Source organism: Nomascus leucogenys, chromosome 6, assembly GCF_006542625.1.
Source record: "Nomascus leucogenys isolate Asia chromosome 6, Asia_NLE_v1, whole genome shotgun sequence".
NCBI lineage: Eukaryota > Metazoa > Chordata > Mammalia > Primates > Hylobatidae > Nomascus > Nomascus leucogenys.
In genome coordinates this window covers 103,089,261-103,332,924 of record NC_044386.1, presented here as the reverse complement: position 1 = coordinate 103,332,924, position 243,664 = coordinate 103,089,261, and the positions used below count along the sequence as shown (strand labels likewise).

At 44.7% G+C, this 243,664-nt stretch overlaps 3 protein-coding genes, 1 long non-coding RNA gene, 1 other non-coding gene and 1 pseudogene across 8 annotated transcripts; 3 read left to right on the top strand and 3 right to left on the bottom strand.

Annotated features, from left to right (window-relative positions):
- Positions 1 to 13,543: 13,543 nt before the first annotated feature.
- LOC115835578 lies at positions 13,544 to 16,468 on the bottom strand (annotated as a pseudogene).
- Positions 16,469 to 39,314: 22,846 nt separating this feature from the next.
- LOC105739974 lies at positions 39,315 to 43,540 on the top strand. Of its 2 annotated transcripts, XR_001115974.1 has the most exons (4): positions 39,315 to 39,621; positions 40,982 to 41,137; positions 43,064 to 43,119; positions 43,237 to 43,540. It is a non-coding gene; the product is annotated as an uncharacterized LOC105739974 (long non-coding RNA). The 2 variants fall into 2 exon arrangements; XR_004030585.1 differs by having other exon boundaries at positions 40,982 to 43,540.
- Positions 41,709 to 94,664, bottom strand: FSD2 (fibronectin type III and SPRY domain containing 2). Of its 3 annotated transcripts, none has more exons than XM_012507534.2 (13): positions 94,271 to 94,664; positions 83,933 to 84,049; positions 74,456 to 75,175; positions 74,215 to 74,310; positions 70,547 to 70,777; positions 68,014 to 68,036; positions 66,520 to 66,641; positions 59,827 to 59,982; positions 56,636 to 56,786; positions 53,662 to 53,795; positions 52,930 to 53,062; positions 48,467 to 48,643; positions 41,709 to 45,961 (listed from the first exon to the last, which is right to left on the bottom strand). In XM_012507534.2, the coding sequence occupies exons 3-13, from the start codon at positions 75,095 to 75,097 to the stop codon at positions 45,709 to 45,711; spliced, it is 2,118 nt and encodes a 705-aa protein (XP_012362988.2). In that variant the 5' UTR covers positions 75,098 to 75,175; positions 83,933 to 84,049; positions 94,271 to 94,664; the 3' UTR covers positions 41,709 to 45,708. The 3 variants fall into 3 exon arrangements, with proteins under 3 accessions (XP_012362988.2, XP_012362989.2, XP_003268503.2); XM_003268455.3 differs by lacking the exon at positions 83,933 to 84,049 and adding an exon at positions 57,507 to 57,641 and having other exon boundaries at positions 41,716 to 45,961; XM_012507535.2 differs by lacking the exon at positions 83,933 to 84,049.
- LOC115835749 lies at positions 42,280 to 42,406 on the top strand. The gene has a single exon (XR_004030772.1).
- A 4,583-nt stretch (positions 94,665 to 99,247) lies between the features above and the next one.
- Positions 99,248 to 126,397, top strand: WHAMM (WASP homolog associated with actin, golgi membranes and microtubules). The gene is made up of 10 exons (XM_030814939.1): positions 99,248 to 100,111; positions 102,901 to 103,074; positions 106,455 to 106,605; positions 107,683 to 107,852; positions 109,392 to 109,557; positions 113,126 to 113,313; positions 116,443 to 116,529; positions 116,784 to 116,879; positions 120,906 to 121,395; positions 123,536 to 126,397. The coding sequence occupies exons 1-10, from the start codon at positions 99,503 to 99,505 to the stop codon at positions 123,841 to 123,843; spliced, it is 2,439 nt and encodes an 812-aa protein (XP_030670799.1). The 5' UTR covers positions 99,248 to 99,502; the 3' UTR covers positions 123,844 to 126,397.
- A 13,151-nt stretch (positions 126,398 to 139,548) lies between these two features.
- HOMER2 (homer scaffold protein 2) lies at positions 139,549 to 238,441 on the bottom strand. Its single transcript, XM_030814938.1, has 9 exons — positions 238,246 to 238,441; positions 177,530 to 177,686; positions 165,793 to 165,924; positions 154,687 to 154,779; positions 149,621 to 149,727; positions 145,191 to 145,347; positions 142,686 to 142,796; positions 141,694 to 141,774; positions 139,549 to 140,463 (listed from the first exon to the last, which is right to left on the bottom strand). The coding sequence occupies exons 1-9, from the start codon at positions 238,248 to 238,250 to the stop codon at positions 140,275 to 140,277; spliced, it is 1,032 nt and encodes a 343-aa protein (XP_030670798.1). The 5' UTR covers positions 238,251 to 238,441; the 3' UTR covers positions 139,549 to 140,274.
- Positions 238,442 to 243,664: the final 5,223 nt, after the last annotated feature.

Genomic DNA, 243,664 nt, shown 5'->3' with positions numbered 1-243,664 from the left:
GCAGTGCAAAGTGCTCACAGTTGCTGCGCGTGGAGTGATAGGATGGTGGGTCCGCGTCCATCGCTTCGCTCACTCTGCGCAGCACGCGCCAGCAGGAGCGCAGCAGCGGCCGCTGCCCCCGTTTGGATACGATGCCTTTCCAGAAGCTCAGAAACTTCGCAGTAGCCCGCAGCCTCCTGAGTTCTTGCCTGCGGGGATCGCCAGAGGGGTGCGCATCAGAGCCAGGCTTAGGTCCTATGCCCTGTGATCCCGCACCCCCATTTCCCGAGACCTCAGGGACCCTGAGTGCCCAAACCCTATTTTCAGAGACACGTAACCCCAGCCTGGGACTTCAGTCTTTATCCCCGAGTAGCCAGCTCACTGGTGGGGCGTGGCTTGGCTGGGCAGCCTCTGCAGACTTGGGCCTGTGTTTCTGCTGGAGGCACTCACCCTCACAGTGGATGATCTCTCCATGGCCGCAGTATACGCCCACGTGGGCCCCGCACCAGCGTCAGATGGGGGACATCAGCCTGAACAGGAAGAGGTCTCCTGGCTCAGGCTCCCTACCCTCCAACTACACAGCCTCGAAGTGTTGACCCAGGGAAGCCTCAGAGAGGTAGAACTTAATGGTGCTGACTGCCCCCAGTCAGGGCCTGCATGGAGAAAGGAACCTGACTTCCTGGCGTTTACACAGGCCCGGGATAGGGAGGAGGTGGGTCCTTCCACTGACCATAGGTCGGATGGTCTGCCCAGGGCTCAGGGAGACCTGTCTTGGGCTTGGCCCAAGGCAGAATGTCTTCACTGCCACACACTTGCCTCCTTGTGCTTAAGGGACTCCAGAGGTCCAGATATCACAGATACATCCTGCCTCGAGCCCCTACTGAGAACCCTTCAGTTCCAGCAAATGGTACCTCCTCCCCATCCAACTGTCTTCTCATCTCAAAGTCCAGCCATTCCATTCTCTCCTCCTCCCCCCTGCTCTAGGATCCCCTTCCCCAACCAGCTCCCATCTTGCCACTGCTCCTGAAGGCAACACCAGGGACTGGGTGGGTGTCAGCTGGTGCCTGAGTTGGGCAGAAGACCTGAAAAAATAGGGAAACCTGGATGAGATTTGGACCTAGGACAAGCATCTCCTCCTAGATCTGTGTGGAGAAGAACCTCTCCAGCAACCTCTGTTGAGCAGCTGCTCATTTGATGCTTAATACAATCACAAGATAGGAACAATGTCCCCATTTTCAGGATAAGGAAACAGGTTTACAGAGGCTACACATCACTGGACTACACGCAGCTAATGTATTCCTGCATGTTTCTGTGCCCTGTGCCCTTTGTACTAAAATCAGTCACCTCTCTTAGCTCTTCTTCCTCCATAAGGAAGTGAGAAACCTGCTTAGTTCAGGCTTCTCCCATCTCTACTGGAAACAGAAGGCTTTTGGGACTTGGGAGGATGGCCCCATTGCCTGCACTGTGCCTGATGTTTGATCTAAGAGCCTGGGAAAGTGGGTGAAGGTAAGACCTGTGGTAATGGAGCTCTCCAGGGGTGTTAGAGAAGCTGGGAGCAGGAAGTAACACACTACCGCCAGGTGTCTGGGCATCTTTGTTGGAAGGGAGCAGAATTGGCTCCAGCAGATTTGACTGGGGTGGGAAAGACCCATATGCAAATGAAGAGCCAGGCTGCCCAGGCCCACCATGCAGAATGCCAGCTACTGTGTGGCTCACTGTCTCTCCCATCCCTGATCCTTCCTTTTTCTCCTGGCCCATTCCATAGTATCTTCTGCATTTTTTTTTTTTTTAAGATAGAGTCTTGCTCTGTCTTCAGGCTGGAGTGCCGTGGCACGATCTCGGCTCACTGCAACCTCCGCCTCCCGGGTTCAAGTGATTTTCCTGCCTCAGCCTCCCAAGTAGCTAGGACTACAGGCACCCACCACCACGCCCGGCTAATTTTTGTATCTTTAGTAGAGATGGGGTTTCACCATGTTGGCCAGGCTGGTCTCGAACTCCTGACCTTGTGATCTGCCTGCCTCGGCCTCCCAAAGTGCTGGGATTACAGGCATGAGCCACCTCGCCCAGCCAAATCTTCTGCTTATTACTGGGTGAGTCTCATTTTCTCAGACTGGTAGCTGTGGAAGACCCAGGTGACCAACTCATCCCAGTCTGCCTACAACTTCCCATGTGTTAAAATTGGAAACCTTGCATCTCAGGAACCCAGGAAAACCTGAATATTGGGTTCCCCTAGGATCCGGTCTCCCCCTTTCCATCTCCCGCAATCTCAGAAGGCCACAGGGAGAACCCAGTCATGTAAACAGCTCTTTGGCTTTTGGTCATGCTCTCCTACCATCTACTAGGTAGTGAGGGCACCTTGAACCCTACTCCCCTCTACCCTCACTCCTGCTGGGCCAAGCAGAGGTTTACAGCTATGGAAGAGGGCAGACTGTTCTGGCCCCTGTTGAGGCAGTGGGCACCCCACCTGCGGAGAGGACAAGACAAGCTGTAGACTTCTCCAGTTACCTGAGATATGAAGCTCATCTAGGGAGAAAAAAAAAAAAAACCCAGCCATCACCACGTCGCCACTGAGGAGGTGAGGACAGAGGCTGTCCAGCCTCTCTCCTCTCTCCCTCTGGCTATGCACTCCTCCTGTGGAACTGTTTGTCTGTCAGTGCATGGTTGTGCATTTGATGTGCATGTGAGTCTACACTAAAATGCTGGACATGACACGGGACTGGGATACCCAGCCCTGGCTGTGCCACCTCTCTATCTGGGACATCAAACCAGCCCCTTCCTCTCTCTGGGCCTCAACTTCCTGTGAACTAGGGACAATAAGCTCAAAGGGCTGGACATCACAGGGCCATTGTGAGGCAGTAAGAGCTCTCTGTGGGCTGGGTAAGGCTAGCCAGCAAGGTTTGTTTATCTAAAGTCTGCCCCTAAGCATGCAGATGTGGGTGTGGAGAGGAAGGGTGGGGAGAATACATCTTTCCCAGCTCAGAGAAGAACAATGGGCCCTCAGAGGCTGGCGGCCTCCCTGTGACCTCTGCCCCAGAGCTCTCAGGGAATCACCTAGATGGAAAGGCCCTGGGGAGCAGGGCCCCACCCCGACTCTCCCTCTGAAAGTTCCCCACTGCTGGTGGGGGTGGGGAGGCACTTCAGCCACCATCAGCTGGGCGCTAGACTTTGAGTCTAGGTCTAATGAGGACATGCTCCTTCAGATAGAGGATGTAGGTCCACACGTGGTGCTCCATCCATAATGATTTATTGCCAAAAGCTGTGCTAAAGCGTCATTTAGCCCTAACAATAATGACTTGAAGCAGATGATGTTATACTTCCCATTTTACAGATGGGGAAACTGAGGCTTAGAGAGGTTACAAGCTGGTAAGTGTCACAACCAGTATTCAGGCCAAGTGGTCTGGCTCCAGTGCCCGTGTCCTTCACCTCTGTACAGTATCACCTTTCTCACACTGCTGGCATGTGAGGTCCCCCTTCCCCAGACCCAACTGCCAGGAAGTGCTGACCCCCATCTTCTTCCTGACCTGGAGAAACAGCTACCCTTCTCCTTAGTTTTCGCTGAGTCAAGCCACCGTTTTCTTTGTGAGAAAGAAAAGGGGGCAAGGCCTGGAGCTGTAAGAGCCCAGGGAACAGAGACTCCCACTCCTGGGGCACCTGGCCTGATCATGCCACCCACCCTATGGGGACTTCTTGCTGGGGGCCTGAGCTCTTCCTCCCCTCACCCTGACTGAGGCTTTCAACAGAGCAAGGTAATGAGGGTGGTCCTGCAGCTGGCTGTGAGGGTGACAGGCAGTCTTTCTGAAGCCCAGGGCTCTGCCTTTCCCCAGAACTGGGCCCCTGCGGGACCCCAACCAGTGGGGTCAACCCAATTTAGTGACAACCCTAAATTGTCAGCTCCTCTCCTCACCTTTCCATTTAACCTTGGACAAAGCGTCCCTCTGTGGAAGGCAGGGCTTTGGGATCACTGCTCCTAGCCAGCCACCTTCAGCAGGAACAAGCATCAGGGAGTAGGCAGTTCCCTAGCACACCTTGCTTCAGCCCTTCTTCCTTCCCATACAGAACCTTTGGTTATCCCTTCCCTCTTGGCACAGAGCAATCCCACTTAAATCTGAGCCCCCAACCCAATTAGCTCACCTTGCAGTGGCCATGCTCACACCTTGCTAGATGTTCTTCTTCTGTGGCTAGAGAAGGAAGGACAAGCTGTCCATCCTTCAGGCAGATAAAGAGACCAAGAGGGAAGCCCTGGGGCCCTGTTCGTCATCACTGCCCAGGCCAGTCTGACAGCAGCAGTCCTTCCTCCTAGCAGCTCTGAGGCTGGGGTCCAGGTGGGTAATTGGTGCCCCCACCACCCCCTCTTCAATCCTCCTGGTGTTCAGTCCTACCCAGACCTGCTTGTGCCTCCTCTCTGAACTGGCTCTTCTCCTTCTACTGACCCCCAGTGTGCTCAGATGCCTGCCACATCCCCAGGTTGTGGTCAGAGAACAAACAGTGAATGATTTAAATCCCTTTAAATTTATTGAGGCTTGCTTTATGGAGTAACATATGGTCTACTCTCATGAACATACCATATGTAATTAAAAATGTTTATTTTGCAGATTAGGGTATAGTATTCTATAAATATCAATTAGGTCACGGTAGTTGATAATGTTCAGATCATCTATGACTTCACTGATTTTTTGTACAGTTTTTCTGTCAGTTGTTAAGAGAGGGATGTTGGCCGGGTGCCGTGGCTCATGCCTGTAATCCCAGCACTTTGGGAGGCCGAGGCGGGTGGATCACGAGGCGGGAGTTCAAGACCAGCCTGGCCAAGATGGTGAAACCCTGTCTCTACTAAAAATACGAAAATTAGCTGGGCATGGTGGCGGGTGCCCGTAATCCCAGCTACTCAGGAAGCTGAGACAGAGAATTGCTTGAACCCAGGAGACGGAGATTGCAGTGAGCTGAGATTGCGCCACTGCACTCCAGCCTGGGCAACAGAGCAAGACTCCTTCTCAAAAATAAAAATAAAATAAAATAAAATAAAAAACACAAAAATACAAAAATTAGCTGGGCGTGGTGGCAGGCAACTGTAATCACAGCTACTCGGGAGGCTGAAGCAGAGAATTGATTGAACTCGGGAGACGGCGGTTGCAGTGAGCTGAGATCATGCCACTGCACTCCAGCCTAGGCGACAGAGCAAGACTCCATCTAAAAAAAAAAAAGAGAGGGATGTTAAGACTTCCAAATATGATCGTGGCATCATCTATTTCTCCCATTAATTCTGTCAAATTTTGCTCTGTGGATTTTGAGATGAAATTGTTATGTTAAATATTTTATGATTGTTGTCTTTTATCATTATGAATGTTCCTCTGTATCTCTGCTAATACTTTTTGCTTTGAAGTCTATTTTATCTGATATTATGCTCACTATTCACATCTATATCTTTTACCATCCATTTACTGTCAATCTATTTTATGTCTTTATGTTTAAAATGTATCTCTTGCTTTTTTCATTTTGTGAATCTCAGTTTTTTGTTTGTTTGTTTGTTTTTGTTTTTTTTTAAGAGAAAGTTTTTTGTTCTGTCACCCAGGCTAGTGTGTGCAGTGGCATGATCATAACTCACTGCAGCCTCAAATTCCTGGGCTCAACAGATCCTGCCACCTCAGCCTCCCAAGTAGCTGGGACTACAGGCACATGCCACCATGCCCGGCTACTTTTTTCATTTTTTTATTTTTAGCAGAGATGGGGTCTTGCTATGTGACCCAGGCTAGAGTTGAACTCCTGGGCTAAAGTAATACTCCTGCCTCGGCCTCCCAAAGTCCTGGGATTATATGCATAAGCCACTGTACCATGCCAATCTCTGCCTTTTAATTGGGCTGTTTAGTCCATAGATATGTAATGTAATAATTGATATGGTTGAATTTAGGTCTATCATTATTTATTTGTTTTCAGCTTTTGCCTTCTGATATTTGTTTCTTGGTTCTTCTTTTCTTGTCCTCTTTTGGCATATTTGAATTTTTTTAAAAAGAATTCTGGCTGGGTGTGGTGGTTCATGCTTATAATCCCAGGACTTTGGGAGGTGGAGCAGGGAGGATCACTTGAGCTCAGGAGTTGGGAGACCAGCCTGGGCAACATGGTGAGACCCCACCTTGACAAAAAATTTCAAAAATTAGCCAAGTGTGGTGGCACACACCTATCATCTCAGCTACTTGGGAGGCTGAGGTGAGAGGATCACTTGACCCCAGGAGGTTGAGGCTGCAGTGAGCCCCGTCAGGTTCCTGCCACTACACTCCAGCCTGGGCAACTGAGAGAGATCCTGTCTCAAAAAAAAAAAAAGAAAAAAAAGAATTTCATTTTAATTATCTATTGACATTTAGCTCTACCTCTTTGTCTTATATTAGTGGTTTCTCTAGAGATTGTGATATAACTACCTAACTTTTCACAGTCTACTTAGAGATATTATTGTATGACTTCACATAAAACATAAAAGCCTTGCAACTGTATAGGTCCACTTACCACCATCTCCTGCCCCATCATTTATGCTGTATTTGTCATATATATATTATAACTACACACATTATAAACCCCAGAAATGTTACACTTTTTGCTTTAAGCTGTCCTGTGCATTTTAAAGAGAGTGAGAATAAAAAAGTATTTTGCTTTTCCTCACATATTTACCATTTCTGATCCTCTTCATTCATTCTCAAATCTAAGATTTCATTCGTTCTTGAAGGTCTAAGATTTTCTCTGATAGCATTTCTCCTTAGCCTGAAAAATTTCCTTCAGCAGTTCTTGTGGTGTAGATCTGCTGGCAATGAATTTTCTTAGTTTTACCTGAAAATACCTTTATTTTATATTTATCATCCTATTGGACATAGAACCCTGTATTAACTGTCCTTTTTCTTTCAGCACTTTAAAGATTTTTCTCCAGTATATCTATACTTCAGTTTCAGGTGAGAAGTCAATGATCCTTCAAGCTGTTGTTCTCCAAATTGTCATGTGTTATCTTTGGCTGCTTTCAAAATTTTATCTTTACCTTTGTTTTCAGTAGTTTCATTATGATGTGAATAGGAGTGGTTTTCTTCATATTTATCTGTGGTTCCCTGAGATTTTTGAATCTGTAAATTTTTATCTCTTACCAAATTTGAGTATTTGGGGCCATTATTTCATTAAAGTTTTTTTCTGCCCCATTTTCTTTCCCATCTTCTTCTAGAACTCCAATAAATACCACTACCTTAGTATTGTTCGATAGGTCAATTGTTTTCAGAGAAAGATGTGTCTCAATGTTTCTTTGATTTCACTGACCCATTCTTCCGACACCCCCAATTTTCTTGTTAAGCTCACACATTGAATATATTATTTTATTTATTTTTAGTTCTAGAATTTCTATTTTTTCAAATTTTCTTTTCTCTGCGAAAACTCTCTATCCATTTATTCATTATCGCTATCTTCTTTGAAGTCTTTTGTAAATATCCATATCTGCCTCAAAGTTTTTTTCCCCAATATTTGGCTGATCTTGGTATCTATTTCCATTGACGTTTTTATTGTCGAATTACATTTTCTTTCTTTTTTCTTTTTCTTTTATTTTGAGACAGAGTATCCCTCTGTCACCCAGGCTGGAGTGCAGTGGCATGATCTCGGCTCACTGCAACCTTGGCCTCCCGGGCTCAAGTGATTCTCGTGCCTCAGCCTCCCAAGTAGCTGGGATTACAGGTATGAGCCACCACGCCCAGCTAATTTTTGTATTTTTAGTAGAGACGGTGTTTTGCCATGTTGGCCTGGCTGGTCTCGAACTCCTGGCCTCAAGTGATCCACCCACCTTGGCCTCCCAAAGTACTGGGATTACGGTTGTGAGCCACTGCACCCAACCTACATTTTCTTTCTTTCTGTTTTTATCTTTTTTTCCTCTTCCTCTTCCTCTTCTTCTTTCTTCTTGCCTAGGATTTAAAAAAAATTGTGGCCGGGTGAGGTGGCTCAAGCCTGTAATCCCAGCACTTTGGGAGGCCGAGGCAGGTGGATCTCAAGGTCAGCAGTTTGAGACCAGCATGGCCAGCATGGTGAAACCCCGTCCACACTAAGAATATGAAAGTTTGCTGGGCATGGTGGCACACACGTGTAATCCTAGCTACTCGGGAGGTGGAGGTAGGAGAATCGTTTGACCCCGGGAGGTGGAGGCTGCAGTGAGCCAAGAGCACGCCACTGCAGCCCAGCCCCCCATCCCCCACCAAAAAATGGTATAATGGACATTGAGTATGATACAGTGTAGAGATTCTGGATTCTTTTAGCTTCCCCTAAAGAATGTTTATTTTTGTACTAGCAGGCGTCAAACTTGTGGAATCCTAATTTAACTCTTTTTTATGATGATTCTATTAAAAGTTTTACCCCCATTATTATGATGAATTCCTTCATCCTGGGATATAGTCTTTTAAGGTGTGACTTCTGTGGGATTTCAGTAGACAGTCCAAGGCATTTACTAAGCCCCTTTAAACTTCTGAAAATTGAACCACAAATTCTGCCTCCCTTGGAGTATGCAGCAACTGAAACACCTGCCCTGTTCCTTCTGCCTTTCAACTACTGCTTTCTACTGAGCTCCTTGGAGTTTCACTTCATGGATGTGTAGTAAGGGGTTATCCAAGAATTTGAAGACATTTCATGCGTAGATTTTGGGAATCTTGTCTCTGAAGATTCCTCCTTTCAGAGATATCCTCCATCAATTTGCAGTTGCTCTAGAAACCCTGAACTTTCTCCACCAATATCTTTGTTTTTTTTTTTTTTTTGAGATGGAGTCTCGCTGTGTCGCCCAGGCTGGAGTGCAGTGGCACGGTCTTGGCTCACTGCAAGCTCCGCCTCCCAGGTTCACGCCATTCTCCTGCCTCAGCCTCCCAAGCAGCTGGGACTACAGGTGCCCGCCTCCACGCCTGGCTAATTTTTTGTATTTTTAGTAGAGACGGAGTTTCACCGTGTTAGCCAGGATAGTCTCGATCTCCTGACTTCGTGATCCACCCGCCTCAGACTCCCAAAGTGCTGGGATTACAGGTGTGAGCCACCGCGCCCAGCCACATATATATATATATATATATATATATATTTATTTTTTTTTTTTTTTTAACGGAGTATCACTCTGTCGCCAGGCTGGAGTGCAGTGGCGTGATCTTGGCTCACTGCAACCTCCACCTCCCGGGTTCAAGCGATTCTCTTGCCTCAGCTTCCCGAGTAGCTGGGACTACAGGCATGTGCCACCACGCCCAGCTAATTTTTGTATTTTTAGTAGAGACGAGATTTCACCATGTTGGCCAGGATAGTCTCAATCTCTTGACCTCGTGATCCACCCACCTCGGACTTCCAAAGTGCTGAGATTACAAGCATAAGCCACTGTGCCTGGCCTCTCCACCAACATCTTAAGCTGAGAAGTCTACAGCTTTGTGCATGAGTTCTAGCATCTCACAGTGTGTAGACTGGGGTGTCCCTAAGAAGAAAACTTTGGCCGGGCGTGGTGGCTCATACCTGTAATCCCACCACTTTAGGAGGCCGAGGCGGGTGGATCATGAGGTCAGGAGATCCAGACCATCCTGGCTAACACGGTGAAACCCCGTCTCTACTAAAAATACAAAAAATTACCTGGGTGTGGTGGCACGCACCTGTAGTCCCAGCTACTCAGGAGGCTGAGGCAGGAGAATCGCTTGAACCCAGGAGGCAGAGCTTAAAGTGAGCCGAGATTGTGCCACAGCACTCCAGGCTGGGCGACAGAGTGAGACTCCGTCTCAATAAAAAAGAAGAAGAAGAAGAAAACTTTGGAAACATGGATCTCATTCAGTGCACCTCTCTTTTTTCTGGGGTCAAATCTCCAGGTTCTATGGGCTCTTGAATTCTCTCTAGTTCCTCCATGTCATTTTTTAAATTTTATTTTTTAATTGACATTCAGTAAATGTCAGTTACTGAATTGTACATTTCTATGAATTTTAACATATGTATAGATGCATCACAAGATACAGAATAGTTCTACCATCCCCCAAAACTAACTGTTTTCAACATCTTATACCTAGTATGGTCCACATCTCAATTAGTGAACCAATGTTAATACATTATTATTAACTAAGGTCCATACATTATTCAGCTTCCCTTAAGTTTTTGGCTATAGTCTTTTGCTTGTTCCAGGATTCCATCCCAGCACCATATTACATTTAGTCATCATGTCTCTTTGGGTTCCTCTTGTCACCATGGTTTTCATTTGCATTTCCCTAATAAATGTTAGACATATTTTATGTGCTTATCTGCCATCTATATAATCTCTTTGGTGAAGTATCTGTTCAAATCTTTTGCTATTTGTATTGAAATACAGTTTACATGCCATAAAATTCATCATTTTATTTATTTATTTATTTAATTTTTTTTTGAGCCAGAATCTGTCTCTGTAGCCCAGGCTGGAGTGCAGTGGCGCAATCTTGGCTCACTGCAACATCCGCCTCACAGACTCAAGTGATTCTCTTGCCTCAGCCTCCCGAGTAGCTGGGACTACAGGCATGCACCACCACCGGCTAATTTTTGTATTTTTAGTAGACAGGGTTTCACTATGTTGATCAGGCTGGTCTCAAACTCCTGACTTCAAGTGATCCACTCACCTTGGCCTCCCAAAGTGCTGGGATTACAGGTGTAATCCCAGCCACCGCACCTGGCCAAATTCACCATTTTAAAATGTACAATTCATTTGGGGTTTTAAAAAGTATGTTTACAAGGTTGTATAACCATCACTACTATCTTTTTTTTTTTTTTCGAGAAGGAGTCTCGCTTTGTCGCCCAGGCTGAAGTGCAGTGGCGCAATCTCAGCTCACTTCAACCTCTGCCTCCTGGGTTCAAGTGATTATCTTGCCTCAGTCTCCCAAGTAGCTGGGATTACAGGTGTGTACCACCACACCCAGCTAATTTTTGTATTTTTAATAGAGACTGAGTTTCACCATGTTGGCCAGGCAGGTCTTGAACTCCTGACCTCAGGTGGTCCACCTATCTTGGCCTCCTAAAGTGCTGGGATTACAGGCATGAGCCACCTCACCCGGCCCCATCACTACTATCTAATTCCAGAACATTTTCATCACCCTCCAAAAATATCTCATATTCATTAGGCAGTCACTCCCCTATTCTCTCCTTCCCTAATAACCACAAATCTGCTTTTTGTCTCTATGAATTTATCTATTATGGACACTTTGTATAAATGGAATTGCATAATGTGTGGCCTTTTGTGACTGGCTTCTTTCATTGAGCATGTTTTCAAGATTCATCCATGTTGTACCATGTACCAGTACTTCATTCCTTTTTTTTCTTTTTTGAGATAGGGTCTTGCTGTTGCCCAGGCTGGAGTGCAGTGGCATGATCACATCTCACTGCAGCCTTGACATCCCAGGTTCACACAATCCTCCCACCTCAGCCTCCCAAGTAGCTAGGATCACAGGCACATGCCACCATACCCAGCTATTTTTTTTTTTTTAAATAGAGAGAGGGTCTCACTATGTTACCCAGGCTGGTGTCAAACTCCTGGCTCAAACAGTCCTCTCACCTCACCCTCCCAAAATACTGGGATTACAGGAATGAACCACTGCGCCTTGCCTTCATTCCTTTTAATGAACATATACTATTCCATTTTATATATATACATTTTGTTTATCCATTCATCAGTTGATAGGCATTTGGATTGTTTCCACTGTTTGAATATTATAAATAATGGTACTATGACCATTCATGTACAAGTTTTTGTTTGAACATATGTTTTCAATTCTCTTGAGTATACGCCTAAGAGTGCAGTTGCTGGGTCATATGAAAATTCTGCTTAACTTTTTAAAGAAACAGCCAACTGCGGCCGGGTGTGGTGGCGGGCGCCTGTAGTCCCAGCTACTCGGGAGGCTGAGGCAGGAGAATGGCGTTAACCCAGGAGGCGGAGCTTGCAGTGAGCCGATATTGCACCACTGCACTCCAGCCTGGGTGACAGAGCGAGACTCCGTCTCAAAAAAAAAGAAACACCCAACTGCTTGCCAAAGCAGCTGTATCATTTTACATTTCCTTTCAGTTTCTGTACATCCTCACCAATTCTTGTTTTTATCTGTATTTTTTATTATGGCCATTCTAGCAACTGTGAAGTAATATTTCATTGTGGTTTGGGTTTGCATTTCCCTGATGAGTAATGATGTCGAGTATCTTTTCATGTGCCTATTGGCCATTTGTAGAGCTTTCTTTTTTTTTTAGACGGAGTCTCACTCTGTCTCCCAGGCTGGAGTGCAGTGGCACAATCTCGACTCACTGCAACCTCCACTTCCTAGTTCAAGCGATTCTCATGCCTCAGCCTCCTGAGTAGCTGGGACTATGGCCACCACGCCCGACTAATTTTTGTACTTTTAATAGAGATGGGGTTTCACCATGTTGGCCAGGCTGGTCTCGAACTCCTGACCTCAAGTGATTCACCTGCCTTGGCCTCCCAAAATGCTGGGATTACAGGGGTGAGCCACCACGCCCCACCAATGCTTTGCTTTTGATGTTATATTTGAGAAACTTGCCTACTTTAAAGTCACAAAGATGTATACCTAGGTTTTCTTCTAAGAGTTTCTAATTTTAGTTCTTACTTTTAGGCCTTTGATCTATTTTGAGTTAATTTTTTATGTGGTGTGAGGTAGGCATCCAACTTCATTCTTTTGCATGTGGATATCCAGTTGTCCCAGCATCATTTATAGAAATGGTCTTTTCTCCCACTGAATTATCTTGGGATTGTTGTTAAAAATAGATTGGCCACAGAAAAAAAAGAAAACCAAAATTTGTTGTCATCTCTTAAAGAATTAAGAATTATGCATAAAAACCTTACATCAATTAAAACAATGAATATTTACAGTGTAAATGCAAACTTCTTCCAGCTCAAGGCAAGTAACAGCCTACCGGTGTCTTGGCAGGAAAACATCAGGAAAGAAAGGAAACTGGGTCCTAAGGTTTGGACTTCTCCAACCCTGACAGACCGGCAACACAGATTGGCAAGAAAGAAATGACAACTGGTGGAGAAGCTCCTGCCAGTCTCTAGACAAATTCTAGAACACTGAGCTCTGACACATTAGTACCCTGCACAGATGGAGAGACTGCAGGTCAGGCAGAATCACCAAGCCACGGACTTCTCTTCCACAAGCATGTTCTCACCTCTGCTATGAAGTGACTGAGCCACATGTACTAAGGGTTTAAATCAAAGATAAGTACAAGGTATTAAATACCAAGGGAACAGTTAACTTCAATACAAGGTCAAAATCAGCAACAAATCCTAAATCCAGTGCTGACATCAGATACAAGCTTCAAGGACAAATTTCTTTTCTTTTCTTTTTTTTTTTTGAGACGGAGTTTCACTCTTGTTGCCCAGGCTGGAGTGCAATGACGCGATCTCAGTTCACCGCAACCTCCACCTCCCAGGTTTAAGCGATTCTCCTGCCTCAGCCTCCCAAGTAGCTGGGATTACAGGCATGTGCCACCACGCTTGGCTAATTTTGTATTTTTAGTAGAGACAGGGTTTCTCCGTGTTGGTCAGGCTGGTCTCAAACTCCGGACCTCAGGTGATCCGTCCGCCTGGGCCTCCAAAAGTGCTGGGATTACAGGCATGAGCCACCGCGCCCAGCCTGACAAATTTCTTTTCAAAGGCTTATTCCAGTTTCCTAAGGCTAGCATGAGATGTGTACATTTTCCAGGGACAAATTTATACTTCTGAATTGACTCAGGCAGCACAGGCTACATATCTCGTCACAGTCCATTTAGAAGCATTTGTGGTGAACAGTGGAGGGGCCTGACTGGTAGCACTCCCACTTGCTGATCCACATTGGCTGGAAGGTGGACAGTGAGGCCAGGATGGAGCTGCTGATCCACATGGAATACTTGTGCTCGGAGACAGCCACGATCTTGATCTTCATGGTTCTGGGTGCCAGGGCAGTGATCTCCTTCTACATTCTGTGTGTGATGCTCGGGTGCACGGCAGTGCTGCCAGAAAGCACCACATTGTTGTACAGGTCCTTGCAGATATCCACATCACACTTCATGATGGAGTTCAAGGTGGTCTCCTGGATGCAGCAAGATTCCATGCCCAGGAAGGAGGACTGGGACAGCGCCTCTGGACACCAGAACTACTCATTGCTGATGGTGACCACCAGGCTGTGGGACAGCTCGTAGCTCTTCTCCAGGGAGGAAGAGGACATGGCAGTGGTCATCTCCTGCTGCAAGTCCAAGGCAACATAGCACAGCTTTTCCTGGATGTCACGCACAATACCCCACTTCACTGTGGTGATGAAGCTGTAGCAGGCCCCATGAGGATCTTCACCAGGTAGTCGGCCAGGTCCTGGCCAGCCAGGGTCAAACACAGGATGACTAGGGGAGGGCGGCTGTATCCCTGGAGATGGGCAAGTGTGGGTGACCCTATCGCTTGAGTCCCCCATGGTGCCAATGGCGCTGACACAGGCATGCAGGGACAGGGTGACCTGAAAGGCCCTGTACCTGACTGGGGTATTGAAGGCCCCAAACATGATCTGAATCATCTTCTCTCTGTTGGCCTTGGGGTTCGGGGGCCTCGGTCAGCAGCACCAGGTGCTGCTCAGGGGCCACATGCAGCCCATTGTGGAAGGTATGGGGCCAGATCTTCCCCATGTGGTCCCAGTTGGTGACGAGGCCTGCTCCATGGGGTGCTTCAGAGTCAGGATGCTGCTTGCTCTGGGCCTCATCGCCCACATAGGAGTCCTAGCCCCTGCCCACCATCATGCCCTGGTGCCAGGGGTGCCTGACAATGGAAAGGAACGTGACTTGAGGGCATTGTCCCCAGCAAAGGCAGACTTGCACATGGCAAAGCTATTGTCAACAATGAGCAAGGTGATTTCTGCTTCCATTGTGATCTGTCAGGGGAATGATGGGACAATGTCAAGTGTGGTCTGGCAGCAGCCAGGGACACATTTAAATAATTTTTACCTAAAATTGTAATACATTATTCTATTTTGGTAAACGAAACAGTTAAATAACATTGTGAGTTTTAATACACTTTTCAGTTTTTCTATATTTTTCAACCACTTTAGTGTTCTGAAAAAAGTAACCATTTAAGAATATATTACAAAGTGTATGGGGCACACATTTTTTTTATTTGCCTCAGGAGCCAGTATGTTGAGACATGGCATTGTTGATTCAGCTGTGTGGGGCTTAACTATTGGAAAAGAGATTTTTATTTTTACTCTACGAGTTTGAGTGTAGTGTGGAAAATCATCTGCTAAAAGTATCCCCATTTTACAGCTGAAGACCCTATTGAGAAAGGCTAAGCAACTGCCCAAGGTCCCTAGCTCTGCTAGGTAGTTACCCTAGAGCTTGTGTTATTGGCCTCCATTCATGGTATTTATAGACTTGATTAGCTAATAATCAGGTATTATTTCTTGTATGTGGCTTTGTGTCTATTGATTGCATCCATTATATGTTAATATTTCATTCTTACAGAACATTTAATAAGGTTGAAATCTGAGTGGAAGAGACTTTATATACCATGGAGATAACTTAATCCATCCTGCAGTTCCCTAAGGAGCCAATAAAGGTGTCTAAGCCATAGAAGTTGTGTAATTAGATAGATAGATAGATAGATAGACAGACAGATAGAGATTTTTTTTTTTTGAGATGCAGCCTCAACTCTTGTCGCCCAGGCTGGAGTGCAATGGCATGATCTCAGCTCACTGCAACCTCCGGCTCCTAGGTTCAAGCGATCCTCCTGCCTCAGCCTCCCGAGTAGCTGGGATTACAGGCACCCACCATCATGGCCAGCTAATTTTTTTGTATTTTTGTAGAGACCATGTTGGCCAGGCTGGTCTCGAACTCCTAACCTCAGGTGATCCGCCCACCTCGGCCTCCCAAAGTGCTGGGATTACAGGCGTCAGCCACTGCGCCTGGCCTAGATATGTTTGAAAGAATAACGAGGGGCCAGTATAAAAGATACTGGAAACAGAGAAAGCAAGTTTTTTAGGGTTGCTGGATGAGGGCAAATGCATAATTAAATGACGAATGTGTTCATTAAGGCAGTGGTGGGAAGAACAAAAAGAAGAGGACATAAAAGAGTGATTGAGGTGATTGACAAAAGAAGGGACATAAAAGAGTGATTGACACTTGAGTATCCTTTGAGTTGGGTTGTTCCTAGCCATCCTTTCCAATCTCCCTTCCTAACTTAAGTAGGTTAAGGATTAAGGTTTCTTCCACTCTAGTTCTTGATTCACGTTCACTGGTAAATAACACCACGTTAGACTCTTTCAAAGTGCTATAATATTGATTTGATCCTCTCAAAAGAAGAGTACAGACAACCATTTTAGAATGACTGTTAAGGGTCTTAACTTTAAGGTTCAAAGGGCACACAACTCAGCTGTTCTGCAGTTGAACCCTGTGGGTAACAACACAGAGGCACTTCAGTCTGTTTGGCTGATGGGGCTGTGGAGAGAGCAGGATACACGTCTTCATGAAGTTTCAGTCCTGACAGGTTCTCATAAAGCCTCATTTCTTACCTCTCTTTAGGACCATTCTGAGAGAATACATGTAGAGGTCTTCAAATAAGGAAGGTCATCACCACTATCTTTGTTGCCATTATCATATCAATCTTCCCCAATAGTAACACAGGACTTTTCTTATAGCATCCAGACAAAACTGTGGTTTTTCACTTACTGATGCTTCCTAGAGCCTAGGAAAAGCATAGAGGACCTACCTGTCTATCCCTCTGTTCTTGACTGTTGATTCCATAGTTGATTCCTGCCTCCAGGGGAATGCTACAGATGCCTCCCTTCCCAATCAAGCAACAGGGACTAAGCAATTAAGAACAAATTTTCCTCTAAAGTTGTGTCGTATCACAGATTATTACCATCATCTGGCCTCTTCAAAAGAGAATGCATTTTCTTCTGTATGTAACCATGAATGTATATATGTCCAAATGGATTGGTTCATCTGTGTTGAACTTGGGAGAACCTTTAGTGATCTTCTATGGAATTCCCACATGTGCTTTTATTTGTGGGTTTGAGGTCCCAACAGGAAAAATAGAGAACTGATCACTATCCTGGATCTTCTCACACAAGTATGGGAACATCTGAACACTCACATTTAGAATGTTTGGGGATTTGAGTGGAAAAGGTATTGTTACTGGATAGAGTTGTTGAGGTTCTTGGTGTGTTGAACAAAGAATTGGACAAGGCCGGGCACAGTGACTCACACCTGTAATCCCAGCACTTTGGGAGGCCGAGGTGGGTGGATCATCTGAGGTCAGGAGTTTGAGACCAGCCTGGCCAACATGGCGAAACCCCATCTCTGCTAAAAATACAAAAATTAGCCAGGCGTGGCGGTGTGCGCCTGTAATCCCAGCTACCCAGGAGGCTGAGGCAGGAGAATCGCTGGAACCTGGGGGGGCAGAGGCTGCAGTGAGCCAAGATCGTGCCACTGCACTCCAGCCTGGGTGACAGAGCAAGACTCTGTCTCAAAAATAAAAAATAAAAAATAAATAATTGAACAAAGTAACAAAAGAACGGAGCACAGGAAGAGAGAAAGCACAGGTTTATTAAAGACAATTCGCAGAGTGGGAGTGGGCTCATGCAAGCGGCTCAAGAGCCTCCTCAATTAGGGTTTTTATTAAGCTAAAGGAACCTAGCAACACCCCTTGGTGCCCTGTAGAAGCCTCCAATTGGCTACACCATGAAGGATTGGCTGAAACGGAGACCCGACCAGCAGTCAATCAGGGGCTGAAGTGGCTTGTTATCATGGGAGTAAGGATGTGGCCTATATGCTGTACCTGCTGCTCTCCTGCCAAATGATAACAACCCTATGTTTAAAAACAGCTGGCCAGGTGCGCTGGCTCACACCTGTAATCCCAACACTTTGGGAGGCCAAGGCAGGTGGATCATGAGGTCAAGAGTTCGAGACCAATCTGGCCAACATAGTGAAAGCCTGTCACTACTAAAAATACAAAAATTAGCCGGGTGTGGTGATGGGTACTTGTAAAGCTACTCAGGAGGCTGAGGCAGGAGAACTGCTTGAACCCGGAAGGTGTCGGCCACCGTGCCCGGCCAGGAACTTGATAGATTCTAACATGCAAATAAAAGAGCAAAGGACCAAGAGTGGCCAAGACACTCTTGAAGAGTAAGGTGGGAGGATTTATTCTATCAACTATCTAGTCTTATTGAAACAGCCTCATTGTCTGGAATAACACCCAAGGTTCGTTGTCCCACGGCCACAGAGAACAAGAACAAGGACACACAAAGAATGAGGTTAAGAGTGGAAGTTTAATAGGCGAAAGAAAGAGAAGAGCTCTCTGCTACAGAGAGGGGTCCTGGAAAAATAGGTTCCAGTTCTGTGGTGAAATGCAGGGGGTTTTATAGATGAGCTGGTGAACAGGCGGTGTCTGATTTATGTAGGGTGCAAAAAACTGGTTATACCAGGTGTGCCATTTGCATAGGGCATGAATTTCTGGTAGCCCCCACCCTAATCTTCTATTATGCTGGCTGGTTCTCTGCCTGAGCTGTGCCATGTTGCCCATTTATCTATTACTGTACACATGGTAACAAAAAAAGGGAAGATGGAACCTCCATGGTGGACATGCCTGGCCCCCAGGTAGCCCTTTTCTATTGGCACAGCTGCCGGCATTCCCCATGCAAGCCTCTAGCTTCCTTATTTATGTTTGCAGCTTGATTTGTCAGGCTGCTCTTTGTTAGGAAAAAAATGATTCTTGGCCGGGCGCAGTGGCTCATGCCTGTAATCCCAGCACTTTGGGAGGCCAAGGCAGGCGGATCACAAGGTCAGGAGATTGAGACCATCCTGGCTAACGAGGAGAAACCCCGTCTCTACTAAAAATACAAAAATTAGCCAGGCATGGTGGCAGGAGCCTGTAGTCCCAGCTACTTGGGAGGCTGAGGCAGGAGAATGGTGTGAACCCGGGAGGCGGAGCTTGCAGTGAGCCAAGACCACGCCACTGCACTCCAGCCTGGGCAACAGAGCAAGACTCCGTCTCAAAAAAAAAAAAAAAATTCTTGGACTACTTTTTGTTAGACGGGAAAGCTCTGCTGAAGACTGTTGACCTCACTATCTGCCTAAGTAATTTCTTTCTACCTCCTGTATCATTATGACAAAGCTATAGTAATTACGATACTCTGGTATTGGTTGAAAATTAAACAAAATGATCGATAGAACAAATTAGAGGTCCTAGAAACAGACCCACACATATGCACGCTTGATATGACAGAGGGGGCATTGGAGATCGGGGGGAAAGGAATAGTCATTTAATGACTAGATCTGGGACTACTGATTATCAAATCAAAGTGAAAAATAAAACTGGGTCCCTATCTCACACCACATAAACGTCCCTATCTCACATCACACAAAATTCTATAGATAATTAAAACTAAATTAAAAAAAAAATCTCCGGCCAGGCACAGTGGCTCACGCTTGTAATCCCAGCACTTTGGGAGGCCGAGGCGGGCGGATCATGAGGTCAGGAGATCGAGACCACGGTGAAACCCCGTCTCTACTAAAAATACAAAAAAATTAGCCGGGTGTGGTGGTGGGCACCTGTAGTCCCAGCTACTCGGAGAGGCTGAGACAGGAGAATGGCGTGAACCCGGGAGGCGGAGCTTGCAGTGAGCCGAGATTGCGCCACCGCACTCCAGCCTGGGTGACAGAGCGAGACTCCATCTCAAAAAAAAAAAAAAAAAAAAAATCTCCTAGAGAAGTTTTTTTTTTTTTTTTTGGATTAGAGGTGTCTGCCACCACGCCCGGCTAATTTTTGTATGTTTAGTACAGACGGGGTTTCACCATCTTGGCCAGGCTGGTCTCGAACTCCTGACCTTAAGTGATCCACCTACTTTGGCCTCCCAAAGTGCTGGGATTACAGGTGTGAGCCACCGCACCTGGCCTAACTTTTGTATGTGGACTATCATGTTCTTATAAAACTATGCTTTCCTTGGTGTTTTTATTAACCTCTTTATTTGAGAAAATGAAACATACACTGTTACCTTTTTTGGTGATGAACATCTAGCTTCTTAATCTTAACTATTTGTTAACTGGAATCTACTTTCTGTTTCAATGCATTCTGCTGACCCTCTGGAATCCTGCTCAAATGAGGATCCATTATTTCTTAGGCTTTCTGCAAAGATAACATCCTGGAATTTCTTTTCATTGCATTCCTAGGTTGGGTCCTTTTTACTAGCTCACATGTTTCATTCTCTCCAGTGTATATCCTTAAATTTTTTTCAGAAAAATGTAGAAGTGAAATAAATGTGAGTTCTTGCATCTCTGAAATATCTATTTTACTCTTTCATGTATTTGTCTGGTATAGAATTATAGATTCAAACAACTTTCTGTTCCGACTTTGAAGGTACTGCTTCAATATCTTCTTGTATACCTTTTTGCTGATGACAAAACAGATGCCAATTCAATTCTCATTCTTGTTTAGGTAACCTCTGTTTTCCTTCTCTGGAAACTTTTAGGCTCTTCCTTTAATCTTTATTATTCTAAAATCTTGAAGGATTTGTCATAGGCATTTGAACCAGAGCAACTCCATCTTGAATAGGTGCTGAGACCTACTGGGCTGCACTTCCAGGAGGTTAGGCATTCTAAGTCACAGGATGAGACAGGAGGTCAGCAAAGATACTGGTCATAAAGACCTTGCTGATAAAACAGGTTGCGGTAAAGAAGCTGACTGAAACTCACCAAAACCAAGATGGTGACGAGAGTGACCTCTGGTTGTCCTCACGGTTCATTATACACTAATTATAATATATTAACATGCTTGGAGACACTCCCACCAGCACCATGACAGTTTACAAATATCATGCCAATGTCAGGGAGTTACCCTATATGGTCTAAAAGGGGGAGGAACGCTTAGTTCCGGGAAACTAACTTTCTAAAGTTAGTTTTAGTACTTTCTAAAGTACTAAACTCCTTTCCTGGAAAACTTGCGAATAATCTACCCCTTGTTTAGCATATAATGAAGACGTAACTATAAGTATCCTTAGTGGGGCAGCCCAAGCTGCTCTGCCTCTGGAGTAGCCAACTTTTATTCCTTTGCTTCTTAATAAACTCGCTTTCACTTTACTCTATGGACTGGTCCTGAATTCTTTCTTGCACAAGATCCAAGAACCCACTCTTGGGGTCTGGATCGGGACTCCTTTCCGGTAACAGGTTTCTGTGTAGGTATGTGTGTGTCTGTGTTTAAATTTGCTGTGTGTACAGATATGTGTGTATATATATATATATGTGTGTGTGTTTAAAATTTACTATGCTTGGTACATTTTCAATATAAAGACATGTATCTCTAAGTTACTGGAACTATTTGTTCTCCTATTTTTCTTTGCTTCCACTTTTTTCCTGATTTTTTTTTCTTAACTTCTATTAGCTAGTTAGTAGAGATCCTAGACTAACGTAATTTTTTCCAGTGATCTTTTGGGGAAGGATGTTTTTGTTTGTTATCCCAATACTATTAAATTTTTATTTTGACAATCGTTTTTAATTTCTAAGAGTTCTCTTATTTGCATTGTTCCTTTTCCATAGCAACCTATTCTTGACTTACGATGCAATATCCTCAAATCTCTTCATAGATACTATTTTTTTTAGTATATATAGATACATAAATTTTTTTCCAAAGTTTTCTCTGTTTCTTGTATAAGTTGTAATCCCTGGGAACAGCTCTCTTTGTTCAGTAAGGCCCTTTTTTACTTGCTGTTAGTTTTCTTCAAATGTCTAGTAAATCTGGGTTGAACATTTAAGAAGATTTGCATAAAAACAAAGGACTAGGGCCAGGCGCAATGGCTCATGCCCGTAATCTTAACACTTCGAGAGGCCCAGTCAGGAGGATTGCTTGAGGCCAGGAGTTTGAGACCAGCCTGGCCAACATAGTGAGACCTCGTCTCAACAAATAAATCAGCTGGGGCCAGGCGCAGTGGCTCATGCCTGTAATCCCAACACTTTGGGAGGCTGAGGTGGGTGGATGACCTGAGGTAAGGAGTTTGAGACCAGCCTGGCCAACATGGTGAAACGCTGTCTCTACTAAAAATACAAAAATTAGCTGGGTGTGATGGCATGTGCCTGTAATCCCAGCTACTCAGGAGGCTGACACAGGAGAATTGCTTGAACCCGGGAGGCAGAGGTTGCAGTGAGCCGAGATTGTGCCACTGCATTCCAGCCTGGGTGACAGAGGGAGTCTCTGTCTTAAAAAAAAAAAAAAAAACTAGCTGGGCATGGTGGTACGTACCTGTAGTCCCAGCTACTCAGCAGGCTGAGGCAGGAGGATTGCTTGAGCCCAGGAGTTTGAGGCTGCAGTGAGCTATGATCACACTACTGCGTTCTAGCCTGGGTGACAGAATGAAACCCTGTATCTAAAAATAAATAAATAAATGACTAGGTAGCTGCTGAGTTTCATCTGTTGCTGTGGGTTCAATTTTCATAGCTGACTTCTCTCTGGAATAGGAGGGATAATGTGAACTTTGTATATATATAGTGGATGTGTCAACTGGGAGGCTTCTTTTTAGGGTACACAGGCAGAAGGCAGAAAGGAGGGCCCTTCCAACTGCCAAAATGAGAAGAGCTTACCTACACTAGAAACTGGATTGTTCCCAAGGCAGATCATTTTCTTTAGGGAAGAGTGACTCCTTCAATTTTGGTTTTTAGTTTAGTTTTCCTTTAGTGACTGCTGCAGCTAGCCACTTTCTATATAAGATTGGAGTAGGGAGAGTCACAGCATCAACTGGCACAAAGTGGTTTGATAGACTGTCTTTCAACTACCCCTTTGATATCAGTCCTATTTCCACTCTGCTTCTGCTCTTAGTCTGGAGCCTCTTAAAGGCATTCTTGGGAAAGATTTCACATTTGCTAAATTCTCATTTGCACACGTTCCAGGTGATAGTTTTCTTTAGTCTATCTGCTAATAAGTTCCCATCCCATTGCTACTGTGGGAAAAACAATCAGCCCAGGATCCAGTTAAGAATCCCAGTGCAGGCCGGATGCAGTGGCTTATGCCTGTAATCCCAGCACTTTGGGAGGCCAAGGCGGGCGGATCGCTCGAGGCCAGGAGTTCAAGACCAGCCTGGCCAACATGGCGAAACCCCGTCTCTACTAAAAATACAAAAAATTAGCCAGGGATGGTGGTGCATGCCTGTAGTCCCAGACACTCAGGAGGCTGAGGCAGGAGAATCGCTTGAACCCAGGAGGCAGAGGTTGCAGTGAGGTGAGATCGCACCACTGCACTCTAGCCTGGGTGACAAAGAAAGACTCCTGTCTCAAAAAAAAAAAAAAATACCAATGTAGGCCAGGTGTGGTGGCTCATGCTTGTAATCCCAGTACTTTGGGAGGCTGAGGTAGGAGGACTGCTTGAGCCCAGGAGTTTGAGACCAGCCTTGACAACATAGTGAGACCCACCCCCGCCATCTCCACCAAAAACATAAAAAATAAAATTAGCCTGGTGTGGTGGTGCACATCTGTGGTCCTAGCTGCTCAGGAGGCTGAGGTGGGAGGGTCACTTGAACCAGAGAGGCTGAGGCTGCAGTGTACTATGATCATGCCACTGCACTCCAGCCTGGGTGACAGAGACCCTGTCTCAATACAAAAGAATCCCAGGGCACATCTCAGACAGCAGAGGGATAGGGTACCTCCAGAAATAACTCTGATCAATAGACTTCATAACAGGTTAATTTATATGTTAAAGTTACTGATGGTCTGTGTTAAAAATGATTTAACTCCTTCCCTGTGTTATAAGTAAATGGTCATCTAGTTACCCAAATTTCCAAGATTTTCCTTCCAGAGGAAAATGAATTCATTAAGATGTTCAAATACTAGGCCGGGCGCAGTGGCTCATGCCTGTAATCCCAGCACTTTGGGAGGCCAAGGCGGGCGGATCACGAGGTCAGGAGATTGAGACCATCCTGGCTAACAGGGTGAAACCCCGTCTCTACTAAAAATACAAAAAAATTAGCCAGGCGTGGTGGCGGGCGCCTGTAGTCCCAGCTACTTGGGAGACTGAGGCAGGAGAATGGCGTGAACCCGGGAGGCAGAGCTTGCAGTGAGCCGAGATCGCACCACTGCACTCCAGCCTGGGCGAAAAAGCGAGACCCTGTCTCAAAAAAAAAAAAAAAAGTTCAAATACTAATATTTGTCAACTAAAAATTAAATTTAAAAAAGATGTTCATAGATTCCAAATCTCCTCTCCCTTCTAGTTATATTTATTGATAACATTTCATTTATATTCTGGAAGTTTCATGCCTTTCTTGTCAAATTGGTTAATTTAAATCAATATATCAAAATAAAATATCTAAATACTACAAATCTTGAGCTTCTTAACCTAAAAATGCTGAAGGCTGGACCTCATCTTTTGGTAGATAAACTACCTGCTCTGTTGGGCACTGGTTTGAGAGGTCTGCCTGGCATTCACTAGCCGCACATGTTATGTCAGAGATATGACATGTGCACTTATTATGTGCCTGTCAGAGACAGTGGGGTTCTATAGAATACTACATGAATATTACAAGTGAGTAGCAATATTAAAATAAGTTTTAAAAATAATGTTGAATGAATAAACAAGTGAATAAAATTGTTCACATATAAAATGAACAGATGAACCTTAAAGTAGTTGGTGTTAACTTAATGGTGTTGTGGGTAGAAAATTTTATAATACTTTAATTCTGATTTAGTAACAAAGGAGTATTTTTACACAAAAGGAAAACTCTACAAACCAGCAAGTCTTCTTGGAAAGATAAGAAAAACTTACGCCAGGTGCGGTGGCTCACACCTGTAATCCCAGCACTTTGGGAGGCCAAGATGGGTGGATCACTTGACATCGGGAGTTTGAGACCAGCCTGACCAACATGGAGAAACTCCATCTCTACTAAAAATACAAAATTAGCCGGGTGTGGTGGCGCGCGCCTGTAATCCCAGGACTCAGGAAGACTGAGGCAGGAGAATCGCTTGAACTCGGGAGGCCGAGGTTGCGGTGAGCCGAGATCGTGCCACGCACTCCAGCCTGGGCAACAAGAGCGAAACTCCGTCTCAAAAAAAAAAATAAAAAGAAAAGAAAAACTTACATTATAATGATTATAATGAAGATAAAAAATTTCCTCAGAATTCCAATAGAAAAAAATGAATCATTTAGAATTCAACTTTTACTAAATCCATACAGATTCCAGCTTTCTCATCCATTAAGTGAATCCCTACACAGTAAATACCATCTAGAAGGAAAGCCACAGAATACATAGTTCAGGACCAGCCGGGCGCAGTGGCTCACACCTGTAATCCCAGTACTTTGGGAGGCTGAGGCGGGCAGCTCACGAGTTCAGAAGATTGAGGCCATCCTGGCTAACACGGTGAAACCGTCTCTACTAAAAATACAAAAACAAAATTAGCCGGGCGTGATGGTGGTGCCTGTAGTCCCAGCTACTCAGGAGGCTAAGGCGGGAGAATGGCATGAACCCAGGAGGCGGATCTTGAAGTGATCTGAGATCATGTCACCGCACTCCAGCCTGGGAGACAGAGCAAGACTCCGTCTCAAAAAAAAAAAAAAAAAAAAAAAAAAAAATACATACTCCAGGACCTCCATTTTACAGTAAGGATGACTCAGCCTCATCTAGAAACCTCACTCCATAATCTTCTGCAAAATTAGCACCAAATTCAGGCAGACCAGGTTTTTGTTGCTAGGGAGAACAGTTGCCAGAGAAACACGCTAGAGGGTAAACACCGATAGATATATAAAAAGCATCAATGTAGTCTGTATTTATTACTTTCACCTGCATTTCTAACCCATCTGTCATGGTCTATTATTATTACCTCCCTTTTATTTCTCATAAGACTCTCAGACCCCATGAAGAATGCTAATAACAAAACTGTACATCTTAGTTAGCTTAGACTGCTATAACAAAGTACTATGTACTGGGTGTCTTAAACGACAGACATTTATTTCTCACAGTTCTGGAGGCTGAGAAGTTCAAGATCAAGGTGCTGGCAGATGTGGTTCCTGGTGAGGGTCCTCTTCCCGGTTTGCTGATGGCCTCCTCCTTGCTGTGTGCTTGCATGGCGGGGAGAGAGAGAGAGAGAGAAGCAAGTTCTCTGGTGTCTCTTAAGGGCACTAAAACTATTATGAGACCCCACCTTTATGATCTCATCTAAACATAATGACCTCCCAAAGGTTTCATCTTCATATACCATCAAATTGGGGGTTAGGGCTTTGACACATGAATTTGGGGGGTCACAATTCATTGCATAGCATTGTACCTATTCAGCAGTATCCCTTTGAGAGTTATGTCCCAGCACTGTGTCATGTTTTTACATGCAGAGGTTGACTTAGTCCTCATTATATAGCTGAGGGAACTGGGTCTAGTTCATTAACTACACTAAGGTTATAATCAGTAAGTTGTCACAGAGCTAGGATTTGAGCCCAGGCAGTCTGACTGTAAATCCCCAAATCCTAATTCCCTCCCTATATTGTCTCAACCACAGGAAAAATCACTTTGAAACCTGATTAACTGAGTTCAGGAGTTGTCACACTTTTATGGACTGGGTATAGAAGTACTCCAAATATTAATTAAACTTTTGATAACTGCTTATAAGAAGATAAACCAGACAGACAATAAATGTTCACAATAGAAAGAGCTAAAAACAAAACTTTGGAGAATATGGACAGCCAGTTTGAAAGGAGTAATTTCTTGAATGCTGATCACATGAGACATGACTCATCAGAAGCAACCACAGGTGTTAACTGATCAAACTGGCTAAGGATTTAGAAAGTTCTAGTGAGGGCCAAGGGAAGTGGCATTGTCCAACACTGCTGGTGAATATGCATTTGCACTTTTTCTGAAGAGGAAATTTGAAAATAGGTATGTGAAGTTTCAAAAAAATTTATTCTTTTAACTAAATAAGTTAAACCTGGGTACTAATTCTAAGGACGTCAAGATGTGTGCAAAATTTTATGTACCAGGCTAGTCATTATATTACTTCAAAAATAGATTTATATATATTCTGATTATTAAAAACATGCTACTTATAAAAGAGTCAAGAAGACACAGAGATGTCCACAGAAATAAAAACAAAGAACTTAGGATTTTATCTCTTAGAACTTGCCATTGTTACAACTGGACTCTCCTACCCCTTAGTCATGTATATATATCTAATTTGTACTTTTATAACTCATTGCTTTTAAAAATGCACTTCTCTTACCTAGTTATTGATGCTCAAAATACAAATATATGCTTCCATCTTTTTTTTTTTTTTTTTGAGAAGGAGTTTCACCCTTGTTGCCCAGGCTGGAGTGCAATGGTGTGATCTCAGCTCACCGCAACCTCTGCCTCCTGCCTTCAAGCAATTTTCCTGCCTCGGCCTCCCAAGTAGCTGGGATTACAGGCATGCACCACCATGCCTGGCTAATTTTTTGTATTTTTAGTAAGGATGGGGTTTCTCCATGTTGGCCAGGCTGGTCTCAAACTCCCGACCTCAAGTGATCTGCCCACCTCGGCCTCCCAAAGTGCTGGGATTACAGGTGTGAGCCACCATGGCTGGCCTTTTTTTTTTTTTTTTTTTTTTTTTGAGAGGGAGTCTCGCTCTGTCACCCAGGCTGGAGTGCAATGGCATGATCTCGGCTCACTGCAACCTCTGCCTCCCGGGTTCAAGCGAGTCTCCTGTCTCAGCCTCCTAAGTAGCTAGGATTACAGGTGCACAACGCCACGCTGGGCTAATATTTTGTATTTTTAGTAGAGATGGGGTTTCACCATGTTCCCCTAGGGTGGTCTCGAACTTCTGAGCTCAGGCAATCCACCTGCCTTGGCCTCCCAAAGTGCTAGGATTACAGGTGTGAGCCACTGTGCCCGGCTGCTCGCATCATTTTATTTTATTTATTTTTTTGAGACAGAGTTTCACTTTTGTTGCCCAGGCTGGAGTGCAACGGCACAATCTCGGCTCACCGCAACCTCTGCCTCCCGGGTTCAAGCAATTTTCCTGCCTCAGCCTCCCGAGTAGCTGGGATTACAGGCATGCGTCACCACCCCTGGCTAATTTTGTATTTTTAGTAGAGATGGTGTTTCTCCATGTTGGTCAGGCTGGTCTCGAACTCCTGACCTTGGTGATCCACCTGCCTTGGCCTCCCAAAGTGCTGGGATTACAGGCGTGAGCCACCGCGCCCAGCCTGCTTGCATCATTTTAAATGAATGCCTAGTATTCTACTGTATGAATAGACCATAATTTAATCAGTGAACTTTTTTTTTTTTTTTTGAGACAGTCTCACTCTGACTCCCAGGCTGGAGTGCAGTGGCGTGATCTAGGCTCACTGCAACCTCCAACTCCTGGGTTCAAGCATTCTCCCTGCCTCAGCATCCCGAGTAGCTGGGATTACAGGCGCCCAACACCACACCTGGCTAATTTTTGTATTTTTAGTAGAGATGGAGTTTCACCATCTTGGCCAGGCTGGTCTTGAACTCCTGAGCTCAGGCAATCTGCCCTACCTCGGCCTCCCAAAGTGCTGGCATTACAGGCATGAACCACCACACCTGGCTAATTTTTGTATTTTTAGTAGAGATGGGGTTTCACCATGTTGGCCAGGCTGGTCTTGAACTACTGAGCTCAGGCAATCTGCCCTACCTTGGCCTCCCAAAGTGCTGAGATTACAGGTGTGAGCCACAGCTCCCAACTAGTGAACACTTGATGAGCTTGTTTTTGCCTTGTTAGAATTGAAAACTTGATTTATCATCTCACCCTCCTAAGATTTCATTAAAATCATACTTAAGAAATAAAAAGAGACATAAAGATATAAATAAGAGAATGGGAAAAGAAACATAAAGATCTAAACAAGAGAATGGGGAAAAGATCATTTAGTAGATCAGAGATTTCAAAGAAATTTTGGAAGATAGCTGATGAAGGAATGATAACTGATGGGGGGGAAGCAGAAGAAACTGCGGAGGGTGGGAGATATAGCCCAGGAAAAAACATTTCACACTACGGAATGCTAGAAGGTTCCAGAAACAGGAAATATCAGAGACAACTGAGTACAGGAATGAGATATAAGGCCAAGATTCCACATATGAAACAGTTTTCCTTCCCTTCCACCTCTGCATGCAGAATGCCTTATAGCTAAGAATCTACCCCCAGGGTGAGGGTGTGATAGGAGGAACAGAGACCATCCACAACTTCCCATACATTCACACATCATGCTGAAACGTTATTCTGTAAATAATCTAAGGGCTCCATAGAAAATCCCCTGCATTCTACCCATTACAGTAAAATATCAGCATTCCTGTCCCATCATCTTGGCCAGCAGACAAGTTCCACACAAGAGAGCTCATAATCCACTTATTACTTCATTAAAAAATATAAACAGTCAAGACCCCCCCCCCACTCCAAACATTTGAGGAATACTTCCCATGTGAAATAAAGATGGGTGAGATCACGCCACTGCACTCCACCCTGGGCAACAGAGCAAGACTTTGTCTCAAAAAAAAAAAAAAAAAAAAGAAAGACAAAAAAGCTTAACAAACTGAAATAATTTTTCTTAAATCCAGAAGAAAAGTGAGGTCACAGGGCAAACCACTATCCCCAAAATTGGAGAGGCAGACAGGTATGTACAAAAGTCACAAGCTACCCAGAGCAGAAATCTCCAAAGGAACCAATGCCAGGGCAGAAAAATATGAATTGTAATTGAATTGCCAGAGGCTAGGTGTAGACAAGTCTGAAAGTCAAAAATTCCAGGAGAAACCAGAAACAGGGGAGGGAGAACCCAAGCTTCTGTGAGTTTTACCTCCAAGAGTTTGACCAGGTTCTCACAATAAATATTAGGGAAAAATCTTGTGATGCTTCTAGCAGGAGAAGAAGAAAAAGAACCATTTTGAAACATGCCAGAGCATGCTGTTCTTAACAAAGTCTGCCCTCGGGAGAAATATTTAATCAGAGCCTAAATTGCTGGAGTTTTATCAGAGCCTAACTGGCCTGGGAGAAGGGAAAAATGCCCAACTCCAGCCCACTCTGGCCATCTTGTCCCACCTAAGGGGGAAGAAAAAAACTGAGAAGCATTTGTAAAGTTCACATTCCAGAAGCACATGCTCACTAAAAGACTGAGACCTAATCATAGGGTTCATAGAGGAATACTTCCCCTCTCCCCACACCTTACCCCCACATTACTAAAGGCCTATTTGCAGCAGTTCCTTTTAGCCGGTACATCCTGTCTAGCTATGAAGAAAAAATTACAAGGCAAACTAAAAGGCAAAACACACATTTTGAAAAGACAGAGCAAGCATCAGAACCAGACATAGCAGGAATGTTGGAATTACTAGACAAGAAATTTTAAACAACTTTGATTAATATACTAACAGCTTTAATGGGTAAAGTAGACAGCACGCAAGAACAGATGGTCAGTGTAAACAGAGAGATGGAAATCCTTAGAAAGAACCAAAAAGACGCTGGGAGCAGTGGCTTACACCTATAATCCTAACACTTTGGGAGGCCGAAGTGCGGCAGATTGCCTGAGCTCAGGAGTTCGAGACCAGTCTGGGCAACATGGTGAAACCCTGTCTCTACTAAAAATACAAAAAAATTAGCTGGGGGTGGTGGTGCCTGCCTGTAGTCCCAGCTTCTTGTGAGGCTGAGGCATGAGAATCTCTTGAACCCAGACCCGGGAAACAGAAGTTGCAGTGAGCCAAGATCATGCCACTGCATTCCAGCCTGGGTAACAGAGTGAGGCTCTATCTCCAAAATAAATAAATAAACAAAATAAAATAAAAACAAAAAAGAACCAAAAAAATGCAAGAGATAAAAAACACTGTGAATAGAAAATGAAGAAATGTCTTCGATGGGCTAATAGACTGGACATAGTGAGGAAAGATATGATATATGATGATATATCAACAGAAACCTTTTTCCTTTTTTTTTTTTTTTTTTTTTGAGATGGAGTCTCACTTCATTGCCTGAGCTGGAGTGAAGCGGCGTGATCTCAGCTCACTGCAACCTCCACCTCCCAGGTTCAAGCAATTCTCCTGCGTCAGCTTCCCGATTAGCCGGGACTACAGGAGCATGATGCCACGCCCGGCTAATTTTTTGTATTTTTAGTAGAGATGGGGTTTCACCATGTTGCCCAGGCTGGGACTACAGGCATACACCCCATGCCCGGTTAATTTTTTGAATTTTAGTAGAGACAGGATTTCACTGTGTTTCCCAGGCTGATCTTGAACTCCTGAGCTCAGGCAATCCACCTGCCTTGGCCTCTCAAAGGGTTGGGATTACAGGCGTTAAGTCACCATGTCCAGCCAATAGGAAGCTTTCAAACTGGCAATAAAAGAGAACAAAGACAAAAACAAAAAACAAAAAACAAAAAACCAGAAGAGACTATCCAAAAACTAGGGAACAACTACAGAAGATATAACATATGCATATCATGAATACCAGAAGAAGAAAAAAGAAAAGAATAGAATAAATTATTCATATTGTTTGAAAGAATAATGACTTGAGAGTTTCTCCAAATTAATGTCAGATACCAAACTACTGATCCAGGAAGCTCAGAGAACACTAAGCAGATAAATAGAAAAAACAAAAACAGAAAACTGCAACCAGGCATATAATTTTCAAACTACAGAAAATCAAAGATAAAGAAAAAAATCCTGAAAGAAACTAGAGGGGGCTGGGTGCAGTGGCTCACGCCTGTAATCTTAGCACTTTGGGAGGCCGAGGTGGGTGGATCATCTGAGGTCAAGAGTTCAAGACCAGCCTGGCCAACATGTTGAAACCCTGTCTCTATTAAAAATACAAAAAATTAGCCAGGCATGGTGGCAGGCGCCTATAATCCAAACTACCTGAGAGGCTGAGGCAGGAGAATCGCTTGAACCTGGGAGGTGGAGGTTGCAGTGAGCCAAGACCGTGCCACTGCCCTCTAGCCTGGGCGACAGAGTGAGATTCCATCTCCAAAAAAAAAAAGTAAAAAAAGAAGTATAAGTGATATGGTAACAAGTGAATAAAAATGGGATTCCATACAAGGCTCAGTTAAAGCCACAAAAAGGGCCGGGCATGGTGGTTCATGCCCATAATCCCAGCACTTTGGGAGGCCAAGGCAGGTGGATCATCTGAGGTCAGGAGTTTGAGACCAGTCTGGCCAACATGACAAAACCCTGTCTCCACTAAACATACAAAAATTAGCCGGGCGTCATGGTATGTGCCTGTAGTCCCAGCTACTTGGGAGGCTGAGGCAGGAGAATCACTTGAACCTGGGGAGGTGGAGATTGCGGTGAGCTGAGATTGGGCCACTGCACTCCAGCCTGGGCGACAGAGCAAGACTTTGTCTCAAAAAAAAAAAAAAAAAAGCCACGAAAGGCAGAAAAAAAGTAGAAGACAAAAATAGTTATAAAGAACAAGGGCAGCCAGGCGTGGTGGCTCACACTTATAATCCCAGCACTTTGGGAGGCCGAGGTGGGTGGATCACCTGAGGTCAGGAGTTCGAGACCAGCTTGGACAACATGGCGAAACCCCATCTCTCCTAAAAATACAAAAATTAGCCAGGCGTGGTGGTATGTGCCTGTAATCCCAGCTATTTGGGAGGCTGAGACAGGAGAATTGCTTGAACCCAGGAGGCGGAGGTTGCAGTGAGCCAAGATCATGTCACTGCAGACTGCAGTCTGGGCGACAGAGCTAGACTCCATCTCAAAAAAAAAAAAAAAAAAAGAAGGGCAACAAATAGAAAACAGTAACAAATATGATAGATATTAATTCAACTATATCACTGTGAGGCCGGGCATGGTGGCTCATGCCTGTAATCTCAGCACTTTGGGAGGCTAAGGCAAGTGGAACACTTGAGCCCAGGAGTTTGAGACCAGCCTGGACCACATGGCAAAACCCTGTCTCTACTAAATAAATACAAAAAATTAGTGGGGCTTAGTGTGCCTGTAGTCCCAGCTATTTGGGAGGCTGAGGTGGCAGAAATCACCTGAGCCCAGGAAGTCAAGGGTACAGGGAGCCAAGATCATGTCACTGCACTCCAGCCTGGGCAATGGGAGTAAGACACTGTCTCAAAAAAGAATAATAATAATCACGTTGAATATCAGTGGTTTAAATGCACCTAAAAGACAAAGATTGTCAGAGTAAATTAAAAAAAAAAAGATCCAACTATATATTGTGTACAAAATAACACACTTTAAAGACAAATATAGATTAAGAGGAAATGTGTAAAAAAGAAAGATACACCATGTTAACACTAATCAAAAGAAAGCAGTGGGATGTTCAGGCAGTCCATGTCAAGTAAAAAAAATAAATAAATAAAAGAAAGAGGCCAGGTGCAGTGGCTCACGCCTGTAATCCCAGCACTTTGGGAGGCCGAGGCGGGCAGATCACGAGGTCAGGAGATCGAGACCACCCTGGCTAACACAGTGAAACCCCGTCTCTACTAAACAAAATACAAAAAATTAGCCGGGCATGGTGGCAGGCGCCTGTAGTCCCAGCTACTCAGGAGGCTGAGGCAGCGGAATGGCATGAACCTGGGAGGCAGAGCTTGTAGTGAGCCGAGATCATGCCACTGCACTCCAGCCTGGGTGACAGAGCGAGACTCCGTCTCAAAAAAAAAAAAAACAAAAAAAAAAAACAAAAAACAAAAAGAGAAAGAAAGAAAGCAGGAATAGCTATATTAATTTCAGACAGAGCAGAATTCAATGAAGGAAAAGTTATCAGGGATAGGCCAGCCACAGTGGGTCAGGCCTGTAATCTCAGCACTTTGGGAAGACAAGGCAGGTGAGTCACTTGAGCTCAGGAGTTCAAGATCAGCCTGGGCAACATGGCAAAACCCTGTCTCTACTAAAAATACAAAAATTAGCTGAGCATGGTGGCGCACGCCTGTGGTGCCAGCTACTCAAGAGGCTGAGGTAGGGGGATCACCAGACCCCAGAAGTCAAGGCTGTAGTGAGCCATGAGCTGTGATTGCACCACTGCATTCCAGCCTGAGCAATAAAGTAAGACATAGTCAAAAAAAAAAAAAAAAAAAAAAAAAAAAAAAAAAAAAAAAAAAAAGAGTTATCAGGGATAAAGAGAAGCATTATGTAATGATTAAGAAGTTATTTCTCCAAGAAGACATAACAGTCCTTAAAGTGTATGTGACTAGCAACATAATATCAAAATATGTGAGGTAAAAACTGATAGAACTGTAAAGAAAAACAGATGAATCCACTGTCATAGTTGGAGATTTCAACATATCGCTATCAGAAATAGACAGATCCAGCAGGAAGAAAATCAGTAAAGACACAGTTGAACTCAACAACACCATCAATCAACTGGATAATATTGACATCTGTAGACAACTTCATTTAACAACAGCAAAATACACATTTTTCTTAAGCTCATTGGGAACATTCACCAGGAGAGACTACATTTTGGGCCATAAAATACACTTTAACCCACTTAGGAGAACAGAAATTATACAATGTCTGCTCTCAGACAACAATGGAATTTAACTAGAAATCAATAATGGAAAAATAACTTAGAAATCTCAAAATATTTGGAGATTAAACAATATATTTCTAATTTACATATGAGCCAAAGAAGAAATTTCAAGAGAAATTTTAAAATATTTTGAATTAAATGAAAGTTAAAACATAATCAAAATTTGTGGGAAGCAGTTAAAACAGTGATTAGAGGGAAATTAACACCACTGAATGCATATATTAGACAAAATGAAAGATCTAAAATCAATTTTAGCTTTCACCTTAGGAAAACAGAAAAAGAAGAGTTAATTAAATACAAAGTAAGTAGAAGAAAACAAATAATAAAAATTAGAGCAGAAATCAGTGAAATTTAAAACAGAAAATAGAGAAAAATCATTGAAACCAAAAAGCTTGTTTTTGAAAAAAAGCAATAAAAGCAAAACACTTCTAGTAATCTAACTACAAAAAAAATTGAGAAGGCATAAATTACTAATATTAGAATTGAAAGAGGGGAACGTCATTACAGATCCCATGAAGATTAAAAGGGTGATAAAAACTCTATGCCCAAAAACAAAAACAAGAAAAAAACTCTACGCTCATAAATTTGGTAGCCTAAATGAAATGGACCAATTTCTTGAAAGACACAATCTGGCAAAACTTACACAAGAAGAAACAATCTGAATAGGCCTATATCTATTTTTAAAATGGAATCAATAATTGATAACTTTCAGAAACAGAAAGTACCAGGTCCAAATGGTCTAACTGGTGAATTCTATGAAACATTTAAGGAAGAAATTATGCAAATTATCTACAGTCTCTTTCAAAAGATAGAAGTAGAGAGAATCTTTCGTAACTAATTTTTTTTTTTGAGATGGATTTTCGCTCTTGTCACCCAGGTTGGAGTGCAATGGTGCCATCTCAGCTCACTGCAACCTCCACCTCCCGGGATCAAGCGATTCTCCTGCCTCAGCCTCCCAAGTAGCTGGGATTACAGGCACGCAACATCACGCCCGGCTAATATTTTTGTATTTTTAGTAGAGATGGGGTTTCACCATGTCAGTCAGGCTGGTCTCAAACTCTTGACCTCAAGTGATCCACCCGCCTCAGCCTCCAAAAGTGCTGGGATTACAGGTGTGACCCACTGTGCCTGGCTTTCCTAATTCTAGGTGGCCAACATCACCCTAATACCAAAACCAGACAAAGAAAAGAAAATGACAGGCCAACATCTCTCATAAACATAGATGCAAAAATCTTCAATAAAACATTAGCAAATTTAATCCAACAATGTAGAAAAAGAATTATACACTTTTACTGTATTAGTCTGTTTTCACACTGCTGTTAAAGACATACCTGAGACTGGGAAGAAAAAGAGGTTTAATTGGACTTACAGTTCCACATGGCTGGGGAGGCCTCAGAATCATGGCAGGAGGCGAAAGGCACTTCTTATATGGCAGCAGCAAGAGAAAATGAGGAAGATGCAAAAGCAGAAACCCCTGATAAAACCATCAGATCTCATGAGAGTTATTCACTACCATGAGAACAGTATGGGGGAACCAACATGATTCAAATTATCTCCCACCGGGTCCCTCCCACAACACGTGGGAATTATGGGAATACAATTCAAGATGAAATTTGGGTGGGGACACAGAGCCAAACCATATCAATCACCAAGTGGGATTTATCCCAGGTCTGGAAAGCTAGTTCAACATTCAAACATCAATGAAGGTAACCCATCATCACATCAACAAGCTAAAGAAAAAAAATCCCATAATCATGACTATAGATGCAGAAACAGTATTTCACAAAATCCCAAACCCACTTGTGATTAATGACTTTAAACACAATATAAATTATCATAATTGATCCCAGAAAAAGTAGAGAAGTTGAATAGTCCAATTACCACAGAAGAGAGTAGACTACATGGTTTAAAACACACCATATAATACTATATAATAATTTCATAACTGAGTTCTGCATCCTTAAAAGAGCAGATCATTCTAAAGTTAAATTATTTCAGACCATAGGCAAATATGAAATACAAATAAATTTAAGAAATCTAGTATAACTTTAAGTATCAATAGCTGATTAATATAGTACAAAAACCTCCTATGTACCAATATCACTCATTCTAAATAAACATCCTAAATAAATAATGAAACCTAATAGTGTGTCAAAATAATAATATACTTTGACCAAATAGAGTTATTTGGAAAGATCCTATTAGTATAATATTAATATTTTATAGGCACTATATCAAATTTTTATTAATTTGCAATAGACTGATATCTTTAGAATACTAAAATTTTCCATCCTGGAACATGAAATATCCATTTACTTAAGTCTTTAATATTTTTCAATGATATTTCATATTTTCCCATAAGTCTCATACATCTTTTATCAGTGTAGTCATAGGTACTTCATTTGGCACCTTTGGATGAGTTCCCTTTTTTCTATTTCATTACTGGTATATACAAAAAATGTAAGTTATGACGTTAATTTATTTAGCCACCTTGCTGCACCATCTAGTAGGTTGTCCTTGCATTCTATTTTCTAGAAAGAAAATTACATTTTCTGAAAATAGTATTTTCATTTCTCCCTTTCCTAATGTTTTTGCCTTTTGCTTGTTTTATTGTATCGGCTAGAAAATCCAGCATCATGTTGAACATTAGCAGTAAAAGTATTCTCATTTTTCCTAAAATTAATGGGAATGCTTCTGTTTATTTAGTATGATGGTTATTATAGCTTTCTGATAAGTGTCCTTTATCAAGTTGCTATTCATTCCCCATTTGCTTAAAGATTTTTCTTTTAAGTCAAAGTAGCTATTGAATTTTTCAAAAATATTGTTATTGAGATAATCACGTAGCTTTAAACCTCTGAACTATTAATACAATATTTATAGTAACAGGTTTCCTAATGTTAAATCATTTCTGAGATAAACCTTTTCTTGTTCCCGATAGAACTTTATTTTAGAGCTTTGTATCTACGTTGAGTTTGGCTTTTAGTTTTCTCGTGTTTTTTGTCACGTTTTGGTATTACAGGGATACTAATGCTATGAAATGAGTTGAAGAACTTTCTCTCCCCACTCAACTCACCATGCTATAATACAATTTCCAGCACAAAAAAAAATGGACAAGTGAATGTTACGTAGCTCCATGGCAGCATTCCAGGCAGAGGAGACAGGATGAGCAGAGACACTAGGATGAAAACAGCACGTTATGCTCAGATGATACGATTTAAGACTTCTTAAGCTGGAGCAAGAAATGCAAAGCAGGCTTGGCCCAAACTGGTAAATTAATCTTCAAAGCACAACTAAGTTGCTGAAACATGCTGATTTGCTCCTAATTTTATATAAAGAATAGGCTCCAAACTCTTCAGCATGCAGTGAAGATCTTTCCTGCTTTAACCTAATTTATTTTACAGTTCAACCCGTGCTTCCTGTCTGTGACATTTCTTTTGCCCAGAATGCTGTCTCTGACAGTCTACGATGGCACGTTCAAATCTTACCCACCATGTATTTTTTATTTATTTATTTAGAGACCAAGTCTTGCTCTGCTGTCCAGGCTGGAGCGTGGTGGCATGATATCGGCTCACTGCAACCTCCCAGGTTCAAGCGATTCTCCTGCCTCAGCCTCCCAAGTAGCTGGGACTGCAGGCACCTGTCACCACGTCCGGCTAATTTTTGTATTTTTAGTAGAGGTGGGGTCTCGTCATGTTGGCCAGGCTGGGCTTAAACTCCTGACCTCAACTGATCCGCCCACCTTGGCTTCCCAAAGTGCTGGGACTACAGGCGTGAGCCACCACGCCCGGCCCCTACCCATCCTTTAAAGGGATACCCCGAATGTCTATGAACACTCAGATAAAACTGAACTGAATTTGAATCCACTTGTACTACATTTGTCAAGTCTTCGTTTGTCTACTTCTTGAGAACTTTAACAGCTGTACTGGGTTGGTTAGTGTCGCCCTCAAAATTCATGTCCTTCCTGGAACCTCAAAATGTGACCTTATTTGGAAAGAATGTCATTGCAGATGTGATTAGTCATGATCAGGTCATACTGGAGTAAGGTGAGCCTTTTACCTAACAGGACTGGTGTCCCTATAAAAGACACAGAGACAGAGACACCCAGGGAGTATACCATTTGATAACAGAGAAAAGAATGGAGTAACGCAGCTACAAGCCAAAGAACACCAATGACTGCTGGCTCCCACCATTAGCTAGGAAGAGGCAGGAAGGATGCTATTCAGAGTCTCAGAAGAAGCAAGGCCCCACTGACATCTTGATTTCCGACTTCTAGACTCCAGAAAGCGAGAAAATGTATCTGTTGTTTCAAGCTATCCAGTGTGCGGTACTTGGTTATGGCAGCTTCAGAAAACTAATATGACGGCAATTTCAATTTCTACTTTATCTCCCTAGCCCCGAGAGTACCATGTGGATGTTAGAGTACAGGATTACGTAGGCTCTCAAATCCCTTCCATGGTAAAAGAACGATTGGGCTTCCAGCAGTGGCCAAGAATTGCCAGACGCTTATGAGCACCTGCTGCGAGATGCTTGTACAGTGAATGCTCAGTAAAGTGGTGGCCATTATAACCGCAAGCAATGAGGCTACATAAATAGTAAGAAACCAAATACAACAAGAGGCAGCGGGAGCAAAGAGAGAAACAAGGGCAGCTGAGGAAGGAAGCCTCAATTCCCCGGAGGATATCCGCGGGCGGAGGAGATGTGAATCTGCAAGTCGTTCTCCCAGACCCCGCTAAGCGACTCCCGGCCCTCTCTCCACTCCCTACCGCCTTCGGACCCAGCAACAACCGAATCCTGTGCAGGCCTTCCCTGAGTCCAATGCGACTCTCCTGGATAACGTCAACTACCTGATCGGTTCTGAGCCTGCGCGCCTCGGCGCATCCAGTAATAACACGCTGGTGCGTGGGGCGGGACTTCCTCTCACGCACAGGAAACGAGAAGGGCTTTTCCGCCGGAAGGAGAGGGGATTTACTAGGAAGGTGGGACGTTGGAGGGGAAGTCGCGTGGAGTAAGTCGTGTCTCTGGCCACCCAGCAGAGCCAGTGACAGCAGCGTCCTGGTAGGCAGGCAGGCGTATCAGGTTTCAGAGGATGCGGCTGGGAACGGGAGTAGAGGTGAGAGGTCGTTGCATCTGTCGCTGTGTGTATCTTTTGGAGGTTCAGCGCCACCAGCGGCCTGGGCCTCATTCATCGCGCTTACATTTCTCCACCTCATTTGAAGAACAAGCTTGGTAGCCCACGGAGCTGAGGTTAGTATAAATGCGGAAAAGAGAAGTATGCATTCACCAGACTGAAGTTTACAGTTTTCACATAGGTTGTGCTGTCCTGTGTCCCATAAGGGCCTGCGAGAACCCATACATTCTGAATCGGTGACGCCTGCTGGAGGCAGCAGCACCTGTTGCATTAATTTTAGAACACACACACGGAGTTGGTAATTCTTAAGCTTCCTGAATCTGCTGGCAGGCATTTGGTGTCAGAAGCAGAGCAAAACCATCTTGGTCATCTCCCTCCTTTTAGCTTAAACTGAAGCATGATGAGGGGAGATAGGCCGAAAATTATACAGCTTGTTAATAACAGAGCCGAGAGTGAAAGCGCGATTTCTTCATTTTCAGCCCGGAATTATTTGTTCTACACCATACTGTTTCTTTCCATTGCTAGACAATTCGTCTTTTTTTACGAGGTTGATGGGGAGTTGCAAGGAGGAGTGAAGAGGGTGGTAATGTACGTCTACATACAGTATAAATCCGTGAAAGGCAAAATCTGTGTGTGTTAGGAGTTAGAATTGTGTCAGTCATCTACATCTTCCATAGTTTATAGATGGAGATGAGTCTGTCACGTCGCTTCTGTCATTTCCCTTTTAGCAACAAATGTGTAGTAACAATATGTGAATAAGGAACTTTCATTGCCTGTTACATACATTTACACAGAACGGCCTGGGGTTCACTGAACAAGCTATGTGCTCACCCTAGAAAACTGATTCTGTAGAGTGCGCTGCAGTCAAACCTCAGCTGTTTTAAGTAATCTTACATTTGGTACTTGTGTGGCTTAAGTGTCTTGTGCATTACTGCAGTCATCTCTCTCATGTTATGAAACGGAAATGTGTTGTAGGAAAGTGGCAAGCCTGTGAAGAAAGTAAGTGAGCCTGAGGCCCAGAAAACCATACATTAGCAAATATTGAAAAACTGTTCACATCACATAGGGGATATCTGAAGTACTGAGGAGCTCATTCAACCAGATGTTCATTGTGGGGAAGCCATGAATAGCCTCCCTCTCCTGGGTTCAAGCGATTTTCCTGCCTCAGCCTCCCAAGTAGCTGGGATTACAGGTCCGTGCCACCATGCCCGGCTAATTTTTGTATTTTTAGTAGAGACGGAGTTTCATCATGTTGGCTAGGCTGGTCTCGAACTCCTGACCTCAGGTGATCTGCCCGTCTTGGCCTCCCAAAGTGTTGGGATTACAGACATGAGCCACCAGGCCCGGCAGGTTCATATTTTTAATGTTTCCTTCTACTCCCCAGGCACACACAAATTTGAAAGCTGCTTTGCTTTCTAATAAAGAGGCTTTTCCTTTGATTTGGAAGATAATTTGATGTCTTTTTCCTCTTTGCAGCTATATGAGCTCCCTGAAAGCACAAAGCAGTTATTTCCATCTTCAGATCATTCAGAGATTATGAAGGCACAAACCCTGCCTTCAATTTGCTTATAGTCAAGTGGAGCAGACACAAGTCAATGATTGCAGTATAGCCACTTAAGTAATCTAAAAGAGGTGAGTGTGGCACTAAACCTCTCCTGGGAGGGGGAGGAATAAGGCAGTGTTTCCAAGAGGTGATTTTGGAGCTATACAGGCATTAGGTAGACAAGGAAGGGGAGGTCCATTCTGGGTGCCTAGGACTCTGTGGCTGATTTATAAATTGTAAATGGTACAAAAAACAGTGTTGAGTATCTTTTACCTTTCTCCAGAGTACTGTTCTTACTTTTGGATTGTGCTTCTTGTTTTTTCCTTCCCTCTCCCTGTCACCTTTAAATTAAATGAATGTTTGGAAGGAAGTAGGAGGGTAAGAATCTTTCTGGGTGGCAGAATAATAGATGGGTCTACCAGCAGCAATATATATACCCAGTAAAGCCATCTCTAAAACTGTGTTTCTGCATTGTTACAGTGCATAGTTGGGAAATCTCAGTTTTGTTGGCTGTGTACTTTCCCAGTGAATGGATTATATTCCTTTCTGCGATCCAGTCTGTTTGAATTTAAGGGCATCTCTTAAATTCCTTTCAAGCAAGAGACCTAACATTTAGACTTAGGAATGAGAGTAGGAGAGACAGCAAGGTTAGAATCCAAGTTCATACTACCCAAATATTTTTATTGGCTATGTCTGAGTGACTACATGTTGTTTGAATCAGCTGCAGGCTAATTTGTAACATTTCAAATAAATGTTAGTTTAACTCCTCCAGGATTTGAGTAAGGTGAAAATAGAGCTAAAAACCATGATTCTGTCATAGTCTGGGAAAATGAAAAAGCAATCAATTAGTGAGTTGGGCTTAATTTTTTTTTTTCTGGAATTGGTGATGGCAGAAAACAAGCAGTAAAGTAGTCAGACGTGATACACTTGACAAGAACCACCACCTGTTCAGTAGCAACTCTAAAATAAGTACTAACTTAGGGGCAGTTGTTGTGCCCAGGTCATAGTCATACTCCTTCCAGGGGACCTCCTGATGACAGAAAAGATGCTGACCAGCGGGGGTCTTCTTTCCAAATAACAAACTTTTCTCTTGCATTAATTAACCATTGGTTACAGTGAAACAAGCATATGTACAGAGTTAATCTCCTATAGCTTGAAGTTATAAATGATCTTTGAGTATCTTGACATGTTAAAGGACAGTGTTTTAAAAGCTGGATTTAGTTATGTTCTTCTGGAGACTAAGAAAATAGAGTCCTTGAAATCAAGCTGACTCTGCTTTTAGCCTCCTAAATGAAAAGGTAGATAGAACAGGTCTTGTTTGCAAAATAAATTCAAGACCTACTTATCTACCAACAGCAATTACACACTTTCCATTGTCTTTCTATAGAAAATAGGAGTAGTACACTTATAGATGAGAAAACTGGAGAAAGACATAGTGAACATGTGAGAATCTTGCTCTACTAATTGATAGGAAGGTGACTAGAAATTGGAGAAGTTGTCTTGGTAAGTTGAGGAGAGGACTTTTCTTATAATGCAGTCTGGTAGCTGAACCTCCTTGCATCAAAAGCAATACAGTCTTATTTACAGAATGCCACATCACAGTGAATTGTACTGTGGACAGCTTCCAGTGTGTGAGTTGTGGAAGATGATGATTTTAACAGATTTTGGAGGATGAGAAGTATTAAGAAAAAGGCCCCACTGCCCATGCATTTGCTCTGCTTTTTACTTTTGACCAAGTATACACTTCAGAAATATCTTATTGGATGTGTACAAGTGATTGTGTGTCATTTGAACCAGCAGGAAGTAATTTATTAAACACACTTTTCTAAATAAAAGTTATTTAATTTTATCAGAAATCAGTGTCATTTTAGATTGCAAGTCTCAAACCAACTTTCCAATTCTGACTTGTAAGGGTGCCTTAAATTCTGAATACTGTACTCTGTATTACTAAACCCATGTTCATTTACACCAAGATTCTGTGGTGGTTTTACATATTCTTTTTCCCGTTTGTTAAGGTGGGGAGGCCACAGCTTATGTGAATGACTTTCTCAGGAGTTATAAAGTGATACAGGTAAAGCTAAGAAAAGAACAGATTTTGATATTTTTTGTTTTAACTGTCCAGTGTTAGGGATTGTGGCTACAGTGGTCTAATTTTTAAAAACTCCTTTTTTGCTTTGTTTTTTAACAGACTTATCAGCAGGTTGCAGGTGAACATGGCCTTGAGGTAAATCCTGTCCCTTGCTGAATACAGTTTCAGTACATTGTTTATAGTAGTTTCAGGAATTGAGATTTTTTACAAAAATACAAAAGTTTTGCTTGGTTCTGTTCTAGATGTTTTTCTTCTAAATAAATGAGAAAGATGTTTCAACAAAGGCTCTTTATGCTGAATAATTTGATGCTAGAAGTTGCTAATCTGCTTTAAGTGGATTTTAAATGTCAGACAATTCTAGACAGTTTTTTCTTGGTCAAATAAAAATGTAATTAAAACTTTATAGGTGTTGAGTTTTTAATCCATTTATCTGTGTTCATATTAACATGTGTAGTATTCCATAAAGCCTACTAGAACCCTGAATTCAAACTTGCCTTCTCTGTGATATCCTGTTTCTTACTTGATAGTTTCTATTTCAGTAGCTGGGAACTTTTTTTTTTTTTTTTTGAGATGGAGTCTTGATCTGTCACCCAGGCTGGAGTGCAGTGGTGCCATCTCGGCTCACTGCAAGCTCCACCTCCCGGGTTCACACCATTCTCCTGTCTCAGCCTCCCAAGTAGCTGGGACTACAGGCACCCGCCACCAGGCCCGGCTAATTTTTTGTATTTTTAGTAGAGACGGGGTTTCACCGTATTAGCCAGGATGGTCTCGATCTCCTGACCTTGTGATCCACCCGCCTCCGCCTGCCAAAGTGCTGAGATTACAGGTGTGAGCCGCCGCGCCCGGCTAAGAACATTGTTAAATATACATAATATGTATCTTTTAATTGTTTATAACAAACTATTTCTGTGCTTACATCTGCTGTCCCTTGTTTCAGAGTAGACAGTCCAGCTTGGCAGGATAGGTGTGTGTGTGTATAACGAGTTATTAAATTGTCAGTGCGAATTGTTAATTCAGGAATCTGAGCTGCCATTTATACCAGTAGGCAGAGTTTAGTAGGAGATGAGAGTCTTTCAGTTTGTCAGACTTTGCATGTGCTGGAAAACATCAGAGGTTTTTTGTTTGTTTGTTTGTTTGTTTGTTTGTTTATTTTTGAGACAGAGTTTCACTCTTGTTGCCAAGGCTGGAGTGCAGTGGCACAATCTCGGCTCACTGCAGCCTCTGCCCCTGGGTTCAAGCAATTCTCCTGTCTCAGCCTCCCGAGTAGCTGGGATTACAGGCGCCCACCACCATGCCTGGCTAATTTTTTGTATTTTTAGTAGAGATGGGGTTTCTCCAGAAAACATAAAAGTGGACTTTTGTTTTTTTAAACACAAAACCTTAAATGATGAGATTAGGGCATATCTGGGTTTAGAGGCATCTGTGGGACATGATACTGAATTGTAATTGCTTCACAAATGGAATTATTCTGCAGCTTCATTCACAAGCTTTGAAAATGCTATGTGTGCAGAGCTTAAGTGGCAACTGGAAACTTGAACGGGAGAACCAGGAATGTAGCTGATGGAGTTGGGCATTGAGCTCACAGAATGTCCTGGGGGCAGTGAGGCAGGATGCCTGAAAGCTGCCTAGCTAGAGATCAGTCTTCTTTCCCGTGCTCAGCTTTGCCCTTTGGTGGGCTGTTAATTTCTTTAAAAAATTGTTGTGCATTTGCTAATATGCCACAGATGCCCTTCTGTTCTTTCACGCTGCCTCCATTTTAGGTTTTTTCCCATTTCTTGACCATAGGCCAAGGCCCTTTGTTTTGAAAGAGCCCTGCCATCCTTCACATGGAGAGCAGTAAGAGGCCAAAGAGCAGTGGCTGAAGAAGATACTAATTTATTCAACAAATACTTGGTGACAGCTGTTATGTGTTAGCCCTTGGTGATCTAGCAATGAACAAAACAGGCACTGTCCCTCCCTTCATGGAATTAAGCATTATAGAGGTAATTTCAAAATTAGAGAGTGGTGCATACTGTGTAAGAGTGGAACAGGGTATTATATAGAGTACACAGTGGAAGGGACCTCACCACAGTGCTGCTCACTATTGGGAAAACGAGGGTAGAAGACATTGAGAAGGGCACACAGCTTCCCTGGTTCTCTACAGACAGCCTCTCGCCTTCTCAAGTGTATTCTTGGCTGACTCATGAAGTGCATGGGTGTACTGGTGCTGCTGGAGCCATTAAGACTACCCTCCTCCTCTCCCAAGCTCTCTAGGTCCTGGAAACTCAAGATATTTTGCATATACACAAATACAGTTTGACAGCGTTAAAGACTTTTGAGTTCATTTAGTCTGAGCCTTTATTTTACAGCTGGGCCTGGTAATGACTATCCTAGCAGCACACAGGTAGCAGCACACAGGACTAGAATCCAGGTTGGGTGAAATGAGCACCAGCACACCAGTCTGTCAGATAATAGCATGAGCCATAAATTGTGCTGGGCACATGGTGCTTAAATGCCGGTTCAGCCAGCTAAGGCGTGAGTGGCTGCGAGAGGGGTAGGCATGGAAGACAGGAAACTGGACATCCGAATGTTCTAATAGAAAGTGACATGTTTTGGCATTGAAATGCCATTATGTACCTTTAGACACCCAGGCTTTTCCAAAGAAAAACAGGGATGCACAAATTCGTGAAGCTGACAACTAAATGTATATAGATGCTGAGAAAGGTCCACATTGAAAAATGACAACTTTGAATTTTCATAGTCTAATAGAATGCCAATCTTCTTTGGTGGAACTGTTACTCTTAGATCTGGAGTTGTTCTGTTGTGCAGAAATTCATACTTATGCCTGAAAATTAAATTTGACATAATGAAGTTTCAGTAATTCTATAGATTGACTATAGAACATTTCATACTAATTTTATTCATAGTCCTGTGATTTTGCTATTTTCTAGTATTAAATGACTACCAAAGTGACAAGCCATTTCTAAAACTATATTCTCTAAACTATCTCTTTTCTAAAATTTGTCCTAAGAAACGTTTTCTTTTCTTTTTTTTTTTTTTTTTTTTTAAGACAGAGTCTCGCTCTGTCACCCAGGCTGGAGTGCAGTGGCGCAATCTCGGCTCACTGCAACCTCGGCCTCCTGGATTCAAGCGATTCCCCTGCCTTAGCCTCCTGAGTAGCTGGGATTACAGGTGTGCACTACCAAGCCCGGCTAATTTTTGTATTTTTAGTAGAGACAGGGTTTCACTGTGTTGCCCAGGCTGGTCTCGAACTCCTGAGCTCAGGCATTCCGCCCGCCTTGGCCTCCCAAAGTGCTGGGATTACAGGTGTGAGCCACTGCTCCTGGCCGAAACATTTTTCAAACATCATTTTTTCTCTAGCAACCTCTTAACCTAAGAAATTTACCTATAGCATCCTGAACTCTCTTGCATCCAAACTAGCATGAGAATAGAACATGTTTTTAAAATTTGGATTAGACATTTGAAACGGGGAACCTTGTGATTTTCCATGTGATAAAATGGGCCTCTTGGTATAAGCTCTTCTATGCACAGTTACTCCAGTTCTTAAACTTTCAAATTGAGTGGGGAGCCAGTGGGCCTGTTACCAATCAATATTATATCACTATCCATGCTCTGCATCCTGTGTACTTTGAAAAATGGCAGAGATCAAAACCTGTCACAGGAATTTCCTAACCCTGCTACCTACAGATATTTGAAGAGCTCTTTGTGTCAACAGGCTAGTCTAGGTTACTGGGATAAGCACTTGGAATATGATCTAAACGTGTCAGAGGAAGCCTGCCTGTCTCTAGCCCATTTCACCTTAATTTAATTAAGCAGCTGCCAGAAGCTATATGAGTCCTTTCCTCTACTTTCTCTGCTACCACCAATAGAGTCTAATACTGAGCCAAAAATGCAAGTCTGCTAGGAGACCTTATCCTAGGAGACCTTATCCTAGGATACCTTACCTTCATTCTCCACTTGTAACGTGCGCGTGCACACGCACACACACACACACACACACACACCCCTACATCTGTAAGAAACTGGCTTGGCTCTAGCATTTGGCCTGTAGCTTTTGCCCTTCCTTTGTCATTCTTCTGTTTTCACCCCTCTTCTATTCTGTCTTCTTACCCCCGTTATTCCTCCCCCTACACACGGACTTCTAGGCTTTCTTTATGCTCCCTTAGTTTTACTCTGCCCCTTGTTCTTGCCTTTCTAAAGAACAGACTTTGATCTTTAGTCTTACTTCAGGCAGAATCCCCAAATAAAGTATCTGCCTCAGTGTATGGTAATTCTTGGATTTCCCAAAGTGAGTGTGAGGTTTAGTAGATTTCATTAGAGTCTTCATCTATTATCGGGGGGAAGTTGGTCTTCCCACTTAGGCTTGGGCATGACACATAATGTGTAAATAACCATGATAGAAGATCGTGGGCAGAGAACATTGGATAAACATTAATAGGATTCATCAAACCAAGGAGGGTCAGAGGCCCATTTTATAAGGTGTGATAGGAAAGCAGTATGGGGTCTTGTTTTTCAGTTTTTGAGGTGAAGGAAGGTTGTAAGCATGGCCTTTTAAGTCTGAAAGTTTATTCATTGGCCTGGGCTTCATGAGACTTTTTTTTCCCACTATATGGAACTACTCCTTGTATAAAGACGGAGTGCCCAGCAGCAGGAGCAAACCAGAATTAGCCATAACTACTAAGCCTCTTGCCCACATTTACTTAAAAAGATGGAACTGGGGCTTCAAAGCAAACTATTGGCTTAATACTAAAGGTGAACAGAAATGAAAAATCAATCACTTAAGTGGTTAGGAATGAAATCTTTGGAGCCAGACTGCTTGAGTTTGAATCCAAGTTCCAAATCCATGTGGTTTGGATTATCTAATTGCTGTGAGGTGTGGTCTTATTTTTATTCTTTTATTTTTGTTTATTTATTTATTTATTTTTTTAGAGACAGGGTCTTGCTATGTTGCCCAAGCTGGCCTTGAAGTCCAGGGCTCAAACAATACTCCCACCTCACCCCTGAGTAGCTGGGACTACAGGTGCACACCACTGTACCCAGCATTCTGATTTTTAAAATGAGATAACACAATTGTGAGAAGTAAATGAGATAATGCATGTAAGAGTACTTGGCACATAATTCTCCATAAATTTTAGCTATTTTTAGCTCAGAGAAAAGCTGTTCTTTCTCCTCTTACTTGGACTTTAGGGAAAGTGGCTGGCAGCAACTCCTGAAATGTCTTAGAATATTTATAAAACATAACGTGTGTCTTAATTATTGCTAGTGAAAAGGTCTTGCTGTAATCTTTCAAAAGCAAATTTTAATTGTGAGTATCCAGATTTTACTTTACCTTGATGATGCAAATGTGTGCCTCATGCACCAGGAGAGGCAATTTGCTCCCAGATCCTCCTGTTTAGGGACATCTTCAAAGGCCACACCAACTGTGTAGTCCAAATGCTCATCCACCTCCACCTCCCAGTAATGGTGCCCTCGGACTGGAATTAGATTTCCCATGACAGCAACACACCTGGTTTTAGAAAGTGGAAGCATGTGTGATCTGGGGTGCCCCAAGCCTGGCTGTGCAGGTCAGTGACGCCAGTTGCTGGGATCAATCAGTCGGTGGTCTACGAATGTGGTGGTAGGTGCTTCTGGATACTTAACTTGTAAAGCACCCTTAGCTCTCAAAGCTCAGTGGGCTGATGCTGAAGATTAGAGATTATGATACTTTTTGGTAATGGGAGAGGAGGAGGCACTAAACCAACAGAACAAGTTTTGTTTGCTCTTTAAAATGGGGCTTTTGTAGAAAAAGGTTTGGTTCACTTGTTCATAAAAAAAGAAAAGGGTTGAAAATACACAACACAGCACGGTTAAGGGAACCATAAGCTTGAAGTTCACCACCATTGCTTATGGTACTAAATGAACATGGAAGGCCTTTGAGGTAGCCATCATGTTAGGGATGACTCCTGGTGGAAGACAAGAATTCAGAGGCCAGCCCAAGAAGAACAAGATAGCAGATTTCTCACAGATCATTAAAATCTACCTCCAAGGTTGCACTGGGAACAATTATACTGACAAAGATTAGAGTTATGTTCTGTTCTACATCAGCAAAGTATCAACAGAGGAAGGTTTTCAGTGAAAATCAAATTATATTAGTATCTCCAAAGTGAATGTTCTACCTTCTTCAGGAGACTCCTACATTAACCAAAATATATATAGACCTCAACATCCCTAGAAAGATTTGTTCAGTTTAAAATTTTCTCTCTACTTTCAAAACCCCAAGTTCTTACTACCCAAGCAAAGCGTTGGGAAGGAAGTTGCATGTTGGTTAACTTCTACCTCGGTTACCTCACCTATAAAATGAGGCCATCTCTGCTTCAAGCTCCAGACTCACATTTCCACCTGTTGTTTCAAATTCCAAATGTCCCAAATGGAAATAGTCATATTCCCACCCCTCTTATCTACCAAAGTTTAGGGTGTAGTGGGGAGGGGTACATACTTCTCACATCTCCATTTTGGTTAGTAGAGTCATTATCTACCCGGTAACCCCTTGATGGAAAACTGAGATGGGAATAATGTAGTGGCTACAAGCTCACCTTCTAGTTTGATTCCTGCTTCAACCTTTAATAGCATTATACTCTTGGGCAAGTTACTTCTCTGTGTTTTAAGTTTTCTCATCCGTCAACTGGGATTGATAATAGTACAGGGCTGTTAGGATGATTGCATGAGATGAAATACATTTAGCACTTGGTAAGCACTCTATAAATATGGCAATATGATAGTCCCTGACTCATCTCCCTCTCTGTTGCCCTTTAAACAGGTGACCACCTAGCCTTGTTGGTTTTATGTGCTCAACAGCAGTTGACTTCCCTGGCTCCTCTCACCCACCCTGCTGTGTAGTCAAGCCCTCCATAGTCTCCTCTCTGGTCTCTTTGTTTCCCATCTGCCTCTGCCTTTCCCTCTCCCTCCCCAGCTCACGTTCTACCATGCACTGGAATCTTTCTGAAATGTAATCTGATCTTGTTCCCCTGCTTTAAATCCTCCAATAATTCTCACCACATAGAGGATAAAATCCAAACTTTGTGTGTGTATTGGACTTTCTCCGACTTTCCTGCCTCATCTTCCACCTCTTCCCGTCATGGATCCTATACTGCAGACATAACCAAATTCCTTATATTTCTCCAAACATGATCTTTCCGGCTTCTTTCATATGTATATGTACAAAGCAATTATCTGCCTTGTTGGCCTAGAGAACTCCTATTTATCCTTCATGCTTTTGTCCTTCCAAGTCTTTGTCCTTGGGACTCCTACAATGCTTTGTCCATAAATCTACCTTACCTTTAATATGTGTGCCTTTTGCACGCACGTCTCCCCAACTTGAGATCTGAGTCTTAGGTGGGTAGGGACTGTATCTTCATCTCTTTATCCCCCAGGACAGCACAGTGTTTCACAGGGCAACAGATATATTGGCAACAGGATATTAAAATGGGACTCTCTAACTCAATTTGGCTGGATCCCCAAAAGCCAAGAATCAAACAATGGGTGTAAAGAACTCCTGTATTTCATGGTGAGATGTTAGAAATACACTCCCTAGGCAGAGGTTTAGAAGGAGAGAGCCAAAAACTGGGTTCACAGCTTTTCAGTGTAACAACAAAGGGTTGAAGTTGAAGATGCTTGAGGCTTTGTCTGCCCAGAGAGCTTTCTTATTCACACAAAGGAAGAGTGAAATAGCAGTGGCCTCATCTAAGGTGTGTGTTTTTCCAGGACCAGGTGTGACTGGAAACCACCACAGGGATGCTGTCTTAGTGCTGTTTTTGAGGGGGTCCTGTCCAAGAGGGCTTCCTGTGAGGGTCAAAGAGACCTCAGCAGAAAGATGCTAGAGTTGTGTGGATGCAAAGGTTGAAGGGTAGGGAGGGGGACTGCCTGGGCCCACAGCTGCAGTCAGAGGGGCTTATGACAATGCCTATGAGAGTAGCTTTAAATGTTGCTTTGGTGTCAGTCAGGCAATACCTTTATTGCTTCTTACTCCTCTCTACACCCCCCAAACCTGAGTTGAAAGGGCAGAGGAGGAAAGGACAAAATTTTTTCCTCTGCACCTGCTGTTTCACACTGACACTTGCATACAGTGGCTGCTTAACCCATGTGCAGTAAAAAGGCTAGCAGGAAGCCAGGGTCAGAGGAAGAGCCAGGACCCAGCTAAGGAGGCTGGATAGTTTTCCATCAGTGGCCCTTCCAGCCCTAATACGAGAGCCCCTTTGCTTCCCTAGAAGATCCTCTTGACTCTAAAAATCAACCTACCAAGAACTATTTTTGCCCTGGATATCAGGAAGCTGAGAGGCCATATTTATGTTTAATCCTAGAAACTGAATTAGCCCTTGAAGTTAGCCTGTGTCCTTTCTTTTCTCCCATTGCTTTGATTTTTCTATTTCAGTGTTTTTATTTGCCCCTTATTTTGTCTGTTAAGTTTGGAAAGAAGTAAGGAATATGTAAGTAATTTCAACATGTGTTGTGTACCAAACTCTAGAAATAGCTGGACCAGCCAGCCAGCCTCTTTGGTGGGCCACCCCGCCCACAGGTCATGCACCAGCACAATTATGGTTTTCCCCAACTTTGGAACAGACTCACTCCATGGCCAGTTTTCCATCAGGAGTTTTGCTGTAAGGTACCACAGTGCAGGAGAGAGAGCATTGGGCTAACCGGTGGGAGACCTGGGTCCTTGTTTCTGTTCTCCCACTAGCCTACAGCATGACCCCTGTGAAGCAGGAGAACAGGGTCTGGGGGCAGGGAATCTAAGGACTTCCTAGAACTAAATTAAATGGAAAAACCCCAACCTTCTAAGTCCAAGTAAATAGCTTTGTATTTCAGCACGGCAGGAAACATCCTCTTCATTTGCATAGGGTGTACACCAAGTAAATGACTTTGTAACTTCCCTTTAGCCTTTTCATATACATAGGGTGTACACCAAGTAACCAGTGGGAACCTCTAGAGGATATTTAAACCCCAGAAAATTCTGTAACCTGGCCCTTGAGCTGCTTGCTTGGCCCACTCCCACCCTGTGGAGTGTGCTTTCGTTGTCAATAAATCTCTGCTCTTGTTGCTTCATTCTTGCTTTTTTTCTTGTTGCTTCATTCTTTACTTGCTTTTTTTTTTTTTTTTTTTTTAAGAAGGAGTCTCACTCTGTTGCCCAGGCTGGAGTGTAGTGGTGCCATCTCTGCCCCCACGGGTTCAAGCAATTCTTCTGCCTCAGCCTCCCGAGTAGCTGGGATTACAGGCACCCGCAACCACGCCCAGCTAATTTTTATATTTTTAGTAGAGATGGGGTTTCGGCATGTTGGCCAAGCTGGTCTCAAACTCCTGACCTCAGGTGATCCGCCTGCCTCGGCCTCCCAAAGTGCTGTGATTACAGGCATGAGCCACCGTGCCTGGCCTCTTTCCTTGCTTTGTTTGTGCATTTTGTCCAATTCTTTGTTCAGAATGCCAAGAACTTGGACACCCTCCATTAGTAATTCCTGTCCCACCCTCATGACCTCTGGCTGCTCCAGCTCTGGGAGCCTAGGACCCGGGGACCATGCCCTCCCAGGGGACCGTGCCCTCCCCTGACCTCACCATCCCAGGGGGCTCTTCTGCCCGCACCTGCTCGACCCCTCTTGCCCACACTCCTCTGGGTCCTCTCCCCATTAGGCTCCTCCCTCCTCACTCATATCTAGGACTCCTTTTCCCTCGAGGCTGCCTCCATGCCATATTCGGATTTGACCTGAGTAATAGTGCACCTTTGGGAAGTTCACAGAACGCCCTTGTGAGCGGTTGACAAAGTACCTGGTGAAGCGAGTGTCGCTGGGTGACAGCTCCCTGGCGGGGGTTCTCCTTTCACTTCGTACGACTGTAAGTCCATCTTCAGAAATGGTCAGCCAGGGATGGCAGGTGTCCTTGTTTAGGCGAAAGTAGCTTCCTGTGGGAGGAGGAACACACAGAAGACCCGCAGCCAATCACTTGCTTTCTCCACGTGGGCGGTGGTCCCTGGCTTAGCTTCGTGTGGGATACACCTAAGCCTGGACCTGGCCTAGTAATAGGCGTCCAGTTAACAAGGATGGCAATTAACACTCATTGGTCAGTCTTGTGTGCCTAGTATCCCCTTCAATCCTCACGACGACCCTTAGAAACAGGTGTCACTATTTCCATTTTGTAGATGAGGAAACGGAGGCACAAGGTGGTTAAGAAATCAGCTGGCAAATGATAGAACTTAAACTTGAATCCCAAGCCCCTCTGATTCCAGAGGCTGTGCTCTTTACCTCTAGCTGTAATGCCTGTATATGGATAAGAATTTCTAACCTATTTGCCAAGGGAAATAGGAATTGAGGGACTTCTTAATGATCCATTTGACTTGCAATTAGGGCAGTGTGGGACACCGCTGAACTCCTTCTGGCCTGACTTGCCACATGTCCACATCTGTGCATATTCATCAATTTCCCAGTGAAGTCATAGCAGCACTGGGTCTGCCACAGAGTGGCCACTTTGGGTCCCAGAGACTGTGTGGGCTGGGGCACAGACCTATGGTGTGGACTGTAGCTGGCTCGCTCCTCATGCTGGGGCCCCCCATGTTGAGGGCTCGCACATAGATAATGTAGCTCCGCCCCGGCTGCAGCTGCACCAGGGACGCGCAGGTCGGGATGCCCACAACAGACCTGTACAAGGAAGCAGAGCTGCAGTCAGAATGGGGCTAGGACACCCGGGCCCAAGCACCAGGCATCCCTTTCAAAGTTGGAAGGTTTAACTCACTCTCGCGCTCCTGTCCTCTGACCCACACTTAACAGCAGCACAGCCAGAAGTGTTGGCTCCCCCTCTGCATTCCCTCCCACAGTCTCTGGTCTGCTTTTCTCACTGCGTTGCTACTTCTTGTGTTTGTGGCTGTCTCCTCTCCAAGTCCCTCATTCTGGTTTCCCAGGCACCCAGCACCGCGCTTGGCATATGGCTAACACTGCATCATGGAGTGTGCATGCAGTAGAATCCAGTGTGTCTCTGTCCATCTGTTAGGATCATAATGTCTCTGAGGTCAGGGGCTGAGTAACGCTATTCTTAGTACAGTACTGGGCCCATAGAAGGCCCTCAGTTCAGCCAGGTGCAATGGCTCATGCCTGTAATTCCAGTACTTTGGGAGGCTGAGGCAGGTGGGTCACTTGAGGTCAGGAGTTCGAGATCAGCCTAGCCAACATGGTGAAACCCCGTCTCTACTAAAAATACAAAAATTAGCCGAGTGTGGCAGCAGGTGCCTATAATTCCGGCTACTCAGGAGGCTGAGGCAGGAGAATTGCTTGAACCTGGTAGTTGGAGGTTGCAGTGAACCAAGATCATCATGCTACTGCCCTCCAGCCTGGGTGACAGAGTGAGACTCTGTCTCAAAAAAAAAAAAAAAAGGTCCTTGATTCATGTTTATGAACAAACAATTCTGACTAGAGCTGAAAGGGTTAACTACTGTTAACCCTCTGAGAACAGCTGCCTATTGGAAATAATCCAATGTATTTAAATTGTACTGTACAGAAATACAAGCTCATAATTGCCACTGTCTATATTGCTGCGGTTGCCAACCCCCACGTCAGTCCAGTGGAGAAAAGTCTTTAGGATGATGCCCATTTACCAATACAACACCCTTACCTAGATGAGGCCAAGTTGTCCAGGTTATCTTCAGGCTACAGCTCTGGGCCAGAGGGGCACTTTTACTTATGCATTCAATAAATATTAACTAAACTCCTTAGGTTCCAGGCACTGTATAGGGAGGCCCTCAGGAAAAACAAATGTAGTCCCTGCCCTCATAGAGCTTACAGTCTAGATGGGAAGAGCAGCATTCTTCAGGCAATCACTGGAAGGAATGTAAGATGGTAACCAAGATAAGTTGACAGTGTGCTGTAGTGTATAATGGTGGGGGGAGGATGGCTTTTGAGCAGAGCTGTGAAGAATGCTGAGGAGGTAACTGGAAGAAAAAGGGACAGAGGAGTCTCCTACATAGGAGAAGCATGTGCCAAGGCCCTGTGGCAGGAAGGAGTGTGAAAAGTAGGAGGAACTGAAACATGACCAATGTGGTGGGAGCTTGAGAGGGAGGGGAGCTGGTGTGGGAGGAGCTGGAGAGGCAGGAAGGGGCCAGAGCCTGTGCAGGAGTTTTGCCTTTTCTTCAGCAATGGGTCGCCATGATTGGATTTGTACTGGAAGAATACACACCAGCTCAAAGGTCATCTCTCAGGTTACTGACCAGCCCTCTGATGACTTAATCTTTGTGAGTTGGTCCTCACAGTCAAGTGCTCCTAAAGTATCAGCATAAATTGCAAAGGAAACCTGAACCATTAGGATGGCCAGAACCACTGGACACACTGCCCCACTCCTGAGTATCTCCAGAGTGGATTACCAAAGTCAGCCTCCATGTGGCCATGGACACACAGATTCCACCTGGAACAGATGGATGGGTGGCATATGGCCACGTTTCAAGCCTGGCATTTAGCATAGAAGAATCTGCTTCCCTAACAGTTGACACCAACCCCTCTTCATTTCTCCAGCTCCAGGGCAGTGCACCGCTGTGTTCCACAGCAGGGGAGCCCCTGGTCCTGGTGGCTGGTACTGGCCTGCCTGGGTGGTTCATCCCCTTTCACAAACTTCTGTAAACCAGAGGGAAACCTATGCTTCCTCCATCGTAGGCTGCTGTAAACGCATAGGTTCTGCGAGCCCTTGTGGTCACTGAGTCCAACCCTTATCAATTTGTGAACCCCTCCAGCTCTCTGAGAATGAGGGGTGAACATGAGCTTCCAGACAGTCTTCTATGATAGATGAAACATTCTTTGTACATTGAGCTGCAATCTCTTTTGTTTTCGCCTATGGCTTTCACCCTCTCCTCTCTGAATTCTAGGTAGGTGGGTCTTTTAGTTCCTCCAGCAGCTAACTCCTGCCCCAGGGCCTGTGTCCATGCAGCCCCCTCCCCCCGAAGCACCCCTGCATTCGCTGTTCTTGGGGCTCAGTCTTTTCCATCTGTTCAGGTCTCAGTTTAAACATCTTCTTTATCCAAAGTGGATCCTCACCTCCACCACCATTCTCTGTTTCATTACATTTCTTTTTCCTTCCTAGCACTGCATATTTTACACATTGGTTTGTTTTCTTGCCTTTTGTCTATTTCCCCACCAGACTGTCAACCCCATTAGGGCAGGAAATTTGTCCATCTAGTTCCCAGTGCCTTGCACAGGACCTGACACCACCCAGGCACTCAATGCTTGTTGAATGAATGAATGAATGAATGGGAAACCTTACTTGAGCTAAAACAACAACAACAACAAAACATGAGGTTCAACCAACTTATTCATTCACTCATCATTCACCTTCAGTAATAGCATTCCAGCTACTTCTCATGAACACTAAGCAACCAAAACTTGAGATTCCTGCGTATCAAAAATGCCAACCTTCTCTTCAGACTCCATATACTTCCTAAGCCATGTCACTGTATCAGGTGTCAGGGCTCTTGTGCCCAGCAAATGCCCTCATGACTCACTCAGTTACACCCGAGGCGTCTGGACTTTCAGCCTGGGTCAGCTCCACAGTGTACGAGTCCACAGGATTCAGGTTCCCAGACTCCCAGCAAATCAGCACAGCCTCTTCACAGCTCCTTATCTCTTTGCTTTTAATAACGGGGGGAGAAGGTGCTAAATATGGGAGAAAGGGAGAGATGAACAACTGTTGTGTTCATTTCCAGCCATTTTGTTCAGAGCCATGGACAAACATTACAGCCACCTTCTTCCTCCCACAAAAGAGATTCAGTGCAATAAAAAGCAAATCAGGGAATCCCTTCCAGGTGTTCCTGGAGTAGAAGATGGTTGCAAGGTTTAAATGTCAGTGTGATCAAGAGTAGCAGTTTTTTATATTTTGAGACTAACCATCAGAAAATGTCACTGTCACTGTCGGCTGAGTGCAGTGGCTCACGCCTGTGATCCCAGCAGTTTGGGAGGCCAAGGCGGGTGGATCACTTGAGGTCAGGAGTTCGAGACCAACCTGGCCAACATGGCGAAATGCCATCTGTTCTAAAAATACAAAAAAAAAAAAAAAAAAATCAGACGTGGTGGCAGACACCTGTAATCCCAGCTACTTGGGAGGGTGAGGCAGGAGAATCACTGAGGTTGCAGTGAGCAGAGATCGTTCCACTACACTCCAGCCTGGGCGGGACTCATCTCAAAAAAAAAAAAGAAAAAGAAAATGTCACTGTCAAACTAGGCATGTAGATTTTGTGTGTTAAATAAAAGAAAAAAATGTACACAGCTCTTCCTACCCTTCTGAATGAAATCAAGAGCCCTGCCGTGTCTAGAAACCCATGACTCCTGTGTCCCCTTGAATGAAAGCCCTGCTATAGGAAATGAGTAGCCCATTACCTGTCATGTACACTGCACGCTCGCTAGAGGGGCTGGGGCCAGCCCTGTTGTGAGCTGTGACCCAAAATTCATACTGGGTGTTTGGCACAAGGTTTGTCACTGAGCAATATGTTTCTTTGATGGTCACCGTAAACTCTGGGGAAAAAAAAGATAAGAATTCAACCCTAAAAACTGGCCAAGTGCCTTCAAATTTATTATGCCAAATCCTACAGTAGTAGATTACAAAACTGGCTGTAAATTCCTCCCATCCCTGTATGCACTCCCTCTGCAGCATGACTTTGCTGCTCCTTCCATTCAGAGCTTCCTTCCTTCTCTCTATTCCTAGAAACTGGGCTTAGCTATGTGACTAGCTTTGGTCAATGGGGCAATAGCAAACGATGCAAGCAGAGGCGTGGGAAGTGCTGGTGCACAGGGGCTAGCCCTCTTGCTGCTGGGGATGCTTCCACTACCATGTGAGCAAGCCCAGGCCAGCCTCCTGGAGGATGTGAGACCGCAGGGAGAGAGACCCCAGCTGCCCAAGTTCTCCTGGCTATCCTATCTGAGACGACAGTAAATGAGGCCATCCTAGACCAACCAGCCCTACCCAAGGTGGTTCAGAATAGAACTGTTTGGCCAGCCCAGAGAATTACAAGAAATAATAGGGCCGGGCACAGTAGCTCATGCCTATAGTCCCAGCACTTTGGGAAGCTGAGGCAGGTGGATCACGAGGTCAGGAGATTGAGACCATCCTGGATAACACAGTGAAACTTCATCTCTACTAAAAATACAAAAAATTAGCTGGGTGTGGTGACATTTGCCTGTAGTCCCAGCTACTCAGGAGGCTGAGGCAGGAGAATCACTTGAACCTGGGAAATGGAGGTTGCAGTGAGCTGAGATTGTGCCACTGCACTCCAGCCTGAGCGACAGAGCAAGACTCCATCTCAAATAATAATAATAATAAATAAATAATAAATGTTTGTTATTTTAAGACACTAAGTTGTGGGGGTGGGGAGGGGGTTTGGTTATGCAGCAAAAACTGACACAACTCCAGACTTCCCCAGAATCTTGAAAGGCAGTGATAACTCCTTAATTTACCTTCCGATATCAGTTCCTTTATAGCAAAATGGTCACTTTGAAAGATCTTTATAGATTGCCATGACACAGCCCCAATACAATGGCTTCTGTGTATCTGCAGGGGGTGCTAACAGGGTTAATTTGTGGCAAAAGCTGGGGTTAATCAAGTCTGACTTCCTAGTCTCCAACCTCCCTTTTCAAAGCTCCTCGCCCCTCTCCATGTCCTCTTTAGTCCTTATTCTGACCACTCTCACCCTCCCTCATCATCACTTAAATTTACTCTTACTTTTCTCAAGAATTCCCCTTCTTTCCTGGGCAGAAACACCATCCTCAGCTTCTGAAACTCAGCCCTCCACCTGCATGGTCTGGTACAATGAGCGGAACTTGGGGCAGGACGCCTACACACCTGATTCACATCCTCGTTCTGCCATAACTCACTGTGTCCTCACAGACAGCTTCTTTCTCTCTGAGTCTCAGTTTCCTCATCCCTAAAATGGAGATCTCTAAGTCTCTTTCCAGCAATCCCACTCCAACCCCACATGCCCAGGACAGGCGCTGTCAGGATGGCCCTGATCCCTTGAAATCTTCAGATGTTCAACTGGGGCTCTTCTGTTGTGTGACCCTCCCTCCTTAAGAGAGAATGGCTTATTGATTATTGTAGTGTGGGGGGGCCCTACCCCAGCTGTAACCCCACACCAGCCAGTCCCATTTCCGGGGAAAAGGATGTTGGCCAAGAGCTGCCCAGAGTGGAGGCCGGGGGCCATCTCAGGAGTTGTCTCCTCCTGGGAATGTGGAGCTGATCACCAGCAGCCCTTCCAGGCTGCAGAGGCCCCCTCACCCCTCATGGCATCTGCAGATGAATCCTCCAGTTTCTCCTGCAGCACAAGGCTGCTGTGACAGGAGCACCAGCCTGACCCTCAGATGCCAGGACAAGCTAGAACCCAGCCAGCTCAGCAGGGCCTCCTTGACAAGGGGCACCCCTGTCCCCTCCTGCACACAGGGCAGCCAGAGACTGGTCCCAGGGACAACTCTGACCCAATGGCTGTAGATATGCTCCAGACCCCTTCACCTTGCCTTGCTGTCCTCCCCAGTCAGGCCCCAGCGTGCCTTGCTAGCCCTTTCTGCCCTGTTCACCTGCCTGCATCCAATTTGCATGTGTAGACCCATCCTGTCTCTACCATCCCAACTGCCAGGAAGACAGGGCCCAGGCCCCTCAGGGGCCTGAACCATTCCCATGAGCACAGGCTTGTTCCTGGCAGAGCCTCACCTGCTCGGTCCTTCCCAGGTGAGCTGTCCTGCACTGGCCGGTAGGACAGCTGATAGCTCTCCACAGTGTCGTCAGAGTATAAGCTCCAGCACACTCGGACTGAGGAACCTGTGGCTGAGTTAGGGACCTGTGGATTTATGACTGGAGCAGAAGGAGCTAGGAAAAGAAAAGAAAAAGAGGAACCTCTAATAGAGGTGTGGGGTAAGAGTGGCCCCTTTCCCATGACCATTGATCCCCCCAATGAATCCACAGCCTTTGGGAATGGAAGAGATAGTCCAGAGTAGACAAGGATGGGGACACACAGCCTCTCAACCATGAGTCTGCAAAATACAACCAGTATATCTATTCTTGCTTTGACAAGTGCAGATGAGCTTAGGGAGCAGGGGTCGGTGACAGGGACTCAGGCCAAGGCATAGATTGCGAGTCCTGCTTCAGGTTGTGGGTCCTCTGGCCCTTCCATGGCACCTAAAGAGGCAGGACAACCAGGATCACAGCACTGCTGCCTCAGCAGAGAGAAAGAAGCCTTCAACAAGGAGGCTCTGCTTTCATTGATGGTGTGGGGAAAGGGGACATCCAGGGAATGTCTCCCACATTAGTGAGAGAAGATGGGGGTGGCCCAATTGTGCTTTTCAGAACCAACTTCTTTAGAGTCCATCTACTAAGTGAATTCTTTTCTTCTCTGTAGGTGAGTACTTCTATCTCCCCCACCCCTATACAATCTCACACACACAATCAAGAATAAGAACAAGTGGTGTTTTTCCTCCATAATTCTTTCTGTCTGTCTCTTTGAGACAAAGTCTCGCTCTGTTGCCCAGGCTGGAGTGCAGTGGCATAATCTCGGCTCACTGCAGCCTCCACATCCTGATTCAAGTGATTCTCGTGCCTCAGCCTCCCGAGTAGCTAGGACTATAGGCACACACCACCATGCCCAGCTAGTTTTTGTACTTTTAGTAGAGACAGGGTTTCGCCATGTTGGCCACGCTGGTCTCAAACTCCTGACCTCAAGTGATCTGCCTGACTCTGCCTCCCAAAGTGCTGGGATTACAGGTGTGAGCCACTTGTGCCCAGTCCTTTCCTCCATAATCCTTCTCCTATGGCAGCATCTCCATCCCAGACTTTTAATATCCTTAGTTTCAAAGGTTGAAATTGATCAACCCATGTAAGAGCACAGCTGAACTTAAAGGAGTTGACTTAGTTTTGGTTCATCCTTTGCTTTCTGGTCAGGGGCTGAAAGATCATAATGTGACAGAGGTGAGGAGGAAGACAAATAACTTATATCCCCAATGACAAAGTCCAGGGTTCACAACAGATGCCCTGCTAGACACTGTCAAATACAGCTTCATCTGGAGATGCAGTGTAAGAAAATGGATGGTTCTGGGAGCTTTAAACCCCTCAGGAAGCACTAGATGCAGGCAGGAGGGTGATCATTTATGTGAGATCTGGACACAGAAAGGTGAAGAAAAATGTCACTGCTTCTCAAGCACAGATTTGGGCAACAGTGCCTTTCCTTCCCAATGACTAATGATTATTTGGGCAGCACCATTCCTAAATGGGGAAAAGAACCATCCAGTGGACATCATAGCTCTGTGAAATCTCTCCTTGACCCAGTGATTCTAAGAATGGTCCCCAAGATCTATGATTAAAGATTTGCATTACAGTATGGTTTACAATGTTAAAAAAAAAATTAGAAACACCCCAGTATCCAACAATTGAGGATTAAATAAACAAATGAAAATATGTAGGCACTAAAGTGATATTGTAAAAGAATTTATCAGGGTGAGAAAATATCTATCAAAATTGTTTTGCTAAAAAAACAGCAGATTTCAAAACAGAATGACTCAATTTTTATAACAAAAATACTGTGCAAGGAGAAAACCTAAAATGCTATACACAACGTTGTCCACAATCATGTTGTTCAGTGTTGGTGAGAAAGGGAAAGCAAGCAGTTGAAAAATGAGGAATTACAGACTATCCTTATAAATAAGTAATCACAATAATATTTTATTTTATTTCAATTTTTTGAGACAGGTTCTTACTCTGTCACCCAGGCTGGAGTGCAGTGGGCCAGTCATAGCTCACTGCAGCCTCACTCTTGGACTCAAGCAATCCTCCCACCTCAGTCTCCCAAGTAGCTGGGGCTATAGGTGTACGCTGCCACACCAAGCTAATTTTTAAGATTTTTTTTGTAGAGATAGGGTCTTGCTATTTTGCCTAGGCTGGTCTCAAACTCCTGGGCTCTAGCAATCTGGCCACCTCAGCCTCCCAAAGTGCTGGGATCACAGGCATGAGCCAGCACGCCTGGCCAGCAATAATACTTTAAAGAGCTACTTGGCACCATGTAATATGTTGTACATAAGTTATCTCATTTAATTCTCACCATATTCCTATGAGGTATTGTGATGTCCATTTTTACAGATGAAAAAACCAAGACTCAGAGAGGTTAGGTGAATTGTCCAGAGTCACACTGCTAGGAAGTGGCAGCGTTGGGATTCTCACGAGCTCCATAGAATTCCAAAGCCCATCTCTTAACCACTATGCTAAAAACAGATACCCAGGAGGAACCTCAGAGAGGTCAGCCTCTGTACTCACTTACGAGCTAAAGACAAAAATAGGAAGTTAGAGGGAAAAAATACTTGTTTCTAAATCCTTTTTTTTTTTTAGACGGAGTCTCACTCTGTCACCAGTTTGGAGTGCAGTGGTGCGATCTCGGCTCACCGCAATCTCCGCCTCCCGAGTTCAAGCCATTCTCCTGCCTCAGCCTCCTGAGTAGCTGGGATTACAGGCATGTGCCACCACAGCCAGCTAATTTTTGTATTTTTAGTAGAGACGGGGTTTCACCATGTCGACCAGGATGGTCTCTATCTCCTGACCTCATGATCCACCCGCCTCGGCCGTCCAAAGTGCTGGGATTACAGGCGTGAGCCACCGCGCCTGGCCCTATTTCTAAATCTTTATGATTTTTTTCAGACTTTGACGTTTCCTACTCAAAGCTCAGGGGGTCTGCAGGGTTTTCTACGGTAAAATCATATAATCTGGCTGGCCATGGTGGCTCACGCCTATAATCCCAGCACTTTGGGAGGTCGAGGCAGGTGGGTTACAAGGTCAGGAGTTTGAGACCAGGCTGGCCAACATGATGAAAACCCGTGTCTACTAAAAATATAAAAAATTAGCCAGGCATGGTAGCGGGTGCCTGTAATCCCAGCTACTCGGGAGGCTGAGGCAGGAGAATCGCTGGAACCCAGGAGGCCGAGGTTGCAGTGAGCTGAGATTGCACTATTGAACTCCAACCTGGGTGACAGTGTGAGACTCTGTCTCAGAAAAAAAAAAAAAATTCATATAATTCGCAAACAGAGGCAATTTCCCTTTTTACTTTTCAGTTTGGATGCCTTTCTATCTTTCTCTTGCCTAATTGCTCTGGCAAGGTCTTCTAGCACTACATTGAATTGGAGTGTTGAGAGTGGGCATCTTTGTCTTGTTCCTGATCTTAGAGGAAAAGCTTTCAACTTTTCACTACTGAGTATGATGTTAGCTGTGGGATGTCATATATGATGTTTTTTATAATGTTTGCTCTAATCTTTATTATTTCCTTTCTTCTGCAAAATTTGGGCTTAGCTTGTTCTTTTTCTAGTTTCTAGAGGTGTAAAGTTAGGTTGTTTATATGAGCTCTTTCTTTTTAATGTAGGTGCTTATTGCTATAAATTTCCCTTGTAGTACTTCTTTTGCTGCATCCCATAAGTTTTGGTATGTTGTGTTTCATTTTCATTTATCTCAGGGTTTTTAAAATTCCCTTTTGATTTCTTCTTTGGCCCCTTGATTGCTCAGGAGTGTGTTGTGTAATTTCCACATATCTGTGAATTTTCCAATTTTTTCTTGTTATTGATTTCTAGTTTCATACCACTGTGGTCATAAAATATACTTGAGGCCAGGCAGACTGACTCAGGCCTGTAATCTCAGCACTTTGGGAGGCTGAGGTAGGAGGATTACTTGACACCAGAAGTTCAAGAACAGCCTGGGCAACATAGTGAGACCTCATCTCTACAAAAACATTGAACACATTGGCTGGGTATGGTGGCATGGGCCTGTAGTCCTGGCTACTTGGGAGGCTGAGGTGGGAGGATTTCTTGAGCCCAGGAGTTAGAGTTTGCAGTGAGCCATGATCACACCACTGTACTCCAGGCTGGGCAACAGAGTGAAACCCTATCTCAAAATAGTAATGATAATAACAATAAAAGATACTTGATATGATTTCATTCTTTTTAAATTTGTTAAGGCTTGTTTTGCGGCCTAACACGTTATCTAGCCTGGAGAATGTTACATGTGTGCTTGGGAAGAATGTGTATTCTGCTGCTGTTGGATGGAATGTTCTGTATATGTCCGTTAGGTCCATTTGATCTATAGTGTTAAAATGCATCAAAAAGAATAAAATACTTAGAAATAAACTTAACTGAGGAGGTGAAAGACTTGTATACTGAAAACTATAAAACACTGATGAAAGAAATTGAAGCAGACACAAAAAAATGAAAAGGTATCCTGCATTCATAGATTGGAAGAATTAATATTGTTAAAATGTCCACATTATGCCAAATGATCTATAGATTCAAGGCAATGCCTATCAAAATCCCAACAGCATTTTTTACAGAAAAAAAAAAAAAAATCCCCAAATGTATATGGAACCACAAAAGAACCCAAGTAGCTAAAGCCATCTTGGGAAAGACAAAGCTAGAGGCATCACACATTCTGATTTCAAAATATATTACAAAGCTACAGTAATTGAGACAGTATGGTACAGGCATAAGGACAGACACATAGACCAATGAAACAGAATTGAGAGCCCAGTAATAAACCCATCCAAACGAGCTTTGCTAAGGGTGACAAGAACACAAAATGGGGAAAGGATAGTCTCTTCAACAAATGGCATTCGGAAAACTATGTCCACATGCAAAATAATGAAATTTGATCCCTATCTTACACCAGAACAAAAGTAAACTCAAAATAGATTATTAAAGACTTAAATATAAAACCCTGAAACTATATAACTTCTTAAAGAAAACATAGGTGAATAGCTTCTTGACATTGGTCTTGGCAATGATTTCTTAGATTTGACACCAAAAGCACAAGTAACAAAACAAAAAATAGGCAAATGGCACTACATCGTACTAAAATAGCGTTTGCATAGCAAAATAAACCATTAACAGAGTGAAGAAACAACCTACAGAATAGAAGAAAATATTTGCAAACTATCTGATAAGAGACTGGTATACAAAAAAAATAAGAATCTTCTACAACTCAATAGCAAAAATCCAAACCGATTAAAAAATGGGCAAAGGACTTAAATAGATATTTCCCCAAAGAAGACATAATAAATAGCCACCTTGTATATGAAAGAGTGCTCAATCTCTCTAGTTATCAGGAAAATGCACATCAAAACCACAATGAGATATCACCTCATACCAGCTAGGATGATATTGTCAAAAAGCGAAAGGAGGCCGACCGCGGTGGCTCAGGCCTGTAATCCCAGCACTTTGGGAAGCTAAGGCAATCGGATCACTTGAGGTCAGGAGTTTGAGACCAGCCTGGCCAACATAGTGAAACCCTGTCTCTACTGAAAATACAAAAAATTAGCGGAGCGTGGTGGCGGGTGCCTGTAATCCCAACTACTCAGGAGGCTGAGACTGGAGAATCACTTGAACCTGGGAAGTGGAGGTTTCAGTGAGCCAAGATCGCGCCACTGTACTGCAGCTTGGGTGACAGAGCAAGTGTCTGTCTCAATTAAAAAAAACAAAGTGAAAGGTAACAAACGGTGAGAATGTGGAGAACTGGAACCCTTATATACTGTTGGTGTGAATGTAAAATCATGCAGCCACCATGGAAAACAGTGTGGTGGTTCCACAAAAAATTAAAAATAAGCTGGTTGTGGTGGTGTGTGCCTGTAGTCCTAACTACTCAGGAGGCTGAGGTGGGAAGAGCATGTGAGCCCAGGAATTTGAGGCCAGCCTGGGCAACATAGCAATACCCTGTCTCTGGAAAAAAAAAAAAAAAAAATATATATATATATATATATATATATACATGTATATATATCAGAACTATTATATGATCTAGTAATACCACTCTGGGTATGTATTCACCAGAACTGAAATCAAGATCTCAAAGATACCTGTGTTCCATGTTCATTGCAGCATTATTCACAATAACCAAGACATGGAAACAACCTCAACGTCCATCAATAGATGGATGGATTTTAAAAAGTATGTGTGTGTATACATATGGAATATTATTCAGCCTTAACAAAGAATGAAGTTTTACCATTTGTGACAACATGGATGAATCTTGAGGACATTATGCTAAGTGACATTAGCCAGTCACAGAAGGACAGATACTCCATGATTCCACTTACATGCGGTATATAAAACAGTCAAACTCTTAGAAGCAGAGAACGGAATGGTGGTTGCCAGGGGCTTGGGGGAAGGGGAAATGGGGAATTGTTGCTCAATGGATACAAAGATTAGTTATACAAGATGGGTAAGTTCTAGAGGTATGCTGTACAACACAGTACCTGTACTTAACAATATTGTATTGTACACTTTAAAATTTGTTAAGAGGATAGATCTCATGTTAAGTGTTCTCATCGCAAGAAAGAAAAAAGCTCTGGGTAGTCTGAGCCTGCCACGAAGTACACACACAGGTGAGCACCTGGAATGGTGTTAATGGAGCCCATCAGCTGCTCCACATCAGAGAAATCCAAGGTCTGGTCTTCAAACTCAGGCTGTGCAGAGATTTCCATGTCTGTTTTTGTTTTCAGGAATTTCCTGAGTCTGTTGGTATAAAAAGACACGCTGACTAGAATGGAGGGGCATTCTCCTTAGGGTATATCTATAGTGCTGAGTCACTGTCATAAATGAAGAGGGACTCTTTGCTGAACTTTCATTTAGTTACAAACAGCTGCTGGCTTCCATCTACCATCTTTTTTGGAGATTGACCTAGGGGTCATCAATGGGGATGGGTGGGATTGGTTTGTGCCTTTGAGGGAGAGGAGAAAGGGTAAGGCCATGTCAGAGGGTGGGTAGAGGGCGATCTGCCAGCAAGATCCAGAACCACACCCTCTGGACGATCTCTTAGGTGCTAACCTGGGAGTTCCCACTCTCAAGTCGATCCAGGCCCAAGAGGTACTGAGGGTCCAGACTCCCTGGGCTTCCTCTCCACATGGTCAAGTGCCCTCAAGTTGCTGATCATGGGACTCGAGGTCTCCTTGTATCTGCTTCCTGGCAGTCACAAGGTTTGTAAATGGCAGAGGCAGAATTCGAAACCAGGGCCAGGCACAATGGCTCACACCTGTAATCTGAGCACTTTGGGAGGCCAAGGCAGGCAGAGCACCTGAGGTCAGGAGTTCGAGACCAGCCTGGCCAACATGGTGAAACTCCGTCTCTACTAAAAATACAAAAAAATTAGCCAGGATTGTGGGGGACACCTGTAATCCCAGCTATTTGGGAGGCTGAGGCAGGAGAATCACTTGAGAGGCAGAGGTTGCAGTGAGCTGAGACCCCGTCATTGCACTCCAGCCTGGGCAACAAGAACGAAACTCTGTCTCAAAAAAAAAAAAAAAAAAAAAAAAAAAAAAGAATTTGAAACCAGTTTCATCTTTGCCAAAATCCCTGCACTTAACCCTTACATTATGAAACTTCTATGTTCATGTTGCTTTATGGACATTTATTTTATTTGATTCTCACAAAGCTATCCTCATTTGTAGATAAGGTAGCTTCTAGACTGATTGGATTTGCCCAAGGTCATGAGGGTAGCAGGATTTGAACTGCTATCTGTCTGACTCTAAAATGTGCACACTTTCTGCAACTGGACAGTCTGGGTCCAGGCATAGCGCGGGGATGTTGGGGGTACTCCACAGATCTCAGTTCTTTCTGGTGAAATGAGGGGCTTGTGGAGGAGAGCTGCCCACAGGCTTGCTGACTGAGCCTCACCATACATGCTCCCTACTAGCCCTGAGATCCTGAGATTCAATACTAGATGCTCCTAGTGACCGCACACCATCATTCCAAAGCCAGTGCTAATTTAATCAGGATTGACACAAAAGCTGAAACTGGAACCATATAACCAAATGGAACTGAGTCTATTTGGATAACTAAAGTTGAAAAAAGTAAAAAAAGGAAATAGATATTAGAACAAATGTATTACCTGTCAGCCATAGCCACTGCATCCTAAAAAGGAAAAGGAGAAAATATTAAGTTGATTTTGGAAATAAATTTCTTTTTTCTTTTTCTTTCTTTCTTTTTTTTTTTTAAATGGAGTCTTGCTCTGTCGCCCAGGCTGGAGTGCAATGGTGCAATCTCGGCTCACTGCAACCTCCGCCTCCCAGGTTCAAGGGATTCTCCTGCCTCAGCCTCCCAAGTAGCTGAGATTACAGGTGCGCACCACCACACCCAGCTAATTTTTGTATTTTTGGTAGAGACAGCATTTTGTCATATTGGCCAGGCTGGTCTCCAACTCCTGACCTTGTGATTTGCCCACCTCAGCCTCCCAAAGTGCTAGGATTACAGGCGTGAGCCACCATGCCTGGCTGGAAATAAATTTCTTTTACCAACATATTGTTATAAATATATAGATATAACTATATATGTAATAATACATATTGTTACATCTTATACATATAAGATAGTTATATAATAATTGATATAACTATATATAATATATATAATAACATAAACATAGAAGAAAACTTGGAAATTAGGAAAAAGTTAAAAAGCCCAGCTGTATCCCATACCGTAACAAAACCACCCTTATTTCTGTGCATTTTCTTCCATACCACAGTACTGCTTTTCCCCATCAACTTTGTCACATGCCTGTGGTCCCAGCTCCTTGGGAGGCTGAGGCAGGAGGATCATCTGAGCCCAGGAGTTCAAGGCTGCATTGAGCTATGATCACACCACTGTCCTCCAGCCCAAGCAACAGAGCGAGACCCTGTCTCAAAAGAAAAACCAACAACAAAAAACCCACACTATGTAAGCACTTTCCGTGTTGTAAATGGTCTTTTGGGCCATCAACTTGAACACTTGTATAACAGTTAATTGTGAACAGTTAATGAGTGGAAATGCCATCATTTACTTGATGGTTCTTCTACTCTTGGACATTTTGTTGTTTCCAATTTTTCACCATCATACATAACAGTGAGAAGCCCACCTTCATGTTTATCACTTTCTCCATGTTCTGCATATGGTGGGCCCACTAGTTCAAGAGGTACGAGCATTGATGGCTCTTGCAGTGCCTGCCAAATTGCTCTCCAGCTTCATTCACTGGTCCCTCACCCCAAACACAGCAGAAAGGAGGCATGGTTGGGCTTTGAGGGGCGACTGTATGCTTGGACAATGTGGCGGACATATTTAGCAACCAGGAAGCTCTGGAGGCTGAAGGCCCCTCCCCCACGCCCTGGACACCACATCTTCCCCCTACTCCTGTGGCACCTTGTGAAGAAAGGGGACCCCGGCTCTGACTGAGATTGAAATTCCCACAGCCTAGCCATGTAGAGGGTTGGGTCAGATTTAATTTGTTTTCAAGAAAATTAGGAAATGGATTTTTTTTGCATGTCTGAGTTTGTGAAGTAAGGTTTTTAATTGCTACACTTGTAACTGGGAAATTTAAGGTGCCTTTTCAGCCTTGACAACTTTCTCCCCAGAGCTCCAAGGGGCCATCTGAGGTGGCCAGAAAACTCTTAGAGCACTGTTGGCCAGGCGCAGTGGCTCACACCTGTAATCCCAGCACTTTGGGAGGCCGAGGTGGGTGGATCACGAGGTCAGAGGTTCGGGACCAGCCTGACCAACATGATGAAACCCCGTCTCTACTAAAAAAAAAATACAAAAATTAGCTGGGCGTGGTGGCGGGCGCCTGTAATCCCAGCTACTCAGGAGGCTGAGGCAGGAGAATTGCTTGAACCCGGGAGGCAGAGGTTGCAGTGAGCTGAGATCGCGCCACTGCACTCCAGCCTGGGCAACAGAGCGAGACTTCATCTCAAAATAATAATAATAATAATAATAATACTCTTGGCCAGGCGTGGTGGCTCACACCTGTAATCCCAGCACTTTGGGGGGCCAAGGTGGGCGGATCACGAGGTCAGAAGATCAAAACCATCCTGGCTAACACAGTGAAACCCCGTCTCTACTAAAAATACAAAAAAAAATGAGCTGGGTGTGGTGGCAGGTGCCTGTAGTCCCAGCTACTAGGGAGGCTGAGGCAGGAGAATGGCATGAACCCAGGAGGCGGAGCTGGCGGTGAGCCGAGATCACGCCACCGCACTCCAGCCTGGGCGACAGAGTGAGACTCTGTCTCAAACAAAACAAAACAAAACAACAACAACAACAAAAACTCTTAGAGCACGGTTTTTTGCTCAGCTTAGCTCCAGGATGAGGGGACAGGTATCTGGGTGACCAGAACAGAGGAACAAAGACTGGTGCTGCCTCTGCGCTGGGGGAAGGAGAGAGTCTGCGCTGTGAGTCCGCCTGGCCACTCATGTGGAAGCCATGCAGAGAGATTGGGCCACAGCCTCCCCATCATGATCATCCAGTGGAATCAAATGGATACTGGCCATAAAAGTCAATTCCAATGCCTCCAGGAGGAAAGAGGACAACCTAGCTTACCTCAGCCATAACTGTCGTTTCCGTTTATAATTCCATCTCTTTCCTTTATGTTCATTATTTCATTTTGTTTCATTACTGACCTTTATGAAATCCACCTTCTCCTCGTGACACATCTCCTCTATTGTTTCCATCAGTTCTTTGCAAGTATCTAGGTTTTCTCCACAGCTGACCAGTTGTCCATATAAGGCTTCCAGCTTCTCTTTCTTTTTCTCCCCTAGAGCTTGTATTTTTTCCTCATATTTTTGAGCAAGTGTTTCCAAGATCTCATTGTAATGTGACTCAAAGTTTTGTTCTTGTTTTCCAAAATTCTCCTGCAAGACAGTTGATCTCAGTCATCATTTCAGCGCATGTAGTGTGTTGATTAGAGTCTTTTTTTTTTTTTTTTTTTTTTTGAGACAGAGTCTCACAGTGTTGTCCAGGCTAGAATACAGTAGTGCAATCTCGGCTCATTGCAACCTCTGCCCCCCAGGTTAAAGTGATTCTCCTGCTTCAGGCTCCTGAGTAGCTGGGATTACAGGTGTGCATCACCACGCCTGGCTAATTTTTTGTATTTTTAGTAGAGATGGGCTTTCACCATATTGGCCAGGTTGGTCTTGAACTCCTGACCTCAAGTGATCCGTCTGCCTCAGCCTCCCAAAGTGTTGAGATTACAGGCGTGAGCCACTGAGCCCAGCCTGATTAGAGTCATTAGAGAAATGAAAATGTGTGCCTATCAGAACTATTTTAGTTCCTCTACTTTGTCATCTCATCTCTTGTCAGGATGTTGGAATGGAAGCTGGAGGTGCTGGAACATAGGCTTCTCCAGCCTAGACTCCAGGAATAATCTAAACAAAAGCACTGCTTTCTCTCTTGGCAGCATTTTGCAATCCACTTCCAGTTTCAACTACCTTCTATCACCATGACAAGTGACCAGGGAAATTATCAGTGATGATTCTGCCCGATATTGGACCTTAATGTGGAAATATTTTCCCTGAGAGATTCCCATCTATCATTCCCTCCTGAGCTCTTAACATCTCGTGAGGCTCCTCTTCACTCCCTGGTGCTTGGATCATACAAATATCAAGATTAAATCAATTAGGATCATATCAACTAGGGGAGAAATGAAGGCAAAGGAGGAACAAGGGTTGTGGTCTGGTGGCACTGCTTACAGATGAGAAGATGCAGGAGGGCAGAGGGAGGGTTCTGACAATATTAATCCAGGAGCACAGTAGATGAGAAATATTAATATTAGTAGAGTATATATTGCTTATATTGTCCCCAGAGCTCTGCAGGCTCTGATGGATGTCATCCTCATCAGATATTGGGGATATTTCCAAGGAAGAGGATCTTATCAATCATTCAGGGAGTAATTACTGAACACCTGCTATGTGCGCAGGACTTGCTCAGAATGATGGAAGAGAGAGAAAGGCAATAGATGAACTTCCCAGTGTTAAGTATGAAAGGATGGCCACAGGGTCCTCACTGAGGATGAAGGGACTTTGATCTGAGAGTAAGCTGGCAGAGCAGCGTGTAAGAAGTTTGGTTTTTTTTTTTTTTTGATGGAGCCTCATTTTGTCGCCCAGGTTGGAGTGCAGTGGAGCGATCTCAGCTCACTGCAACCTCTGTCTCCTGGGTTCAAGTGATTCTCCTGTCTCAGCCTCCCAAGTAGCTGGGATTACAGGCACCCACCACCACGCCCAACTAATTTTTTTTGTATTTTTAATAGAGATGGGGTTTCACCATCTTGGCTAGGCTGGTCTCGAACTCCTGACCTCAAGTGATCTGCCCACCTTGGCCTCCCAAAGTGCTGAAATTACAGGCGTGAGCCACTGTGCCCGGCCAATGTAAGAAGTTTTGTCTTGGATGTTGTACACTTACCCCCTTCTACCACCACCCTATGCTTGGCAGTGGAAGGGTTTGCCCCTTCTCTGTGTCTTCCATGGGGGATTAGTGCAATAGCTCTCCTCCCTTGTAAGATTGGGGGTGGAAAAGGTCTAGCTTCATGGGAAATGGGCCTGGGGCTTTAATGATTCATGTGAGATCCTCCTGTTGGTACCATCCGAGGCTGCATTAATAGAAATAGAGCATCCGCATGAAGAGAAGAGAGAGGGCAAGTCCTGAGCTCCTCAGTCCTGGTTGACCTCATCTGGAAGGTTGGGTTGAGCTCTGGCATTACAGTGGTGTACCATGTATCTACTAGGGCACACACAGGGGACTGTGGCATGTTTGGTGACAGGCATGGAAACTTATTAATCTTATGAGAAATAGATAACAGCCGAGGAAAAGAACACTTATCAAAAACGGGATGAGTATCCTGCAATGCCTTGTCAAGGCTGAACCATGAAAGAGGAATTAGTCTTATTCTGTGTGGCTCTAGGGGCCAATATGACTAGTGGACAGAAGTTACAGAGCGACACCTTCTATCTCAGTTGTCTTGGCATCTGGATCAAGGCTCACATTCTTACCCATGTCAAGATTGGGAGGGAGAGGGGCTGTCAAAGGATGGAAACTCCTTTCCAATCCTAGAATTCTAAGCTTTTACTGATCTCTCAGAAAAGTCTGGAAATTGCTAACTAGACAAAAGCAACACATAAATGTATTTATTTATTTGAGATGGAGTCTCGCTGTGTTGCCCAGGCTGGAGTGCAGTGGTGTGATCTCGGCTCACTGCAACCTCCACCTCCCGGGTTGCAGCAATTCTCCTGCCTCAGCCTCCCAAGTAGCTGGGACTACAGGCACATGCCACCACGCCCAGCTAATTTTTTTATTAGTAGTAGAGATGGGGTTTCACCATGTTGGCCAGGCTGGTCTCAAACTCCTAACCTCAGGTGATCCGCCCGCCTTGGCCTCCCAAAGTGCCGGGATTACAGGCATGAGCCACCGGGCCTAGCCATAAATTTATTTTTTAAATGCATGCAGAGCTAAAAATATTCCTTTGAGTAGCGATCATTGGCAGAAGTGGGTATTTTGCCTCTTAGAACAACAAAAAAATGTTTGACGGTCTACACCTGACTTTATATAGTCAACATTATAGGTACCCCCAAAAGCCTAAAATTAACAACTCCCAAAACCAAGGAAACAACATGGAACTCCACTGTTTCTGGTTTCTCAGCCAATGCACTAGATAGCAACCCAGGGATTCTCACTAAGACCTTCTACTCCAAAAAAGAGGTCCAAAACAAATAAACCCAAGAAGACAAGGGCAAAAGGAAGGATGTCCCCTCTTCACCACCTGGGCTCAAGTGAGGGACTTCACTGGATGATGCCACCGTGAAGTCATCTTTGTTAGAATAAGGGTCTGTCAAGTTGAATGATGAAAACAGTATACATTAAAAAAAGAATTTGAATAAGGGTCTAAATCACATACAATTGGTGATTTGGGTAAAGGGAGATTAGGAGAAAATGAAGCCAGTGAAGGAGAGGGATTGTGATTGGGAAATTTCTACCTTATTTACTCATGCAACAAACACGTATAAAATGCCTGCTCTGAAACATACCATGTAGTAGGACTAGGGATATTGAGACAGACGACCCAGCTTTCACACCAAGAGCTTATAGTTCAGCAGGGAATGCTGAAAGGTAATCGGTTCCATGACATCCACGCCCAGGTGCTATGGGAGGTCAGTGAAAGAAGGGAGGGAAGAGGGGCAGTGGTGACCTCTCACATTCTAAGAAAACAAATTCTCTAGCTCATACCAGAAACAGCTGCTTGACGTAGCCATTGATGGAAGAAGTGTGAGTCTGATGAGGACTTCAAGTAAACTCTTACCTCCACAGTGATGAAAACCTCCTCCAAGTGATTTGCAAAGTTTTCCATCTCGATTATCTGCTTTTCCAATTTGTACATGTTTTTGTGAATTTCATCCTATCCAACAGAGGATCACAAAGAAGGTATTAATGTTACATCTTCTCTCACTCTTGTAGAAGGCATTTTAGAGTATTCCCTGCATATGTACTTCAGATACCAAAGCAATATCAAGACAGAGAAGAACCAAGGAGACCCTGTTTACCTTGGCACTTTCCAGTGCTTCATTGAGTGGGATCACTTCATGCTCCTTATGTTCATCAAAGACCTTCTGAAAAGCTCTTATTGGAGTCTTACAAGTGACACAGAAGACATCAGCAGCTTCTTCTTCATCCTCTTCCTCGGGGATGACATAGCATTCATACTCCTCGCTGGCACGGCCATGTGTGTACCTATAGGCTTCCCGCAAGTCCTGGCACTGGCCTACCGGCCCCCACCCTCCGAAGCCCAGGTCCTTGACCTCCACTGCCTCTCCACTAAGTCTCCAGTCTCTCTGTTCCCTGGCTGGGTCTCTCCTCTTCATCACATAAGGAGGATATTCTGAAACCCCTGTTCTGGGTATGTTTTCATCAACAAACTCATCCCCTAATTCATGATCATCTTCAAGTCCGTATAAGTGGACAAGTTCGTCCACTTCCTCTTGAAGGTCTCTTTGAGCCTTACCGTCCCCTGCTCCTCTTGCCTCATTGGCCATTTCAGCTTGGACTACTTCTTTCCTCATCCTAGTGTTCTCTTCTGGAAAGAGCTGCAGTCTGTCTTCAGAGTCATACAGGTCCATGTGGTAAAAGTGGAAATCCTTGGGAGTAGACCTGTCCAGCCCCAGTTCCTCCCCCAATTCCTCCTCCATTGTAACTCTGGAAGTCCTCAGAAGCACGTTTATATAAGAAAGATCCTTCCTGGACACTTAATAGTGAATATCTGGGCCCTGGAACACAAAAGGAGGAGGAAAATCAGTTCTGGAAAAGGGCATTGCAATAGATGATCATTAGATTGGGCTCTACTCATACAAAACTTTAAAAAATTATCTGTGTAGTTCAGTCGTGGTTTCACTTTGAACCATCTGTAAAAAAAATTTGTTTTCTATGGGAGGATTGGCTTTCTAAGGTAAAAAGAGACAAAAGAAATTACAAAAGAAATGTCTAATAGGTATGTCCAACAAAATCCCTTATACATTAAAAAAAACTTAAAAGGCAAAACAATGAATGGGAAGCATCTCAGGCAGTTATTATTATTATTAATTTAGTTTTGAGATGGAGTCTCACTCTGTCACCCAGGCTGGAGTGCAGTGGCATGATCTCGGCTGACTGCAGCCTCTGCCTCCAGGGTGCAAGCAATTCTTGTGCCTCAACCTCCCAAGTAGCTGGGATTACAGGTAAGTGCCACCACACCCAGCTAATTTTTGTATTTTTGGTAGAGATGGGTTTTCACCATGTTGGAACTCCCAACCTCAGGTGATCCACCCACCTCAGCCTCCCAAAGTGCTGGAATTACAGGCATGAACCACTGCGCCCAGTCTATTATTTTTAAATTGTATAAATTAATTGAAAAAGTGGCATCTCAATAGATGAATGTGCACAGACAATTCACAAAACAATTACTTTTGTATGTGATAGCACCTGCACAAAAACATTTGAAAAAAAACTGTACTTAAAAGTAACAGAACAGGCCTGGCGTGGTGGCTCATGCCTGTAATCCCAGTACTTTGGGAGGCTGAAGCAGATGGATTGCTTGAGCTCAGGAGTTCGAGATCATTCTAGGCAACATGGCAAGACCCTGTCTCTACCAAAAATACAAAAAAAAAAAAAAAAGCCAGGCCACGTGGTGTGCACCTATGGTCCCAGCTACTTGGGAAGCTGAGGTGGGAGGATCACTTGAGCCTTGGGGGTTGGAGGTTGCAGTGAGCCTAAATCACACCACTGCACTCCAGCCTGGGTGACCGAGCAAGACCCTGTCTCAAAAAAAAAAAAAAAAAAAAAGTGACAGAACAAATAAGTAGATGCTGTTTTGCCTTTTCAGTTAGAAAATATTTAAAAATATCAAAAGTGATACCCCCGGCTAGATAAGGGGACAGTGAAGTGAGCACTCTCATATGCTGCCGGCTGGAATGTAAACTGGCCCCATTTTTCTGAAGAGCAAGCTTGGCAACCTGGGTCAGGAACCTTAAAAATGTTCACACTCTCAGTGAGGTGTGGTGACTCATGCCTGTAATCCCAGCACTTTGGGAGGGCAAGGCAGGAGGATTGCTTGAGGCCAGGAGTTTGAGACCAGCCTAGGCAACATAGTGAAACCCCATGTCTACAAAAAATTTAAGAATTTGCTAGGTGTGGTGGTGCATGCCTGTAGTCCCAGCTACTTGGGAGGCTGAGGCAGTGAGCCATGATTGCACCAATGTACTCCAGCCTGGGCGACAGAGCAAGACTCTGTCTAAAAAAAAAAAAAAAAAATGTGTTCATACTCTGTAGCCTGTCCACACTCTCTCTAACCTAGTAATCCTCTTCTGGAACCTTGAGGAAAAATCCCAAATACAAGGAAAAAATTATTTTATGTAAAAATGCCCACTACAGAATTTTTTTAAGTAGCAAAAACTTCTTTTTTGAAAAGGTTTAATGATTAGGAGAAGGGCTAAGTAAGCTTGGGTATGTACACTACATCGAATACAAAGCAGCCTTCAAAATGTTTATGGAGAGCAAATGATAACTTGGAAAAAGACATACAATATGTTAAGCAAAATAAACAACGCCCATTATATGTAGAATATCATGTCCACTATTTTAATAAAGTACATAAAGTCTAGAAGGATATAATAAAAACAATAATAGTAGTAGTAAATACAATATTAGTAATAGCTACTACTTCTTGAACACTTATCGTATGCCTTTTCTGTGGTAGGCAGTTTATGTATACATTATCCTCACATTGACCCTATGTGGCAGGCACTGCTATCATCCCCATTTTGTAGATGAGTCAACTGTGTCTCAGGGAGGGTATCTTGTGCAAGGCCACACAGTTAGTATATTGTTGAACTGGGATTTGAGCCTTAATCGGTGTGGCAGCTATGAGACTGTGCTTCACAGATATCCAACTACAGGGAGTGTAATTGACTGGAGGTTTCAGTTGCCCTCTGAGGTTCATTGCTGCATAGCATGCTTGCCACAAACATCTGCCATCCAGTGACAAGCACAGCCAGGGATTCTAAGGCAGATCCATTTCTGGTTGATACAGAACTCCTCTGAGCCCTTCTCTAGTTCCAATTACTCAGGAGGCTAAAGTGGGAGGATCACTTGAGCCCAGGAGTTCAAGACCAGCTTGGGCAACATAGCAAGACCCTGTCTCTTAAAATACAAACAGAAGGCTGGGTGCCTGTAATCCCAGCACTTTCGGAGGCCAAGGTGGGCAGATCATGAGATCAGGAGTTTGAGACCAGCCTGACCAACGTGGTGAAACCCCGTCTCTACTAAAAACACAAAAAATTAGCCAGTCGTGGTGGCAGGTGCCTGTAATCCCAGCTATTCGGGAGGCTGAGGCAGAAGAATTGCTTGAACCAGGGAGGCAAGAGGTTGCAGTGAGCCATGACTATGCCACTGCACTCCAGCCTGGACAACAGAGCGAGACTCCGTCTCAAACAACAACGACAACAACAACAACAACAAACAAACAAACAAACAAAAACAGTTCTCTGACGGCCAGAGGAGTTGGCTGGCGGATTCCCTGACAGCCTCACCAAGGCTTTCTTAGACTGCATGGTAGTCTAGGATACTTGCCTGAATCTTCCTGGAACCTTCCCTCTTGCTCTCCTTCAGCCAGGGTCAGACTTACATCATAGTCTGGCAGCTCTCCCAGCCTTTCCTAGCTGCCTCCCCATTTTATCGCTCACACAGGTGTTTCCTCTAATAAAATTCTTTTCCATCTTTTGCCTGCTTCTTGGAGAACCAAATTAACACAGTCGGTTGGACTCCAAAGTCCATGCTTTCTTCCTGGCACAGAGCTGCCATTTGTGTGTGCGTGTGTGTGTGTGTGTGCGTGTGCGTGTGTGTGTGTGTGTGTGTTTGAGACGGAGTCTCGCTCTGTCGCCCAGGCTGGAGTGCAGTGGCACGATCTCGGCTCACTGCAACCTCTGCCTCCCGGGTTCACGCCATTCTCCTGCCTCAGCCTCCTTAGTAGCTGGGACTATAGGCGCCCGCCACCATGCCCAGCTAATTTTTTTTTTGTATTTTTAGTAGAGACGGGGTTTCACTATGTTAGCCAGGATGGTCTCGATCTCCTGACCTCGTGATCCGCCCACCTCAGACTCCCAAAGTGCTGGGATTACAGGCGTGAGCCACCGTGCCCGGCCCATTGTGTTTTATTAATTCTTTTTTGTAACAGTTTTATTGAGGTATAATTCATATACCATACAATTCACCTGTTAAAAGTGTATAATTTAGTGGTTTTGTTTTTTGTTTGTTTTGTTGTTTTTGTTTTTTTTTTGAGACAGAGTCTCGCTTTGTCGCCCAGGCTGGAGTGCAGTGGTGCCATCTCAGCTCACTGCAAGCTCCGCCTCCCAGGTTCACGCCATTCTCCTGCCTCAGCCTCCCGAGTAGCTGGGACTACAGGCGCCCGCCACCATGCCCAGCTAATTTTTTGTATTTTTAGTAGAGATGGGGTTTCACCGTGTTAGCCAGGATGGTCTCGATCTCCTGACCTTGTGATCCGCCTGTCTCGGCCTCCCAAAGTGCTGGGATTACAGGTGTGAGCCACCATGCCCAGCAATTCAGTGGTTTTTAGTATACTCACACATATGTGCGGTGATCACCATAGTCAACTTCACAGCATGTATTTTTAAATTTTTTTAATTTTTTTGAGACATGGTCTCCCTCTGTCACCCAGGCTGGAGTGCAGTGGCACCATCTTGGCTCACTGCAACCTCTGCCTCCCAGACTCAGGTGATCCTCCCACCTCAGCCTCCCAAGTAGCTGGGACTACAGGCATGCGCCGCCGTGCCTGGCTAACTTTTGAATTCTTATTTAGAGACGGGGTCACGCCATGTTGCCCAGGATGGTCTTGAACTCCTGAGTTCAAGGGATTGCCCACCTCAGCCTCCCAAAGTGCTGGGATTACAGGAGTGAGCCACTGCGCCCGGCTGTAATTTTAGAGCATTTTTATCACCTCAAAAAGAAGCACTGTACCCTTTAGCTATCACCACCAGCATTCCCCCATCTCCCCTATCCTAAGCAACAACTAATCTACTTTCTGTCTCTATTGATTTTACTGTTTGGACATTTCCTATAAACGGAATCATATAGTATGTGATCTTTTGTAACTGGCTTCTCTCACTGAGCATACTGTTTTCAAGGTTCATCCATGTCGTAGCATGTATCAGTATTTCATTCCCTTTTTAGGACCAGAAAAATATCCCGTTGTATGGATATGCCATATTTTGTTTGTCCATGCATCAGTTGATTCGGGTGGTTTCCCATTTCATTTGGGTTGTTTCTACCTTTTGGCTATTTTAAATAAGTCTGCTAAAGATATTTTTGTACAAGTTTTTGTGTGAATATGTTTTCATCTCTTGCAGGTATATACCTAGGAGTGAGTAAACACCTCAGAGTGGGATCACTGGGTCAAATGGTAACTTATGTTTAACTTTCTGAAAAACCATCAAACTATTTTCCAAATTGTCTACACCATTTTACATTCCTGCCAGCAGTGTAGGAAAGCTCTGATTTCTCCACATTCTTGTCAGTACTTGTTATTATCTGACTGTTTGATTACAGTCATCCTAGTGGTTATGAAATGGTATCTCATTGTGGTTTTGATTTGCATGTCCCTGATGAATAATGATGTTAGTTTCATGTATTTATTGGCCATTTGTGTACCTGCTTTGAAGAAATGCCTCTCCAAATCTTTTGCCCATTTTTAAACTGGGTTATTTGCCTTTTTGTTATTGAGCTCTAAGAGTTCTTTGTGTATTCTGGATTCTAGTCCACTGTCAGGTATGTAAATTACAAATATTTTTCTTCTATTCTGTGAGGTGTCCTTTTATTTTCTTGATGATGTCCCCTGAAGCACAAAAGTTTTTAACTTTGATGAAGTCTAGTTTATCTATTTTTTTGTTGTTGTTGCTGCTTGTGCTTTTGATGTCATGTCTAATAATCCATTGCCAAATTTGGGATAAATCCTACTTGGTCATAATGCTTAGTATTTTTCTTTTTTGTTGTTGTTTTTTAAGAGGGATTACAGGCATAAGCCACCGTGTCTGGCGTAAGTTTTTGTCATATGTGACTAGATTCAGTTTGCTAGCATTTTGCTGAGGAATTTTGAATTCATATTCCTAACAAATACTGGCCTGTAGTTTTGGGGTTTTTTTCTTGTGCTATCTTTCTCTGGTTTTGGTATCAGGGTAATATGTCTCATAGAATGAGTTGGGAAGTGTTCCTATTCTTCTATTTTTTGGAACAGTATGTGAAGAATTGTTATTAATGCTTCTTTCAACGTTTGGTAGAATTCACCAGTGAAGCCACCTGGTCCTAGACTTTTCTTTGTGGGTGGTGTATTAATATTCTATTATTAATTTTTTTTTTTTTGAGACAGGGTCTCACTCTGTCACCCAGGCTGGAGTGCAGTGGCACAATCTCGGCTCACTGCAACCTCCACCTCCGAGGTCCACGTGATTTTCCTGCCTCAGCATCCCAGGTAGCTGGGATTACAGGTACCTGCCACCACGCCTGGCTAATTTTTGTATTTTTAGTAGCGACGGGGTTTCACCATGCTGGCCAGGCTGTTTTTTTTTTTTTTTTTTTTTTTTCAAATCAAGAAATAACTTTATCAAAAAGGAATTCAAATGGAAGATATATTTAGCATCAATTCATGTATTAGTAACTTATACATGTATTGTCAAGTATGACATCCATAAAAGCACAAAACAGTTTCTCACACATTCCACCAAACTTCTGGCTTACTTTATGTGTCACTTCCATGACTACCAACCACACATACAGAAACTAGCAGAGACTTAGTGAAGATGGCTTTCCAGGAAGTTTACAAAATAAGAAAGGAAAGGTATGTCAAAATATAGCATAAGTAGCAATGGGGCCCTGAATTCACTTTGGAAAATGCTAGTTTTTTAATTATTAATTTAATCTCTTTACTTAGGCCTATTTAGATTGTCTATTTCTTCTTGGGTCTGTTTTGGGACTTTGTGTCTTTCTAGGAAAAGTCTATTTCATTTAAATTATCTAATTTATTCAAATAATTGTTCATGGTATTTCTTTTTAATCTTTTTTTATTTCTGTGTGCTTGGTAGTAATGCCCCCTTTTTCATTTCTGATTCTAGTAATTTGAGTTTTCTCTCATTTTCTGTTGGTCAAACCTCTGACTAGAGGTTTGTCAATTTTGCTGATTACTTCAAATAATCTGCTTTTGGTTTCTTTAATTTTCCCTATTGTTTTTCTATTATCTATTTCATTAATTTCCACTCTAATACTTATGATTTCCTTCCTCTGCTTGTTTTGTTTAGTTTGCTCTTCTTTTTCCAGTTTTTTAATGTATTGATTTGAGATCTTTCTTCTTGTTAAATATGGGCATTTATAGCTATAAATTTTCCTCTAGTCACTGCTTTTGCTGTACCCCACAAGTTTTCATGTTGTCTTCATGTCTATTCATCTCAAAGTATTTTCTAACTTCCATTTTGATTTCTTCTTTGACCCATTGGTTATTGAGAAGTGTGTTGTTTAATTTCCATATATTTGTGAGTTTTCCAACTTTCTTTGTATTATTGATTTCTATTTGCATTCCATTGTGACCAGAAAACATATTTTGTATTATTTCTATCCTTTTCAATTTATTGAGGTTTGTTTTATGGGCTAGCACATGGTCTAGCTTAGAGAACGTTCCATAGGCATTTGGGAAGAATGTGTATTCTGCTTCTGCTATTGTTGAGTAGAGTGTTAATATAGATGTCCGTTAGGTCCATTTGGTTTATAGTATTATTTAAGTCTTCTATTTCCTTGTTGGTCTTCTGCTTAGTCATTCTATCCATTACCAAAGGCAGAGTATTGAAGTCTTCAACTATTATTGTTAGAGTTTCCATTTCTACCTTCATTTATGTCAGTTTTTGCTTGAAATATTTTGGTATTCTGTAGTTAGGTGCATATACATATATAATTGTCCTATCTTTCTGATGCATTGGCTCTTTTCTTTTTTTCTTTTTTTTTGAGGAGTCTCACTCTGTCGCCCAGGCTGGAGTGCAGTGGCATGATCTCGGCTCACTTCAAGCTCCACCTCCCGGGTTCACGCCATTCTCCTGTCTCAGCCTCCTAAGTAGCTGGGACTGCAGGCGCCCGCCACCATGCCTGGCTAATTTTTTGTATTTTTAGTAGAGATGGGGTTTCACCGTGTTAGCCATGATGGTCTCGATCTCCTGACCTCGTGATCCGCCCGCCTCAGCCTCCCAAAGTGCTGGGATTACAGGTGTGAGCCACCGTGTCGGGCAGATTGGCTCTTTTCTAATGATAGCATATCCCTCTTTATCTCTACTAACACTTTTTTGATTTAAATCCATTTTTTCTGATGTCAGTACAGCCCCTCTAGCTTTCTTGTGGTTGCTGTTTACATGATTTATCTTTTTCTATCCTTTTAGTTTCAATCTATTTGTATTTTTGAATCTAACTTGTGTATCTTGCAGACAACATAGAGTTGGCTATATTGTTATTAATTTTTAATTGATTCATCACGACAAGCTTCCTAAGAATTTCTTAATTACAACACTTTGTTGGAGGAGCTCAAGCTATGATTTTTTTTTCCATATAACAAAATGGCATTTCCTACGAAACAATATAACACGCCCCCAAAGAAAATCTTCCCCAGAACCTGAGAAGGAACATTCCAATTCTCAACTTCCTAGTAGGATAATAAATCAGAGGTTAGAAGATTATCATCTACAAGTCTATCAGAACTAAATATAGGCATGTATGGCTATATCAGAGGAAGACAGTTCACTCTAAAGGAGTATTAGGCCAGGTACGGTGGCTCACGCCTGTAATCCCAGCACTTTAGGAGGCTGAGGTGGGCAGATCATTTGAGCTCAGGAGTTTGAGACTAGCCTGGGCAATATGGTGAAACCCCATCTCTACCAAAAATACAAAAAAATTAGCCAGGCATGGTGGCACATGCCTGTAATCCCAGCTGCTCAGGAGGCTGAGGCAGGAGGGTCTCTTGAGCCCAGAAGACGGAGGTTGCAGTGAGCTGAGATTGCACTCCTTCACCTCAGCCTAGGTGACGGAGCGAGACTCCATCTAAAAAAAAAAAAGTATTATATGATAGGAGAGTTATGATAGGAGAGTAATTATGAAGAGGACACTAAAGGATACTCTAAGACTGAGAGAAAAACTCTAACACAAGATAAACTTCACAGGGAGTTCAAATGTCATAGAAGTTTTGATTTCTTTTTCTTTCTTTCTTTTTTTTTTTTTTTGAGACGGAGTTTTGCTCTTGTTGCCCAGGCTGGAGTGCAGTGGCACGATCTCTGCTCACTGCAACCTCTGCCTTCTGGTTTCAAGTGATTCTCTTGTCTCAGCCTCCCAAGTAGCTGGGATTACAGGCGCCCGCAACCACGCCCGGCTAATTTTTGTATTTTTTAGTAGGGACTGGGTTTCACCATGTTGGCCAGGCTGGTCTCAAACTCCTGACTTCGTGATCCACCCACCTCAGCCTCCCAAAGTGCTGGGATTAGAGGCGTGAGCCACTGTGCCCGGGAGAAGTTGTGATTTCAACCTACATCATGGCAAATGGAATTGTCCTGGCCAGAGCTGGTCCCCAGTGGCTGTACAAGCAAGAAAAACATATGGAAACACAGGTGAACCAAGGTTGGCTGGCAGGTGAGCTGAAGAAGTTGGCAGTACTGCTGCAGGCATAAGACGTATTAGGAGGACCAAGGGAAAGTGGTCACCAAGCCTCATGAGAGACCCTGAGCCACAATCACCCAGACGAACTGTTCTCAGGTTCTTGACCCTCAGAAACCATTCAAGAGAATAAATATTTGTTGTTTTAAGCTGCCAAGTTTTGAAATAATTTGTTATGCCACAATAGATGACTAATTCATTGTCCAGACTAAAAATAAACTTTCCACCCAGCTTTCTCTGCTAGCTGCTATTCTCTCTTTCTCCCCTTTCCCTCTCCAGACTCCGTCAAAGGGTGGCATTTCCACCATCACTCTTCAGGCTATGGAATCTGTAAGCGAACACTTTCCAAGGGGTACATGGGTATAGATAGCTTCAGGAGGATCAGCTCCCAGATGCTCAACTTCATATTTAATCTTTCCCAGAGCTGCTCTGCCTGGGAAGGAGCCAGCATTTGAGGCTTCGTGTAGATTCTTTTTTCACAATAGTCCTTCTTCTCCTTATTACAAAAGTAAATCTATACCTCTCACTTGTCCTGAATATTTCATTGCGCTGTAAGATTTCATTGCTTGGGAATTAAAAAACAAAACAAAACAAAAAACCTCCAGGGGACTAAATGGAAGGACAATTTGAAGTATTGCTATCAATGGTGGAGGGTGAATGACATTAATGAATGCATAAGAAAAAATTTGTTTTCAAGCTGAGTGGTTTCCAGTTCTTTGCTTTCAATAAAGTTGAAGGAGGATCTAATCAAATTGTCAGCTAATATATGATTAAAAATAATATTTCATGATAGATCACTATGTACTTTTTGACACACATTTCAGAAAGAGTTCAAAAATGTGAGTGACATTGCTATAATAAAACACTTTCATTTCCATCAACGTTTGATTATGTAGCTGAGCAAGGTTGCTCGGTGCTTACATCAACAAAATGAAAAGCAGAAAGACAATTGACCCTAATTCCTGTTGCAGTCTAAAATATGTAATTTTCATCAATGGATACACAAGTCAACTTTTTTAGAAAAGCTCCATCTACCTCATTAAGAGATGCATTTCCATTTTATTTTCCATTTAATAATTATTGGCCGGGCACGGTGGCTCACGCCTGTAATCCCAACACTTTGGGAGGCCGAGGTGGGCAGATCACGAGGTCAGGAGATCAAAACCATCCTGGCTAACACGGTGAAACCCTGTCTCTACTAAAAATACAAAAAATTAGCCGGGCGCAGTGGCGGGTGCCTGTAGTCCCAGCTACTCAGGAGGCTGAGGCAGGAGAATGGCGTGAACCTGGGAGGCGGAGGTTGCAGTGAGCCAAGATCACACCACTGTACTCCAGCCTGGGTGACAGAGTGAGACTCCGTCTCAAAGATAATAATAATAATAATTATTATTATTATTTACCAAAATTTGTAATATATTTATGTTATTTTGCTTACATGTGACTAGAAGTTGTATTGGTAACTTCATCCAAAAGAAAAAAAGAGGCCGGGCGCGGTGGCTCACGCTTGTAATCCCAGCACTTTGGGAGGCCGAGGCGGGTGGATCACGAGGTCAGGAGATCGAGACCACGGTGAAACCCCGTCTCTACTAAAAATACAAAAAATTAGCCGGGCGTGGTGGCGGGCGCCTGTAGTCCCAGCTACTCAGAGAGGCTGAGGCAGGAAAATGGCGTGAACCCGGGAGGCGGAGCTTGCAGTGAGCCGAGATCGCGCCACTGCACTCCAGCCTGGGTGAAAGAGCAAGACTCCGTCTCAAAAAAAAAAGAAAAAAAGAGTTTACTATTCAGAGATGTATGGTCCCAGGAGAATAAGAGAAAAATCTTAAATCTCAAGTTATACATCTGTATTTTTGTAGAGAAGTATCATAGATGACCAACAAAAGACTTTCCAAGCACAGAAAAATATTACAGGTCAGGTACAGTGGCTGACACCTGTTATCCAAGCACTTTGGGAGGCCAAGTTGGGTGGACCACTTGAGCTTAGGAGTTCGAGACCAGCCTGGATAACAAAAAGGAACCTCACCTCTATTTAAAAAACAAAAAACAAAAAAAAACTAGCCCAGCATGGTGGTGTGTGCCTGCAGTCCCAGCTACTCCGGACGCTAAGGTGGGAGGATCACTTTAGCTTGGAAGATTGAGGCTGCAGTGAGCTATTATCTTGCCACTGCACTCCAGCCTGGGTGACAGAGCAAGACCCTGTTGGAAGAAAGAATGAAAGGAAGAAAATTCATGTTTTAAGTGTACAATTCAATGATTTTTAGTAAATTCCCCAAATTGTGCAGCCATCGTCACAATCCAGTTCCTAATGCCTACCCCCATTAAAAAATTGTGGTAAATTTAATGCCTTTTAAAAAAAAACTAATATTATTAAACTATTTTAACATGACATATATATAATGTTTTGAGAAAAATAAGCAAAATATTTTAAGATATGGTTTAGCACTGTTTTTTCCTTATCCATCACTTTTATGATCCAGTTTTCCTTAACTTCCATTTATGTGATCAAAGTTAGCAGCCAGCTGTTTGTCTTCCCTATTTGTTCCACAGTTGTACACAGAAAACAGAAGTCAACAAGTTCAGCAGCTTCCCCTATCAGCTCTGTTTAACTTTCTGCAGTGATGGACTGTCACTTCTGCTGATAGACTGTCCTTTTAATAGCCACTTCCCAAACTATATTTTTAAAAAGGCATTAAGTTTTCTTTGCACTATCTCCACTGTTTTTTTTTTTTTTTTGAGACAGGGTCTTGCTCTGTTGTCCAGGTTGGAGTGCAGTGGTGAAATCTCAGCTCACTGCAGCCTTGACCTTCTGGGCTCAAGCAATCCTCCCACCTCAGCCTCCCGAGCAGATGGGATCACAGGCAGGCACCACCACGCCTGGCTAATTTTTGTAGAGACAATGGTCTCACTTTGTTGCCCAGGCTGGTCTCAAACTCCTGCTTAAGCAATCCTCCTGCCTTGGTCTCCCAAAATGTTGGGATTACAGGTGTGAGCCAATGCGCCTGGCCTATCTCCGCTTTTGATTGCCCTTTTAATATAACATTTTCTCATGGCCTAATTTTGAAATCCATGGACCCTGTCTGGTGCTCTCCTGACTGCTCCATGCCATTGAATCCTACTGACCCTTCTGTCTCCCCTGGCTCAGCTGGGATTTCCTCTAGGCCACTGACTGCTGAAATCTCTGCCAAGTTCCTCCCCTTGGCTGCTCTTTATATGCAGGCATCCCCTCGACCTCCATTCTAGGCCCTCTTCCCACTCTCCACTTGCTCTAGTTGATGTTGTCCAGTCTCACAGCTTCTATGTCCCCGTCTCTTCTGAGGGCTCCAAATCCATGTCTCTGGCCATAACCTGTGCCCCATGCAGAGGCAGAGGCTCAGAGGCGCAGCTGCTGTCTTGAGCCGCCCCCTCCAGCAGACCCCTCGAACTCAGCACCACCAGATGGAGCTCATTGCCTCTCTCTTTCCCCAACTCACCATGTGGTGTGACGTCACCTCCAAGGCAGCCCCTGTATGCTGCCTGTTAGAGGGGTGTCCTCCCACCAGCCCTGCCAGAACTCCTCCTCTCAACAAGGTTTCTCAAACTTTCCTGCACACACGTCACCTTGGGGATCTGGTTAAATGTAGAGTCAGAAAGTCTAGAGTGAGGTCTGGAAAACTGCATTTCTAAATCTCTAAGTGGTGCCTATTCTGCTGGTCTACCTTGTAAGGTAGAAGACGCCTGGATGCCCAGCTGGCCCATGAGAGGTTGGGACAGTCTTCCAGAAAACCCACCTTCTTCAGCCTCTCTACACTCTTGCCATGAATGTCTGTGATGTTCTGAACTGACTGCCTGCCCTTCCCTCTGCCCTCCCTGGACATTCCTGCTGTAAGCCTCCGGTTTCATCCCTCTTCCTCAGCCTTTATTTGTGGAGGCCAAGTTACCCATGGCCTCAGGAAGAAGAACTCTGCCCTGCGTCCTCAGAGAAGAACTCTGCCTCTGGTCAGAGATGACACCTTGCCCTTATGGCCTGGACCTCCCCCTTCCTTCCTGGGGACAACCGGCCAGGCTCTGCTCACTGCCTGCCCCAGTGCCCTCCAAGCTTTGTCCTGCAAGCACAGGAAAAGGCTAGGAGTAGGGATGAGGAGAGCAGAGGTGCCAACACAGTTCTACATCTGGCCCATTTAGGAAGGATTTGAGATAGGCAGGCTAGTTAGGTTCCTATGTTAAGATGGTCTGGAGGAAAATGATAAAAACCCCTCAGTCGGCCCCGTGCAGTGGCTCACACCTGTAATCTCAGCACTTTAGGAGGCTGAGGTGGGCGGATCACCTGAGGTCAGGAGTTCAAGACCAGCCTGGCCAACATGGTGAAACCCCGTCTCTACTAAAAATACAAAAATTAGCTGGGCATGGTGGTGGGTGCCTGTAATCCCAGCTACTCAGGAGGCTGAGGCATGAGAATCGCTTGAATCTGGGAGGCGAAGGTTGCAGCGAGCCAAGATCATGCCACTGCACTCCAGCCTGGGAGATAGAGCGAGACTCTGTCTAAAACAAAACAAAACAAAACAAAACAAAACAAAACAAAACAAAACAAAACAAAACAAAACGCCCCTCAGTCAGGCTCTTGCTTATCTAACTCCCAGCCAATCAGTAACAAAAGACCCAAGAACCTATAACCGCTATGACCATAAGCTCCTATTTCAGGGGTCTAGGGACTTCCTTGGAGTCCCAAATGTGCAGTTAAATTTAAACTCCAACCTATAGTTACCCCTTCTTCATTTTAATGCTAAAAATCACACCTGGGGTGGTGATTTAAAATGCTAATGCTACATAAAATGTATGAAGAAGCATGTTGAGCCACTGTGCAAGCACTAGAAAAACTCTCCTACACATGCCCCGATGTAACCCTTCCCTATAGAATGACTTTATAAAACTAACCCACATACTACTGCCCCCAAGGGCAGCCCATTCTTTTCTTCTTCAGTGCCAGCTTCCTTGTGCACAAGCTAAAATAAAACTTTCTCTTTGCTGCTGTGTCTGGTGATCTCTCTTGATTTCTATCCTGGGAGATTACAAGAACCCAGGATGCTGGTAACATTTTGATCCAAGAATAGGAGGTTCTGGATCCCAGTGATGGAACCGTGTCCTGCTCTTAACCCAGAGGGGCCCTTATTAATTTCATCTGGGGCTCCGTACCAAATATCACTCCCCCAGTTAATCATGGCTACACCCCGCCTTGGAAATCCCTCACATTTCCCTCCATGGGCTCACCCTGGCTCTTTCTGACAGCAAGACAAAAACACAAGAACCAACCAGCCTTCTCTAATGGTAGACGGGTTGGGGAGGTGGGATCTGGAAGTGTGACTACATGGACTCAGCCCTGATGAGCCCCTGGGGACCTTCTCTCTTCTCCTCTTCACTCTGAAGTGTCCACGGGATGCTGTTTTTCTAGATATTCTATCAGCACCACATAGAGAGGTCGACTTCCAGCAGTCATTAGGTGACAAAGATGCTGCTATCCTAACCCAATGCCATGTATGTTATTGGTTTCAGAGATCTGGATCCTCATAAGGAAACCTTACTCCTGAGACTCTAAGACTTGGGAACATCGCTCTTGGAGTTCTCCCACTCTCCAATGCTCCAAAACTCTTCACATGGAAGATAGTGGTAAATATCACTTCAGTAACACCTGCTGAGGCTGAGATACCATGACTATGCAGGATTAAGGCACACAAGGCACCAGCTCCACCATGTCTTGGTCCAGGACACCTGGCACCACAAACAGGATCAGGTCCACCCCTAGATGGAGAGAAGGATGAGTGGAGGTAGGTTTCCAGAGGCAGCATCGCAAAGCCAGTGGTTTCCAGGCCCCAGGGCCAGTGTTTTGCCTCCACAGCATCTATGATTTATGAAGACTCCAGAATTGGGTTTTCTTTATGGGGCGGTTACTACTAAGAAACCTGTCCACCATTAGGCTCTGGCTGGGGCAGTCCTGGCTCATCCTCACTAATGCAGCCTGTACACACGGCTGGAGAAGTGTGGCTTCAAGTGAACTAGGGCACAACTTCCTCTCACACTGAATCTGCATCCCAGCAAAACCAGTGCTGAGCTGGACCAGCAAGTCTCCCCCTCCATACATACCAGACCCAAGGGATTGCTAGCTCCTCCTGGGTATCATGCACATTGCCTGCACTTTAGCCCATGTTTCCCTCCGATGGTTCCCAAGGTCAAACTTCCCTTCCAGCTATGGAAACACCACTTTGCCTCCTCTCTCATCCTGAATCCTTTATTGTAGTGGATGATTTTCAACAAAGTAATCAGAGCCTTCTGCCCTAAGAGGCCCTGAATCCTGCCTTCACGCTCCTGTATGTCGGATTGCCCAGCTAATCAGAATTACCCACATTGCATAGAAATAATGTCTTATCATTAACAGCTAGGTTGAGCTCTTACTTGGCATCATGAGGGAGGAAGAGGAGGAGAATGAAGCTGAGCACAAGTACCTCTGGAAATAGAACCTGAGAGGATGGGAGGGTCATGCTTCTTCTCCATGGGCCTCTTATCAGCCAGCAACAGCAGCAGCAGGTCTCCCCAGCTTAGAAGCAGTTCCTCATTTCTACTCCACCGGGGCTCCTGGTTGCTGCCTCTGCTCCTGGGGCATTATAGATTCCACCTGGTCATGGCAGAGTTAGAAGTCCTGGAGCCAGTGTGTTATGGGGCAACATGGAATGACCTGGAAAGTCTACACCCATGCAGAGGTCATCTGGTGAAACCCTAGGTCCTTCTGTGACCCTGACTAACCTTACCACATGCATGGTCTGTGGTGTTGGGCATCATTCATTGCCCCAGCTCTGAATGTTCATGGGGTTGGTGAGGTGTGAATTCAAGAGAACAGGACCAGGCTAGACGCTGGGGGTACAATGGATGAGACACAGTTGCTGGTCTCAAGGAGGCTCCAGACAAGTGAATAAGGGATTATTACCCCATCTGGGGCTATGCACAACTTCTCAGAGATGCCACTTTCCCTCTTTCCTGGGACCCCAGAGTACTTCTCCTTCCTAAAGCACAGAGTCTGTGCCAAAATCCCACTATTTCCCTCTGTGGCTCAAAATCTTGCTTGAAACCCTCCTGTCTCTACAGTCTGCTGACTGCGTGCACCATGGTTCTTCCTCAGGGGTGTCCCTGCCCAGGATAGCAGCATAGCTTATACAGCATACATTGCTTTGTTCAGGCAGAAGTGGTACGTCTGCATGTCCTGCATTCTGAGGGCTCCATTCCTGGCAAGTCCCAACTCCCCTGGGCACCACAGATCCCCCACCCCATGCCATAGCTCTATACTCCCCAAGCAGCCCCACCTTCCCTAGCGGTCACCCTCTGTTCCTTCTGGCTGCTTTCAGGGTCTTCCATGTGAGACTCACCCTAGGCCCTGGCTCAGACTGTCCTGCCTACTGAGAGCTCCCACTCTTCCCCATCTCACCAGTGCTTCTTAAACCCCTACTCATCCAACATGGCCCTCCATGAAGGCCACTGCTTTGCTACTATCCATGAATGAGAGCATGACACCCACCCCCTCCAGCACCAAACCAGAGACCAGAAGCTCATCCTTGACACCCCAAATCTAATTAATAACCAATTCATGCTGATTCTGACTCTACCTCTTGAATCTCTAGGTAATATCCCTTTTCCTGTCTCCCCTCCCTGCTCCCCAAGACCACTGCCGTCTGGATTCAGTCCTGTGTTTGCATTGTTTCTGCCACATCCTGGAAGTATGACTTCAGGAAAATCATCTGTCTAGGCCTCACTTTAATGGGCTATAAAACAGCTCTATTAATAGTGTCGGCCGGGCGCAGTGGCTCACGCCTGTAATCCCAGCACTTTGGGAGGCCGAGGCGGGCGGATCACGAGGTCAGGAGATCGAGACCATCCTGGCTAACACGGTGAAACCCCGTCTCTACTAAAAATACAAAAAATTAGCCGGGCATGGTGGCGGGCGCCTGTAGTCCCAGCTACTCGGGAGGCTGAGGCAGGAGAATGGCGTGAACCCGGAAGGCGGAGGTTGCAGTGAGCTGAGATCGCGCCACTGCACTCCAGCCTGGGTGACAGAGCGAGACTCCGTCTCAAAAAAAAAAAAAAAAAAATAGTGTCTACCTCATAAGGTTGGCATTTAGATGAAATAACATAATGTACTTTATGCATAGTATATGGCTTAAAGTAAGTCCTCAATAAGTGTTAGCTGCTGTTATTGTTGTTGTTCTTACTATCATTATCATTATTCGTACCTTAGTATCTCCCACCTGGGCTAGAAGCCTTCTACCTGGTCACTCATGGAGAGTGACCACAGCAGTGTGGAATCATCCATGGCCACTGTGGGAATATTTGTCCCTTGAAAACAGCCGATGATGAAAGAAGACACCAAGCAGAACAGCCTCATAACCACGCACAGACATCAGCTATGAGATCATTCCTCTCCCGGGGGGCCCAGGCAGAGATATGGTATTCTAGGGATGGAGGTCCCTTGGAGAGCATCTAATTCAATTTCCTGATTTTATTCAGCAGGTCATGGATGTTTAAAAAAAATTCCTGATTTTAGGATGGCAAAACTGAGTTCTTGTGAGGATAAAGGGCTTGCTTATAGCCAATTTTCTTTTACAAAAATTTATCTGGGCTACTCTGTATTTAGCCCTGTGCTTGAATCCAAGCTTTTCACCTGACACACAACCAGTCAGGTGAAGAGCTTGGATTCAAACCCAGGTTTCCATTAAATCACACCATCTACAGACAGAGGAGCAGTTCACTAAAAATAATGCTTACATTCCCGTGTGCTACCCAAAGGGAAATAGCCAGGATTCTGTATGACCAATAAATCATCATGAGAAATTCTTTCAACCAGAAGCTGGAATGTGAAACACCAAGTTGAACTGTCAGAAAGACACAAGCAAGAAGACTGGAAAACACTTAGTGCAAATACAAATAAGAACACACGCTTTCAAGCTGGCACTTGCCCTTTGAACACACAACACAAACGGGTTTCAACACAAACTGGCTCAGTGTCAAAGTAGGAATTTTGCAACACACCCTACAGTTAACAGTCACTTTTCCCCGCAACACCTAGACTCTTTCTTAACAGAATCAGGATTTGGGGAGAAAGGAAGGTTGACAATAAATTGTCATTTTATAAATGGTGAAACTAAAGCTTAGAGAAGTAATTAGTCATAGTCCCTTATGAATGTCTTTGCTGGATACCCTTTCCTCTATGCCATAGGGAAGCAGTTAAAAAAAATAAAAAAGATGTTTGCCTAAGGCTTATATGGGAGGTGTATCCCTGTGCATTACTTAGAAAAGTCCCCCAAGAATGTTTTTTTTTTCTTTTTTAGAGACAGGTTCTTGCTATGTTGCCCAGACTGGTCTTGAACTCCCGGGCTCATGCAATCTGCCACCTCACTTGGCTTGTTTATTAACCTTTTATGGGTCATGGGCATATCTACTGAATCTACTGAAACCTGTGAATTCTACTCCCAGAAGTGATTCCATAGGGCAGGAACATAACTTTGCATATAATTTTAGCTCATCCATGCAGCCCTTGGCAATTCCTGAGCCATAGCAGCAAAAGAAAACTTGCCTTAAAGTGTTACAGTGATACGAAATGATTCAAATCAGCTTTGCAGACACTGTCCAAACCTGAAAACTTTCTATAGTAGGAGGCTGTATGCATAACAAGTGAAAAGTAATTACGATGCTGTTTTTTAGTGTTTGAATCAATGCATGAAGTTATTATTTGTCAGCATGTACACGCAGATTAAATAAAATGTATTTACAATGCAATAGTATAGCCAGATGATATTCAACATCTATATTTCCAAACTGTTCTAGCAAATGATTCTAACAAACAAGCCCCAGCACTACAGATATCCTAAAGACACATTATAAGAATCACCAGCCCCTGTCTGCTTTCATCAGAGCCTCTCACATCCTGTCCCAACATCATGTTCAGTTAATGCGAATTCTTGCTTTAAGAAGGCACGGAAAACATTTACACTATTTATTGTAATTTAAACATCTGCAATTTACCATGATATCTCTTCCCACCTACAGGAAAGATATTGCATTAATATTGCAGCATTGAGTTTCTAATAATATAATTTGCATTGGAAGAATATGACTACCCCAAAACTTGCCTGCTAAGTGTCCATAAATGCTTCCTTTAACTCAGAGGACCTGGAGTTCTGCTGGAAAATTGAATCCGTGTTCAGCAGGCTTTCCTTCCTGGTGACCTCTGCATGCCCCACAGGCTACCCCTGCCTATTTTACACCAGAGTTCTGCAAGTGGGGCATCAAAGCCGCATGGTAACACGAGCTGGCTACAGCCGCAAATAGCAACAGGCCTGCCATGAGTGAAAGTCCAAATATAGACCTGCTGTGGCCGAGTTGCCACTTCTTACTACTCAAGTGTCACCAGGAGAGGTCACATGCTGTGCTCTAAGTTACTTCCTGTGCTGTGAGGGGTTTTAGACTTGTGGCTCTACCATGGGTCTCAGATGGCTGGTCATGTGGAGAGGGCTGGGGACTGTCACGGCAAGGCCAGGAAGGAGATTCCCTTTTTTTTTTTTTTTTTTTGAGATGGAGTCTCGCTCTGTTGCCCAGGCTGGAGTGCAATGGCACGATCTTGGCTCACTGCAAGCTCCGCCTCCTGGGTTCAAGCGATTCTTCTGCCTCAGCCTCCTGAGTAGCTGGGATTACAGGCACCCGCCATCATGCCTGGCTAATTTTTGTATTTTTAGTAGAGACGGGCTTTCACCATACTGGCCGGGCTGGTCTCAAACTCCTGACCTTGTGATCCACCCGCTTCGGCCTCCAAAAGTGTTGGGATTATGGGGTGAGCCACCGCGCCCGGCCTGGAAGGAGATTCTTGAGAGCCCTTGGGCTGTGCGCCTTCCACCAGGGCTTTCCTGGGGGCTTCTTCCAAAGTGTTCTGGGTAAGCACAGTTCTGGAGGCAATCAAATTCAACTTTATTTTTTTCTCCCAATATTCCTTTAAACTGTACTCCAGGTGGGAATTATTCCCCTCTTTGGATGAAAATCCAGCAGACCCGATGACTTTCTTCTCCCTCTTAGGTGACACATAGTCCTAAGGTCACTTGAAGTCAGCATCTCAAATTCAGGAATTGAATGTCCAGTTCAATACATTAATCGAAAAGCCAAACCTGGTTTAGCCAGTGTCAAATCTTCTCCCTTTCCCAGAGTGGGCCTCTTTAGCAGGAAGCCTGCCCTGGAAAAGGACGCATGGAGTTGGCCTCTCCTCCCCACATTCCTCCCGGAGATGCTGGTTTAGAAGCCAGGGCAGGAGGGCTGAAGCCATAAGATGGCTCCTATTTGAGTAGACATCACAGTGGGTACCGGCCTCAGGCTCTCTGGGCCTGGAGTATGCGTAGCTCTGACTCTCTCTCATGGGGACTCTCTGGGGATTCCCACTGTGGGGCCAGGATTCCCATCACTTGATTCCCCTTGCTTGATTGAAGCTATTCCCATTGCAGGAGTTTGAGACCAGCCTTGGCAACATGGGGAGACCCCCATATCCACAAATAAAAAAATTAGCTGGAAGTGTTGGTGCACATGTGTAGTCCCAGCTGATCGGGAAGCTGAGGAGGGAGGATAGCTTGAGCCAGAGAGGTCAAGGCTGCAGTGAGCCCTGATGACACCACTGGACTTCAGCCTGGTGACAGAGCAAGACCTGTCTCAAAAATTAAAAATAATCATGTGGCGCTAGGTACAGCAGTTCATGCCTATAGTCCCAGCTACTTCAGAGGCTAAGGCAGGAGGATCTCTTGAGCCTAGTAGTTTGAGGCTGTAGTGAGCTGTGAGTGCATCACTGTACTCCAGTCTGGTGACAGAGACCCTGCCTCTTAAAAAACATAATAATACTAATGATAATGTGGATGCCTGTTTTTTAAATGTAGGAAATGCCATAAGATATTTTTAAGTGTGCTGTGCCTGTAAAGCTGATTTGAGCCCTTTCATGTCATTGTACAGCTAACACTTTAAAGCAAGTTTTCTTTAGCTATGGCTCAGGAATTGCCAGGGCCTACATGAATGAGTTTCTAAAATTATATGCAAAATTATGTTTGTGTCCTTATGGAATCACTTCCGGGAAGAGAACTCACAGGTTTCAATAGATTCTCAGAGGTGCTCATGAACCATAAAAGGTTAAAAAACATTTTGGGGGCACTTTCCTAATTAAAGCACAGGACACACTTCCCATATAAGCCTTAAGCAAACATTTTTTTTTTAATTGCCATGGTATGGCATAGAGATGGGACTATCCAGCCAATACATTCATTATGGACTGTGACTGACTATTTCTCTAAGCTTTAGTTTAATAATTTATAAAATGACAATTTATTGTTAATATTCTTTTCTTCCAAAATTCTGACTCTGTTAAGAAATTGAAAGAGTCTAGGTGTTGAGGAAAAAAGTGAGTGTTAACTGTGGGGTGTGTTGCAAAATTCCTGCTTTGATTTTGAGCCCACAGACCAGTGTAACAGTATAATCTCTCTCCTCTCTCTCTCTCTCTCTCTCTCTCTAACACACACACACACACACACACACACACACACACACACACACACACAGTGTAATAGAGTTGTCCAGAGAAACAGAACCAATATAATGTATACATGTATGGAAACAGATTTATCATAAGGACTTGACTCATGTAATTATGAAGACCGAAAAGTCCCAAGATCTGCAGTTAGCAAGCGAAAGATCCAGGAGCGCCAATGGTGTGGTTCTAGTCCAAAGGCCAGCAGGCTCAAGACCCTGGAGAGCCAATGTTTCCATTTGAGTTGGAAGGCAGGAAAAAAACCCATATCCCCACTTGAAGGCAGTTAGGCAGGAAGAATTCCCTCTTATTCAAGCTTTTTGTTCTACTCAGAACAATTGATTGGATGAGGCCCACTCACATGAGGGAGGGCAACCATTTTACTCAGTCTACTGACTCAAAGGTTAATCTCATCCAGAAACACCATCACACACACACCCAGAATAATGTCTGACTAAACACGTGGTGGCCCAATCAAGTTGACACATTAAAATTAACCATCATACATATATATACATATGCTATAGACAGTTTATATTCCCCTAAAATTCCCATGTTGAAACCAAATCCCCAATGTGATGGTATTTGGAAATGTGGCCTTTGGGAGGTGATTAGGTCATGAAGGCAAGCCCTCATGAATAAAATTAGTGCCATTACACTGGGGGTCCCAGAAAGCTCTGCCATGTGAAGATGCTGTAAGAATACAGGTATCTATGAACCAAGAAGCAGGCCCTTCCTTACCAGACACTGAATCTGCTGGTGCTTTAATCTTGGACTTTCCAGCCTCCAGAACCATGAGAAATAAATGTTTGTTGTTTATAAGCCACCCACTCAATAGTATTCTGTTATAGCAGCCTGACTGGACTAAGACATATATTAATATAGAGAGAGAGCATAATTTTCTTTTTTCTTTTTTTTTTTTTTTGAGACAGAGTCTCACTGTTTTGCCCAGGCTGGAATGCTGTGGTGCAATCTTGGCTCACTGTAACCTCTGCCTCCTGGATTCAAGCAATTCTCATGCCTCAGCCTCCTGAGTAGTTGGGATTACAGGGCATGTACCACCATGCCTGGCTAACTTTTCTTTTCTTTTTTATTTTTTTTTTTTGTATTTTTAGTAGAGATGGGGTTTGGCCATGTTGGCCAGGCTGGTCTTGAACTCCTGACTTCAAGTGATCCGCCCACCTCGGCCTCCAAAAGTGCTAGGATTACAGGTGTGAGCCACTGCACCCAGCCACCCATGACACTTTTATAATTAGAAAGATTGACAGTTTTCTCTTGAAAAACCAAATAGATTAGAAAACTAATAGAAATGATAACACAGTATAAAGCAGATCGTAAAAAGATGTGAGGAATATACAAGAAAGATATTTAAAACAGACTGCTAAAAATCATAAGTAAATCGTATTAGTTAAAATAGTATATTAAAAATAGGGGAAAATCAATCACTTCAGCTAAAAGGTTATCTCTCCAAGAAGACTGAGTGACTGAGTCCCAGGGCCCAATCCCCAACCCTCACATCGGCAGCAGGCATAAAAGGGGAGAGACCTTCAGACAAAGGCACCTTTCGACCTTCAAGTTGCATTCCACAGAGGTTCCTAGATTTCTTGAGGTCATTTTCAAGGCAGAGAGATGCCCTAACTAGAGCTTTAGCTTTGCCCTGATTTTTTCGTTTGCTTATTGTTTACCCTTGGGGATAACAGCAAGTACAAATTCTGATTGCAGTTTTTCCCAGCTCAAAACCTTCACAAACACTTTCACTTGTTCCCGAATCAACACCTCAAAGGCCTTGCTTTGGCAAAGGGCTCCTGATCCCAGCTTCCTGGCATCTCCCTCCTTTCCTCCCCCCTTTCCCACCACCTGTCTCAGTGCACTCCCAGGATGGGAGCTGACATGGACTGTATTTCTCAGTCTACACTGCACATTTCCTAGGCAGAGACTAGGGCCGTCTTGGTCCTTGTTGCATGAACAGATCTAGCTCCACCCTGACACATAAACTGGATTTCCCGATTATCTCCTTAAACAGGCCTTCAGTAGCCAGGTGGTCATGTCGAGCCCGAGTGTCGGTGTATCTTAAGTTTGTCTGGGCCTCCGTTTCCTTAACTCTAAAGTGAAGAGTTAGAACACAGATCGTATTTAAACACCCTGGTTGGGAGCTGCAGTGCCCTGAATTCCCCCTTACTCCACCCCCTCAATACTGATGCACAGCCGACACTCAATAAAAGTTTGTTGAATTGACAAAAATAAACTTGTGGCTTCTTGCCCAGTACTTGGCACTTAGAGGCCCTCAATAAATGACTACCGAGTTTATGTTTCATCTCCCCAGCACATTTGTGACATTCTTGAGGGCCGGAACCATGTACTCAATAGGGCCCTTCTGATAAGAAAATCAGCTTGGTCCCTGTTCTCAAGAAGTTCATAGTTTAGTGTGGGAGACTAATACAATAACTTGCCGATTCAACAGATATTTTTCCAACGTCCATATGTATTGGGTGGAAAAGGTGAGGCAAGAGTTGTATTTCTCGGACTCCTGAACAGGTTGCGAGATGATTGACTCATGAGGGAGACCTTCTCACCTTTTCATTGGTTGTCGCTGCCCCTCTCGTCTATCACCCAACCAACCCCGAGTGCCTCTTGTAAGCCCCACCTCCGGCAGCCAGCCAATCAGAAGTGCCGGGGGCCAGGGCGCTGCTGGGGCACTGACGAGGTTTCGATTCCAGCGAAAAATGCTTTGGCTTGGACTGTCCCGTGACAGGCGGTGCGAGGAGGCCAGGCCCGCGTCCGCCTAGCCCTAGGGCCGCTGCCGCCGACAGCCATGGAGGACGAGCAGCCTGACAGCCTGGAGGGCTGGGTGCCGGTCCGGGAGGGCCTCTTCGCCGAGCCCGAGAGACACCGGCTGCGCTTCCTGGTGGCTTGGAACGGAGCGGAGGGCAAGTTCGCTGTGACTTGTCACGACCGCACCGCGCAGCAGCGGCGGCGGCGCGAGGGGGACCGGTTGGGGCCCGAGCCCGAGCCCAAGCCCGAGGCCGCCGTGTCCCCGCCCAGCTGGACCGGCCTGCTCTCGGCCGCGGGGCTCCGCGGCGCTCACCGGCAGCTGGCGGCGCTGTGGCCGCCTCTGGAGCGCTGCTTCCCGCGGCTGCCGCCGGAGCTGGACGTGGGCGGCGGCGGGGCCTGGGGTCTGGGGCTCAGGTTGTGGGCGCTGCTGTGGCCGACGCGCGCGGGCCCTGGCGAGGCGGCGCTGCAGGAGCTGTGCGGGCAGCTGGAGCGCTATCTGGGCGCGGCGGCCGACGGCTGCGGCGGCGCCACTGTGCGCGACGCACTCTTCCCGGCTGAGGGCGGCGCGGCCGACTGCGAGAGCCCGCGCGAGTTCCGGGAGCGGGCCATGCGCGGGCGGTGGGTCGAGGCGGACGCGCGGCTGCGCCAGGTAAGCGAGGCCGGGTCGCCGGCGTTCGTCCGCGCTTCCGTGGCCTGGGACCGTGTGGGAGGCTCCCCCGGCGCCGAGAGCCCTGGCTGACGGCTGACGGGGAGGAGCCGGTGGGCCGAGAAGGCCGCGGGCTCCCCGGTGCCCTCACCTGCGCGGGACCGCTACGGGAAACCGGCGGGAGCTGCGGGAGGGTCTGCAGAGAGGACAAGCGAAGTTAGAGCCTAGTGTACTTGCAGCTGGGAGCTGGGCTAGGCCCCCAACCTTTGCCCTGAAGATGCTGGCAGAGCACGATGTTGTAACAGGAAATGCCAGAAATATTGCAAGCAAAACTGAAAACAACCCATCCATGTAGGAAAAAATAACACAGACTAAATGTAAGCAATTCCTGTGTATGAGGGGACGTCGCAAATGGGATAAAATGGTTTAGAGGAAGAAATGGCTTTTAGGAGATAGGGTGTTTTGTTTTAAGTAATAGATGCTTGGTCAAATGGAAAGCCGGCAGAAGGTGAACTTTATTCATCAGTTTGGAATAACCGCATTAGTGCCCTTTTAAGCTTGAAAGAGGTAGTTTGAGAGAGAGTAATTATATGAGTGGTAAACTTACTGAACCTAAGGGGAGGGGGAAGTACAAGTTCACAGAAGGGTTTAGGAGAAAATATGCCTTCTAAATCCACACCCACAGTTTACTAAGGAGAGCCAGGCTGGAGTCTCGGCTCACTGCTGTTATTAACCTGAATGATTTTTTTCTGTGCATTCTTCTGAGGAAGGGGAAGTGAAGAGAAGAATTCAGCCTAAGCTAAATATAGAATAAGCTTTCTAAATTAAAATGGTTTTATAAAAGGAGCTCGTTAGTGGGGTCATTTTTGTACTGTGGGTTTTATGTGTAAATATCTACACACCCACTTCTCGTGTTGATTTCACTTTAGAATATGAGGAAACCACAGGGGAGTTTCAGGCCAGTCAGCGTTTGATCTTCAACTTCATCATTTTCACCTTAGGATATGAGGAACCCACAGGGGAGTTTCAAAAATGATATCATTTTGTATCAGACTTGTTTTTTACACACTCGGTTTCTCACAGAGATAGGTGGTTTCTCCTTAAAATCGAACATGTATATGATGTATTTTACTGTGGTAAATACTATCAGAAAAATTATAGTTTTCCCAAATTTAAGTTCACTCTGGGGTACTATAGCATGAATGTAGTTCATACTGTTGAGCTAGCTGTTCACATTAGTGTAGTTCACATATTTATCTGGAACTTAAAAATGAGGGGTTGGGAGGGGAAGCTTAAATTCAAAACATGTTCAAATATATAATTTTAATATTTAGAATAGAAAAGCAATTGATTCTAGAATTAAACCAATTGCTAGTATTGCTAGGATATATAAAATGAAGCTGAATGTTTAACTCTGGATTTTTTCTGAGTAGTTTAAGAAATAAGGCTGAAATGTATCACTTGCCTTAAGTTTACTTTTGCGTGTGTGTTTTAATTTTGTTCAGTGAGGCTTTCACTTAAAAAAAAAAAAAACCCGTAATATTATGACCTGGATAAAAAACTATAGCTGAAAGTAGATCACTTTATCCTTAAGCAGAAGGATGGAAATAGGAGAATTTAAGAATGTATTGGTTGAAAAAAATCTCTATTATTTGATTTTATTTCTCTTCTTCTGGGATTAAAATAATTTCCTACCAAGTGAGTCCACCTAGATTATACACTGTTCAGTTTATTTTCTGCCCTGCAGCAGAAGCAGTAACCAGCAGAGACTGGAACCACAGTTGAGGCTCTGTAAATGAGTTGACTGCTAAGGGCTTCATGGGAATATTAACCTGGGGCATTAAGAGAATTAACATGCTGAAGTACTTGGAGACAGCTCTGTAATGTTTTATGAGGTCTTTTTTATTTTTATTTTTATTTTTTTCGAGATGGAGTCTTGCACTGTCGCCCAGGCTGGAGTGCAGTGGCGCCATCTTGGCTCACTGCAACCTCCGCCTCCCGGGTTCATGCTATTCTCCTGCCTCAGCCTCTCGAGTAGCTGGGACGGCAGGCGCCGGTCACCACGCCCGGCTAATCTTTCGTATTTTTAGTACAGACAGAGTTTCACCGTGTTAGCCAGGATAGTCTCCATCTGCTGACCTCGTGATCCGCCCGCCTCAGCCTCCCAAAGTGCTGGGATTACAGGTGTGAGCCACCACACCTGGCCCTTATGAGCTTTTAAAAAGGAATACGGCCTCACAAAACCTTTACAGTCAGAAAAGTGAAGTGAAAAAATATCCACAACCTCAAACCTTCTTTTGGGTCCCTTTCGCTGCATACTTAGCACATAGTTGAGATTGTTTTGCACTCTGCCTCTCCATTTAATATTATAAAAGTCTCCTTTTTTTTTTTTTTTTTTTTGAAATGGAGTTTCGTTCTTGTTGCCCAGGCTGGAACCACTGCCTCCCAGGTTCAAGCGATTCTCTGCCTCAGCCTCCCCAGTAGCTGGGATTACAGGTGTGAGCCACCATGCCTGGCCAAAAGTCTCCATATTATTAAACAATCTTCAGAAGCACACTGCTGAATGACTACAGAAATAATATTCTGCCATGGATATATCATACTTTTCTTAACCATTCTTGTTTTATTGGGCATTTTTGATGGAGGATGATAACATTTTCATATTTAATCAATACTTAAAATTGATATATTAAAAGTTGAGAACATGAAGGTTTCTTTTGTTTAGTTTTGTTTGTTGGGTATGTATTAAATATACTGTCCTGACTCGAGCTTTATTCACATTTGCTTTCTAGGTTATTCAAGGACACGGAAAAGCCAACACCATGGTAGCATTAATGAACGTTTACCAAGAGGAAGATGAAGCGTACCAGGAATTGGTTACCGTGGCAACCATGTTCTTCCAGTACTTATTGCAGCCATTTAGGGCTATGCGAGAAGTTGCAACTTTATGTAAGCTTGATATTTTGGTATGTTTTTTTTTTAATTTTTACTTTATCAGATTTACTATTTGTCATAAATTATTTCATTATTTACACTTAATGTTCAGTCTCTGTTTGTACTTTGTTTGGGTTTACCCTTATGTTTGTTTATTTACTTATTTATTGATAGAGATGAGGTTTTGCCATGTTGCTCAGGCTGGTTTCGAACTCCTGAGCTCAAGCTGTCTGCCCACCTTGGCCTCCCAAAGTGCAGCATTACAGGCATAAGCCACTATTCCTAGTTCATCCTTATGTGTAAATATTGAGTTTATATTTAAAATTGATAGAAAATGAAGACATTTACATTGGTCATCTTAATAGCTTAAGATTCCTACAGATTTGAAAGAGTTAAATGTTTTTTCTGGCGATGAATTTTTTTTTTTTTTTTTTTTTGAGACAGGGTCTCCCTTTGTCAGCCAGGCTGGAGTGCAGTGGCATGATCTTGGCTCACTGCAACCTCCTCCAGATTCAAGCGACTCTTCTGTCTCAGCATCCTGAGTAGCTGGGATTAGAGGTGTGCACCACCATGCCCAGCTAACTTTTTTTGTATTTTTAGTAGAGACGGGGTTTCACCATGTTGGCCAGGCTGGTCTTGAACTCCTGACCTCAAGCGAGCCACCCGTCTCAGCCTCCCAAAGTGCTTGGGATTACATGCGTGAGCCACTGCGCCCAGCCTGATGAATTGTTTTTGATGTGATGTTTATTTGCTTCAGCTTGTTTTCCTCTAAGGACTTAACGCAGATTTCTTAAAATAAGATGAAAATTTAAATAGCAGGACCCTAGATTGTAATTTAGTAACTTAAATTTTAGTAAATGCTGTTATCGCTCTTGCTTCATTGAGCCATCAGACAACCCTGTGACACCATTCAGAAAAGGCATTCTTATTCCAGTGTTACAAATGAATCTAGAGTCCAGAGGAGTTAAATAGCTTGCCTTGGGTCTCAACAACAGGAATCAGAAGACACCTAAGAGGTCTCTTGGTTTCTGCACCCTGCACTGGGCCATCTTTCCACGTATAATCTCATGAACCCTGCTAGATGATTGTATTATAAAAATAGTATCACATTTAGATGAGACTCATGCCACTCTAACCTGTGGATAAAGTTGTTCTGTTCATTATTTTGAAAGTCTATTATTTGGAAAGTCTACTTCTTGCATACATTTTTCCTTTCTTCTTTTTTTTTTTTTTTTTTTTTTTTTTTTTTGAGATAGAGTTTTGCTCTTGTTACCCAGGCTGGAGTGCAATGGCGCAGTCTCAGCTCACCGCAACCTCCGCCTCCTGGATTCGAGCAATTCTCTTGCCTCAGCCTAGTAGAGATGGGGTTTCTTCATGTTGGTCAGGCTGGTCTCGAACTCCCGACCTCAGGTGATCTGCCCACCTTTGGGCTCCCAAAGTGCTGGGATTACAGGCATGAGCTACCACACCGGCCTGTATTTTTCCTTTCTTTTTTTTTTTTTTTTTTTTTTTTTTTTTTTTTTTGAGATAGAGTCTTGCTCTCACGCCCAGGCTAGAGTGCAGTGGTGCGATCTTGGCTCTTGGCTCACTGCAAGCTCTGCCTCCTGGGTTCATGCCATTCTCCTAAGCCTCCCGAGTAGCTGGGACTACAGGTGTCCCACCATGCCCGGCTAATTTTTTTGTATTTTTAGTAGAGATGGGGTTTCACCGTGTTAGCCAGGATGGTCTCGATCTCCTGACCTCGTGACCGCCCATCTCGGCCTCCCAGAGTGCTGGGATTACAGGCGTGAGCCACCGCACCCGGCTTGTTTTTCATAAAAGGTGTTTTAAGATACCATTCACAGATTATATATGTATATATATATAATGTACAATTCAGTGATTTTTAGTATGTTCAAAGTTGTACCGTGATCATTACTATATAATTTCAGGACATTTTCACCCCCAAAAGAAACCCTGTATCCATTAGTCACTCCCAACCCTGGGCAACCACCAATCTACTTTCTGTCTCTGGATTTCCCTACTCTGGACATAGCAACAGCATTATTCAATATGTGATCCTTTCACTCAGCACAATGTTTTCAAGGCTAATCCATGTTGGAGCAAATATCAGGATTTCATTTCTTTTTATTGCTGAGTAATATTCATTGTATGGATATATCGCATTTTATTTATCAGCTGATGGACATTTGGGTTGTTTCCACCTTTTGGCTATTATGAATAATTCTGCTATGAATGTTTGTGCATAAGTTTCTGTGTAGACATACGTTTTCATTGCTCTTGTGTACGTACTGAGGAGTAGGATTGCTGGGTCCTATGATTACTCAACATTTAACCTTTTGAAAGACTGCCAGATGGTTTTCCAAAGTGGGTGCATATTTTATATTCCCAAAAGCAGTAAATGAGCGTTCCGGTTTGTCCACATTATCACCAGCACTTGTTACTGTGTGTCTCTTTGGTTACAGCCATCCTAGTGGGTGTGATGTGGTATCTCGTTATGGTTTTGATTTGTAATTCCTTGTCGGCTAACTTGTACATATTTCTTATGCTTCGTAGAAGAAAAATTGCATCCTTGGATGACATAGCAGTATATGTCTTAGTTCAGGCTGTTATAACAAACTACCATAGATTAGTGGCTTATAAACAACAAAACTTTTTTTCACAGTTCTGGAGGCTGGGTAGTCTGAGATCAAGGTGCTCACAAATCCAGTGTCTTGTGAGGGCCAGTTTCTTAATTTGTAGATGACTGTCTTGCTGTGTCTTCACATGGTGAAGAGCAGAGAAAGAGAGATCCTGTGTCTCCTTTTTATAAGGGCATTAATCCCATTCTTGAGGGTTCCACCCTCATGACCTAATTACCTCCCAAAGGCCTCATCTTCAAATATCATCACACTGGGGATTTAGGCTTCAACATATGCATTTTGGGGGGACCCAAACATTCAGTCCAATACCAGTACATATTATAAGCATGAATATACAGTTACTATCTTTTAGGTGATTGTATTACATATCCCTAAAAGAAACGATAACAGCTAACACTTAAGTGCTGTGTTCCAGGCCCTGTGCTGAGTGCTTGACAACACAGATCACTCATTTAAACAATTGTGTATTATTATTAATAGAAGCATAAGTTGACAACATTCCTCTCTAGAAAAAGTTATTCTAGGCATGTGAAGTGAAAGTGGGTTTTTTTTTTTTCCCTTTATGCCCCAGAGTGTCCTTTTGTCTTCCAGGTGGTGCTCAGCTTAAAGCCTTATTCATACGCAGTAAGGGACTGCTGAATGAATGAAAATTTAATTGACTGAGTAGTAGTGTAGTTAAATTAATCCATGTGACCAACTTCCTTTCAATTTCCTAATGGCTTTACATAACTATTAGCTCTTACTAAGACAATTTTCCCTTCTGTCTGTAGAAGTCTTTGGATGAGGATGACCTAGGTCCTAGAAGGGTAGTTGCCCTGGAGAAAGAAGCTGAAGAATGGACCAGACGGGCTGAAGAAGCTATCGTCTCTATTCAAGATATCACAGTGAATTATTTTAAGGAGACAGTAAAAGCATTAGCAGGTGATAATTTAAAAAATGCTATACAAAGATACATGTAATTGATTGTCATGTTATTCAAATACCATTTGAGTCCCTCTTACGCACTAGGCACTGTGTTTTCTAGGTGCTGAGAATTCAGTATCAAGCGTTAAGAGACATTGTACAGTCTGGTGAAGGGAGAGAAATCTTAATTATCTATTCATTGAAGCACATGGAAAATGGCAGTGACAATAAATGGCACAAAGAAGAGAGACATGGGCTCTGAGGGTCTGTGAGAGAGAAATTGGGCTTGATCAGGGTGGTGGTCACTGAAGGCCTCTGAGAAGTGGCGCTTGCCTCAATATCTGAAGGGTAAATGGAAGTTGAGAGAAAACAAAAAGTGAGGAGTGTTCCAGGCAGAAGGAATAGCACTGCCAAAGGTCCCCTGGCTTGAGGGAAGTTGGCAAATAGGAGCTTAAAGAAAACCTGCGGGGCTGGATCGCAGAGAGTGCAGGACAATGTGGTATGAGGGAAAATGCTGGCCAGACAGGCAGGGGTCAGACCATGCAGGGGCTTGTGGGCTGGATGAAGGACTTTTTTTTAGTCTTAAATAATTGTTGATAAAAACACCAAATAGGAAACAACTTAATGTCTGTCAGTTTGTTAAGTTATGGTACATTAATAAAACAGAAAACTACGTAGCTGTTAAGCATGATTCTTGATTTTTTTTTTATGAGTGGCAAGAGTTTCTGATATATTGTGCAGAATCAACAAGATATAAAGCAGAATGATGATCCTGGTTTTTTGGTCAAACTATCCATATGAGCCTGTCTGTCTAGCTAGACATAGAAATAATATGGAAGCAAGTGTGCCAAAATATAAGAAGCAGTTGCCTCAACTAGGTGAGATCATGACTTATTGTCTTTTTAAAAATGGAATACCTGAAATTTTATATCAAGGAACATGTATTATTTTTATAATAATAAAAAAGTTAATAAAATTTCTTTTAAAAAGGATGTTCTGCAGGTAGTATGGAGGCAATAAAAAAAGGATTAGCTCATGATAAATGTTTCCCTTTTTAATGAGGTATAATTATATTTTATTTTTATAATCCAACAGGAATGCAGAAAGAAATGGAACAGGATGCGAAGAGATTTGGTCAGGCTGCCTGGGCCACAGCAATTCCCAGGTTGGAAAAACTTAAGCTAATGCTAGCTCGAGAGACTCTGCAACTCATGAGAGCAAAAGAGTTGTGTTTAAATCACAAAAGAGCTGAAATTCAGGGAAAGGTAAGACAAAGATAAATGTAATTTTGTTTTAAAAATACACTTTTATTTTTAAAACATTTTGTATAAATAAAGGATACAAGTGCAGTTTTGTTCCATGGATATATTGTGTAGTGGTGAAGTTTGGGCTTTTAGTGTAATCATCACCTGTATAATGTAATTGTACCTATTAAATATTTCTCATCCCCCTCCCACCCTCTTACTCTTCTGAGTCTCCAGTGTCTATTATTCCACACTGTGTATACACATTACTTAGCTCCCACTTATAAGTGAGACCATGTGGTAAAGCACACTTTTATTTTTAGATAGCATTTTTCTTTCTAGGCATCGTTAAAGAGCTTCTTTTCTTCACTTATTCCAACACTATCTTCTATGGAAAGTTAGACATAAAGTTTTCCTTTGGTTAAGATGTTTCAAAATACCATATTGTAGGATTCACTTTATAGTAACACCGAGCTCAGTATTGAAATGGGTACTGTAATTGAAAATCAATCCAGCAATGTTTTCAGTACACCTTTAAAATAATCAGAGAGATACTTTACTGCATAGTCACTTAAACTTTTTCCTATAATCTTACGACTTTAAAGCAGAAAACACTGTAAACACCTGTCTTAGTTGGCTCAGGCTTCTATAACAAGATTAATTATCACAGATTGGGTGGCTTAAACAACGGACATGTATTTCTCACAGTTTTGGAGGCTGGGATGTCCAAGGTCAAGGTGCCTGCAGATTCACTGTCTGGTGAGGATCCTCCTCCTGTCTGGTAGACAGCTGCCTTCTTAACTGAGTGCTCATATAGCCTTCCTTCTGTGTGTATGTTTTTTTTTTTTTGAGAAGGAGTCTTGCTCTTTCACCCAGGCTGGAGTGCAGTGGCGCGATCTTGGCTCACTGCAGGCTCCGCCCCCCAGGGTTCACACCATTCTCCTGCCTCAGCCTCCCGCGTAGCTGGGACTACAGGCGCCCACCACCTCACCCGGCTAATTTTTTTTTTTATTTTTAGTAGAGACGGGGTTTCATCGTGTTAGCCAGGATGGTCTCGATCTCCTGACCTCGTGATCCGCCCGCCTTGGCCTCCCAGAGTGCTGGGATTACAGGCGTGAGCCACTGCGCCTGGCCTCTGTGTGTATGTTTAGAAAGAAAGTGATCCCTCTTTCTCTTCTAATAAGGGCACTAATTCCATGATGGGGGTGCTATCCTTTTGACATAATCTGAACTTAATTAATTCCAAAGGACCCACCTCCAAATAACATCACATTGGGAATTAGAGTGTCAACATATGAATTTTTTGGGGGACACCAATATGCAATACATAATAGTACCTCATTGCCATTTGTGTTTCTCAGAACCTAAATGTTTTCCTCTGTTTCAAGGATGAGATAAAGTATTTGCATCACTAGATGAAATGAAAAAGTGTTTCTTTCCTATTTGCTTTGTTATATTTAGTACTGAACAAGGAATAGAAAGTAGCTAGAATGCTTCTAAAGTTTGTTTTTAATATACTAATTTATTTTAACTTATTTTTCTTTTTTCTATGAAAATAAGATGGAAGATCTTCCAGAACAAGAAAAAAATACAAATGTTGTAGATGAATTAGAAATTCAATTTTATGAAATTCAATTAGAACTATATGAAGTTAAATTTGAGATGTTAAAAAACGAAGAAATACTGCTTACTACACAGTTGGACTCTCTTAAAAGACTTATAAAAGGTAAAATTTATATTTAAGTATATAGATTGCAATGTTTAAATTATAAATTTAAGGAAATACAGACCATATTATCAATTACTTTTTGTAAATTATAACATCTGAAAATTTCCTAGTTTTCCTTCAGTGGTTTATTATTCAGATAATATATTCATTGTTAACACATAGCAAAACAAAGAAAGAAAAATGATTACTACTCCAGTCCCATTATCTAGAGATGCTTAGTGGTTGGCTGGGCACGGTGGCTCACACCTATAATCCCAGCACTTTGGGAGGTCGAGGTGGGCGGATCACTTGAGATTAGGAGTTCCAGACCAGTCTGACCAACATGGTGAAACCCCATCTCTACTAAAAATACAAAAATACTAAACCCTGTCTCTATTAAAAACACAAAGTCCGGTGTGGTGGCACATGCCTGTAATCCCAGCTGCTTGGGAGGCTGAGGCAGGAGAATGGCTTGAATCTGGGAGGCGGAAGTTTCAGTGAGCCAAGATCGTGCCACTCCACTCCAGCCTGGACGACAGAGCGAGACTCCATCTCAAAAAGGAAAAAAAGAAAAGAGAGCTACTTAGTGGTAACAATTTGCTGTATAGCTTTGTAGATTTTAAAATATGCTGATATATAAAAATAGAAATTTTTAACCAAAACTACATAACCAGTTCAGTAACATCTTTTCAAAAAATTTTTAATTTTTATGGGTGCATAGTAGATATATGTATTTATGGGTTACAGGAGATATTTAACTGTCTTTCTATTTCAGTGAATAATAAAAGTATCAAAATTTTAATGGCTGCATAGTATTCCATTATATGGATATACCGTGATTTCCAAATTTCAGGTGTTTTGAACAGTAGTGTAGTGAACTTTACACATGTCTTTGAGTATAGGACAGATTATTTCCTTGGAATAAATTTCTAAGGATGGAATTACTGGGTCAAGGGCAATGCATATTTTACATTTTGATACATAACAATACAGTAATCATCTGAGATACATTTTTCCTCACCTCCATATTTTCTGATTTCTAAATTTCATACTACATAATGACCCTCTAGATAGGTTGTACATTTAAAATGATGCTCCCAGGCTGGGTGTGGTGGCTCACACCTGTAATTTCAGCACTTTGGGAGGCTGAGGGGGGCAGATCACTTGAGGTCAGGAGTTCAAGACCAGCTTGGCCAATGCAGTGAATCCGTGTCTCTACTAAAAATACAAAAATTAGCTGGGCATGGTGGTGGGCGCCTGTAATCCCGGCTACCTGGGAGGCTGAGGCAGGAGAATCGCTTGAACCTGGGAGGTGGAGATTGCAGTGAGCTGAGATGGTGCCACTGCACTCCAGCCTGGGTGACAGAGTAAGACTTTGTCTCAAAAAAAAAAAAAAAAAAAAAAAAAAGAAGATGCTCCCATCAGCAGAATATGAGTGTGTATGTTTCCCAGACTCATGCCATTCTTTTGCATTTTTGCTTACTTGACAGAGAAAATGGCAGTCTTCCAATTTTCATTTATTTAATTATGAGTGAATATTGAACAAAATTTTGTATGTTTACGAGCCATTTGTACTTATTTTATGAAATGCCTATTCATAGTCTTTGTCCATTTTTCTTTGGAATATTTCCTTTCCACATTAAGAATAATATCCTCTATTGTCTGTCATATGTTGCAAATAATCTCTCCTTGTCATTTGCGTTTTCTTGCCTTGCAGAAATATTTAATTTTTATGAAGTTGCGTTTATCAATTTTTTTCCCCTATGGTTTCTGCTTTTAGTATTATGTCTGGCAATATTCTCCTATCCCAAAATTATGTCAATACATACTTATGTTTTCTTTTCCTATGTTTATGATGTTGCTTTTTAAAACATTTAATTCTTTAGTCCAGGTGGAATTTATTTTGATTGTGGTAGGAATTGAACCTTTCCCTCAAATTATTAAGCAGTCCCAATCATTGATTTAAAAAAAATTTTCCCTAAATGTTTAACATTTCTCAAGTTAAACATTAGATTGACTTTGGTCTGTTTCTGTGTTGTTCTCCATTGGTTTGTGAGTGGCTTCTGCTGCTGGCTCCATACTGTTCCCATGACTGTACCTTGGAAGCACATTTTAGGGTCTGATAAGGCAAGTACCTCCCCCATTACTTCTCCACAAGTTTTCTGACTATTTTCACTCCTTTATTCTTCCAGATGAAATTTAGAATCAAGTTCAAAACAAAAACTCGTTGGAATTTTGATTGTGATTTTGCTTAAAATTAGAGATTACTTTGGGGAGAATAGTGGTCTTTGCAATTTTGAATCTTCCTACCCAAGAATATGGTATGTGTCTCTCCATTTATTTAAATCTTTTTTCCTAAAGTTCCTCCAAGTTTAATAAATTTCTTCACATAGATCCTGAACTTTTAGTTTAATCCTGAGTATTCAGAATTTTTTGCAGTAGTTTCAGGTTATAAGCATTTTACATATTTAGGGAAAAAATTACATTAAAAAAAGAAGTTAATCTGGAAGGATGCATGCCAAATTGTTCATAATGTTTTTCCTCTGAGAATGACTCAGAAGGTTTGGGGAAGGAGCAAGAAAATTTCACTGTTTCATGTACTTCTGGAGGATTTGAATTTGTTATAGTAAGCATGACTTTAAAAAAATCAATATGTAATCAAGATTATATATGACTAAGACATCTTAATAATATATTGCTGGTAGAATATAAGTTGCGTTTCTGGAGGGCAGTTTGTCAGTGGGTATCAAGATCCTTAAATATTTATCTGCTAAGGAAGTGATAAAAAGTATACACAAAGATTTATACAGGGATGTTCATCACAGTGAAATGAATAATAATGGAACATTGGAACAGCCTAACAACATGGACTACTTAAATTAGAGAATACTATGCTGCCATTAAAATTTATCTTTTTTCATTTTTTTTTGTTTTTGGAGATGGAGTCTTGCTCTGTTGCCCAGGCTGGAGTGCAGTGGCAAGATCTTGGCTCACTGCAACCTCTGCCTCCCAGGTTCATGCTGTTCTCCTGCCTCAGCCTGCCAGGTAGCTCGGATTATAGGCACGCACCACTGTGCCTACTTTTTGTATTTTTAGTAGAGACGGGGTTTTGCCGTGTTGGCCACGCTGGTCTTGAACTCCTGACCTCAGGTGTTCCGCCTGCCTTGGCCTCCCAAAGTGCTGGGATTACGGGCGTGAGCCACTGTGCCTGGCCTAAAAATGTATTTCCATCCCATGGAAAATGTTCTTTTAGAACTCCATTGGTATGTGTAGCTATGTAAGTAGTATGTGTGTGTGTGTGTGTGTGTGTGTGTATATATATACACGTATGTCTATATATACACGTATATATACATGCATACACTACATGTATATACACACATGCTACTTACATACATGTATATAGTCATGTATATATACACATGTGCATGTATATTACATATACACATATATTTTTTATATATGTTAATCGTGCTTCTCAGTGGTGGGATTACAAGTGATCTTTATTTTCCTTACATTTAAAAAAATTCAATGCATTTTTTAAAATAATAAAATATGTTTTAAACAATCATTAATACATTTTTAGAAAAACAGGATGAAGTTGTCTATTACGATCCATGTGAAAATCCAGAGGAACTTAAAGTCATTGACTGTGTGGTGGGGCTGCAGGATGATAAGAATTTGGAAGTGAAAGAACTCAGAAGGCAGTGCCAGCAGCTGGAGTCTAAACGGGGCAGGATCTGTGCCAAAAGAGCCTCTCTCCGGAGTAGAAAGGTAGGTACACTCAGAGCGGCTTTCTTTTCTTTTCTTTTCCAGAGATTTATTCTTGTATGAAGGATAAAGAGGTATTGAAATAAGGTTTTTACCAATACAGTGATTACTTTTTTATGTGCTTATGTACTTATCCATGGCTATAGTTAAAATGCTTTTAAATATTTTTCTTAAAAATATTTTTTTTTCTATTGGGATTTAAGCATTTAGCAAATCTCAAGGTTTTAATTTATTCATTCAGCAACTATTTGTTGAATGCCCATTGCATACACAGGCACTTTATTTTTATTTTTTTGAGACAGTCTTGCTCTGTCACCCAGGCTAGAGTGCAGAGGCATGATGTTGGCTCACTGCAACTTCTGCCTCCTAGGTTCAAGCGATTCTCGTGCCTTAGCCTGCCAGGTAGCTAGGTTTACAGGCATGCGCCACCACGCCCAGCTAACTTTTGTATATTGTGTAGAGATGGGGTTTTGCCATGTTGGCTAGGCTGGTCTTGAACTCCTGACCTCAAGTGATCCACCCACCTTGGCCTCCCAAAGTGCTGGGATTACAGGTGTGAGCCACCGCCCCTGGACCACAGGTACTTTAAAAACCATAATAGGTAGAAACTCTATTTCTAATAACCAACTATAACAATTCTAAATATATTTTACTGTAAATTATTGAGTACACAAAACAATTACAGATAACAATATTCAGCTCACCTCAGACCTTATATTTGGTGATTTTTTTCTTAATTTTTAAAAATCCACGAATACATAAAAACTCTAAGAAATGTAATTTTTTCTGACAGAAAAGGAAGCTCATATATATCATTTTTATAGACTTTTATATGTATTTACTCATATTTACTATACTTTTCTCCTTTTTTTGGTTTTTTTTTTTTTGAAATGGAGTCTCGCTCTGTCTCCCAGTCTGGAGTGCAGTGGCGTGATCTCGGCTCACTGCAACCTCCGCCTCCCAGGTTCAAGTGAGTCTCCTGCCTCAGCCTCCTGTGTAGCTGGGATTATAGGCGCTTGCCACCACACCCAGCTATTTTTTTTTTTTTTTTTTTTGAGATGGAGTCTCGCTGTGTCGCCAGGCTGGAGTGCAGTGGCACAATCTCAGCTCACTGCAACCTCCGTCTCCAGGGTTCAAGCGATTCTCCTGCCTCAGCCCCCTGAGTAGCTGGGATTACAGGCGCGCACCACCACGCCCGGCTAATTTTTGTGTTTTTAGTAGAGACGGGGTTTCACCATGTTGGCCAGGCTGGTCTTGAACTCCTGACCTCAGGCGATCCACCCACCTCGGCCTCCCAAAGTGCTGGGATTACAGGCATGAGCCACAGCGCCTGGCCACACCCGGCTAAATTTTGTATTTTTAGTAGAGACAGGGTTTCACCATGTTGGTCAGAGTGGTCTTGAATTCCTGACCTCAAACAATCCACCTGCCTCAGCCTCCCAAAGTTCTGGGATTACAGGCGTGAGCCACTGTGCCCAGCCTACTATACTGTACTTTCCTTATTAGAATTAACATGAAAACTGTGACTTTCATAGCTTATGAAAATGTTCATTACTCTTCCATGTAAATACAAATACTTAAAAAAAACTTGGCTAGGTGCCGTGGCTTATGCCTGTAATCCCAGCACTTTGGGAGGCTGAGGTGGGAGAATCACTTAAGGCCAGAAGTTCAAGACCAGGGACAACAGAGTGAGACCTCATCTCTATGGTGCGCACCTATAGTCCCAGCTACTCAAGAGGCTGAGGCCGGAGGATCGCTTGAAGCCAGGAGGTCGAGGCTTCAGTGAGCTATGATTGTACCACTGCACTTCAGCTGGGGTGATAGAACAAAACCCTGTCTCCAATAAAAAATAAAAAACTTTGTTAGAAGAGTATATTCTTTGCATGTTTGTGTTTAAGAATTGTACTTCTGGATTTAGGAACTGTTATTCAGGGGATTTGAAGATATACAGGCATTTGCCCTTTGCTCCATATTTCAGAAAACGCATGAGCCCCAGGAGGAGTCTCCTTTGGCACTCCCATGGTGCTGTGGATGAACAGATGCCTCCACCTCCTTGGCAGTGTTATATGTGTATATATATAAAATGCTCCTGTGCCTTCTCTTATCCAGACTTGGAGCATTAACCTTCACTCTCAAGATATAATCACTCCCCCTACCCCATTTAGAGGAGCTCTTTCCACTGATTCTGGAAATGTTGGAATTTGGAAGGCACTCAGTTAATAGAATGGTAGTTGAGGTGAGCTATCAACTTGGATTCAAATCACAGCTTGGCCACTTAGGTAGCCATGTGACCTTAGGCAAATTACTTAAGTCTCTTTTGAGCTCACACTTTTCTCATCTGTTAAAAGAGGATGATAGGCCGGTGCGGCACCCGTAAATCTCAGCTACTCGGGAGGCTGAGGCAGGACAATCGCTTGAACCTGGGAGGTGGAGGTTGCAGTGAGCCGAGATGGCGCCACTGCACTCCAGCCTGGGCAACAGAGTGAGACTCAGTCTCAAAAAAAAAAAAAAAAAAAAAGATGATAGTGGTAATAATACAAATTTCATGTGAGGATAAAGTACCATAAGGCATGAAAAGTACTTGGCATTGAGGCTAAAACCTACTCAGTAAATGTTAGTATTATCTGTATTACTGTATTATTTTTTACATAGATGAAGGATTTTATGTGCATATAGCATATTATATATTGGTAGAGTGCGTGGTTAAGCACAGGTTTTCACCTGTTAGTTAGAATTTTTCAGGTATTTGTAGGTTGCTCTGCTTCTGTAGGTGTGCTTGGAAATGTGATGAGTATTTATAATGTTATGGGGAAATGTGTTTAAAACAATCACATTAAAACATTGTTAGGACACATCCCATTTAAGAATGGGGGCTGCCTATATGTCCTCTCATGGTTGGCGGATTGTTTTTCATCTCTTAAAGCACTCTGCTGGGAACAAATTATTTCCATAAGCAGCCAGGCAACCCTCTTCATAGACTGTGGAGGAGACAGTACCATTGGGCCGCTCCAGAACTAATATTAATGAATGCCTTACACTACAGCCCAAATGCAGTGCTTTTTTCTTTTAACCTTTTATGCTATACCAGGGTAATATTAAAAACCATGTAGGTGATTTGTATTATTCCACCAGGATCAGTGCAAAGAAAATCATCGGCTCAGATTGCAACAGGCTGAAGAAAGCATAAGATACTCTCGTCAGCATCACAGTATTCAGATGGTGAGTCTCCTCCAAAGGAAAATGTTCTATGTTTGTGTAGCGTGACATGCAGGCCTAGACTTGTGGAAACTGGAGTTGCGCTGCCCTGGACCTGCAGCTGTCAGCCATTAGCCTCCAGGCCTGCAGCCTGGGCACAGCCTTGGGGTGGTAATGTTGGGGTACAGCCTCTTTCTTTGCCGAGACATTTTTATTGTATGCCAAGACATTTTTTATAATGTTGAGCAATTTACAAATATACATTTGTTTAAATATAGAAAAGAGACAAGATAAAAGAAGAGGAGCAAAAGAAAAAAGAATGGATCAACCGAGAACGTCAAAAAACACTCCAACGATTGAGATCATTTAAAGATGTAAGTTCTATAAACAATCACCTCATCTGCACTTCTGGGGAAATAAATGAAGACCACCCTAAAAAAGATGAAAGTATAAAGTATTGAGAACAGGTCATTCAGAACATGAAACATTTAAAAAATACCATTATTTCTGGTATATCAATAAAAAACAAAAAAAATAGAATATCAGTGATTCAAAACCCATGATATAAAATAACTGCTGTTTTTGACATCACAACACGCTTGGGTTCCTGCTCTGCACTCCTCACTGAGTAGTCCTAACTGGCACTGGTGGTTTAGATTGGCAGGGAAAACTGAAAACTGTTCAACTCCCTTGACTTTAGCTGGCATTTCCCCTCATTTGTAATAATTCTTTAAAATGTTATCCAGGCAGCATTGTGATATAAGTGTAGTGAAAGTGCCCTGTTAAAAGTAAAATTTAGTGTTTTTTTTTTTTTATATCTACAACTTTCTTTTTTCTTGTTTTTTTTTGAAGTATATACTTATGAGGATGTTATTTTTTATGCCCTCTGTTCTAGGCCTACATTTGTATTTCCTCCACAAAATCATCCTGAGTCTGTAATTTTTTTTTCTATTTGTTGACTTTATTATTAGAGATAAATTCCTTTAATTAAAAAAAGCTGCTATGAAGATTCAAAAAAATAATTTTTTGCTTTTATTTTTAATTGACACAATCATTTATTTTTAATTGACACACACGAGGTATAGTGTGATATTCTGATACAGGTATATAATATGTAATGATCAAATCAGGGTAATTAGCATATCCATCACCTCAAACATTAAAGGTAAATAGGTTTTTTTTTTTTTTTTTTTTTTGAGACGGAGTCTCACTCTGTCGCCCAGGCTGGAGTGCAGTGGCGCAATCTTGGCTCACTGCAAGCTTCGCCTCCCGGGTTCACGCCATTCTCCTGCGTCAGCCTCTCCGAGTAGCTGGGACTACAGGCACCCGCCACCACACCCGGCTAATTTTTTGTATTTTTTTTAGTAGAGACGGGGTTTCACCGTGGTCTTGATCTCCTGACCTCGTGATCCGCCCGCCTCGGCCTCCCAAAGTGCTGGGATTACAGGCGTGAACCACCGTGCCCGGCCGGTAAATAGGTTTTTTAAAACAATGTAAATAGGGAGTCAGGCACGGTGGCTCACACCTGTAATCCCAGCACTTTGGGAAGCTGAGGTGGGCGGATTGCTTGAGGTCATGAGTTTGAGACCAGGCTGGGCAACATGGTGAAACCCTGTCTCTACTAAAAATACAAAAATTAGCTGGGCATGGTGGCGCATGCCTGTAGTCCCAGCTACTTGGGAGGCTAAGGCACAAGAATCACTTGAGCCTGGGAGGCAGAGGTTGCAGTGAGCTGAACTTGCGCCACTGTACCCCAGCCTGAACAACAGAGTGAGACTCTTCTGTCTCAAAAAAAAAAAAGTAAATAGGGGCTTATTTAAGAATATCATTGAATTTACTGACTATAATACATAGACCTGCTTTCATTCCCCAGCCCCTTCACAAAGACCCAAGTTTATTGTAGCCCCCAAAAAAGGAAACAACCCATTTTATCCCAGAAAAGATTCTGGAATAGGTATCAGATGCCTTCTGTATACCAGGCACCATGCTAGGCACGTGAAATTCACCCTTAGTTCTTGAAACAGCCTTGTGAGATAGTTTCATCACCACTTTACAAATGAGTAATCAAGGTTCAGAATGGTTGGTTACACAACTTAGTTCAAGGTTAAACAGCAGGAATTGAAGACGGGTCTTACTCCAGAGCCACACAGGGCTTCTCAGCCTGGGCAAAACATCCAGATCCCCTGGAGAGCTTCTTCTAAGTACTAAGGCCCAGCCCCTCCCATAGAAATTTTGATGTGATTGCCCTGGATCGGGGCCTGGGTGTGAACTGCAGCGGGAAGCATGAATTGAAGGAGCTGCATGAATACCAGATGAACGCAGAGCCACTGAGGTGGAGAGGAACTGGCTGGTCGCCATCACCAAGAGAGTTTCGATGAACAGAATGAAGTCAGTGTGGAGGAAGGGATCCAAGGGCAACCAGCCCATCTCCTCAGCCCTCACTCAGATCAAGGAATTGTTTGGCAATACAGAAGATTACTTTTTCATGTGTGTGTGATATGAAAATGGGAGGGGTAGGCAGATTTAAAATGACAGAATCAGGCCTCCTAAGCTCCCAGCGAAACTGGAACAATTAGTTAAACGCTAACAAGTTCACCCCAAAGGGATAAATTACTGGTTTTCTAGTCCAAAAAAGCCCATATGGAGGTATGCACTTGCATGGGGTGACAGGAAAGTCTGTGTGGCTTAAATTTTGGGTAAAAGAATTTAAGAATTCAGTTTCCTTCAGTTTAATGAGCCACCTGTGTGATGAAAGCTCACGGGCATCCTGTGTAGAATAAGGGAGTTCTGTGTTTACCAAGAAGTGCCACCCTTAAAGGGGACATAGCCAATTTGAGCACATTTGGAAGGGAGGAAGTAGGAGAGGGAGAAAACTAGAAATAAAACCATGTGATACATGATATTTGTTGTGATCAAGGAAGTTTTTTGAATATCTGAAGGGCTGTACGAGGTGAAGGATTTAATTTATCGTGGGTGGACAGACTGCCTGTGCAATATAAGGCAGAACTCGGCCAGGCGCCGTGGCTCACGCCTGTAATCCCAGCACTTTGGGAAGCTGAGGCAGGCAGATTGCTTGAACCCAGGAGTTTGAGATCAGCCTGGGCAACAAAGCAAGACCCCGTCTCTACAAAAAAAACAAAGGCAGAACTTAACAGTCCAGAGTCACAGTGACATGCTACAGCCGGGATGCCACAGAGGGTATCCTTGGGTGGTTCAGGAAACCCCAGCATCAGGGATGATCTGATCAGTTGGATGGAGATCAGTTGGATGACCCCTGGAGTTTAGCCCTCTGGCCCAGTTTCTGGGATTCTAATTCTGCTGGCATGGTCTCTGACAGAAGGCTGCAGGACGGCAGCTGCATGGCTGTGTCTGCATCAGGGAGGTTTGGGGGCTTGTCGCCATGACATTGCTATTTGTCCTGAAAGGAGCAGAAAGTGAGGGAAATGGAAATACTCCTTGAGTTTACCATGGATTGCATGGTGTGTGTGTGTGTGTGTGTGTGTGTGTGTGTGTGTGTGGTGTGTGTGTGTGTGTAGGTTTGCATTGATAGGATCATATTGAACGCATCCTTTGCCGGTTTCTTTAACTTAGGTTTTTGAGATATATTCATGTTAATATGTATAGCGCTAGTTCATTTTAATGAGTCATAGTATTACAATTTATGTTTTATTGGCTAATCAGTGCCTTCTTTAGGGACCTCCTCTCAAGATTAGCTCTTTGTAGGACTAGGTGTTTCTTTATCAAATGAATAACTGAAAGACCAGAACTTTTTCAATTTACATTTTTTAAATTATAAAATTAACTCTTAAGCCTAAAAGTAAGAGAAAAGAAATATCCACAGGCTCTGTTATAGCTGCCACTTGGATGTCGACTGTGCTGGCATTTTTCATAGAACTTTTCTTATTTTTAATCATAATACATATTATATCTGGTTTTCATTGAACACTATTATCTGATTTTTTCAAATGTTTCAGGCGTTGTACTATTTATCACTTTTTATGGCTTTTTTTTTTGAGATGGAGTCTCGCTCTGTCGCCGGCTATTTAATATTTTGAATAGATTTGTCATAATTTTTTCAGTGAATATCCTATTATTCGTATTTTAGCATTTCTAATTTTCCATACTAAAAATTGATGACTATTTTCCTCTTACGTATACTTTCATATCTTCATTTTATTACAGAGAAGGTAATACTTGATCAAAGGATATAAATGCTTATCTTTTTTTTAATCCATGAAAAATGGGTTAGGTAGCAAGGATGGCTGTACAAACAAGGAGTCACTTTGTGAATTAGACCATCCATGCATAGAAACGCATGTGTTTATAGATTTCTAGAAAGTTTGAGCATTTTGATGGTTTGCATTTGTGGCAGATTGCTCACCATAGTTTTTCATTTTCAGAAACGCCTGGCTCAATCTGTCCGAAACACCTCTGGCCCAGAACCTGTGGCTCCAAACCTGCCAGGTGACCTTTCCCAGCAGACGTGCTTGCCAGCTTCCCACGCAGTGTCAGTAATTCACCAGTCCTCTAGGAAAACTAGAGGTGTTCCCCTGTCGGAAGCTGATAATGTGAAAAGCCCCAAGTGTCAAAACTGTCATGGAAATATCCCTGTCCAGATTTTTGTTCCAGTTGGTGATCAAACACATTCCAAATCCAATGAGGAATTGTCACTGCCACCACCTCCTCCTCCACCACCACCGCCACCACCCCCCACACCGCCACCGCCCCCCCCACCCCCTCCTCTCCCTGCTCTGTCCTCATCCTCTCAAGCTGCAACTCATCAGAACTTAGGCTTCTGGGCTCCAGTGAAAGATGACCAGCCACGTCCTCTAGTGTGCGAATCACCTGCTGAGCGACCACGTGACTCCTTGGAAAGTTTTTCATGTCCAGGTAATCCACTGGAATTCTGTCCCTGCTCCCCATGAGCTGTTAAGCTGTTGAAGCATTCTAGCTTCAGAAGCCATCATCTTCAAATGGAAATCATTTTTATAATTCTCTATAGCCTTAAAATATTCCAGTATTTGCTGTCTTGAGTATCATTATTTTATTGGAAAGTTGGTATAGTATAGCCTAAATCTGGTTTCATAAGTGTTAATTCAGTTTGAAGAAACCATCTCTATACATTTAATGATCGCATGACTTGGGATTTCTGAGGTTGTTAAAGTATCAACCTATTTGAAGTTTCTTAAGACTTCAGTATGTATTTGATTTCTGCCATTGGAATACTTTTCAGTACTGTTTTAAATTATGCTTACTCTTGCATCTCTGAGTCCTTTATATAATCCAGTTGTTGTATTTTAAGCAGAATACTGGTTGGAAATTACTGTAGAGGCATATTAGCCAGAATGTAGAAGGCTGTTCTTGCAGACTGACTAGCACACTGAGGACCCTTACTATTGGAAATCTTTCTAAAGTGTAAGGGGACAGGAAGAAAAAGTGGGCCACTTGTCTTGGCAAGTGCAGTACACCGAATACTCTTGACAGTTTCTTTAATAGGGCTATAGTTCTCACTCAGAATTCGAATTATGGCTTTAGACATTAAGTGTTGAGAATGGCCTAAATCTGCCTAGACTTGGAGCCTACTGCTTTGGGGTGTGTGTGTGTGCACTTTAGATGAATCCTAGCAAAATTTATGTAAATTTGTTTTTAAAAGTATGCTTAAGCACCTCCACCTAAACTGTGCAAGGTTACTGTAATAGGTGTTATGAATGATATAACAGTTCCAAAGTGTGATTCTGGTTAATTGAGCAATCTGGCTATTCTGAGTTCAGAGCTTCACTGTACCTAGAACCAGGTACGAATGAAAATGTTCAAATATTAGGTGGAGACCCAATGGCCTGTTTCCATGGGGTTTGCAACAACTGTCCTGTGAATGAAAAGTAAAGAGTTCGCATGGCTATGTATAGATCGGACTTTGGAAGTGGGCAGATCTTTGTGGGGTGCCACATTCCCAGCCCAGATTTAATGCACATGGTTTTGGGAAGTTCTGTTCAACTCACAAACGCTGCTAATTCACAGGAAAGAATAAGAAAGTGTGAATTTGCACCAGAGAATGCCCTTGATTGTGAAACCTGTCTCATTACCCTCAGAAAGAAATTGTAATAAGAAGGTATAGGTTTAAATCCAAAGCAAAATAGCCTTTTGTTAGCCACAGTGTGGCCTTTCAATCCTGAACTAGAATTGATTATTAATCTTGAAGGCTTACCTGGAAGATCTCTAAATTGGTGGCCACAGTCAGGCCTGTCTCTAGCAGGCGATAAAAGATTTTACCCTCTCAGGGGTCTCCAGGTGCCAGAGTGAAAAATAGCTTCTCCTCACCAACGCCTTGAAGCTCTGATCTAATTGTGTTTTGACAGCATTTCACATCCTCAAAAATAAAGTATGTAAGCCACCTCAGGGTAATGTAGGTGGAATTAAACACATTATGTACAGAAAAATGAGCCAGCGCCACCCCTCCGGTGGCGGTTCATTGAGTTGCTGGTTAAAGTTTTATTTTAAGCCTTTTCATGTGTAGAAACCTACTCACTTCATTGTCATAGAATGAGTCATCACTGTCTAATATCCAAGACTGAAGTTAAATTGAGCAGGATAAAATTTTTTTTTTTAAAAGATTTCTTTTAGCTGGACAGGGTAATGAAGGAGATACAGCTTCAGAGGTATCCAGGTCATGCACAGTGGGTGAGACTATTCCACCCCAGGCCTCCATAACACTCTTCAGGATGGGAGGGACAGATCACATTTGTCTTGAAAAACAGTCATTCTAACAAAAGTGCATGCCTGTTCCTGTCAGTTGTTATGGATTTGAAGAAGTTAGCAGAAAGGAAGCGGTTAAGCTAAAACATGAGCTATTCAGCTATCCTGGATTCAACCAGGGAGCTTATCGTTAGCAGGTAATCAAGGCATTTGCTTAATGATTATTTGTTTAAATCATGGTGTTAACTGATGTGAGATTTAACAATTTCATAGCAATAATGTCCTGGGAAGGGAATGTGTTTTATTGATAGTACTAGCTCTGCTTATTCAATTTCAGGATCTATGGATGAAGTGTTGGCCTCCTTAAGGCATGGCAGAGCTCCTCTCCGGAAGGTAGAAGTGCCGGCGGTATGCCCTCCCCACGCCTCAATCAATGAGCACATTCTGGCTGCCATAAGGCAAGGGGTCAAACTGAAGAAAGTTCATCCTGATCTTGGCCCAAACCCCAGCAGCAAACCAACCAGCAGCAGACGCACCAGTGACCTTGAGAGGAGCATCAAGGCTGCGCTCCAGAGAATCAAGAGGGTGTCTGCTGACTCTGAGGAGGACAGTGACGAGCAGGACCCTGGCCAGTGGGATGGTTAGGCTCGTTTGACAAAGGCACCCGCCACAGCAGGCTTGAATAAAGTGGGTGAGTCTAAGACCTATTGAAAAGCACACTAACAGGGTGCTGCTAGATGGGCCACATAACACCCCGGAAGAGCAGCAGGGCCTTGTGTGGGATGCTGCAGCATTTTTTTTTTTTTCTTTTTTGAGATGGAGTCTTGCTCTGTCGCCCAGGCTGGGGTGCAGTGGCGCGATCTTGGCTCACCGCAAGCTCCGCTTCCCAGGCTGGGGTGCAGTGGCGCGATCTCGGCTCACTGCAAGCTCCGCCTCCTGGGTTCACGCCATTCTCCTGCCTCAGCCTCCCGAGTAGCTGGGACTACAGGCACCCACGACCATGTCCAGCTAATTTTTTGTATTTTTTAGTAGAGACGAGGTTTCACCATGTTAGCCAGGATGGTCTCCATCTTCTGACCTCATGATCCTCCTGCCTCAGACTCCCAAAGTGCTGGGATTACAGGCGTGAGCCACCGCACCTGGCTTTTTTTTTTTCTTCTTTTGAGACAGAGTCTCACTCTGTCATCCAGGCTAGAATGCAGTGGCACAATCTTGGCTTACTGCAACCTCCACCTTCCAGGTTCAAGCAATTCTCTGCCTCAGCCTCCTGAGTAGCTGGGATTACAGGCACGCACCACCACGCCCAGCTAATTTTTGTATATTTAGTAGAGACAGGGTTTCACCATGTTGGCCAGGCTGGTCTTGAACTCCTGACCTCGTGATCCACCTGCTTTGGCCACCCAAAGTGTTGGGATTATAGGCATGAGCCACCGTGTCTGGCTGATGCTGGAGCTTTTATGTGACACAGTGACTCTTAAAACTGGGGAGGGAAGTAGAGATGAGAGTTTCACACACCAGCCCATAGGTGGGATGTCAAGACCCATTGGAAGTGTCACTGGCCTAAGAGAAGAGCACTTATTTCTCACCATGGGTGATCTAGAATTGTTCCCTGATTCTGAAAGAAGTTTACACTACTCTGGTAAGCAGCACTATTAGACTACTGACTGTGGCCTTCTGTGGATATGGAATAGTGATTTCTCAGATTTGTAGGTTTGAATGTGAATGTTATTTTATCAGTAATCAGAATAAATTGCTTATATTCAGGAGTTATTTTAAATATTTAAATGAAATTTAGGCACCAAGCACTACATAAACTCCTAATAAAGAACTATTTACAATGCATTAGCATCACTCATGGGGTAATGAAAACATACCTTAGCTGCTGTAAAAGCAAAGCCTTCCGTGTCTGGGTGGGCTTAAAGTTTTTAATAAAATTTTAGCTAAACATTTAAGTGAATACTAAGGATGGAGGAATAGTGTTATTTTCCTCAGGAACTGGTCTCATCCTGAAGTATTTTTCTCCTTAAAATTAAATTTTTAAAATCAGGAAAGGGGAAGGGACCGATGCAAAGCAGTCAATTCATTTCTCAGACTGCAAGCATCCCCACTAACCTCATCACCCTCACTCTGGTGATGTTAATCCTGGGTTTCCACAGAACAAAAGGAATCCACTTCGTTTCCGAAGAAAGTCCTGATATATGAACAGAAATTTTCCTACTTCCAGTGTCTGTCTTTTTTTAATTTTTTTTTTTGAGACAGAGTCTTGCTCTGTCACCAGGCTGGAGTGTGGTGGCGTGATCTCGGCTCACTGCAACCTCTGCCTCCTGGGTTCCAGCGATTCTCCTGCCTCAGCCTCCCGAGTAGCTGGGACTACAGCACGCGCCACCACACCCAGCTAATTTTTGTATTTTTAGTAGAGATGGGGTTTCACCATGTTGGCAGGATGGTCTCGATCTCTTGACCTCGTGACCCGCACACCTTGGCCTCCCAAATGCTGGGATTACAGGCGTGAGCCACCACACCCGGCCTTCCAGTGTCTTCTTAACTAACTCTGGCACACAGCATCCTGAGGGGCCTCAGTTGGCATAGCTGGGAGGGGTGTGAGTCCCTTTCAGCAGCTGCACCCTGGGCCTCCCTCTGTGGCATGGCCACTGCCAGGTTGCCCACGGATCTGTCGTGTGCTGCCTTTTCAGAATGCAAATCCAACTCCTGTGTATGAATGAATGTGCCTCACTGCACTGGCCTGGGCCTGATGGGCCTAAGCCCTAACTGCACTGGTCCCTGTACCCACCGCTCCCACCCGGGTTCCCAGGGGTGTTCCAGTGGGGGACACAACCTGAGGGCTACTCGCTGGGCATCAGGTCCAGATCCCAGAGACAGGTCCAGTGGCTGTGGCCCAGGCCTCCTTCCCCACCACAGACAGACAGGCCAGGCTCAGCATCAAACTTCCTAGGGAAAGAATTTGGAATTGACAAAGTAGCAAAATCAGAACTTTGTGGGACTTTTCTTATGCATATTTTGCAGTTTGGCATTGTTTGTAATTACATATTTATAATTTCAGTATTTGAGATGCCAGCAAGCTTAATCAGGCTGAAATAATTCTCAGCATTTGTTTTCTAAGGGCTGCCAAACACAGGAGGCCTTTGAAAAAAGGATCCTTTTCAAAAGAACGTTCTCACAATAAAAGTTCCTGGCCCAATTGTGTCTTCTGTGCATCAACACTTCCCTTCCTCCTCTGGAACCTTCTCTCCTTCCTTTTTCCCTTTTCCTGCTTTTTCCAGCCAAGCCTTGAAGTCAATCCAGACTTTGGCTTCAGGGAATTCAGAGCCAAGGAAGTAGGGACAAGTGTCTCCTATTGCCCAGCTTCAGAGCTCTCCAATCGGCCTCCAAAGCACTGCCAGTCTTCACCTCTTCCTGGCTTTCCAGCCCACACAGTAAGGGTAGCCCCTCAGCCTGGCAGACAAAACCCTCAGAGACTTGGCTGCCTCCCCTGGGCAGCCCCTGCCCCTGCCACAGGTTTTAGTCCAGCAATACCATGCTGCTTCCTGTCTGCCCCCAAAGGGCCTGCTCTCTTAAGCATAAGTGCCTGGAATTCTCCCTGCACCCTTCATGTCCTGGCAAACCCATGCCCATCCTTAGGTCTCAACCCCACAGCATTTTCCGCCAGGTCTTCTCTGACCTCTCTCTCCTATACAGCCGTGTACCTTGTCTTGGGAGTCTGGCCTTCTGGCCAAAGGAGGACTGGCATGTGCTCCTAGCACAGCCAATCCTATGGATTGTCCTGGAGTGAAAAGCAATGAGCTGGGCCAGCCGGACCTGTGTATTCATCTGTTCGTCCATTCTCTGTCTTCAGAATTTGAACTAGGGAATCAAGCAGGTGGTAACAGCAACCAGAATGAGGAGATTATTGGTTAAAGGCCACGTGGCATGTGAAACCCACGTAGTTGAGTGGATTTATGGGGCAGAGGCTCTCAGACCATAGGGTGTGTAAAAGCACGTGAGAGTGCATTGGTTTTCTATTGCTGCCATAACAAATCACCACAAAAGTAGCTGCTTTAAAGACAAATTTCTTATCTTACAGTTCTGTAGGTCAGAAGTCCGACATGGGTCACTGGGCTAAAATAAAGGTGTTGACAGGGCTGTGTTCTCTTCTAAAGGCTCCGGGGAGAAGCCATTTCCTTGCCCTTTCTGGTTTCTAGAGGTCGCCCCTGTTCCTTGGCTTGTGGCCCCTTCCTCCACCTTCAGTGCCAGCAGCATCGTATCTGACCCTTCTTCCATCATTACATCTCTTTCTGACCCAAGGAAAGGTTCTCTGCTGCTGAGAACTTGTGTGATTAGACTGGGCCCACCCAGGTAATCCAGGATCATCTCACCATCTGAAGGGCCCTTTTGCCAACTACAGTAACATAGCCACAGGTTCCAGGGATTAGGATGTGGACATCTTTGGGGACCATTATTCTGTCTAGTAAAAGGAGCTTTCTAAATGAAGATTTCCAGGCCCAGAATGCAAGGGTCCTCATCTAGGAGGTTTTTCTGGGATGGGCCGGCAACACAAATAGCTCTGAAGCAGCTACTCTGTAGATTGTCCTTAGAAAAATGCTACTACACAAAAGTCAGAGGACCTGAGTGGGCTGGTGACGCAGGAACAGCGAAGCAGGCACACTTAGAGCCACTGTGGGCTCCTCCTGGGGTCAGCGATCCCGAAGCCTGGTGTTCATGAGGTCTTCAGAATGTTCCAGGTCATCCCAGGTCTGGAGAAGTGGGGTGCACACTGGCCCCTGTCCTCGGCCGCCTATGAGAGCTCTGCCTTGCAGGGGAGCCTCAGAAATCCCCCATCAGCTGAGTTCCATGAACGCCTGCAATGGAGCAGCTCACCCCTCCACTGGAACAGAGCAGATCTGGGGAAAGTAATAGTCTTACCATGGTGTTCCCAGGGCCTGGGCATAAGGGTGCACGATAAATATTTGCTAAATGAAAACATGAATGATTTAACAGCTGTAAGTATGAAAAGGACGATGGAAGAGGCACAAGTCCCCCATCCCTGGTAGTGGTTCAGTTTCATCCGGAGGGCTGGGGCCTTTGGGGCCTAAAAGAGGAATGGGGTTGAAGCAGGAAAGGATTCCAGGGAGTGGAACAGCATAAGCAAGAAGAATACAGAGGGTGCGCACAGCAAGGCCTGGGCAGGCAGGGGAAGAGCCTGCAGTGTCCTAGGACCTGATCTGCCCATGCTTCAGGAAGAAGCCTCTGGCAGCTCTGCATTAGAGGAATAACGAAAACAGAGGAGATCCTGGAGGGTACGGGGAACAGGGTAGGTATGGGCTGGTCAGAGCAGCGGTAGAGTGAAGAGATGACATGGCAAGATGGAGAAGCACAAGACTGTAACCTACTGTGCAATAAGAGAAAGGGCACAGAGATGGTAACAACTCTGGCAGGCGCAGTGGGGCCACTGTTGGGAAGTAGAGGGTAGAAGAATTGTGGCTCTCGGCAATGCAAACAGCATTGGTGGCAGCCACAGAATTATTTCCACTCAGTGGTCTTGACTCCTGTGCAAACACACATCTGGCTTATCTAGCAGTCCCTTCAAGTTAAATGAAGTCTTTGTGGCGCCAGACAGGGCATGCCTACAGGGAGGGCCCAGGCAGTCAGGCCCAAGTACAGCTTCATGGAGATTCCTACAGCACAGAACAGCTAATTCCTATGTCCCAAGCATGGGATGGAGGCATGAGGTATCCAGCGGGGTAGGAAATGGGGATATCTCAGCAGACGTGGATCCCCTCCCCTTAACATGTTGGAATATGTAAGCTCCCCAGAACTGTAAAGGACTCTCCTCTGGAGAAAGGGGAGTCCTGGAGCTGACTAAGTCAAACTGTATGAGCCTGGTGGAACAGGGGCTCAAAAATCAACACTCACCTGAATGAAGGAAAAATATAGAAGGTCCTGTTTCTTTTACTCTTGAGCTGAGGGCTGGGATTCACACTACACATTTGGGAAAAGCCGGTTCTGTGTTTGATACAGACTTTGCCATGTGAATAGCCTGTTCCAACAGCTCTGGAAAAACCTTTTCTGGTGGGGGCTGTGTGTGGTGGCTTGCACCTGCGATCCTGGCACTGTGGACAGCCAAGGCAGGAGGATCATTTGAGCCCAGGAGTCAGGACCAGCCTGGGCAACATGGCAGGACTCTGACTCTACAGAAAAAAAAACCCAAAATCTTTTCCGGTGGAATGACTCTCTGAGATTAGCTTTTACCCCAATAGCCAGGCACATAAAGCTACATTCTGCTGCCTTCTCAGAAGGCTACTCCCCACAGAAGAAAAGTGCCTCGTAGGTTGCCTTTGTGTGGGCCCTACTGAGGCAGAATATGACCAGATGAAGGGCAGGCATCCCCTAAACATCCCTAAGCATGGGGGCTGCCCCAAAGCACGAACCAGAAACATTGGCACACTCAACCCCGAAGCATAATACGCCCCAGCCCCCCCTACCACTCTTGCAGCCTGCAAGGACATTAGCCTACTTAGGGAGATCAAGAACTTCTGAAGTATCTTGTTAAGATACAAAGGACTTCTGAAAGATTTCTGTTGACTTAAAAACAGACACAAATATTTTACTGAACTATGTATTTCTACAGAAACTATTACAACAAAATCAGGTAAAATTCACAAAGGTATACAAGTCTTTAAAGGAAAATATTTTTTCCCTTAAATATAAAAAGAACATTTGCCAAATAACATCAAAAAGAAACAAAGCAAAAACTGTTAGAAACAAAAGAAACAGACAGAAATACAACAATAGAAGACTAACATATCTTTCTTAGTCTTAATGAATCAAGTAAATTAAAATTAAAGGTCCATAATATTATACTTTATAAGGTCAAATGAATATATCTGATTGGATTTTGTTCCTTTCAGAGAATATACTTTCTTCTTCAGTTTCCTGGGGATACGTATTAAAACTAAAAATTTATTAGGTCTCAAGAAAACATCTATGATCTCCAAAATGCACAAATTGTACAGGCCATACTCTCTTTGACAAGGCAATAAAACTAGAAGTTTGTAAGAAATGCTAAAAACAACAACAAAATAAACTACCTGGAAATTTAAAAGTATAACTTCAAAAAACTCCAGTAAAAAAGAAAGTCAAATCTGAAATTATAAATTATTTATAACTTAGAACACTAAATATAAATTTAAGGGATACGGATAAAGATGTATTCAGAGGAAAAGTCGTACCTTACAATGTTAGTAACTGTGTCTTTTATTAAGAAGAAAAAGTTAAAATGGCATGTAACTTTGGAAGGTGAGAAAATAATAAAGGAAAAAATTAAGAACAAAACCAAAAGAATCATGAAATAGTAAAACAGTAAATTAAGATACAAATCTCAGAGTTGGTTATTTGAAAAGATCAATGAAACAGACTAATTCTGGAAAAACTAATGAGAACAAAAAGGGAAAGCACACACAACATGGGAATGAGGAAGCAGCATACTACAACTCCAGGCCAACAAATCTGAAAATCAGAACAGAATCACTATTTAGGAAAATTTACTTAATTAAAAAAAATTTGGTCGGGCGCGGTGGCTCACGCCTGTAATCCCAGCACTTTGGGAGGCCAAGGCGGGCGGATCATGAGGTCAGGAGATCGAGACCACCCTGGTTAACATGGTGAAACCCCATCTCTACTAAAAATACAAAAAATTAGCCGGGTGTGGTGGCGGGCGCCTGTACTCCCAGCTGCTGGGGGGCGGGGTGGGGCTGAGGCAGGAGAATGGCGTGAACCCAGGAGGCGGAGCTTGCAGTGAGCTGAGATTGCGCCACTGCACTCCGGCCTGGGCGAAAGAGCAAGACCCTGTCTCAAAAACAAAAAAAAAAAAAATTTTTTTTTGTTTTTGAGAAAGGGTCTTGCTCTGTGTCCCAGGCATGCTCATGGCTCACTGCAGCTTCGGCCTCCAGGGCTCAAGTGATCCTACTGCTTCAGCCTCCTGAGTAGCTGGGACTACAGGCGCACACCACCATGCCTAGCTAATTTTTAGTAGAGACTATGTTGCCCAGGCTGATTGTGAACTCCTGGGCTCAAGCGATCCTCCTGCCTCGGCCTCCCGAAGTGCTGGGATGTATAGGCATGAGCCACTGTGCTTAGCCAGGAAAATTTAAATTGCCAAAAACTTACAGAATAGAAATAAAGTTTGAAGAAAAGAATGAGCAGGAAAAAAATTGAAAAAAAAAAATTTCCTAAAAAGGCACTAGATTTGGACAGTTTCATACATGTTATAAAAACTTCAAAGAGCAAAAAATTCTAAATATTTAAATGTTTCCAGGGCATAGAAAAACAGAGCTTCCCGTGTTCTTTTTAATTTTTTTAAGAAGCTAACAAACACCAATAACTGACAAAGAAAGCAGAAAAAAAATTACACAACTATTCATCTTATTTAGGTATGAAAAATTCCATAATAAAATGAGAAAACCAAATCCAAAAGAATTTCACAATTTAAAGCTCTTATTTTTATTATACAAGTAATACACGATCTTTGTAGAAAAATTAGAAAGTACAGATAAGAAACACAAAAATCTACTGTGGACCAACCAATCATAAATAACCACTGTTAACATTGAAAGGAGATGTATATTAAAAGAATAATATACTATGACTATATCAGATTTTTGTAGAAATGCAGAGATGTCTTAACATTAGCAAATCTATTAAAATGATTCATCTAAAGTCATAATAGAGAAAAGCCAGTTGATCATCTTGACAGATGTGGAAAAAAGCCATTTAATAAAACCCCAACATCCATTACTGATAATATTTTCATCAAACTAGAAATAGAGGGCATAAGCTTAATGTATAATTGAAATATTAAGATTATTTTACACTAAGAGTCAAATTTATAGTTTTGGAGAAACACTCTTCTAAGTAAAAAATATATATATATATAAAATAATGTACAATATCAGCACAATTATGTAAGTGTATTTTAACATAGTTCTAAAAGTACCGGTCAATGTGATGAGTTGAGAAAGTGAAATAAGATTACAAATATGGGAATAAAATTATCAACCTACCCAGAACTATTACCCAACTGAAAAAGGCAAAAGAAATTAACAACAGCAAAACCTTTAGAATAATTCAGTAACTGGCTAGTTACAAAATAAATAACGAATCGCCAAGTTAAACTATTGTACAACCACACACTACTCTCTTATGCAGAGGTAAGAATGAGGTAGATTGATGTGTACTGACATAGGAAGATCTATTACAAAGAGAAAAATGCTAACAGCAGAAGGGTTGTCTTATATGGTCAAAGAGCTAAAACATACTTTAGGAAAAAACTGATGAATATGCATCAACTGTTGACTGTTTTTCTTGGGGGAAAGGGATTTTAATTATGGGGGACTTTAATTTTCTACATTATGTTTTTAAATAATGTTTACACTTAACATAAGTTTTATTTAATGTTTTAAGTCATAAAAGCGATAGATTTAATTTTCATTTTTTAAAGTAGTGGGAAAAGATCTCATTTACAATAGTAACCACACTAAAAAAATCACCTATACTAGAAAAGATAGGCTGAGAGACATAAAACATTATAAATTTACTGAAATGAAAGGTTAAATATTATAAAGATGTTAGTCCTCTTGTGTAAAATATGTAAATTTTACTCAATCCAATTTCTAATTTTTCTAAATGTTACAAAATTATCTCAAATTTCTTTTGGAAGGTTTTTTTTTTTTTTTTTGAGACAGAGTCTCACTCCGTCGCCCAGGCTGGAGTGCAGTGGTGCTATCTCAGCTCACTGCAACCTCCGCCTCCTGGGTTCACTGCCTCAGCCTCCCATGTAACTGAGATTACAGGTGCCCATCACCACAGCCAGCTAATTTTTTTTTTTTTTTTTTGTATTTTTAGTAGAGACGGGGTTTCGCCATGTTGTCCAGGCTGGTCTCGAACTCCTGACCTCAGGTGATCCATCCACCTTGGCCTCCCAAAGTACTGGGATTACAGGCGTGAGCCACTGTGCCCGGCATGCACAATATACTAGGCAAATTTTTAAAAAGTTTAATGGGGATGTTTAGTCCAAAACTATGGCGATCCAAACAATGTGGTACCAGTGCTAGAATGTGCAGGAAGATGATAACCCATAATAAAGAGTTCATAGCACACTCGAGGCCAGGGTGCTTATCCTGGCACCCAACAGAAGGGCTAGATGTATGGTAAAAATGGGATTTCATATAGAATACAGAAAGGATAGACTTCCCAATAAACAGTGTTGGGGTAATTTAAAAAATACATTCCAGATAGATCAGAGGTTTTTAAAATTTTTTTAGAGACAGGGTCTTGCTGTGTTCCCCAGGCTGGAGTGCGCCGGTGCCATCAAAACTCACTGTAACCTCAAATGCCTGGACTCAAGTGATCCTCCCACCTTGGCGACCCAAAGTGTTGAGATTACAGGCATGAGCCACCACGCCCAGCCAGATCAGAGATTTAACTGTTTAGAAAGAAATAATAAAAGTACAAGAATAAGACAGTGGTGAATATTTATACAACCTTGCAATCAGAATTGGAAAGACCTCGCCGGGCTTGGTCGCTCACACCTGCAATCCCAGCACTTTGGGAGGCCGAGGTGTGTCGATTGCCTGAGCTCAAGTTCGAGACCAGCCTAGGCAACATGGCGAAACCCATCTCTACTAAAAATACAAAAAGTTACCTGGGCATGGTGGCATGCACTTGTAGTCCCAGCTCCTTGGGAGGCTGAGACACGAGAATTGCTTGAACCCGGGAGGCGCAAGTTGCAGTGAGCCGAGATCACGCCACTGCACTCCAGCCTGGGGGCCAGGGTGGACCCCGTCTCAGAAAAAAAAAAAAAAAAAAATTGGAAAGACCTGCCTAAGCATGACAGCATAGGTAGCAACCATATAAAAAAAAAAAGTAACAGATAAACTTGACTAAAAGGTGTTTTTTTAATGTCTAAACATTTTTAAAAAGCCATACATGCAACTTAAAATTTTGTTTTACAATGTTTATGAAATAAACCTCTTAGAAATCAATGATACTGCTGAACACCTTAAAGAGTTACATTGTAACCCCAAAAAATTTTTTTTAGCTCTCTGTCCCCAGGGTAACTCCAGTGTTAAAGAGGAAGCAGTACACACTCACACACTGTGGGAGTATAATTGGGGCTGTCTTTCTGGAAGACAATTTGAGGCAATACATATTAAAAGTCCTAAAAATGTGCATACTTTTTTATTGTTGCAACAGGGTATGTTATGCTGCAGTTAACCAATTAACCCTGAAATCCCAGTGGTTAACACCTAAGGTTTTTTTTTTTATTCATGCTACACGTCCATGCAGGATGGCAGGTTAGGGTAACATGAAGGGAGAAGGGGGCTGTTCCACATAGTCACTCAGGGATCCAGGCTTGACAGAGGCTCTGTCCCTGGGACATCAGCATTTGCTGAGGGAAGGGAAGACAGACACTGCGGAACTACTCATGGGCATTTCAGTCTCTGCCTGGAGCTTCATATGTCACCTCTGCTCACATTTCATTGGCCAGAATTAGTCACAGGACCCTGAATAGAGTACAAGGGGGATGGAGGGTGAAGTCCTGTGTGCCTCAGAAGGAAAGGAGCCGCAGATAGGGAGGCACGTACTTTTGAGCCAGTAATAACTTCAGAAAATTACCCTAAGTCAATATTCTGAAAAGTTCGCAAGGATGTTAGAAGAACTTATGTCCTTGACTACAACAGTAAAAAAATTGGAAACAACCTAAGTATCCAAGGTACAACCTACATAGAGGTTAAAAATAATGTAATTACATATTTACTGATATAGAAATCTATTCACAATAGAGCGTTAAAAGGGATAAAAGTTATAAAACAGTATGTATAATATGATTATATTTCATGGAAAAAGTAATAAAACACACACAGATGCATAGAAAAAAGTCTGAAAAGATAAAAACCAAAATGTTAACAGTGGTTATAATTAGATGGTGTAATAACAGGTGATTGGTTTTTTTCCCACTCATCTGGAATTTCTTTAAAAAAAAGTATTATTTATGTACCAAAAAAGCATTTAAAAAGGGAAACAAAAAAACAGTACTCTTGGGAGAGTTCACTTATCCACTCCACTCTTCTCATTAAACTCTTATATTTGACGCAAGGAATGTCTTCTTGCCTGTCACATCATAAGACGCTGCTCTCACAACTGATGTAAAGTTGGGACTTCCTATTAAAAGCAGTACAAGAGGGTAAAAACAATAGCACAGCCCCACAGCTGTGAATCATCAGTCCTGCCCATCACTCGCCAAAACATACACCACTTGGGACTCTGCCATGGTTTGTGGGCTCCTGCCAGGTGCCCTGGGGGTCTCTGGGGCCCAGAGACCCTTTGCCGCAAGACTCTGCACTGTCAAAGAGAGTAGGGCACTGTACAATTCCACTTCAAACAAAAGATCCACAAACTCTTCTTCCGGTAAATGGATTCCAGAACATAGAACATCACCACCAGAAATAGAAAATAAAGTCTCCTCTTAGGTATACATATTTTTCATTAGAAACTCTTCCTTAGTGTTTCTCCCACTTCCCCTTTTGCCGTTTCTTCACAAACACACACATACACATACGTGCGCACACACACAGTCCTAAGTTCACTAGAACATTTCATCCAGCTCAAAATTCTTACCAAAGCCACCTTTCTGCCTGGGTAGTGTTTAAAGCCAAACTAGAAAACCCACATTCTTGAGATCGGTACATGGAAGAGGCATGTAAGTAACACACATTTCTAGACTAGACAGGAGTCCCTCTCCATGCCGAAACCCCCATCATCTCCAGAATATATACTGTTTCTTTGGGGAAGCCATGTACTCAGAAATTAGGGTCCTTTGAAGGCATGCATATCATTTAAAAATATACATGGACATTGATCTTGCAAGCTTCTAGCTTGCAAGTGCTTCAAAATCTAGTGATGTCTCAAGGCAATGAAAGAATTTAGCTTCTAGAAGGATGAATGGAACAAACAATCCACTTCTGGATATTGGCAAAGACCAGTGGCTGGCTCCCTCTTTTGAGTGCCTGTGCTAAGTCACATCACATCTGCCTTCTTCCCAAAGGTGCACCTGGCCACACGTGAGGTCCCACCATAAGGTCCCCAGCACGTCCTGTGGTTGGCTCTCATCCAAAATTGTCCCTGGTTTCTACAGAGAAGGAGACTTTTCTAAAGAAAAAGAGCCCTGTTAAAATAGACAGATCATGATGTTTCTGGGAGGCATATTCACTGTCTTATGTTCCACCCTTTTCTTGATGTTTTGCATCAAATGTAGTCCACAGCAGGCAGGTGCCTGTCCACCACCATGAAGGCTGTGCTCATGGGGCCTGCAGGCTGGAGACCAACTGCCCTCTGTGCACAGTCTTCCTGGGTGTTGATCAGGTCCCATTCAAGCTGCTCCCACCACTAAGCAAGGCTGCTCCCTCCCCAGAAAGCCAGAAAGGAGTGCATCTCCAGGAAGGGGCGGGCAGTGGACAGGCCACCCCCAGCCAGAACTCTGTTTCCATTCCTGAGATCTTAGGGCCTCCCACTTGTTTTGAACATACTGCTCTGCCTCCACTAAAGCCATCAATAAAGAACTCAGGGTGTGTTTGTTTTCCATAGAACTGGCCTCACAGGCAGAGGCATCATTTTCACCAACTTTCTTGGAAAGGTTCCTGCCAAACCAGAATCATTCCAAAGTGGAACTTACCGTTTATAACGAACATTCCTAAATGTCATTCAGATTCACATCTTTGTAAACTGTCCTTTGCTGTGGACACATATTAAAATAATATAATTGTAATATGCTTTTATCAGGATATAAGAGAATTATTTTCTCTTGGCACCCACAGGTCACCAAAGGGACTAGAGTGGCATGGCTCAAAAGATACTGCCTCAAGGTCCAGGAGACCTGGATGCAGAGTCCACGCTGCTGGTCACTGCTGGGTGACCCTGGGTGTGTCACTTTCTCTGTCTCTACTTCCCATCTGCAAAATGCAGGTGACAGTCTCTGCCTTGTTCTCTCACCCAATTAAAGTCTAATGTGATGGCAGGCAGGAGAAATGAAACTGAGGGGCCACACAAGTTCGAGGTCTTGTGTGGATACTGGTTCTCTTTCCCTCCAAGGCCTGACCACACTGTCCCAACCTGTTGCTCTGGTGGTTTTACGTTCCCCGGGCGGCATTAGGAAGGCTTCCTTGCCACTCCCAACTTCAAAATGCATCCAGCTGGGGGTCTTGACTGGAATGAAAGGTTATTTTTAAAGGTCCTCTTGGTTAAAGGGTTCCAAGTTTTAGTTGATCTCTTTTAGACACCAGGTTTCATGGAGGCAGAAGGAAAGCTTATCCAGGTATAGCAGCCAGTCTTGGAAACACCAAAATCAGGAGACCTCATTTGCAAACTGAAAATGCAGTCCTGGCCCTGCAGCTTCCAGGCAGCACAAGCGGCAGCGATGCTCACGAGTGAATGGCTTACGTTCTGCCTGAGTCTGGCGTAAGGTTATGACAACAGTAGTGAGACTGGGCTGGATGTCAGAATAAACGAGGGCATGTCACACCAGCTCAAGGGAACACCGTCCAGGTTGCTCCAGGGCCATTATTTTAAAAGCAAGTCAATGAAAAGACACTAAGATGTTCAGAGAAAAGCAGAAGGAATGGAAAGTTCAGTGCTTTTATAAAAGCTGTTGTGCTTTCATGGCCAAGCCCAACCTACCCTTCCCTTTAAGGGAGTCCCTACTACTCTTAGCTCTGGGCCGCAGCAGCTGTAGAGCTGGACACACAGCAGGAGGAATCCAAGTTCCTCACCTGCTGCCCACAGGATGCTCACCACACTGTTCAGTGGTTGGTGAGCTGGGATCATGGGTCTCGACTGCACAGCAGCCCACTGTGGAAGTGGCTCTTCCAACATTTTCTACACCTCCACTTCTGGGGTTTTCTAAAGTCACTGCTATCAGAATGCACAAGTGGCTTTAGTAACTATTCTATGCATATGTCACCTGAGCATTCTCTTGTCAGTCAAGAGGGCTCTTTCTAGATTCATAAGTCACCTGATAGAGGCAGAGGTCATCTGAAGACCCAAGTGGAAGGTGTTTGGAACCCAGTGTCCGCTGCTCCCAGGCAGCCACACACCCAGCCTGCTGCTGGGCAGACCAGACTGGCTTGAGAATCCCCTTATCCTGCTGCTGGGCCACGGGCTGACTCATAGCCAGCTCGGCTCTCTGATCTCCTGGTGCAGCCAGTAGGGAGCTGCTACCAACTGTCCTGAGAGCCATCGGGAGCTCTGGGGAAAGGGCAGGGCCAGCAGCAGACTAGCCCGAATCACAAAGATGGCTGGCCACGCTTTCCACCTCCTGTCTGCCAAGAGCCCTGTGTACTCAACCAAAGCCCCCACTCACCCTGCGGGAGCTCCTCTAAAAGTGCCTTGGTGCTCCAGATCCCCAGCCTTCCCTTCTATCCGCATCCCAAACAAGACTCCCCAACTCAGAGAGGTGTTTCCGTGAGGGGAAGGGAAGGAGAGCAGGAGGACTCATGTGTTCACCCTGGGGCCCAGGACACCTGCGTGCGGACCCCATCTCCCTCCTTCCTTGGTTTGTTTGCCCATTAATCCAAATTCAGCAGGGAGAAACTCTAACCGTGTCCATGGGAGAAGGTTTCTAGAAGGAGTAGTCCTCTTAGGTGGTTCTCAAAGGGGTAAGGGGGCACCAAAGCCTCCCCCTTGCTCAAGGCATTTAGAGATGTGTGGGGCCAGGGATTCAAGACATATTGCCACACACGGGCAATCTGCCAGGGCAGGATGCCAACAGCACCCACAGGCCCACTGGCCCCACTGAGCAGCTCTGTGAGAGAGGAGAGGTTTATGGCTGCAGTCCCTTCCCTAGGAGAAACTGAGAAAAGCAGGAGGCAGAGCTGGGTGGAACACCTCTGTCATGAGGGCCAACGCTTGTCGGCTGAGCTGCTCTCTCCTCCCCGTCCCGAAATGCCTGCGATTTCTTCCCAGTTGTCCAGACCCACAAAATAATCCTACCCTAGGTCCCAAAAGCCCTGGCCAGCCCCTATACCTGGAATCCCTGGGTCACCATTCCTAGTGGAGAAGGTGATTCGAGGGTCTGGAGAGCCCCAGGGGCAGAGCATCACGGATGGGCTCCAGGGGCCTGAGACCAGCTCCTGCTACTTCCCCGTCTCCCTCCCTGCCCCAGGGCCACCCGAGCCCCAGCTTGGGTTTGACCGGACAGTGGCATTCATGTCTGATAACTACCCAGCACAGCAAAGATGGTGCATCATTCGATAGGGTCCCAGCTCTGCTGTGGGATTTGATTAAAACACTAAATTCTGTGTACACATTTAATTGAACAAATATTTATTAAGCACCTACTTTGTGCCAGACGTTGTGCTAGGCACCCTCACTGTGTGCTGTTCCCACAGCACAATCATCTGCTCAGAAATTAAAACCAAGAAAAGGAACACTGTTGCAACCATACAAACTGGGGGGCAGGGGGGCAGTATCGTGGATGCAGGCAACTCCCGGGCCAGAAAATGCACCCACCAGAAGCTTGTTTTCCATCTCAGTAAGTTTCCACTAAACAGTTGTTTTAAAGCCTCTCAATGTTGACAGAGAGGAGTGTTGTTCTCTCTGTGCCCCCCGGGGCTGGTGCCTGGTGGACATTCAAATACTCTGAATGTTATTTGATAAAAGGAGCCTGATGGCTTGGTGTAAAGAATATCAATATTTGGATTAGAAAATGCGTGTTTTCAGTTCATATGGTTGCAACAGCCCTTATGAAAGATATAAACATCCCTGCCCTGACTGCATAAATGTTGAAGGTAGACCTAGTTCTGGATTCCTGAGTCAGAATCTTCCAGTTGTCCACAACCTCACAAGGCCAGAGAAGCGAGAGGAGATTTCTATTCTGGAAAGGAGTGAGTGGACGGCACAACTGGTTTGGAAACACGACAAACTGCGCCTGCGTTTACAGAAGCAATGCACACAGAAGAATGTCCTAGAGCTATCTGGTCTCGCACACACGCTTGGGACTCACGGGCGGGGCCTGGGCCTCAGCCAGCCCTAGTTATCGGTGCCCAGCTTGGAGAGGCCTCGGCGGAAGTCATGCAGGTCGTCAATCTTCCCGTCCAGCACCTCCAGGAAGCTCTTCAACTCCACCTTCAGGTGGCGCTGTCGGTATTTGCTCTCCTCTATGTCTGTCTTTAAGGAACGCACTTTGTCTTCCAGGTTTTGATTGTCTCTCTCTGCCGCCTGGCAAAGCAAAAGGGAGAAGGGTCTGGAAAACTGAGTGACGAGAGTCGTCCTTCAAAACCTGCTACAGCTGAACCAACCATTCTCCATCCAACCTGAGGGCCTCGGCCAGGGCTTAAGCTGCCTAGAGACATGCTACCCCAGCACAGAAGCCTGTGACAAGACATCAGAAGGGAAGCAGCAGGCACTTCAGTGACCTCCTGCTTTCCTGCCTGCTCTCGCACAGAGGGACCAACACCCGGCCTGAAAACCCAAGACCCAACAAAGCAGGCAGAACGCAGAGTCCTGCCTGAGGGAGACCTCACACGGGGCCCAGCAGGGAAAGTCTGAAATCCCCGTCTGCGTGGCTAGCAGAGATCACATTTCAGTTCCATCCTAAGAGACAGAACAGATGGGAGAGTGGCTCGTTCCCCTGGTCCCACAGAGAGGCGTGGCCTCCTCAGCCCCAGGCCAGCCTCTGGCCCTCGGAGAGGAAGGACTGGCCATGCCAATGACTCAGGGACAGCCAGTCTGTGCACCCTCTGATGCTGTTACCATGGAGATGTTCTGTGGCGCTGGGCCCCACAAGCCTACAGAGGCACATCTAGGTAAATCACAAGCAGGTTCCCAAAGACAGGACAGCTGTGAGTCCTTAAATGAGCCATAAGCCTTGAACTCTTCATATCAAATAAGAGCTTTATGTTGAGGGAATAAACGGAGACTTTTCTGAACATGTGCACAGGAACCAGTTACCAATTCCAGGGTCATGTAACTGCATGAAGCGCCATGTGTGTATCAGAGGACCTGTAGGGAAGAGGCCCTCCGAGGTGGAGGAAGCCCTGAAAATCCTCATTTTAGTGATCAGAAATCTGAGGATACGGAGGGAGGCCTGCCGGCACTGGCAGGGGAGTGGCTGAGGTGGCCCCACACCCTGACCCTGGGCTCTCAGGCCACCCACCCTGCTCCTCACCCCCACCAGGGTTCTGCGAGGAAACAGTCGTCTACACTGTGGTGATGCACAGGAACCTTCATAGAACTGGAAAAACCAAAAGACAAACGCTGCTGAGTCTGCCCCGAGGGCAGGGGTGGATGCGGTGCCATCTGGCATGCAGTTACCGCCAGCTTTTTGTGAACAGAAAATCTCTCCTTCAGCATTCTCAGTGTGAAAGTGATAGGAAGCAGGAAAATGAGTACCATGACATTTGTGCCTTCTCGTCTGAGCCAGGACGGCTGTGCCTCCCACCCACGTACCTCTAGCTTCTCAGAGACATATTCGCACTCTGACATGAGCTGAGGTATGATTTCACTTTGTTTTCGGAGATCTTTCAGCTCCTACGTGAAAGAAATTTGAGATAGAACGTGAAAGCAAGTCAGATAAAATATATTCTTGAAAATCACCAACGTGTGCACGCTCGTGGAAGCAGCTTTGGGAACCTGTCCTGTTTGCATAGACAGTGATAGTGACCACGCGAATACTTCATCTCAGGGAATTTCAAGGGCGAAGTGTGTCACACGCCTTGTCACACACACCACACATCACAAGGCAGATGTTTTTCCGATTTCTGTTTTACAAGTGGAGGAAGTGAGACCTAGAGAGTTTGGTAACATGCGCACGGCCTCCAACATGTGTGCACTTAACTGTCTGCCCCCTAGAAAATAAATGACTGTAGGCCAGGCATGGTGGCGGCAAGTGCAGGTGGCTGGCACCGGGAGCTGGGCTGAGGTGTGGTGGGCACATGTGTGTGGTGCTCTCATGGCATGTGTCTACAGTCCCAGCTACACAGGAGGCTGAGGTGGGCGGAATGCTTCAGCCCAGTTCAAGACCAGCCTGGGGAACATAGTGAGACTCCATCTTAAATAAAATAAATACATTTTAAATTTTTTTTAAAAAGAAAATAAGTGGTTACATCATGGGTCTCTAGTGGCATTAATTTGGCAGCAAAACAGCAAAACTCAACTTCTGAGGACAGACAACAAACGCATCTCAGTGTCTTGTGAAATGTTGAACTCCCTTGTGGATCTGCACAACCAGCTATAGAATAGGGGTAACAGGGAGGCGGCAGAGGTCATGGGGAGGCCTTTGCTCCAGCCTGTCTGCACCTTGCTGTGGCTCCCAGCTCTCTCTCCATGCTGCTATCCAGGCAGCTGCCAGGGCCAGTCATAGGCCCCAAGACACCTGCTGTGTGCCACCCCGCAAGGCCAAGAGGACGCCAAGGGGCCCTGCTCGGAGCACCATTACTCACTGTCTCCTTTTCTCGGAGCTCTGCCTCCAGCTCCTCAATCCTCCTCTTCAGCTGCGTGTTCTTCTCCTTCTCTCTGTTGATCTCACTGCATTGTTCTTCCAGCTCATCAATCTTCAATATACACCACACAGGAAAGCAGGGATGCCAGCTTACGTTAGTCATTAAGCAAGAGATCACCACAGCTACGCTTCTATTTTCCTTTAAAATAAATCCTAAACTAATCCACTTACAAGTTTTTCTTTGTGGCTATGAACAAACCCCATGCAGCTCCATCATGGGGCTGCCTGCGCCGCTTGCATGGGACCTGCTTTGCACATGATGCCTTACAGAGGCATCTTACCAGCAGAGCCAAATAAGTAATAAAGCCTGCCTTCAAGATGCTCTGGGCTTCTGGTTTCCTCTCATGGCCGTGAAGAATAGATTCAGATTTGCTTTAAGGACCCATCACAAGCAAGGGCCAAGTGTTCCCTGAATTGACCTGCTTTTCCCCAGAATAATTGTTACACCACTGTAATCATGTCCTGCATTATTCTGTTTCATCTCAATGGTTTAAGCCAGCAGGGTAGAAAATCAAGCAACCTCATGGTACAGTGGCTGCCGAAAAGGGAAGCAATGACATTTCGAACATTATAAATCAAGGTGACCTTCCCCTGGGGATGCACGTGGAAGGGGCCTGGCCTGTGGGCCTCTTCCCCAAGGCTGAATGGCAAATCCCTACATCGCATATTTCCCTCCTTCCCAAGGCTGACCCCACAAAACAGTTACCTGTGTGGAACAGGGGTGCAAGGGACTGGTACTCTCACACTGCCATTGAATGCTGGGGGCCAAAATGTGTGTGCAGAGTGGACAGCAGTTGTGGACCCCACATGCAACACAAAAGCACTGTAGTGATGAAGTCCCCCGGAACAGGCAGCAGCAGTCCTTCATATGTAGGGCACCGAGGACACTTCCCAGAGGCAGCCTGCACCAAGCCTTGGGGTCCGAACTCCCAGCCCCTGCTGCTGCTGGAAACCACACCAACTTCCGCCTCCAACCCTGGGAGGCAAGCTTGTGACATGTCGACCCAGGGAGGTCGACACGCCTCCAAGGGGGCGAGTTGTGCATGATGCTCTTCCTCCACTCCCCCCGCACTGTTGCTGGCTATCAGACTGAGACCAAAGTGAGAAACTCAGCTCTTTTCTTGAAAATGCAAGACAGGGCAATCGATCCCTCTGGCAGGCAGATCTGCCAGGCCTCAGGTGGGAACGTGCAAAGTCAGCAACTGGCCTGGTGCCCAACCGTCAGCACCGAGATGAAAAAATGACACAAGACACTTTTATGTGGCATTAGCATGAAAGTAAGACAGTGTGACAGAGGGCTGGGATGCAGGGGCCCTCCAGGTTGGGCAGGGCAGGGCAGAAAAGGGGGTCAAGGGGGAGTGAACACCAATCTAAATGGGACCTGTCCCCCTAAAACCCTGCACTGACGGAGCATACTCCAAAGCCTATGTGTTTACAGTGGGAGGATTAACCACCATCAAAACAAGGTTAGCAGAGAAACCTCAAGGCCTCAATGGGGGGTCTCTGGCCACCCCAAAAGCACCTTATGAACTAGAGTGTGACTAATGACAGGGAAGGTTACAGGTGCATTTTCAAACAAATCAAAATGCCAGGATGTCAAGGTCAGAGAGTAGAGGGCGTACAACAGGTCAGCACCTGTCTACCCTCCTCACACCTCAAGCACCGTAATTCTTTTCTCAACTCCAAATTTACATGTTTAGAAACAATAATGTGAATGGAAGCAGGACTTCCAAGCAGGCGCAGCTCACCATCTCCCAAGTCTGTTTCTCACCTACCCTCTGGGTCCCCTTCCTCCACGGAGGGTCACTGAACCACAGAAATGCTGAGGCAGGGCACTCTGCGAGAGACAGGGCTGACACCTCCAGTTTGTCTTCTCCTCAGTAACAGGAATTATAAAACTTGGTTCAGAAAAGGTAACGAGTCTGGCCAGGCGCAGTGGTTCACACTTGTAATCCTGGCACTTTGGGAGGCTGAGGGGGGTGGATCACCTGAGGCCAGGAGTTTGAGACCAGCCTGGCCAACATGGTGAAACCCTGTCTCTACTAAAAATACAAAAATTAGCCAGGCATGGAGGCAGGCACCTCTAATCCCAGCTACCTGGGAGACTGAGGCAAGAGAATCACTTGAACCTGGGAGACAGGAGGCTACAGTGAGCTGAGATCGCGCCACTGCATTCCAGCCTGGGTGACAGAGTGAGACTCCATCTCAAAAAAAAAAGAAAGAAAATAAAACCAGAAAAGGTAATGAGTCAGTTATGTACGTGGTTAAATTCCTACTAAGAAAGGCAAGGAGGGGGAGGGACGTTCCCATGGGAGAGGCAGCAAGTCTTTCTCTGGCCATGGGGATAAGGGCAAAGTTGGGGGTGGAGAAAAAGGGTTGTGGGTGCCCCCATCTCCCACTGCCCACACCAGCTGGCCTCGGGGCTCACTGCACCCACTGCACCCACCTTGTTGCGGAGCCGGTCGTTCTCGTCGCGGCAGATGGAGAACTGCCTCTTCCACTGCTCCACACTGGCTGCCGACTCCTGCAGCGCTGTGGTCAGCCGGGCATTGCTCTCCCGAAGGGTCTGCAGCTCGATCTCCCATTTCTTCACGTTGGCTGCGCTGCAGGACGGGGATGGGCGATGACGACAGGGTGGGTGCTGTCCCGTCTGGCTGTGCCTCCGCCTGCCTGGGGAAGGGGACTCCGCCACCCCTCAGCACACCCCTGGGGGGGTCCACGCCCTCTCCCCACAGTGAGCTGGCAGGTGGGTCTGGCTGCCCTGATCCAGGGCCAGGAGGGACTGGCCCCTCTCTCTGGTGTGAACATGTCATCCTGTGGTCTATTTTCTTAAAGAATCACCTTAGAAGAGAACACAATTCTTGGGCCGGAAGCGGTGGCTCACGCCTGTAATCCTAACACTTTCGGAGGCCGAGGCGGGGTGGCTCACTAGGTCAAGAGATCGAGAACATCCTGGCCAACATGGTGAAAATCTGTCTCTACTAAAAATACAAAAAAATTAGCTGGGCATGGTGGCGGGCGCCTGTAGTCCCAGCTACTCAGGAGGCTGAGGCAGGAGAATCGCTTGAACCCAGTAGGTGGAGGTTGCAGTGAGCCAAGATCACACCACTGCACTCCAGCCTGGCAACAGAGCGAGACTCCATCTCAAAAAAAAAAAAAAAAAAAAAGAAAACAAAACACAATTCTTCATGAATGAAGAGACAAAGCAGCTAGGCATGAGGGCTGCAGGGCAGGCAAGGCCCACCCCCTCCTCCTTACTGGCTGCCCTGCTCCCTCTTGAAAGGAGTTTCATGGGTGGACCGGGTGACCTTCAAGAACTGTATGAAAGCCATGGACACCTCCAGGACGCTGGGTTTAAACAAGCAAGAAGCCAACAGCTTGGCTCAGGGCAATAATGGTCCCACTGTAACATGTGCCTCCTCAGAGCCTTTGAAGGAATCCAGATCTGAGGGCCTGGGGCTTGGAGACAGGAGACAGTGACTGGGAATCAGTGCCCTGGGGGCACAACAGGGGTTCTGGAGGGAGCCCTGGCTGGCCCATATTCCCCCCTGGGGTATGAGGAGACCAGGTATCTGAGGGACACCTCTGCTGTCACCACAAAGGCCTCATGTTTCATCTGATTCTACGTGCTTGGTGAGGAGGATGTTTAAAACAAAACCAAACTGGAATCAGGTTCCCCTCATTGTTCTCTTCTGACCCTCCTTCATGTCCCTGCTAGGGAGCCCACACATCTGTGGCGCTGAATGTGACTGGAGGTGACAGGGCAGAGCTGCACGTGACAAGCCCATGGGGAGGTTCCGCCTGGCTGAGAGTGCTCTTTCTAAAGGCTCTCCCTAATTTTTTAAGTAAATACAATGGGGTGTCCAAATAGATCTGTTATCTTTTATCCCACAACCTCGAGGACCTCGAGGACCTGGAAAATATGTACTTTCACTTTCAAACACCACTGACTGAAGAAATAATAAAATGTTCTTATCTGGTGAATTCTAGAGTTGATGACTGAGAATTTAAACTAATTTAGGGAAATAGCTTCCTGACCATTCTTGTAGTACCTCACTTGCTCATTAAACTCGGATTTGAAAACATTTATTTTTAGGGGTGAAACATTTTCACCCAGGCAGCCCACTGTGACTTAAACAACCAAAAATAACTCTCAGTTGGGTGTGGTGGCTCACACCTATAATCCCAGCACTTTGGGAGGCCAAGAAGGGAGGATAACTTGGTAAGCCCGGGAGTTTGAGACCAGCCTGGGCAATATAGCAAGACCTCATCTCTACAAAAATAAAAATAAAAATAAAAATCAGCCAGGTGTGGTAGCGTGCACCTGTAGTCCCAGCTACTTGGGAGGCTGAGGCAGGGGGATCACTTGTGCCCAGGAGTTCAAGGCTGTAGTAAGCTATGATCACACCACTGCACTACAGCTGGGGTCACAGAGACTCTGCCTCAAAAAATAAATAAATAAATAAATAAAGCTCTCACAACTGCCTGATGAGTAAGAAAAGAGACTGGTCACAGTTCTGTCCTTTGAAGTACCTGACAAAGAGTCACAGTCCAGAGGCAGGTGGTTGGATCTGAGGGTCACATGTGCTTTCTGGAATTCCTAGGTCAGATCACAGCTGGGACAGCTGAGTTGGAGAGGTGGGTGCCAACTCTGTGGCAGCTCTAGCTGTGGAAGGGAACAGGCTGCCTCTGGTAGGCTCCTGAAGAGACTGTGAGTGCAGCCTTGAGTGGAACACGGGCCGACTGAGGTGATGGAAAGTTTACTAGCCATGTGACCTTGGGCAAGGAGTCACTTTGTCACTTGGAATTCAGTTTCCTCATCTGTAAAATGGGGGGAATTTCAAAATGATGCTTCTCTTATGGACCGAATGCTTGAGACCTCCCTAAATTCATATGCTGAAACCCCACCCCTAATGTGATGGTCTTAGGAGGCTGGGGGTGGGGGGTGGCAGGTGTTGAGAGGTGACTAGGATTAGGTGAGGGCGTGAGGATGGAATCCTTATGAATGGGATCCAGGTCTTTACAAGAGTCCTCAGAGAGCTCACCTCCTCTCCCCACCTGTGAAGACACAGGGAGAAGACTGTGGTCTCTGAACCAGGAAGCAGGCCCTCACCAACACCAAATCTGCCAGTGCCTTAATCTTGGACTTTCTAGCCTCCAGAACTGTGAGAAATAAAGGTTTGTTGTTTAAGCCACCCAGTTCATGGTATTTTGTTATAGCAGCCTGAGCTAAAACAGCTTCTAAGATGATACAGCTTTTTTTTTTTTTTTTTTTTTTTTTTTTGAGATGGAGTCTTGCTCTGTCGACCAGGCTGGAGTGCAGTGGCGTGATCTTGGTTCACTGCAACCTCCGCCTCCCGGGTTCAAGTAATTCTCCTGCCTCAGCCTCCTGAGTAGCTGGGATTACAGGCATGTACCACTGTGCCCAGCTAATTTTTGTATTTTTAGTAGAGATGGGGTTTCACCATGTTGCCCAGGCTGGTCTCGAACTCCTGACCTCAAGTGATCCACCCACCTCAGCCTCCCAAAGCATTGGGATTACAGGCATGTACCACCACACCCGGCCAATACAGATCTTAAATGGGCAACTCTGAGGAGGGGGGCTTCTCGGTCTGAGGGAGACTGGGGAAAGCCTGCTGAACCTCTACCCCTGGCCAGCAGAAAGTGCTGGGTGTGCTTATGGCACCGCCCTACACCACGAAGCCCAGCCCAGCCTGTGGGGAATGCTCCACATTCTCAAGATACAAAATCATAAGCACCGCTCATCCAGTAAATTAAAATCTTACTGATATCATTATGGGGACTGTGTTACATTTATAGATCAATTTAGAAGAAACTGATACTTTTAAAATATCAAGGCTTTTTGCCACTTCCCAACAGAATGTCTATTTATTAAACAATTATTTTATAAACCTTGAAATCATTTTAAAGTTTGCTTCACATAGATCTTGTATATTTAAGTTTATTTCTATATAGTTTATGGTTCTAGTTCATATTGTAAAGGATCTCTTCTTCAAATATATATTCCACATGACTTTTTTATATATAGGTGACTGAGTTTTGTATGATTTCGTATTTTAATAGTTTATGTTTTCACATGCGTTTCTCAGATGTTCAAAATTCTTTTTTTTTTTTTTTTTGAGACAAGAGTCTCCCTCTGTCATCCAGGCTGGAGTGTGGTGGTGCAATCTCAGCTCACTGCAGCCTCTGCCACCTCCCAGGCTCAAGCAATCCTCCCAACTGAGCCTCCAGAGTAGCTGGGACTACAGGTAAACACCAACATAGCTGGCTAGTTTTTAAAATATTTTTTCTAGAGACAGGATTTCATCATGTTACCCAGGCTGGTCTCAAACTCCTAGGCTCAAGTGATCCGCCTGCCTTGGCCTCTCAAAGTGTTGGGATTACAGGCAGGAGCCACCATGCCTGGCCAAGAGTCAATGTTGTAGATAAATAAATGATAAATTTGGCTCCTCAAAAACAAAACAAAGCACAAGCACAGGGGTGCATCCACACACACACACACACACACCCGCTCTCCACACGTGTACACTCAATCACACACACTCTAACACACACACTCTGACACTACCACACTCACGCACATTCGCCCTCTCTCCACACACTTACATACTCACCATCTCTCTCACACATACACACTGTCTATTTCCCACACACACACAAATGGATGCTGATGTGGTTGGCCAGAGAAGGGCCATGAAGCCAGCTGGCCTTCCTTTCACCAGGAAACAAGAGTGGATGCTCCAAGCAGGTCCCAGTTTTCTCTCTCAATTTCCTGAAACCCTGTCCAGCAAGAAAGGCTTCTAGGGAAGTGCTGAAGGTGGAGAAAATAGGATCTGGACTTTAAAACAGCCTTACCTCTGTGTCAAGGCAATCTTCAGCTTGTCATTCTCAGACTTCAGGTGTGTGTTGGCTGGACCGGCGTGAGAGGCCTTTTCATCGTCCGTCCCATTGACACTGGATGCCTGAGTAGAAGATGGGGTTTCACACCCAGATTCCTGGCCAAAGTGAATTATCTTCACACATTATTGCTTGTCCGCACATTGGCAGCAAGTTAGGCATAATAAGAAACTATTTACGAGTGTGGACGAACCAACTCATCCAACCAGAATGTAGCAAAGACAAACAAGTTTTTTTTTTTTTAAATAAACAAAAAAGAAAACAAAACCTAACAAAGACTATCAAGACAAAGAAAAAGGCACTGAAGAGACCATGTGGAGTTCATAAAGTCTGTGTGCTTTACTGACAAGGGAACACCTGGGCCAGTGCTCAGAGCCTTTTTACTTATGCCTTATGGAGAAACCTACCAAACTTGGGAGACCTGGTCTCCTGAAATACCACAGGGCAGAAGCCACAAGGGAGGAGGGACTGTTAGAAACAAGGAATGAAAAAGCACATATTAGAAAAGAAGACAACTTAAATATCTTGGGGCTATGGAGAGTTAGATCAACACATTCATCAAAGAAACAAGAACCAGGTCCTGATGTTTCCCTTCCCCACTACTTAGTGTTGTTATGAATATGTTCAAGTGTTTCTGTAAGTCATACCACGTAGAGGTGAAATCTCATCTGGTGCTAGATAAGACCTTAGAAAGATCTTATTTAGCCTCAAATAAGCACATGGACAAAGGAAGAAACTAGAAGAGAATGGTGTATAAATCCAAGTTTCAATTTCTGAATTTCAAAAAAAAATGCCGTGAACAAAATTCAAATGAAACAAAAACCCGGGGGTGGGGAGGGGGTGGGAATATATGCAGCAGTACATATGAAAAACAAAATGTTGGCTGGGTGTGGTGGCTCATGCCTGTAATCCCAGCACTTTGGGAGGCTGAGGCAGGCAGATCACCTGAGGCCAGGAGTTTGACACCAGCCTGGCCAACATAGTGAAACCCTTTCTCTACTAAAAATACAAAAGTTAGCCAGGTGTGGTGGCATGCACCTGTAGTCACAGCTACTCGGGAGACTGAGGCAGGACCCGGGAGGCGGAGGTTGCAGTGAGCTGAGATTGTGCCACTGCACTCTAGCCTGGGCAACAAGAGGGAAACTCTATCTCAAAAGAAAAAAAAGAAAAAAAATGTTGATATCTTTCCTATATTGACAAGCTCTTAGAGTCCTCATCTTTTAGAGCTACATGCTGAAATATTTATGGATGAAATGAAACATCTGGGATTTGCTTTAAAATATGGGGGGGGGTGGAAAATGAGTAGGTGCATAGATTAAACAACTGGTTATAATTTTCTAGTTGTTAAAGCTGACCTATGGGTACAGGAAGGTCCATTATACAATTATGCCTAGATTTGCATATGTTCAAAATTTTTTGTGTTTAAAAATAAAGCCCTTGAAAATCAATACCATAAAAGATGAACACCTTAACTTAAAAAGGGGGTAGGTAATTGATATTTACAAAAGAAGAAAAGCATACAATCGATAAACATAAAAATATTTAATCTCACTAGTAAAGAAATACAAAATGAAGGCCAAGCGTGGTGGCTCACACCTGTAATCCCAGCACTTTGGGAGGCCAAGATAGGCAGATCACTTGAGGTCAAGAGTTCAAGACTAGCCTGGCCAATATGGTGAAACCCTGTCTCTACTAAAATTACAAAAATTGGACGCCTGTAATCCCAGCTAATGGGGAAGCTGAGGCAGGAGGATCCCTTGAACCTGGGTGGCAGAGGTTGCGGTGAGCCGAGATCACGCCACTGCACTCCAGCCTAGGTGAGACAGCGAGACTCTGTCTCAAAGATAGAAGATGAGAGAGAAAGAGAGAGAGAGAGAAAGGAAAGAAAGAAAGGAAAACAAAAGAAAAAGAAGAAAAGAGAAAAAAGAAAAGAAAGACTTTTCATCTGTCAAATTAACAAAGCTTTGCTGATGAGGGTGAGGGAAGAAAAAGCCTTATTCACTGCAGGTGGGAGTTAGAATGGTAAATTTCTGCAGGCTAAGTTTGTGGTATGCATCAAAAGCTTTAAGAACGTCCATACCTTTAACCCAATATCTCCATTTCAAGAAGTTATGCAGAAACCACCAAATGCACAAAGATATGCAAGAACATTCATCACAGTGTTATTTATATTAGTGAAAAATTAGAAATGTAGATGTCCCAAATTATAGGTTAACTGAATAAGCTGTGATACCAACACTAGAATGCTGTCCGGTCATTAAAACAGTTTTGAAAATGAATAATCATGACATAAAGTTAAAAGGTATAATATAAAATATATACTGGAAAACTATGTTAGAAAGATACACACCAAAACACTAACAAAATATCTTCAAGTGGTGAGAAGGTAGATGATTTTTATTTCCTTCTTTATAGTATGGTACATTTTTCCTTTATACAATAAACATGTATTGCATTTATAGTCACAAAACAGCCCCACATTAAGCGTTTTTGGATTTAGGCTGCTTAAATATCCAACTATTTTGAAAACTTAATCAAAGTGTTCATACTCTAAGAGATTCAGGAAACCAAGTAGTTGTGTGATTACTAATTTTAAAAAACATACAAGGGCCGGGTGCAGTGGCTCACGCCTGTAATCCCAGCACTATGGGAGGCCAAGGCAGGCAGATCACCTGACATCAGAAGTTTGAGATCAGCCTGGGCCAACATGTTGAAACCCCATCTCTACTAAAAATACAAAAAAATTAGCCGGGTGTGGTGGCACATGCTTGTAATCCCAGCTAGAGAGGCTGAGGCAGGAGAATCCCTTGAACTTGGAAGGCAGAGGTTGCAGTAAGCAGAGGTTGCAGCAAGCTGAGACTGCACCACTGCACTCCAGCCTGGGCAACAGATTGAGTCTCTGTCTTAAAAAAAAAAAAAAAAAAAAAACAGTTTTTCTCTTTTTTTTTTTTTTAATAGAGATGGGGTTTCGCCATATTCCTAGGCTGGTCTCGAACTCATGAGCTCAGGTGATCCACTGGCCTCGGCTTCCCAAAGTGCTGAGATTACAGGTGTGAGCCACTGTACCCAGCCTTAAAAAAATACATACAATAACCTCTATACCTGGGGAAGTATCAGGAAGGGTAAATACAGCTAAAGATTAGAAACAAAAAGTCATTCCTAAATAATACATACACATTAAATAACATCTTATTAGGTATACATGTATTTTTAAGGTTTAAAATACTTAGCTTATGCCTGTAGTCCCAGCTACCTGGGAGGCCAAGGCAGGAGGACTACTCGAGCCCAGGGGCAGCATAGCAAGACTCCGTCTCAAATAAATAAAACAAACTTTTGAGAGGGGGTAAATATTAAAACAAAATCTTATCTAGAGAAATTCAGATATTAAACTCAAAGATATCACTGTACTATGCGGTATTCTGAAAAAGATAGTATATTAGAAACTTTCTAGACCATGGACAATTTCAGATGCTGAATTTCACAGATCCTCAGAGATTAATCAAATAATGGTATCACTTAGATCATATTAAAGATTATTTAGAAAGATTCGGGAAAGTTCCTGTCTACCTGAAATCGAATTCACGTGCATTTCCATAGGTCCATGTGGGCATATTTTATATGATGAGGCCAGAACAAGGTATTGGGAAGATAACTCAAGGCAGACATAGGTTCTGCCTTTGTGAAACATCCTGAGCCACACCAAATCTCCCGTCCCAAGGGTCGGCCACAGCGCTGACAAACCCAAGGTCCCTCTCAGCATTCTCTCCCCTCCTTTCTGAGCACGGACATATTGGGCATACTCCCTCCTGGGGTTCAGCGATGCTGGAATTTCTCCCTCCCTGTCTTCTTTGCTGGCTCCCATTTCATAACTGGGCCTATTTCCCAGGACTCCAGCATCTGCCCTCCTCTCTCCACTGCTTCTTTGTGCACCAGAGGCTGCAGCTACTGCCCCGTGAGGCTGACGGTCAAGTTTAGACCATCGATCTTGACTGCTCAAGATGCCCAGGCCTCCTGGTTCTCTTCCTGCACGCTGTCCTCATTTACAACCCCCTCCCCGGGCTTCCCTGGCCCAGCTATTCTCTCCTTCATAGCCCCCTCGACAATCTTTCTGCCCTCAGTCCCTCCCTGCCTGCCTTACCATCTGCAAGCAAGCCGACCCTTTCAGGTGAAATCCAAATCAATAGGCACAACACACTTCCAACGTCCACCAACTACTCAAGAATAATTAAACAAATAGCCAATAAATAATAAATTACCCAGTAATGAAGAATTATAGGTCTTCACAGTATCTCCAAGCACATCCCCACACCTCCCACAGCATGCCTTAGCCGCCACCAGGCAGACTCCTGGCTATCTTGCTAGTACATCACACTTACTGCTGGCCCTAAGTCTTCTCTCCTGAAGTCTCCCTTTCCCTGGCTTTCTACATATAACCCTGTCACTAGGTCAAGACTTCCCCCACCACCACATATACTAATCTAGACATCAGGAAAGTGGGTGTGTTGATTTCAGGTCAAAATAGGTCCTTTTCAGTCAATCATCACACTTTAGACAGATTATTCAATTCCTGGCCAAGCCAGATCTCCTCTGTTAAGACAGAGCTGTTGGAATAACATCTTCTACCTGACCTCTGTTAAAACCGGAGATGAACCCAAGGGCTGTCTGACATCAAGTCTCTCTCTTGTGGGCACAAGGTACCCTACATAGAAACTCACCTCCCAGCACAGCCAGGAGACATGCTGCCTCGCCACTGGCATTTAAACAGTGACCACAGAATGTCTCTCTGGGGCCAGGATGTGCATTAACTCGAATCTCATCAACCATTTTCTGTCAGAAATACAGTACCACATCCTAAAAAATTCAAGAGTCTCATAAAAACATGTCACTGTGATCAGGCTAATAGTTGAAAAAGCCTTCAAAATGACCTATTGTCAAAATTCCCTATTTCTGGCCAGAAGTGACAAGGAACAAAGAGTCCCTATCACCAACCCCACTGGGATTTACTTCATAGACAAATGTCTTACTTGGGAATGATTACTTGAGGTCTCGATTTTCTCCTGCGTCTTGTCTTTGGCTATCTTGGCAGCTTCTTTCACCTCCTGGAATTTCTCTGCAAACTGAACATGAAGAATAGTTATTAAGGCTTTTATTAACCTCACTCATGGCTGGTATTCAGAACCCACCTTTATTTATTTTGCATCCATTTTAGGCCCATACATTCTGTATAAATCCAGGAGAATTTTATTTGCTATTACATGAATATAAGGATGTATATTCCAGTAAACAGCACTGGGCAAGGTCAGTTCTGAACCCATATCTAAGCTACTGAAGCTAGTTTGATGATGATGTATTAAAAACAAACTAATACAAAAATAGCAAATGAAATTTGGCTATACCACAAAAGAAATCCACGGAAAACTTCATAATCCATACCGAAAAGATCCAAAACCTCTTAGTGTCATTTTTTTCTAGATGAATACTGAGTATTTAGGAGTGAAATGTCTTGATGCTTACAGTTTAAAGTACTTCAAAAACAATAAAAGAGATGAAGAAATGTGGTAAAATGTTAACAACTGTTAAATCTAGGTGATGTGTATATGGATGTTGGTTATACTATGCCCTCTACTTTTTATTAATATCTTAATAGTTCCATAATAAAACAATTCTTCAAGTCCTGGGACAATCATATCACTCACTAGCTTATCGTCACTGACAAGGTGGCCAATTTTAATTAGAAAATTCATCGTTTGAACAGAGAATAGCCTGTGATAATGCTGGTATGTATTACAAAGTAAGAGCTAAATATAGTTGCAGACAAAACAAACAAAAACTATCAAGTTGCAAGGCTACCAACAATTCTGCAGGTTTTATTGAGAACTCACTTCTCAGCACAGGCTATACTCTGAGTATCTTCACAATGCCGACAACAGTGGTCTACTTTAGGAAACCTTGCCAGATAACAGATGTAGGTGAACCTAGCATGCTAGGGTAAGCAGTAAAGGTCAGTCTTTCTGTTCTGGCCTGTGTTGCAGGCCCTGTCAATAAAGCCACAGCTGGGGAGGCTTCATATTTAACTATTGCAATGCTGGCAGAGGAAAATCACATTACCTGTTGCTTAAAACACGAGGTCCAGCAGGGATGAACAAAGCCTCCCTCACCTTTTCTTTTTGGGGACCTCTTAAGGAAAAACATCATTATCATGAACTCCTGTGTGGCAGGGTCCACATCTTTCCTCTTTGCACCCTCCTCCCACACCTGGCAGAAAGCAGGGACAGTACAAATAAGTTTGTTCAGTGAATAAACAAGTTCTAGGCTTGCACAGCCCTGTTCACTTTAGGAAAAAAAATCATGTAAAAGACTTGGTTCCTGTCTTCAAAGGAGCTCCAAGTCTACCTAACAAAAAGATTTTGTTTATACTCAAACACGTGAGAATCAAAAAGAAAATTTCAGACAGTAAGCTTAAAATATAATGAGATAGGATAAGCCCTATGATATGGTTTAGCTGTGTCCCCAAGCTTTGGCAGGATCCCCATGCTGTGTGCAGTCTACAGACTTGGTGATCTGCATCCCAGCTCCTCCAGCTGTGACTAGGAGGGGCCAAGGGACAGCTCGGGCCATGGCTTCTAAGGGTGCAAGCCCAAAGCCTTGGCAGCTTCCACATGGTGTTGGGCCTGCAGGTACACAGAAGTCAAGAATTGAGGTTTGGGAATCTCTGCCTAGATTTCAGAGGATGTATGGAAATGTCCAGATGTCCAGGCAGAAGTTTGCTACAGGGGTGGGGCTCTCATGGAGAACTCTGCTAGGGCAGTGCAGAAGGGACATGTGGGGTCGAAGCCCTCCACAGAGTTCCCACTGGGGCACTGTCTAGTGGAGCTGTGAGAAGAGGGCCACCGTCTTCCAGACCCCAGAATGGTAGATCAACCAACAGTTTGCACCGTGTGCCTGGATAAAGCCACAGACATTCAATGCCAGCCCATGAAAGCAGCCAGGAGGGAGGCTGTACCCTGCAAAGCCACAGAGGCAGAGCTGCCCAAGACCATGGGAGCCCATCTCTTGCATCAGTGTGACCTAGATGTGAGACATGGAGTAAAAGATCATTTGGAACTTTAAGATTTGACTGCCCTGCTGGATTTTGGACTTGCATGGGGTCTGTAGCCCCTTTGTTTTGGTCAATTTCTCCCATTTGGAATAGGTGTATTTACCCAATGCCTCTACCCCCATTGTACTTAGGAAGTAACTTTATTTTTTATTTTACTGGCTCATAGGCAGAGGGACTTGCCTTGTCTCAGATGAGACTGGACTGTGGACTTTTGAGTTAATGCTGAAATGAGTTAAGACCTTGGGAGACTGTTGGGAAGCCATGACTGGTTTTGAAATGTGATGACATGAGATTTGGGAGGGGATGGAAAGATATGGTTTGGCTCTGTGTCCCCACCCAAATCTCATCTTGAATTGTAACTCCCACAATTCCCACATGTCATGGGAAGAACCTGGTGGGAGGTAACCGAATCATCAGGGCGGGTCTCTCCTGTGCTGTTCATATGATAGTGAGTAAGTCTCAGGAGATCTGATGGTTTTAAAAACGAGTTTCCCCACATAAGCTCTCTTCTCTCATCTGCCATGTGAGACATGCTTTTCACCTTCCACCATGATTGTGAGGCCTTCCCAGCCACGTGGAACTGTAAGTCCAATAAGCCTGTTTCTTTTGTAAATTGCCCAGTCTTGAGTATATCTTCATCAGCAGTGTGAAAATGGACTAATATACCCTATCGGATACATTTTAAATAAATAATCATTTTTAAAGGTGTGGTATTAGTAGATGCATGATGGAACAGAATAAACAGGTGAGAAATGGGCCTCACCTTTTATATAAAAAATTAGCTTATGACTAAGGGGGAAACAGAAATTAATGAGGAAGATTATTCAACATATAACTGAGATAACTTTGGTAGATTGAGGGAAATGAATTTAAATCCCACAAACCTGTAGCATGATAAATTACTGATGAGTTAAAGGGGCAAGAAAAAGAAAATCAGACTTCAAAAAATCAGGATGCTTCTGAAGAAAAAAAAATTCTGGATGCAAACAGAACTGAGCATGTATCAAGCTTCTGCTTGAGAGGTGGGTGGATAATTTTCTAAAGTTGGAAGAAATTTCTTAAAACCCACAAAAGTGACAGACTTCACTACACAATAATTTAAAGCTTTTGAATATAAAAGGAAAAAAAAACTAAACAAGAAGGGAAACAACAGCCTTGGGAAAATATCTATAGCTAAGCTAGTACAACAGAAAAAGGGCTATTTTCTTTAGTATGGCAAGAGTTTGTACAAACTGAAAAGTATGAAAAGCCCAGTAGATAAATGGCAAAATTCAGGAATAAAAAATGCAATAACAACTTACGGAAAACACCATTCAGCCTTGTTGGAAATGTAAATCAAAATAATGAGGTACCATTGTTTGCCTGTGAAATGAGCAAGCCCTAAAGACAATTAGATTCCCTGTGCTGGCAAGATATTTCTGGTAGCGTTGTGTATTGGTGCAGCCCCACTGAGAAACTATTTGGAAATATGTCTTGTTAGTGAAAAAAAACATTCATACCTACTGACCCAGTGATACTGCTTCCAGGAAACTATTCTGCAAAAGTAATTGAGAATATGGGGGAAAAAAAGGCCCTCAATACCAAGATGTTAATTCCAGCATTGTCTACAAATATGGAACACTGGAAACAACCCAGTGGGCCCTAGGAGAATGACAGAGAGAAACTTCCTCTCAAAGCCTCCAACTAGCAGAAGAAAAGTGCCAGTCATGAGAGCCGCCTAGTAATTGTCCTTTGGTGAAAAATCGCCTCCCTCCAAGTCTTGCATTTTCTAATATTTCCCCCTTATTCTTAAAAAATATATATATATGCTTGTAAATTTGGAAAATACAATTTAGAAAAAAATATTTTTTTCATATGATTGTTGGCTGCATGTATGTCTTCTTCTGAAAAGTGTCTGTTCATGGCCTTTGCTCACTTTTTAATGGTTTAATTATTGTTGTTGTAAACTTAAGTTCCTTATAGATGCTGGTTATTAGACCTTTGCCAGATGCACAGTTTGCAAAAATGTTCTCCCATTCTGTAGGTTGTCTGTTTATTCTTTTGATAGTCTCTTTTGCTGTACAGAAGCTCTTTAGGTTAATTAGATCCCATTTGTCACTTATAAGTAGGAGCTAAATGTTGAGAACACATGGACATATAGAGAGAAACAACACACACAGAGGCCTATTGGAGAGTAGAGGGTGAGAGGAGGGAGATGATCTGGAAAAATATATATTTTTAAACTTTTAAGTTACATAAGTTATATATATAACTTATTTATAATATATATGAGATTATATATATATATATATATATTTTTTTTTTTTTTTTTTTTTTTTCCTTTTCAGACTGAATCTTGCTCTATCGCCCATGCTGGAGTACAGTGGTACAATCTTGGCTCACTGCAACATCCACGTCCTGGGCTCAGGTGATTCTCCTGCCTCAGCCTCCTACTGAGTAGCTGGGATTACAGGCATGTGCCACCACGCCCAGCTAATTTTGTATTTTTAGTAGAGACGGGGCTTCACCATGTTGGCCAGGCTAGTCTCAAACTCCTGACCTCAGGTGATTCGCCTGTCTCGGCCTCCCAAAGTGCTAGGATTACAGGCATGAGCTACCGTGCCCAACTATATATATATATTTAGACCTACGGTCCCACTGAGGTAGGAGGCAGGACTCAACTCTGGACCAGACGGAAGACTGGTTAATGGGCTCACCAGAGCCATGACAGTTTACTCATTCCCTGGCAATGACCTACAAGTTACCACACTTTTTTTGGAAATGTCTGGATAACCTGCCCCTTAATTTGCAAGTAATTAAAAGTAGGTATAAGTGCGACCACAGAACTGCCCCATAGCTGCTCCTCTCGACACACTGCCTACAGGGTAGCCCTGCTCTGCAGGAGCAGCCACAGAGCTATAACACTGCCACCTCAATAAAGCTGTTTTCTTCTACCACCAACTCACCCCACAATTCCCTCCTGGGCAAAGCCAAGAACCTTCCCAGTTGGAGCCCCAATTTATGAGCTCCCCTGCCCTGCAACACCATCATCCAAGATAAGAACAAACCACATAATCTTCTGATATTTTTCTGTCTGTATATATGCATTCATCACCTACATTTCTTTTAAAATAGATTATAGATCTCATTTTATGGCCTCTTTTGAAATAAACAATATGATATTAATACTTCCATGCAATTATATGATCTTCTACTAAACATCTTTTTTTTTTTTTTTTTTTTTTTTTTTTGAGACAGAGTCTCACTCTGTCACCCAGGCTGGAGTGTAGTGGTGTGATCTTGCTCACTGCAACCTCTACCTCCCGGGTTCAAGTGATTATCCTGTTGCAGCCTCCCGAGTAGCTGGGATTACAGGTGCCTGCCACCACACCTGGCTAATTTTTGTATTTTTAGTGGAGACAGGGTTTCACAATGTTGGCCAGGCTGGTCTCGAACTCCTGACCTCAGGTGATCCACCCTCCTGGGCCTCCCAAAATGCTCAGATTACAGGCGTAAGCCATCACGCCCAGCCTCTATTACACATCTTGATCGCTACATATTACCCTGAAGGATACACTGCAGTTTAACCAATTTCCTACTACTGGATGTTAGGGCTTTTAAATTTTTTTTCTGTTATAAATGACGCTGCAATCTTTGGACTGATATCCTTATACTCAGTTACAATTGTTTCCTTCAAATAGATTCTTGTCAATGAAATCCACGGATCAAAGGATATTCAAATTGCAAAGGTTTTAAAAATGTATTGCAAAATTCTCACATCTTCATTAAGGTCATTTTTTGGTACTTATGAAAATTGTGGTAATAATTTTAAACAAAATCATTATCATGATAGAAAATGAAACCATTACTGTTTGATTTCATTTGTGGCTTCTTTTGGCCTTAGCCATTGAAGACCTGAGGCAAACACTACTATTTGTTTATTCAAAATCTGTTTCTTTTCCCGTGGCTTAACAGAATCTCAAGTTTTTCTAGAGCAGGAAATTTCCTAGGTGCTAGAGAATGAAAGCTAGTCTAACCCAGTCATGGAAATCCGTTTCCCTGGTTTTTGGTGGGGTAGGGGAATGGGCTAGGGAGCCAGCATTGATAATGGGGCCCAAGAAGTCTGCCGGAGGGGGGGGTTGCTGTGGTACCAGCCTCTTCCTCCTCCCTCTTGCCAAGAATGCAGGTGTGATGGGTAGAGCTTGAGAAGCCATCTTATCACCACAAAGGAAAGGCCAATAAAAGAAAAAAGAAACAAATGAAATCCATGCAGATCGTCAGACCCAACATCATGGAGCCACTGTACCAGCAACCACCTGCCTCAGGACTTCTCCTTCACGTGAGAAGAAATTATCCCATGTATTTAAGCACTGTGATGAGGTTACCTGTTACTTGCAGCCAAAAGCATTCTACCTAAAACATGTCAAAATAATTATTAATATCCTCCATTTTAAAAATTAGCTGTTAAATCAGGACCCAGAAAGGGAGGAGATAAAACAATGTTCTTACAACGATACTGAGTGAATAAAGTGACTATATGGGGACAGATTTGAATTACACATGAAATCACCGAAATGGGTCAAAAGCAAATGCCATGCATGTATCTGCATTTGGCCAGATCAACCACAGTGCACTGGCAACGCCATCCTAGGTCGCTCCCCCTTAAGGGCAGAATGTGTTTCCTTCTGTCTGTAACGAATAAGATGGAACCAAACTTAGAACAGTGACAACTCAAGGTCAAATGCCAGAAAGAAACTAAACTTTAACCACTGGCTCCTTCTTACATTTGTTCCTCCTTCTGTCTCCTTTCATAAGCTCTTCTCTTATCAGCACATGCAAGTCCCTTTTCAATTTCCTTCAGTAGGCTGGGGTTTTATGTCCTCTCCAGTGGGTGGACAGACGAGTCCCAGTTTACTTCTGAGAAAACACAGCTTCTACTATTTTTGGACAGCCTATCTAAAGAGCAGGAAATTGCCCTGTAATAATACTTTTTGGACTGTGGTTGGGAAATAGTCCTTATAATGGAGCAGTTAAGACCAAGGCATCTATTTTCTTTCTGGGGGGTAGAGAGGGAAGTATGTATAAAGTGTTCTTAGATGAAAATGTCCACACTGGTGTTCCTTTCTCTAGCCTAGTTATAGTGCTTGATTACCATTCCCCTACAGGGCTGTGGGTGGCTGTTCTGGGAAGTCAGGAATACTCAGCCTGGCTGTCCCCTCAGCACACGCCTTGGGAGCCCTCGAGGCCAAGTTCCTCTGTGCTAGCTGTCACTTGTTGAGACGGCCAGACTCACTTCATGATAATTTATCAGTGTGTGGTTAATCATTTCCTTCAGAGAGCAGGGGAAGAAGTTGATTTGAAACATTTGGACAAAGGGGTTATCTGAGGGCTTCTTTGACAAGTCTTTGTGACGATGGAGGTTGTGGGCACAGAGCAGAACTCCAGCACTGCACCAGAGGCTGAGTGGCTTGGGAGGATGGTACACTCCTCCTTAATGATAGGACATTTTCTTCTGTCTGGGAAAAATTAGAGGTGGCCATCCCTGGAAGCCGGCACAGCTCAAGGTCTCTTCAGTTCTCAGAGAGGCACAGAGCATTTAACTTGGACAATGTGTTCTGGTTTTCGTGGTGAGTTCTCCCTGCTGTCGATTCTTTTCATAGAAACCTTCCCCCTTTCTACCTAGCTGTTTGGGTTCCTTTAAAGATTGAAGAAATTGTTCCAGGCAGCTGTGAGTGATTCTCTCAAACCATCCTTGGGTTCCGGGAAGAACTTCCAGCCCTGGGAGGGATCAGGAGCACATGACCAGGACGGGCCTGCCAGGGACCATGTCTTGGACAGAAGCGCCCAAGCCTATTTGCCTGCATAGGAGGCAGGTGTGGGAAGGGGCCACTCGGCTGAGGGGAAGGGAGTTCCCAACACACCCTTCCTCACCAAGCACCACACTTCAGGAGGGAAAGATGTACACCCTCATTACCCCCTCAGACAGAGGTTCCAGCTAATTATTCTTTCAACAAGTCACCATCACATTTGCTTCTGCTTTAAACAAATTCTCTCTGCTCCTCACAGCACCTGTTCCTGTTCCTCTTCCCCGTTTCAGAAAACGGCCTCACCACCCTCCATCCCTCATCACCCCAGAATCTCTTCTTTCTCTTCTGTTCACCCCAGTTTTGCCAATATTTGTGCGTTGGTATTTTTAAAAATTTCTCCCAACTCTTAACCCTTCATCAGTTCTACCCTGGACTAAAACAATCTAATCTGACTTGCTGCCAGAAAAAATTCTACCTAAAATGCAAATCTGAGCATTTCCTTCTGGTCTTAAAATCCTTCTCAGGCCATAGGAAAAAGTCCAGAAGCTCTGGCATGACCAATAAAGCCTTCCAAGGCTGGACCTTAGCAGCCTTACCCACCCCAAAAATCCTGGACACTCCATCAACAGTGAACTCTCCACAGCTTCCCTCCACACCTCACAGCGCCACGACTTCCCTCCAGCTGTCCTGTTGTCGGGCAGACGATGGAAAAGGGAAATCCTCCCTGTGGGCAAACCCTGAACATCTCATGGTGCCACATGCACAGCAGAGGTGTCCTGGATTTGACATCTTAGCAGGAATGGTTAAGGGCCTAGCTGCGTGAGGAGGAACCAGGAAGAAAGAAGGTGACAAAGAGGTTTCAGAAACAGCAACATCAATGGGTCCAAATGGAACCAGAGCCTGAAAATACTCACGTTCCATTTGCATGCTCTTCAGAGGCCTCTACAGCAAAAGAGAGTATTTCAAACTAGGTGGCAGGAAGGGCTGTTCTATGGATACCCAGTCATTCACTTTCTCCAGGCAGCCTGGTACTTGCTCAAAAGACTTAAGGACACACTGGCCATGGTGCCAGGGGGAAAGGCACCAAATGGCCTTCAAAATACATACTCCTGCTCTCCACGGCCACCCTGACTCCTGGCCCTGCTGAGCATCCTACTGCCAACACAGTGACCCACACCAAGCATCACACCTCTAGGCACCAGCCAGCTCCCTGGTGAAGGCTGATTCCATTGGGCCCCTTCTTCCAGGGGAAGAGTGATTTATCATCACCAGAATAGACACTGTGGACTGCCATGCCTCTGCTAGCCCTATCAGCCAACGATTTACCCAATACTTTCTATCCCACGTGACACTGCTTCACACCAAGTGAGGCTGCAGAGAACTCACTTCTCTGCATATGAAGTGAAGCAAGAGTCTGATTGCCATAGGATTCTCAGCTCCTCCCAGGTACCATATCAGCCAGAAGCGGCAGGCCTTGCAGAACTGTGCTGCACTTGTGCCTGCTGAACGTCCAGGATCACAGCACACAAGCCCAGGAACTGAGGGATTGTGGACGGAGAGGACGTCTCCCATAACTATCTCCAATGACCTGCCCTCGAGATTTTTGCTTTTTGTCCATGTTTCCAGGCCCTGGTGATCTGGAGGTTTTAGCACCGAGGAAAGAATGCTTCTGTGAGACGGCGGCACAAGGATGGATACTCAGAGTGCCTCCAGGCCGTTTTGGGCTTCTCAGGCTTCTAAGGAAACAGAGTCCTCGTGGAAGTACCTTGGGATGCAGAGCAGGACAGTCTGTGGGGTATCCCCACCGGGGCGCTCATTTGTGACTGGGTATGGGATGGCCAGATCTGTGCGCTGGGGACCTCCTTAGAAGTGTGTGTACACACACATATGTGAGTATACATACACATACACACACACTGGACAAAGGAAGGGGACAAGTTAGCAGGCCCCTGCTGTGGGAGGCTTCCTGACTCACCCTGATTTCCCCCTCTTTGAAAACTGTCTTCAATACACACAAGTAACCCAAGCAGTCAAGTCTGTTCTAGGCAACTCTGTCAATTCCCCAAGAATCTGGAAATCTGTGAAGCCCTGGAACAAGGGCCACATCTCTGCATCCTCAGTGCTGAGGATGGTGTCAGCAGAGCAGAGGCTGGGTCAGCACTTGTCCAGCCAGTCAGTCAGATGTTCACAGCAAGGGTCTAGAGAAAAACAATTCTTAGAGCCAAGCTGCCGGAAGCAAGTCTGGCTCTGGCCCTTCCCTGGATTTGCAACTCTCCCCTGCACTCCTTGACAGACTCCAACATTCTTCCAATAAATTTCTTTGACTTGTAAACTAGTCAGTCTTACCTTAAACCAAAATATTCTCAATACTTACAAAGGGCTCTTCTACCACCCTAAAAGGAAATGTAGTCTCTAAAACAGGCTCTCAGCCCCTTTAAACTGCTGAGTAAGGCCTCTCAGAGGCAATCAGTTTATTCCCTCAGTTCTTGAGGTTCTCCAAGTCTGTGGTCAGCCATGATTTGCTCCTCAACACCTTTCTAACCAGCCATGGAGTTTGTCCCAGGCCCCTTGGAGAAGTGACTTGGAGCTATGAATCCTCTCCCTAGAAAAAAAGTAACATACACACACCACTGTGTGGCATTTTAAGGCACGTGGCAGTCCGAGCTAAGAGCTTCCATTATGCATCATCTTACTCCCCAAGAGCTCCAACCACAGAGTCACTGATGTTGATGGCTGACAAAGTGTGCCTTACTTCAAAAGGGGTAACATGCTTATTTCATCAAGATGCATTCTTGGCAGCAGGAACACAGTCTCTTCCTTGGAAGTCCTATAGTAACAACCCTCCGATAACTGTCCCTCACACAGGAAGGTCACCTAATCCTCAGAGTCCTGAAAACCCAATGGATCTGGTTTTGGCACACAAGCCAGTGCTCAGTCTGTGCGCTGATACCGCCGGGCACAGGGAGCAGTGGCTGACACCCGGAGGGGAGGATGGACTGGCCACACTGCAACTTCAGGCCCCAAAGCAGCATTTGTTAGATACAAATTTCCCTTCCCCAGATGACTTCAGTGAACCTGGTATTTCAAAAGGGCCTCTGCTTTGGCGGCCCCGTGATGCCAGGAGGAGTGAAACCAAAGACCAGAAAGGAATCCTGCTCACCAAGGGCACATCCCTTGGCGGGCAATCACTGATGAGAATGGCATCTGATGCGGGACTTACTGCACTGTGGATAGGACCACGTTACCTTTGTCAGCTGCTGCTCAGAGGAAAACCCCAAACCAAACACCGTGTTGGCTCTGCTGTCGGCCCACTGCCCAAACTTCTGTGACGTTTTGGTGAAGGTCATATTCGGTGTGATGGTGCTGTTTATGATCACCTGCAGAAAAACAGCCCGAAGAGTGAAAATTTAAACGTTGAATGAGACAAAGTCATTCCTTAGAAAGTCTTCTGTTGGCAAAGCCAGTGCTTCAAGCCTGCATCCCCTGCCCTGTTAAATTTGGTCCCGAATTCTCCTGGAACAACCCATGCTGAGTCAGATACACAACCATGAAAAGGGGCAACTTCAGAGACTTAGCAGTCAGTCTAAAATAAGATCTTACACATTATCCGTGGGAGAAAGTCTCTCCTAAACAAAGAATAGTTCCCCGAACTGCTATTTATTTCCCCAAAGCTGCCACGCATCAGAGTGCCCTTAATGGCTAGCCATGTCCCACATTCTCAGAAGAACTGCACTATGTCGCTTTATGAGTCACCTGGAGCCCCAGTGTCCAACTCAAACAATTGAAAATCTCTATAACCAATTGAGGCCTTCCTGTTGGGAAGGAGCAGGTACAGTCCAATTAGGATAATTTGTGGAGGGTTAATTGACAAAGAAACTAATTATACAGATGCGAGTGGGGTACAGGGAATCTGTAAGGATGGTGCAGCAGCCTGGTGCTAGCTGTCACCACTCCTTGGCCTAAAAGAATGAGTGGATGGAGAGGCTACAGACCCTGGGAGGGGGAGGGGTCACATAAAGCAAGCTACCTTGAAAAGAGAGGTTACCTTCTGTTGGGGGACACAGCACATGGCGACCTCACAGGAGTGGGGAACTGGGGGAGCAAACACCCTCGCCTCTCTCCCTTTGATCTCCACTTGCCATTGGATAAACCCAGCTAGAAGCCAGAGGGCTTGGGAGCCCACTGATGTCTGCAAGTTAGCCCCTCAGGGACCAGAGCAGTGTCAAGAAGGGTAGAGGATGAATCTGAGGTGGAAGGGTAAGAAGATAATATCTAGCACATAGTACATTTATTCATTCAAACATTTATTGAACATTTACTATACACCAGACATTCTGCTAATCAAAGATGCAAAGATGAATGAGTCAAGGTTCCTGGTCTTTCAATGGCAAGTAGGAAGAGGGCAAAGACATCAAACAATTGATAAGGGTTATAAAATATCAACAATGGCTTACTCAGTAGAAATCACTGGAAGCCCTAAGACTCTAAGAAACACTCAGGAAAAATACTTTTGGAAATAAAGGATTACTGGGCGTCTATGTAAGGGCAGGGTAGCAATAACCACTGGCTGCTTCCCCATCAGATGATCTGAACAGGGAATAAGAGCAATCTAAGTAAATATTCTAAAGAGTGAACCTACCAGCAATTTTACTTACTAAGGTTGTTTATTCTCAATGGTCAACTCAGAACACTTTCCTTGTAACTGATAAAACAGAGAAGAGAAAAAAGTTTGAATGGCATAGGGCTTGCTTTCTGTGGTAGGAAACTGGTCTGCTAAAGGACAGACCTTCCAGATACAAACCCTTGCCTTAACTAAAGGGATCTAGACGGTAAGTGACAGCTGTCAGTAGTAACAGAAGTATCATTGCTATTGCTAGATCTACATTTATCTATCAGACTATTGAGTCTGCTGATAAGCCACTGGCTCAAGAGAAAATCTTAGCTTAGCTGGTAAAATAATTTTTAGAACACTAACAACAGCAATTACTATTTGTTGAACACTTATTGAGTGCCTCATTTATATTAGTTCACTTAAACCTTACAAGGAGCCTATGCATATGACTATTCCTTCGTTTCACAGAAGTAACTGAGATTTGGGAAAGTTTTTTTGTTTGTTTGATTTTTTTGAGATGGAGTCTTGCTCTGTCACCCAGGTTGGAGTATAATGGCATGATCAAGGCTCACTGCAACCTCCGCCTCCTAGGTTCAAGCGATTCTCCTGCCTCAGTCTCCTGAGTAGCTGGGATTACAGGCGCCCGCCACCACGCCCGGCTATTTTTTGTATTTTTAGTAGAGAAGGGGCTACATCATGTTGGCCAGGCTGGTCTCAAACTCCTGACCTCAGGTGATCTGCCCACCTTGGCCTCCCAAAGTGCTGAGATTACAGGTGTGAGCCACCGCGCCTGGCCGACATTTGGGAAAGGTTAAACTAACTTGCTTAAGGTAACACATTAAAGCTGGCCAGTAGGAGACTCTAGAGATAAAAACCCAGTTGTCTGACTCCAAGACTTGTCCTGTAAACTTCTATATCATGTTGCTTCTCATTTTATACACGATGAAGGAAACAGACATTACTGCCCCTCTTCTTTTCCCCATCTATGAAGTACTGATGTTCATGTGCTACGGTCCAGCTGACTTTTCCTTTCTTTACAATAACCCTTCCATAATGCCAATGTCCATGTGAGTTAGGACATTTTACCAAATGTTTTCCATCTGGAAAACTGAATGCAATATGAGAAGTCAAGAGATCTGCCTACTGTCACTGGACACTATCGAGAGATGGGGTCAGGGAAGCAGGGCGTGGAAAATGCAGATCTAAACTACTGGCAAGTGTAGGGGAAAGCTATGGGACCTTGGAGGGTGGGGGGATTCTGGCTCAGCCCCAAGCAGGGCAGATGTGGTGGAACCAAGGCAGACCTAAGGAAGGTGTGTGGCTGGGAGCTGGATCAGGATGGATCATGTGACCCCAGAAAGCCAACCCTGGTCATCTTTCAATTACCAGAATCCTGGGAGGACAAAGCAATGACTACATCCACTCAGAAACAGGATTCATTTTAAATCTTGCTGCTACCTCACTGCAGGCCTATGCCCCCTAGGTCAGTCACCACACCCCAAGTCCCCTTGAAAGGCAGTGGAAAGAGGCTGGCCAGAGTATAGGACATGGCTCTTAAGCTCACCCCAAACAGGCTGTCCCAGAGACAGTCAAGCTGGAATAACAATGGTGACACCCTCTGCTATTTCTTTAAAACTTAGTTTCTAGGGCACTTTTTCACAGTCTTTAATCCCCATTTTTTTCAGATGGTGAAACTGAGGCTTAACAAGGTGAAGGGACCTGTTCAAGGTCACAAAACTAATAAGTGGCTAAAAAGAATATAATGTATGTCTCACTTACAAAGCAACAACGGACTGATTTCAAGAGCTAAGTCTATTTACGACGGCTGGAGGTTCATTCAGCTTCTTAAATCTGTAGACTCATCAGTTTTTAGAAAATTCTCATTCTCTCCATGAATATTGCTTCCGCTCTATTCTCTCTCCTTGCTTCTACTTCTGGGACTCCAATTACAGACATGCTAGGCCTTTCATTTTTCTTTGAGATAGGGTCTTGCTCTGTTGCCCAGGCTAGAGTGAAGTGGCACAAACATGGCTCACTGCAGCCTCCACCTCCTGGGCTAAAATGATCCTCCCGTCTCAGCCTCCCATGTAGCTGGGATTACAGGTGTGCACCACCATGCCCAGCTAATTTTTGTATTTTTTGTACAGATGGGGTTTCGCCATGTTGCCCTGGCTGGTCTCAAACTCCTGGGCTCAACCAATCCATCTGCCTCAGCCTTCTGAAATGCTGGGATTATAGACAGAAGCCACCATGCTGGCCATGCCTGATATTTTTTACACTCATCAATTATTTTTCCCTGATTCTTGGTTCTCTCTGATTCTATTTGGGTATTTTCTATTAATCTGCTTGCCAGGTCACTAATCCTGGCCACTGATGTCTCCAATCTGCTGTTAAATCTATCCATTGTTATCTTAATTTCAGACATTGTTATTTTTTAGTTCTAGAATGTCCATTTGGCTCTTTCAAAAAAAATTCTAAGACTCTGGGAGTATTCTCCTTCCTTTCACCTATTTTGTCCGTTTTCCCTCTGTTTCCTTGAATATATTAATCATAGTTTGCAGGCTCATGCCTGTAATCCCAGCACTTTGGGAGGCAAAGGCAGATGGATTGCTCGAGCCCAGGAGTTCAAGACCAGCCTGGACAACATGGCAAAACCCCATCTCGACTAAAAATACAAAAATTAGCAGGGCATGGTGGTGTGCACCTATAGTCCCAGCTACTCAGGGGGCTGAGGCAGGAGGATCACCTGGGGCTTGGGAGGTCAAGGCTGCAGTGAGCCGTGATCACGCCACTGTACTCCAGCCTGGGTGACAAAAGTGAGACCCTACCTCTAAGAAAAAAGAAAGAAAGAAAATAAAGAAATCATAGTTTGCAATAGCATTGTCTTAAAAAAATGCGCATACCTTAATTTTAAAATATTTTATTGCTAAAAAATGCTAAGGACCTCTGAACCTTCAGCAAATTGTAATCTTTTTGCTGATGGAGGGACTTGTGTCGATCCTGATGGTTGCTGACTGATCAGGGTGGTGGTTGCTGAAGGGTGGAGTCATTGTGTCAATGTCTTAAAATAAAACAATATTGCTGCATTGGTTGATTTTTCCTTTCACAAAAGATTTCTCTGTAGCATGCAATGCTGCTTGACAGCATTTTACCTACAGTAGAGCTTGCAAAAACAATGTCCACTACCAACAGAATAGATAAACACACTGTAGTATTTCCATACAATGAAATACTAATCCAGCAGGAAAATTAACCAAGGCTAACCAAATTGATCAGCATGGATGAATCACAAAAATTTAACTTTAAAAATTTAAATTTAAAAAAAAGGAAGTTACAAAAGAACACATACATTATGAGTCTCTAGTATGATTCTATTCGTATAAAGGTCAAAAACAGGTAAAACTGAGTAACAGGCCGGGCACGGTGGCTCATGCTTGTAATCCCAGCACTTTGGGAGGCCGAGGCGGGTGGATCACGAGGTCACGAGATCGAGACCACGGTGAAACCCCGTCTTTACTAAAAATACAAAAAAAAAATTAGCCAGGCGTGGTTGCAGGCGCCTGTAGTCCCAGCTACTCAGGAGGCAGAGGCAGGAGAATGGCGTGAACCCAGGAGGCGGAGCTTGCAGTGAGCAGAGATCGCGCCACTGCACTCCAGCCTGAGTGACAGAGCGAGACTCCGTCTTAAAAAAAAAAAAAAAAAAAAACAAAACAAAACGGAATAACAGCTTATTTAGGGCAGGGGTCAGCAATCTATAACCCTCAGGCCAAGTCTAGCCTATGGCCTATTTTTGTAATTAAAGTTTTATTGGAAGAGAGCCATGCCCATTCATTTACATATTGGTCTATGGCTGTTTTCTGGCTACAAAAGAGTCAAATATCTGCAGCAGAGACTGTACGACCTGAATAAAAAACTTTTTAAAAAATTACTCTCTGACCCTTAGAGAAAAAGTTTGCCAACTTCTGGATTAGCGATATATACACATGTGGCAAAACTATGCAGAAAAGCAAGGGAATGCTTACTACAATCTTAACAGAGAGTGGTGATCTCTTGAGGAGTGGATGGGAGAGCATCTCATTAGGGAAAGGCCCATTGAAGGACTTCTGAAGTATTAATGAAAGATGTACTTCCACTGGGTGGTGGGTACATATGGGTTTGCTTTATTATTAGACATTGAATGGTACCTATTAATACCAATGGTTAAAAATAAAGTCTACAAACCCATAACAAACTTGTCAGGGAGGCTAATCTTCAGAGTGGGCAGAGGCTTATGAAAACAGCAGGTAGTACCATTCCTGCCCATGGAGACACTGGAAAATTGTGTTAGGGACGGAGGAGGTGGCTGGACCTGTGGGTTCTGGCATCAGAGGAGATGCAAGACTTGAGTAAACTGAGGGATGAGAAGTAAAGGGGTCACCGGGCGGAGACTGTCATCTGGTGGAAGAAAAGAAGAGGCCCAGGGCAGAAGGCTGACTTAAGGAAGCAACCAAGGAAGAGCAGGTGAAGGAGTTGGCAGTACACCTGCCACAGGTGGCCAGGAACCAAGGAAGAATTCAGCCCTGGGAGCCAAGGGTGAGCGTGTGAAGGATGAGGGCACAGCTGAGTGCCCTCAATGCAGCAGAATGACTTAGCAGAATGAGAACTGTTTCCCCCTGGAGAGAGGGGAGAACGGATCTGGGGGAAGGAACCAAAGCCCAGAAGAGAGAAGCGGCTGTGCTAAAGCACCCCAGGCATAAGCTTCATACGGGCTCCTATCTCTGTGTACACCTTCTTTTTGCATGAGTCATCTCTACAACTTTCACAGAGAAAGAAGCCACCCTAGTAAAAGGCCCAGTCCTGCAGATCGGTGGGACCAAGTTGTCACAAAATGCACAAAACACACGTAATCAAGAGCTGCTTGGAAGCAGCAAAATGCTAAGCTCCTCCTGTCTCTAGTCTCACCTGCTCTGGATTTCAGAGGAAGCTGCTCATGAAACAGGCAGGGGGAGACAGGCCCATCAGATTCCCTTCATGAAAAGTCTTTCCCAAATCCAGGAAGATGAAGTTGGATGAACCTGGGATTTTTCCACAAGAGACTGGGACTGAGTTACAGCAATACAAAGACATGTTGCCTGCTCCAAGAGTAGTTATTAACAGGTGCTTTTTAAAAATTTAAAACAACAACAACAAATCACAGACAGCGAAGAAAAGAAACATTCACTGAAAACCCACTGTGTGCTTGCAACCTTCCTTATGCTTGCTCCCTTAACAGAAGGTGCTCTATATTTATTCAAAGGAGTGAATTCTAATGATGAGTGGACGAGCAGAGCCTGAATGTGTTCCTGAAAGTAATTTTACATTCCCAAAAGAAAATACCAAATAAGTCAGAGTTTTGGATGCTGGTATCCTCCGAACCATCACGATCAGGCAGCACTCACAACACAACAGGTGTGGCTAAATATTTGTAGAATAGATGACCTCTAAGGTCTCTTCCAATACAGGTTTCTGTGATCCTATAAATAACTGAGAACCAAGGGCAGCAGAGTCATCCAGAGCTCCCAGGAGAAGCACCTGCTTCAGGCAAGTCTTGTCCACAGGCAGGCAGTTTCGCATAAGGATGGCAGTGATTAACTCAGTCTGCAAAGAGTGCCAACAGCACAATGAAATCAAGTGCTGTGATGGCTCAATTAACCAATGCTCTGAAAATGGAGTTTCTTTATAATGGAGTTGGCCATTCTGCCTAAAAACTCACCATAAATGACATGCCTATTGGCATGTGCCACATGGTTTATAGTAGTGTTCGGAGAAGCTGGGAGTGGGGAGATGCCCTCATGTGGCTCCCATCTGTCCAGTGTCTATAAACAGGGACAACCCAAGGTTTGGATCCTTGGGTCCCCCCTTGGCAGTGACCCTTCCCCTGCCTGCTGTCCTTCTGTGGACACAGTATACCTGCCACAGGCCTGGAGAGAAGGTGGCCAGGCCTGAGCTCATCATCCACTCATCCCCCCACCCCCTTCTATGGCGTTGCCCACCCTGGCTTGGTGCTGGAACTCCAATGATGAGCCAGGCATGGCTGCCATCCTCAAAGACCTCATAGTCTCCTGGCAGCCCCAACACTGACATGGATCCACATAATCCCCTAGAGCTTGGGCAATGCTGAGGCAACACACTGAAGTTTTCCCACTCACTCATGTCTTTAGACAACAGCTGGAACTGACACATGAAATATTGTCCCAGGGAAGAAGGAAATGTCTTCATGTTTTAAGAATAAAGAACAGGTCTGAATACAGATCTTCCTGTGATGAGTAGCACCAACTGCTTCCAGAGGGAGGAGAGGCTGTCCATGCATCCCTCCCCAGGTAGAGCGTGACACATGCTTGGACAGGGCAGAGGAGCTGGCTGTGCCTAGCATGGAATGACAGCTGCTAAAGCTGCTGGCCACAGCTTTCCTTCTCAAGGAGCCTGTGCTCTTTGGCTGCCCACAGTTTATGCAGAAGCTGAATCTGATGTGGCCTTTGCTCAGAATGACCTCTGAGTCCATTTTACACCAGCCACTTCTTACTGAAACACATCCACTCCTTCCCTGGGGAGGAGTGGAGGCGGCTTCCCCTTCTAGCCCACAACAGCCTCCTGCTTTGAGAGGGCGGATGGCCCAGAAGTACCACTCAGAAGCTCAAAGTAATAAACTTGATGTGGCCCAGCCAACAGAGAGAGGCAGGACTCAGGCACTAGACCTGCCCAAGGTCACAGAGATGCAGACCATGAGCTAAGACACAGCCCCAAAAGCTAAACGCATCTGACCACCTGTCATCATGGTTCAGATCAACATTTGGGATCAAAGGCCTAAAACAAAGTGGGGCTGACCCAGTGTGGTAGAACACAATGAGGACATCAGAAAGTGTTCATATTCCCCCAGCCCAGGTGCATCCACGCCTAAGTGGTCTGCCTGAGGTGCCACGACATGCATGAGGCCTGGGATGTGCGGCTGGGCAGGGAGCAGGGCTCCAGGCTTGGGTAGCCAGTGAACATGGAACCAGAATAGATGCTCAGGAATAAGAACAGAAGTGGAACCAGGCCAACTGAACAGAGATGGGGGTGAGGGTGGGCAAGGGCAACAGACAAGAGCCCATAAGGAGAAGGCACTGGCATCAGCACAGATGCCCAGCAGTCAGCTCAACACACTGCACCTGATTCCAGTCTGCAGCCAGCAGGCGATCCATCTGGAGTATTCAGGCAGGATCGAGACTGGGCTCAGGGAGATGAGGACCTTAGTGATGGGTGGGGAAGGGGCAAGCTGCGGGGCACCAGGCAGCAGCAACAGTTGCTATCACTCTAGGGTTCTCTCTCCATGCCCACCTGACTTGTGGAGCAGCTGAAGGCACAGGGTCTGATCTAGACCTGGGCTGCTGGGTTTACAGGTTGCTGCCTGCCGGGTCGAGAGAGGGCCCAGCAGGGCTGAGTTTGCATTGGGACCACTTTCCAGTGCAGTGTGGTCAGGTTCTCCAAACAGGATACGTGCTCCCATCCCCAATCCCTGAATGCCAACTATAGTAATTAAAAAACTGAGGTCCATCCCTACTCCCCACTTCCTGGGGCCTTCTGTTCCCTCATGAGAGGCTTCCTTTTGCAGAACGAGGCTCTGTCATGGATCTCTGGTGCCACAGCACTAAGGCAGGAACATGCGGTGGCGGCAGGGCGTGGTGGCTCACACCTGTAATCCCAGCACTTTGGGAGGCTGAGGGGTAGATCACTTCAGGCCAGGAGTTTGAGACCAGCCTGCCCGACATGGCAAAACCTGTCTCTATTAAAAATACATAAATTATCCAGGCATAGTGGTGGGTACCTGTAATCCCACCTACTTGGATGGCTGAGGTGGGAGAATCACTTGATCCTGGGAGGTGGAGGCTGCAGTGAGCTGAGATCGTGCCACTGCACTCCAGCCTAGGCGACAAAGTTAGACTCTGTCTCAAAAAAAAAAAAAAAAAAAAAAAAAAAAAAAAAACAAAAAAAACAAAACAAAACCAGGTGACTGGGCACCATAGAAAGGGTAGTCCAAGATCCTCTGGCTGGCTTTGAGTTCCAGCAGCACCCCATGGCCTAGGTTTTGGATTCCCAGCCTGTAAGTGAGTCTATAGCTTGACCCCATGGCCTAGATTTTTGGATTCCCAGCCTGTAAGCGAGTCTATAGCTTGATGACTCCCCCACACTGAGCCTGGACTAGCGCTGTGCCACAGCCAGGGGCTTAGCCCACCCTCCCACACCCATCTGATTTCTCATAACTGTCATATTTGGCTCGAACCCCACCACATTGTCCAGCCTTCAGGAACTGCAGAGCCATAACGACACAGTGGCTGACACTTTGACAAATTACTAAAAGCTCAGCTAATAGGACTAAAGCACTTGCTCTAAGAAAGTCATTTTATCTATATTTAAGCCCGATATATCCTTGGATAACTGAACTGACAAAAGTACAAACCCATCGAAGGATGGCAGATGAACCAACAGAATCTATAGATAAAAGAAAGCAGGTCAGCTTGATTCACCACTGCTGTCAGAACATCCTGGAAAGAGTCCAGGCAATTCCAGCACAGAAGCGCAGAGGAGAGAAGTGGTAATTACAACTGTGGCATCACTATGTCTCTGAGAAGGAAAAAAATAAAGGCACCTTTCAGATGTTCCCCCATCAAACACGAGGTGCCTACCTACTACGTGCCAGGCACTAGCACACTTCCTTACTGCTCACCAGATCCTGGGATGCGCTATCATCCTACTACCATCCTGCTTGCTTAGGCAGAAAGACCAGTTCCTTCATCTCTGAAGTGGAGGGAGATAACACACTACCCGCCTGATATGTGTCAGGAAACTCTCCTCTACCAACCAGGAGAAGCCTGCTGCAACCTGACAAACCAGGAACTGGTGTGCAACTAACTAGGCACCGGCCCCAGCCTACCAAGCCTCCCCAGACGCATGAACCTGGGCCAGGTCATTACCTCTCCTTAGACCTCAGCTGTAAAATGAGGACTTCTGGGGTCCCTTCCTGAGGAAGAAGGGCTGTGGCAACTGGAAAGGACAGCAAGAGGATACCAGGGTCAAGCCACCTTTATCTGCAGTTGCCAAAGTGCAGAGAAAGGGCACAAAGCAGTCACTTAGAGAACATGGGCTGAAGTGCCCTGATCTCCTGAAGAGATCAGGAGGCACCAGCAGGCTCTCGTGCCTTCCCTGGGAGAGCTTCCCTGGAGGCTTCCCCATGCCTTCTGCTTGTGGAGTGCAGGGAGAAGCCTCTACCCAGGGCCCATTCTATTGCCCAGCCCCCAACTCCCCTGCTTCCTGTTGCATAGGAAGGCTGACCTAGAGGCAGAAGTCAGACTAGACTGCAGGTGGGAGATGGGGCAGCTACTGCAGGGGTCCAGGCGAAACTGTGATAGGACAAGAGTTACGGTCTTAAAACAGCAGGCACGAGTGGGTGACACTTCAAAGGCAGATTCACTTGACAAACTTAAAGAGGAAGGACTCTGTTTCGCTTTATTAGCCCGAATGATTGGGGAATAAAAATGGAGAGGTGGTTTAGAGGACAAAAAGGGGAATTCAGCTTTAGATACACTGAATTCCAGGTGGCAGCAGATAATCCACGTAAAAAATGTACAGCAGGATGAAGACAGAAAGACCATAAACCAGCAGGTCTATTTTTTTTTTTTTTTTTAAAAAGACTTAGTGCTACTTCTGCTGGTATCCTTTCTTAATTCTATTGCCATGATAATGTGGCAAAAATATCATGGGAGACAGAATAACAAAAATATATATGTATTTCAAGAAATACTCCAAAACCACTTAATAAAATTCAACTCCTATGCCTAATAACACCAAAACCCGACTAGACAGAATACCCAATGCCAGCAAGGGTGCAATAACAGACACTCTCATACAGGCTGGAAGAACGAACCCTTCTGGAAAACAACCTGGCAATATGCGTCAAGAGCCATAAAGTGTTAATATCTTGCCCCATAATATTCTAGGAATCTATCCTAAGGACTATTCAAAAGAAAGCAATGGTATGTGAACAATTGAGGATATTTGGTACATGAAGATGCTCATTATCTATAATAGCAAAACATTGGAAGCCACTTAAATATCCAACCACAGGGGGGAAATTAAGAGCATTATAGGCTGTCGGTAGAATTATTATACAGGCATTAAAATGTTAGTTATGAAGACAATGGTAACAGAGAAATCTTTTTCTTCCCCATTTACCATAAGTTTAAATGAAAAAAGAACAGAATATGTTACACAGACATTATAACAGTAACTTATGTGTTAAGATGGCAGGATTTTGGGTGCATCTTGGATGAAAAATAAGCAACTAAGAGTGTTAAAATCAGCTGAGGGGGTGGTACCTTGGCTCCGTCCACACTGATGATCCGATAGCTGTTCCTTGTGACATCATAGAAGTAGGAAACAGTGACCGCCTGCTTGCTCGCAGGCATCCAGTTCTTCTTGGTGTTGGGGTCAATCTGGAAGACATGCGCTCGGGTGGTGAAGATGGGCTGTTCTCTGCAATAAGAGAGTGGGCGTGTGAGTTGAGAGAACATGACTTAATGTATAATTTATGATTTCTAGGCCACCTACTGCCCCAAAAGATTTTAAATAGCTTATAGGGAAACATACATATGCATGAAGACAATTAAAATAAAAGCAAAGAGAGAAGAAAAAAAGAGACACCAGTGAGTAGTTTTTGCAAACCACATTCCACTTAGCTGTTATCCCCTAAGACTGCAGGGCAATTGGTGCAATGAACAATTTGCTTAAAAGGCAACTCCTTGTTCAGTGTTTTTGAATCCCTGTCAAGTGTCCTATACTTTTTCTGACATCCTCTTGTCATTTTTAGGATTTTGGAACCAATTCATTTTTTAGAATTTTGTGACAAATTTTAGGGGATTCTGCAACAATTTTAGGATTTTCCAATCCATTTGCAGCTTAATGTTATATTTCTATTAAGTACTTCTCAAATTTGCAGTAATTTATGAATGATATAATTTTATCTTTTTTTTTTTTTGGATATGGAGTCTCACTCTGTTGCCCAGGCTGGAGCGCAGTGGCATGATCTCGGCTCACTGCAATCTCCGCCTCCTGGGTTCAAGCGATTCTCCTGCCTCAGCCTCCTGAGTAGCTGGGATTACAGGCGTGAGCCACTGCACTTGGCTAATTTTTGTATTTATAGTAGAGACGGGGTTTCACTATGTTGGCCAGGCTGGTCTCAAACTCCTGACCTCGTGATCCGCCTGCTTCGGCCTCCCAAAGTGCTAGGATTATAGGTGTGAGCCACCATGCCTGGCTTTTTTTTTTTTTTTTTTTTTAAGAGACAGTGTCTCACTGCTGCCCAGGCTGAAGCGTAGTGATGCAATCATAGCTCACTGCAGCCTGGATCTCCGAGGCTCAAGCAATTCTCCTGTCTCAGCCTCCCAAGCAGCTAGGACTACAGGCATGTGACACCACACTTGGCTAATTTTGCGAGGAGGTGGTGGGTAGAGACAGGGTCTCTCTGTGTTGCCCAGGCTAGTCTTAAACTCCTGATCTCAAGTGATCCTCCCACATTAGCCTCTCAAAGTGCTGGGATATAATCCCAGCATGAGCCATTATAGGGCATGAACCACTGCACCTGGTAATGTGATAGAATTATTTTTTATCTCTGTATCTCTTCAGTCTACTTCTGGAACCATTCAACAACCTGACCAAACCTTCAAATTTGATGTTTCCAACTCATAAACCTTTTGAGTTTTATGTAGAATTCATCAAATCCATCCCTTCTGCTATTCTTGCCTCTATATTGTTGCTTTTTCACTCCACATGCCTAAAGCACTTCATGTGATTCACCAAATTTGCAAATTATCTATGTTTCTTTCTGTTGAGTGGGGAATTAGATTTTGACAATAAGCATTTAGAAATAAGGCAGATGAATAAAAACTGTAATGGATTTCACTGTATTTCGTATTTTAAGCTATCTACTTCCTAAAGTAATGCAAAATGACACAGACTTATCACAAAATATATTTATTTTTGAAGAAAGTATCTTTACACAAACTGGCTCAAAAATCCTTTAAGTGTTCAAAATAAGATACAAATAGAAAAAAAGCCATCAACGTGTAAAAATAGTCCCACTATTGCGGATCACGAGGTCAGGAGATTGAGACCATCCTGGCTAACACGGTGAAACCCCGTCTCTACTAAAAATACAAAAAATTAGCTGGGTGTGGTGGCGGGCGCCTGTAGTCCCAGCTACTCGGGAGGCTGAGGCAGAAGAATGGCATGAACCCAGGAGGCAGAGCTTGCAGTAAGCTGAGATTGCACCACTGCACTCCAGCCTGGGCGACAGAGCAAGACTCCATCTCAAAAAAAAAAAAAAAAAAAAAAAAAAAAAAAAAAGTCCCATTGTTTATAAAATGCTACAGATTTAATAAGTACTTATTAGAGACATAAAATTAAATCAAAACGTAACTTAGACAATTTTTTAAATCTTTATAATGTCAAAAGAGATAACATAAAAGAGACATAGACAAGATACAAAAAAAAAAATCAAAGGGAAAAGAATTTTAAGTGTTCCAGTCTCTAGATGGAATGATTTTAGGCGAAGCAGTCTTTGAATCCATCCTGACTGTAGAATACTCATTATTAAAATTTTAAGAATGCTCTTGAGAAACTTTTCCTAGAAAACCAATTTGCCATTTGAGCCTCATATAAGGGCTACTGAGTAACACAAGCAGCATCAACCATCAACTGTGGTTTTGAAGAAATGCAGCAATCTTCTTTATGCCTGTTTCTCCACGGGCATGCTATTAATGCTGCTTCAATGCAGCTGTCTACAGAGGCCAGCATTCCAGAACGGAGACTAGCAGCATTCCTTCCTCCCTGAAACTTCCCTTCTAGGTCCCCTGGAGCAGGACAAGTACCTCTGGGGCTGTGGATTACTACGGCATTTTTATTCCCTCAACAGAGACCAAGTTCACCCACACACTCGATGCTAAACCAACACCCTTCCAGCAGCTGGGTGACAGCTGTTAGAAACAAAAGGAAGATTCTCACTGTAATTTCCCGCATCTGTTGTCAAGAGAGGCCAGCCGACGGGGAGTGTGTGCATATCAATGCAAGCCCTCATATCCCATCCACATGATATAATCCAGTCTGCCGTCTGGATCACCCAGCTGTGCCACTCTCAGCCCAGCACCATATTTTGCTAATCATCTAAGTACAACACCATAAAGGAAAACACTTCCTCACACAGTATTCTCCTGCATGTGAAAGGAAGGAGCGATTTAAAGGGCAGTAACTACAGAACATTTTTTGAAGAATCAAATTATGCTACAATCTCTTCCTCATTGTCAGAGCACTAAATGGGCTGGGCTGGGGGCCCACGGGTTAGAGAAGGCCTTCCTGGGAAGGGACCCAGACTTTCAGATCTTCCCCCCTATTCCCTACACCAGAAAAGAGGGATTGGGTCTGGGTTTGGGCATACTTAGACGAGTGTTCCCTAAATCTCCATGACAGGAATTAGCTGGTACACTTACTAAAAATACATGTTCCCAGGCCCCATCCTAGCCCCTCCTTGAACATGGCTCTCCAAGGAAGGGCCCAAGGGGCTCCATTTTTAAGAACTCCAGGTGATTTTTACTTTCAAGGAAGCTGGGGAGACATTCACATTAGATATAATCAGATGATCTAAAAAAGAAAAAAAGAAGTGGCCCCTAGAGCCAGCATCTCTACTCCAGAACGACACTGGTGACTGAATGACACAGGAAGACTCCAGAAAGTTCTCCCACAGCTGTAGAGGGGGCTGGAGGTGGGGCAACAGGAGGACCAAGAACAGGGTCTCTGGATGCAAAGGATGGGGGCAAGGGGCAAGGGGAGGCAGAGCTGTTCTGGTCAAGAAGGAGGGTGGAGATGAGTGCGGCCTGTGGTGGCCCAGCAGTGGCCTTCCACAAGCACTCTCTGTCCCTGAGGCCTACAGGAGGGAGGAAGTGAGGAAAGCAAAGTGGAGAGATGGAGGGGAAGGCACAGGGAGCCGAGAAGATGGCAGAGCTTCCTGACCAGGCACAGGCACAGCAGCTGGCTGTCTGCTCGGCATGATCCGGGTCAAAGTGAGCAGACAAGAAGGGCTCCATCTCCAAATCTGCCTGCTCAGCTCTGTGGATGGACTGAAATCATGGTGGGCTGCCCTCGGGACCCCCAAGTAGAAATGCAAGGATGTTGGGAGAACACAATGGCTCACCTGGCCACACTCTTGGTCACCATGGTCAGGCTCACTGCAGGGCAAGTGGCTGCTCCAGTGTGGGGGGAGGCACAGAGACCTGGGAGGGGTACTGCAGGGCATCCTGGCAGCTCCATTCTGAGGTAGTCACCATGGCAGGAAGCTATGGCCCTCCAGAGGCCAAAGACCTGCATTCCTCATCCTTGAGCCCCTGGGCAAATGGGAGGATTGCACAGCCAGTCTGGCAGGAAACTACCCGCCGCTCTGGGATTTCACATGAATAACCAAGTCTGGGGGCACTGGGGAGTTCCACGCTATTCTTCTACAATCCAAAAAGTCTAATGATATTTCAAAAAAAAGGCAAAAAAGGCAAGGAGAAGAAAAGCTCGTAGCTGACCTTTACTGAGTGTTTACCATTCTGCTAGGCTCGCTCTCTACTTTAAAATTGCAACAATCCTACAGGGAAGGGGCTGAACAGGTGGGGAAACGAACTCAGAGAGGCCAGGTAACCTGACTTGGGTCATGCAGTACATGACAGGTCTGAGATTTGATGTCATTTCTTTTTTTTTTTTTTTTTTTAGATGAAGTCTTGCTCTGTTGCCCAGGCTGGAGTGCAGTGGCATGATCTTGGCTCACTGCAACCTCCACCTCCTGGGTTTAAGCAATTCTCTGCCTCAGCCTCCCAAGTAGCTGGGATTACAGGTGCCTGCCACCAGGCCCGGCTAATTTTTGTATTTTTAGTAGAGACAGGGTTTCGCCATCTTGGCCAGGCTGGTCTTGAACTCCTGACCTCATGATCCACCTGCCTCGGCCTCCCAAAGTGTTGGGATTACAGGCGTGAGCCACTGCACCCAGCGATTTGATGTTATTTCTAAGTGACATGGAAATCCTCCCTCTTAACCATTAAGTTATTCTCTCTTCCTATAATAATGGCTGTCTGTAGTAGGCAGCTTCGGATGTGGCTCCCGGTGACCCCCACCTCCTAGTGTTCATGCCCTTATGGAATCCCTTCCTCCTGAGTGTGGGTGAGATCTGTGACTTGCTTTTAACCAACAGAATATGGCAAAGGTGATGGGATGTCATTTGTGTAATTAAGTCACATAGGATTATGACGTCTGTCTCCTACCAGACTCTCTCAATAAATTACCTTATTGGTTTTGATGAAGCAAGCTGCCATATTAGGGAGATCCACCTTACAAGGAATTGAGGAAAGACTCCAGCCAACTGCCAGACAGGAACTGAGGCCCTTAGTCCAACTCCCTTGGAGGAATGGAAATTCAGCCAACAACCACATGAGCTTGGAAGCAGATCTTTCCATATATGAGCCTTCAGATGAGACTCCAACCCTGGTCAACACCTTGATTACAGCCTTGCAAGAGACCCTGAAGCAAAGGGCCCAACTAAGCTATACCGGACTCCAGACACACAGAAATGTGGTTTAAGATGCTATGTATGTGACAGTTTATTATGTAGCAATAGAAGAGGCACTGTCCTTCACAGAAAGCTTACTACACACCAAGCAAACCGTACATATTCTCATTTAATCCTCCCAACAGGGCTGTGAGTGGGCAGGGCTATCCACACAGAAAATCAAGGGTCACGTGATCACTTCAGGCAAACTGAACAACAAATCTTAACACCTTTATGGGCAAAATCCAAATACAGACCTCACCACGAAATTCAGAAAAGCAGACCCTGACTTTGAAAGAGTATTCTGCTTCACTTGAGAAAGCAAAAGAGCTAGAAGTAGGACACAGAAGTCATTTCCTCCAGCGTGCAAATCAATATAAATAGACAGATGTAAGAGAATCAGAACTTTCCAACCTGCGTTTCCTTCCCAGCAGGGAAAAGCTGGAGAGAGTGTATCAGAGGACAGAAATTACCTTCATATCCAAATTTATTCTCCTTCCTTTGATGTTCAATGTTCAGAGAGTAAATTTCAAATATACTTTCATTCCTTCTTCAGTGCTTTAAATAGAAAGCAGATGTTTCCGGATGGCAAAACGCTTCTTTAGACAGACAATATAACCTACCATTCCTTGCATAGTCTCTTTAGAGCTGAATAAACACCAATTGCTGTTCATTGAACACATTCTAGAACCTGACAGTAATTGTTCCCAAGAATAATTAGATACTCTGTGCAACATATGTATGTTTGGAATATGAAAACCACTCAGCAAAGAGGCCACTCCTGCTTTGAACAATTTCTAGCTCCATGTGAAATAATTCTGCAAAGAATTAGCATGACTACTTTTTGCAAAGAAACAAGAGAGAGAGAAAAATGATGTTTTAACTTATAATTCTTCACTTGCAATGCTTAGCTCCACACTTTTTCTGACATAAACCTACAAAATATCAAAATTCTTATTTTTCCTACTTCTATTTGATTTGAATTAAAACAAACCCTTCAGACATTATTTTACAGTATTACAAAGTCTCATAAGGTACCCTAATTAGTTTATATCTGTCTTGAGTCTTAAACCCCTCCAAACACCATCTACTACACCAACCGACAGGTCTTCCTCTAGTCCAGATGGGTCACGCTCTGCCTGCCCAGCTGCAAAGGCTTCCCTGGCTCTGTCCCCAACAGGACCAGCTCCCAGTGCTTTGCATGAATTACAGGCTGGCCCCTGACCACCTGGCCCTGCCCTCTCACCAGAAGGGCTTCTGCCGCTTTCCTTCTAGAACTTCTGAATCATCTGTACTTTCACACATCCCAGCCAAAGCATGTGCCCATCACTGGACCCAACACATCCTCCCTTGACTGTCCCTTCATGTACTGTCATAGCATCTTGTGAAGTCTGATTTGTGCTCTGAAGACCCAGGCCCTTGACTGGTCACCCATCACAAGGGACTGGAAGCATGGGCTCATCTGGCCCCTGACCCACACTCTAGATGGTCAACAGGCTATGCCAGCCAGCAGGGCCAAATCCTCAGAACCCAGGACAGAGAAATGAAGGAAAAAGGAGATGTGGACAGAAATTTTTTCTTGTACATCCTCCCATGCAAAGAATCTAACTTATAAGCATATTGGAGTTCTACTTTTATACAAAATCCACACAATAACGTTATTGTTATTTGCAGATAATAGAATTGCACATAGAGAACACCCAAGAAAATCAACTGAAAAAGTGAGTATAGTAATTAAAATTCAGTATGGTGGCTAGGTATAAAATCACTAATAAATAAAATCAGTAGCCTTCCTAAATACACAAACAACCAGATAGAAAATATAACAGATTGTCTGGCTGGGCAAGGTGGTTCATGCCTGTAATCCCAGCACTTTAAGAGGCCAAGGTGGGCGGATCACTGGAGGTCAGGAGTTCGAGACCAGTCTAGCCAACATGGCAAAACACACCTCTACTAAAAATATAAAAATTAGCTGGGTGTGGTGGTGGGCACCTGCAATCCCAGCTACTTGGGAGGCTGAGGCAGGAGAATCGCTTGAACCAGGGAGGCGGCGGTTGCAGGAAGCCGAGATTATGCAACCGCACTTCAGCCTGGGCGACACAGTAGGTGAGACTCCGTCTCAAAATAAAAAATATGTAATAACAGATTGCCAAAAATCCCATTTACAGTAGCAACCAAAAGGATACAATTTCTTGGAATCTATTTAGGAAGCATGCAAGATCCATGTTTAGAAAATAAAAGTAAGCCAGGTACAATGGTGTGCCCCTATAGTCCCAGCCACTCAGGAGGCTGAGGCAGGAGTACGGCTTGAGACCAGGCTCTAGTACATACTAGAATTGGGCCTAAGAATTTCTAATGCATTCCAGCCTGGGCAACATAGCAAGACCCATTTTTAAAACAACCCAAATAAATAAATAAAATAAGAACAAAAACTTCTGATGCACACAGAAGAAAACTTTAATAAGACATATTCTTAAATGGGAAAGCCAACACAAAGCTGTCAATTATCCCTAAATTAATATATAAATCTAACATAATAAAAATAGTATTATTTTTAGAACTAGACAGGGTTATTCATATGGAAAACTCTATGTGAGGACAGCCAAAATATTCTGAAAATGAAAAGCAATTAAGAGTTTTAGCCATCTCAGATATTGAAACATATTGTTATAAAGTTATAGCAAACAAGGTGGAAGGTCTTAGCAAATAAGTAGACAAATAATGGAAGAGCACAGAGTCCAGAAATAGAAGCCCAAAGAGGTGAGTGCATGACACAGGCAGTATTGCTCATTAGTGGAGACACAGAAATCCTGTTACAACAATGCACAACTACCTAGAAGAGTCTGCATCTGCCGGACCTTAGCCAGATGTCTGTCTCCTTGCCTGGTCTGAGCCCCTTCAAGGAGGTCACAGCTGCCCCATTCTATTAAAGTTATTTTCTTCCTGCCCCCAAACTGCCCAATTAACAAACCTGATAAATTAGTGATCTGATAGAAGAAAATACTTGTCACAAATCCTCCTAGTCCTCTGACTAGGAATTCCCTTTTTGGGTCACATTTACACCAGGGAATGGATAAGGCAAGTGCCCCTGATGAATGCTGACAGGCTTTATTAATGACACTACCTTATTTCCTAGAGTGTCTGACAGTTTTTAAGGAGCTTTGAACATACATTCTCCTATTGGTCCTCCTGAGATGTGAGTTTGACTAAGTTCTGGGGCTGGTTCACAGGCTGAGGGCTGCCCCAGAGGAGCCATCAGATCCATTCCCATGTGCTTTGGAAAAGGGTCCCGATTCTCCAAAAGGGCTGGATGGGCCCAGGGCAGTGGGTGAGGACCTGGATAGCCAGGAGGGAGACAGGCAGAGTTGTGGAGAAGCAAAGCTGAGATGGAAAGCAAATATGGGCACGGGAGTGCAGAGGGGGGAGGTAAGGCTTCTCTGAGGATGCAGGATAGGTGAACATTATGGCGGCAGGATGAGTGAAGTGAAGGGGAAGTCTAGGACAGGGACAGAAGAGAAAATAAAACTCACTAGCAACATAGCAATGCCATCCTATGTTCAAACAGCACCCCTGAACCCCTGCACAGAAACCCCTCTCCCACCTCCACACATATATCTCCCTCCACCTCAGCCCAGAGCCCAGCAAATCTGCTAGGTTTAGCAGATAAGGGAGGAAACAGCTATTCAGGCACCAGAGGTGCACTCAGAGATCAGCAAGGGCCACTGTGTGGCACAGCAAGCAGGTGATAGGAGATGAGGTCTCAGGGAGGGCCAAAACCAGATAGCCATGGAGCCTGAGCACCAGGCTAAGGAAATCAGTCTTTATCTCGGGGCCAGCATCTCCCTAATGTGCTCTGTGGAGCTATTTTCTCTTCCAAATACATTCCAAAAAACATACATGTAGGAAAAACATTAAAAGTATTTGGATAGTCATTCTCATAATTATGTGCTATCACCTTCAAGAAGTGTTCTCAAGCCAAGGCTGCCAGGAAATAGCTTGGGGGCTGCATAATACACAGGTATCTGTCGTGTTAGCCACAACACAGGTGTATTCTTGCACTGACAAACCAGCCACTGCATGGATGGTTACTTTCTATCCACAGTATGTTGTCTACAGAAGGAATCTTGTCTCAAGATTTCAACATATATTTGTGATTTTATTCTGTAGATGGTATGGTTAACATTTATACTATAAAAATTCATCCCGCCTGAATCTATCACGAACAAAGAAAGTTTTAAACAAAAAGCAGAGTTTATAATTCACATATGAACTCCACAAGCCAAGAATTGGAAAACATCCAAACATCCAAGTGATTTTTTTTTTTTTTTTTTTTTTTTTTTGAGACCGAGTCTCTCTCCGTCACCCAGGCTGGAATGCAGTGGTGCAATCTCGGCTCACTGCAACCTCTGCCTCCCAGGTTCAAGTGATTCTCCTGCCTCAGCTTCCTGAGTAGCTGACTACAGGCACCTGCCACCACGCCTGGCTAATTTTTGTATTTTTAGTAGAGACAGGGTTTCACCATATTGGCCAGGCTGGTTTCAAACTCCTGACCTTGTGATCTGCCCGCCTCGGCCTCCCAAAGTGCTGGGATTACAGGCATGAGCCACTTTGCCCAGCCAATATCCAAGTGATTTCTAAAAAACCAGGTGGTATGCTGCCCAAGTCACAAGGATTGATGATTTCTGAGACTGTTCAAGAGAGCACAAAATCTTGCCGAAGGAACAGTTCGTGTTCTTCCTTTTGCTATAACACATCTGTGTGCAAAGATTTTCGTATTACACTGTAATGAAACAAATTATGGAAGACGTCATGCCATACCTGATATGAGGGTATGACTTGGAAACATTATTCTTAATATTGACTAGATACGGTTTTTTTTTTAAAGGACTGGAAAAATAATGTTCTCAATTTTAAATACTGAGGGCTTTTATATTCATCTACAATAAAAATGAAATTAGATGTCTACTTATATACTTTGTTCTTAAGCTGAAAATAATTTTGTTTTATTCTGTTACAAAGCATTCACATACAAATGTGAATAATCTCCCGGCAATTAATTCATCTGTGAGACCATATCTTGCTGTCCACCTAAGAGTCTGTTATATTTTATGATCGGTTGATCTTCCACTAGTGTTTCAAAATGTAAATTGTTCCATAGTAAAATAAACTTAGAAAATGCTGAGCAAAGGAGCGGCACAATCAGAACTACAATTTAGAGGGATCACTGTGGCACTTCTATTGAAGACGGGCTGAAGGGAGAAGAGACCGGAAGCTATTACTGAGGCACTTCGCAATCATCCAGGCACCTGGAGATTAGGGCCTGGCCTAGAGCGGTAGGGACTGAAGGAAGGGAGTGGGTTCCTGAGATTTCAAAATGGCGTCGGGACAATTTCCAGTTTCCAGTCCAGCACGTGAAGAGCTTGGAAGTCGCCACTCCATTTTAACAAGTAAAAGGCTGGGTGCAGTGGTTCTAGCCTGTAATCTCAACACTTTGGGAGACCAAGGCGGGCGGATGACCTGAGGTCGGGAGTTTGAGACCAGTGTAACAAACATGGAGAAACCTTGTCTCTACTAAAAATACAAAAAAAATTAGCCAGGCGTGGTGGCGCATGCTTGTAATCCCAGCTACTCGGGAGGCTGAGGCAGGAGAATCGCTTGAACTCGGGAGGCAGAGGTTGCCGTGGGCCGAGATTGCGCCATTGCACTCCAGCCTGGGCAACAAGAGCGAAACTCCGTCTAAACACACACACACACACACACACACCCCTACACCCGCACCAAGTAAAAAGCTGAACAAGACGGGGCGAGGTTGCCGTGGGCCGAGATTGCGCCACTGCACTCCAGCCTGGTCAACAAGAGCGAAACTCCGTCTAAACACACACACACACACACACACACACACACACACACCCCTACACCCACACCAAGTAAAAAGCTGAACAAGACGGGGCGAGGTTGCCGTGGGCCGAGATTGCGCCATTGCACTCCAGCCTGGGCAACAAGAGCGAAACTCCGTCTAAACACACACACACACACACACACACACACACACACACACACACACACCACCCACCCCTACACCCACACCAAGTAAAAAGCTGAACAAGACTGGGTGCAGTGGCTCACGCCTTGTAATCCCAGCACTTTACGAGGCCAGGGCGGGCAGATGGCTTGAGACCAGGAATTCGAGACCAGCCCGCATAACATGGTGAAACCCCATCTCTACTAGAAATAGAAAAATTAGCTGGGGGGCTGGGCGTGGTGGCTCATGCCTGTAATCCCAACACTTTGGGAGGCCAAGGCGGGCAGATCAGTTGAAGCCAGGAGTTCGAGACCAGGCTGGCCAACACAGCAAAACCCCGTTTCTACTAAAACTACAAAAATTAGCCTGGCGTGGTGGCCCACACCTGTGATCTCAGCTACTCGGGAGGCTGAGGTGGGAGGATCGCTTGGGCCTGGGAGGTGGAGGCTGCAGTGAGCCAAGATCACACCACTGCACTTCAGCCTAGGCGACAGAGTGAGACTGGCTCAAAACAAAAAAACAAAAAACACGGAAAAATCAACACCTCTTCTCCGCTCTGTCACAGGACAAACCACTGCCCCCAGAATTGGAGAGACAAGCAGGTACCGAGAATCACAACTTACCAGAGCAGAAAGCCATAAGCAGAGACCTCTGTGGAAATGAGTCCCAGTGCAGGAAAACCTGAACTACAATTGGGGAATTGCTGAAGACTCAGTGTGGGGCAGGTCTCAAGAGTTAAAAACTCCAGAGGGACCCAATCAAAGGGCGGCCTGCCCACTGTCTTGTTTTACTTCCAGGAGTTTTATCAGGTTTTCACAGTGAGCATCAGAGAAAAATCCCCTCATGCTTGAGGCAAGGGGAGGGGAATGCAGCCATTTTAAAATACACCAGAGCACCTGTTCTTCCTAACAAGGCCTGCCCTCAGGAGAAACTAATTTACGAGGGCCCAATCAGCTGGGGTACTATCAGCACCCAACTAAGCTAGAGGAAGGGAAATACCCAACTCCAGCCCCCTTCAACCATCCTGTCCTACCTAAGCGGAGAGAAAATAATTGAGAAGCACTGGTAAAGTTCACCGTCCAGGTGCACAAACTCACCTAAATACTGAGACGTAGTCATAGGGCTATGGAATGCTTCCCCTCCCCCGGACCTTACCACCACATTACTAAAGGCCTATTTATGCAGTTCCCTTCACCCAGGAGAGCATGTCTACCTTTCACCAAAAAATTACAAAGCACATCAAAAGTAAAAAAATAAAATAAAAGTAAAAAAAGTAGTTTGAAGAGACTGAACAAGTATGAGAACCAGAGTCGTAATGTGGCAGGCACGTTGGAATTATTGGACCAGGAATTTTTTTAAATGATGATTAATATGCTAAGGGCTTTGATGGAAAAAGTAGACAGCATGTAAGAACAGATGGATAATGTAAGGAGATGGAAATTCTAAGAAAGAATCAAACAGAAATGCTACAGATTAAAAACACTGTAACAGAACGAAGAGTGCCTTTGATGCATTCATTAGTAGACAGGACAGGGCTGAGCAAAGAATCTCTCAGTCTTCAAGGCAGCCTTAAACTGCTTTGGAAGGCTCAGGGATTGGAAGTTCTGAAACTTTCAAAACTAAAAAGCAAAGAGAAAAGACTGAAAAAAAAAAAACACCAAAAAACAGAATAGCCAAGAACTGAGGGAAAACTGGAAAAGGTATAAGATAGGCATAATAAAAATACTAGAAGAAGAGGGAAAGTAAAATCAGAAGCAACATTTGAAGCAATAATGACTAAGAATTTCCCCCAAATTAACGTCAGACACCAAACCACAGGTCCAGGAAGCTCAGAGAACACCCCGCAGGATAAATGCCAAGGAAAACTATACCCTAGGCATATCACATTCAAACTTCAGAAAATCAAAAATAAATTTAAAATCTTGAAAAAAGCCACCAGAGGAAAGAAACACCTTACCTACAAAAGAACAAAGATAAGAATGACATCTAACTTCTCAGAAGCCCTGCAAGTGAGAAGAATGGAGTAAAATATATAGTGTTAAGAGAAAAAAGCACGCATCAACCTAGAATTTTGTACTCTGAGGAATTATTGTTTAAAAGTGAAGGAGAAATAAGGACTCTCAGACATATAAAAATGGATGGAGTTTGTTGCCAATAGACCTGCTGTACAAGAAATGTTAAGTGTTTCAGACAGAAGGAAAATGAGATAGGACAGAAACTTGAATCTACATAAAGAAAGAGCATCAGAGAATGAATAAGTGAAGGTAGCATAAAAACTTTTTTGTTATTCTTAATTGATCTAACAGATAACAGTATGATCAAAATAATAATATATTTGAATATGTATGTATATATATATGCTTATATGTAAATGAAATGAATGACAGGATGAGATAAGCGATGGGATGGAGGAGTAAGGATTAATGTTATTATAAATTACTTGTACTACCCATGAAGCAATATAGTGTTATCTGAAAGTGAGCTTGGATTCATTGTAAATGTATACTGCAAACTCTATGGCAGCCAGTAAAAAAGCATAAAAAAAGAAGTATAATTGATATGCTAAGAAAGGAGAAAAAATAGAATCATATGAAATGCTCAATTACAACTACAGAAGGCAGAAAAAGCGTAGAAGAAAAAATTGGAACAAAAAACATGGGCAACAAATAGAAAACAGTAACAAATATGACAGATATTAATCCAATGATATCAAATCACCTTAAATGTCAATGTTCTAAACACACAAAAGACAGAGATTGTTAGAGTGGGTTAAAAAATAAGGCCTGACTACAAGAAACCCACTTTTTTTTTTGAGACAGAGTTTTGCTCTTGTTGCCCAGGCTGGAGTGCAATGGCTCAATCTCAGCTCACCGCAACCTCTGCCTCCTGGGTTCAAGTGATTCTCCTGCCTCAGCCTCCCAAGTAGCTGGGATTACAGCCATGGGCCACCATGCCCAGCTAATTTTTTGTATTTTTAGTAGAGACAGAATTTCTCCATGTTGGTCAGGCTGGTCTTGAACTCCCGACCTCAAATGATCCGTCCACCTCGGCCTCCCAAAGTGCTAGATTACAGGCGTGAGCCACTGCACCCGGCCACAAGAAACCCACTTTAAATATACAGACACATACAGATTAAAAGTAAAGGGATGGAAAAACATACACCATATAACACTAGTCAAAAGACAGCAGGAGTAGCTCTATCACTTTCAGACAGAGCAGACTTAAGAGCAAGGAAAGTTGTAAGAGATAAAGAGAGTCATTACCTAATAATAAAGGGGCCAATACTAAAGGAAGACATAACCTTAATGTGTATGTGCCTAACAGCAAAGTGTCAAAATACATGCCAAAACTGACAGAACTACAAGAAAAAAATTAATGAATCCACTATTATAGTTGGAAATATCAACATCTTTTAGTTAGAGATGGACAGATCCGAGGCTGGGCGCGGTGGCTCATGCCTATAATCCCAGCACTTTGGGAGGCCAAGGAGGGTGGATAACTGGAGAGTCGGGAGTTTGAGACTAGGCTGGCCAACATGGTGAAACTCTGTCTCTACTAAAAATACAAAAAACTAGCTGGGCATGGTGGCGAGGACCTGCAGTCCCAACTAATCAGGAGGCTGAGGCATGAGAATCATTTGAACCCAGGAGGCAGAGGTTGCAGTGAGCCAAGACTGCGCCACTGCACTCCAGCCTGGGCGACAGAGCCAGACCCTATCTAAAAAGAAGAAAGGGAAAGGGAAAGGGAAAGGAAAGGGAGAGAAAGGAAGGGAGAGAAAGGGAGAAAGGGACAGATTCAAAGAAGCAGAAAATCAGTACATAGTTGAACTCAACATCATGACATCAACCAAAGGGGTATAACTGGCACCTACAGACTATTCATCCAACAAGAGTAGACTGCATGTTCTTTTTCAAAGTGACATGGAACATTCAAGATAGACCATATTCTGGGCCATAAAACACACCTCAACAAATTTAGAAGAATAGAAATTATATAATGTCTGTTTTCATACCACAATGGAATTAAACTAGAAATCAATAATAGGAGTGGCCAAAAAGTAGAAACAACTCAAATGTTCATCAACAGATGAATGGATAACAAAATGTGGTGTATCCATATAATAGAGTATTATTTAGCAATAAAAAAGAAATAAAATACTGATACAGGCTATAACAGGGATGAACCTTGAAAACATTGTGCTCAGTGAAAGACGGCAGTCACAAAAGGCCAGACATTCTATGATTCCATTTATATGAAATGTCCAGAATAGGCAAAAAACCTACCGAGACAAAGTAGATGAGTGGCTGTCCAAGGATAGGAAGCCAGGGTAGAGGAAATTGGGAGTGACTGCTAATGGATTCTGACTTTCTTTCAGGGGGAATGAAAGTGTTCTATAAAATTAGATTGTGATGGTGGTTCTAAAGTCTCTGATTACAGTAGAAAAAAAAATCAATGAATGTATACTTTATACAAGTGAATTGTATATTACGTGAATTATATCTCAATAAAGCTGTATTAAACTTATAGGAGGCCATCGATTCAGACTGAGCTTCTGCACTCAGTACCAACAGACCAAACCAAAATGGAGTCACTTATACTAAAGTTCCAGGTGACCATGTCAAAACTAAGTGGTTTATCTGGTCTTTCAAGAAATCAGGACAGATAACAGCCAAATCCACACACAGGCCAGTTTTATCTGACATGATAAGGAGGCTCCCTCCACTTTAACCTTTATAGGGACAGTAACTTTGAAACAACCATCTGCTTTTTGTTCTTTCTTGTTCCTGCTTTCTTCAGCCCTTTTCTGTCCATACATACTCAATGTCCACATTGTAGGGTGGAATTCTCTGAATCTCTTCTGATTCTGAGGGCTGCCCAATTCAGTAATTGTTCCATTAAATTTATTTTGTCTTAAGTTTTTCTTTTAGTCAGCTGTTTTGCTGTTTTTTTTTTTTTTTTTTTTGTTTGTTTGTTTTGTTTTTTTTTTTAAAAAAAAGAAAGATCAAACATGGAGGATGAAGGAGAAAAAAAGACTCAGTGACTCTAAATTGTCTGGCTTGGGCAACTGAGAGGAGATTTTAGTCATGCTGGGTGTGCCTTGCCTGTGAACCAACTGGAAGAGATGTTGGGGAGTGAGTGGAATTTCATTTTGGGGTGACTGCAGTGTTAGAAGACAACACTGGGGAGCCCACAGCAGCAGCTGAGAAGAAATCACAGTGGATGAAAACACTCAGGGAGGGTCTGCAGAGAGAAAAGAGGAGAGGAACAACCAAACCAGGGAGGCACCCAGGTCAGGGGCAAGAAAAGGAACTATCTTTGGATGAACACAGGGCCAGGAACACAGCGGGAAAGCCGGGAAAGAGTACTGGAACTCAAAGAAGTTCAGGATCATTCAGGTTGATTGATCGTTCCAAAAAACCATTTGGCTATGTTGGAAGTAAATGCTCGGTGCTGCGAAGTGAAAACAGCACTCAGGCAAAAGTTTTCTCAGCAAGGCAATTTACTTCTATAGAAGGGTGCATCTCACAGATGGAGCAATGGCGAGAGCACACCTGACAAGGGAGGGGAAAGGGGTCTTCTTCTTAACGCAGTTAGTCCCTACTGCTGTGTCTTTCCCCTGTTGGCTAGGGTTGGACTGCACAGTCTAAGCTAATTCCGATTGGCTATTTTAAAGAGGACAGGGGTACAAATTGGAGTGGCAGGGTGAGTAGTTTTGGCGGGAGGGATGGTTACAGAACGGATGACTAAGAACAGAGCAGGTGACCAAGGATGACAAGGTCAGAGCAGGTAGTAGAGGCTAGGAGGGAGTCATTTGCTGAAGCTAGGGGCAAGGAGGTGTAAAGAACAAGTTAAACTTTAAAATGGAGAACAAAGAACTGGGGAGCTGAACATAATGACATATTGGTTCTTTGAAGAGGAACTCAGAACTCATTGTACTTAACTTTTCCACTCTTGGATTTTAAAGGAACTTAACAGGCTAAAACCTTTGAAGAGGAATTTTACTGTATCCTACAGCTACATATCATATTAAAAGCTAACTTGTTTCAGCTGGGTGCGGTGGCTCATGCCTGTAATCCCAACACTGGGAGGCCAGGACAGACAGATCACCCGAGGTAAGGAGTTTGAGACCAGCCTGGCCAACATGGTGAAACCCCGTCTCTACTAAAAATACAAATTAGCCAGGCGTGGTGGCGTGTGCCTGTAATCTCAGCTACTCAGGAGGCTGAGGCAGGAGAATCACTTGAACCCTGGAGGTGGAGGTTCCAGTGAGCTGAGATCATGCTACTGCACTCCAGCCTGGGCAACAGAGCAAGAATCTGTCTCAAAAAAAAAAAAGGCTAACTTGTTTCCCTACCTTTACTGAGAAAGGTAAAGAAAGTGACGGACATCTCAAATACACATTAAAAAGATGATACTGCCAGGTGAAGTGTCAGAGCCCCCACATTGTAAAGTGGTTGACTTGTGGGTTGGTAAGAATTTACTGACAACCATATAGGCTTGAAGAAGTTTTATTACAAAGAAGGAAGGCTGCAGAGGAGTCCAGTGGGGTGACTCTGTGAGAGGACTGAACGCCTCATGATGGATTTTTCCTTAGGGGTATTTATGGACCTTAAGGCAGGAGCTTGAGGGTAATTTGGACCACACTAGCCACGTAGGTCATGATAAATGATTACATCTGTAGTAATTCTGGTGCCTTAATGTCAGCAAGGGTTGCACAGCACGTTTTGGCATGGCATTCTGCAGATGTATAGAAATCCTAGTGACTTATAAATTTTGGGGGAAAGAAATCTGGAACCCGATGCCTGCTTTAGATAAAACGGAAGTGCAATTACTTCTAATTTCCCAAATAAGGAGTTTGCCTCCGAAGACCTGTTTGATAGTCACCAGGTGGTCTTTGCTCCCTTCTAAATTCCTCAGATGGGAGTTTTTGTCTCCGGGGCCTGTTCAATGGTCACCAGGTGATTTTTGTTCTCCTCAGAAACATTCTTCATTTTGTCTCAGCAACGTATGAAAACATTCTTCATTTTGTCTCAGCAACGTATGAAAACATTCTTCATTTTGTCTCAGTCTGGTTTCTGTCAGGACTCTTTCTGTCAGGGTCAAAGTTAAACAAGAGGAAGGCTGCTCCACAAAACTTTTCTGTTTCTCTTCTTAAGGAGTAAGGGAGGAAGTGGTTCAGGGCTAAGTCCCTTCATGCTGTGTGAGGTAGAGACATTAATATAACCACCTTAAGGGTTTGTTAAGATTAAATGTGATAACGTGTGCAGAGTGCCTTTTTGCTATTAATAGCAGCCTGTTAAAGGAATGTTATGTTGATTATAGGTGTAAGATGCCACTTCAGGGAAGAATCCCTTTGCCACCTTAGACAGCTCAACCCGCCCAAAGAGAATCTAGTTCTCTCTCCCTATTACCATCAGCAAATTAAACAAAGAAATCTTCAAAAAGGATAACTGTGCTTTTATAACTTAAGAAAATTGTTCAAAGTTTAAAAACTTAGAAGTCTAGGACTTGTTTTTTTCCTTTACTTGCAAATTAGTTCTAGTTTTGGCAAACTGGTTTTATGGTTCCCAGGTACCTACCCTTTCAGGTTTCCAGGTAGCAGCAAGAAGTACCCTAGTACCACCTGTAGAAGCCAGTCATTGTAAATGTACGGCTACCACTCTGAATTTAGGTTTAGGAAAAAAAAGCTGTTTTTATTTTCCTAGGAATCACTTTAATTTAAAATTAGATTGCATGGTGTAAAGAGCTGGTAACTTGCCAAGTCAATTACAAAAAGTGTAAAACATAAAACCAAAGGTGCAGGCATACCTCAAAAGAGTTTTTATGTTTTCATTTACACTATCAGTTGGTCTCTCAGGCTCATGGCTATATGTGTGTGTTCCAATAAAACTTTATTTACAAAAACAGTTGGCAAGTATAGAGTTGCCAGATTTGGCAGATAAAAAGACAGGACTTTCAGCTAAATTTAAATTTCATGGCCAGGTGCGGTGGTTCACGCCTGTAATTCCAGCACTTTGGGAGGCCGAGACAGGACCTCACCTGAGGTTAGGAGTTCGAGACCAGACTGGCCAACATGGTAAAACCCCATCTCTACAAAAGTACAAAAATTAGCCAGGTATGGTGGCAAGTGCCTGTAATCCCAGCCACTTAGGAGGCTGAGGCAGGAGAATCACTTGAACTCAGGAGGCGGAGGTTGCAGTGAGCCAAGATCGCACCCCTGCACTCCAGCCTGGGCAACAGAGTGAGACTCTGTCCCAAAAAATAAATAAATAAATTTAAATTTCACATAAACAATGAATAATTTTTAAAGTTATTTGTATTGAGATATAATTTGGACACCATAAAATCTACCTTTTTAAAGTCCCCAATTCAGTGGCTTTTTATTCACAGAATTGTGTAACCATCACCACTACTTAATTTCAGGGCATTTTCAGAGGACCCCTCAAACCCGGTACTCATTAGCAATCATTCTCCTCTTCCCCCAGCCCCTAGCAACCACTAATTTACTTTCTGTCTCTATGAATTTGCCTGTTTCAGGTATTTCATATAAATTGAATCACACAATATGTGGCTTTTTATATCTAGCTTTTCTTTTTAGTGAGCATAATATTTCTGAGGTTGATCCATGTCAACATATATCAGTATTTCATTCTTTTTATGGCTGTATTATAGCCCATTGTATGGATATATATCACTTTTTTTTAATCCATTTTCAGCTGATGGACATTAAGGTTGTTTCCATCTTTTGGCTATTACAAATAATGCTGCTATGAATATCCATATACTATAATTATGTGGACATATGTTTTCTTAGCTCTTGGTATATATACCAAGGTATATATACCTAGGAGTGGCATTGTTGTCATAGTATAACTCTATGTTTAGCTTTTGAGGAACCGTCAGGCTGGCTTCCAAAGCAGCTGCTCCATTTATGTTCCCACCAGCAATGTATAAGTGTTCCAATTTGTGCACATTCTCACCAACACTTGTTATTGTCTGTCTTTTTGATATAGCCATCCTACTGGGTGTGAAGTGAAGGATGACGGATACCGGGCACATCTCTAAAGGAACAACCATGTACCTATCTGAAGGCAGCCTATACCCTAAGTAGGCAGACTGTGTGTGTGACTGTTCTGGGCCCCGAATGACTTTCTTGGGTTGCAGCTGCCCAAGGAGGGAACCTCACACACTAGGTTACCTATTTCAGGGTCTCTTATTAACAGGAAAATTTTAAATAATGCTCTTAGAAGTACTGAAAACACAGAAAACTGAGGTGTGGAGAGACAAGAGGGAGTCAGGTAACAGCGAAGCAAATGGTTTTTATGCGGTGCAGCCTTGGAAGTTACAAGCAAACCTGCAGATAGTGGGCAGGCCATACTTCAAAGACGACGAAGATGTCATACTGGACTCTGCCATTCTCTGCTTTTATGAAGTGCCATGATGGAGTTAAAGCTCAGCATCCCTGTGCCCTGGAGAGGGTGGTTATAGCAGCCACCAGTGCCCAAGGAGAACATCCACTTTTATTACTTTGCCTCCAAGTTAGTCTGATTTTTTTTTTTTTAACAGCAAACATTGCCTGATACAGTCTGATCATCTTGAAGAAGCCTGAGCTACATGGAGAGGGGAGCTCCAGATCCTTCTAGAACTTATCTTCTGCATCTTGAAACCCCATGCAGTTCCTAACCAATGGTGCCTGCCAGCAGGGCCTGACAGTCTGACCTACTGCCTGCGGCCCAGAGCACACAGCGTGCCTCCCCCTATTTCTGCCATTGTTCTTGCTTCTGTAATTTCATCCCAACAGCAGCACTCTATCAGGCCACCATCCTGAAAGCAACACAAACCCCTGCTTAGAAAAGTGAACTACTGATGGTAGACAGCAGATCACACAGTCAAGCTTTGCATGCCTTAGGAAATGTTCTTGCTGTAGTCCCTCCATCCTGGACCCTTCCTCCAGAATCCCCCACTGCCAGTCCCTCATCTTGGCTCCCTGGGAATTCTCAGGTGCCATCTCTTTTCTGGTCATTTATTCAAAACGTGTACAGGGCTGTGGAAAACTGGTGCTTCCTCAAAAAAGTTAAATACAGCATTTCCACGTGGCCCTGCAATTCTTCTAGGTATATACCCAAAAGCATTGAAAGCAAAGACCCAAACAGCTACTTGTATGCCCAGGTTCAAAGCAGCATTATTCACAACAGCCACAAAGTAGAAATGACCCAAAGTCTATCAACAGATAAATGGATAAACAAAATGTGGCATACACATAGAATCGAATAGCCTTAAAAAGGAATGAAAGTCGGCCAGGCGCGGTGGCTTATGCCTGTAATCCCAGCACTTTGGGAGGCTGAGGCGGGCAGATCACGAGGTCAGGAGATCAAGACCATCCTGGCTAACATGGTGAAACCCTGTCTCTACTAAAAATACACACACACACACAAATTAGCCAGGCATGGTGGTGGGCACCTGTAGTCCCAGCTACTTGGGAGGCTGAGGCAGGAGAACAGCGTGAACCCAGGAGGCAGAGCTTGCAGTGAGCCAAGATCATGCCACTGTACTCCAGCCCGGGTGGCAGAGTGAGACTCCATCTTAAAAAAAAAAAAAAACAAAAAAAAACCTCGCTATATGCTACAACACGGATGAACTTTGTAAATATGCTAAGTGAAATAAACCAGTCACAAAATAAATATTCTATGAGTCCACTTATATGAATCAAATTGTCAAATTCATAGAGACAGAAAGTAGAACAGTGATTACCAGTGGCCGGGGGAGGAGGGAATTGGGAGTTATTGCTTAATGGGTTCAAAGTTTCTGTTTGGGATGATGAAAAGTTCTGGAAATGGAGAATAGTGATGGCTACATGACACTGTGAATATGCTTAATGCCACTGAACTGTACACTTATAAATGATTTAAGTGGTACATTTTATGTGTGTTTTACTAAACAACCACAAAGTGTGCTGGGAGCAACTCCTGGTGAGGTCGGGGATGGCTTCACAGAGATAATGACGGGGCCGAGTCCTGAGGAGGACAAGGCGAGGAAGAGCAACTGTGAAGAATAGCTCAATGGCACCAAAGAGAAAACTGCAAAGGGTGTGCATTTAAAGGACAGATGGAGGTGGGCACAGTGGCTCACACCTGTAATCTTAGCACCTTGGGAAGCCGAAGTGGGACGAATGCTTGAGGCCAAGAGTTTGAGATCAGCCCGGGCAACATAATGTGACAAAAAATACAAAAACTAGCTGGGTGTGATGGTGTGTTTTGCCTATAGTCCCAGCTACTGGGGAGGCTGAGGCAGGAGGATCGCTTGAGCCTAGGAATTCGAGGCTCAACTGAAAATTTTTTCGATTTTTTTTAATTGAAAAAAAAATCAACTGCTGAAAGAATTCTGGAGATAGTGATGATGGTTGTAGAACAATGTGAATGCACTTAATGCCCTGAACTCTATACATGTAACATGGCTAAAATGGTAATGTTTATGTTATCATAATATTATGTTATATAAATTTTACCATAATTTTTTTAAAAAGACTGAAAAAAACCCACTGTCTGTCTCTTCTACACCACTGTTGGAGTACTATACCTTGATAGAATTCGCTGGGAGGCAATTTATCATCACACATCAAAAGCCTCAGAACTGCTGGGTGCAGTGGCTCATGCCTGTAATCCAGGCACTTTGGGAGGCTGAGACGAGAGGATCACTTGAGCCTAGGAGTTGAAGACCAGCCTGGGCAACACAGGGAGACCCCTTTGCTACAAAAAACACAAACAAACAAACAAAAAAAATTTGCCAGGCATGATGGCACGTGCCTGTAGTCCCAGCTGCTGGGAGGCTAACGTGGGAGGACTGCCTGGGCCTGGGAGTTCAAGGCTGCAGTGAGCTGCCCTGTCTCAAATAAATAAATAAATAAAGCCTTAGAACTGCATACTCCTCAACCCAACAACTCCACTTCTTGGAATCTATTCAAAAGTGATAAATAAGGATATACAAAGATACTTATGCCAATGGATAGTCACTGAAGAGCTGCTTATTAAAAACAAAAACAAATAAACAAACAAAAATAAACCTGTAAATAAACTAAATGCCCCAAAGTTGAGGATTGGTTAAATTAAGTATGATATATCCGTGCAAAAAGTATCAGTTGGCCTTTCAAAATTATAAGTAAATATTTGCTCACATGGAAAGATGGTCTTCGTTTCTTTATGTATTCTGATTTATTCTATACTTCACTATTACAAAATAAAGAGACCACCCAGTGTTGCTGAGTCCCAGCCTAGCTACAACTTTCTGTCCCCTTCCCTACCAAATAGAATTAGCCAGACCTTGAAGGACTTGAGTGTCACTTGAAACTTCTTGCCTCAGAGGAAACAAAATAATGGGGGAAACAAAGAATTCATATGTTCCAGAATTCCAAAAATATTTAGCCAACACTAGCAGTGTGGCGTGAAAAAGCGAGTTGCAAAATAGCATCATCCTCTGCTCCCATTCTTATAAATATGTGTACAAATATATATTAACTTAACAAATATTTAATCCACAACTATAAAGGAGAGCTGTGCTGGGTGCCAAGAATATCCCAGGAAATGAGACAGCCACGGCCTCAGAATCCAGTGAGGTTGGTACCTGTCTGTCTGAGCACCTGTGTGTGCATGGGATGGGGTACAAAACGGTGACCCTAAAGCGAGGGTCTTCCGGCAGGATTGAGAATAGGTCTATTGCATGCATGTGACGTGCAGACAGCCTTGGTGCAATGAGAATTCATATCCAGGCAAGAGAGAGGCCAGTGTCTCTTGCTTCCCAATCTAAAGGTCAAGTGCAGAACCAGCTGGACCAAACAGAACAGGCGTGAGGGAGCTCCAAACACCAGGGTCGGCAGAGGGGGAGAGGTTAAGTACTCTCAAGAGCTTTAGATGGCAAAGGGACAAAGATGACACAAGGTGGATGGGGACTTAGCACCAAGAGAGCTGAGCCCTGAGTTGCCAGCTGCTTGGCCCAAAGTACGGGCTGCTCTGGAAAGAGCCAGAGCCCTCATTTTTTTTTTTTTTTTTTTGAGACAGAGTTTCACTCTGTTGCCAGACTGGAGTGCAATGGCGCGATCTCAGGTTACTGCACCTCCGCCTCCTGGGTTCAAGTGATTCTCCTGCCTCAGCCTCCCGAGTAGCTGGGATTACAGGTGCACGCCACCACGTCCAGCTAATTTTTGTATTTTCAGTAGAGACAGGGTTTCACCATGTTGGCCAGGATGGCCTCGATCTCTTGACCTTGTGATTCGCCCGCCTCGGCCTCCCAAAGTGCTAGGATTACAGGCGTGAGCCACCACGCCTGGCCCAGAGCCCTCATTTAAAAATTTGTTTGTTTTTTTCTAACTCACAGTTAACCCACTGAACAAGAAGTACCCATTTCTGATTTGTATTTTCCCTATAAATCCCATTATTGAGTTTGCCCTTCTAGGCAGAATTTATGAAAGAGTAATTTATTTCCTAATTTCTTCATTGCTCTAAATCACATATAACCGCCAAATGGCTTTCTAATCTGCAGGATATCACCAAGGTGGCCTCAAGAATTGATAGGAGTCCAGCCACAAGTGAAGGTATGTTACCAGCTCGAGCAGGCTGAGAGCAGAACAGCTGCCCTTTATCTTGGGGAAATAGCATGGGCACCTGTCCCTCCTCTCCCAGGGCCCCGGCGGGGAATTGCTGGAACAGCCCTTTCCTTCGCACCCAAGGACATGGCACATGATACCAAAGACACATGCAGGAAGGTGCAAGCGGGGAAGATCTGCCCCCGTGGGGACGGCAGCAAACCCCAGTGTATGTGAGAGGGAGAAGTTATGTGTTTAGAATATTATGAGATTGAGGAACTTAAGGGAAGTCTTCAAGGAAGAAAAACTAGTTAAGGAGAATAAACCCATTGTTCTAGAGCCATGGTGAGCTTGCTGTAAACACTTGGAAACAGTGTGCCTCCCACCAGACCTTCATATGCTGCAGCCCTATGCACACAGTAGGCCCAAAATACTTGCTAAACTAGATTATTTGGCTTTAAAATTATATCACATGTGCCCAGCAAGGCAAAACTCGTCTCTATTGTTTCCCACAATGTCAAGGGCAAAAGTGAAATCAACCTCATCTGGTCTAAGACAGGTGTGGGGGCCCCAAATCCTTATAGTTGAGGGGCAAGACTGCTGCTGAGACCAGAGCCCTGCAGGACTGGGCCAGCCTGCTCCTCAGCTGGACCATCTACTCCGAGGAGCAGCTCGGAGCAGGATCATGGAGAACACCTGGGCAGCAAATGGCCCAGAGGTAACTAGGGCCTAAGAGCAGGCAGCATTGCCCGAGCCACGTTACGCACTCATCAAAGTCCCGGTGTCTTCTCTCATAAGAACTCTTCAAAAATCTAACACTTGACCCTAGGGACACAGAGATACATAGACGCCATCCCTCCCAGACAGCACTCACTGGCAGTGACTCAGGATGAGTACTGGGTGCAGAAACTCCAGCACCTGAGGGTGCAGATACTCAGGCCACGGTGCTCTGGGGTTCAGGTGTCACAGCCAGAGGTCTTTGCCAGAGATCCTCTAGAGCAGGCAGATGCTATTCTCAGGACAGTGTGATCGTGTTGGGACAGTGCCCATGGGACAGGATACCACAGTGCTCAGATTTCTCTCCTACCAGGGCCTCATTTCCGTGTCCTACTTGAGTACCAGGCCCCACCTCAGCAGGTGAGGCCGGGTGGTCTGGTGTGTGCTCATTCCCTTAGTTCTTCTCCATGGGGTTTCCCCTCCACACTCACCTCCACAGCTTTGAGGACATGTCTATGTGATGACACCTGAATATGTACCTCCAGCCCAGATGTCTCTCCTGAACCCCATGCTTGCACCTTACCTCCCTGCTGCTGTTCTCCCTGCACCCCTATTTCAGTGACTCACACCACTGGATCTGTCACTATGGCAGAAACCTGGGAATCTCACATCCAGCACACAGCAGGAACATCTCCCTCGCTGTCCTCTCCTCAGCAGCCCAGGCTGTCAGCCTCCTTCCTAGCCGTGTCCTCCAATGGGCCACAGGTGTGTTGAGCTCAGCCCTGCAAATGGCTGTGCAGTGCACAACTCCGAGTGTCAATCATGAAAGACGTGCAGACTCATTACATCAATTGCCTGGCAGATCACAGATTTCCAGAAGGTGTCTTAAAGAAGCGTTTTTCCTAATTTGTACAAAGATGTCACTTGGGCTGGGAAGAAGTAGCCTGCTGAGAAGGGGATCACAACCCTCAGGGTGCAGAGCAGGGCCTGGGCCACAGGAGTCCCAGGGCTGGGCACTGTCTTGTCCATTTGCCGAGGTGCTGTAAACATATTTTCCATGTGTCCATGACACTAAAAAGATTGGGAAACACTGACCTAGATTACACCAATAGCCCCTCTGTGCTTCTGGATCTCTTCTGTTGGCAAAAACAAGCTCAGGTCTCTCCCATTTATACCAGACATGTAAGTTAGCATGCCTGCTCCACCCAACACCCCTCTCTGCCTTCAGGCCTTACTCAGGGAAGTCACAATGGGTTGCTCGTCTATACAGGATCAAGGACAGGTTGGCCTGTTGGCCAGACGCCCAGCACAAACAGCTCAGCCCAGTGAGGGAGAGTCATTAGGTAAGCCAATCGACCACCTCCCTGAAGAATTCAGTCATCATTCTTGCACGTGGAGCCCCTTCTTATACATAATCATACATTACTAGTATAATAATTCAAATATCCAACTCTCCCAACAAAGAGGCTTCACGGATCAAACTGACCTCAGGTTCGAGCATTATTTACAAAAACGTCAACCAGAAATTAATTGGAACGTCCAGTACCAGGAAGAATCAAGTGAATAAATTAACACAATAGAGTACTATGTAACCCTTTTAAAAAAGAACATTCTTATGACTATATAAATATTGTTCCTTGCAGAGGCAAAAAATATGCCAGGATTATAGTTCTTTCTGTACAGTTCCAATGTCAATAGCAGAGTGCTACTCACAGGAAAACATTCCTAGTATCAAGGTCAGAGAGAAGCTTCTCCTTTCTAGCACTCTCCCAGTTGTTCAAAAGCAGGCGGTACCTTTCGTGCGCTTCATATTTGAAACACGACATCCTTGTGATAATTTTTAATTTTTGTGATGTTTTCCTATTGCCTTCTCTATCAAGGAAAGAAACACAGCCCGTCTTCCCATAACCCTAGTATCTTCCAGCTTGTTCACTCTGTCCATTGTCTGGAATCTGCTCCAGTCTCTGTCCTCAAGATATTCTTGGAGCCAGTAACTTCCAGGTGTAATTTGGAGTGAATGCTTCTGAGGCCCATTCATAGCCATCTGTCCAGAAGTTCTTTTCACTGGACTCCCAGAAGCCATCAGTTCTTTTTGCTCACTTCCCCCCTCCATGACCTCCTTCATAGTCTTCGCCATTGTTTTGCTGTTGTAGATCCTCAAGATGAGCGGGAGGTCAACTTTAAGTCCTTGCACATCAGGAATGGCCTTTACTTTCCCCCTTATATTTGATTGGTTTTGGCTGGATGTATCCTAGGGCTGCTGTACCAAATTCCCACAAACCTGGGGGCTTACATGACAGGAATTTATTCTCTCACAGCTCTGGAGGGCAGAAATCCGCAGTCAGTTGACTGGGCTGAAACCAAGGTGCCGCCAGGGCAATGCTCCCTCCAGAGGCTCTAGGGTTGGAAGCTCTAAGGAAGCATCCACTGCCCCACCTTTCCCAGCTTCTAGAGCTGTGTTCCTTGGCTCATGGCCTCCTCCTCCATCTTCAAAGCCTGCAGCAAAACATCTTCAAAGCTCTCTGCAGAGATTCTCACATCCTCTTCTCTCTTCTATGTGTAGTAAAATCTCCCTCTGCTACTCTCTTCAGAATACTTGTGATTACACTGGGCCCTGGATAATGCAGGATAACCTCCACATCTCAAAGTCCTTAACTTATCATATCTGCAAAGACCCTTTAACATATACGGTAACATAGGTTCAGAAATTAGTATCTGATATAATCTATGGGAGACATTTTTTAGCCTACCACACTGGGCGTAAAACAATCTTTTTTTTTTTTTTTTTTAAGACACAAAGTCTTACTGTGTTGCCCAGGCTAGATTCAAACTCTTGGGCTCAAGCAATCCTCTTACTTCAGCCTCCCTAGGAGCTGCGACTACGACAGCACTCAGCTTAAAACAATTGTTTTAAATGGATTAAAAAAAATGATTTTCAGATGGGCGTGGTGGCTCACACCTGTAATCCCGGCACTTTGGGAGGCCGAGGTGGGCAGATCACCTGAGGTCAGTTCAAGACCAGGCTGGCCAACATGGGGAAACCCCATCTCTACAAAAAATACAAAAAATTACCCAGGCGTGGTGGCGCACACCTGTAATCCCAGCTAGCTGAGGCACGAAAATCACTTGAACCCGGGAGGCGGAGGTTGCAGTGAGCCAAGATCGTACCACTGCACTCCAGCCTGGAGGACAGAGTGAGACTCCATCTCAAAAAAAAAAAAAAAAAGGTTTTCCCTCATGTGCCACTGTGCAGGCCTTGCTCCACTCTTCTCCTGTCATCTTTTCTGATGAGAAGCTGCTTCTCCTGGTTCCTCCTCCTCTTCCAGACTCCTTGGTGCTGGAGCACGCCACACTTTCCCCCTTTCCCCACACTGATCTGAGCTGATACCATGCTTCCAAATACCATCCACCTACCCTGGATGCATGCCAGACCAAGGAAGACTTTATCCTAGAATGCCAACATCCACACTCCCAGTCTTGGCTCTGCCAGTGGAGTCCACTCGTTCCCCATCCCGCTGATATGCACAGTGTCCCTGTGGCAGGAGTATTACCTGAGACCTCCAATTAAAGCCCCAGCTTCAGCACCACTTCTCATTCCTGCCCTTGCTGGACCTGCAGGCTCGGTTCAGAGGGTCTCTGGGGTTGTGCAGGGCAGACTACCCTGACTCCCTGTGGCCCTTCCACTCGGACTCTGGGCTCTGGTCTCCTCTGTACTATATTTCTGACATTGCCTTTCCTCCACTAGCTTTCTATGGTCCAGAAATTTATTGTAATCTCTCAACTACTGATAATTCCCTCCCATTCATGTTGCTGTCCTGGGATTATGCTTTTCATAATCTCCTTATTATCATTTTAACGGGTTCTGGGGAGAAAAGGTATAAATAAGCACAAGTGCTGAATCCTCCATCTTGAACATTAAGTTAATCTTATTCATTTTTCAGTTATAACTTGCATACGCTTAAAAGATAACAGATATTCTATTCTAAGATCCTTGTCCAAGAGCTCCTATTGGTGGGAGGCTGGAGGTGGGCTTGGCACATTCAGATTTACATCCCAGCTTGTCACACCCACCCCACGTCCAACACTGAAAGACCTTCCTTGTATGAGCACCACTGCCCCGACACAGATCTGCCAGGACACTTTAAGGAACTGGCAAACATATGTGGGGTTTCCTCTTTCCAGGATTTGTTTTAAAGCAAATGAGTTCCATGGCCTTCCCTATAATGCCAGACTACAGGCATCGAGGCATTAAGAGAATGCACAACTCTAAATCAAGAACACTTTTTGCAGGTTCTATCAGCCCAAGAGAAACTTTTTACTCAAAAGTAAAGCCTGCATCACACCTCCCTGCTTTACAAAGGCTCAAGTTTAAAAATAAACATGGGCATTTGAAGGAGCACAAAAATAGTTTGTGTCCGCAGCTTTACAGAGCCCAGCGGCACTAGGTATATGCTGGCTCGGAAGAAGCCGAGAGAGGCCACATTCAATAGAAAGTTAGCCCTTGTGAACCTCAAACGAGTGAGACACAAGTGAAGGGAGCCTTTTTTTATGTTTGATTCCCTTGTACTACACAGGGCCAACTGCACTCCATTCAAACCAACCACAGGTGTCCACCTGTCCAGCTATTCATAAACAGGTTGTGAAGGCTGCCTTCTGAGCCAAAATCCAAGTCCTCACTCAGCCTTTGTCTCCACCTAACTTTGTCATCTCCTCCCTATCAATCCCTGCACCCAACCTACAGGCTTAACAGACGTCCCTGCTCACCCCATACCTGTGCTTTCTGAGGAGCCGTGCCTTCCTCCAGAATGCTGCCTGCGCATGTCACCCCTGCACTCAGCCCACCACCCCCAGGTCAGAATCCTACCACCCTTCAGGGCAAAGTGCTAATTGGTTACCTCTTCCATCAGAGGCACCTGGCTCCAACACCAGACTGGGTTCTCTCCCTGGATATCAGTTCTCTCTATACCTCACTCGTGGCCCTCATATGTTATTCAGCCTCATCTTTGGGTAGCTAGAGATGTGTTCCCTCCAAATTGGGCTGCAAGTCCCCTTGGGTAGGGATTATATTTTCATTTCTGGGGCCCCTGTAGTGCCTTGACAAAAGAGGTGCTTGGGCCAGGCGCGGTGGCTCACGCCTGTAATCCCAACACTTTGGGAGGCTGAGGCAGGGGCATCACCTGAGGTCAGGAGTTCAAGACCAGCCTGGCCAGCATGATGAAACCCCATCTCTACTAAAAATACAAAAAATTAGAGGGGCCTGGTGGCACGTGCCTGCAGTCCTAGCTACTCAGGAGGCTGAGGCATGAGAATTGCTTGAACCTGGGAGGTGGAGGTTGCAGTGAGCTGAGATCACACCATTGCACTCCAGCTTGAGTGACAGAGCGAGAGTCCGCCTCAAAAAAAAAAAAAAAAAAAAAAAAAAAGGTGCTTGATGTTGTGGCCAGAGGCTTTGAGTGAACCCCAGTCTCAGAGGGCTCAGAGTGACCAGCTCCTGCCTAGTGGGACCCTGTGTAATTTCAAAAAGCAAACAGCAGCTCTTTGTTGGACAGTACTGGGAGCTGAGAACACACTCTACAGCAGAACCGCTAGATAATGTTTTCCTCCCATGCACACATGCAAGTGTACACATACCCACCCACACTCACGCAGGGGTATGCTGAGGTACACTGACCCTCTCGGCTCCTGGCAGGGCCTGACAGCTGGAGCCCTGGCTTATGGTTGATCTTACCATCAACCTCCTTCATTTTCCCCAGTCGGCTGTACAAGTGACCCTTCCCAATGCGCCCTGCCTGGTCTGAAAGAGGCTGTAAAGCACAGCTCTACCAGGGTAAATTTAAGGGTCATGATTACATCTTATGTGCCATGTCTCAGCCACAATTGAGACAGAGCTCGGCACCCGGGAAATGTGTCAACAAAGAGGTGAGAGAGAGGGGTGTAGACATAGAGAGATAGAGAAAGAGAGAACAAGAGGTGATGGGAGCAAGCACCCAGTAAAGTTCTTTGTATACTTCTTTGGGTTTGGAAAGAAAAAGTACAGAGTACTGGTAGGTCTTCAGCACACAGAAGTAAACAGCTAACAGAAAACCGGCACGTTCTCCCGTCACTCTGGAGTGCTCTGGCTGCTGTGTGGGTAACGGGTTAAGATCAATCAGATGTGGGGCTATGGTACTGGATCTTCTAGAGTTTATTGTCCCTTTGGAAAAGGTTCAATGCTTGACTTTTAGTAGAATGAGGCTGCCAGCAGGTGTCTAGACAGCTGGGGCCCATGTGTGCTGGCCTTTTTTTTTTTTTTTTTTTTTTTGAGTCTGGCCCCAGAACAGCCCCTGCTTGTTCCCATGCACCAGGGACATGTCACTTGTCTTCTCCAAAGGGCCAGATGGCTTGTGTGTGTAGACTTCTCCCGACTTCACTTTTATCTTCTTCAAGCTTCCATCCTCAGATTGACATGTTTCCATGCACATTTACATCTTAGGGCTTCAGGGCAATTCACAGTCTGCTCCTAAGAGATCTGTTTTCTAAACACAAAATGCCTTTCCATGGTCATACAGCAATGCTTGCTAAGATCCACTCCCTGCAATCTCAGCAGAACCTTGGAAAAGGTACTTCCTGGAGGTTCCAGTGCTTATTGATCACCTGTTGTGTGCTGGGCATCATGCTGGGCACTGACATACATCTCACCCAATTTTCCCAACAACCTTGAGAAATCGGCATCTATACTTCATTTCACAGAGGAAAACAGAAAGGAGAAAAAGATTAAGTAACTTGCCCAAAGCCACACATAGCTACTCAGTGATAGTCACCTAAGCCCAACGTGATGCTCCAGGGTCCCTTTACTTTGTTCCATTGTGCCTATCATCAGTTATTTCCCACACCTTTGTTCTACCCACTCTTCTCCCAGACTACCTCAGCCCTTTTCTTCTCCCCCTACCACTATGTTTAGGCTGAAGCCCTTGAGGTGCTCAGCTGATCTTGGGGTAAACAGGTTCATTCTTATCCATCCCTTACCAAAGCTGTCATCTCAGGCCTTAAGGAATCATTCAGAAATCCCAATCCTCTCATCAATAGGCTCTCCACAGCCTTTCCCAAAGTCCCATTCAGCAGAAAGCCCAAAAATACTCCTTAAGTTCCCAAAACCTTCAGGTTCCAGCCCAAGGTTTCACAGCCCCTGAAGATGCCTCTCAGGCCTGTTTAGACCATGTTCATCAACCAGCCATGGGGTCAGTAAGATGGGGCAGTAGGCAGGACCTGGTGCCTCAACAGCCAGCCCCCTGGGTGGCCACACAGAACCTCCACGTGGTCCCCTGGGTCTCTCTGTAGCCACCAGCTACCACAACAGGTCTCTTCCTCCCATGATAGCAGCCTGAACTGCCTAGGACCATGTGTGTCAGTTTCAGAGGGTGGCATGCATGAAATGAAGATTATAGATGGGCTGGAGCTAGTCTGCACTACCTTGGGAAATCCTCTTTCTCTCAAGCTCCTTGTCCACATTCAGCCCCCAGAACTGTTCAGACAAACTTCCCTTTGGCTGTGTAACCCTTAAGAGTTCCTTCTTCCCTTTGATCTCTAGCCTGACCCACCACCCTCTCAAATGTCACTTCCTCAGGGAAGCCTTTCCAGCCCCTCCATACCAGGTTAGATACCTATTATTTGCTTTCATGGCACCCCATAATTCTCCTTCAGAACATTTTCACAGCTGGACCTCTAGGCTCCTCATTGCCCCTTCCAGATAATTCTCTTCCCCCTCCCTAAAATTCCCCAGCCCTGAATCTCCTGTCATCAGACTCTGTCAACCACCAACCCCCATGATACTCCCCCTCATTTCTCAATGATTTGAGTTCTAGATCACAGTCCCTCTCTCCTACACTAATCTTGTCTTGATTCTTTGTGATTTCGATACACACATAGATGGTTCTTCCAGCTGGGCTCAGTTCTTGACCTTCTCTTCTCTCGCCTCTCCAACTCCCTGTCATAACCTTTCATTACCAGTAAGTCCAACCCATCTATAATCTTCATGTCATATATCCCACTCCCTGACACACACTGTCCTAGTCCACGTGGGCTGCTATCACAAAATACGAGAGGCCGGGTATAGCTTATAAACAACAGAAATTTATTTCTCACAGTTCTGATAGCTTGGAGGTCCAAAGTCAAGGTGCCAGTAGATTTGGTGTCTGGTGAGGGGACACTTTCTGACTCACAGATGGCATACTCTTACTGTATCCTCATGTGATGGAGGCAGCAAGGCAGCTCTCTCAGGCCTCTTTTATAAGGACCCTGCTTTAGTTTGTCTGTCCCCTCCAAAACTCATGTTGAAATTTAATTTCGGACCGGGTGGGATGGCTTACACTTGTAATCCCAGCACTTTCGGAGGCCGAGGCAGGCAGATCACCTGAACTTAGGAGTTTGAGACCAGCCTGGCCAACATGGTGAAACCTCGTTTCTACTAAAAATATAAAAATTAGCTGGGTGTGTTGGCACACGCCTGTAATCCCAGCTACTTGGGAGACTGAGGCAGGAGAATCACTTGAGCCCAGAAGGTGGAGGTTGCAGTGGGCTGAGATTGTGCCACTGCACTCCAGCCTGGGCAACAGAGCAAGACTCTGTCTTCAAAAAAAAAGAAAGAAAGAAAGAAAGAAAGAATGAAAGAAATGTAATTGCCATTGTAACAGTATTAAGAGGTAGAGCCTTGAAGAGGTGATCAGACCATGAGGGCTTCACCCTCATGGGGAGGACTGATGCCATTATACAAGGGTGAGTTCCACCCCTTTTTCTCTCTCTTTGCCCTTTCATTATGTGATGACAAGCAAGACCCTCCCCAAATGCCTGCACCTTGATAGTAAACTACCCAGCCTCCAGAATGGTAAGTAAATTTCTGTTCAGTACAAATTACCCAGACTGTAGTATTCGGTTACAGCAGCACAAAATGGACTAAGACGGAAACTAATCCTATTAATGAGGGCTCTACTCCTATGACCTAATCACCCCAACAAAGGCCCCGCCTCCTAATACTATCACATTTATGATTTGATTTCAACATATGAATCCGTGGGGGACACAAACATTCAAGCTGTAGCACATACGATGCCACACCCAGCCCAGCCCATACTCCTAGTCATCGACACCTGCCTGTTGTTTCCCACAACACTTACCACCTTCTAACATGCCATGAAATTTACTTATTTGTTGTTTTCATTTATTGCATGTCTCATTAAAATGTAAGCTTCAAAAGGCAAGAATTCTTGTCTGTCTGGTTCATGGACATCATCACTCCTATGAACAGTGCCTAGCCTACACTAGATACTTAACAAATACTCACTGAATGAGTGAATTATAATTGAGGAATTACTTTTGTAATAATTACTCACCTCTTACCTAGGACGGAGGAGCTTGAAACTCCCAACTTCTATAGCGATAAAGTGTTGCCTGATTGGGAAACCAGTCCTGGAAACCACACTGCAATTTATATATTTTATATTCAATAATTGAGTAATTATTTTTATAATATTCAATTCCCATGTTCCTTGCTACACTGTAAGCTCTACAAGGACAGGGGCGAGTACTCAGTAAATATTAGTTAACTGCGTGAATGGAGGAGCAAAGTTAGGATGTAAGAAGTGCACCGCTGGCCGGGCGTAGTGGCTCACGCCTGTAATCCCAGCACTTTGGGAGGCCAAGGCGGGTGGATCACGTGAAGTCATGAATTCAAGATTGGCCTAACCAACACGGTGAAACCCCGTCTCTACTAAATACCAAAAATTAGCCGGCAGTGGCAGTGCATGCCTGTAATCCCAGCTACTTCAGAGGCTGAGGAAGGAGAATTGATTGAACCCAGGAGGCGGAGGTTGCAGTGAGCTGAGATTGTGCCATTGTGCATTCCAGCCTGGACAACAAGAGCGAAAACTCCGTCTCAAAAAGAAACAAAAACAAAACAAAACAAAAAAAGAAGTGCACCACTACGCTACTTCTGCCCCTCCACAGCAGCGGGCCCAGCCCAACCCTGTATCCTCTCAACCACTACAGTATTGGCAGTGGTTTCTCTGCTAGAAATGCACTGCTGGCCTAAAGACCAGCCAGAAGTGCACTACTGGGCTAAATCTATTGTGTGCAAGGGTAACCTCCACCTGGACTGCTTGGATGCAGCTCTCTTCCCACTGGCGGCCACCGCAACACACGTAACCTAAATAAAGCTGTTGATTCTGATAACCCCAAGCACAAAACATTGGAAGCCTTTAGAACATGAGAGGTCTGAGCACACAGACTGGTTTCTGTTTCCGCCATGCAAATATTTAATTGCATGGATGTAGGGGGAAATGGTTTTTACCTGTTACCAAGAACAGTTCCAAAGACTTCCTAAAAATTTTCATTCTAAAAACAGATTACCTACTCTAGCTCTCTTTTGGTTAGAAAACAAAAGCAAATAAAAAATAAAAACAGATTACCTAGAAGACCAAGACCATGAATAACCAGCAATAAATACTTAACAAGATCCTATCTAGGTTCAGATCATAATTTTAGACTGTAACTTCCTCATCAAGCTGCATTCGTTATTCACTAGGTTAGTTAAGCCTTTAATGGGTAGACTTGCTCCAAGAAAAAGGGCATATAAATAAATCGAACAACTGATTTTTGTAAGATGCATAAAGAACCAAATTTCACTGCTCAAAGTCAGTCTGAGCTCTCACCTAGGATAGAGTTTGAAACTCCCAACTTTTATGGAGATAAAATGCTGTTTGATTTGAGAAACCAGTCCTGAAAACCACATCACAAAAGCACCTTCCCTCTCACATTCCCAACAGATAAATCCTACTACAGCCAGGAGAGCCCCAGCTACAACAAAATAGCTGCAACAACTGGCAAAAAAATAAAAACTAAAAAAAAAAAAAAAAAAAAAAAAAGCTGTCATGCATCTTTGAGACAATCAACAACGCAGACGACCATCTAAAGTGTGAATCATTGCTGGGTATGGAAAAGATTCTGATTCAAGGCCAAAAAGAGGGTGAGCATTGTGGGCTTTGGAGAGCTTACAACCCTGCTGTGTGTCAAGATTAGTATCAATACAACCAATGATAGACCCAGCCTAACAGGCTTAATTTATTTGAGATTTAGATTCCTACCATGTAATCTGAATAATACCTTCATAGAAGTGATCATAACATACAATCCAACAGGATCAAAGAACTAAATCATTCTGAGAACCTCTGCTGAAACCTGAGAAAAAGGACCAGGGAGAAGCTGGGAGATAGATGGATGAGAAACGGAAGACAAGCAAAACGGCTTAGCAGGTTCTGGGCAAAAGAAATCTGTAGGAGGCTGGGCACGGTGGCTCACGCCCGTAATCCCAGCACTTTGGGAGGTCAAGACGGGTGGATTACCTGAGATCAGGAGTTCAAGACCAGCCTGGCCAACACGGAGAAACCCCATCTCTACTAAAAATACAAAAATTAGCCAGGTGTAGTGGTACACACCTGTAATCCCAGCCACTTGGGAGGCTGAGGCAAGAGAATCACTTGAACCTGGGAGGCAGAGATTGCAGTGAGCCGAGATCACGTCACTGCACACTCCAGCCTGGGTGACAGAGTGAGACTCTATCAAAAACAAACAAACAAACAAACAAACAAAAAAACATCAAGGAAGGAAGCCTCGGCTACCAGCCTCCACCCTGTTACAGGTATGCTAACATAGTTTTTTTTTTTTTGAGACGGAGTTTCGCTCTTGTTGCCCAGGCTGAAGTATACTGGCAGGATCTTGGCTCACCTCAACCTCCGCCTGCTGGGTTCAAGTGATTCTCCTACCTCAGCCTCCCGAATAGCTGGGATTACAGACATGTGCCATCACGCCCGGCTAATTTTGTATTTTTAGTAGAGATGGGGGTTTCTCCATGTTGGTCAGGCTGGTCTTGAACTCCCGACCTCAGGTGATCCGCCCGCCTCGGCCTCCCAAAGTGCTGCGATTACAGGCGTGAGCCACCATGCCCCGCCTCACACAGCTTTTCTAAGGCACATCTCTGTTTTTGGTTTTAGACTTCAAGTTGTACTTTTGAAATAAAGGCTGTTTTTCTCCTGGAACTATAAAAGTCTCACAAAATGTGACCCTCTGGGTGACTTGCCTCACGGTCGGACCACGCACATAACCACCAGCTCAACTCTGTGTGCTGGCTGTGTGACCTTAACAAGTCACTCCACCTCTCTCAACTCTAGTTTATCCATAAAATGTGAAGCTTAAATGAAATACCGTATAAAGGGAGTCAATAAGTATTAGTTACTCTGGCAGAACTCACTCTTCCACAGAAACCATGTAAGGTACCACAAGGACCGCCTGGCATGACCTGACGTCTGTACAGCATGCCATCCTGCTGCCTCAGAGGTAAGTGTCCTGTGCAATCACAGAGTGCACAGACAGCCAGGAAGCAGCTCTGAGATGCCAGCACTGCCCCTGAAGGGAGGGTCTTCTGCCTGAAGATAAAGTAGCCTTTTCCCTGCACAGATTCTCCAGAAGTTTCCACCAAGTGTACAGAGAAACCACTGCCAACACTATAGTTGTTGGGAGGATACAGACTTGGGCCTGGCCCACAGTCATCCCACATGGACAGTCATGTGGCAGTGGAGGGGCAAATTAAGGCCAGCTAAGAATTCACAGGTCTGATACAAACAGCTGACAGATGCAGCCTCTCGGCAGAAAACTTGCATTCTGGCTGGGTGTGGTGGCTCACGCCTGTAATCCAAGAACTTTGGGAGGCCGAGGCGGGTAGATCACTTGAGGTCTGGAGTTTGAGACCGGCCTGGCCAACATAGTGAAACCCCGTTTCTACTAAAAATACCAAAGTTAGCCGGGTGTGGTGGTGTGCACCTGTAATCCCAGCTACTTGGGAGGCTGAGGCAGGAGAATCACTTGAACCCAGGAGGCGGAGGTTGCAGTGTGCCCTGTGCACCTCCTGCCCTGTGCACACCCCGCCTGTGAGAGGTGCCCACACAGAGCCGAGATCTAGCCACTGCACTCTAGCCTGGACAACAGAACAAGACTCTGTATCAAAAAAAAATAAAGCTTGCATTCTACCACATGCCACCTTCATCCTCTTTTATGACATTTCCAGGGTTATGCCAATTTCACCAAATGCCTAAAAGGCAGTATTTGAAGCTGCACCAATTTTTGCTATGAGGACGACCTCGTCCAGCACCCACAGAGCTCTGCCCTTGAGAGACAGGCCCCCTGGGTCCACAGTGTGACCAGCCTGGGCTGACACTGCCATTCTTAGTGTACTCCACTTAATTATTTAAGGCATGAGGCATTGTTTCCTTCTCAAGGCAAAGCTTTCAGAACATTTAAAATTCATGGGAGAAGCCAAGGAGTAGCTTTTTTTAGCTCCCTCTCTTGAAGCCAGTGATATGGCTTTCAATCAGGCTGTGGGATTCCAATTCCAGTTTTTCAGAATATTTCATCCTTGGTGAAGCATGCCTGCTTTGAAAAAAAAAAAAAGGCCAGGTGCAGTGGCTCATGCCTATAATCCCAGCACTTTGGGAGACCGAGGTGGGCAGATCACGAGGTCAGGAGATCGAGACCATCCTGACTAACACTGTGAAACCCCGTCTCTACTAAAAATATAAAAAATTAGTTGGGTGTGGTGGCATGCACCTGTAGTCCCAGCTACTCAGAAGACTGATGCAGGAGGCCGGGCGCGGTGGCTCACGCTTGTAATCCCAGCACTTTGGGGTGCCGAGGCGGGTGGATCACGAGGTCAGGAGATCGAGACCACGGTGAAACCCCGTCTCTACTAAAAATACAAAAAAATTGGCCGGGCGTGGTGGCGGGCGCCTGTAGTCCCAGCTACTCGGAGAGGCTGAGGCAGGAGAATGGCATGAACGCGGGAGGCGGAGCTTGCAGTGAGCTGAGATTGCGCCACTGCACTCCAGCCTGGGTGACAGAGCGAGACTCCGTCTCAAAAAAAAAAAAAAAAAAAAAAAAAAAAAACAAGACTGATGCAGGAGAATCGCTTAAACCCGAAAGGCAGAGGTTGCCATGAGCCGAGATCGCGCCACTGCACTCCAGCATGGGTGACAGAGCAAGACTCCGTCTCAAAAAACAAAACCAAACCAAAACAAAACAAAACTGACAGAAGAAAAGAAAAGGAGAGGACACTCTCACAAAGTCAAACTCAATTAACTAGCAGTTCTGTCTCACAGGAATCACTTTAAATTTACTGAATCTGATTCTGTTGGTGCCAAAGAAAGATAGGAGCCCTAACCATCACTAGGAACACACTGGGTGAGGGGAAGACAGGCCTCCTTCCACTATGAGATAAAGCTGTGCTCAAACCCAGGCCTGGGGAGCCCAATTCAGCACTCTTCTGACCCAACTCCATCCATATTATGGAAGACAGCCCAATGCTAGAGACCATCTAGGTGGGCAAGTGAGGGTCTATGCAGGAGAGCTCATTCCCCTGAGTAAGATGTAGGGAAGAGGGCCAGGTGTGGTGGCTCACACCTGTAATCCCAGCACTTTGGGAGGCCGAGGAAGGTGGATCACTTGAGGTCGGGAGTTTGAGACTAGCCTGGTCAACATGGCAAAACCCTGTCTCTACTAAAAATACAAAAATCAGCCAGGCTCGGTGGTGTGCACCTGTAGTCCCAGCTACTTGGGAGGCTCAGGCAGGAGAATCGCTTGAACCTGGCAGCTGGAGGTTGCAGTGAGCCAAAATCACACTACTACACTCCAGCCTGGGCCTGGGCAACACAGCAAGACTCTGTCTCAAAAAAAAAAAAGAAAAGAAAAAAAAAGATGTGGGGAAGAGCTACCCACCACACCCCAAGGCAATGCCATACGGAACAGTATTCTCACACCACAGAGGAGTAATTGAGTCCCCAAGACAAGCTGAGGGTGCACTCCCTAAGATGAGAATTAATGCGCTGCCTCCTGAGCCGCACCCCTGAGCCTCCACAAGGGCTTCCTCACTCCCGCAAAGCTCGGCCCTCAAGACACTCTCCCTGAGGACGAGGAAAACCCAGCAATGCTCAAAGCTGTTTACTCCTCAGAACAGGGTTTGGACAAAGCTTTTGGCGGCATCACAGGCCCTCTCCTCCCACCTCCTGCCCTGTGCACACCCCAACTGTGAGAGGTGCTCTTAGGCCCCCTCAGATGCCCACACAGAGCCAAAGCTGGGCTCCCTCCCACTGATCTGAGCCCCGCCAGGTGGGTCCACACAGAGCAAGCTCCCCATCACAAATGGCAGCTGGTAATCTACAGGGGGCCGGCTCTCTCCTCCCTGTGCCCTCACTGTCAGCTCAAGTTGTCCCTTCTCTAGGCTAAGTATGCCCAAGTCCTTTAAACAGGTGGTGCTAACCTCCTTTGGATCAAGGACCCCTTTGAAAATCTGATTAAAAAAAAAAAAAAAAAAACTATGGACACCCTCCCCAGAAAAGCACACACTTATCTACAACTCTCCATAGGATGGGCAGGGGTATTCAGAGACCCCACACCCCACATTAAGAACCCTTCCTTAAGATAAGGTCTTGCTCTGTCATCCAGGATGGAGTGCAGTGGTACAATCATGGCTCACTGCAGCCTCGACCTCCTGGGCTCAAGGAGTTCTCCCGTCTCAGCCTCCTGAGTAGCTGGGACTACAGGTGCATGCCACTACGCCCAGCTAATTAAAAACAAAACAAAACAAAACAAAGCAAAAAAAACGACTGGTAGGGAAGAGGTCTCACTATGTCACCCCAGGCTGATCTCGAACTTGTGGCTTCAAGCAATCCTTCCACCTCAGCCTCCCAAAGTGCTAGGTTTACAGGTGTGAGCCACTGCACCCAGCCAAGAACCCTGCCTTCTCATCATTCTCACAGAAACATGCCCAGACCCCTCCTGCTCTGCATTCTCTCCTCCAAATGTCCTTCCACACATCTATACTCAGGGGACCTCTGGTGCCCAGAACCAAACGCAGGGTTCTAGATGGGAGCGGGGCAGGCCCACTGCCTCCTTTCCTACAGTGCTTTCTCGCTTCACTAAGGTCTTCAGAGTTTTAGGCAGCATCCTGGCAACCACATCACCAGGGCTGACTCACAGGGAGCTCACCTTCCACTCGAAATCCCCGTCTCTCTCACACTCACAAAAGACCTGCCCCACTCCCCATGCCCAAGACATGAATAGGTGCCATCACTCTACATTGGGAAGGGGTGGACACCACACTTCCCTGCCACCCAGCAACATGCAGGGTCCTCCCTGCCCTGGATGTTCCCAAATCTGAGCCGGTCCTTCCCACTCCCTATCCTCCCACACTCACGGGAAACCTTCTGGAAATCAGCACACCTCAGCATCCCTGGCCAGAACACTCCCTTCACTTTCATGCCTTACTGGAAACCAGTGAGTCCCTGAGAGCAACACTCCCCACTGCCCCCTACATATGCAGAACAGAAAGGGAGGGGAAAGGGTATCCTGGTGGCCCCCATCATGCAGTCCCTCTGTGCCCTGGAGGCAAGGTCATTCAGCCACCTGCTCCCACCCACCTTCGCCTGCCTCCACATTATTTTCTGCCACCCACCAAGGACTTCAGCTTCTGGCCCAGCCTCCTCTTCCGCCCACCACCTGTCACCATCCACAGGGATAACCCTCAACACCCTGGACTCAGTTCCTCAGCCTCTTCCACTCCAATGCCTCCTTCCCCATGCTCCTTTAGTGACCCTCACCCACAGTCATACCCTGGAATCCTCCATCACCTTAAAACATGAGCTGCAGATCCCTTGCTTCCCGCCCACACCACCCATCCTCCCAGCTCCCCGCACACGCATTTCCCATCTCGCAGAGACCTCCAGGCCACTGATTTACTTCCCCTCTCCACCAGCCACCTCCTGGCCTCCCTTTCTTCCTGGGAGGGCCCATGTCCATCCCATGGTCTCTCATGGTTACCAATCCCTGGTGGATCCTGCCCCCCAGCCTGAACGAACCCCAGCCTGATGCCTTCTGCCATCTGCTTCCTCCATGCCCACACCCACGCCACTGGGCAAGGTCAAAACAGGGTGGACAAGTTTCACTTTAAATTCATGTTCTCTGACCTCAAACTGTCACTCTGCAGTGGCCGGCAGGCCTGTGTTTCTCTGGTAGGCTTGCCGCCCACTCCCAGACAACAATTTCACATCACCTTCTCCTCCCGCTCTCTGCTGATGACCCTGCCTCATACTTCAGATGGAAAAGAGGAGCCACAGATGGGAACTCTGTCTTCCCACCACACCAATCCCGCCTGCATCTCCGTCATGGTGGCCTCCTTCCCTGGGGCTCTGAACCACAGCCTCTCGTCTTCTCAAGGCCTGGGCTCCTCTGTCCCCTGCCTTCAACTGGGCAGCGCTCCCCTCACACCTCGCCTGCTGAATCTCCTGCCTTCAATGCTTCTCTCCGCACCTGCGGCCTCTCATGCTATGATCCTATTTCTCTGCTCCCTTAACAGTCAACTTCTTCAAAACATGGTCCACACAACCCTGCTCCCCAGCCTCGCACTCACCTTCCAACCCACCTGGCTCCCGGACCCATCTCAACACGGATGGGGCTCAGCAGCGCTCAAACCAATGCCCAAACTCTCTTGCTTGGGACACTTCTCCACTGGCCACCCTGAGGCCACCACACCTCACTGGCCACTTCTCCTCTATCTTCTCTGCTGGCTCCTCCTCCCCTGTGGCCACCTAAAGGATGGGTGTTACACGCTCAATCCTGAGCCCTCTCCTTCTCTGCCTGCCCTCCCTCTCTGGGTGACCTCACTAGCCTTCTCCCAGCTGACCTCTCAGCTGAGCCCCAGATTCATACAATTACCTGCCTCCTCCCCAACTCCACCTCCACTCACCCCCTCAACCTGAACCTGTTGATACTGAATTTGACTCCCACACCCCCATCCTAACTTGCTCCTCTTCCAGGCTTCCCCACATCTCCTACTGGCATAACCTAAAAACCAAAGGGGTCTTCTTTATTCCCTCCCTCTCCCTCATCCCTTATGCCATATCTCATTCATCTGAAGGTTCTCACAAATCCATCTGCAAGCCTTCTGTAGAACCCACCCACTTCTGTCTCCTCTGCGACCTTCTCAGCCTCAGCCAGCAACCGCTTTGACCTGGAGACCTTTGATGGGTCTCCTTGCTTCCTTCGACTCTTGTCCCCTTCCACTGCATCCCCCACAGAGCAGAAGTGTGCTCTTCTTAAATCTGAAGAAGGATCATGCTGCGGCCATACTAAAACCTTTCACTCTTGGCCGGGCGCGGTGGCTCACGCTTGTAATCCCAGCACTTTGGGAGGCCGAGGCGGGCGGATCACGAGGTCAGGCGCTCGAGACCACGGTGAAACCCCGTCTCTACTAAAAATACAAAAAATTAGCCGGGCGTGGTGGCGGGCGCCTGTAGTCGCAGCTACTCGGAGAGGCCGAGGCAGGGGAATGGCGTGAACCCAGGAGGCGGAGCTTGCAGTGAGCCGAGATTGCGCCACTGCACTCCAGCCTGGGTGACAGAGCGAGACTCCGTCTCAAAAAACAAACAAACAAAAAAAAACCTTTCACTCTTATTGAATCATACTGCCCATCAAATAAAACCACCAGTCCATGCCTCAGCTCAATTTTGTCCTAGCGTACGTCTTTCTCCAATCTGAGACAGGGTGCCCTCCCCTCACTCGCTGCAATCCTGCCCTGCTGGTCTGACTTCAGTCTCTCAAACATTCCAGACATCCCCTTCCTACTTGCAGTCTTTGCACCTGTTCCTTCCTCCATCTAGAACGCCCTGCTCCCTTTCTGCACCTGCGGTAGCAGCTTAAATGTCACCAACTCTTCAGAGGGGCATCTCACAACCACACATTCTAAAGTCGGTCTCAGCCCTTGCTTCTTTCCCTCTGGCACTAAGCACAACCTGCAGTTATTTTATTTGTGGATCCATTTACAGGTTGTGTTTTCAGGGGAGGGGCCAGGGACAGGTGGAGCTGTCTCCCTCACTAGAATGTAAATTCCACACACAGAGGGATGGTGTCTGTTTTGCTCACCATTGATTACATGTTGAAATGATACTATTTTTGGTATACTGGATAAAAATTTTAATTTCACTTGTTTCTTGTCACTCTTTTAATGTGGATACTAGAAAACTTAAAATTACGTACATGGTTCTCCTATTTCTTTTTTTTTTTTTTTTTTTTTTTTTTGAGACAGGGTCTTGCTCTGTCGCCCAGACTGGACTGCAGTGGTGCGACCTCAGCTGGCTGAAACCTCTGTCTCCCAGGTTCAAGCGATCCTCCCACCTAAACCTCCCAAGTAGCTAGAACTGCAGATGCATGCCACCATGCCTAATTTTTGTGTATATATACATATATATATATATATTTTTTTTTTTTTGTAGAGATAGGTTTCTCCATGAACTCCTGAGCTCAAGTGATCTGCCTGCCTTGGCCTCCCAAAGGGCTGGGATTACAGGTGTGAGCCACCATGCCCGGCCAGCTCTCCTATTTCTATTAGACAGAGCTGGTCTGGAAGGCAAGGGTGGGGGAGTCACAGATTACAACTTCATATTATAATTAAATGTTTTATGTGCTAAACAATATAGAGGGGCCTGAAGCAAAAATATTGAGGGCACACACAAGACTTAGGTTGGGTTAGGTTATAGCAGGCTTGAAATATCCAACTAATGAGGATGAAATCATGAATCATCACTACTTAGCTCATGTGAAACATCCATGACATGTGCACATGTGAAGGCCAACATTGGGATGACAGAGGATGTGTTTCAACATAGTCATACAGCAAATATCCTGCTGTCCCTCCCAACTCCAATGGGTTCCCAGGCCACTGTGAATGACCCGCAGTCTAGACATTCTTCTCTGCATAAGACTTCATGCTCTCACCTTCAGCTTTCCCCTTCTCAAACTTAGTGAATGAGACTCAATGACAGAAACTCGGATTTTGTTATGGTTTGGTTTCTCTGACTTTGGGCTGCTGCTGGACTGAGTGGGCTGAGGGACAGTGATGTGCAGAAGCAATCAGCCCATATTCCCTGAGTTCCATGAGACACACGTTAAGTCAGAGAGTGGGGAGGGACACAGATAAGCCGCCCCCACACTGCCTCTGCCCTCCAGGTCAGCACATTAATGTTCGTTCCCTCCAAGAGATTATCCGCTCCCATGGAGCAAGAAAACCCACTTCTCACAGAGGTTAATAAACTTACAGATCTCATTACTCAAAGAGGTCATGCTGGTGAGAATTTTAATGCATTTTTCAGAAAGGGTCTGGAAGAATTATTAACAACAGAACAATGACTGGCAACTCAGAGAAGTGAGGGCAAAGAGGTGACCGATGGAGACAGAGCAGGCTCCCCCTCCTCCCACATGGCGTGCCCAGGGCTGTGGATGGCAAAGCACTCCGAGTCCGATCAGGGTGGCCGTCTCTATGCACCCACCTTCTGAGTCTGGGACTGCTTGTATCTGTTCTTACTCCCTGGTTGCCTGGCATGTTGGCACACCATCTACCAGTGGCCACTGGCACCTTTACAAAGTCACAGTCTTCAATCTTCAACCGGTCCCTGAAGGCTGTTCCCTAGTCAGTATTTGCCTCAGCTCACCCCTCGCCCCAACCCTACAATCAGCTTTATCAACCCATTTTCCCTCTTGATCTACCCTCCAGTTCTCAGATCAATCCCTTATTTCACACAGAGAAGAAAATGCCAGCTCAGCTGAGCATGGTGGCTCATGCCTATAATCCCAGCACTTTGGGAGGCTGAGGTAGGTGGATCACCTGAGGTCAGGAGTTTGAGACCAGCCTGGCCAACATGGCGAAACCCCGTCTCTACTAAAAAAAATACAAAAATTAACTGGGCGTGGTGGTACGCACCTGTAATCCCAGCTACTCGGGAGGCTGAGACAGGAGAATTGCTTGAACCCAAGAGGCGGAAGTTGCAGTAAGTTGAGATTGCGCCACTGCACTCCAGCCTGGGCGACAGAGCAAAACACCATCCCCCCCAAAAAAGAAAATGCCAGCTGATCAAGCTCCCATGCCCCTCTTTTGGCTACAGCCTCAAAATGCCTCTATACCTGCACCTTGCCTGGTCTCTGAGGACAATGCACTCCTCTTCAGGTCTTCCTCTAGTTGCCTCCTGCCTCCAACCTCACTGCCTCTCATCCTTCTCTAAGATATTCTATCTCCCCTTTTCTTTACCCTCAGACTCCCAACATCCTCAACTTATGAAACAAACATCAGTGGTCCTTCTACGCTGACTCACTTTCAAGCTACCTTCATCATCAGCTAGACTTCTCCACCAGCTCCTCACATACTCACTTATTAAATGCATTTTGCCTGCAAATGGATATGTGTTTTCACATTTGGCTGAGGCTGCTCTCAAACTCCCTCAGTGCCCTAACACTCCCGCTCCCACAGAGGTACTTAACAGTCTCAGTTCCCCACCTCCTCTAAGCTTTCTGAGGCCCCTGACCCTGTTGAGGATGCTTCCCTTTTCAGCCTCCTCTCCCCTGGCTTCTGCAACCCCTCTCTCTTCCAGCCTTCCTCTGAGTCTCATCACCTCTCGGTCTCATTCACCGGCTTCTTTTCCTTCCCTCCAATTGCAGGCCTTGGCCAGAGTTCCATCTTTATCCTTCTTGACTTTCTTTCTCCTTAGGAGGTCAAATCCATCTTAGAGGTGATGGATCCCAAATCTGTATCTCTGACTCTATCTGAACTGCTGAATGTTAGAGCTGAATTTATACTTGCTATGGATAGCCTGGACAAGTGGAAAGTCACCATATCCGCCCAAAACTAAACTCTCATTTTCCCCAAAAGAACTGCATCTCCTCTTACGTTCCCAATCTCAGTCAACATCACCACTATCAGTCGCACAGCCTAGAAACATACACATCAATGGTAACTCAGCCTCTCGCAGTCTCTCATCCTAACAACCAAGAGTGGAGTCCGTCCACCACATGACTCTCATGGGAGCTTTGGTCTCCAGAAAGTGCATCTTAAGAACTGGAAGTTTGGCCGGGCACGGTGGCTCACGCCTGTAATCCCAGCACTTTGGGAGGGCAAGGTAGGCGGATCACTTGCGGCTAGAAGTTCGAGACCAGCCTGGCCAACATGGCAAAACCCCGTCTCTACTAAAAACACAAAAAAAATTAGCCAGGTGTGGTGGTGCAAACCTGTAGTCCCAGCTACTCGGGGGGCTGAGGCAGGAGGATCACTTGAACCTGGGAGGCAGAGGTTGCAGCAAGCCAAGACTGCACCACTGCACTGCAGCCTGGGTGAAAAAGCAAGACTCTGTCTCAACAACAACAAAAAAGAACATGAATTTTGCTCTCAGATATGCTCAAGCTTGGTTTCCAACTCTGCCATGTCCTGACTGACAGCTTTGGTAGGCTACTGAATCTCTTAAGCCCAGTTTCTTCAACTATGAAAATGGAGAGGTTGTCCAAATGTCCATCAATGATAGACTGGATTAAGAAAATGTGGCACATATACACCATAGAATACTATGCAGCAATAAAAAAGGATGAGTTCATGTCCTTTGTAGGGACATGAATGAAGCTAAAAACCATCATTCTGAGCAAACTATCGCAATGACAGGAAACCAAACACCGCATGTTCTCACTCGTTAGTGGGAACTGAACAATGAGAACACTTGGACACAGGGTGGGGAACATCACACACCGAGGCCTGTTGGGTGGGGGGATGGGGGAGGGATAGCATTAGGATATATATCTAATGTAAATGACGAGTTAATGGGTGCAGCACACCAACATGACATGTATACATATGTAACAAAGCTGCACATTGTGCACATGTACCCTAGAACTTACAGTATAATAAAAAAAAAGAAAAAGAAAATGGGGAGGTTGTTGTGAGAGTTAAATGAGATACTGCATAGATAGCACTCTGCATAGTGACTCCAACCTACCAAGTTCTCATTAAATGATAGCTTAATTGTGTCCTCATTTAGCAACTATATATGAAAGTTGCATTTAGCAACTATATATGAAAGAACTGCAAGGCGGGAGGATTGCTCAGGAGATCAAGACCAGCCTGGGCAACATAGTGCAACCCCATCTCTACAAAACATAAAAAATTAGCTTTGCATGGGCTGGGCGTGGTGGGTCACGCCTGTAATCCCAGCACTTTGGGAGGTCAAGGCAGGCAGATCACGAGATCAGGAGATTGAGACCATCCTGGCTAACACAGTGAAACCCCATCTCTACTAAAAATACAAAAAATTAGCCAGGCATGGTGGCAGGTGCCTGCAGTCCCAGCTACTCGGCAGGCTGAGGCAGGAGAATGGTGTGAACCTGAGAGGTAGAGCTTGCGGTGAGCTGAGATGTACTCTAGCCTGGGTGACAGAGGGAGACTCCGTCTAAAAAAAGAAAAAAAATTAGCTGTGCATGGTGGCATGTGCCTGCAGCCCCAGCTACTCAGGAGGTTGAAGTGGGAGGATCGCTTGTGCCCAGAGGTTGAGGCTGCAGTGAGCTATGATTGCACTGCACTGGAGTGTACTCCCTGAGTGACAGAGCAAGACCCTGTTCCAAAAAAAAAAAGATCTAACTCTCACCCCCAGTGAGGAGTCTGGAATCTTCCATATGTTTTTCTCTTTTACAGTATTACATACAATCCTAGAAGCTGCCTCAGATCCATTACAGAGCAAGGCAAGGTTTACATTATATAAATCTGCTATATCAGCTTTCTCTCTCTATCCCTTCAGTTCTTGCCTGGAGTGTGACCAGTTCCTATGAGGTCTCTTTCCTTCCAATCTCCATACTACCCTTCATTACTATCTCTAAAATAATTTTCCTGGCTGGGTACGGTGACTCACACCTGTAATCCCAGCACTTTGGGAGGCCGAAGCAGGCAGATCACTTCAGATCAGGAGTTCAAGACCAGCCTGGCCAACATGGTGAAACCCCCCTCTCTACTAAAAATACAAAAATTAGCTGGGTGTGGTGGTACACACCTGTAATCCCAGCTACTCGGGAGGCTGAGGCACAAGAATCGCTTGAACCAGGAGGCAGAGGCTGCAGTGAGCTGAGATCACACCACTGCACTCTAGCCTGGGCGACAGAGTGAGAGTCTGTCTCAAAAAAAAAAGTCCTAAAACAAGCATTATTCTTCTCTTCAAAACTGAAAATGTTCCCTTACTGCCTACAGACTGAAGTCCATACAGTATAGTGCATTCCTGCCTCCCACCCCAAGTCACCTTTTCCTCTCCAAGCCCACTGCTTGATGCCCAGGTCAGGCCTCATTCTTCAACACCAGGACAAGCTGCTCCCCTGACCTCCAGCCTCACCTATGGCTGGCTCCCTGCCACTCACAGGATTAACTCCCAACACCTTAGCCCAAAGATCTCTCCTTCATGCCTATACCTTCCCAAGTCTTTCTCCACATTCACCTTCTACTCCACATTCTTTTCAATCTCCATGCCTATTATTAATAGCTAATGTAAATCAACAGGTGTGTTTCATCCAATCCTTACAACAACCCTACAACATTGGTATAATACTATTATTATTCTCATTTCACAGATGAAGAAATGGAAACTCAAAGAAGGTCAGTACATTGCTCCAGTCACACAGGCAGTGAATGGCCAGGCAAAGACTGGGTCCAAGGTCCCTGTTCTTGACCTGCATACTTTACTACTTCCCTTGGGCAACACTCTCTGCCTAAATGCCCTGTTCCTCATTTTGTCTGCCTGAGAAACTCCTCTTTATCCTTCAAGACTTAGCTTGGATGTCACCTCCTTCAGGAAGTCTTCTCTAACTTCGTACAGAGTTAAGCATCTATCCACGTTCATATTTCAATAACAGGCTTATCTCATTGCCCTAATTACCTGCTCACCAGCCATCTCCCTCAGGAAGGCAGGGACTCTGTCTTATGACATGTCTTCCTGGTGTCTAGCCCAGAGAAGGTACTCAACATTCAGGTGAGGTCATTGGCCAAAGGATCAAGAAAGATAAAAGAGCTGACGAACCGATGAAGGGTGATCAAAAAGGAATTCAGATCCACACGAGTAAGGATGGGAGTCCAGAGACGTACAGGGACCCTGAAACTACTGACTAGTCGACACGGCCCCTGGTACAACATCCTCCAATGCCCATCCATTGGGCAGTGTTTACTTGATGTCCAACTTCTCCACTAGCCTGTAAGCATCCGAGAGCCACCGATGTCCATCATTGTGTTCCGAGCACCCACGACAATGCCTGACACAGGTAGGTAACTGTTGAATGAATGAGTGAATGCATATACAAATAATCAATGAAGGGCTCCCTGATCAGCAACACAAATCCCTAGTCTGATGCCACAATGGGGAGAAACCACTTAACTTTGTCCACACTTGCACCTCCCTGTAAAAGCAACTGGTTGGCAGACTGGTTTTCTTGTTGATATACATGGGTCAGCTCACTCTCCTGGCCTTCCTGATCCTCTGGCTGGTGACATTCCTCCACCCACACCACCTGAGAGGCTTAGCAATATGAGGCGACATTTCACAGGGCAAGCCTCAGATTGCCTGAGTCACCTGATGACTGAAAGCCAACTCTGGCACTGCTCAGGACTGGCAGCAGAGTGACTGGGTCGTCTCGAAGGCAGCCGCACAGAGTGGCTGAAGACTCAGAGAGTGCCCAAGGGGATTAAGGATGAGGGAATGGAAGCACATGTCATCCCCAACCACCTAACTCCAGACGGTGCCCAAAAGGCCAACTTCCCACCCAAAGAAGAAATGATAGCAGTGGTAATGATAATGATGATAAACTTGGCCACCATTTATTGAGTATTTATATGTCCAGCACTGTGCTAAATGCTTTATACACATTTTCTATTTAATCACCTCAATCATTTAATAGATGAGGACAGTGAAGCTTAGAGAGAGAAAATATGTCATCTAAGCTCACACAGCCAGTGAGGGTGAGGAAGGCTGGGGCTTGAGCTGTATGTGTTGAACCATCCTTCCCAGCCCCCACAACCAATGGTGCTCCATGACAATGCAGCTGAGACAGCTGAGTCTACGCTCAGTCCACTTGGAGGAGTTAGAGAGCTCTTCCTCATACCAAGTGAGCTGAAATATGCCTTGATGCCACCTCCACTGGGAGCTCCTTTTCCTTGTCTTTGGAGCATCCTGGAACAGGCTCCATTCCTTTTCCCCATGAGGACCCTCTCTGTCACCAGCTCCCACAGGACACAAGCCAAAACAACTCTTTTTTCCATTTATCTAAAAACTCCAATTAAAAGCTTTCCCAATTAGAGATCCCAAAAGGGATCCATTGCCCAGGCAGTGGGGCTGCAATATTCCTCACTCGTCAGGTCCCTGTGGATACCACCCACCCCACAACCCACAGACAAGATTACCCCCAGAGCAAAAGGAGGACTAAAGGCAGACTGGACTCGGCCTGCCCCTCACTGGTAATCTGGACAGAGATTTCCCCAGGCAGGGCAAAGAAAGGGGCCTCCTAGAGCCCCTGCATAGCTGGGACCCGCCCTCGCTTCGGCCCTCCTTTGACTGGGAGCCACTTGTGTACTCAAGAGCTTCTTTTTAATACACGGCTCTCACCCTGACTCCTCTGGCTGGTGGCAAAGCCTCATCCTAAGCTTGTCTGCACAGGGGTGGGGAGTCTACCATCTCCAATTCCTCAGAGGAATAATAATAAGACTATCAACCAGGCTTATGAATAAAAATGGTTTTTTTTTTAAATCTCTCTAGTCTTTGACAAATGTCTAAATGTGTTCCCCACAAGCGTATTTTTATTCTAACAAGCTAATTTGAAATATAATTTAAATAAATTCTGCCAGAATGATACCATATGACTAACAGCACCCCGGTGGCAGAACTACTGGAGTCTTCATCATGCATTCAGAGGCTCCCATCCTGCCGTTCTTCCCACACAAAACGCACCCCGCTAGGAAACTGGATCATGATGCCAGCTCTCACCTCTAAACCTATAAATACGACTTGGGGGCAGCCTGTGTGCGCAATACCTAGAAAATGCAGACACATAACAAGCAGTGCTTAAAAGACCAGTGGATCAAAACCAATGCAAATTAGAAGCTTTTTGCCCCAATTCCTCACAATGCTTCTTTTTGCTCAATTTATTTTCACCCTGGAGGAAAAAACAAAGTCTAACTCTCAAGATCTATAAAGTCAGGACACCACAGATTTCTAACATTCAGAAAAATGCCTTTTCTCTATTGTAAATATGCTATTTGACTGCTGTTCACATTTGACAAAGGTGAAGAAAGTTTTTCTTGTCAAATGGAAAAGGGGTCCCTGCCCTCAGCCCCACCCCGTGCATCAAAGAGAAGTTCTTTATCCAAAGGTTTTAGATGTTTGTGCAGGCTGTGGTGACATTTCAGTGGATTTGCCCAGGGTTTGTTTTTTTTTTTAATTTTTAATTTCCCTTCATACTAAAGCAGGAAATATAATGTCCTTCCTTTTGTATACATCCCTGCCAACTGGCTCACTGGGGGAATTCTCTTTGAAGGAGGGGGTGTGATATACACCAAAGAGCCTACAAAGCAGAAGGGGGCCTTCGAGGTATGGGCATGGGTGCTTTCTGCTTGCAAAGAGCCTTCTCATCCAAGTCTTAAAGCAGAATTACTCGGCCCTGATATTTCCAAACAAGGAGAAACAATTTGAGCAGCTGGGTCTCGGTCCACCAACCACCCTTAGCAACAACGATGAATCCTTGATGTTCTTACCAAGATTCACTAAGGAGCCGTGACTCACCCAAATTACACAGGCACTGCAAATTACCCAATGTTAATTGTGATCTTGGTCTCCTCTACCATTTCTTTCCTTCAGTAATTCATTTAAAGCAAACAACTGCTTTAAGAAATTGTTAAAATGTCTTTAAAAAAAAAAAAAAAAAAGAGCCTGTCTTGTTCCAGAAAGGATTTAAATAGGTTTACAAAGATGTATAAGATTTAGCAAAATGACAAATTAGAAGTAGGTGTGGATTTAAATGATGAGGTATTTTTATAGTTATTGGCATGTAAAGATGTCCACTCAAGATATTTTAAGTTGGAAAAATTGTTACAAGACAGATGTATAAAATGATTGCATTTTGTTAAAAATAGACTTGCTCTATGTAGACATACATCTAGACACACACAGACATATATACGTGGAAAAAAGTACAAAGGCAGACATTGAAATGCTGATGGAGGTTATCCCTAAGACGTGGGATGACAAGTAATTTTCACTTCCTTCTTTATGCTGTTATTTTTCAGTATAAACATGTAGTTTTTTTATAATTAGAAAAAAGCAAAGCTATTTTCCCTTTGTTAAAAAAAAAAAGAAAAAGAAAAAAAGTGGTAGAATGGCCAGGCGCGGTGGCTGACGCCTGTAATCCCAGCACTTTGGGAGGCCAAGGCGGGCAAATCACAAGGTCAGGAGATCAAGACCATCCTGGCTAACAGGGTGAAATCCCATCTCTACTAAAAACACAAAAAATTAACCGGGCATGGTGGCAGGCGCCTGTAGTCCCAGCTACTCAGGAGGCTAAGGTAGGAGAATCGCTTGAACCCAAGAGGCGGAGGTTGCAGCAAGCCGAAATCACACCATTGCACTCCAGTTTGGGCAACAGAGCGAGACTCTGTCTCAAAAAAATTAAAAAAAAAAAAAGTGGTAGATGATAAAGAGTAAAGACAAAATAAGGGTAGAGCCATCACACTGAGCTAGAAATAAAGGTAATGGATGAGGTCTGATAAATCTGCTAAGGGTCACCACGCATTTAACTCTAAGTTCCTCAGAAGCCATTCCAGAAAAGAAACCTAATAATTTACACAAATCGCTGAGTCTATTCAACAAAAATAAACCATGTGCTCTGCTAAGCATCCCGCTTCAGCAGAATTACTCGGCCCTGATATTTCCAGGGAACTGTGCGAGCAGCAAACATGCCTTTATTCTTTCCTAACAACCCTTGGACCAGAAACTTCAGGGCAGTTTCCAACAAGAATGATGGCATCTTCCCAAAGTAAAAGTCAACCCAAAGGCTGGTCTGGCCATTGCAACCTCCCTGACCTCTTCACCTTCGTGCTCTCTCCAGCTCACTCTGCTCCAGCCATACCAGCTTCCTTATTATTTCTTGAACAAGCCAGGCATGCCCCTGCCTCAGGGCCTTTACACCTGCTGTTCACACTATTCACACTATTCAGACACCTCCATGGCTCACTCTCCTCCTTCTTTCAGCTCTTTAATGCCTCCTTCTCAGTGAAGTCTTCTAACTGGATCCCCATCTAAAATCTCTATCCTACTGCAACATCCTCTAGTCCCCTTCCTTATCATATTGCTATCTAATAAACTGTATTTTATTAAAAAAAAAACAACAAAGAAAGTCAACCAAAAGAGAATATTCATTCACACCTATTTACACACTCATTCAATATCTACTTATTTAGTGCCTACTCCATTCCAAATTCTGTGTATTCTTCCAGTTCAGACACTAAGGGGGATGGCTGTGTAACCATCAGTGTACCACAGCATCTGTCCTCCCCACAATGTACCATGGCATCTTTCCTCAATTCCCTAAATAGATAGGCAACCCCCCACCACCACCTGTGACACTCAATGGACTATAACATTGTGTTTACTCTCACAGCATTTCACATACAAAGCTGGTACTTGTGTATGTAGTTTATCTCCCTTTTTAAAATATAAGCTCCCCAAGGGCAGGAACTAACTAGTGGGTCTGCTCATCTCTGGATCCCTACAGCACTTGCCAACTGCCTTACCAATGTACAGACTGAAGGAACATTAGAAAGTGAAGTTTAACAAACCCGCAGGACCAAGAGAAGACAAACTCACCTCAACATATCTGAGAGACTGTATCTATTGTAGTCAACTCAAACCCCAAAGAACAGCCCTATAATTTGTTGGAACTACAGAGTCTGGTGTGATTCAGGGGGAATGGAAAATTAAAGAAGGAATGAATGAATATCAAAAGAAAGTAAATCGGTATAGAGTACCAAAAGGCAGCCCGAGGTGTTAGATAACCAAGATTGTGGCACCCGTACATGGCAAGGTAATCTTGGCTGAACAAAATAAGTGAGTATAAAATGAAGCCAAACAGTAATACAGTAGATCTTATTTGTAAACACTGACAAAATCAGCTAAAAGTCACAACAGCAGACAAGCTGGCTTTTCTGTTAGTCTTTTGCAGGAGAGTAAAAAGGTAATTTACAACTCCAGTACTCAAATGACAGCAGACAGCCTGAAAATTAACCCACGTCACAATAAAAGCTAAATGGCTTGCTTTAATGTTAAAAGAAAGCTGCATCCAAATGTGATCTCTTTCTCTCTTGGCCCTTGCAACTCCCAATTAAGCAAGCTATATAAAAGTTAACCCAAAAATTATCACAACTTCCAGGCCAGCATCCAAGCAAGGCTGCCGATAACATTCAAGTATTAACTCAATCAAAAATTATTTACTGGAGGCCTATTTGGTGCCAGGCACTGTGCTAGGTGTTGGAATACAATGGTGAAAAAGATAAGGCCCTATCCTTTTGGGATGCTACTGGGGGAAGACAGATTATAAATAAGTAAATAACATGCTTACAGGCATGCTGTGGTGAGCAATTATAGGAAACAAAGGTAGGGCTATGGCCCAGCACTTTGGGAGGCTGAGGTGGGCAGATCATTTGAGGCCAAAAGTTCAAGACCAGCCAGGCCAACATGGTAAAACCCCGTCTCTAATAAAAATACAAAAGAATTAGCTGGGTGTGGCTGGGCATGGTGGCTGATGCCTGTAATCCCAGCACTTTGGGAGGCCAAGGCGGGCGAATCATGAGGTCAGGAGATTGAGACCATCCTGGCTAACATGGTGAAACCCTGTCTCTACTAAAAATACAAAAAATTAGCTGGGGCATGGTGGCGGGTGCCTGTAGTCCCAGCTACTCGGGAGGCTGAGGCAGGAGAATGGCGTGAACCCAGGAGGTGGAGCTTGCAGTGAGCCAAGATCGCGCCACTGCACTCCAGCCTGGGCGACAGAGCGAGACTCCGTCTCAAAAAAAAAAAAAAAAAAAAAAAAAAAAAAAAAAAGAATTAGCTGGGTGTGATGGCACATGCCTATAATCCCAGCTACTCAGGAGGAAGCTAGGGCATGAGAATCACTTGAACCTGGGAGGCAGAGGTTGCAGTGAGCAGAGACCGGCCACTGCACTTCAGCCTGGGTGACAGAAGGAGACTCTGCCCCCCTCCCCAAAAAAAAAGAAAAAGAAAAAAGAAAAGGGGCTGGGTTAGAGAGTTCTGGAGGTGGGTGCTCTAGACAGGATGCAGGAAAGACCCTGAACGGGTGACCCTGAGGCCAAAGTCTGAAAGGAAAGAGGAAGGTAAGAGAATTCCAGGCAGAGGAAACAGCAAGTGCAAGGATCTCAGGTAGGGCAAGAAAAGGAAAGGAGATCCACGTTAGCAGAACACAGTGAGGGGCACAGCAGCATGGCAGGGGGAGATGCGCCAGTGCCTGGTCAGCGGGAGGTATTTAAAAAGGGGAATGGCATGATCTGATTTATGATTTTAAAAGCTGGTCACTTAGGCTCCTGTGTGAAAAATGGACTGCAGACAACCCAGAGTGGATACTGGGGGGCCTGTTAGGAAGGAGGTGATGGTGGCTAGAGTGGGAACTACGGCTATGGGGTGAGGTGAATGCACTCCAGATATATCCCAGAAGTAGAACGCACAGGACAAACTGATAGCCTCCATGTGAGAGGTGGAGAAGAGGACTCAAGATGACTCTTGGCAAATGAGTGCATGGTAGGGCCACTGACTGGGATGGGGAAGACGGAAGGAAGGTGAGAACTGGAAGGCATATCAAGAGCTCCATGTATTGACAAGAGTCAGAAGCTCCAAGAAAGATCTGACCTAGAAATTAAAGTGTGGGCATCATGCGCATATTGATGGCATCTGAAGGCATGGGAGGGTGGGGAGGAGTTGCGGGTGGGACAGTATTACCTAGGAAGACAGTGTGGACAGAGAAGAGGGACCAGGACCAGTACCTGGGCAACCCCATGATTAGGAGTAAGAAGAAAAGCAGGAAACAGTGGGGCCAGAGGAGCTGAGAGGGGTGTTGTTTTGAGGAGAGGGAGTGGTCATGTGTGAGGAATGCTGCTGAGAGACAGGTGAAGTGAGGTGAAGCAGAGATCTGGCAACCCCCTGGCCACCCAAGACCCTGGCAGTTTTGGTGCAGAGGTGAGGCAGAAGCAAGACTGTAGAGTATGGAGAGTGAACAAATGGCAGGAGAAAGTGAATGGAGCCAGTGGGTTTGGATGTATCTTCTGATGTGTTTTCAGGTGAAGAAGAGCAAAGAAGTGAAACAGGAGAGGGATGTAGGAGGGAGGGAGAGCTCCTTTTTAAGATGAGAGAAACTAAAGCTATGCTATCCAATATGGTGGCCACTAGCTACATGTGGCTATTTAAATTTAGATTAAGTTAAAAATTCAGGTCCTCAGTCTCAACAACCACATTTCAAGTGTCCAATAACCACATGTGCTGGTGGCTGCCATGCAGATACAAAACATTTCCAGCAGTGCAGAAAGTTCTGTAGCACAGATGTATGCTCCTATACTGATGGAGAAGACCCCGGAGAGAAAGGTGGTTAGGAAGGAGAGACAATCTCTGAAAAGATGGGATGAGGAAGGGATGGAATGGAGGCTACCCCAGAAGAAGGGGCCCCTAGTAGGAAGAGATGAGGGACTGGTCATCCAGCACAGCAGGCAGGTAGGAAAAGGTAGCAGCAGCTGCATACTAGACTAGGTGGTGGCAAAATGAAGACATTCCCTTGGTCAAAGGTGTCTATCTTGTCAATTGAAAAGGAAGCCAGGGGTGTGCATAGGAAGGGGAGGGGTCTGGAAAGGGGAATAGGTATGAAATTGTTGCCTTAGGGAGTAAGAACACAAACACACTGGAGAGACCACACTTAACACAGAACACTTCGCAGAAGAGAAGTGGGAAATGGTAGTGAACATTTGAAGGAGGAGAAGCATCTCAAGTGCGGGGGAGGTAAACTCAGATAGTTTGTTATTTTTTTTCCCTTAAATCCTAGTCCTGTCTACACAGCAGAGCCATGATGAAGCTGTAGGATCGCAGCAAGGTTTTCTACTAGCTGCCCTTTCAAAAAGTTCTTCCCCCTCCATCCTACACAACTCTCAGAAAGGATGACATTGGTTCTATTTTCAGTTAAAACGGCTCCCTCCACCCTCCTGTCTGAACTGCTTCCCCAGCCCTTAGCTGCATCTCAATTTACGACCATGGCTTGTATTTTCACTAAATAATAGAAGACATGGATCTATTAAAAATGGCAGAGGTAGGTAGGAGTTACAAACCAGCCTTTACCTACGAGAAGTGAGTAATATATACATTTACTGGATGATGTTAAAATTACATGAAAGACATATTCTGTGTTTAAACAAAATCCCCAAGCGTCTCCTCCCTGCTCCTCCACAAACAAAAATTATTTTTTGACATTTTCTTTAAGGTTTTATGAGTAAACATTTTCATTTCCACAGAACTATTTGATCTCAACCACAGAGTTTCAGTACTTGTTTTTGATCACACAAGTATGGTGGATTGGTTTTGTGTTGGCCAGGGGGAGGGAGGGCCAGAAAGAGAGTTAAAATTACCAGATCCCTTTTATCTTCCATCCTGAGACCTTACATTTGCCAACTCCTTTTTCCCTGTACATTTTTTTAAAGTATGAAATTTGAGAACCTCAAAGGCTCCCACTGCTCAAAGATCAGCCTTTTCACAGTCCACTGAGGACTCACTGGAAATGTTACAGAAATAAGGCCTGCCAACTTGGGTGCCTCTGGGTAAAATCACCCACAGTTGCTGTTCATGTGAAATCTCCTCAATGTAAGCAAACTTCTTCAGCCCTCACTGCTCATCTCGCCTCCTCCTCTCTGTCACCTACCTCTGTCATGTCCAGTTCATGTTGGCCCACAGTCCTCACACTTCCGTTCCTCAAAATTCCTCTTGGCCCGCCTCTGATCCCCTCACACACTCTGCAGCTCCCAGGGCTAAGACTAACCGGGCAAAATGACTCCAGAAACTTACCTGGAGTACGGTGCAAGAAAGCCACTGACCCAGGGGGGCTAAGCCAAGGCACCAGGACAATCTTGCTCCTTCCACTGCACTCTTGCCTTCCCAGGCCCCACCCATCCCAAACAGGAAAGCAAGATCTCTAGACCCTCGGAGCAGAAGCATTTGAGTCCTGCGAAGGGCTGTTGGAAGAATGCTGGGTTCAGCAGCAGGGAACAGAGAGATTTAGGAACTCTGGTTCACTTACCCACCTCCATGCCCACGTGTCAGGCAGTGGCAAGGCCACTGCCGACTAAGTGTCCCCCTGCTACACAAATGCTCATCAGCTATACAGCCTGGGGGAAGTCACCGAACCACTTTGGGCCTCAGTTTCCTCATCTGTAAAGTGGACATAAGTGTCCCCTGAATACGTATGGCAAACCATCAACTTGTGCCCAAATAGGGTGAGCAGATGTAAGGAGTTATTGTGCTATTAGCACAGTGGCTCCCAGACTCACAGAGCCTACTGCTCAGAGAGACGCCGAGGGGAAAGCTTAAATTACTTTATATACTCAGAAGCATTAGTCACTTCGACGGAGTATTTCAACTTCCCTCCTGAGCATCTACTCAGTTGTTTCAAAGACTGAAGCCTCACCTAGGTTCCTTATAGACTTCCACCATCTTCAGCATCTCAAAGCAGATCCAAAGTCCACTATTCCTACGCTGGAGGTTTATTATTATTTTATTATTTCCAGGAAAACTTGGATTTCCATTTTGCTTGTAATAAATCCAAACGTGGAGAACGACAAACTGCTTAGACTCACACAGGCCCTGGAGTTGACTGCGCCCAGGGGCGAAGAGACCGCGGAATGGCCGAGGCAGGAGGCCGGCCAGGGCACCGGTCCCCGTCAGGTGCCCCCGCGCCCGGGCTGTATGGGAGGGGAAGGGCCACGGGCTCCGCGCCAGGCCAGGGTGCCCCCGCTGGGTGTCCGCGCGCCCCGGCGGGGGGCGCGGGTCAGGTGACCCCAGGCTCCCGGGCGCCGAGTGTGCGCTCGCTCCGGCTTGGGGAGGCGGGGGCCGGCCCGCCCGGAGGCTCCGAGCCCGGGGACGAGAGCCGCGGCCCCGCAGTCCCTCCGGAGGGGCGCGCGGAGAGCGCGCGGCGCGGGCTCACTCACCCCATCTCCGGCGCTGCTCTGGCGGCCGCTCCGACGGGGCCTCTCGCGCTCGCTCTCCGCCCGCTCGGCAGCCGCTCCCCGCGCGGCACATGCGGCGGCCCGTGCGCGCCCGGCTCAGCCCCGGCGCCGCTCCATTCCGCGGGGCTGCGCGGCTGCCACTGCTGCCGCTACCGCCACCGCCGCCAGGCGCGGGCGGGCGGGGGCTGGGCCGCCGCGGGCTGGGCGGCCGCGCTGGGGCGGTGCCCGCCCCGCCTTCCCCGCCCGGCTCCTTACGTAACCTCGTGGCCCCCGGGCCGCGGCAGCGAGCCAAGAGGCGGGGGGGCGCAGCAGTGTGTGCGCCGTCCCCCGCGCCGCCGCGCAGTCGCCGCTTTTCTCCCGGGCCACCCGGTCCTCTTTGCCGGCCCCGCGTTGGCGCGCCCCCGCCCCACGCCGACCCGAGGGCCTGGCGCAGTGCCACCAACATCCTGCCTGATGGACTGAAAGTCCCATTCGCACCTGGTGGGGACTTTAGGGCTACCTAAATTTACTTTGCAGATAAGGGAACCGAGGCCTGGGGAGGGTAAGTGATTTGCCCAAGGTCACACATTCAGATTAGAGTTCGTTCGGGTCTCCAGAGTCTGAGATGGGCATAGCTGTGCTCTTCCTTAAAGCCCACCTTCATCATCCTGCCAGTTGCCCAGCGGAGTGGCCTTAAGGTACCCGCCACCGTGAAATTCTGGAAGCCAGCGTGGCAGGGAAGATCCTACAGCCCGCGGCAGGTGTTCTGGGCTCTTTCCTGGATAAAAATGAGATGACGGCTCCCACCTGAAGGGCCAGTTTTAAGGAGGCTTCATCAAGCTTGGTTTTATCCTTAGAGCGAGGTGAATTAGGTTGGCAAAGTAGAACTTGAAGAAGAGCAGGCTGTCTTTGTCGCCTTTCTACCTATCAGGTCCTGAGTTTCTACCAAAGGCTGGCACTGGGACTAACCTAACCTTCATCCCCCGGGCCTTCCACGGGATCATCTTCTGCTGAGAACACACTGTCCACATAAGCCTGGCATCTCAGGACAGTAAAAAAGTCAAGGGACAGGTCGGGCGCGATAGCTCACACCTGTAACCCCAGCACTTTGGAAGACCGAGGTGGGTGGATCATTTGAGCTCAGGAGTTCGCGACCAGCCTGGCCAACATGGTGAAACCCCGCCTCTATTAAAAATACAAAAATTGGCCGGGTGCCGTGGCTCACACCTGTAATCCCAGCACTTTGGGAGGCCGAGGCGGGCGAATCACGAGGTCTGGAGATCAAGGCCATCCTGGCTAACACGGTGAAACCCCGTCTCTACTAAAAATAAAAATAAAAAAATTAGCCGGGCGTGGTGACAGGCGCCTGTAGTCCCAGCTACGCAGGAGGCTGAGGCACAAGAATCGCGTGAACCTGGAAGGCGGAGTTTGCAGTAAGCCGAGATCGCACCACTGCACTCCAGCCTGGGCAACAGAGCAAAAATAAATTAATTAATTAAATAAATAGCCGGGTGTGGTGGCGTGCGCCTGTAGTCCCAGCTACTCCCAGCTGCTACTAGGGAGGCTTGATGGAGGAGAATCGCTTGAACCCAGGAGGCAGAGGTTGCAGCGAGCCGAGATCATGCCACTGCATTCCACCCTGGTGAAAAGAGCCAGACTCTGTCTCAGAAAAAAAAAAAAAAAAGTTGGTAGAAAATAAAATAATCTTGGGAGTTTCCAAATCCTCCATGCATAGTAATCAGCAATATCAGAAAAGTGAGCTTGTAGAACACTGAACAAGTTATTTATCAGGTAATACCTGAGGATTTTGAAGTGTTCGAATAACTTCAAAGGCAAGCCACTGAAATCAGAGTTTTTCATTTTTTTTTTTTTTTTTTTTGAGACGGAGTCTCACTCTGCTCAGCCAGGCTAGAGTGCAGTGGCAGTGGCGCGATCTCAGCTCACTGCAACCTCCACCTCCCAGATTCAAGCGATTCTCCTGCCTCAGCCTCCCCAGTAGCTGGGAGTGCAGGTGCATGCCGCCACGCCCAGCTATTTTTTTTTTTTTTTTTTTTTTGTATTTTTAGTAGAGACAGGGTTTCACCATGTTTCAATCTCCTGACCTTGTGATCCACCCGCCTCGGCCTCCCAAAGTGCTGGGATTACAGGCGTAAGCCACCGCGCCCGGCCGAGTTTTTCATTTTTTTTAAACTACAATCCACAGTAAGAAATATATTTTACACTACAACCTGCAACCTGATACATACTTCAGCACATACATACTATGTCTATAGGTATATCGATATAAAATAGAAACAAAAAGTTATATAAAACAATCTTTATCCTCTCACCTGCCAGGCAGGCATTCAGACATCATTCTGTTTTGTTGTTGTTGTTGTTGAGACAGAGTCTTGCTCTGTCACCAGGCTGGAGTGCCGTGGCATGATCTCAGGGCACTGCAACCTCCGCCTCCCGGGTTCAAGCAATTCTCCTGCCTCAGCCTCCCAAGTAGCTGGGACTACAGGCATGTGCCACCATGCCCAGCTAATTTTTGTATTTTTAGTAGAGACGGGGTTTCACCATGTTGGCCAGGATGGTCTCCATCTCTTGACCTCATGATCTGCCCACCTCAGCCTCCCAAAGTGCTGGGATTACAGGCGTGAGCCACCATGCCCGGCCCATTCTGTTTTATTTTTAAAAGCAGTACTGCTCATAACCTACTAAATTGATTTCAAAACCGATAATCTACGTATTTTTACTTTCTTTTTTTTTTTTTTTTTTTGAGACGGAGTCTCACTCTGTTGCCCAGGCTGGAGTACAGTGGTGCGATCTTGGCTCACTGCAACTTCTGCCTCCTGGGTTCATGCAATTCTCCTGCCTCAGCCTCCTGAGTAGCTGGGGCTACAAGCACATGCCACCACACCTGGCTACTTTTTTGTAGTTTTAGTAGAGATGGGGTTTCACCATGTTAGCTAGGATGGTCTCGATCTCCAGACCTCGTGATCTGCCTGCCTCGGCCTCCCAAAGTGCTGGGATTACAGGCATGAGTCACCACGCCCAGCCTGTAGTTTTACTTTCAACAGCAAAATTAGGCTCACCATGTACATGCATAATGTTATTATTAGTGTGCTCAGATTTCTGGTATGGCTGGTCCAGGGACTTCAAACATTTTTTTTTTCTTCTAACCATAAAAGGTCAGTTCTTTCAACTGCATATGAAACAAATGTCTTATTAAAGCCATTAATTAAAGGGATAATTGTCTGGTATTATGCAGCTATTAGATTATATTTGTGAAGCCTGTAGAGTAACATAGAAACATATTTATTCTTTCAATAAATGTTGATCACCTGCTGTATATCTGGCACTGTGTTGGGCATTAGGGATAAAGTGCTCAGCAAAACAGACAAGTCCTTCTGTCATTGGACTATAAGATTGTGTGAATGGTATTAATCAAATAATCACACAAATATATAAACTATGATCTGTGTGAATAAGAGACCTAACTTAGGTTGAGGAGGGTGGTCAGGAATGGCCTGTTGAAGAGACATTTAAAAAGAGGCCTGATGGCTGGGTGTGGTGGCTCATGCCTGTAGTCCCAGCACTTTGGGAGGCCAAAGCAGGCAGATCACTTGAGGCCAGGAGTTCAAGACCAGCCTGGCCAACATGGCAAAACCCCATCTTTACTAAAAATACAAAACCTAGCCAGGCATGGTGGTACACACCTGTAATCCCAGCTACTTAGGAGGCTGAGGCAGGAGAATCACTTGAACCCAGGAGGCAGAGGTTGCAGTGAGCTGAGATTGCACCACTGCACTCCAGCCTGGGTGACAGAGTGAGAGTCCGTCTCAAAAAAAAAAAAGAAGAGGCTTGAAGACAAAGAAGCATCAGTCATGGGGAGCATGAGGGGAGGGTTCCAAGCAGAGGAAACTGCAAAGGCCCTGAGGTGGTAGAGAATCAGGCTGTTTTGAAGAGCTGGGAGAAGGCCAGCGTGGTTAGAGTGCAGTGAGCTTAGCAAAGCATGGGTGAAGTATGCAGGGCCCTTTGGCTGGATTAAGGATTTGCGATTTATTCAAATGCAGTGAGAACCCACTGATGGGTTGGGGAATGCCATGATCTGGTTTATATTGTTAAAACATCACTCACTTCTGGGAGAAGAGGGGATAAGAAGAGGACAAGAGTAAAACATGGATACTGGTTAAGAGGCTCTAGACAAAAGATAAGGGTGGAGATGAAGGGAAGTGGATTACAGATTATAGATATTTTAGAGGTAGACTCAATAGGACTTGGTGGATGGGATGTGTATTAGGATATAAAGTTAAGTTTGTAAAATAATCCGAATTACAGCTGTGCTATGAGTATAATTATGTAAAATTAGAATATATGGACAAGGCCTGGAGTATAGAAAATGAAAAAGTTTATTAGGATGGCAGAAGGAATACAGGGTAAAGGTATCAGTATTAGACTCAGACCTGCATTAAGTCCTGGCTCTACCATTGACTATCTGTGACCATGGGCAAGTTTTTAACTTCTCTGAGCCTCAGTGCTCTCATCTACGAAGTGGGGATATCTCTTTGGACTATTAAGAAGAGTGAATGAGGCCAGGTGTGGTGGCACACACCTGTAATCCTAGCACTTTGGGAGGCTGAGCCAGGTAGATCACCTGAGGTCAGGACTTCAAGACCAGCCTGACCAACGTGGTGAAACCCTGTCTCTACTGAAAATATAAAAATTAGCTAAGCATGGTGGCACATGCCTGTAATCCCAGCTACTCAGGAGGCTGAGGCAGGAGAATCACTTGAACCCAGGAGGCAGAGGTTGCAGTGAGCCAAGATATTGCGTCACTGCACTCTAGCATGGGCAACAGAAGTGAGCCTCCATCTCAAAAAAAAAAAAAAGGAGTGAAGGAGATCATATCTGTAAAGTGCTTAGCTCAGTCCCTAGTATAGTACATCTTCAATACATTACAGGTATTATTATTATTACTGGCTATAATGGTGGAACTAGGGTGAAATTTTCGTTTATTGTGACTGAATTAATATTGTCAAAATGGTTCTTATATAATCAACATTTAAAAATTTAGTACAGTTTGAGGATTCTCAATCTGCCCCCACCATGGAAACAGCTTGTGTACTTCCTGCCAGATAACACTTTGCCAATCTGTATCTAGAGCCCTCCATAGATTCAGGACCCCTCTACAGGGCACCTAAGGATCAGAGAAGAGTATGGGCTGTCTCTTTAAGATGACAACAGATCAGTATGGGACCACCAGCCCTAGCCCCTGCTGTTTCCAATCAGGCCAAGGGCCTGCCCTTAGGAAGGTGAGCTATAAACGATTTCCAACAGTCCCATCTGTCCTCTGCCTCTCCCATCCAGGGGTCTCCTAAGTCTATGTGTCCTGGATGTCTCCAGAGATTTTGATAGCATCTACCCATTTTTATTTATT

What these genes read in the sequence shown, in the direction of transcription:
- HOMER2 (XM_030814938.1), bottom strand. An exon ending in TCAGTGTGGACGGAGCCAAG is followed by an intron (nt 165,925 to 177,529) that starts GTACCACCCCCT and finishes GTTTTTCTGCAG; the next exon opens with GTGATCATAAACAGCACCAT. An exon ending in CTGAGCAGCAGCTGACAAAG is followed by an intron (nt 154,780 to 165,792) that starts GTAACGTGGTCC and finishes CTTCATGTTCAG; the next exon opens with TTTGCAGAGAAATTCCAGGA.
- WHAMM (XM_030814939.1), top strand. Translation starts at nt 99,503, where the DNA reads ATGGAGGACGAGCAGCCTGACAGCCTGGAGGGCTGGGTGCCGGTCCGG. An exon ending in TATGTAAGCTTGATATTTTG is followed by an intron (nt 103,075 to 106,454) that starts GTATGTTTTTTT and finishes TTCTGTCTGTAG; the next exon opens with AAGTCTTTGGATGAGGATGA. An exon ending in CCTCTCTCCGGAGTAGAAAG is followed by an intron (nt 113,314 to 116,442) that starts GTAGGTACACTC and finishes TTATTCCACCAG; the next exon opens with GATCAGTGCAAAGAAAATCA.
- FSD2 (XM_003268455.3), bottom strand. Translation starts at nt 75,097, where the DNA reads ATGGAGGAGGAATTGGGGGAGGAACTGGGGCTGGACAGGTCTACTCCC. An exon ending in AGGTTTTCATCACTGTGGAG is followed by an intron (nt 70,778 to 74,214) that starts GTAAGAGTTTAC and finishes ACTGTCTTGCAG; the next exon opens with GAGAATTTTGGAAAACAAGA. An exon ending in AGAAGGTGGATTTCATAAAG is followed by an intron (nt 68,037 to 70,546) that starts GTCAGTAATGAA and finishes TTTCCTTTTTAG; the next exon opens with GATGCAGTGGCTATGGCTGA.